Source organism: Rhinolophus ferrumequinum, chromosome 4, assembly GCF_004115265.2.
Source record: "Rhinolophus ferrumequinum isolate MPI-CBG mRhiFer1 chromosome 4, mRhiFer1_v1.p, whole genome shotgun sequence".
In the NCBI taxonomy this organism is placed as follows: domain Eukaryota; kingdom Metazoa; phylum Chordata; class Mammalia; order Chiroptera; family Rhinolophidae; genus Rhinolophus; species Rhinolophus ferrumequinum.
In genome coordinates, this window is record NC_046287.1 from 60,688,023 (window position 1) to 60,897,590 (window position 209,568).

Below are 209,568 nucleotides of genomic sequence, written 5' to 3' on the forward strand. Positions count from 1 at the left end.
GTACATATATACAATAGAACATTACTCAGCCATAAAAATAAAAAAATAAAGAATGAAATCTTGCCATCTGTGACAACATGGGTGGACCTAGAGGGTATTATGCTGAGTGTAGTAAGTCAGACAGAGAAAGACAAATACCATATGATCTCACTTATATGTGGATTCAAAAAAAATAAAAATAAAAATAAAAACAAACAAATGAACAAACAAAACAGAAATAACCCTATAGAGAAAACATTTTGATGGTTGCCAGATGGAAGGGAATTAGAGGGATGTGTGAAGGGAGGAAGGATTAAGAGGTACAAAATGATAGTTGCAAAATAGTCATGGAGATGTAAAATATAGCATACAGAACATAGTCAATAATACTGTAATAACTATGTATGGTGTCAGATCGATACTAGATTTATCAGTATGATCACTTCATAAGTTATATAAATGTCTAATCACTATGTTGTATACCTGAAAGTAATATAATATTGTATGTCAACTTTAACTGGAAAATTTTAAGTGATTAAAAAGAAAAAAAAACCCTCTTCCAGCCTCTATCACCCAATTTCAAAGCCACTTGCACATTTTTAGGCATTTGTTACACCAGCACTCCACTTCAGAGAACCAAAATCTGTATTAGTTGGCCTAGGCTGCCTTAACAAAATACCATAGATTGAGTGACTTAAACAACAGAAATTTGTTTTCTCATAGTTCTAGAGGCTAGAAACCCAAGATTAAGGTGCCAGCAGGGTTACTTTCTGGTAAGATCTCTCTTCGTGGCTTTCAGATGGCCACCTCCTCACTGTGCCCTCTCATTGCTGTTTTTTGTGTACAGGTGGAGAGAAAGAGAGAGCTCTGGTGTCTCTTCCTCTTATAAGGCACAGATCCTACCAGATTATAGCCTTACTCTTTTGAACTCATTTAACCTTAATTACCTCCTTACAGGTCTTATCTGCAAATACAGTCACATCAGGGATTAGGGCTTCCACAAATAAATTCAGGGGTGGGGGGTACACACAATTCAGACCATAACACAGCTCTTAAGCACAATCATCAAAAACAAGATTGATAGAAGTAAAATATGATAAACTGGACATCATTAAAATTGAAAATGTCTGTGCTTCAAAAATGCCAATGAGAAAATAAGACAGGACACATTGGAAGAAAGTAACTGCAAATCATGTATCAGATAAAGAATTTGTATCTAGAATATATAACAAATTCTCTGAATTCAAAAATAAAGAGAAAAAAATTCAGTAATAATGGTCAAATGATTTGAATAAATTTTCATCAAAGAAGATATATAAATGGCTAATAGGCTCATGACAGATGCTCAACATCATCTTTCACTAGGTTAATTCAAATGAAAGCCACAATGAAAAACACTACATTACCCACTAGAATAACTCTAGCCAAAAAGGTTAGACAACATCAAGTGTTGACAAGTAAAAAAAACTGGAACCCTTATATATTGCTGATGGAAAATGTAAGATGGTACGTCACTATGGAAAAAAGTTTGGCAGTTTCTTAAAATATTAAGCATAAACTTACTATGTGACACAGGAATTTCACAAAGAATCTACCCAAGAGAGGGAAAAATCTATGTCCACACATAAATGTTTATAACAGAATTATTCATAATATCAACTGGTGAATGGATAAACAAAATGTGTTATCTACATCTATTAAGAAATGAACGTTAATGAACTATTGATGTGCTAAAAAAATGGATAAATCTAAATGAAAGAAGCCCAATAAAAAGGCCTATATACCATATATTTCTATGTATATGAAATTTCTAGAAAAGGCAAGATTATAGAAACAAAAACCAGATCAGCAGTTGCCAAGGGCTGACAATGGAAGCACAGAATTGAAAATAGGCATGAGGGAACTTCTTAATAGAAATATTTTAAAATTGGACTGTGGTAATGTTTGTGTAATTCCATTGATGTATTAATAATCACTGAGTTGTATACACTAACAATGGGTGAATTCTTTGGTGGGCAAATTATACCTCAACAAAAGTGTTTAAAAATAAAATGATCAAAATATTGACCAGTTATAAGCAAGGCTTGATTCATTGTGTTTTTCTTTAATCTCCTAAGATCCTTAGCATATAGCAATGCACACAAGTCCAGAGAAATAGTAGTTAAATAAATTGATGAATAAAATAAAGTATCACCATTTCTAACAAAAATAATAGACTAAAGGGTTTCTTCTCTCTGAGAACTGGTACGTGCTGGGTGGAAATTAGAAAGGAGGTTTTAATTAAAAGAGTCTCCTTTACCATTTTAAAGAAAATTGTTCTCTTCATATGAATCATCTAGATATCACTCAGATAAGACCCTAATTCTTTCTCCATTATTTTCTGTATTTGAACAGTTTTACCATGAGGGAATGACAAATGTTAGACAAAATAGAACACTCTGACTTAGATACTTGCTTTTACCATCAAAACTTTAAATTCCTTATCAGAAGTAATACTGGACACTTATATTCCCACTATAATATAACTGATATATCTCATTGCTATATAAAAAAGTAAGAAATTTCACATAATAATATCGATTGTAAAAAATATCTCTCACATTTTCTACTTCTGAAATATCATTTGTATTTGCTGGGATTTTCTCTGGAAATACAATTTGTAGAAATGAATGTTGGGAACCTGAAAAAATAAAAAATAAAAACAGTTAATAACTGTATCTTAAACCTGACTAAATATTTGTTCAGGTTCTTTCATAAGATTCACTTAGTATACAAATATGAGTCGTTACTGTATACTCCTATAAAAATCTTGAAAACAATTTAAAAATAGACAAGACAGTTATGAGAGACCATAAAATGTGCAGGGCGTAGTATCTACTTACACAAAATTTGCTGTTCCTGAAGTAAACAGAACTAGACCAAAAATAATCAAACATATACTTCAAGAAAACTTTCCTGAATTAAAAAATTTGAAACAAGAGACTTAAAGCACACTGCATTACAGGAAAATCCAACGATAATTAAAACAGACTATTCTACTAGTTATTGGCTATCTAAAACAAAGAAATAATGCTATGGGCATACGAGCATATGAGAAAAAAAAATCACAAGTGACATCAGCAGCAAGGGGTCCTCCTGGTCTCTCCCTTTGAAGTTACAAGTTGGACAGCTATAATTCAACAAAGGATTCCCTGCTCAACATGAAAACACAACTGAGAAATTGGCACATTGGAATATCTGAAGGTGGGTGAATCAGAGAAAACCAGGTAGAAGGGACAGAAGAAGAAGATGGGTGCAACAGATGTAGACCAAGCTCACTGCCAGACTGGGGAGCAGGGAAGGAATCAGGTTACAGTGTGCACACTCTGCAGCCCTAGGAAGCAGAGGTAGAATCAACATTCCTGCCTGAGTGTTCAGTACATACTGTGGCTGAGCCCAGTGACAGGGGCAGAGACAGAGCCCAGAGGTGTGGCAGCTGTGGTCTAGCAGCCACCATTACCAGACAGAAAACAAAACCCCAGACCTGTAGCCACCTCTGCTTAGCCTTCCAGACCTTGCCTTCCCTCACTCTCCCGGAGCATGGGCTCCAGCAGAAGCTGAAGCAGTGAATGTCAGGTTTCACAGCACACTATCTGCAGCCCTTAGAACTGGACAAGCAGAAATGTTCCTTCCTGAGAGGTAAGTACAAACTGTGGCTAATGCTAGTGACAGGGACAGAGATGAAGAGGTGTGGCAGCTGAGGGTTGGCAGCCACCATTACTGGAAGCAGAAGAAAGCCACATGAACTGGCCCCTCCCAGCTGACACCACCACCACTCATCACGGTGCAGCCAAATGGAAGCAACTGGGACATCTCAGACAGTACAGCACTGTTGCAGTATCAAGTTGCAGGAGAGAGTGCTGGGATTTCACAGGCTTGGGACCCAATCACCCACCACATTCCCCCACGGGCGTGGTGCCCTGAGACCAAAGCAACCTGGTCACAGAGGGGACGCTCACCTACCAGGGAACACGGGACATTTTCCACCACCCCACAGAGATCCACGACATCCTAGCAGTGTAAGAGAAAATCAAAACTTGCAATTCAACGCTACCTACTGGAAAACAGAATCAACCTGCTAGATAGAGAAGTGCTAAACACTCTTCAAAAAACAGATTTCATTCCCAAAAATACTAGGCAGAGAAAAAAAGTCCATTAAATATCTTGAATAAACATGGTAACAAGGCAACTTAGAAAGAAAATGAAAAAATCTCCAGAAAAATAAAAACATGGAAATTGTGATTAAAATGACAGAGAGTTCAAGATTGCAGTTCAAAAAAACTCAACAAGATACAAGAAAACTCAGATAGGTAGTTCAATGAACTCAGAAACAAAATCAATGAACAAAAAAAGAGTACTCTACCAAAGAGATTGAAACTTACAACAAAAAACAGATAGTCAGGAGATGAAGAATTCAATAAAAGAGATGAAAAATAAACTAGGGATCTTAGGAAATATTGCTGACCACCAGGAAGAGGAAAAAATTAATGATATTGAAGATAAAAATCTAGAAATGATACAGAAAGAAGAAGAGAGGGACTTGAGGGTGAAAAAAGAAAGAAACAAATAAAGAACTCTAAAAGAACTATCTGACTCCATCACAAAAACAATATAAGAATAATGGGTATACCAGGAAAAAAAAAGAAAGGGAGAAGGGTACAGAGAGCCTATTCAAGCAAACAGTTGATGAGAACTTCCCAAACCTATAGAAAGAGCTAGATCCTCGAATCCAAGAGGCAAACAGAACACCTAAATATCTCAATCCAAAAAGGCCTTCTCCAAGACACATTATATTAAAACTGTCAGAAATTAATGACAAAAAAAGAATTCTCAAGGCAGCCAGAGAAAGGAAGACAGTAACCTATAAAGGAAACCCAATTAGATTATTTACAGATTTTTTTTTCAGCAGAAAACCTACAAGCTAGAAGAGAGTGGAATCTAATATTCAAACTATTGAAAGAGAGAAATTATCAGCCAAAAATACTATATCCAGCCAAGTTATCCTTTAGAGATGAAAAGTAAAGACTTTTCCAGACATAGAGAAGTTAAGGGACTCTACCACCACAAAACCTGCATTACACGAAATATTGAAGGGGGTTGTTCTACTTGACACAAAAAGACAAAAGGATACAAAACTATGAAAAGATGTCTCACAGATAGAACCAGGAAACTACAACCCTTATTCAGAATAGGGTATTATATACTTAAATATTACATAAAGTTTAAAGAAGGTAAAAAACATTTTGAAAAAGAGAAGACCACAATAGATACTGCAATTTTGAGATGAACTCACAGCATAAAAAGGAATAATTTGTGACAAAAAAATAAAAGGGAAGGGAATAAAGATCTGAATTTTCACAGGGAAATGGAGGTAAGATTCAGAAGAAAAAGGCACTACTGTATGTATATATGAAACTTTCTTTTAAAAAGCCTAAAGATAACCACACACAAAAATGTAAAAGAGACATATAACATAACAAGAGGAAACAGAGGAAAAAAATCATAGAATACCACCAAAGTAAGACAACAGTTACAAACACAAAGGAAAAGAAACAATGAAGACACAGAGCTACCAGAATTCATTAATTAATTAATTAAATGGCTATAGGAAATTCTCATAGATCAATAATCACTCTAACTATAAATGGAATGAACTCACCAATAAAAAGGCACATAGTTCAAGACTGGATCAAAACACAAAACTCAGCCATATGCTGCCTTCAGCAGACACATCTCAGCTGCAAGGACAAATATAGAGTCAAAGTATACGGGTGGAAAATGATACTCGAAGTAAATGCCATCCAGAGTAAAGCAGGTATAACCATATTTATATCTGACAAAAATAGATATCAAGATTAAAAAAAAGGTAACAAAGATGGATATCTTATAACGATAAAGGGGACAATACATCAAAATAGACAATAGTTTAGTGGTTACCAGAGGGTAAGGGGGAGAGGGGTGGTAGATGAGGGTAAACGGGATTAAATATATGGTGAAGACAGGAGAAGTGACTCTGGGTGGTGAACACACAATGTGATATATAGATGATGTATTACAGACTTGTACACTTGAAACCTATGTAACTTTACTAACCATTGTCACCCCAGTAAACTTTAATTTAAAAAAAAGAATATATAATGCTTATCAATATATATGCATATGACATTCTGGGAAAGCAAAATTACGGAGACAGTAAAAAGACCAATGGTTGCCAGGAGTTAAGGGGGCAGGAGGATTAGGAAGAGCATAGAGGTCTTTGGGGGCAGTGAAACTACTCTCTACAGACATACTAAGAGATATTACAGATTTGGTTCCAGATCACCACAATAAAGGGAATATCACAATGAAGCAAGTCACAGGAATTTTTGTTTCCCTGTTCAAATAAAAGTTACGTTCAAATAAAAGTTACTGTAGTCTATTAAGTGTGTATCATCATTATGTCTAAAAAAAACGACACACGAGGTCAATTAGGTTCACGAACTCATCCTAGAAAAAGTGCTACATACCTCATTGCTGAATATCACTACAGTCACCTTCAAAGTACACCCCTTGGGAAGCTATGAACCAAGGCCAACATCTAGTTCACCCTTCAAAGCAATTTTGGAACTCTTTCTGGAATGGCCATCAGAGCTGTCGTCATATTATCCTTGATATTCTGAATGTCATCAAAATGTCTTCCTTTCAATATTTCCTTTATCTTCTAAAGAAAGAAGTCATTGGGGGCCAGATCAGGTGAGTAAGGAGGGTGTTCCAATACAGTGATTTGTTTACTGGCTAAAAACTCCCTCACAGACCGTGCTGTGTGAGCTGGTGCATTGTCGTGATGCAAGAGCCATGACTTGTTAGCATAAAGTTCAGGTCATCTAACTTTTTCACGCAGCCTTTTCAGCACTTCCAAATAGTAAACTTGGTTAACTGTTTGTCCAGTTGGTACAGTTTCGTAATGAATAATCCCTCTGATATCAAAAAAAGTTAGCAACATCGTTGCAACAAGTTTGCGAACTTAATTGTCAGACCACCTACCTTTATTGCTACAAATTCTAACCATCATCTGAGCGTTTAGTGACTCATAATCCTTTTGCTGGTGGAGGATCTTACAGCGATGTGGATGGCTGCTGAATGATCAGGGTGGTGGTTGCTGGAGACTGAGGTGACTGTGGCAATTTCTTAAAATAAGACAATGAAGTCCACTGGATCGATTGTTTCTTCCATTCATGAACAATTTTTTTGTAGCATGCAATACTGTTTAATAATAGCATAAAATGCTATTAAACAGAACTTCTTTCAAAATTGGAGTCAATCCTCTCAAGTCCTGCTGATGCTTTATCAACCAAGTTTATGGTAATATTTTAAAGGCTTTGTCATTTCAACAACCATCACAGCATCTTCACGTAGAGTAGGTTCCAACTCAAGAAACTACTTTCTTTGCTCATCCATAAGAAGCAACTACTCAGCCATTGAAATCTTATTTTGAGATTGCAGCAATTCAGTCACATCTTCAGGCTCCACTTCAGGCTCCACTAGAATTAGGCTCTAATTCTAGTTCTCTTGCTATTTCCACCGTATCTGCAGTTACTTACTCCCTCAAGTCTTGAAACCCTCCACGTCATCCATGAGGTTTGGAATCAGCTTCTTTGAAACTCCTGTTACTGTTGATATTTTGACCTCTTCCCATGAATCTAGAATGGTGAATACTTTCCAAAAGGTTTTAAATGTACTTTATCCAGATCCATCAGAGGAATCACTATCTGTGGCAGCTACAGCCTTACAAAATGTATTTCTTAAATAACAAGACTTGGAAGTCGAAATTACTTTTTGATCCATGAGCTGCAGAATGGATGCTGTCGCAGCAGACATAAAATATTAATTTTGTTGTACATCTCCATCAGTGCTCTTGGATGACCAGGCACATTGTCAATAATCAGTAATATTTTGAAACGTGCCTTTTATTCTGAGCAGTAGGTCTCAACAGTGGGCATAAAATATTCAGTAAACCATGTTGTAAACAGATATGCTGTCATCCAGGCTTTGTTTTTCCATTTGTAGCGCACAGGCAGAATACACTTAGCATAATTCTTAAGGGCCCTAAGATTTTCACAATGGTAAACAAGCATTGGCTTCAACTTAAAGTCAACAGCTAACAAGAGAGTCAGCCTCTCCTTTGAAGCTAGGCACTGACTTCTCCTTTCTAGCTATCAAAATCTTAGATCGCATCTTCTTTCAATATCAGGCTGTTTCATCTATTAATACAATGAAAATCTGTTGTTTAGCGTAGCCACCTTCATTAATTACCGGAGCTAGATCTTCTGGGTAACTTGCAGCACTTGCTGCTTCACAGTGTACTTTTGTTATGGAGATAGTACCTTATTTCCCCGAAAATAAGACCTCGCCGGACCATCAGCTCTAATGCGTCTTTTGGAGCAAACATTAATATAAGACCCGGTATATATTATATTAACTATATTATATTATATTACATTATACCTTATGTTATAGTAAAACATAATATTATAATCTTATATTCTAGTTAAATAAGACCGGGTCTTATATTAGTTTTTGCTCCAAAAAACACATTAGAGCTTGATGGTGCGGCTAGGTCTTATTTTCGGGGAAACACGGTATCTTTCCTTAAACCTCAAGAACCAATCTCTGCTACCTTTAAACTTTTCTGCTGCAGCTTCCTCACATCTCTCAGTCTTCATAGAATTGGAGTGCTAGGGCTTGCTCTGGATTAGGCTTTCAGGTAAGGAATGTTGTGGCTGGTTTGATCTATCTAGACCATTCAAACTTTTTCATATCAACAATAAGGCTGTTTTGGTTTCTTTCAGTCATGTGTTCACTAAAGTAAGACCTTTAATTTCCTTCAAGGACATCGCTTTGCATTCATAACTTGTCTGTGTGGCACAAGAGGCATAGTTTTTGGCCTATCTTGGCTTTCGACATATCCTCCTTACTAAGCTTAATCTTTCCAGGTTTTGATTTAGTGAGAGATGTGTGACTTTCTTTCACTTGCACACTTAAATGCCATTGTAGGGTTATTAATTGGCCTAATTTCAATACTGTTGCATCTCAGGAACTAGGGAGTCCTGAGGGGGGGAGGGAGACAGGAATGGAGCAGCCAGAACAAACTTATTAAGTTCCCATCTTATATGGACACGATTCAGAGTGCACGAAACAATTACACTAGTAACATCAAAGATCACTGGTCACAGATCACCATAACAAATACAATAATAATGAAAAAGTTTGAAATATTGCAGGAATTACTAAAATGTGACAGAGAGACATGAAGTGAACGAACGCTTTGGAAAAGTGGCACCAATTGACTTGCTCAACACACAGTTGCCACAAACCTTCAATTTGTAAAAAACTCAATATACCTGATGTGCAAAAAAATGAGGTACAATAAAATGAGGTATGCCTGTATACAATAATGGTGGATACATGTCATTATACATTCTGTGAAAATCCAGAGAATGTACAGCACCAACAGTGAACCCTAAGGTAAACTATATACTCTGGGTGATAACAATGTGTCATTGTAACAAATGCACCAGTGTGGTATAGGATGTCAACAATCGAGGCTGTATATATGTGAGGACAGAGGTAAGAAATCTCTGTACCTTCCTTCAATTTTGCTGTGAACCTAAAATGCTCTAAAAAATAAAGTTTATCCATTTTTTAAAAATGATTAAGATGGTAAATTTTATATTATGTGTATTTTACCACAATTAAAATAAAAATTTTTTTAAAAAAAGTAATACAAGTATGAGTAAAAGATCTATTAAAGTTCAAGATAGACCAATGGATCTTAATATAGCATTTAAGAAAAGTCTGTTGGTATGTTTTAGATTCCACACTGCAACTTTTACCATCTATCAAGTTTTAGTGTAATATTCAAAGGAGAATACTGGTAATTATCTGAAAAGGCTATTAAAATACTTCTCCCTTTACCAATTACATACACTGATTTTCTTTGTATACTTCAAATAAAACATGGCAACGGATTGAATGCAGCAGTAGCTTTGAGAATCTAGCTGTCATACATTAAGCCAGTCCAGGTGTACTATCAGTCTTTCCAAGTGAAGGCAAAAAGGTACTGACTTTCCTCACCAACAGGAATACTAAAGAAGACACTACATAAATCTGTAACAATAAAGAAGGCACGATTTATAGGCATGGAGTCAAGGACAGTGCGTGGAGTCGGCACGACAGGGTATTATGGAATGACAGTGCCGTAAATAGCTCTGAAGTCTTGAAGAAACCTCCATCCTCATCCACTTGATTTACTACAGGTAGGATAAGAGTATTAACAAGGACTAGTATGTGGAACAAATAGAACTTATCAATATGTGCCTCTGTTACAGGACAAATTCCAGCAAACCATATAAAATCCTAACAAACCAGTGCTAGATTATTACAATCACCTAGAAGTTGCTTTTAAGCAGTTTTGGAGCTTAGAGAAAATTGATGCTTCTACTTACTTGCTTTTCAATACCATGTTCCTTAGTGGGTTAGATGAAGAACTGAGAACCTTAGTTAAACGACATCATACAATTGGCTTACAATGGCCTCTAATAAACTAGACTTATTAACCTTGCAAATGGCTAGAACCATCCATAAATCAGCCAAGAGCAAAGCTGCTCAAATTACAAATTTGCAACTCCAACAGCTATCTGCCCCAAATAGGAGGCCCCAAAGAAAAGAAGAAAAATTTCCTAGGCAGACTCCATCTTCACAAGGCATATGCCATTATTTGCAAACAACCAGGTCCTTGGGAGAAAAATACTGTCCAAAATTAAAGTGAAAGCCTTATCAACAGGCAGAGGTTCCTTGTACGGTTCAATTTCATGAATCGCCTAAGAAATTAATAAAGCACCTTCCTCTTATTTCAAACATGCATTCAGACTAGGGATGCTCCGAGGAACATACACAGGTTTTATTTTTCAGTCTTCCCTTTGAATTCTTTGGGCAAAGTAGAACTAACAATTAGGGAAGAAATTATTAGAGACCTCATTGATGCCGGGGCAACCTCATCAGTTTTTAACCCCACCATCCTCTCAATACCTTTTCCTCGTAGCATAGAAAAAAATCAAATGGTGGGGGTTTCTAATTATGTCATGGAAAGAAATATACAAGTCTCTCCCTTTGCCTTTTACCATGTTCCCCTGAAAATAAGACCGGGTCTTATATGAAGTTGTGCTCCAAAAGACACATCAGGGCTTATGTTCAGGGGATGTCATCCTGAAAAATCATGCTAGGGCTTACTTTCCGGTTAGGTCTTATTTTCGGGGAAACACAATAGTATAGGTCCCTTATAGGGTTCACTCCAATTTCTCCTTGTAACCTCTGCCCCAATACATTTAATCAGGCAAGGTATTTTAGGCAAATTCCAGGCTAGTATCTTGTTTCTTCTAAGGGATAAATTAATCTCAAGACACTTGACTCATCTGATAGCTCTTCCTGAACAGCAGTTGAAATTTAAAATTCCAGTTGTGATGGCAATCAATGACAGCTGACCAAACCAATAAATTGCTAGAATCCGTTCCTCCTAATTTGTGATCACAACCCTTAATGATCTCATATCACATAATCTTAATTACCTCCCAAAGTTACCATTTCTAAACAGCATCACCATTAGTATAAATGACACTAAAGATTCGAAACAAATAGAGATGGGCAACATGCCACTGTAGAAGAAATGCAAAGATGGAAAGATGTTCATTGTACTTATGACATGTGATCAAAAATACGGTGACTGTTTAAATTTAAAAAATGTATTACAGTAAAAGATACATTGCCATTAATCCCCCTCACTTCGAACACACTTATCCCATCTTTCTTGTCACTTTCTGAAGCAGTTCTGGAAGTCCTCTTTCATGTCTTTACTTCATCCTCCATCCCATCATGACAACGCTCCATGTCACATATCACTTTGGGTACAGCAATTTCTGACAAATAAAAACATTACAGTGTGTCCTCGTCCACCTTATTTACTGGATCTGGCACTGTGTGACTTCTGGCTCTTCCCCAAAATCAACATGACCATGAAAGGTAAACGTTTTGAATCGATTCAGGACATTGAGGCAGCCACAACAATGCAACTAAAGACATAAATGAAAGAAGACTTCCAGAACTACTTCAGAAAGCAGCAAGACTGATGGGATAAGTGTGTCTGAAGTGAGAAAGAGAATTATTTTGAAAGGAATTAATAGCAATGCATCTTTTACTGTAATAAATTTTTTAAACATTCACCATATTTTTTTATCACACCTCGTACAGTTCCAAAACCAAATTATGGTATGGGCCAGATGGATGTCCAGTCCTGTAAGACATCACTGAGGAAACAATATTAAAATTAATCCATAAAATAACACATTGAGGCACACATAAAATGTTGGGTTGAGGACGACAGTATTTTTGGAAAACTTCTCCCAGAATTGCCTCAGAGGTATCTTGTCTGCCCAAACTATAACACAGGTAAACCTATCCACACCTCAATGGGTCATTTCCATTTACCAAAGGACCCTTTGAGGTATGGCAATTGGATTTTATTCAGCTGTCCCCTTCCCAAGGTTATAAAAGTGTTTTGGTGATGGTTTGCATGTACTCTCATTGGGTAGAAGCATTTCTCTGTCAAAAGGCTATAGCCTTTGCTGTGGCCAAATCCTGTTAGAAAAAATCATCTCCACCTGGGGAATTCTATTAAGAGTTAGTTGCACAGTGACAGAGGCACCCATTTCACTGGCCAAATTCTTAACACAGTTTGTAATATTTGGCCTATTTTACAACATTTTCAATGTGCCTATCACCCTCAGTCTTATAGACTGGTTGAAAGGACAAAATGGCATTATAAAAAAAAAAACAACTTGGTAAATTTGTATAGGTCTTTAATCTTCCTTGGCCACTTACTGCCCAGTGTTTTAATGAATCTAAGATCTACACCCTTTGCTAGACATAACTATCACCATTTGAAATTGCTCCTAAGCATCTGATGGTATTGGATTGCACTTGTATGTTGATGAACCCCTCCTTGTCAAAGGAGATATGTTGTCTTAGTGTAAGGGATTAACTGAGGCTTTAAGAAAAACAGCCAACTAGTCCAGCAGTCTTTTCACAGTATACTCCCAGGAGACGGAGACCTGTTCCACCATAACTTACATCCTGGAGATTTTGTCCATTGGAAAAGACATCCACAAAGCTGCTCTACAACCCCGGTGGAAGGGACCTTACCAGGTACTTTTAACTAATCTTTGTGCCGCCAAACCTAACGGCATTGATTCTTGGATTCATGTTTCTCATTTAAAGAAAGCTCCAACACCAGCTTGGCACTCTGTCCCCACTGGAGAACTAAAGCTCAAAATTTCCAAGGAGCAGAAGCAGACGCATCTGAATACACAGGTTTCCCAAGATTCTGGACCAGGCCAGTGTAATCCCGTTTTTTCAACCAGACAATTTGTCATTCTTTTTGCAACCCTTCTCTTAAATCATTTTGTTGGGGGAACTCTTTTATCTACTTTTCTAAGTTCAATTTGTAACATATGGTGGTAACACCTTGCAATTCAGAAAAACTTGCTATTATATTGGTTGGTGCCTTGTAAAATCACATCTGCACATCAACTGTTTTATTTCACTTAGAACTCACATTAGCTAGTACAGTAGTCACCTTTCTTGAGTTCTTACAATGAATCTCATTAAGCTCTTGGTTGGGCCTCTTATCTCTTTTTGTAACCCTCATTGCTAAAAAATTATACTTTATTATACCCTTTTGTTCCTACCCTGCAGAAACTTCCTGAATCTGCAAATGTCACTGACTTGTTGGATCTGTACTACAACAAACCACACACATGAGATTCCTGAATTGGGGGCCTGGCCTCTATCCCTAGAAGGATGGAAAAAGTTGACTGGTAAAAATGTAGGGTTCTCTTTTGGCCTCTTTGAAAGCACATATTGACATCCTTCTGGAAAACAAGCCCCAGATATGACTATCTTCCATTGTGACCTCCTTGCTCATAAAGGTATGCCCCTTATTCAGATCTGGACATTGACTAGTAACCTTTCCTTATGTTTTGAAAACAGAAATGGTACAAGTAAAACATTGTTATCTTCTATTAGATGTCTATAACTATACAATTTTATGCTTCAGATGACCATGAGTTCACTGTGTTGGAGTCTGCATGAGTACAATATAACCTCTCATAACATGTCTTCCTGGTAGGGCAATGAGATCTATAATGGAATTCAATATTGGGAAGATGTGCTTCCCCATAATGAAACAATGTAGTGTATTGACCAAAAATCCAGAGAATGGTGGAAACTAAAATCTACCTACCTTTTTACTGGAAGTTCCCCACTTCTCATGAAAATTTGACTCACAATAATTAAACTGATTTGTTGTTTGAAACATTATTTTGTGTTGCAGGACAAATTATTACTGTATGCAAGGTAGGTTGGAACAAATGATATGAGAAAAGTCAGTTTTTTGGAGTTTGAGTGGAGTTCAAAAGTTTCTGGGGTGCTTTTCGAGTGTAAGAAATTTTGAGGCAGCTTGGTGAAGTGCATGACAGACCTACAAGAAAGGCCAAACCCAAATTCAGAGTAAGAGATTTGTCCTTGAGTTTATTAAAATTACATTTCCCCAAAAATAAGACCTAACCGGACAATCAGCTCTAATGCGTCTTTTGGAGCAAAAATTAATATAAGACCTGGTCTTATATTAATTTTTGCTCCAAAAGACGCATTAGAGCTGATGGCCTGGCTAGGTCTTATTTTCAGGGAAACACGGTAATCTTCTACTCTGAGTTACTTCTCTATCCCAACGGAAAGGCCAAACACGGCCCAGTTTCCAGGGCAAAAGAAACCAAAAAGTAGGGGAGGACTCCGACTTTTTTACTGAGTAGGGCCAGTCTGACAAAAGCAGTTACAGGTTGAAAGAAGGAAATAACGTTCCTCCAGCCCCAGACCCGAGTAACAAGGGTCTCCACTGGCTTACCAGGTCTTGACGCTAGCAAGCCACTGAGCCCTGCAAACAGAGTCATTAAGCGGAACATGGCGCGGCTTCTCGGCTCCGAGCCGGGTCCTGAGCCGGCTGTCGTTGGCCGGCTCGAGCCATGCGCCACAAGCACCGGCCCGGAACGTCCTGCCCCAGAGGGCCGCCTCCCCGCACCTTCAGGAGGTGGCGTTCTCGCGAGGCCGCGGGGCCTGGCCGTCTGCGTCCGGGTACTAACAGCCGGCAGTGGTGCCGCCTTCAAACCCCTCCTCCCGTAGGCCGCACCCGCTCTCCTACCTGAGGCCCGCCCTACCTGTGGCCCACGGCTCATCTGACGTTACCCACCCACCCCAGCTGCTCCTCGCGGTCGTGGTCCCTCCCAAACCTTTCCCTTCATATTGATGGGCCTGAAAGAACACGTTTATTTACGTATTGCTTTGTATCGGACACTTCTAGGTGCTTAAAAATACAAACGCGTAATAGTTTGAATTAAGAACTGTACGAATGAATTAAAAACTGTACGAACGCGGACACACACAACACACACAAATACATTAGTATTTATAAAAGCTCGGTTTCTAAAATTAAAAAAAAAAACTAGCTAGATGTGTTAAAAAAAAAAAAAGATTCCAAGAAAGGAGAAAGTGAGATTTTGTTATCTCCGGCAAGCCTGCTATGTTTTCCCATACCTACTGTCCAAATGCACTTTGTAACCAAACTGTGTCTACTTTTCTTCCAATCAATCTGGTTCTCCACAGGCCCTTGGCTGTAATTCATGTGATGTCATTCTCGTGTTCAGTAACTTCTCAGGACAATGTATATTCATTCATTCCTGTAGTGAATGAGATGGACAAGATTCTTGCCCATAGTTACAAAATATGTATGTTACAGTAGAAAATTCTAACCAAATTCGTCAACACAGTATTCAACACTTTTTTACATTGGAACCCAAGCTGCCACCTATTTTCCCCTACCTGCAATGCTTTGGCCACCTTGTCTTCTGGTCGTTCCTGAATGAACATTGCCACCTTATTCCCTTAGACTGCCAATGCCTCCTCCTTCCTAGCCTCACCTCCAGTCTCTATCTATATGCACTATCTTTTAACTCTTTTCAAATCCCAAAGAATGAATCTCTCATACTAATTTACAGAAAGGCGGGCAAACTAAAAGTTCCCACGGGAACATAGAAAAGTTCATTTAGAGAATCACCACACCTAAACTGACAGTTAAGATGCAACTTTATGGATGCACAAGGTTTCAACAGGTCAATCTAAGCCAGAAAAGGAATAGCATGAGCAAAAACAAGGCAACAAAAATATACACCTAGCTGGTATCTCAACAGGAACAGACAATACTTGACTAACAATGCTTAGACAATTGAGTCAAAATCTGATTTTATCTTGCTTCATAGCATTAGAACAATTACACTAAATATTTAGACTTGTCAATTAAAGTATTTTGAATGAATTTCTAGTTCTTTTATTTGTTATTTCCCTCTCCTAAACCTTTCCTGTTTAAATCTTTAATAGAACAGACTTTATATTATTCTTTCTCTTGTATATGACTCTCTCCATAACAGGATGGGTCCAGAACATGTATCACAGTACCTAATATAGTACCTGCAAAATGGTAGTTTCCGTAAATATTTATGGAATTTAATAAAATCTGATCTGTGCTTAGAAAACCTGGATTGTGCTTAACTACATGGTTAGAGACCCAGGCATTTGCTTGATAGGGAAGGAAAATGCAATACCCTGAACAAGGTTAAGTTTGTGAACACATAACCAAACAGTGTCATCAAAGTTGCATATAATTTATCCTTGATTATTAAGACATCTTCAACTGACATGAAGATTCTTCCTTTGGGATTGTTTATAATTTTAATGTATATCTCACTGTCAAAATAATGTGCCTTCTTCAGAGAACTGAAATATCTGTGCAAGTTCTGTTTTCTTCAAAACTAATCTGTTTTTCATTAATAACAAAAAGACATATACAGTTTGGCAGAAGTCTAAAAAATTAGTGAATAATATACATAAAAGTTCAACTAGTACAGTTTTATCTAAAACTACTATGATGTTTTAATTAATAAGATTATAAATAGCTGGGTATTTAGGAAGTTAATAGGCGACACAAAACAGAATTTCAAGTATTTTATTTACTGTAAATGTTATATTTGCATATATATATATATACACACAAATCAATTTTTTTTGGAAAAACTAATTAAATTCCATTAATAAACCTATTATTAAAATTTATTATGAAAGGTTATGTAAAATTTTTAAGTGCTTAAAATTTTACCATCCATACCATTTCTTCCATAGTAAAAATTCAGTTTTTAACATGGTTTGGATGATAACTCAGATACCACCATAACTTTTTTGCACTTATCTAAGAAAAATTTTTTTTCCTTCCTTTCTCCAGCCGAATTTCTTTGAAAATATTACTGTCAACAGAGACATGATCCAGCACACCTTAGTAAATGTAAACATTCTAAATTATATTAATAGCAAGCTTTGAAGTTTCAGATTTTAGACTTAAAGTGCTCATGAAATTCTCAAGTGGTTTTGTAACAGCTCAACTGATTGAAGATATAATTGATCCTGCTTTATTACAGCCATGAATTAACAGCTTATCTGATTAGTTCTATTAAATACTTTGTACTTTAAAGTTTATACTTTATTAAAATAATGCTATTGTAAAAGGATGTCATGTTTTAACATGATTCACAATAGAATTCTATTATTAAATTAACTTTTCTAATATTCATTATCCACAGATAGATCCATAGAATCTATCGTCCATAGAATCCATAGAATCATTTATCCATAGAATGATAATAAAAATGGAAGATAATAACTATGTGTGAATACACACATATACACTTTTAGTGTATTCTGTACTTTTAAAATAACATTATGATATCTTAATTGTGGGTTTTGTGCATTCTTTTGAAGACAGAATGAACCTTTATTCATATAGTGAATGAGATAGACAAGATTCTAGCCTATGATGATTAGTCTGTGCAAGATGAAAAATATTAGATATTATTAGCAGGTAATTAGTCGGTTTTCATAGGTATTAGATTATCAGATGTTCAACCTGAAACTATATTAACTATGGTCAAAATTCAGAATTACATTTAAGCACATAATAACAAAACTTAAACCAATACAGTTAATTTAAGAATCATTACAGTAACATGTTCAAAATAACATAATCCATGTTAGGTGCATTAACTTCACAGATGACTGAATAACACTGATTCAGTGACAGAAATGGAAAAGTTATTCTAAACTCCCTGGCTTTACAGAATTTCTTATGTTTCTCAATTCCCAAGACTCAATTTCTGTTTTTCTGTGTTTTTTTCTTTTGTTTAGTTTTGCAGTATTTTGTTTTCATTCATAGTTGCAGCAGGAAGAAAGGCTTTTCAAGAAAACATCAGGAGAAAAAAAAAGTTTTAGCTCAGTTCCCTGAAGATATCTGCAAAAGGAAAGGTAAAACAATCAAGTGAGGGAACTATATAAAGGAGGTGCAGGAGCAGGACGAGCAGGAATTAAGTTTCCCTGAGATGATACTTTCGGTTGTGGTGGAGGTGGCCTGTGAGAAGAAAAAAGACAATCATGTGTTTCAACTGAATGGAATAATGCTACATTCATTACAAACCCAACATAACACCATCCTGAACACCACTGACAATCCTTAGGGTACATTACATTCTGAGATTATTACTAATCTAATTACTAATCTAATATGGAAGACTCCAAAAAAGAGTCTAAAAATGGAATGCCTACCTTAATGTTATTCTGTAATTAACAGAATTGTATGAGGGTTTTGGTTTATGTTTTAAAAAGAATAGCATATGAAATTCAAAAGATAAACAGTAAAAGACAAGTGAGAACACAATGTGGATTAAGCACCTCTTGTGTTGGTAGCATTTAAGGGCAGGGAATTACTGTAACTGTAAACCTTACATATGTATACATAAAGCTGAAATTCCAACTCTCTCAAACATACCATCCATTCTGAGAATTAAATCTGCTTTGACTTCTATACATGTCCTTCTCAATCTTCATACTTTAATCTGTGTATACCCTTTCCTTAACCACTTCACCCAATCCTGGTATACCTCTAATCCAGTAACATACTAGAACGTACCTGCTGAATATCTGTCTCACAATTTATATGTTCTTCTCTTGATGCTTAGTTGGATTTCAACCCACTCTTATTGTATCATAAAGATTATATGAAAACCCACTTCAGTGCTGTAATTCAATTGTAATTTGAATGACTTTGGGGAAGTGGGGTGGGTGGAATGCATTTTATGTGATGCGAAATCTAATAATAAATTTTATCCTTTCTTGCTGATTTTAAGCCCATCTATTGAGTCTTTCATTTGATTCTTTTTTTTTTTAAGTTTCTAGTTCTGTGCTGAAATTCTCAATCTTAATTAATTCCATGACATAATCATCAGTTATTTTAAAGCCCAGGTCTGATAACTCTATTAACTGGATACCCTCTGAGTCTGTTTCTGTGATCGATTGCTTTTCTTGATTTTAGTCAACATTTTCTTTTCTCATATGTCTGGCTTTTTTTTATTGGGAGCCAAATATAAAAACCCATAGAAATAAACTGAGGATCTAGTTCACCCTTACTCCTGGGTTGTAATACAAAGCCCGGGATGTATGGCAGGGCTCCAATTACTGTCCCTTCAGCCCTGGGAGTGTGTTGAAAGCTCTCCTCAGCTTCCTTCCCTCTCAGTTCTCACTTTCTGAATAGATGCACACATCTAGCACAGAAAACTGGCCCCAAAAGCTGGTATCATAGCCAAGACTGCCTTCCTCTCCTGGACCTTAGCTCCACAATTCCTTATTTCCCTGGTAGTTTTCTGATGCCTAGTCCAACCTATCTGGTTTCACGCTGCTGGTTATTTTAAAGGTCTTTGTTTCTGAAGGACCTTTGGAGATGTAAATTATAGTAATTATACCAAAGGCCGCAGCAGCAGTTGACTATCTTGCTGAAGCCTCTTCATAATTTCATTTTGACACTGCACTAATATGACAATACTTATATAAAATTATTGAAAGCTTTTCTGTAAATTGTGCTCTATCTAAACTATTGGCAATAAATACTTGTTCTAAATTAAATTAAAATACAAGGGAAAATATTAGACATTAACTCTAGATTTTAGTCTAGTCAAGTAATCTAAGCAAATTCATGTCAGACCTTGATGGGAACTGCTGAAGCTGCTTGGCTGCATAAGTTGGTACTGGAAATCTGTTTGCATGTATGGGCTAAAAAGGAAAAAAAAAGTTATTATCACAATATACTCATAAATAGATTTTCTATATTGGTTGTTATTTTCCATATAAAAGTAATCAATATAGTTAAAAATCAATGAATTGATGACTTACCTATAATGCTGATGTTTAAAAATATTTTGCTTACTTAACATCTTTGCCACTGAATGTAGAATATTTAATTCTTCTAAGGCTATATATTTTTAAAATTCAATATTACTAAAGTCTTATAATCTTGGTTCTAATCAACTACATTCAATAAATGTGTCAACTACATTGACATATTTCCTATGTCAATATATTTTAAATTAAATCTCCCAAAAATTTATTGCCAAATCTACACAGTACCTAATCGATACTACAAATACCACTACTCTACAACTGTAGAATTTGGAATTCATGATATTCTTCCTTAACAAGGTAGTTGAAATGGAGTTTTACAACAAAAGGAGACTCTATAACATGGCCTCAAATAAGAAAAATTTTTCACATGCCACATTACATTAGGAAAAGTTAGGGAAGATCAGATGAAATTATAAATCACTGATGAAGTGCTCTTGACTACGATATTTTTCACTATCTACTGTTATTTCCTAAAGTTCTGTGTGTCGCAGAATATGCACAGTGTTGAAGAAAAGCTTGAACATTCTCTGGGTCCCACTATGAAATGGGTTAATGTTTTGCCCCACAGAGTGATTTGCTTATACTGTAAAAATGGAGAAGGGAAGCAAAAAAATGCCTCCATCTCCTTCCACCAAGCCATAGGTACTACATTTTAAAGAGATAGTTAAACTTCACTTTTTGGAATTTACACATACTTTTACATGTATGCAAAGATCTATGCACAAGAATACTTGATGCTGAAATTATTGTGGTAACAAAATTTGAAACAACATGCTTTTAAATTGATGGAAAATCCGTAAGATGAAATGGTATGCAGCTATTAAAACCAATGGAGTACATGCTCATTACTTGCAAACAGTGGTAAACTCATCAAGCACCATGAACAACCACAGTAAGATGGCATCACAAAAAGAAAATGATAATTCTCCAGAAACCCAACTCAAAGTGATAGAAGATTCTGATCTAAATGATAGAGAATTCAAAATAACCGTCATGAAGCAATTCAACAAAATACAAAACAAACAAACAAACAAACAAAAACCTCAGAAAGGCAGTTCAATGAGTCTACCAGGAAAAAATTAAAGAACAAAAGAAGTTCTTTTTAGCAAAGAGATTTAAACTTTAAAAAAGAACCAAACAAATTCTAGAGCTGAATAACTCATTAAATGGGATGAGGAATTAGAAAGCATTAGAAATAAAGCAGATCACATGGAAGAGAAAATTAACAAGCTTGAAGATAGATATCTAGAAATAATTTAAGTTGAGGATAGAACTAAGATGTTTTTTTTAAATAAAAAAGACTGTATGAGAATTATCTAACTCTGTTAGGAAAGGCAACATAATGACAATGGATAGGAGAGAGGGACAAGGGAACAGAGAGCCTATTTAAAGAAATAATAGATTTATTATTTAAGAGAACTGTATCTAAGAGAATACAGTTGCAGAAGAAATTGACCATAAAAGTACAAGAAGCTAACAGAACACCTAATTGTATCAACACAAAAAGACCTTCTCTAAGACACATAATATTAAAACTGTCAAAAGTCAATGATAAAGAAAGAATTACAAAGGCAGGGGTTGTATCCATGTCTCAGCCACCGTGAATAAAGCTGCAATGAGAGGGGTACTTATATCTTTATGGATAAATGTTTTCAGATTTTTTGGGTACCCAGAAGAAGGATTGCTGGGGTGTACAGTAAGTCTATTCTTAATTTTTTTAAGGAATATTACTCAGCCATAAGAAAAGATGAAATACTGCCATTGCGACAACATGGATGAATCTTGAGATCATGCTAAGTGAAACATGTCAAACAGAAAAAGTTGAGAACCACATGACTTCACTAATATGTGGCATATAAAATTGAAAGCAACAAACAAACAAACAAACAAAAAGATCATAGACACAGATAACAGTTTAGTGGTTACCAGAGGGTAAGGAAGAAAGAGGTGGTAGAAAAGGGTAAAGGGGGTCAAATATATGAGTAGTGAACACACAATGCAATACACAGATGATGTACTATAGAACTGTACATTTGAAACCTATGTAACTACTAACCAATGTCACCCCAATAAATTTAATAAAGATAAAAAAATAAAGGCAGCTAGGGGGGAAAAAGACAGTAACCTACAAAGGAATCCCCATCAGGCTAGCATCACATTTCTGAGCAGAAATCTCAGGAGAGAGTGGAATGATATGTTAAAAATATTGAAAGATTGAAACTACCAGCTAAGTGAAATAAGTCAGACAGGTAAAAACAAATACTGTATGATCTCATTTATATGTGGAATCTAAAAACAAAAACAAAAACTAAATTCATAGATACAGAGAACAGATTGGTGGTTGCCAGAGGTGGGGTGGAGGATGGGTGAAAGGGATCAAGAAGTACAAACTTCTAAATAAGTCATGAGGATGTAATGTACAGCATGGTGACTATAGTTAACAATACTGTCATGTATATGTGAAAGTTGCTAAGACAGCAAATCTTAAAAGTTCTCATAGGAGAAAAAATTGTAACTATGAGTGGTGACGAATATTAACTAGACTCATTGTGGTGATCATTTCACAATATATTCAAATAACCAAATCATGCTGCACACCTGAAACTAATATAATGTTATATGTCAATTATACTTCAATTTTTAAAAAAAGTAAGATTGTGGTTGTTAGGGGGAGAGGACAATGGGAGTTACTGCTTCACGGGTGCAGAGTTTCTGTTTGGGGTAATGAAAAGGTTTTAGGAAAAGATAGTGGTAATGATTGCACAACATTGTAAATGTAATTAATGGTACTAAATTGTATTAAAAGTGATTAAATGGCAAATTTTATGGCATACCGTGTTTCCCCAAAAATAAGACCTAGCCGGACCATCACCTCTAATGTGTCTTTTGGAGCAAAAATTAATATAAGACCCGGTCTTATTTTAATATAAGATCAGGTATAATATAATATAATATAATATAATGTAATGTAATATAACACCCTCTCTTATTTTAATATAAGACTGCATATAATTTAATATAATATAATACAATACAATATAACACACAGTCTTATTTTAATATAAGACTGGGTCTTGTATAATATAATACCAGGTCTTATATTAATTTTTGCTCCAAAAGACACATTAGAGCTGATGATCCGGCTAGGTCTTATTTTCGGGGAAACATGGTATATATTTTACCACAATAAAAAACAAAAAAATATGTCAAGAATGAAAAAGAACACATATGTAACTTATAACTTGTATATGTAGGAACTGTATGATTATCCTGTATATGTAGTGATATGGAAAAAAATCTCAAATATATGTAATTAAGGGGGAAAAGGGCAAAACAATTTATTATTTTTTATAAAAGTAAAGGGAGTAAAATAGAGACTCCATATGTGTGTGTGTGTGTGTGTGTGTGTATGGGTATATATATATATACACATATACATATACATGTATATGTATATATATACACATATATACATATATATATATATATATATATATATATATATATATGCACGAGGAAGGCTAGCTAATCATTTTATGCCCACATAACTGGAAGACTTTAAAAGTCTGACAATATCAAGTATTGACAAAGATGTAGATCGATAGAAATGCTCATGCACCACTGACAGTACAATCACTTTATGGTATAACCTCTTTGGAAAGCAATTTCCAGTAAATATTCACAAATCTTTCAGCCCAGCAATTTAATTCCTATATGCTTCTAGGTCAGTGCTCTCTAATAGAATTTTCTGCGATGATGGAAATGTGCTATATCTGTGCTATTCAACACAGTAGTCAGTGGCCACGTGTGATCTACTAAGAACTGAAAATGGTAATGAGGAATCTTAATTTTAAATGAAATTTAAAAAGTCATATGGGGATTGTAACAACTATATTAGACAGTGCGGTCCCAGAACTCGCATGCTTGAGAATATATACATATGGAATACATAAGGCTGAGATATAATGGAAAATTGGAATCTGATAATAAGAAAATGGATTTTAAAATTGTGTGGTATTTATGTAACATAATATCAACAGTGAAAATGAATGACCAATAGCTACATGTATTGATAGGGATAAATCACAAAGCAATGTTAAAGGAAAAAGCAGGCTGCAGATATATGTGTAAAACATCAAACAAAACATAATACAAAGTTTAAAAAATAAAGTAGTATGACTTTATTTTTAATAAAGTAAAATTACTTTATTATAGTAATAAAGTAAAAATAAAGTAAAATTATATATTTTAATAAAGTAAAATTACTTTCATAAAGTAAAATTACTTTAAAATAAAGTAATTTCTTAGGGATACATGCAAATGAGAAAAGTATGTCATTATCCAATCCTTCCTAATACATTCAGAGGAACAGTGATTACTGGTCCCAGTGCTGAAACAATTAAGTTGATTCCAGGAGCTCAGCACCAGGTCTTTGGTAACATGCCCTAGGGAAGCCAGACATTGAAAACAGAAAGATAGCAGAAAAAGAGAAAAACAGAAAGAGCACAGGTCCCGTATCATTTCCCTATCTCGGTTTTAAGGCCAGGCATTCTTAATATCTAGATGTCTTCCCTCTCCTCTGAGCCCGAGGCCCTACAGGTATTTCTTTAACCAACCCAGAGACCACCTATAAACCACATCCCTAAATTATTAAGTTATCTTTGTTTCTTTCTACATCTATGTGACAATTATTTTTTCAGTCTTTAAAAATCTGATACCATAATAATAGTAAAGAAAAAGAATTATTCATTTTAAACTTACAACGTCTCTGGGAGGAGTCACTGGGGAAACATGCCGAGGAACACTCACTGGGTGTCTAGAAACTTTTCCTTGATTTTTGCCATCTGATCTGAAAGACAGAATTACTTTTGAGCTCAATTAAGATTAAAACATTTCCCTATGACGTATTATACACACCTTGTATTTTCCCCCCAACAGAACCATGATATTGGTAGGGTGGTGAAGATGATCATGATCATAGCTAAAGTTTTCATAGCATTTTTAGCAGCTTTCACACATTTTTAATCCTTAACAGCACTAGAAAGTTTGGTTAACCCCATTTCACAATTAAATAAACTGAAATTCTAAGAAATTATGTAATTTGGTCAATTAGGCCCATGTTCCAAACTTTTCTCCTCAAGTCTTCCTAAAATCAGAGAAGAGTAAAAGCATAGTCTTAAATTGCATATACAAAACTTGAAGTAGTTGATCTAAAAATGAGGAAGTCTGCTCAAAATAGGAAGTCAGCTAAGTTTTATACATGCCGAGGGGACAGCAAGTCAACTAGGTAGAGATGTATAAGAGATAGCTATGGTTAAGGAACTAAAATTTCGGAGATGCTGATTAGGGAATTACATGGCTTGCCCAGTCTGAAGTGTGTAAGAAAGTAAGAGAAAGAAAGGATAGGAATCTAAATCTGTTTTTGTATATGTTAAACATTAAAGCTAACATCGGAATACTCTAGGAAAAATGTTTATGTAGTAAGTGAAAAAAATAGGGTACTGAAGTAAAAGGTACAAGACAAGATATGTATATTTTAAAATTATCATAATAAAAACTAGTTATTAAGTAATTAAACTGTGCTAGCAATGTGCTGTGGGTTTTATTTGTTAATATTTCCTCATTTTATCCTCACATCAACCTTAAGAAAGAGGTAATAAGAAAACTTTCAACATTTACATTTTTTAATTTTTATCACGAATATTTTAATCTCTAATTAAGAAGCCCAAGTCAGAAATTATCACCCCAAATCCTACGTACTCCACCATCAGAAATCAATGTCAAGCAAAATGAACACTAAGGACCATTTTCAGTAATATACAGGCTGATCACCATAATCTTTTCCCCCTCACCATTTTAACATGTAGCTGAGTCACCACTATCCTCTTACCCCTGCTAATCATGTCAAAAGAAAATAGAGATAACTTACAACCCTATTTTTAAATCAGCCTCTATAATATGACTATCATCACTAATAACTTTAAATTATTTCATGTGAATTTAAAAGAAAAAAAATCTAAGTACTCATATGTTTGTGATCTCTTCTTTCTGAAGCAGATTTTCCGTAGTTGATTTCTCTTGATGAACACAAAAGCAGCAAATATAATAAGGGGAACAATTAAGAAGAAGAATACTAGAAGTCCATCCCTCAATGCAGTATTCTTTTCTAAAGAGAAGAATTTTATATTAATGATCATTAAATTAGAAGTTAACTCATATTAACTAGAACATAGTAGGTGATTACAAATATTTCACATTAATTTTCACATTGATCAAAAGTCAAACTGATATAAATTGAAGACAATGAGAAGTCTTGCTCACACCTCATCTCTGCCTATTTCATTTTTGCCTTCCCCAAAATAACCACTTTTATTAATTTCTTATATTATCTTACAGTATTTCATGCAAATATAAGCAAGAACAAAGTATCTTTTTACTGTCAAACCTTTCTTACATAAAAGGTAGCATACCATAAACACTACTCAGCACATCCCTTTTTTTCACTTATCTATGTATCTTCCTAAATCATACATAGAGGCTCGCCTCATTTTCTGTACAGCTATACGAAACTACATTGCAAGAATGTCCTATAGTTTACTGAACCAGTACCCAACTGATACTTTCATTTTTCTAATCTCTCGTTATTAAAAAAATGCTATCAGGTTGGTGCAAAAGTAATTGTGGTTTTTGCAATTGTTTTCAACCTTTTAAACTGCAATTACTTTTGCACCAACCTAATGATACAATGCTTTTCTCCACGCATAAATTTATTATTCTCAGGTAGTTGAATTTATCAATCTCACTTTTCATGGCTTCTGGATTTTAAGTCTTATTATAACTTTTAAAAATTCACTAATTAACATTAACTTTATCTGTTCCATGGTCTATAGTAAATATGAACAGTAGTGGTAAACTAAACATTTTCCTTATAATTTTAAGTTTGTAAAAGTACCAGAAATTTCTGTTAAAAGTTGTATGACACTACACGAAACAACATTCAACCCAATTAAAAATATCAAAAATTAAAGCAAACCTAATATATCATTATATACCTACTAATGAGTATATAAAATTTTGATTAAAGGATTGGACACTGGGAAGGTTATGTTGAAATTGGTGCCTTCATGCTGTCAGTAGCATTATATAAATTCATTTGGAATTTTTATCAAGAACCATGGAAAGGATTACACCCTTCAACCCAGTAATCTCATTTCCAGCAATTTATCCTCCAACTGGATTAAAAAAAAAATAAGTATTAAGATGTATGCTATAGTGTTATAGTGCATATCAAAAACTTAAAAACAACCTAAATGCCAAATAATTAGGAAACAGCTAAGTCAAGTTATGGCATATCCACTCGATGGGATGATATACAGCTATTAAAATCCATAGTTCTAACTTCCACTTCTAGGCAAGATGGAGTAACAGGGACCAGATTTATCCTGCCAGCTGTGACAAGCAGAAAACAAGGCAAAATATATTCAGTAACAGTTTTTAAGACATTGGATGTCAGGCAATGAAGAGCAGTGATCCCTGAGACAGAAAACAAGTAAGGTGAGCTTTACTATTGTCCTAGTTTGTTGTCTAGTGAAAGTTAACAGATTATGAGTGAGAAAACCGAAACAAAGCTCAGTGGTCTCCATGAGGAGATGGAGCCAGTTGTCTGAGGAAGCCAATGCAGCTAGAGTTCAGCTGGCAAAGAACCAGAAAGGAGAGAGCTGCACAGACAACCTGAAATCTCTGCAAAGGGTTCGTTTCAAAATATTCAGTTAAATATTGATCAATGTATGCATATAAGGAAACCACCTGAAGCTAGAGAAGAATCAACTGGGAAGATTAGCAAAAACAAACCCCACAACTCACACAGGACTAGAAAGAGTGCCTGTTCCTACCATTTCCAGTGGAAAACTCCATAATTAATATGGCACTGAATAGAATAAACAGAAGAGGTTTTGCCTCAGTAATGGGGCAAAATCAGCCCTGGGCTAAATGTTGCTCAGGTCCTCCATCACAAAGCTTAAAAGCAAAACCCAAAAGGATCAAATTATGTCCAAGTAACATAAGCACACTACAACAAGTTCATCAACATAAATCCAAAAATATCTAGTATCCAACAAGGCAAAATTCACAATTTCTGGCATCCAGTAAAAAAGTACAAGGCATGCAAAGAAGCAGGACAACATGATCCAAAATGAGGAGAAAAATCAATCAATCAAAACTGACAAAGAAGACGCAATGATAGAATTGTTAGACAAGGATGTTAGAAGTTATTGTGACTGTATTCCATATATTCAAGAAGCTACAGTCAAGATTGTACATGCTATGTGGAAACATAAAAGATACAAAAAAGAAACAAATAGAACCTACAGACATAAAAACTGTAATTTCTAAGATGAAACATACACCAAAAGTTAATGGTAGATCAGATACCACAGAAGAAGAATGAACTTGATGAATAACAACAGAACTCATTCAAAATTGAACAGAGAAAATAAACAACAACAAAAAAAATCAAGGCAAATTAAGGAGACGTGAAAGAATTCCAAATTTTCAAATATACATGTAACTGGAGTCCTGAAGAAGCAGAAAGAGGAAGACAAAAAAAATTTTGAATAATGGTCAAAATTTCTCCAAATTTGAAGAAAATTATAAAAACACAAACTTAAAAAGTTCAACAAATCCCAAGGCATATTGTAATCAAATACTAGAAATCAAAGATGAAGAGAAAAATCTTACAAACAATGTGAGTAATGTGAGTAAAAACACACATTACAAACAGAAGACCAAAAAAAAGATGATGGCAGATTTCTCAGGAAAAACAGTGTAAGCCAGAGGACAATGGAGGAAAATCTTTGAAGAAATAAAAGGGGAATAAAAATTTCACCCTAGAATTCTTTACCCAGTTATTAATCAAGGTAAAATAAAGACTTTTCCAGATATACAAAAGCTGGAAGCATTTGTCACTGGTAGACCCGCATTATAAAAAATGTGAAAAGACGTACTACTACAAGCAGAAATTAAATGATACCCAATGGAAATCTGACTTAACACTCACGCAAAAATGAAGAGCACCAGAAATACTAACTATACTAAATATAAAGACTTTTTGTATTATTTAAATCTCTTTAAAAGATAATCAACTATTTAAAGCAAAAATAACAGCAATGTATTTAAACTTTCTAACATATGTAGAAGTATGTCAACAACAGCACAAAAGGCAGAGAGAGAGAAATGAAAGCATACTGGAGTGGTACAATATCCCATGAAGGAAAACTGTGATTAAAAATTATTAATATGATAGATTTAGACCCAAACATATCAATAATCAAATTAAGTATAATAAAAACTACACAATTAAAAAACAGAGATTGGCAGACTGGATGGATAAAACAGCAGGACCCAACTATATGCTGCCTACAAGAAACCTGCTTTAAATTTAAAGACATAAATAGATTAAAAGCAGAAGGATGAGAAAGGCTTTCCCATGCTGACTAACCAAAAGAAATCTAGAGTAACTATATTAATATCTAACTGCAGAGTAGAGAGCATTACCAGGTATAAAGACAGCTAGTTCATAATAATAAAGGAGTCAATTTATCAAGAAGACAGAACAATCCTAAATGCTTATGCACCTAATAACAGAGCTTCACAATACATAAAGCAAAAATTAACAGACATACAAGAAAAAATAGGCAAATTAGCAGTTACAGCCAGAGATGTCAATATTCTTCTCTCTCAATAATTGGTATAACAAGTATGCATAAATCAGTAAAGATATAGAAGACTTGAACATCTGTCAACTAATATAAACTAATTATTTATATTACACTAATTATTTATAATACTCCACCCAATCATAGCAGAATACAAATTATTTTCAAGTGTATACAAAACTTATTACTAAGATAAACCACCTCCTGGGCCATAAAAACAAGATTCAAAAAATATAAAAGGATTCAAGTCATACAAAGTAGGTTCTATGAATATAGTGGCATAAATGAGGTATCAAAAACACTAAAATACCTATAAAATCCCTCAGATACTATAAAACAAAGTAACATATGTCCAAATTCATGAGTCGAAATAAAAAGTGTATTAGAAGTTATTTTGAGCTGAATGAAAATGAAAACACAACATATCAAAATTTGTAGGTTGCAAAAAAAAAAGCAGTTCTTAAAGGAAAATTGATGGCACTACAATGCTTATATTAGAAAAGAAAAAAAGGTCTCCAATCAAAGACCTGATCTTTTATCCTAAGAAACTAGAAAAAGAAGAACAAATGAAACTCAAAGTAAGCAGACACGGAGAAAATATTTACTAAGCACATATTTCACAAAGGACTTATATCCAGAATAAATAACTCTCAGAAACAAAACTCAAGACAAACAACTTAACTAAAAATTAGGCAAACAATTCAAACAGACACATCACTAAAGAAGATAGGTGGATGACAAATAAGCACACAAAAAGATGCTCAGCATCATTAGTAATTAGAGAAATACAAATTAAAACCATAATGCAATACCACTACACACCTACTAGAACGGCTAAAACTAAAAAAGACTGATCATACCAAGTGTTGGACAGTATGTGGAAAATTTGTGTGTGTTTTTTTAATGTTTTAAAATATATTTTATATATTAACTCAAAAGTTGTTAATGTAAAAATTGTATCTATTTATCTCATTGTTGCTGAAGAAATGTGGAGAAATTGGAACTCTCATATACAGCTGGAGGAAATGTAAAATGGTACAGCCACTTTAGGAAACAGTTTGGCAGTTTCTTAAAATGCTAAACATAAAACCTATTCTAGAGGCGGCCGGATGGCTCAGTTGATGAGAGCGGGAGCTCTGAACAACAAGGTTTCTGGTTGGATTTCCACATGGGCCAGTGAGCGGCGCCCTCCACAACTAGATTGAAGGACAACGACTTGGAGCTGATGGGCCCTGGAGAAACACACTGTTCCCAATATCCCCCAATAAAATTTAAAAACAACAACAACAAAAAACCTACTCTATGAACCAGCTATACCCCCTTGTATTTAACCAAGAGAAAGAAAGTATATCTTCTCAGTAGGAAGATATTGGTGAACAAGCTCATTCATAGGCTTATCAGAGAATAAAAATAAGTAGTAAATAAGTAATTAAGATAATATGTAATAGTATTTACAGTAATTGGAGAATAGAAAGGGCATATTAATTCAGATTTACACCGTTAGGGAAAACTTCACTTCCTAGAAGAACTAAGTTATATGAAATCTGGGTAGCAATTAGCTGAGGTCCAACAACGTGAATATAATATAGTATGAAAGTCCAGAGGTAAAAAAGAGAGAAGCCTATTAGAGGAAATTCTAATAAGAAGTTACAGTGATTTAAGCATAGTGAAATGAGGTTGGAAAAGTTAAGCTAGGGACAAATCATACAAGGCATTTAAGCCATGTTAAGGATTTTTGGACTTCATTCTAACAGCAATGCAGAAGCACTGAATTTAAAGACACTGGCATAATCAAAACTGAATTCTTGAAGAAAAACACTAAAACTCTGTAATGTAGTATAGAACATAGATTATAGGAAGCAAGATGGAAAGAAGGAGCCTAGGTAAGACGCCATCTTGTAAGTACATGCAAGAAACTGAAGGCAATTGATGGTAATGAAAAAAAAGAAAACATTTTTGAAGAATTTAGGAGGCAGAACCAACATAATTTAATGTGCATATATAACTGATGTGAGAAGTGTGGGAGAGGTAAAAGGATGCCCAATTTTTGACAGAGGCCACTGGGAGAGCACACTCATTTACTTCTATATTACTTGCCATTGTATGTAGGTCCACTGTCCACACTTCCTCCGTATCCTTTAGTCTCACAATTTGGGGGAGCCCAGCCATTTTCACAGTGACAATTCTTATTGCTATTACATACCTTCAAAACAATGAAAATACCACTTTTGTTAATTGTGAATGTTGCTCTAAATTATGTACTCTAGAATGGAAACCAAGAGAAGGACTAAATACATGCAAATCCATAGACACTCTTTTTAAGAATAAAAAATGTATCCAGTATCTAAATTCCCCCAATATGTAAAAATCTTGGAAACTCTCACTTAACCCTAACTGGGAATCCTTATTATTTAGTACTTCTTCCATGAACAAACCAAAAGAGAGCATTACCTACCCCATGTCCATGACACTTTTTCTGAATATCACAGTCATAATTCAGGACAGAAGCATTTACACATTGGAAGTTTCTACAGATCTGAAAAAAAAAATGAAGTAATTGAGTTTAAAAAAAAAAAAAAAGGACATATTAATAAATTAGCCAGAAAAAAGACCTGGGTGTCGATTATTTCATTGATGAACACTTTCAAACTTTTAAGGAATAGTTAATTCCCATATTGTGTATTTGCAAAGGTAGAAAAATAAGTGAAATTAATTAATTGACATAGAACTAATGATTAAAAAGGACAAAGATGACACAAAAGCCAAAACCAATGATGGAACTATAATCTACCCTTTCATACAAACACAGATGCGAAAACCATAAGTAAAATATTCACAAATGGATTTTTTTCAAATCAAAAGTAGCCAGGTAGAGCTAATACCAAGAAAGGCTCAATGATGAGAAATGTATTACTATAATATCTCACATAAATTGTCATTATTAAAACATCAAAATAGCATTCAATAAAATTTGAAACACATTTTAATTTTTAAAATTCTTTCAAAAATAAGAATAAAAGTACATTCTGAAGTAAGAGAAAAAATAAACATGTGGGATTATATCAAACTAAAAAGTTTTTTCACAGCAAAGAAAACCATCAATAAAACAAAAAGGGATCCTACTGAATGGGAGAAGATATTTGCCAATGATATATCTGATAAGGGATTAATATCACAAATCTATGAAAAACTCACTCAACTCAACTCCAAAAAAACAAACAACCCAATTAAAAAATGGGCAGAGGACTTGAAGAGACATTTTTCTAAAAAGGACATACAGATGGCAAACAGATATATGAAGAAATGCTCAACCTCACTAACCATCAGAGAAATGCAAATAAAAACCACAATGAGATACCACCTCACCCCAGTCAAAATGGCTATCATCAATAAATCAACAAACAACAAGTGCTGGCGCGGATGTGGAGAAAAGGGAACACTTGTGCACTGTTGGTGGGATTGCAGATTGGTGCAGCCACTATGGAAAACAGTATGGAGGTATCTCAAAAATCTGAAAATGGAACTACCCTATGATCCAGTAATTCCACTCCTAGGTATCTATCCGGAGAAATCCAAAACTCCAATTCAAAAATCTTTATGCACTCCTATGTTTATTGCAGCACTATACACAATAGCTAAGACATGGAAACAACCAAAATGCCCATCGGTAGATGACTGGATTAAGAAACTCTGGTACATTTATACAGTGGAGTATTACGCAGCCATAAAGAAGAAAGAAATCTTACCATTTGCAACAAACAACATGGATGGACCTAGAGAACATTATGTTAAGTGAAATAAGTCAGACAGAGAAAGATAAGTACCATATGATCACACTTATATGCAGAATCTAAAGAAAAGAATAAGTGAATGAACTAATCAGAAACAGTTTTGGAGACAAAGAGGAAAAACTGACGGTTGCTAGATGGGCGGGGGGGTGGGGGTAAAGGGGAAGGTGAGGGGATTAGAAAACAATCAGTAACCACAAGATGGCCATGGGGTTTGAAAATTAATCTGGGGAACGTAATTTAGTGGTTACCAGAGGGTAAGGGGGTTGGGGGGTGGGAGATGAGGGTAAGGGGGATCAAATATATGGTGATGGAAGGAGAACTGACTCTGGGTGGTGAACACACAATGTAATTTATAGATGATGTGATACAGAATTGCACACCTGAAATCTATGTAATTTTACTAACAATTGTCACCCCAATAAATAAATAAATAAATAAATAAATAAATAAATAAATAAATACAAAAGTACATTCTGTTGATAAGACAAAACCTACCTTTCAGTATCATGATTAGGGGATCAAATATATGGTGATGGAAAAAGAACCGACTCTGAGTGGTGAGCACACAACGTGATATATAGATGTATTGCAGAATTGCACACCTAAAATCTATGTAACTTTACTAACAATTGTCACCCCAATAAACTTTAATTTAAAAAAAAGTATCATGATTAATTATGAAATAATACAAGGATTTCTATTAAAAGCACTACTAAGAATAAATTATTATCTTATATATTTCCAGAAATTCTAGTTCATATAATGAGATACAAAACAGAAATGAGTCCTAAATAGTGAAAAAGCTATAAAAAATATTGTCTGAAAAAAATATTAAACTAAAGAATTAAAGGAATCAACTAAAAACTTACCAGAAATTTTTCAGTTTTCTGGAAAATTGATCTTTATTTTAAAAAAAAAAAACTGCTCTTTTGTGGTGATGTTAGAAAAAAAGATTAAACTTTTTTTATAAAGATTATTGAGTGATATTCTAAAATATTATTAGGTAACCAACTACACAAAATCAGAATGTTTAAATGCTCTAATGAAATAAAGAGCAATTAGAGAACAAATAATGAAATATCAATTGATAGCGCTACTACTGTTCTAAAATACACATACATTTCAAAAGAATTGAAGAGTCAAAGGATCCCCAAATTATGTTTCCTCCAATAATTTCAATTAGTTTTTAAATAAGAAATATATTCACATGATTAAAACTTTTTAAACTAAAGAAAATTCCACAGTAATAAGTCACTCCTCTCCTGTCCTCCATACACTCATTTCTCCTGGATAAGGATTTCAAAATACTTTTTCATACATCCATACATCTTTTGAAGAAATAGTCTCCAATAGCTGTCCTATTCAGCTAAAAGAAGACGTCTTTTTTCATAACTGATTTAGTGAACACTGGAAACATTAAAGAAGATTACAGAAATAAGATTAAATGTGTTACTATCTGGCAGGTTTTACTTTAGGGACAGAAAAATTCCAAGCTCTCAGGTGGAAAAGGGTTTTCTGACTGGCAGTGTTTTACTTTGTAGAATGGGTAAAACCAAACTGGAAAAAAAAAACTGATAAACTGCTGGAATGGTAAAGTAAGACCATCTTCTCCAACACTCGCCACTCCCCACCACCAACAACCACCACACATGAAGTAGGGCAGATGAAGATACAAAATTTCTCATTTACTGATTTCAGGACATATGAAGCCAAAGATGAACTACCTGGGACAATAAAAAAAGAAGCTGAAGAGTTCTCCCTTTACAAGTCTTTCGCACTAAGTGTTGAGTAAATATATAAAGAATATAGATCTGAAGTAGTACCAAACTGTCAGCCAGCTCAGACAGCCAGAGTCCAGCCTTTAGAGAGGCCAGAAAGGACAGCATCCAAGCTATCCTATTTTATGGCTGCACAAAATGTTTGGTATTTGGTTCCATCAGTGTGTCAGTATAGGTACACATACCAAGCATTTGCTATCCTTGTACATAAATGTTGTTGGCATAGTAAGAAAACATAATAAAATGCAAAGTTAAAAGGCTTTATATCTATAATTGTTAGTACTAACCTGGAGTTTAAAGTCAGTACTTTTCCAACAAAAGAAAAGGTCTGTGAGGGTTTGAAAGTCATAGTGATATATCTTACATGGGACAAATCAGTAGACACTATTATTATTAATATTGGTGAGGGAAATATATTAATATGTTTTTCTTGCTATAAAAAAACAAGTAAGGAACCCTCATACACTGTTGGTGGGAATGCAGACTTGGTGCAGCCATTATGGAAGGCAGTGTGGAGGTTCCTCAAAAAATTACGAATAGAATTACCATATGACCCAGCAATCCCTCTCCTGGGTATCTACCCAAAAAATCTGAAAACATTTATACATAAAGACACGTGTGCTCCAATGTTCATTGCTTTGTTTACAGTGGCCAAGACATGGAAACAACCAAAATGTCCTTCGATAGATGAATCGATAAAGAAATTGTGTTATATATACACAATGGAATACTATTCGGCGATAAGAAAAGATGATATAGGAACATTTGTGACAACAAGGATGGATCTTGAGAGTATGATGCTAAGTGAAATAAGTCAGACAGAAAAAGCAGAGAACCATATGATTTCACTGATATGTGGTATATAAACCAAAAACAACAAGAGAACAAGACAAACAAATGAGAAACAAAAACTCATAGACACAGACAATAGTTTAGTGGTTACCAGAGGGTAAGGGGATAGGGGGTGGGAGATCAGGGTAAGGGGGATCAAATATATGGTGATGGAAGAACTGACAATGGGATGTACAGATGATGTGATACAGAATTGTACACCTGAAATCTATGTAATTTTACTAACAATTGTCATCCCAATAAATTAAAAAAAAAAAGTAGTATAACAGAAAGAAAAAGATATATGTAACTGCCAAATTGAACTCACACACACACACACACACACACACACACACACACCACAAACATACAATTTGTGCAATCCAGTGAGAGGAAGACAAACTAGGAAACATTTTTAAAAAATCATTTAACAACAGCATTAAATAAGATCATAGAAATAGGATGAAATGTTAATAAACTACACTGTGCCAATAAAAGTAGAAGCCCAATCAAATTATAAAAATACAAAATGAAAACAGAATATTTATATTACATTGGGATACAAAAACAAGACAAACCAAGACAAAAAAGACAAAATTGAATGATTGTTTTCAATTTCTTTATGGCAAAGACAAATGACAAACTGTAAAAAATATTTACAACAGACATAACTGACAGTTAATATTCTTTATATATGAGGAGCCCTTAAAAATCACAAAATGACATCCCAACAAAAAAATGGAAAGATATGAAAGTGGACTTAACAGAAAAAAAAATACATAGAGCTAATAAAGATATAAAAAGATGTACAAGAAGAGAAATACAAACTAAAATAATGAGGCTTCTTTTCACTTAATCAGGATGTCAAAAATTAAAGAGATTAATAACATACAATGTTAGCAATAACATACAATGTGGAAGAAAATAAGACACCTTCATACACAATTAGTGGAATGGAAATTGTTACCACCTTATTGAAAGGTAAACTGGCAGTGTCTATAAAATTTTAAATGTATGTATCCCTTAATTTAAAAAAATCTGCTAGAAATCTAACCCACAGAAATATCCACAAAAGTAGGTGAGATTAAATGTAGAAGACTGTTCAATTCTACTAAAAAAATAAACTGTAGACAAGGCTATAAGAAAGTGAAAGATCTGAATATATAATTATCAAACACTATGTGTTATAAGTGAGAATATGTTATCTTCAAATGCACTCAGAACATTTATCAAAAAATGAACATACAGAGTCAACTTATCAAACATGGATGTTTCTTCCATTCCTAGAAATGACCAAACATATTAAACCCAGCACCAAACCTGAAGCATGCCCAATTTCCAAAGCAAAGAGTCATGTTCATAGTCAGTAATGTTTTTGCCTTGTGTTATATCATATTTTGGGAAAAGAAAAAGGCATATTTTGTTAAAAATCTCATAACTTTGGTAACAAGTACATTTTTAAGTAATCAATCATTCCAATAAAGTGTATCACTACTGTCATGAATTCTTCCCACTGTAGATTCACCAAGCCTGTAAATGTCAACAAAAGTCTCTACACATCAATGCTGTACTAGTCTGTCACACTGACAGAACACTTCCAAAATCACTTCTAAAGAACAGAGGACCGACCAGTTGACCTTCATTTTTAATTTTTTAAAACAAAATAATATAGACACATGGTTAAAAATCAAATAGTGCTAAAAGTGCTTATGATGAAATAAATCTATGACCCATTTCTATCTAGTCTGCCAGTCTAGCAGTCTAGAGGCAACCACATTTCCATCTGGTAATTCCCTCCCTATTTTAAATTAGTATCCTATTTCTTGACTTATCTATTTTGGACATTATCAATTAACGTTCTTTATGATAGATAAGAATTCCATTTTCTAACACAAACCCAAATGCCCCTCCTTAATCTTCTCAAGCTAAACATTACTTAATAGTTACCCCATAATATTGGGATACTATCGACTCAGTACATTACATGCTATTATCTGAGCAAGTTCAGAACTAGGTGACAGAAGACAGGAGAGGCTGACAACTGGAGATCAAAGTAGCATCATCAATAAAGCAGGTAACATGATGTAAGTAAACAACGAAATGGGCTTCCTAAAACTGCATCCCAAAGTCAAACTTACCTGCCTAGTCACAGGCTGCTCTGGACAACCACAGGCCTCCCCCCACAGAAGCAGAGCCTGCCCTGCTAAATTTACTGCATGGTTGAGAGAGCAGACCAGAATTCACCCTCTCTGCAGGCAGGCAGATCTGAAAAGAGAAGACAGAAGGGACTGAGCCACTCATGCCCAGTGTCTTCTCCCAAACTCATCAACTGCATCAATCACTTTGCGTCCCTTGGAGCAAAGTGAAGGAGGAACACGCTGAGGCTGAGAGTGTTATTTATTTTTTCCAGCTTTATTGAGATATAATTGACATAGGACATTGTATAAGTTTAAGGTATACAACATGTTGATGTGATAAACTTGTATTTTGTGAAATAATTACCACGGTAGGCTTAGTTAACACTCCATCATTCCACATAATTGCCATTTCTTTTTTTGTAGTGAGAACATTTGAGATCTACTCTCTTTCAAGTATATAACAGTATTAAACATTATCACCATGCTGAATATTAGATCCCTAGAACTTATTCATCTTATATCTGGAAGTTTGTACCCTTTGACCAATATCTCCCTATTTCCACCACCCCACCCTCCAGCCTCTGGCAACCATCATTCTACTTTCTATTTTTATGAGTTCGCTTTTTTTAGATTCCATATGTAAGTAAGATGATACAGTATTTGTTCCTCTAACTTATCTGACTTAATATAATGCCCTCAAGGTCCATCCATGTTGTCTCAAATGGCAAGATTTCCTTCTTTCTCACAAATAATATTCCCTTGTATATACTATATACAACATTTTCTTTATCCATTCATGCATTGATAGATACATTGTTTTCGTATCTTGGCTATTGTGACTAATGCTGCAATGTACACGGGAGTGCAGCTATCAACATAAGATTCTGTTTTCATTTCCTTTGGGTATATATTCCCAGAAGTGGAATTGCTGGATCATATAGATCTATTTTCAATTTTTTGAGGAAACTCCATACTACTTTCCCCAGTGGCTCTTGCAGTTTACATTCCCACCAATAGTCCACACGAGTTACATTTTCTCCACATCCTCATGAACACTTGTTATCTCTTGTCTTTTTTTATGATAGCTTATATAGTAGGGATTAGGTGATATCTCATTGTGGTTTTGATTTGCACTTCCCTGATTAGTGATGTGGAACATTTTTTCATGTATCTGTTGGCCATTCGTTGTCTTCTTTAGAAAAATGTCATTCAGATGCTCTGCCCATTTTTTAATCAGTTTGGTTTTTTGCTACTGTGTTGTATGCATGCCTTACATATTTTGGATATTAACCTCTTATCAAATATATGATTTGCAAATACTTTCTTCTATTCCATAGGTTGCCTTTTCATTTTGTTCATTATTCCTTTTACTGTGCAGAGGCTTTTCAGTTTGATATAATCTCAATTATTTTTGCTTTTGATGTTTGTGTTTTTGATGTCTTATCAAAAAAATCATTGCCAAGACCAATGTCATGGTGCTTTTTCCTTATGCTTTCTTCTAGGAGTTTGACAGTTTCGGGTCTTATGCTGAAGTCTTTAATCCATTGTGAGTTAATTTTTGTAACTGGTAAAAGATAGGAGTCCAATATCATAAAATATTTAATAGCATGTGAATATCCACTTTTGCCAATGCTCCTTATTAAAGAGATAATCCTTTCTCCATTGAGTATTGGCTCCCTTGCCAATATTAGTTGACCATATAAGCAGAGGTTTGTTTCTGAACTTTTAATTCTGATCTGTTGGTCTATGTGTCTAGTTTTCTTGCCAATACTCTACCATTTGATTACTACAGCTTTGTAATATAGTTTAAAATCGGGAATTGTGATGCCTCCAGCTTTGGTCTTCTTTCTCAGGATTGCTTTAGCTATCTAGCATCCTTGTGGTCCCATACAAATTTTAAGATTATTTGTTCTATTTCTGTAAAAAATGCAAATGGAATTTTGATAAGGATTGCACTGTATCTACAGATGGCTTTGGGTAGTGTGGAAATGTTAATAATATTAACTTTTCCAATCCATAAACACGGGATATCTTTCCATTTACAGGCATACCTTGGAGATATGCAGGTTCAATTCCAGTCCACCAAAATAAAGTGAATATCACAACAAAGGCAGTCACATGAATTTTTGGTTTCCCAGTGCATATAAAAGTTACATTTACACTATACTGTAGTTTATTAATTGTGTAATAAAACAGAATTTTGTCTAAAAAAATGTAAAGACTTTAATTTAAAAGTACTTTATTACTAAAAAATGCTAACCATCATCTTAGCTTGTTGAAAAAATGCTGCCTGTAGATTTGCACAGTGCAGGGTTGCCACAAACTTTAATTTGTAAAAAAAACAAAAAAAAAGTCCACAATATCTGCAAAGTGCAATAAAGCAAAGCGCAATAAAGCGAGGTATGTCTGTTTGTGTCTTCTTCCACTTCTTTCATCAGTCATGTAGTGTTCAGTGGACAATCTTTCACCTCCTTGGTTAAATTTATTCATAAGTATTTCTTTTTTTTATGCTATTGTGAATGGCATGGTTTTCTTTATTTATTATGCAGATATTCATTGTTAGTGTATATACATGTAACTGATTGCCAAATCTTGATCTTGTATCCTGCAGCTTTACCAAATTCATTGATCAGTGCTAACAGTTTTTCGGTGGAGTGTATAGAATTTCCCATATAAAACATCACATCATTTGCAAACAAAGACAGTGTCTATTATAGTTTTGATGCCTTTTCTTTTTCCTAGCTTGAATGCTCTGGCTACAACTTCCAATGCTATGTTGAATAAGAATGGTGAGATTGGGCACCCTTGTATTAATATCATTTCTCGTCTTAGAAGAAAGCTTTCAACCTTTCACTGTTGAGTATGATGTAAGCTGTGTGTTTGTCAGCTAATGCCTTTATTTTGTAGAGGTACATTCCTTAAATACCCACTTTATTGAGAGGTTTCTATCATGAACAGATGTCATATTTTGTCAAATGCCTTTTCGGGATCTTTTGAGGGAATCATACAATTTTTATCTTCCTTGTATTAATGTGGTATATATTTATAGATTTGCTTATATTGAACTATCCTCATATTCCAGGGATAAATAAGACTTGATCCTGGTGTGTGATATTTTCAATGTGCTCTTCAATTCAGTTTGCTAATATTTTGTTGAGAATTTATGCATCTACATTCATCAGGGATATAGGACTGTAATTTTCTTTTCTTGTACTGCCCTTATCTGGCTTTGGTATTAGGGTAATACTGGCCTTGTAAAACAAGTTTGAAAATGTTCTCTCCTCTTTGATTTTTTGCAAGAGTTTAATAAGAATTGGCATTAATTCTTTAAATCTTTGGTAGCATTCACTAGTTCAACCATTTGGTACTGGGCTTTTCTTTGCTGGGAGGTTGTTGATTACTGAGTCAATCTCCTTTCATGTTGTTGGTCTGTTCAGATTTTCCATTTCATCATGATTTAGTCTTGGTAGGTTGTATGTTTCTAGAAATATATCCATTTATTCCAGGTTATCCAATTTGTTAGCATATAATTTTTCATAATCTCTTATGAATCTTTGTACTGTCTGTGGTATCAGTTTTAATGTTTCCTCTTTTATTTCTGATTTTATTTGTATCTTCTCTATTTTTCTTAGTCTAACTAAAGGTTTATCAATTTGTTTATATTTTCAAGAATCCAGGTCTTGTTTCTTCGATCTTTTCTTCTGTTTTTCTGGTCTCTATTTAATTTACCTGTGCTGATCTTTGTTATTTCCTTCCTTCTACTAACTTTGGGCTTAGTTTGCTCTTCATTTTCTATTTCCTTGAAGTGTCAAGTTAGGTTGTTTGAGATCTTTCATTTTTCTTACTGTATACATTTATCAGTATAAGCTTCCCTCTTAGAACTCTTTTTGGTGCATCCCATAATTTTTTATTTGTTTCCATTTTGTTTGTTTAAAGATATTTTTGATATCCCATTGTTCGTTCAGGAGTGTGTTGTTTAATTGCCACATATCTGTGAACTTTCGAGCTTTCCTCTTATTGATTTCTAGATTCATACCATTATAGTCAGAAAACATACTTGGCAGGATCTCAATATTTTTAAATTTCTTAAGACTTGTTTTATGAACTATCATATGATCTATCATGGAGAATGTTCCATGTACACATGAGAAGAATGTGCATTCTGTTGCTGCTGGATAGAATGTTCTACATATATCTGTTAGGCCCATTTTGTCTAAAGTATAGTTCAAGTCCAGTGTTTCCTTATTGATTTTCTGTCTTGATGATCTATGCATTGTTGAAAGCGAGACACTGAAGTCACCTACAATTATTATATTGCTGTCTTATTTCTCCCTTTAAATCTTATATTTAGTTGTTCTAATGTTCTATGCATGAATATTTATGATTGTTAAATCCTTTTGATGAATTGACCCCTTTATCACTATATAATGACCTTCATTGTCACTTGTTAGTTTTTGGCTTAAAGTCTATTTGTCTGATATAAGTACAGCTACCCGTGATCCCTTTTGGTATTTACTTGCATGGAGTACTTTCTTTTCTGTCCCTTCACTCTGAGCCTATGTGTGTCTTTAAAGCTAAAGGGAGTCAGCACTTTCTTGTAAGGCATCTCTAATGGTGATGAATACCCTCAGATTTTGTTTTTCTGGGAATGTACTGCTCCTTCATTTCTGAAGAGCAACTTTGCCAGATAGAGTATTATTCATTGGCACTTTTTTCTTTCATTACTTTGAATATATCATCCCATTCTGTCCTAACCCATAAGATTTCTGCTGAGAAATCCACTAACAGACTTGTGTGGGTTCCCTTGTAAGTTGCAAATGTCTGTCTTCTTGCTGCTTTTAAGATTCTCTCTTTCTTTAATTTTTGACAGATTTATTATAATGCATCTTAGAGAGACTCTCTTTAAATTGAGCTTGTTTGGTGACCCATATGCTTCATGAAGTTGAATATCCAATTCTCTCCTCAGCTTTTAAAAGTTCTCAGCTATTATTTCCTTAAATAAGCTTTCTGCCCTTTCTCCCTCTTCTCTTTCTGGAACTCTGATAATTCTCAAATTGTTTCTTTTAATGTTATACCATAAGTCACCAGCTTTCTTCACTCTTTTTCATTCTTTTTTCTTTTCCTCTGAATTGATAAATTCAAAGTTCCTGTCCTCCAACTCACAGATTCTTCTGCTTCATCCATTCTGATGTTGATGCTCTCTATTTTATTTTTCATTTCATTGTATTCTTCAGATCCAAAATTTGTTTCACTCTTTTTTATGATTTCTGTTAAACTTCTCATTTGTTCATGTATTCTTTTTCCTGATCTTGTTAAACTGTCTTTCTATATTTTCTTGTAGCTCACTGAGCTTCCTTAAAACAGCTATTTATTTGAGTTCTTTATTGGTAAATCACAGATCAACCTGTCTTTGGGATCAGTTACTGAAAGATTATTGTGATGCTTTGGTGGTGTCATGTTTCCTTGATTTTTCATATTTCTGAAGTTTTGGATTGCTGTCTTCTCATTTGAAGCAACAGTCAACTCCTCCAGTCTTTATTAACTGCTTTCATGAGAGAAGTCCTACCTTCCTTCAGCCCAACTAGAGATTCTGAGACTTTCTCAGATCTTCTCTGGTTATGCCTGCTCCATACTTCTGGGTCCCTCTTGTGGCAGAATTCTTAAGCTTACTGCCTTTTCTTGATTCTGCAACACACCAAGCCAAGTGTTGACAACCTCCCTTTTGCTTTCCCAAGGGTGGTGCTAAAAGCTCGTTTGTGGTTTCTCTCTGGCTCACAGATTCTGGCTGGCTTTCTGTGCATGCTCACTAGCTGTCTGCAAAAGCTCACTCTTGTTACCACTGTTGGGAGGGTATACAGGTGCTGGCCACAGGACTAGGGGGTGTCTGGGTAAGGCACACAAAGTGCTGGGGGTGTCCCTGGGCCATATGGAGGGATCTAAAGGCAAGGCATCCCCAGCCACTTGTGGGCGGGCTTCTTGGTGGAGTCTGCTATCCAGTTAGCAGGATCCGCATCCTTTTACTATCTTCCAAGAGTCCTATGCCCCTCTCCCAGCCTCTTCTTCCCCCTCAGCCATGCAGATCACAAGTCAGTACTGTGTTTGGGGTAAGAGAGAATGAGCCCTGCAGAGCTGAGGAAGCTGGGAGCTCACTCAGCTGCTCTCCTTTTCCCCCTTGGCAGTAATCACGGGCTGAAACGATCTCTCCTGGCCCTAAGCTGTGCCATGTTGGGTGAAGGGTGACGCAAGTAGAGTCAAACTGTTCCTCTTACCCTCTCCATTGTGTTCAACTAATATTTTTTTTGCTTCAACATTGTGCTGGAATTTCTCCACTAGAAATCTGGACTTCTGCAAAAGTTCTTATCCATGGGTGATTGTTTATGATGTTGTTTTGCAGGGGCTTCCAGACTTCCCACGGCCTGGAAGGGCTCGAGTCAAGCAAAGGCCACTGCAGGGTCCACATCCAGGACTGAGGTCTGTATGCCTATTACCTGACACAGAGGGGACAAGACTCCTTCCAGGTCCCCTGACATATGGTGCTGGATCCCATAGCTCTCACAAGGGCTGGATGCCAAATTGTTATTGTTTGGGCCTCATATTTAGCCAATTTGCTTAGGTACTCAAAAACCCACGAAGGCTGTTTTAATGGAAGTTCTTCCTGGAGGAAACAATGAGGTGGGGAATAGGTATCCCTTGACAACAATTAAGACAAAACACTGTTCATTTCAAAGCTAAATACTAAGTATATTTTCTTTCTTATATGGCCTTTGCTTTTACTGCACCTAACACTTGCCTTTCTTCTTACACAATTGGCCGTTGTCACATAAACATTCAAACCCTCAAAAAAAAAAAAAAAAAAAAAGCTCTTATATAATTTCCTTTTTTCCAGAAACCTCCCTACAGGACCTCCTTGCTCCAATCTAAATTGATTATTCTCCTGGCCTGGTATACAGCTATTATCTTGGAATTTCTCTTTGACATATTTCTATGACCTAGATTAAAATTCTTTCTCTTTGGTTTACTTCCTCATTTGCTGGAACATTACAGTTAGATGATGTCCTAAGAAAGAATAAATAAAAGATGAATTTTCTAAGCCTTTGAATCTCTGAAATGTTTTTATTGTGCCCTCTCGATTGATACTTTGGCTGGGTACAGAATTCTAAGTTGAGAATCTTTCAGAAACTCCCTGTCTTCCAGAATTTGGTTCTCAATCTCATTCTTTTATATGTGACCTATTTGGGGAGTTTTGTTTGCTTATTTGTTTATTTGTTTTGTCTCTGGAAACTAATGCTAATTTTCTTCACAAACTCTGAAATTTCATAACTGTCCACTTTCTCTGTTTTCTTTCTCTGAATTAGAAATTTAAATTAATTGAATTTAAAAATCTTCAATTGATCCTCACAGGCTTTTATCTTTTCTCTCATTCTGTCTTGGTCGTTCAGCTTCCTCAGAGAATTATCTAACTTTATGTAACAAGAGATCTATAGTTCAGTTATAGTTCAGTATGCACAAAGGGGAACAATGTACTAGGGTTAGGCTAGGGAGACAGGCATGTCATAGCATGACCAAATATAACACCAAAATTCTTATCTTCTCATCTCCAAGCTAGAGGACTAGGTAAATGGTTGCTGATGCTTTGTGGACAGGATAAAACAAGCAGACAGACAGGAGAAGAGACTAGCTTCTCCACTAGTAGACTAAAAGTAATTCCATTTTCAGTCTCATGCTTCACCTCGCTCTCAGCTATAATCATTATTTTCAAATCACCGATTTGTTTAGGGTTCTGCCAGGCTAGGGTACAGTCTCTTGTTCACATCCTATCAATTTGCACTGTAAGCTGTAGGTTCTACTACTACATCGAACTACTCTCTGTCCTCTTTCAGTTTTTCAAAACTTGTGGACAGCTTTGTCTACTGATGAAATCTCACGTATTTAACACTTTGGAATTTATTCCCTATTTATTCCTCTACATTCTGAGAGGATTTTGCAGATAAGGAAGATAAATATTACAATCCACCATCTATTATGGATGCTTTTTCCAATTCATATTTTTACTCCGAACTTCATTAATTTGTAATACCTGAATGTGATAATTACTTGTATGCATCCATATATAAAGGACACAGGGTGCTAGATATGTGGTCAAACACTACTATGGATGTTTCTGCGGGGATGTTTTTTGGTGAGTTGAACATTTAAATTAACAAACTGAGTAAGGTAGACTGCTTCTCTAACGTGGATGAGACTTATCCAATCAGCTGATGGCTGGTATAGTACAAAAAGACTGACTCTCCCCTGAATAACAGGTAACTACACCTGCCTAACTGTCTTCAATCTGGGACTGTGGTTTTTCCTGCCTCCTGACTTGAACTAAAACATCGGCTTTTCCTGGGTCTTGAGCCTGCTGGCTTTCAGACTAGAACTGTCATCAGCTCTCCTGGTTCATAGGCCTTTAAACTCAGGCTGGAGCTTCACCATTATCTCCCCTGGATCTCCAACTTCCCAACTGCAAACCTTGGGTCTTGTCAGCCTCCATGATTATTATGTGAGTCAATTATTTATAATCTATCTATCTATCTATCTCATGAATTTTCTAAATTGGTTCCTGTGTTTATGGAATTAGTTCTCTTACCTAATTACATTTAAAGATGTTAATGACTCTATTTCTATTAATAGTAAAGAAACTATCGATAGTCCATGGTGCAACATGGCACTAGAGATACGCAAAGTATCACCATTCGTTATTCCTAATCAACATTTATAAAATCAAGATCTAGGTAACTGTATATGATACTTTTGAACGTTTTTGTCAAACTAACAAATGTGAGATTGACTGGTTACTCCTAATATTGTTGGACAAAGTAGGGAAAGAAAAGGATGAGCTCAGAAATCAGAATTCCCAGCTCAATTAAGTCATACATGACCTGAAAGCTTCTATGTGTGCCCTGATGGAAACCCTCACCTCCTGTAGAAGCAGGGCTGAGATCTCTGAAAAATCAAACCCAGAATCTCATCCTGCAACTGGTGAGATGACAGAACAAGTCGAACTCCTCGCCTCACAGGATATCTACATTTAAAGTGAGGGCACTGATTGGGAAAGAATGAGATCCTGAAAGCTGAAATGGGGATGTGTCAGAGACCCTGAAGAAGCTGGGACAGTGAGACTCTAATTTCTGATGAATCTTCTTTGCCAGTGGAAGCAGCCTCCCAATCCTCAATAGAGATCCTTCTACTCCTAAGAAATGGGAGCTACTGCTGCATTGCCTGAGGGAATTCTAATAGCCTCCTTTGAGGAAGTTGCCATGCAAGACAATGCTGATTCTCCTCAGGACTTACCCCACCACACTTCTTTGCTTCTAGAATAATAACTAGACTAAGTATCAGCAGGACTCTAAAGGTGAGGTACAAAGTGGGACCAAAAGAACTACTTGAATTTTCTAATTTATACAGACATAAATCTAGGGAACATGTATGAGAATAGATATTAAGGGTATGGGATAATGGTGGAAGGAACATAAAGTTGGATCAGGCCAAATTTACTGATATGGGCTTACTAAGTAGAGATTCTGCATTTAATGTTGCAGGTTGGAAATTCAGAAAAAGCTGTAACAGTGTGTTGGTTAAGTGGCTGAAAATGGACCAAAAGGTAGCCCATGTGAGTGAGAAATCTTGGAGCTGTCTTGGTTTAAGGTAAAAGAAACAATTGAAAGGCTTAAGGAGATTGGAATGTTAGAGTGGGCTTGCCATTTAAGACCTACTCAGTCACTCAGAGGGTTCAGAAGACACACATTTCACCATGACTGTGAAAAATAAATTTGTGAGGGAAGCCCCAGCATCTTTGAAGAGCTCTGTGATCACTGTTCTCTGTAGACCAGGCTTTACAATGGGTACTGTGGTCACTGAAAGAGAAAACTGAAATGCAATCAGCGTATTTGGATAAAAGGGTAACAGGGGCCAAGTGACAGCCCCCAACTGTCAAACCAATGAGAGCAGAGTCAAAGCGAGAATGAGAATAGTCTGACTCTCATAGACCATAGTGTTAGATAGTTGATCACGGTCCTCCTAAAAGTAAAATAGATAGAAAGCCTACTAATAAATTCTTATTAGAGCTGTATAAGCAGAAAATTTCTAGGTCAAGTGAACAAGAAAAAAACCTGAATCAAAAACATTGAGTCACGAGCCCTCCATCAATTTCCAGACTTGAGCCATTACAGATCCAGAAACCTTTAAATGAAGGAGAGGATGGGTCCCCTCCAGGAATGAACTGGTATGTAAAGCAGGTCTGGCCATTTCTCCTTCTAAGCAAACTTCCAAGAGAATAACCTAATGCACTGCTCGAAATTCTATCCATTGGGAGAATTTTCTTTCACACTGTCCTTCAGGCGAGAAAGGGGTTAGAGTGCTGCTGCCACTGACTGTCTTTTCAAAGATACAATCTTCCAGTTATAAAATGAGTAAATTCTGAGTATTTAATACTCACCATGATGATTATAGTTAACGATACTGGATTAAAAACTGGAAAGTTGCTAAGGGAGTACATTTAAAAGTTCTCCTAACACACAAAAAAATAACTATTTCTGTGAAGTGACGAATATGTTAACTAACCATATTGTGGTAATTATTTAAAAAAGTTGTATATGTGTATCAAATCTTCCCATTGTATCTTAAACTTACACAATGTTATATGTCAATTGTATCTCAAAAAAGCTGGGGGAGTGGGGAGCCAACACGGGAGAAACAGACATGGAAGATACAGGAAAGGAATTGCAGGACCTTTATCTGGGCCTTTGGGTTCCAAATCTCTTTATTTGATTCTGTAGTTTGAATCAATAAATTTCCTATTATGCTTTAATTCAGTCTTATCTGAGTTTCTGTGAGACTTACGAGTACTGACTATAATCCATACAGTAAAATTTCATAAATTCAACAACAACAAAAAAATCCTAGGTATACAGCTTCAGAAATACAAAAGTATATTCACCAGCACATAGAAGCCAGGAATATATCTAAAGAAAAATTCAACATTACTAGTGTTTGCACCAGGAATATAATTTAATTTTAGGGAATTTATTGATGTAACCCAGCACATCAATTGGTTAAGGGGGGATAAATGATCATTTCAATAGCTATTGAAAAAACTACTTATAAAATGTTAAATTTATTAAAAATTTAAAATCTATTCTTTTTTTATTCATATTAGTTAGAATTAAAAGGATACTCCATTAAATGAAAACTACTATCTACCCCAAGCCAATAGCTAAAATCATATATAACCTTGGAACGCTAGATGCATTCTCAGTCAAGTTATAAAATCAATAAGAAAAACACACTAATTTTTAGAAAAAGAACATCAGCAAAAAAACTCACAACGGAAGGAATAAATATATAGGACCAAAAATACCTACATCACTAATAATCAGAAAAGAGTAAAATAAAAAGCTTTAAAACAATAGAAGTTAATCTTGACTATAATATGCAGAATTAAAACACTTATTGGAAACTGTTAAAAAGATAAACGAGTAATAACTTTTCTAAAGAGAAATTTGGCAAAACTGTATCTAAAACCTTAAAAGTATGTACACCATGATAGTAGTTTAACCTCAAAAGACAATCAGGATATTCTGAAATTTTTATTTATGAAAGCCATGTACCTCAGCATTGTTTATAATAACTGAAACAGTCAAGTTTATGTAGTGGCAAGGACAGGCACAAAAATATAAGGGTCTTTTTCTAAGTAGGGGACAGAATTGGAATTGAAATCTTGGTATCAATTGAGGTAACTTGAGAGTCCACCTATCTTTTCATGTGTCACAAAATCAGTCAAATGTGTTCTCTCTTCCTCCTCTATTCACCTCTGAGGTGGTTTCTTCAACTTGCTCAACAATCCTGTTCCTTTATATCTCTTGTAAGTGGCTGAAGCTTGCCATAATCCTTCTAGCCCTGCGCCTAACTCATGACATCCCTCAAAGAATTCTTACAGTTTCTGCCTTACTTTTAATTATCTTTCTTTAATTACATATTCAAAAAAAAAAAAAGGGAATTTGGCCTAGCTCATCCTCTCATATGGAACCACTGGCATTAAGTCAGGGGCTGGCTAACTCTTGGCTCTTATCTGATCTAAATAGCTGTGGTCAGGATAGCAGGGATCCTGGGCAGGACAAGCACTATGACATTTCTAGTACAGAGACACAGACGAGCGTGTACACACACACACAAACACACCCAAAACCCTGGAAATCATCTAAGTGTCGCAATACTGGCAGACTGGCTAATAAATTATAGTACATTGATAGGGGAGAGAAATATGCACAGAATACTGTAACATAGAAACCACAGGTTTTAATGTATGACCTCTAATGACGACATCTTGATAGAACTATAGCTATTCTTAATTTTGTTCTTAGAGGCTTTGTATTTTCCAAAATCGCTATAATAAATATAGATTTATAATCAGAAAAGAAATCCACTTAGCTTGGTATAATAAGTTCTTAAAATTTTTCTTTGTAAACAAAAACATTTTAATTACCTTTCCAACATCACATCTTGTGCCTTCATTCACCATCCCAGGATCTGGAACATCTGATCCTAGCTGAAAATCCACACCCCAACATTTGGTGCCTCCACTGGGAGTCTGAATAATAGCAGGCACAATTCCAAATACCGGCATTTCTTGTACATTCTCACATTGAAGCTTTCCACACAAAGCATTCCTACAAAGAGAGAAAAGTAATGCAAACATAAAATGCACCTGGTGTAGCTACAAAAGAAAAATTATACATCTCTATGCAGACAAGAGAGTTTACTGCTATTTAGCTGAAGGGGGTCTCAACAAAGAAGACACATGAGAACAACAGAGATGAAAATATGGCAGGGAAGAGAAGAAAAGAGATACATGGATGCTAAGGTGCAAATCAGTAAGGAACCGGGTGGTGCTGATGCTCCTTTTTTCCCCACACCTAATCCCTCTTCACTACTACGTCTAGGAATCAAAAAAGTCTAACTAGTAAGGTTTTTTTAATAAATATAACTTTAAGAATGCTATTACCCAGAAAATAAAAGAACTATACCAAAAATCAACTGTGTCTTCTAACAGAATTATGGTAAGCAGAAAATTCGATTCTGTAATGTGAAATAACTAAGAAAGGACTCCAACCTTCTTGGCTTGGCTAACTCTTAGTTACCTAGACTCAATTCATTAACTCAATTCACCAAGGCTGTGTCAGTCAAATCCCCTTCCTACATCCTTTCATAACACAGTAAGTACTTAACACCAACTCTTATGATGCTGTATTGAAGTTTCCTAATTACTTGATTGTCTTCTGATCTAAGCATCTATCCTATCCTTCAACCTCCTCTGTAATATCACTACCAAGTTATTATAGGATATTGTTTTCCAATTCCTCTAACTCAACCACCTCCTAAAAATTCCCCTTCTAGCTAGCATAATATTCTTTTACTTCTTCAGTTAAAAACCTATCTCCCTATAACTTTTCCTCATTGATCCCACATCTTCCACATGAAACCACATAAGTAATGTATTTTCTTTCTTCCACATGACAGCTATTTTAGGACAATTATCATGTAGTTCCTAAATACTTCACCAGAGCTATATCCTACAATCATTTCTCATGCAACGAGGAAACTCCCCTCTAAATATGATCCAGATTATTCCATTGCCTCTTGAAGCATAGTGCTCAAAGTGGAGCACGAAATTTTGGTTATAGCCTGACAAGCAAAGAACACAGTGGAGCTACATTTCCTTTAATCTTGATACTGTACTTCTATTAAGCCCAAGATTATAGAAACTTTTATGGTAAGTTACATTAATATGTAACTACAGTGCATTATTGACGCCCTTGAACTTATCATTAGTTAAAAACCTCTATTTACTTTTTGTATAAGCTACTATTAAGTCTCCTGTTCCTTCTATCCTGTACTCAAGACTTAGTCATTTTGTCCCAAATGTGCATTTAGTCTTATGTCGCCATTTATTCACTAGGTAACCTGAGTCAAGTGCTTAATTAAACTTTCTAAGTTTCAGTTTCTTCATCTGAAAAATAAGATAAACAGCAATGCCTATCTCACATATTTGGTTGAAATTAGATATGAAAACCTCTAAAACAAAGCATAGCATAAAGCAGACCTCAGTTAACATCTGTTGGAGTCCACCAAATATCATATAGTGGAAATGAATACATGATTTATAAAACAATGTAAATTATACTATGCAATAAGTATATGTATATGGGGGTTTCTCAGTACACATATGTATTTGTGTGTATATCCATACATATGATGCACATACACGTTTATGAATGTATATACACATGAGAAAGAAATACAACACAAATTTAACAAAGCATCTCTGGATGGTAGGGCCATATGTGATCACTTTCTTTACACTTTTCTAGATTTTAGACATTTTCTATGATGAGGATGATTGTAAACATAGTGATGATGAGGATGAGTCCTACAATGAACTCTTCTTAATACTAACATCCATCAACTCATTCAGTCTTCGAAATGACACTTGGAAATAGGTATCATTATTATCTCCATTTTACAGAAGAGAAAAATGAGGTATGCAACTGAAGCAACTTGTCCAAAGTCTCAGAGATCTTAAGTGGTTAAAAGAGCATTCAAACTCAAGAGAGTCTAACTTCAAATGTGTATTCCTAATGACTATATTACATTATCCTTATTAGATATTCTTATAAAACAATTATAAAATGTTTCCAAATCAGCTACCCAGTAATTTGTAAGTTTCGTAAGTGTAGTTTTTATATTTTCATCAGGATATTCATAAAATTATGGAAATAAAACCAGGTTAAAGACAAGGATAAGGAATGTCTAGCAAATTCTCTCCAAGTCTGCATAATCCACTTATCCCAATGTTTTATCTCAGTTCATTCAATCAGTTATACTGATTTTTCCACCCATTAGCTATATCACCTGTTCCTTCATTCATTCAACAAATAGTTGAATGTGTAACTGGACTTGACAGTTTAGTGATGAAGGGTGATAACAAAGAAATCACCCTTTGTTTCATAAGGAAATGAAACTGTGACAGACACTACAAAAAATATCCCAAAGATAAATAAGAAAATTTGATAATAATAAAATTGTCCATTCATCAGGAAGACATAACATTCCTAAATGTACATGCACCTAATAACATAAGCACCTAAGAACACAAATTCAAAACATATACAGCAAAACTGTATAGAACCAAAAGGCAAAATAAAAACTTCATAATCATAGCTGAAGATTTTAACACACCTCTCTTAGACATTGAAGGACAAACAGATAAAACACACACACACCCCCAAAAGACATAGGAAATTTGAATAAGACCATTAATTAAATTGACTCATCTAACAACTGCAGACTACACTTTTTCTCAATTGCACGTGGAACATTCACCAAAATAGACCATATGCTGGGCAATAATTTATATCTCAACAAATTGCAAAGAACTGAAACCATACACAGCATATTCTCAATGGAATTAAACTAGAAATCAATAACAAACAGACAGCCAGAATGTTCCCATATATTTGAAAATTAGCAATACACTTTGAATAACCTATGAGTCAAAGGAGAAATCACAATGTACATTAGAAAATATTATGAATGAAAAATAAGGGAAACACAACATAAAAAAACTCAATGAAAAAGAAGCATACAACTTTTTAACCAGTTCATTTTTCCTTCAACCTTCAACTTGCTACTTTTCTCACTTTGATTTAGACTAACTTTGTTAGCCAACATGGGTTTAGTCTCCCCAAACTGCAGGACAGACTCCTCCTTGGTCTCTTCTAAACACCGTAAAAGAATTATGACAATACTATGCCTAGAACTGGTTTTGTATCTGATCTTCCTTTTATCTGGAAAATTACACATTAAATTATCTATCTTATTCTAAGGCAGTGTAATTATCAAATAATTGTTCTGACTAAGGCAGTGGTTTGGACATAAAATATTCTCATGGAATTTGAATATACTAAAAACTTTTAAGAATAATAGTTTGACTTCCCCAGAAAAACAGTGCTATATAAATGCAAGAGAACTTACATCTACAACTACTTTTGAGACTATACAAGATAGTCAGAACAGTTATGTTCATATCCCCTTTTGAAATACTTTCTTGTTGTTGTTTTGTAACTTCCCTCGATCTACTCTGTTCTATATAGCCTCAAGAAAGGTATTGAGAACATCTATAAGAGGGATATCTGAGGAAGTCTTCCTCAGAGAAGTCATACTTGAACTGAGATCTGGAGGAGAGAGAAGAGCAGGCCAGACAGAAGGAACAGCATGTGCCTCGGCCCTGTGGCAGAAGGCCACACGTAGGCCAGGATAACTGAAGCATTTAGTGGCTGGACAGAGAGATGAACCTACAAGTAAACACATTAAAGGAGCATCCAGAAACACACACACAAAAAAAATACTACAAGAACATTCTATAGAAAAGCTAAGGAAAGAGGTTTCTTCAAGGAGAAAACGGTCAACATAGTTGAATGCTACTAAGAGGTCAAGTATCATGAAGACCTAAAAATGTCTGTTGGATTTAGCGACACGGAGGTCATTGTTGTTATTTCTTAGTAAGCATTGTTTCACAACAATACTTAGCAAGCATTGTTGCTTAGCTTAACTGGCAGAGTAGAAGGTGGTGTGGGAAGAAGAGATGCCCAGCGTTACAGAATTATTCCAATTATATAGGATGACAGTGTGTGAATGTATAATGCGCAGAAATAAAAAAAAGACACTGAAATTAGTGAATATATATGGATTGAGATTATGAATGACTTTCTTCTCATTTATAATTTTTAATATTATTAATTTTGTACAAGCAAATGTTTTAGAAAAAAAGTTTTAATTTGTCTCTTTTAAGTTATATAGAGCTAGAAGAAATTAATGAAGTCCAGAAATAATTCTATACCTTTATGGATTTAACAGCATAATCTTTTAATGAGAGGAAGGAAAAAGAGGTACAGTGTTTATTTGGGGCTCTTATTGTAGAACACACATAAACAAAGTAAGATTCTAAACCCATTAGATTGCAGACAGATAACGACATCAAGGGGATGACTTATTTTACTGTTCTATTCAGAGACTCTCTGAAGCCTTTTGTTGCAAAATTGTAACTGAAAATTATTTAAGGGAAAGTCAGCAATCACAAGGAGTTATAAAAGCTACTAGAGATGACTGGTCGTACAATCTTTCATATTCCTTTATAACCTCACCAGCACTTACCCAGTGGCACACTTCTTGTATTCATTGCCAGAGAAACCACAATTGCCAAATCTGTCACCTTTAGAATTCACATCAATGAAACAATCTCTTGGAGCAGCCTTGGCTTCTGTAACATCAAAAATGTAAAAAAAAAAAAAAAATTACAGCAATTTAATTCAGAAATAAAAGCAGTCCCTATGACAGTCCATATACCCAAATGAACGGTCTCAACACCTCTGCAAAAGTTTCAGGCCTTACAAATAAAACATTTTTGTTCTACATTTTATACTTAAGAACCAACTGCAAAAATGAAACTTAGATTGTAGTTAAAAGTTAGCCTAGACTCAAACACTCACAGAAAGGTCATTAATCAAGATGAAACTATAAATTAAAACCAATAGTCATCGTCACTGCTCTCAAACACGTATCTACTGAACCTCTGGTTAGGTCAGGCCAGGAAGGGCTGGTGAAAACATTGCCAGCTACTATTATTTGGTTTTTAATTTATCATATATGAATGCTTAATTTAGGTATTCTTACTAATTAGACAGACTGACAAACAGCCATGATAGCTGATAAAGTATCAATCCATTCTTGCTTTCTTCTATTTTATACAGGTATTACTTACTGTTCATTTTTTTCTACTTAATTATACATTCCTAAAAATACTTTATTTGGAAATATTTTTAAGCCAAAATGCCTGTGCTTTCTATTTAATATAGGAAATTCACTTCCCAATCTTTCATATCTGATATCATGTTGTTTAATTTAAAAGAAAGTGGATATGGGGTGAAAGGAGTTGGAGCAAAAAAATACAGAGGATCAAGTAATATGAAAAATGAACACTTCAGACAGTCTTCAAAGAAAAAAAGTAACTGTGGTTCCTTTAGTCCTAGACTTCTTTGCGGGCCTCTCTTTGGTAAATAATAGTATTTACTTCATTAAAATGCCTATCTGTAACCACTTTTTCAGTCTGGAATAACCTGACTATTCCTGCAAAATATATCAGAAGTTGACAAGACTTCTCTTTAAGTCTTCTCTCCTCCTGCCTATCTTGCCCACCATAAGGTAAGGAGTACAACAGAGACTAAAGACAACAGAAGTCTGGCCAAAATCAACAACTCTAGCTTCGAAGAAATAAATCCAGCTTTTTTGTCAAACTAATGAGTGTAATGAGATTGGCTGATTGCTCCTGATAATACTAGACAAGTTAGTGAGGACAAAGGATGAGCTGAAGTATGCGAGGCATGCAGCTCAATCACTGCATCAGTAACCTGAAAGCTTCTGTGTGTGACCTGAAAAGACCCTTATCTTCTGTAATGACAGGGCGGAGACTGCTAAAAATCAAACCCAGAATCATTCTCCAAGTAGCTGAATTACAACCCAAGATAAACTCCCAGCCTCATAGTGTGAGTGAGTATCGTTAAGGTGAGGGCATTGATTGTGAATGAATGAGATCCTAAAAAGTTGGAATGGGGATGTATGGGAAGACCCTGATGAAGCTGGGGACACTGAGCCCCTAAATTATGATGCGCCTTCTTTGTCAGAGGAAGCAGCCTCTCCACTCCCATCTAAAGGGATTAAGCCTGCATTGCCTGAGGAAATTATAGTGGCATCCCTGAGGAAGTTACCATGCAAGACAATGCTGAGTGGCCTCAGGACTCACCGCTACCACCCCTCTTTGCTTTAGACCTATAGCAAAGGTGACGTAGTAAGTGTGACCCATGAGAAGGTGTGCTGCACACCAATAGAACCACTTCTATTTTCAAATTTATACACAGAAAATCTAGAGAACACATGGGAGAACAGATATTAAAGGTGTGGGATAATGGTAGAAGAAATATAAAGTTGAATCATGCCAAATTTATTGATATGAGCAGAGATTTTGCATTTAATGTTGTACCAAGGGGAGTTAAGACAGGACTGTAACAGTGTGTGTGGTTGGTTTGCTGAAACATGGACCAAAGAGCAGTTCACAGTGAGCAAGATGGAAATGCTGGACCTGCCTTGGTTTAATATAGAAAAGAGATCCATGATCTCACAGATTGTTAATGTTTTAATGCTAGAGTGGGTCTGCCATTTCAGACCTACTCACTCACTCTGGGACGGTCCAGAAGACACACTTTTCATCATGATGAGAAATAAATTTGTGAGGGAAGCCCCAGCATACCTAAATAAGCTCCGTGATTGCTCTTCTCTGTAAGCCACTTTACTTGGGGAACTAAGGTAACTATTAAGGTAAATAAGTTGGGAAACCTAAATGCGATGGGAATAACTGGATCCCCAGTGGCAGGGACCAAGTGCAAAGGCACTCAAATGCAAAGGGTAGGTGGCCACGTTTACCATAATGGAGAGCAAAGTCAAAGTCTGACTTGCACAGGCCTATGGCACTGGTTAGTTGATCATGGTGTTCCTAGAAGTGAAAAGATAGGAAGACTACAAAGTCTTACTATATCTGTATAAGCAGAAAAGTTCTATGTCAAGTGAACGAAAGTCTAACTTGAATCAAAAGAACTGAGTCATAACCCTTCAATCAATTCCCAGACTTGAGCCATATTATAGACCCAGAACCCCTTAAATGAAGTAGAGGACCCTAATACACTGCCAAAAATGTATAGTTAATTTTTCTCACATCCTTCCCCAACAGGACCTATGGCCTTTTACAGTGGGTAACTGCATTATGGAAAAGGAAATAGTAAGAACTTTCAGGGACTACTGGACACTGGCTCTGAATTGACACTAATTCTGGGGGACCCAAATGTCATTGTAGTCTACCAGTCAGATTAGGGACTTCCGCAAGTAGGTGACCAAAGGACTTTTACCTCAGATCTGTCTCCCAGTGGGCCCAAAGGTTCCCCAAGCCCTTCCTGTGGTTATTTCCCCAGTTCTAGAATGGATAATTGGAATAGACATAATAGCAGCTAGCAGAATCCCCAGTTTGGTTCCCTGACCTGTGGAGTGACAGCAATTATGATGGGAAAGGCCAAGTGGAAGCCACTGGAACTGCCTCTACACAGAGGAAAATAGTAAATCAGAGGTAGTACCACAATCGCGGAAAAACTGCAGAGATTATTACTACCACCAAGGACATGAAAGATGCAGGGGTGGTAATTCCCACCACATTCCAATTCAACTTGTCTGTTTGGCCTGTGCAAAAGATAAATAGATCTTGGAGAATGACCGTGGATTATCATGAGCTTAGCCAGTGGTAACTGTCATTACAGCTGCTGTGGCAATTTGGTTTCATTGTTTAAGCAAATTAACATATCTCCTGATACCTGGTATGCAGCTATTGAACTGGCAAATGCTTTTTTCTCCATATTGGTCAATAAGAACCACCAGAAGCAGTTTGTTAACAGCTAGAAGGCCAGCAATACACCTTCGATGTCTTCTCTCAGGGGTATGGCAACTTTCCAGCCCTGTGTTATAATTCAGTTTGCAGGAACCTTAATCATCTTTCCCTTCTCCAAGATATCATAAGATATCTCTTTATGGACAAAACACATGAAGATATTTGTATCCCATGTGACCGCTCACCATAAGGTAACCTTGCAGGCGAGGATTTTATATAGTAAAGTGGATTAGGATGATTATCCTACCCATTCTGTGGATACCAGTCAACCTCCTTCCCTAGTCATCTCTGTCACAGCCCAATGAAGTCATAAGCAAGGGGCCATGGTGCCAAGGACGGAGGTCAAGCATGTCCTCGGCAACACGGACTTCCACTCACCAACGACAACCCGGCTGTGGCTGCTGCGAACGCCCAATCTGCCAGCAGCAGAGACCAACACTGAGTGCCCAATATGGCTCCTTGTGATAGGTTTATTAGATTGGACCCTTTCTATCATGGTAGGAGCAGTTTTGTTCTTACTGAAACAGACACTTACTCTGAATAAGAATTGCCTTCCCCACTTGCAATGCTTCTGCCAAAACAACCATCCATGGATTGACAAAATGTCTTATCCACCATCATAGTATTGCACACAGGTTTGCTTCTCATCAAAGAACTCACTGCACAACAAATTCAGTATAGCAATGGGCCCATGATCATGGAATTCACTGGTCTTGCCACATTCCCCCTGCTATGGCTGGTTTTATGGAATGGTAGAAAAGCCTTTTGAAGACTTAGTTACAGTGCCAGCTAGTGGCAAGAGGTTGCAGGAAGGGGTAAGGTTCTCCAGAAGGCTGTGTAGGCTCTGAATCTGCATCTGGTACATGGTGCTGTTCCTGACGTAGCCAGTACTCATGGGACCAGGAATCAAGGTGTAGAAGTGGGAGTGGCACCACTTCCTATTTCTCCTAGTGACCCGCTAGCAAGATTTTTGCTTCCTGTTCCCACGACCTTATGCTCTGCTGTCCTAGTTCCAAAGGGAGGGAAGCTTCCAACAGGAGACACAAGAATGATTTCACTGATCTGGAAGTTATGACTTCCATCCAGCCACTTTAGACTCTTCATGCCTCTAAATGAACAGGAACAGAAGGGAGTTACTGTGCTGGCTGGGGTGACTGATCCTGATTACCAAGAGGAAATTGGATTACTATTCCACAATGGAGGTAAGAAAGATTACATCCACTACAAAAGATCCCTTAAGATGTTTTCTTAGTATTACCACGCCCTGTGATTAAGGTCAATGGGAAACTGCAATAACCCAATTCAGACAGGGTTTGTATTCATTCACTACCCTAATGTGCTCATGGAAACTGACCTCTGGTCTCCCATGGATTCCACTAGGAGTAACCTGAGCCCTTACGGGGTCAGCTCTTCCTCCTCCTTGACTAACTTGGATATTGACCTGGGTCAGTGTTGGCCCAGAGAATATCATGAGTTTGGCTAGCCATTTGCAGAGCCTCCAGGAATGAAAGTTTGGGTCACCCCACCAGGTAAAGGACCATGACCAGGGGGATGCTTGCTGAAAGCAAAGGATGTATGGACTGGATAATGAAGAAAGTTATTGAAAATACCAGCTATGACTACATGACCAGTTACAGAAATGAGGACTTTAATTCTCATGAATATCTTTTTTTGTTATATTTGTGAATATATATATATATAGAAGTATATATATATATAAATAAAATATCTGGGTTTTTTTGCTCTTATGTCCTTATTGTGTAATATAAGATGTACCGAGTTTAAATGATAGTATAAGCATTGCTAATTTTACATCCTAGTGTTTAAGTTAGGGGTTATCAAGAAAAAGATTAAACATCACTCAAGGACTTTTTCTCTAAGGAAGGGTTTAGTGCATTTCTGGTTATACACAGGATCGTTGTATCATGTTAAGTGGAAGTATGACCTTGTTTCTTTCTCCTTTTGGAGATTATGTTTGATGTAAGGAGATGCATATGGGTGCCAAGTTGACAAGGGGTGGGCTTGTGATTGTTAATTTTATGTATGTACTTGACTGGGCCACAGGGTGCCCAGATATTTGGTCAAATATTATTCTATGTTATTGTATAATAGTGTTTTTGGAATGAGATTAATATTTAAATTGGTAGAACAAGTAAAGCAGATCACCCTCCCTTGTGTTTGTGGGCCTTATCCAACAACTTGAAAGCCTACATAGAACAAAAAAGCTGACTCTCCCTAACTAAGAAGGAATTCTTCCTGAGGGCCTTCAGACTGGGACATTGGCTTTTTTTCTGCTTTCAGACTTGAACTGAATCATTCAGTGTTCCTGGGTCTCAGGCCTGCCAGGCTTTGAACTGGAACTATACCACTGACTCAACTGACTTGACTTTACAGCTTACTGACTTACCCTGAAGATCTGGGATCTACCAGTCTCCAGGATTGTGTGAGCCAATTCCTTATACTAAACCATATATATGAATAGGTAGATAGATAGATACACCTGTATATATATAGATAAATATATAGATATACATACATACATACACACACACACACTCCTATTGATTCCATTTCTCTGAATACAGAGGACAACTAATCAAAACTAAAGAGAATCAGCTCCCTAGTCAGACGTCTTCAAACAGGTTGAAATTAGCAGAATACTGATGCCCTTAAATCACACCAAGGAAAGACCCCAGGCCACTGGTGAACAATTTGCAACTCAATTCGTGGTAAGAACATAGAAAACTAACCAAACACAAAGAGGGAGAGAAAAAAAATATGTATTATTAACTCTAAAGAAAGAAAGCAATTGTCTTACTACCATAGCTCAGCTGTGAATAGCATTAACATGCCTATTATACAATACTCAGTTCCACACCACCAAGTAATTCTCTGACATCAGGTGAGTGTCTGACAATTCGACTCCATTCTGACACCATCTTCCTGGAGATAGTGTCAGATCGCACAGGTTGAGGGGCTCAGTCACACCACAAGACTGCCCTCCCCACTGCTCTGCCACTTACGGCGCCAATTGCAAGTCCAGGTTGTCATTTGTGCTTTTGACCAACAGGCTCTAGATCAGAGGTTCTCAAAACCCCTTCCTTGGATTAATTTGCTAGAGTGGCTCACAAAACTCAGATAATCATTTTACTTACTAGATTACTAGTTTATTATAAAACAATATTAACTCAGGAGTAGCCAGATGGAAGAGATGCATAGTGCAAGGTATAGGGAAAGGGCACGGGGCTTCCAAGTCCTCTCGAAGTACAACAGCATTACCCACATGTTCACCAAGGCAGAAGCTCCAAACCCTATGGGGATTTTATATGGAGCTTCAGGACATAGATTCAATCATTGGCCATTCCGATTAACTCAATCTCCAGCACCTCTCCCCTTCCTGGCGGGGGGGGGGGGGGGGGGGGGGGGGGGTTTGGCGGGGACTGAATGTTCCATTCCAACCTCTAATCACATGGTTGGTTCCTTGGGCAACCAAACCCCATCCTTAGGTTAAGCAGGTGCTTTCCTAAAGTTACTTTATTGACATAACAAAAGATACTTTTATGGCTCTCGTCACTTAGGAAATTCCAAGTTTTAGGAGCTCCCTGCCAGGAAGTGCACAAAGACCAAATATATATTTCTCATTATAAATCAGAATATCACAACAGTCCTCACTGCTGTAATTAAAATTACAATTATTCCATATTAAAAGGCTAGAGAATGGAAAATGAGCATGAGTATGATGAGAGTTGACAAAGGCTGAGAGAAGAGAAGAAACTAAATTCTCATCTTCCATAGTGAGAAATTAGCAGTTAATGTCTAGTATGGAAAAAAAATCAAAAAGTAGAATTACCAAGGCATTCTCTAAAGACACAGAACAAGTAAAAAAAAATAATCACCTAGGAAACATAAAAGTGGTTGCCTCAAGGGATGGGGATATTAGGTGAAAGTACACTTTATTTTTTCATAAAACATTGTAAATAAATTTGGATCTTTATGTATAAATATAACTTTGATAAAAATGAAAATTTTAAAAAGAGACAAAAAATTTTTTAAACATCCTAAATATCTATCGGTAAGAGAACAGATTCCATTAATATAATGGAATACTCTAACACACTATATCTAAGTATATCAATACAGATGGATCTCAAAAACACTTTGAGTGAAAAACGAAAAGAGCAGATTCCTATGTATATCCCCATACTATTTATATGAATTTATTAAAATTAAAATATGATCGTTTATATTGGGGGTGCCAAAAAATGTACACATTTTAAGAGATGTTACCTATGTATTACTTTTTGAAGTTTAATTGAATTACGGTAGCAATATGTAGTATGTGTTCATTCAAAAGATGGCGCTAATCAAATGAATGCTAGCATCATACATTATATTACAATTTTAATACAGTTTTTTTCCTTTCTTAAAATGTGTATACATTTTTTGGCACCCTCTGCATATAGGTTATACATATTCATATATTGTTTATATACATAGAATTGAGAGATGATAAATAGAGAGAGGGAGTAAAAACAAAAATCACCGACTGAATTTGGACACATGAAATTCATGATCACGACCACCTATAGAAAAGGAAGGAGATATGACAGGAAAGAGGAAACTAGGAAACTTCAATTTTAGCAGTAATGTTTTATTTCCCTTTTTAACAAAATTTAAAGCATAAATAAATAAATAAATAAATAAAAGCAATCAATTATAGATAAAATATCTTACTTGAGCCAAAGATGACTTGACACTGAGCATCATAATATTGGCACATGCCATTGTAACAATAGGCTTTGTTATTCTGGCAAGGATATCCATTCTGAATAAAAACATCAGGCTGGCAGAACTGAGAAGAACCATTGCAATATTCTGGAACATCACATTCATTGGTTTTTCCTCGGCATAAAGTACCTCCTGGAAGAAACTAGGGTAATAAGATTCAAATGAAACCGAAATATCAGGACAATTCCACAAACTAATCAAATTTGAAACCACAACATTTATATCTATAAAAGTTCTAACAACAACAAAAGATTAAATAACCCAGTGGAAAAATGAACAGAGGCCGATAACAGGCGATTCATAAAAGTCATGAAATACAGAAAATGAAAAAACATAACCTCATTGATAACCAACATAAATGCAAATTAAACAAAGATATAAAAGCACTCTAAACCTATCAAACTAACCAGGATTATAACACTTGCTAACAACAAGCTTGTGATTACACTGGTGGGTTCAGACTAGCACATTTGTGCAAAATAAATAAAATATGTGTCAAATATTTTAATATACATACTCTGCCCCCAAGAATACTACTTATAAACAAAAACTGGAAGCAATCTAAATGTCCATCATTAGTTGACTAGGTATGGTAATTACAGTTTAGCCACACAAAGGAGTACTAACTATACAACCATGTCAAACTACATGAATAGAAAAAAGTCCATAATACCTTATTGAAAAAAAAGATAGAAAAAATATGTATATCTGCTTACTCACACACACACACTTGTATAGGAAAAAGCAACTAAATTAACATAATAACATGTTATCAACAATGGCTACCTGCGGAAGGTTAAAATGATAGTCTTTCAGTGTCAGCTTTCTATATTTTGGTATTGTTGAATTTTTAATAAAAAACATAAATTATTCTTAAAATCAGAAAAAAATTGTTTCTACTTAGGAAAAAATCTCATTAGGACATTTGTCGTAAAAGAACGTGGTACAAAATTTCAGACAAGTGGCATAAAATTTTTCATATAATTATGTAATAAAAACATTGCTCTCTTATAGAACGGAGAAAACAAATCTTGATATACACATTTTTTCTTTTTTTTTTTCCCCAAATAGGAAGGAATTTCTTACCAAACAGTCTTTACAACAGTCACCATATGCACATTCAGCAGATGATTTAAGCTTACAAGTACTTCCTTCACAACAAGGGTCCAATTCACATTCCTATAAAGAGAAAATGACTGTCAATAAAGAAATGAGCTTTTGTCATCAATATTCATTAATAAAATTCTTATCTTAGGCCTAAAATCTATTTCTTTCTAACCTGGCTATAGCAGTTAATCTCTGGAAACAAGCATTATCCTTCTGGATTTGTCAGTGACTCTTTAATTATAACTATTTAGGTTTCGACATGTATCAAAGGACTGAAATCACAGAGTACGTGTCTTAGCCTGCTGGTACTTCCAGAACAAGATACCATAGACTGGTTAATTAAATGAAAGAAATTGATTATATCACAGTTCTGGCCAGAGGTCTATGATCAAACTCCCAGCCAATACAGTTTTTGGTGAGGACTCTCTTCCTGGATTGCAGACAGCTGCCTTCTTGCTGTATTTCCATACGACCTTTCCTCAGTGTGTGTGTTCAGAGAGAGAGAGCGAGTAAGCTCCATAGTGTCTCTTCTTATAAGGACACCATTCCTATCAGATCAGGGCCCTACCCCTATGACCTCATGTAATCTTAATTACTTCCCTCGATTCCCCATATGAAAATACAGCCACACTGAGGGTTAGGGCTTTAACACATGAATTTAGGGTGGTCACACATTCAGTCCATAACAGTGTATTTAATAATCACAGGAAATTAAGCATCCACAAGTGCATTTCTCTTCATGATCAGGGTCTGACTTCTCTGTAGAGTGGGTCTTCTCCCTATGTGAACATGTAATCTTGCTTGCCTTTTCTCATCCCTTCTTTGAGCCACCATGGCTCCACACCCCACAATCTCCCACCCGCAAAGACATCTACTCTTTTAGGTTCCAATTGATGTCTTCAGGTCTGAACTGTTTGGGAAAGGGAGGAAAGGGGAGAAGGGAAGAGAAGAAAATCAGGGAAAGGTGAAGGAAAGAAAGGGCAGGGGAAATAAGTTTTCTTTAATTTTTGAAGAATATTTTTCCTAAGTATATATTCTAAGTATATATTCTGGGTTGACAGTTTTTTTTCATAAAAAACTGTCAACCCAGTAAATTAGCTGTTCCACTATATTCTGGCCTATATTGCTTCAGGGAAGAAACCAGCTTACATTCATATATTTGTTTCCCATTGTCTTCTGGCTTCTTTCATTATTTTCTGTTTATCTCAGCACTTTGATTACAACATATCTAGGTGAATTTTCTCTGTAATGATTCTGATTTGGGTTCACTTAGTGCTTGGAGTTATAATTTAATATTTTTCCTCAAATTAGGGAAATTTTCAGCCATTATTTCTTTAAATATTTTTCTCCCCTCATTCTCGTTCTCCTCCTAGGATTTCACCTGCAGTGACATTAGACTCATTTGATAGTGCCTGCATGTCGCTGAAGTTCTGTTCATTTTCTTTAATCCTTCCTATTTATTCTTTGCTTTGGATTATTTCTTTGGCTCTGCCTCATGTTCACCGACTCTTTTCTCTGCCATCTTAGTCTATTAATTCTACCCAGTGTATCTTTCATTTATTGCACATTTTAGTTCAGTAAGTTTCCATTTGGTTCTTTAGTATAGTTTACATTTCTCTGTTTGTCTTTGTTTACTCATAGACCATATTTTTCTTTAATTCTTTGATGATAAACAGTGAGAAACAATTCATATAATTCATAATAACAAAATGTTAGAAACAATCCAAAAGTCCTTGTATGGGTGAATGGTTAAACAAACTCCTGACAAGAACTTCTGGGCTGGTGAAAATACCAGCATAAATTTCATTCCTACTCTGTAGTAACATCCATACAATGGACTATGATTAGCAATAAAAAGGAACAAAATAATAATACATGCAACAACCGAGAGAGACCTCACAGGCATTATGCTTAGTGAAAAAAGCCTAAAAGATCATGTTATATAATTCAATTTATGTATTAGGTTCGTGCAAAAGTAATTGCGGTTTTTGCAATTATAATATTTTTAACCTTTTAAATCACAATTACTTTTGCACCAACCTAATAACATTATTGAAAGGGCAAAACAAAGATGGAAAACAAACTAGAAACAGCAAGGGGCAGGAATAAGGGCTAGAGTTGGGGTGGGCATGAATACAAAGAGGTAGCAGGCGGGAGATCTTTTGTGGTGATGGAATAGTTCTGAACTTTAACTAAGGTAATGGCTACACAAATCTGTATATGGGACAAACTACATAAATCTACACATATACACACACACAGAGAGAGAGTCACACACACACACCTACCATATGACCCAGTCATTTCACTACAAGATATTTACCCAAGAGAAATGAAAACGTAAGTCCATATTACATGTGAATGTTCAAGGAGCTTTATGTGTAATAGCCAAAAACTGCAAACAGCCCAAATATATATCAATAGATGAATAAACAAACTGTAGTATATTCATACTACTCAATGATAACAATAAAAATGAATGAACTACTGACACAATAACAATGTGAATGAATCTCAAAATTATGCTGAGTGATGAACTAGATAGAAAAAAAAGAGTTAAAATTCTAGGAAATGCAAACTAACCTGTAATGACAGAAAGCAGATCAGTAATTGCCTGAGGAGAATGGGGGAACAAAAAGGGGTGGGAAGAAGGGATTGGCAAGGGTCACGAAGAACTTTTGGGGATGATGATATGTTCATTATCTTGATTGTGGCAATAGTTTCACTTATGTATACATGTGTCAAAACTTACTAACTTGTATGCTTTAAACATGTGCAGTTTATTGTTGACCAAGACTTCCTAATTGCCTATTTCTTATCCTTTGCTTTGTCTTGACCAAACTTCAATAAGTCTTCTTTCTTTCCTATAGGTCCCTGAACTCTGCTTGTCCCCACAAAAAAAGTGGAAAGTGCCCTCCCCCCATCAGCTTCTTCTGGAAATCAGCCGACCACAGCAGAACAGATTTTCCTGTAAGTCCTCACCAGTTATTTCCCCTTGCTTATCAGCTTTCCCTTAAAAGACTCTGCTTATCTCTACTTGCCCCACCTTTACCTTATGAAAGAAAAATCTTTTTCTCATTGATTCTGAAACACTTCCAGATGTCTGAGATCAGAGTGGTCTCCCTATTACAACAGTCTTTATTCTGAATAAATCCTTTCCTTACCAAAGTCCAAACTTAACATTTTGACATCAATAAAGCTGTTAAATTTTTTTCAAAAACACTGTGCAAGACAGGCAGATGGCTTCCTAAAAGAATAGAGATTCAGGACACAGACAATGTATACAAGAATTTTGTTTATGATAAAAGCAGTACGATTTTAAATGGTTCTGCAACGATTGACCATCAATGGATGGAAGTTAATTTTCTAGTTCAGTCCACGTGATCCCCTCAATTAAGGAGCAAATACAAAAGTGTTTAATTTTAAAAAATGCTAGAAGAAATTATCGAAGGGCTATGATGATTATTTTGAAACAGGCGTCCTAAAAGTCTGGTCAAAATACAAAATTCACAAAGTCTTAAGGAAAAAAATTGATCAATTTAAATTTTAATTTCCAATACAATAAAATACATCACATGAAAAGCTAACACCAAGAGTGAAAACCTAATGTAAACTACAGGCTTTGGGTGATAATGATGTGTCAGTGTAGAGCCCTCAGTTGTAACAAATGTGCCATTGTGCTGCAGGATGCAGACAATGGGAGAGCTGTGTACGTGTGAGGACACGCAGCACATGGGAAATCTCTGTACTTTCCATTGGATTTTGCTGTGACCCTAAAACTGCTCTAAAAGATAAAGTCGATTAATTTTTGAAAACTAAATGGTAAGTAACAGACAGAGGGGAAATATTAGAACATAGTCAACAAAGGACTTTGCCCATAATATATGAGTTGCTAAAAATCAATTTAAAATAATCGATTCAACATAAAAACTGATGAGGAATATAAAACAATAATTCATAGAAGAAAATTATGCATGTGGTCTATAAGCATATGAAAAGACAGAAAGGTAAACAACATCTTGCTTTTCACCCACTGAAATTAAGAAAACATGATCCTGTGCTGGCAAGACTATGGGGGTCACTGATACGCTGTTGGCAGAAATGCAAACTGACTCAGTCTTTTTGTAGGAAATGTGGTAGTCTCTAATAAAATTAAAAACAATACTTTTCAATTCAGTTATTCTATCGTCATGTAATTAATTATCTTAGAGAAATACCTGAGGCGTACAAGGATATACTCTCTGCAACAGAAAAATACTACTTACAGTAAGTAAATGCCCATTAATAAGAGTACAGTTAAATAAATCATGGTACACCCTTATAACGGAATATTAATCAGGACATCAGGACATTAAAAGATTATGTCTATATAATGTAATGACATGGAAAAATCTCCAAGGTATATTAACAGAAAATAAAACTCTGCTATTATGTCTGATTTAATTTATGTAATAAAATAAAATCGTAAAACAAACCCAACTATTTACAAATATGCATACTGTATAAATGTGTAATAGAAGAAAGTCGAAAAGGAATACACTAAGCTTATAAGAATGATTACCACTGCAGAAGGAAGTTAGAAAATTTATGGGAGAAACAAAGGTATGAAAGGGAAATTTTGCTTGTACTTACTGTCTGAAACTTTTATACCAAGAAAAACCTATGATAGTTGACAGGCAGGGGAATTTATTTTTTTAAGGAGTAATTTTGTAGTGTGAAATCTCAAGAAGAAAATAGAGACTATTTCAATAAGTTTGGTAGTGAACTAAACAGTCAGGAGATAGCAAAATATTTAAGGAGAAAGATCTGAGAATGTCTGGAAAAGGAGAAGGCTTTGGTCATCCTAGCAGCATAATGTTAACTTAGAAATTAAACATAACCTTGTTAGGACTTATTTTCCTCACTTGAAAATGAGAACATAAAAAATATCAGTATCTTTGGATTGCTGTGAGGATTATATCATGTAAAACATTTAGCAGAAGTCCCTGACATACAGCAATCATTCAATGAAGGCCCATCACAATTTCATCATAAAATACATACTGCCTTTCTAGAACGTGAGTCTGGCAAAAGCCTGGTAAGGCAAAAGAAGAATTTGTGGAAAAGACTGAGAATATAGTAAAGCTTACACACAAATGAACAAATTTCTTTATAATTTAATGCAGGCCTAGGAGGAAAGCATCTAGGTAGGCCGTTTTGGGAGGAGAACAGTTAAGATTTGAAACAATAATAATGAAGATGAGCATGGGCTTACGGCAATAAGTTGGGTAGTAGGTGTGATAAAGCCAGAGATCAGTAGGTAATTGAAGGTTAATAAAGAGAGAATGCTAATTTGTATACCAAGAACTTTGTTACTGAAGGACTCTGGAGAATAAGCTAGCTTCAATTTATAATTAAAATGAGTTCAACTGAATGAATATTTCTGCAACGGCAGTGCCAAACTAGTGAAAGCTTTACAATTGCAGATCCAAGTGAAAAACTGACTCGTTCTTTCAACTAAGTAAATGGCCCAATAACCACAGCAGAAATGGTAGAAGGTAGCAAAAAGTAGAGGTATAAATATGGCACTTTCTTGACACCAAACTAGGTGACACCATTAGTTATGTTCAGAGGAGATGACCAATCCCAGGAACATATCCCAACAAGCAAAATACCAGTCCTCATTTTGCCACTAAATGTTACTTTAGTTCCTATGCCAGAGTTGCCCAAAGCAAGCTATTTTATATTTTGCAAATCCTGAGGTAATTTCACAAAGCAAATATAAAAAATTACACTGACCTTTGGAGTACCACAGTCACACTCTTCCCCAGAGTCCACCAATTTATTACCACAGAAAGGAGCACTGTAGGCTTCATCAGGCTTTGGAATATTAAGAAGGCAGTTTCCTCCTTTACTTAAAGTTAACTTCTCAAAGTCCTCGGCACTGCAACTGCTAAAGTTTCTCGAACCTCTATAATAAACATTAAGAAAAAGACCTTATATTGTAGCAATTATTCATTTTGAAAATTTTAAGTCATGTCTTCCACTCACAAGTTGTGAATATTTAAAACAGCAGAAAATAAACTAACCAAAATAGAGAGAAATGAGAATTAATATCTATTTCTAATAAATATAGAACATTATTTCAGTTAGCACATAATTCACTATTTTGGTTACAATATATTATAGCTCCATGAAAATATCTTCCAAACATATCACTTACATTGAAATAAAAAATCATAAATCTCATCATCAGAAGAGACCTTAAAAATTAACTAGTCATCCAGAATTAAGTTTTACTTATCTTCCATAGTATAAGTTCTTCAAATATTTGAAGCTAGTTCTATGTTTCCCAAATCTTTTTTTTTTTTTTTTGACTCCACAGGGTAACATTCATATGTTCCCCTCACCTTCACTTACTATGAGCTATGTGAAAATAATGTGAATGGGCAACATTATGAGGATGCACCACAGCCGTCAAGAAGCAGAATGCACAGCAGAATTTCAGCTACAGTTGGAGGTTTAAGTGTCTTTTAGGATAAATCCTGAGAACAATGGTTAGTACTTTGAAGGCTAGCAGGCTTCTAGAAGATGTCCAACTTAAGATGTGTATGTGAGATTTATACAAATGCAACTTGGATGTGTTCTACATGTTGTTGTGGTTTTTTAAATTATTGTTCTTCTCGATAACTATAAAATTTTTTCAGATAATCTCACCAGCTATGTTTACTTTTGAAGACTAGTGGGAAACATACCCATATATACAACAAGAATCTTTGAGAAATCCAAGTCACATTAAAATTTTAATCAGAGAAATTTGGTTTGAAAGAATCTTTTTTTCATCAGTTTGAGCACTGGTGCCAATGTAGCAGTGGGAATGAAAACGATTGCTTTATAATGTTTGAGGAGGCATTCCTATCTATGTTGAGTCTTTACACATCCAAGGAATCCAAGAAACAGATCCTTTCTGTGAGACTCTGTCCCCTGGGCATACAATTTACACTCCTCTTTGCTAACTGGCCCAAAGTCTCCAGGGAAATAGATGGCCCTGGCTCTAGGCTCTTGGGAATGAAAAGCAGTCTGCCCAGAACATTTTGTTAATACTACTTGACAAGAAAGCTCTGAATGTGGTATGTTGAAGGATTTTAACAGATTGACTGGCAGAGAAGGGACCTGAACAATCAACTGTCTATTAGAAAAGAATGAGCAAAGACAGTATTTTGATTCACACAGAAAGAAAATACCTGGCACAAGGGTTTTAGCAATAACAAAAACACTTGTTCTCCATATTCTTCCTTTTCTTGCTACTTTCTGTTTAAGAATATTGTGAGGAGTCCTTTTGTACAATATCACCCATTCAACAAATATTTGTTGAACATCTATTATGTACAAGGTACTCTTTGTGTAAGGGATAAAACAGTAAACAAAGCAGACAAAAAAAATCCCCACCCCTGTGAAGGTGACATTTTAGTGAGAGAGACTACAAACATAGCAAGTAAGTAAAGTCAATAGTATGTTAGAGATAAGTGCTATTGGAGGAAAAGGTGAGGAGGAGATGAAGGAGATGGCCTGCACAGGGGAAGAAGTGCAATTTTTAAAAGAGCAGACAAGACAGGCACTAGAAACATTGTGACAACTGAATCAAAACTGGGTATCTGGGGGGAAACATTACAGGGGGAAGGAATAGCAAGTACAAAAACCCTAAGACAGAAGCCTGCTGGCACGCTCAAAGAACACGGAAGTGAGTGGGAGTGAAGTGAGTCAGTGAAGGAAGGAATGTGTAATGTGAGATACCCTGAGCAAAGGTGTGAATAGGCCACCGTAAGAATTTCACCTTTTGCTATGAGGGCAATAAGGAGATGGGGTTTGGGGGTTGGGAGAATGACACAATGGAAAGTGTTGAGCAGGACTGACCTGATCTGAACAGGAACACCATGGTTGCTACGGTAAGCAGGAAGACCATGCAAGAGGCTGTTGCAGAAATGTACTGTACAGATGATGACAGACCAGAAGGATAGCAGTGGAAGAAGTAAGAAGCGTTTGGATTATTTAAATGGTTTAACGGCACGGCCATTAAGAAGAAGAATGTGACAAAATAGAGAAGTCAAGGATGACTCCAATATTTTTGTCCTGAGCTTCTATGAGGAAGGAATCATCTTTAACGGGCATGGGGAAGACTGGGTAGCACAGGTTTGAAGAGGGACAAACAGGAGTTTGAGTCTAATAGACATCAAGTGGAAATGTCAAACAAGAATATGTAATGATTACTTAACAAACAGAGGAGACTTCAGTTGAACAGAGGTTTGTAATTGTTTTTTTGTTTCTTATTGTTGACGTTTTTGTGATTAGTACAGAGCCTGCCACATAGTACACATCCAATGTTTCCTGTAAGACTATATTAACCAGCCAGTAGGCATAGGAGTTTTGCAGTCATGTGTACTCCTACACTTGAGTCCTTAATTTTAATCCACACAGAGTCCACCACTTCTAAACAAGTTATTTTTTAAATAAGCTTTGTTATTTAGAAGTTGGAATACATTTTCTCATAGAAATAATGTTTTAAATGTTTTATCCTAAAGCAATCTACAAAAAAAAAAAATCTGTTTCACTCACAATGAAGTAGACTAGAGTACTGAAAAGGATAACAAAATCCTAAGCACTTCTGGTGTTTCTTAGCAGACGGAGAGATAGCATGTTGGTCTTTGCAGTGCTTTGGATGCTAAAATGAAGATATTCTTCCCCTAGTCATCCTTGGACGGAACCTACAGTAATAAGAAGGATGATCTTTCTCCAGATACTCTGTTTGAATAGCAACTAAAGTATTCCTATTCTCTCCCTGTCACCTCTCGGCACTAGGATATTAATTTAAAGCACCTCCTCATCTCTCTTCTCACATTGAGGTGAATTTTCCAAAACTGCTTCACAAGGAGATAGATGTGACTGACAATGATAGAAATGGTCTCCCAGGATGTGATGGGAAAAAACATCAACTATCATTTAAGTCATTCTTTCTGAGTAATCTGGAAATAATCAGAGAACACATTACATCTTATACTCTACATTTTGTAATACTTTAATAATACCTTCTTTGGGTTTGTTGTTTCTTTTCTATGTAGAATGCTTTTTATATTTAATTTTTTATCCTTCAAGTACCCTTTGTTCTGGTTGCTCCTCCGGTAAGTTTAATGGCCCATAAACTGTCATTTCACTATGTTCGCAGTATCTATCACATCTTTCTAATTTTTAATGTCTATGTCCTTTCCCCCTGTAACCTGAGAAAGCTTATCAAGAGTCACTTGCAGATCATTTCTGAATAGGTATCAAGGCCCAACCAGGACCAAAGTGAGTTCCTATACTAGGACTGAGATCAATTTAGACCTCCTAGAATCTACTGACAGAGGTCACGAGGGAACCCCTCTCCATCCCTCACACGTTATCTTCCTTTAGTCTACTAGGACAAATCTCATTATGTCCTTTTTCCTGTTTACATCAAAGACCGTAATAAGCTAAGAGCCAACTCCATACGTAGGCTCCTGTCTTTTGTACTCTAATACCCATGAGGCTTCATATGTATCCTGTTCTCTTACTATGCACTCTGGAATTCACAGCAAAAGCTTCCATGTCCATAACCTCTTCTCTAAAAGTACCCTTCACCTTTAAGCTGTACTTGAAACTCAGCTATCCCAATTTCACAGCTTCCACTAGAACCATCTCAAGTGGTGGTAGTTTTTTTCCCAAAACCTTCATACAACTAGAGATGAAATCAGTGTTCTTCCTCCAGATTGCTGCTTCTAGGCCATTCTTTTCCCTTCCTTCCTAAATCTCCCAGCTTTGAATACCATAAAATTAAATTACCCATTATCCTTGATCTGTTACTAACATCTACCAAACAGTTCATTACCTCTCACATCCTGCTTACTAACATTGTCACTCTAATACTATTCTTGTCTTAATTTTTGCCTTTTTCAATATACAGGTAGATAATTCTATTAATCCCGTGAACTCTCAGGGGCTTGAACTCCTTTCCTCCAATGATCTTATTCTCCACCAAGTCAACCACTCATTGCCATGGTTTTAATGGACACCTTACCATCACCAAGAATTATAATTTACAATCTGAATTTTATGCATTCCACTCTTCCACTAATAAAGCTTTATACTGCAATATACCTTTAATCCCACCAGGACATCCAATTCACTGATGTCTCCCCTTTTCACGTCCTTCATCCCCTTGATGTCTTCTTTTTCCTAAGCATTATCCAGCTTAAATATCATGATCCATCATTCTAATTACTCCTTTGCGTACAGGTTTGACTTTCTTGCCCCTCTTACTTCATTGTACTTGGCCTAACCAAAACCTAGTTAAATCCAACTGTCTTATGTACCTATACAGTTGAATGTGGCTGGACAAAAACACCCAACCGCATGACTAATCTCACTTGAAATTCATGACTATGAACCGCAAGCGGCCCTTTAAAGCTGCCACTGTAATCCATTTACTCCCCCTTTCTACTCCACCACTATTTCATACCTTCCGTTCCCCGAAACCCCCAACAGCTTCTCCCCATCCTGTCTTTCAGCTGATGAACCTACTTCCTACTTCACTGCAAAACTGAACCACAGACTTCCACCACACCTACCCATCTACCAGCTACATCGATTTATTCCTAATTCCAGACACCCTACTAGAGCTCCAGTAAAGCCAACCCCTCCATTCTTGCTCCAGATCTAATACCCTCTCACCCACTTAAGAACTACTCCAGCAGTGTTCCCTCTCTGTCCTAGATCATCAATTTTCCCCTCTACTAAATGCACTCTAATACCCATGAGTTCTATTAGCATACAAATCTGCTATAATTTCTTCCATCATGAAAAGAAAAATTTTATCCTGACCACAGTTCCTTCGTACTTGCTCTTCCCTCAGATATCCACACAGCCAACTTTCTACTCACCTCCTTCAAGTACTCGGTCTAATGTCATCTCAAAGAAGCTGACCCTGACAATATGAATTTAAAATTGCCAACTGACCTCTACCATCACCACCACAGCACCGCACGTGACCTTCCTGTTCTGCCAATCCTGCTCAATTTTATTCTCTGTAGCACTTACCACCTTCTATTGTTCTACATTGTTGATGTATTTATTATGTTAATAGTTTGTCTTCCCCATTAAAATGTAAATTCCATGAAGGGCAAGTCTTTATCTAATTCTCAGAGATATTCCAAGTTCCTGAAACAAAGTCTGGCACACAGTGCTCAATTAATACTTGATGAGTGAATGAAATATGGGTCCACTCTTCATTGCTTCTCATACCATTTTAAATTCCACTATAGCACTGTTTCATGACATTCCTTCCTCTGAATGCTCTGCTTTTTATCTTAGTCTCTTGTTTATCTCACTGCTGATTATTCATTTCTTGTTCCCTGAATTTATGTCTCTCTCAACTCATTGCCAACCAAAGTAAATACTAAATTTACTTCCCTCTCCTACAGGAAATCTTTTACAAACATGACTTTTCTTGTGAATATAATTACATTTCTATTAAGTACAGTTTTTTCATAAGCACTATTCTAATTCTTCTGTATCTATTTCTCAGTCTAGAATTTGCTCAAAAACAGACAAATGTTGCAGTAAATCCTGCTTGAGTGCTTCCCTTTCCACCAGGATGTGATTAAAATTATACACTTAGACCTAAAGATAAAGCACTGGCTAACAGAAGTTTTTATTATTCTCTCTGTGCCCCAGGAACTTGAGGGAAGTAAAAAAGGGAGTGAACTCTTGGGCCATGAATATTTCCCACATGACATTTTCATCTGTGTTTGTTAAAGATGAACATCTTCCATATCTGATTTTTCTCTGAGTCCATTTCTATTTCATGGATGCATTGCGGCTATGTCCAGCTCTCTGCTCAGCACGACTGCCTACTAAATAAGGGTGGAACCTGGTTGCTTATCACAAATCTGCATCTAAAAGAAGCCCAACAACTCAATGGTTCTTGTTCACGCTTAAACACTCTATTGTAATTATTTTTGAACCCTGGCAAAGGAAGGGGTTCTAAGAGCATAGACTCTGGACCCAAACTTCCTGACTTCAAATCCCAGCTTCAACACTTCCTTAGATGTGTGACCTGAGTTTCCTCATCCATAGAGATAACAAGTATCGACATCTCATTAGGTTGTTGAGCATTAAGTGATTAATACCTTTAAAGTGTTTAAAAATGTTCCTGATACATAAAAAGAGTTCAATAAATGTTAACTTTTCTTTCTCCTCTTTTGTCTTGCCTCCCACCTTTATCTACAAAATTGGGGGTGTTCACAGGACTCTGTCAGGTTTTTTTCTTTTTTCTACTTACAGTGACAATGCAGCACTTTCTCAAGGGGTTTATGAGTAAATGCTTCATATAGGCAGTCCTTCAATCTATAATCCAACCTGCACTGAATCTAGCAGAAACCTTTCCCTAATTTCTAATTCAGATGTAAATTTTTCCATGTTCTTACATCTTTTGGTCTATCAACTGGTTTACTGAAAAGTGTAACTACAGGGGCGGACAGGTGGCTCAGGTGGTTAGAACACGAGCTCTGGGCAATAGGGTTGCCGGTTCGATTCCCACATGGGCCAACGAGCTGCGCCCTCCGTAACTAGAATGAAGTCAATGAGCTGCCACTGAGCTCCCGGGTGGCCAGATGGCTCAGTTGGTTGGAACGCGTACTCTCAACCACAAGGTTTCCAGTTCGACTCCTTCAAGGGATGGCAGGCTGCACCCCCAGCAACGAACAACGGCAACTGGATCTGGAGCTGAGCTGCGCCCTCCACAACTAAGATTGAAAGGACAACAACTTGACTTGGATGGAGCTGATGAATCCTGGGAAAAACACACTACTGTTCCCCAATTAAAAAAAAAAAATCAGTCCTAGAAATACACACTGTTTCCCAATAAAGTCCTCTTCCCCTTCCCCAGTAAAATCTTTAAAAAAAAAAAAAAAAGTGTAAGTACATACCTGCACCTACATACGTTTCTTTCTTAAAGCTCTGTGAAATTATTTATTTAATTAAAAAATAGATTTCTCCTTGGTGTATCATGTAATTAACTTCAGGGGAGCCAGGAATAATTTTTCCTATGTTTTCCACATAGACATAAGTATATCCCAAAGTTTAAGAAACACTGATCTACAATACCATATTAAGGTAAGAAAAAGAAATTTAATTACTCACGATGCTCCTGAATTCATGATGCAGCTCTTTGCTCCACAGAAACAATCTCTCCCATCGTCATGATTCATTCCAAGGTTATGACCCAACTCATGAGCAACAATGGATGCAAATGTCTCCACTGTGATTTGCCCAAACTGTCCAAACACAAGAAGGTATTAATTAGATTTCTGAGCAAAAAGGATGTTTTATGAGATTATTTTTTCAAAAAGGAATATTTATCACTACAATGTTGAAAGTCTATATGATAAATCAAGCAACCAATATCAGTCTTTATATATTTCAGTCTAGTAAGAAACTGATGTGACTTAACATACTGATGATGAAGACAGACCCTTTAAGTAACAGGTCAAACACTTTACCACCAACAGATTATTCAGGGTGGTTTATGAGGAAACAAACTCATGGTTGTAATTTAATTTTCTTAAATAGAGTCTCTATATCTGCATCCATAAAAGTGAGGAGCTAATAAATACATAATAAATATGAGAAAACTTAATCACATCTCTCGGGAAAGAACCTATCTGCCACTTCCACCTTGCCTTTCAGAATACCCAAAATACTGTTTTAAGGATGAGGAGAGGAAATGTAGAGTCAGTAAATGCTTGACACTGTCCTAATGCAGATGTCCAAAGATGAACGTCAAAAACAAAAATGTACCACATTAATCCCGCCCGCGTGACTCCGCGAACACACTGTTCCCACAAATGCCATTCCTGCAGTCCCACCGAAACCTTTCTTCCTAAATGAAAAGAAAAGGGAAAGGTTATGAAAAGTGTTTGCAGGGGAGGGAGGAGGGAGAAACACATTGCTCCTATTTCTTTGGGTAATCTTAAACTGGATTGGTAGAACCTACAAAATCTGGCAGCAAAGTTAAACAACATTTCAAAGTCGGAATACAATTAAGCTTTTTCTCTTTTTTATTATCAGAGAATGAGATTAATATTACAAATTCATTTTCAGACCAATGAAGATGTGTTCTAGATACCAAACAAAATTTTTTTCTACCTTCTGTATGAAATACCTTCCTAAAATGCATTACATTTATTAAAAAATTCTAATGAGGAAAGACAGGCAACAAACTCAATGACCATATACACACGGGAGGCTGCAGGGCAGGGAACACAAAGCACAGAAGGATCACAATGGTCTCCATATTTTTCCTCAATCATCCTGAACACACTTGTATCTCGGGACCTAATCCCTCTGCCTGGAACTCTCTTCCCCAATACATAACTCTAACTCATTCCCTCACCTCCGTCAGGTCTTTACTCAAAAGCCATCTTTTCGCACTGAGAGCTTCCTTTGCCATCGTACCTAAAATTTCAACTTTACCCCTCCAATACTTTTATTTGTCCTCCTTACCATTTTCAACCTTACTCCTCCAATATTTTTATTTTTCCTCCTTACCATTTATCATTGTTGAACATATGATACATACTTATTTATCTCTTTTATGACCCATCTTCTCCACCAGAATATGGATGGACCCCATGAAAGCAGGAATTTTTGTCTGTTACGTTCACTGCTATACCCCAGTGCTAGGGTATATGCCTAATAAATACAGTGGTACCTCGGTTTTTTAATGTAATCCATTCTAGAAGACTGTTCGAGTTCTGAAACATTCGAAAACCGAGACATGGTTTCCTCATAGAAAGTAATGCAAAATGGATTAATTCGTTCCAGACCTTTAAAATCAACTCCTAAAACTGCAAATTTAGCATGAATTTTACTATCTAATGATACCATAGATCCATAAAATTTACGGCTTTCGAAAACCTAAATGTTTGTCAACAGAGACGTTCGAAAATCGAGGTACCACTGTACCTTCTAAACGAATGAATAAACCCTTCTCTGTGGCATCCGAACAGCCAGGAGAAGAGGACTTGAGATACTGACATAAGGGGATTGACGAGGAAACACTTTAGCCAGATCACCCCATGGTGAACTCCAGAGTCCCCGAGCCCCACTCATACACTCAATGCTTCCAAGAGGCTTTTCAGTACTCCATTCTCAACTACAAACAAAATCCCAGGGATTACCAGACATTTGGGAAATGCCTCTGACACAACAGATAGAAACCAAAAACAGGGGAAAAGAGAGTTTGGTAGATGTGGTTGGGGAAGGCATGCTGAGTATGCTTACTGCCTGTTCCTTTTGGTCTTTTGTGAACTAGATGGCATGCTCACTGGGATGAGGAAACTGACAGGTGCAATTTTACTAAAACTTAATAAAAAGGTCAGGACCAACCAAGCCTTTGTTATTAGAGGGGCATAAAAATCCATTTTGGTATTTTCAGTGCCTTGCTTTAAATTAAGTCACATAAAAAAAGAAAACAAAATTAAATCAAGGGAAATTTCTTCTCTGAAAAAATTTGAGTTTTAGGTACCATCAGCATTGAGGGTGGCAAAAAGTATTGTATAAAGTAGAACATTTTTTTGCAAAAAGCCAGCCTATCAAGCCAGAAAACTTTTAAGAAAGATTAAATGTTTTAAATATTTTTAAGTGAGGGTTTTGCTATAAATTTTTGGAATGTACTTGTATTATGTGATTTATATAAATTTAAGTTTTATCACAGTACCATGAAATTACTATGTAAAAGAAGAACATTGAACACACAATGTGATATATAGATGATGTATTTCAGAACTGTATACCTGAAACCAATTTAACTTTACTAACAATTGTCACCCCGATAAACTTTAATTTAAAAAAAAGAAGAAAATTTTAAAAACATATATCAGTAATATTTCAAAGAAAGTAGAAAAACTATTATACCCATGAAATAAGAACTTGATTAATAAAAAATAATCAGGGGGACAGAAAGATCTATTAAACATTAAAAATAAGATACTCAGAAATGAAAAACTCAATAAAAAGTTGTAATATAAATTTAGGTAATATCCCAGAAGGTAAAAGAAAAAGACAAAGAGAAGAAAGGGGAACAAAGATAATAAAATTAGAGGACAAGCACAAGAAACTCAAGAGCCAAGTAAAAAGAATGCCAAGATAAATGAAGAATAAAAATAAAGAGGATAAAGTCATCTACAAAACAATGAGAAAAATTCCTTAAACTGTAGGACATCAGTTTCAAGACTAAAATTACCCAGTAAGTACACAGCACATGATTGATAAAAGACCTACACCTAAGCCTATCAGGAAAATACAGAAGCCTGGGAACCAAGAAAAGATCCTGCAAGTTTCCAAAGAAGGAGGATGGGGCGGGGGGTGGGGGGGGAGGTCACACACAAAGGATCAGGAATGAGAACGAGTTACTTATGCCCTCGGATAATTAGAGATCAAACTGAGATAATGTTTAAATTCTGTTCTGAGACTGTGAAATAAACACATTTTCTAACATGCAAGAGATCATAATTTTTTCTTTCTATATACCTTTTCACAAGATGCAACTAGAGAACATGCCATACCATAATGACAGAATAAACCAATGAAAGAGGATCAAAGACATGGGAAAGACATGACAGGGAATCCAACACAGAAAAGAAGTCCCATTATCATGCTCACTTGTCCTATGGTATGGAACTAAGTTTTACTTATTTAAATGAATGCTCAAAAATCTTAAGAGAATATGATTCTAATAAAAGAAATAATAAGCAAAAATTATTATTCTGACCATTCATCAATAGTACTTTTTAAAAAAATCACTTACAAAACTAGCTGTGCACTGTCATGTCTCCGACGTGTTATGAGAAACTTTTCCCGCCATTGTACAAAGTTTCCCAACACATCACCAGCACCTCCAATTGTGCTGATTAGGTTTCCATTTGTCCAAATCTCCAGTCCAACTAGCACAATTCGAATATTCAACATAATATACATCTAGAAAGAAAACAGAAATAAAAGTATATAAAATATATTTTAAAATATGTCTTTTAACTTAATATGAAGTAACACAATTACTTAAAATTATAAACAGGACCTCTCCCCTCCAAAAATATATTTCCCTCAATATAACGAGACTAACTTCTCAAGTATCTCAGTTTCCTCATATATAAAATCCTTTTTATCTTCGATTACAAAATCTGACAAATTCTGGAAATTTAAGGTTCTTGGTAAATTGGTTCCAAAACTTTCCCTAAACTAATGCAAGCCTATTTATAGCCCGCATTTATTTCAATTAATGTACATATACGTACATTTCACTACAAAAATACCAATGAGTAAATATTCATACATTTCACTACAGAAACACCAACAAGTTTGATTACAATGTGCTATCTCAAGACCCTGTTGGAGGTGTTATATAATACATAGTGAACGATATTACCTTTCTAAACTGTTACTTAAAATTCTAATACACATACCCTAAAGGTTTCAGATTAAGGATTATAAAACTCTTATCTATTTCATAGAGATACTGTGAGGAATAAATTTGTTTAAAAATGCAAAATACTTGGTTCAGTTTCTAACACATGAATAGAATACTCAATGGAATGCCATCACTATCATCATTATTAACATGCTTGGTATTGCAAACAGGGAAATGCCTTACAAGTGAAATTATCTTATATGAACATGTATCTAATTCTTCAATCTCAGTGACATTATCATATCAAGGTTTCAGAGTAGGAGGTAGCCTTATTCAAAATAATATTATCTCAAAAAAATCCAAAGATCTTTTCACAATGCCAAAATGTTTCAGCCTATTTACTCTGAAAGTAAATACTAATATGAAATTTCTTGCTTGTCTCAAAGTCTTTCCACAATTATACCTTCCCTTCAATCATAAAAAAAAGTTACAAAACAAAATGGAAAGCGACTCCTGTAAGATGGAGCCCTAGAGCTCCATCAGAGCTCAAAATGAGATAATTTTTAAATTCTGTTTTGAGACTGTGAAAGGAAATAAGATAGACTATATTCCCACTTGGCAGAAAACAGAACTTACACTATCCAAGTAGTTTGCTAAACGAATCATCTCTTCTCTCACCGCGGTCTGATTTCTTCCCATCATGTCATACTGAAAGCAAAGAAGGAAAATCATTACTACCAAAATAATTTTAGAAAAAACATTTCTATAATCTTTTACAATGAAGATAGGAATCCAAATATTTCCTCTGGACAAAATATTGAGGCATTTAGTCATTCAGCAGCGTTTCAATTTAATAAATCTAAAAGATACATTTTGGTGAAAAACAATTTTAAAAAAGGTACAAGTGTGAACTGAATAATGGAAAAGCACTGAAGTCTTTATTTTCTCCAAATTAGTACAACTTTAATACTCTTCTCAGTATTTTCATTCATTTTAATGCAAAAATATTTTCAAGCACTTCACAAAGGTACAATTTAAAACAATCAAAATGCATAGATAAAGGAATAAACACAATTTAAAAGATTTCCTGACCCTTTCACCTTAGGCTAAAGACATTACCTATAAACCATCTCTAAACCTGAGGCTAAATTAATGAGAAATTAACTACTGTTCGCTAGTTGAAATATTATATGTAAAGAAAACATAGACATATTTAAAACTTTATCCATGTTAAGCCATAATTAGTTGATATAACTGATTATTTTCTTTGAGACCTAGCTAAATCTAAATGTCTATTTTAACATTATTTTCATACAATCAACTTAATAATTAATGAAAAATAATTTTTAAAGAATATACAGTTTTTCTCTATGATAAGGGCATTAATATCAGAATATATCAGATCTGATCAGTTAGGCAATTTAATCACGATTCTCCTAAGAAAAATTTGAATACATTTGACAAAATTTAATTAAAATGGAACCGGTTTTATTTTGAACCATTTTCTACCATTATATAACAAATCTATCTGAAGAAAGTAATAAAGAAAAACATTTCAAATCTCACTTTTTGTCACTTGTCCAAAAGTTTCTACAGATACTTTTTACCCACTATCTGGGTCAGAGTTTATGCTTGTTCATATGTTCTATGCTTTTTTCTTCTACCACTCGAGGGTAATGAACCTATAATGAACAAATCTGAATATGTTTCTATCTCTTAATAAGTGGCTTCTTTTTCCCAAAAACTACACACAATAAGGGATTTTTTAAAACCATAAAAATCCTTGAAACTGTCTCTGCAGCTTACAAGAAAGGAACTGTCAATCATGGCGTTTCTTCAAACAACTTTTCACACAAACAAGGAAGCTGGCATTAAAACTCAAGATAAAACATTTCAAATAATCTATGTTAAATTATACGTCAGCTATATCTAAAACTGATAATCCTATAAATGCTGAAATATATCCAATATTTGTCTTAGTTAAGCATAATTCTTAATATGAATGAGGAAAATCCTTGGTATTACCCTGAGCAGCAAAGTTAACAGTAAAAACTAAGATGAACAATTCTCCTCTATTTCTTTCTAAGGCATGCCAGGACCTGGAAGTTTCTATCTCTTAAAGTGAAGGATAGAATAGCTGAAGTTCTAGACAGCAAAGTAATTTTATTAGGCAACAAAGCAATATCTGATTAAGTGGTTTTATCACCACAGTCCTTTAAACTACAGTCAGAGGTAGGCTAGTTTGCTATATTCAGCTTCTGGTGGTATTATGACTATTAAGTATGCTTAAAGGATAAAAAGCCACTTCAGTTTTAAAATTACATTTCAGAAAAATCAATACAACTATATAATATTTTATATTTCTTTCATGGGATGCTCACTTCTCATCTGCTTTTCCTGAAAAAGAAGAAAAACTGTCACCAATCCTACCCTTTCCTTGTCTACGACAATGAACAGCTCCACATATCGGGTCTGTGGCAGCACAGCTCTTCTTCTCTGTCAAAAACACAAATACCATAAGGCAAAAAAAAAGTTATAATTTTCATATATAATGATCTTACCCTAATCCCTGGTCGCTTATTTCATTCCTGGTAAGGGCATCATAAAACTGTTTTACATAACACATCCTAGATCAAAAAAAAAACAAAAAACGTGCTTCTTTAAAAAGTGGTATCTGCTATCTGGACTGATCTAAGAAAAATTTTACTTAAAGATATTCAAGTTTTCAAAGCAGAATTATTGATTTTCAAACAGCAAATCACACACACACACACACACACACACACACACACACACACACACTTTAATGGGGAACCGCGTTACTATGTTGAGAGTCAAAGAAAGAATATCTAATAACCCAGGACAGAAGTGAGGACAAGGGTGCCACTTTAAAAAATGACTAGTTTTGTGATTTTATAGAAATTCATATAAAGTATAGAAGAAGCTGAAAATTTAATATTTTCTAATGATTAAAGTTAAAAAGAACAGTCCAATAGTCAAAAGTGGATGGTAGCAGAGGCAGTGAAAATAATGCCATAAACTAGTATGAGTTAATGAAAATATACCAGAAGAGGCACATGACTCTTCCAACACAGCAGCATTATTTCCTATGTAGACAGGTGCACTGCCTGAAACTGAGACTGGTCTCTTCCTAGAAACATTTCAGTCATGTCCTATGTCCCATGTCAAGAGGAAGCCAGGGAATCCTAACGAAGACTCAAAACAGGGATACGAGTGTCCCTGGAAGACAGATGATATAATTAAAGTCCTAAACCTCAATCTCTCTGTGTGTTTCTCCAACTTAGAGCTCAACAATCACCATTCCAGTTTGTGTAAAAGGTATTCAGATAAAAACTTCTACTGCTTTCTGAAAGACAATGCAATGGACTTTTATGTAGCTATGATAAAAAGACATACAATTACTACGGAAGATTTAAGCCCTAGTTTTTAAAACACATAGAAGCTTCACTGTATCCAATTTGGAGGCAGAAACTGCATAGTGCTCATATAGTTATCCTCTAGTACCTACCACAATTTCTCATTCACACATAGTTGGCAAAACCACAGCAATAGTAAGTATTGGTTTAGTACATAAACGTGTTATTTTTAAAAACTTTAGTCTGTGTCCATCAATAGACCAATAGACGAATGGATAAAGAAGATGTGATACACACACACACACACACACACACACACACACACAATGGAATATTACGCCGCCATAAAAAGAACGAAATCTTACCATGTGCAACAATATGTATGGACCTAGAGGGTACTATGCTAAGTAAAATAAGTCAGACAGAAAAAGACAAACACTGTATGATCTCACTTATATATGGAATCTAAAGAACAAAATAAATGAACAAACAAAACAGAAACAGACTCATAGATACAGAGAATAAACTGATGGTTGTCAGATGGGAAGGGGGGTGAGAATAGGTGAAAAAGGTGAGAGGGATTAAGTACAAACTGCTAGTTATAAAAATAGTCAAGGAGACGTAAAATACAGCATAGGGAATATAGTCAATAATACTGTAATAACTATGTATGATGCAAGATGGGTACTAGACTTGGGGTGATCACTTCATAAGGTATATTAATGTCTAATCACTATGTTGTACACCTGAAACTAATATAATATTGTATGTCAACTATAATTGAAAATAAGAAAAACTGAAAATAAAGAAAATGCTCAAAACAATTATGCTTCATTTTATACAATAAAAATAGCTTTCTGTATTAAGCCAAATAAATAACCAAAAAAAAAACCTTTAGTCGGAGCCATAAAGAAATATATTCCCTTACTCGAAGTAGCTGAGTGATGCTAGGAGGCTCTTCCTCTTCATCCTCTATGGTTTCTTTCTCTATATCCTTGTTGGAAACCCCACATTTCAGAGGCTCTTTGTGGTCATCATCCATTCGATAAAAGATGTGCTCAAAATGCGAGCTGTTTTGCAGGGGTTCGATCCCATAACTCACATTCTCTATATGCAGCAATCCTCTAAGTGTTGCATTACACATACACAATTTTTAAGAATGAAGAAAAATACACAGGAAAAGGAATCAGAAAACCTAAATTCAAGTCCTAGTTCTTAACATGTGTAAGGAAGAGTAACATAGTATAAAGAAAAATATAAGACTTTAGAGTCAGGCAGACCTCAAATTAAAGTTCAAGACAGCTACTTACTACCATCACACCCCGAAAGTTACTTAACCTCTCTGAGCGATTACTATAATGAAAGGCAATAAAGAATAGTGGCTACAAGTCTACAGCAAGAGAACCAGAATTGATTCCCAGATGTTTCCTACTAGCTGTGGGACTCTAAGCAAGTTATTTAACCTCTGCTATACTTTACATTCTGCACAGAGTTGTTCTGAAAACTAAATTATTTAATGAGTGCAAAATACTTAGAATATTGCCTGTTACACAGTAACTATTCTATAATTGTTATTACTTATATGGGGTAATCATATACCCCATATAGATGGTTTGAGAAATAAAAGTAATATATATTACTTCAATCACGTAATCAACAAGTCAGCACAGTGTCATCCTGCCAGATCCTTAATAAATGTAATTTTAGTATTATTATCATTTCACTAGATATGATACTTCTCTGAACTTCAGTTTGCACACTTAAATATGAAGATAAGGAGCCCTTTTCACAGTCATTATCAGACTTAACCAAAAGAATATTGGTGAAAATTTTATAAACATAAAGTGAAGTGCTATAGATATTTAAAATACGTTTTATTTTAAATAGCAAAAATTATTTAGCACTCTCAAAAAAAAATTTTCTCTTTAGATATTAAAATTCAACTGTAATATTTATTCAACTATCAACTGTAATAGTTTCCTAAATAAATATGCCAAAAATGATATCTGAAACATAGCTCTAAAGACCTTCAGCAACATCAAAGTAAAATCTAACTTTGTTAAGTCACTCAAATGACTTGATTTGGAAACAGAGATAGGGAAAGGAGTAAGAAATAGAGGGGAAAAAGAATTGATAAATAAAATTCCTTACCTGAGTCCAAAACAGTCACTAAGAGCAATGGCTGAATTATAAACTCCCTCCACATAGCCCCGATAATGACAATGATCCTAAATGATAAAAACTGTCTTTACTTCAAATACTGTTATATTGTTGAAAATCATCACAGAAATTACAGAGCTAACAAAATTATTTAAGGTCAGTAAACCAGAAATTTTATTTATATTATTGGCATCTCATAGTATCACATTCTTTAGGCTATTTCAGACTGTCTACCACATACGCAAATGTTGAGGTGAAATTCTAAAGAATGCTAAGTATAAACAGCTCTACCCCAATAACCTTTAACCCTTCAAACAGAACAAGACAGCATTACGTCATGCTTTACATTTTAACATTTTAAATCATAGTCAACCCAAGAAGTAATAGCAGCCAATTAACATCTAATACAGAAGAGGACCTTGTAATAGGCTAATGATGTCAAGAGAAAAAAGATTTAGTATGTAGCAAAAAAAAAAAAAAAAAAATGTGAGTTTGATTAGATTATTTTCTTTTCTTCCTAAAGATACATTGACTATATTATTTTTATTTTAGTTACACATTTAGCCATCTTTAAAAACTAAAGAGCCTTTCTTTATCCTTAATTTTGAGCAAGGAATTGACCAGTAGAAATGCAAGCATAGTATCACTTACTAATATCAGATTTTTTAATACACAATAAGATTTTCTCATCTTTAAGAATTACAAGGCACTAAAAAAACAAACAAAAAAAGCCAAAGCTGTGTGGGGAAGAGGAACTAGCCCTACCAGACATTAAGACATACCACAAGGCTTTAATAATTAAAACAGTATTGTACTGGTGGTGCATTAATGGAGAGACCAACCAATGGAATAGCATACAAAGTCTCAAAATAAACCAAAGTATAATACACATGGAAATTTATATAATGAAAGTGGCACCTCAAATCACTGTGGCAAAGACGTACTTTTAATAAATGGTGCTCAGTCCACTGGTTAAACATTTGGAAAAGGAGAAAATTAGATCCATACCTTACACCATACATAAGAATAAACTCCAAATGGATCAAGAATTTAAACATAAAAAATAAAACCATACAAGAACTAAAAGAAAACATGGATGAATTCCTCTTTAATCTGGATGTAGAGAAAGACTTTCTAACTATCCATCAAAAGCAATAAAAGACTGATATTTTTTGCTATATAAAAAAAAATTTTTAATCTTCTGCATGGAAACATCAAAAAGCAAGGTCAAAAGACAACTCACAGACTAGGAGAAAATATATCATAGACAAAGGGTTAATATCCTTAACTATAAAGAACTCTTAAAAATTGAGGGGGAAAGCTTAAAAACCCAATAGAAAACTAGGGAAAAGACATATAAAGACAATTTTCAAAGGAGGATATAAAAATGCCCTTACATAGAAAAGATTTTCAATCTCACTCATGATAAAGTAAGAACTCATGAGTTTGTACTGATGCAAACAAATAAGGGGAAAACTCTTCCTTACAGTAGAAAGCACTGATGAATCTACAAGCACTGATGAAATTAGGAAACTACCATTTTAACAACCACCATGATAATTGATACAGGCAAATACTAAATACTAAAACTAATGGGTAAAAATTTGAGAAGTAACAGGATTTCTGTATGGTCTCAAAGTATATAACCATAATATTAATTAAAAAGGCAAAAACAGTAACTTTACAGAAGAGAAACCTGGCAGAGAACTCCTTAACCAATCGATCAATGCTAACACTATCAGTCATAGGGTCTAATGGCAGCACAGATACACTGAGAACCACTCAGTATCACTTTGGTGGTATTTCTGCCAAAAGTACATAACCTGAATCTGATCATGAGTAAACATCCAACAAACTCAAATTGCAGGACATTCTACGGGGAAAAAAAAATTGGTCTATACTTCTCAAAAATGCCTATGTTGTGAAATACAAGGAAAGACAAGGATTTTCAGATTAAAAGATACTAAAGAGACATGACTACTAAATGCAACATATGAACTTGGATTTTCTTTTGCTGTTGTATAGATGTTGACATAAATAAGACTGACTCCATCTTTGTGCCCCTGATTTCTTGTTCAAACTTTTCATGCTGTGAACTCTGACTAACCTTACTACCGTGTTTCCCCGAAAGTAAGACCTAGACGGACCATCAGCTCTAATGCACCTTTTGGAGCAAAAATTAATATAAGACCCAATCTTATTTTAATATAATAAAGACTGGGTCTTACATAACATAAAACCGGATAAAATATTATAATATAATATAATATAATATAATATAATATAATATAATATAATATAATATAATACTGGGTATAATATAATATAATACCGGGTCTTATATTAATTTTTGTTCCAAAAGACGCATTAGAACTGATGGTCCAGCTAGGTCCTATTTTCAGGGAAACACAGTAGTTTCAGCCAGCATAACAAAGCCTTATACTTAATGATTATCTGTGTTCTTTATAACTTACATAATATAGCCATAGAGATTCTTGTCAGTAATGGCCAGAAAGGCATGGGAACCAAAATAAATATCAAACTATGTGCTGGCATTATAAGCAATCATCATCCATCCTAACACCACCAGGAGGTATGGTTCTTGGCACATACTGTATTCTTTGTCCCTTTGTCTTTTCAGTTAGTACTTTATATTATAAAATATCTACTGTAACAACTGTCTGGTAGGGGAAATCAGCTGAGCAGACTGTGGGGTCGCCTTCTGCTCCCATCCTACCCCTGTAGTAACTTATCCTAAAATAAACTAGTATATTCTATGGAGTTGTTTGCCTCATTTTTCAGTCTCAAGATACCTTCTTGTTTCAGTGGCCACTATACCTTCACTCCACAGTCAGACAACTATAAAGGACATCATTGGGATAATAGACCCCCCCCAAAAAAAAAAATCAGTAAGGTCTGTAAATTAGATAATAGTACTGCTTCAATGTTGAGTTCCTAATTTTGAGAATTGTACTATGGTTACAAAAAAAAAAAAAATTCCTTGTTTTTAGGACACTTACACTGAAATATTTAAAGGTAAAGGGACACCATGTCTGCAACATACTCTTAAAAAGGTTCAGAAATAAATAGAGAAGAACAAAACAAATATAGTAAAATGTTAACATTTCAAGAATCTAGGTAAAGGTATGCATGAATGTTTTATAATACTCATACAACTTTTCCCGTAAGTCTAAAATTGTGAAAAGATTTTAACAATTATACACAATTATACACTAAACAATACAAGCTGAATTTCAACATTTTACAACTTGTTCCTGTGTGGGACAATTCACAACCATTAATGTTTTCCTTTCTAGTGCTTTGTAGTTAAAGTGTAGCTTTGATATTGTCTTCTTCTCACTAGAGGAAAAAAACACCTTCTACTATTATAGATGAGGTTAACACTTATGAGACAGTAATACAGTAACTAATAGCACTCAAAAATTAAATATTTTTAGTTTCAACTATAATAGAAGCTCTCTTATTTGACATGACTGAAATCTAGGACTTGGTCACTTAATCTACTAACTTGATGGGTTTTTTTTTAAATAACTGGCTCTTATTAAATCTTTGCAAAGCATTCCATTTAGTTTTTTAAAAAACAAGTCATATTTTATAAGTTTATAAAACATCTAATTAAATTGCATGATGACAGTAAAGGTATAAAAGGCATAAACAGTTTAGGAAACACACAAACTAAGCCAAAAAACTCAACTAGTGGGAGCAGAAGTACACTGAACTATTAGAGAACAGCCTACTAGCCACAAGAATCCAGTGATCCTTGGGCAGTCAATACATTTTTCAAAGGAAACAAAGACCATCAGTTAGTTGGGGGAACTAGTTAAAAGACTTTTCTAATGCATTTGCAAGGTACCCCAAAGCTCTAAGACATAGTAATTTGGAGTTCTAGTTCACACAGTAATAAGAAGTAGTTATTAAAACTTTGTTTCTTTGTGAAAAAATGGCCTTGTGGAAGACACTGATGATGAAAGCCAGATAATAGCTTTACAAATTACCTTAACCTTTAAAAACAGAATCATAAGCGAAAGCATTTAAATTTTCAGTGTAACTTAATTGAATTTTATAGACAAAAAGTACATGTCATCATGGTATCTGACAATCTAGCCATATGCCAAAGTTTTAATTGGTATCTGAAATCTACAGTCACACTGTCATCTATCTGAACAATATTCAATAACCAAGAAATAATTAAGACTCCATCTGCCTTAGTTTTTATTTTTCAGACACCAAGGAAAGCACAATTCCATAATAATACTTCAAGATAACAGTTACACAAATTTGTATATAACTGAAATCTATTTCTAGCAGTTTTAAGCATATATACTTTCAATAATAAGAAGTAATAATATTTATTTAGTAGTAAAAAATTGTCAGACTGTTCTAAGTATCTTACAAGTATTAACTCAGTTAAGCCTCCTAATAACTCCATGAAGTTGTAATTATTATTCCCATTTTAAGGTGAGGAAACTAAGGCACAAACAGGTTAAAGTAATTTAACCAGCAAATAAATGACAGAGCCAAGATTTGAGTCCAAATAGTGTATGTCTCCAGAACCCATGCCAAGAAACCGCTCCAAGAAAAAAAAGATCACGATCACTGCTTTTGTCATGTGGCATAAATTATGTGATCTTTGGCCTCCTGCCATAGTAATCTTTGGATGGATGATTGGATGGATGAATACTAGATGGATGGATGGGTTATTTGTGATCTGGTTTATACTACCATGTAAATTTAAGCTCCTCTATTTGCTATTAAACAATGGACAAACAGAACACTAAGATAAAGGAATCAGAAAAGGACAGGGCTAAGTCAGCATTATCTTAATTTTTTAATTGCTAATTAATTAAAATACTAATTATTCTAAAATAAAGGCTTTGCCTTCTATTTATTTAAAGAGTGCTGCAAAAGTGCATAACTTATATAAACAACTTAACCCAGCAAAACATTACAAAGCTCAGGGGGAAAATAATACATGTTAATGGGAACAAAGACTTCTCATGAAAACTATTACGAAAGAAAATAATATATACTACCTAACTGCCAAGAAGTATTGTAAAAGACTGTTCCTGAATAAAACTAGAAATTTCTATGTTCTAATTAAATAATACATAAAGCCAAATTTGACATCTGCCAATTTTTTCGAATTCCTGGCCAGCTCTGCCCTCAGGAATATTCTGTTCTCCAGTACAAAGAGGACCACACTTTTTTAGAAAAGAATTGTTTTCAGTGAAAAATTACAACACATAACAGCAAGCCACTGTTTGGTCTTTACTAAATACTAATGGCAAATCAAATGGCTTAATAAGGAAGTAAGATGTGCTTTTGGAGATAGTTAACTTTCAGCAAAAAAAAGTCAAAAAAATTTTATTTTCAAAATACAGCAAACTTTCCCCCTTCATAATAAAGATTATAAGTAAAGATTATCATTAAACAGAGAATTATTTTCCCGGTCTTTAAAAAAACACTTGACTACTAAGTACCTGAAGAGCTAGCTCTAAGGTACAGTTTAATCTATATAAATGCACCCACCACCACCACCCCCAGGATAACTACATATATTATAATGTCAAAGGTGACCCTTGGGGTTGTGCGATGTAGCAGTCCTGAGTACCTGAATAGAACGCATTTTAACATTATAATTGTTTTAAATTCTTCTATAGAATCAAAAGGAAAATATATTACCTGTATATCAGGATGGTCAGAGATCAGAGCCCCTTCCTTGTTGTAGGTATAAACTACAAAATCTTTGGGCAAAAGGTCTCTGGAAGAGAAATAAAACACAACTCATAAGGCATTATTCCTAGAAAAGATGAGCAGGAATAAAAACTTCCACCTGATATATAATTATGTAAACAAGGAGCGACCAAAAAACTAAAAGCTCATAAATGTTAAGCAGCACATTTGTTCTAATGGTCACAAAATGCTGGTTGCAAAAAAGTAAACACAAGTAATGACCTTAAATTTTTCTGATACATCTCACAGAAGTATAAAGTAGGTTATATAATACATTAGATTTTTAGAAGAAAAATAAGTGCTTTTATTCTTTTCTAAAAGTCCTATATAAACAAGAAGCATTCATTGCCTTAACTTGCTAAGTACCAGGGCAAAATCCATGTCAGTTGTTGGAAGAAACAAGTATTGCTGATTCTTGACGCTTCCTTGCATGTCACGGGAGCTCAGTTGTGTAAACCACATGTGTAAAGATAGGGATGGTTATCTTTGCTAAAGAAAAAACCTCCAGTGATACTTGTTAAAGATGGTAAGGCAGACTTTATGCAGGACCACCGTGATAAGTCATGGGGACTACTGCAATGGGACTTCACAGTGTGGGAGAGAGATCAGGCTCAACTCCAAATACAGCATTGGCAAGTGGAAATTTATAACCAAGGAGCAGTGTGAGGTTCAGTGGATGGAAAATTACTATGAGGAAACATCAAGGGTAAGGGAGGCTCTGGCTACACCAACATAACAGAATCTTACTAAAGAGAGGTCAGGGCGATCAGACGTCACCTGGGGATGGTGGAGGATGAGAAACCTGATCAGACATCCAGAGTGATCAGATATGGGGGGGAGGTGGGGCAGGGCTCTTGCGAAAGCTGGATTTCACAAGTAAGAGCACCAATGTTCTTAGGAGAAGGTTCAGAAGCCTGACTCAAGTTTGGTCAAGCAAAGACTGTCATTTGCAGCAGAACTGGAGCAGCTCTATGCTTATCTCCAGGACTAGGAGACACGTCAGAGAAGTGTGCTAGCTAGTGATTTATGATGTGTCATTTATGGATCTAAACGCCCCTGGAGGCATCCAGGGCCAGCCTGTCTATATTGTTTAGAAACGGACAGATTGATGGTTTGCATGCAGTTTAATCAGTCACACAGCCTGACCAGCTAAACGACCAGTGTTGTATAGAAGACCCACTCTGTAAACTTGTGCTTCAGCTCCCCTAAAAATATGATGTTTCACATGTATCTCAGTTGTTTGTAATCTGAAAATAAGCCACATCTGTGCAACTGAGAAAGGGCCCTGGGGGGCTCTGCCCGGAAGTTTCTGGACACCTTGGTGATTATTTGCACTTTCTCTTTCCCGATGTACTTATCCTTTTCTTTTATTAAAGTCTACTTAAGTGAGCTTGGGAGAGTTTAGAGTCTTAAGTCCTTTCAATTATCCAACCCTGTTCAGTCATTGCATGGTCTCCCCTACTCTTACTCTCCTCTACCAAACACACTCTTTGATCCCTCTTGTGGTGAATTTGAAAAGAATAAACTGGAGATACTTGGATTTGCTCTGCCCTTCTTCCTCTTTGGAAGGTACTGCCTGCCCAGTGAGAGCACAAATTCCATGATGCTTCTCCAGCAGCAGGCCTGCCAACATGCAGCATTGACCATGAACACCTAAATCTGCCTAATGGATTCAGGATTATAGGTCCATCAGGTTCTCATTCTAAGCTAAATCCTCCAACCTATACCTTTTTAATTTTTAAATTTGTTCAGCACAGGCAGAGAAAAGATGCGCTGTCTTCTTTCCCCCATCCCCAGTCCCTGCCAAATACCCTAATGTTAGTGATTACCATGTTTTCTCAAAAATAAGACCTAGCCAAACCATCAGCTCTAATGTGTCTTTTGGAGCAAAAATTAATACTCTTATTTTACTATAAGACCGGGTATAATATAATATAATAAAATATAATATAATACCAGGTATAATATAATATAATACAATATAACATAATACCGGGTCTTATATTAATGTTTGCTCCAAAAGATGCATTAGAGCTGATAGTCCGGCTCAGTCTTATTTTGGGGAAACACAATATGTACACCCCTCTGCAAGAAGGGTTCACAGCTTTAACCAGATTCCAAGGGATTCATGACTTCAAAAAAGTTAAGATCACTATTCTAGAGGTAATGGGAAGAAAACATAAGCATTTACTTGAATATAGTCACTCCTTTATTGAACTTCATAATTTCCCCATTACTAAAGAGAGTGTATCTGGGTCTTTTTATTGTAGCTATTTACCCTTTTTTCCATTAGTGATCACTAGCTTTGGTGACCACCTGTCAATGACATTCAAAAGCCTCACAACGCTTACAAATGCCCAGAAGCATAACATTTGCCCACCAATTCAAGAAGCACAGCAATGTAGACAATACAAAGCACATATATGTCACAGACTTCAGGTCAAATGACTTGGATTGGAGTCTCAGCTTGAACACTTAACAAACTACATGATAGTGAGCAAGGCAACTCACCTTCCCGAACTGCATTACTCTTATGCACAAAATGAGAACAATAAACACTGCTCTTCAATGAAGTTGTTATGACAATATGATAAATGAGACAAAGGTTATGAACATGCTTTATAAGCTAAAAACTATGCAAACATAAGGAACTATTATTTTTTGAAATAATTTTAATTAGTTTACATCTCCTTGTAGAAAGAAGAATAGGAGAAATATTTAGACCTATTAGAATAGGGGCAGCCGGTTAGCTCAGTTGGTTAGAGCACAAGCTCTTAACAACAAGGTTGCTGTTCAATCCCCACATGGGCCACTATGAGTTGCGCCCTCCACAACTAGTTTGAAAAAACAACTACTTGACTTAAGAGCTGATGGGTCCTGGAAAAACACATTTAAAATAAATGGAAGTTTTCAAAAAAAATTAGAATTTTGTACAAACTGACATCATTACACAGGAGTCAAGCAAGGTCTCTCAGGAGTTTTGTGAGAATTAAATAAATAATACACTTAAAAGTACCTGGTACAGAGCCTGATAGAGAAAATATTCAATAAATGTTAACTTCCATCAACTACAGTAGAAGGCTTCAGAAAGCCTCTCTGAAAATATCTGTTACACTGCCTGAAATTCTGCCAAGGAGACTCAGACCCTTTGGCTCAGCATCCTCTTCTAAGATGAAAAGTAACATTCAAACTTGAGGATGTATATAAATCACCTGGAAAGCTCGTTAAAACACAGATGTCTGTGACACGTCCCAAAATTCTGATTCATTCTAAGGTTGGACCTGAGAATGTGCATTTCTAACAAATTCACAGATGCTGCTGCTGGTTCAAGGACAACAATTTGAGCAGCACTTCTTTAGACAGCAACACTTTACATCCCATCATTCGCACCTTAGTATCAGTGACTTTACTAACTGGCATTTTTTTCTGAAATTTCTCACTAACGACATTGAAAGTTTTCCTACATAAGAACAGAGGGAAAAAGACAAGCCACAGGGAAGTGGATGGCTCAGCACAGTGAAAAGCTGGGCATTTAAAAAACGCAGCCAACAGACATCATAACTGATCTGAATTGGGGCACATAACACACCTCAGGCAAAGCAACACTGTGTCTGAGAGTAAAAAGAAATGAAAAAACTCTGTAAGAACTATCTGACTCCATCAGAAAGAGTAATATAAGAATAATGGGTATACCAAAATGTGAAGAAAGGGAGAAAAGAACAGAGAACCTATTCAAACAAACAGTCAATGGGAACATCCCAAACCTATGGAAAGAACTGGATCCTCGAATTCAAGAAGTAAACAGAACACCCAATTATCTCAATTCAAAAAGGTCTTCTCCAAGGCACATTATATTAAAACTGTCAAAAATTAATGACAAAGAAAGAATTCTCAAGGTAGCCAGAGAAAGGAAGACAGTGACCCACAAAAGGAAACCCAATTAGATTATCATTAGATTGTTCAGCAGATATTCTAAAAGCAAGAGCGGAGTTAACTCAAATATTCAAACTAGTGAAAGAGAGAAATTACCAACCAAAAATAACATATCCAGCAAAGTTATACTTTAGATATGAAGGAGTAATAAAGACCTTTCCAGACATACAAGCTGAGGGAATTTTGAACCACAAGACACGCATTACAGGCTACTAAAAGCGGTTACTTAAGCTGAAACAAAAAAACAAAACAATACAAAACTATGAGTAAGATCATTAACAGGCAAACAGAAGCAGGAAATTGAACCTCTTATTCAGAATAGGGCATTATACACTTAAATATAACATAAAAGTTAAAGGTAAAAAACATTAAAAAAATTTTAAAAACCAGACAATAGCTACTGCAACCTGAAAATGAACTCACAGCATAAATAGGGATAATTTCTGACAACAAAAAAATAAAAGGGGTGGGGATAAAGGTCTGAATTTGCAAAGGAGAGTGGAAATAAAATGCATGCAGAAAGAAAAGGACTACTGTGTACATGAAACTTTCTTTTACATAAACTTAATGGTAAACACACACACACACACACACACACACACACACACACACACACAAACACACAAATCCAGAACTGAGACACATAGCATAAGAAAAGAGGAAACAGGAAAAAAAAAATCACAGAATACCACCAAACTAAAATAATAGATAGAAACATAAGGGCAAAGAAAAGCTAACAGAAAACAAAAGACAAAATGGCTATAGGAAATCTTCATATATCAATAATCACTTTAAATGTAAAAGGAATGAACTCACCAATAAAAAGGCACAGAGTAGAAGACTGCATCAAAAAATAAAACTCAACCACATGCTGCCTTCAAGAGACACATCTCAACTGCAAGGACAAATATAGACTCAAAGTGAAAGAGCAAAAAAACCACACTCCACGCAAATGGCATCCAGATAAAAGTGGGTATAACCATACTAATACCTGAAAAAATTGACTTCAAAATAAAAAAAGTAACAAGAGACAAAGATAGATATTTCATAATGACAAAGGGGACAATACATCAAGATGTCGTAACACTTATCAACATACATATTCCCAATCAGAGAGCACTAAAATATATAAAGCAATTACTAACAGAACTAAAGGGAGAAACTGACAAAAACACAATTATAGTAGGGAACCTAAATACGCTATTGATAGCTATGGATAGATCATGCAAAAAGAAAATCAATAAGGAAATAATTGGCCTTAAATGACACACTAGACCAAATAGACGTAATCAATATTTACAGAGACTTTCATCCCAGAACACCAGAATCTTCTCTAGTGCACATGGAACATCAAAACTAGCCTCAACAAGATTAAGAAGATTGAAATCATACCCAGCTATTGTCTGATCACAATGCTTTCAAATTAGAGTTCTACTGACAAATGAAAGCAGGAAACACCACAAATATGTGGAGAATAAACAATATGCTGCTAAAGAATGACTGGGTGAAAGAAGAAACAAAAGGAGAGATCAAAAGATATATAGCAACAAATAAGAATGAAAATACAACATATCAAAACTTTTTGGATACAACAAAAGTGGTAATAACAGAGTTTATATCATTACAAGCCTATCTCAAGAAACAAGAAAAATCCCAAAGAAACAACTGAACATTACATCTTAAATAATTGAAGAAAAAGAAGGACAAATGAAGCCCAAAGGCAGCAGGAGAAATAATAATAAAAGAAATAATAAAAAAAAAAAATTAGAGCAGAATTAAATGAAATAGAGTAAAAATTAATGTAACAAAGAGCTGACACTTTGAAAAAATTAATAAAATCGACAAACCCATAGCTCGACTCACTAAGGAAAGTGAGAAAAGATATAAATAAACAAAATCAGAAATGAAAGAGGAGAAATTACAACAGAACTAAAGGGAGAACCAAATTCAATAACCTAGAAGAAATAGACAAGTTCTTAAAAATACATAACCTACCCAGACTGAATAATGAAGAACTGGAAAATCTAAATAGACCAATCAACAGCAAGAATACTGAAACAATCATCAAAAACCTCCCAAAAAGCAAAAGTACAGGACCAAATAGATGACTTCACTAGTGAATTCTACCAAACACTCAAAGACGATTTAATATCTGTCCTTCTCAAACTCTTCCAAAAAACTGAAAAAGAAACAATACTTCCTAACTTATGTTATGAGGCCAACATTATCTTGATACCAAAACCTGGTAAGGATAACACAAGAAAACTACAGACCAATATCTCTGATAATACAGATGCAAAAATCCTAAACAAAATACTCGCAAATCTAATACATTTAAAAGATTACACATCACAACTAACTGGGGTTCATTCCAGGGGTACAAGGATGGTTAAAAATAAGCAAATTGACCAATATGATATACCACATAAAACAAAGTAAAGGATAAAAATCATATGATTATATCAATAGATGCAGAAAAAGCATTTGACAAGATACAGCATCCATGTTTGATTAAAACCCTAAAGACTCCACCAAAAAACCTCTTAGAAACAATAAAACAAACACAGTAAAGTTGCAGGACACAAAATCAACATACAAAAATCCATTGCATTCCTATATACTAATAGTGAAATTTCCTATATACTAATAGTGAACTTTCAGAAAAATTAATGAAAAAACAAAAACAATTCCTTTTGCAATTGCAACAAAAAGAATAAAATATCTAAGAATAAACTTAACAAAGGATGTTAAGGATATATTATATATACTAAAAGGCATTATTAAAAGAAAGTGAAGAAGCCACAAAGATGGAGCAGAAAAAGCAGCAGACCTTTCGCAAGTTCATCACCTACCGAGGCATGAACCTTGACCAGCTGCTGAACATGTCCTATGGGCAGCTGATGCAGCTGTACAGGGCCCGGCAGCAGCGGTGTTTAAACCAGAACTTGCAGAGGAAGCAGCAGTCGCTGCTGAAGCGCCTGCTCAAGACCAAGGAGGCGCTGCTCATGGAGAAGCATGAGGTGGTAAAGATGCACCTGTGGGACACGATCATCCTGCCCAAGATGTTGGGAGCATGGTGGGTGTCTACAATGACAAGACCTTCAACAAGCTGGAAATTAAGCCCGAGATGATCGGCCACTACCTGGGCAAGTTCTCCATCACCCACAAGCTGGGGAAGCACAGCCAGCTTGGCACTGGGGGCCACCCACTCCTCCCGCTTCATCCCCCTCAAGAAGCCTGCTTGGCAAGAAAGGCACAGATTTCTTTGAAAAAAAGAAGAAAACTCAAAGAAATTGGAAGATTTTCCGTGCTCATGGATTGGAAGAATCAACATAGTTAATATGGCCATATTACCCAAAGCAACAAACAGATTTAATGCAATCCCCATCAAAATCCCAATGGCATTTTTTAAAGAAATAGAACAAAAAATCATCAGATTTGTATCTAAACAAAAGACCCCAAATAGGCAAAGCAATCCTGAGAAAAAAAGAACAAGGCTGGAGGTTATCACACTCCGTGATTTCAAATTATACTACAAAGCGACAATAATCAAAACAGCATGAAATTGCCAGAAAAAGACACACAGACCAATGAAACAGGACTGAGAACCCAGAAATAAATCCACATATACATGGGTAAGTAATTTTCAAGAAATGAGCCTAAAACGTACAATAAAGAAAAGCAAGCCTCTTCAATAAGTAGTGCTGTGAAAACTAGAGAGCCACATGCGAAAGAATGAAACTAGACTGTCACCACACACCAAAACTAACTCAAAATAGATCAAAGACCTCAATATAAGACCTGAAACAATAAACTGCATAGAAGAAAATATAGGTATTAAAACTTCTAGAGAATTTTATGATTTTGACCTCAAAGACAAGGGAAGTAAAAGCAACAATAAATAAATGGGACTATATCAAACTGAAAAGCTTTGGCACAGCAAAAGAAACCATCAACAAGACAAAGAGGCCACCAACCGAATGAGAGAAGATATTTGCAAACACCTCCGATAAGGGGCTAATATCCAAAGTATATAAAGAACTCATACAACTCAACAGCAAAAAAACAAATAATCCAATTAAAAAATGGGCAGAAGACCTGAACAGACACTTCTCCCAAGAAGACATACAAATGACCTACAGCTACATGAAAAGATGCTCTAACTATTAGGGAAATGCAAATCAAAACCACAATGAGATTCCACCTCACAACTGTTAGAATGGCTATTATCAACAGACAAGTAATAACAAGTGTTGGAGAGATTGTGGAGAAAAAGGAATGCTCATACACTGCTAGTGAGAATGTAAATTGGTACAGCCACTATAGAAAACAGTATGGAGGTTTTTCACAAAATTTAGAATAGAGTTAACACATGACTCAGCAATCCCTCTTCTGGGTATCAACCCAAAAAATTTGAAACAATTATCCATAAAGATATACGTTCCCCTATGCTCACTGCAGCATTATTCATGGTGGAAAAGATATGGAAATAACCAAAGTATCCTTCGATAGATGATATAAAGAAGTTATATATACATATATATATGTGTGTGTATATACACACACACACACACACACACACAACGGAATATTACGCAGCAGTAAGATGAAATACTGCCATTTTCGACAATATGGATAGATCTTGAGATTATCATGGTAAGCTAAATAAATCACACAGAAAAAGTAGAGAACCGTATGATTTCACTCATAGGTGGGATATGAAACTGAAAGCAACAAACAAGACAAACAAATGCTCATAGATACAGACAGCAGTTTAGTGGTTAGCAGAGGGTAAGGGTAAAGGGGAATTAGGTAGAAGAGGGCAAAAGGGGTCAAATATATGGTGATGGAAGGCAATTTGACTTTGGGTGGTAAACACAGAACATAATACACAGGTGATGTAATACAGAATACTATTGAAAAAAAAATTACTGAAAATCCAAAGAAAATTAAATTTCTTACATGTTCCTTTCCAAGTGAATAATATGCTCTTTTCCTTCAGTTTGAATGACATAAGATACCTAAATGCACAAGGAAAGAGAAAATAATAAAACACCATCTTATAAGTTACTTTTTAACAACAGATATTTATAGGGCACTGGAAATTCCACCCTCAATTAAAATAATTTGGTAACTGAAATTGTTTTATGGAAGAAATTTATATCTGCTCTTAAATAATAAAAATATACTCTGACCATCCCTGCCTATCTTTAATAATCTATTGTGGAAAATCACTTACAAAGTTACCGAAACTCTTCTTAAATTCATTTACAATTGAGCCATAACTTTGGGAATTATTTTTACTAAGTTCATAATATATTACCTACAATATAAAGTAGTTATTACTTTCATTTAAATAAAATGGCTCTCTTAGTTTCAAGAGTTTATCCCTAATTCTAGTTATCTGAGAGTTAAAAAGAAATTCATACATCCTTACGATTTTGTATCTTCACACAATTTACCATATTTCATCAATTCTAAAACATACTTTCATCCCCACAGATGAACATCTCTGAAATCAGGATGCACTGTACAAAGGCACAGCAGTCAGACTGGTAGCACTATGTTTTTTTCTTAATTAGTGATATATGAAATAATAGCAGGCCTTAAAATGAATAGCATTTCAGTCAGTGAATTGAGATGAGGCAACCCCAAGGTCATGGGGTCCTCCTCTCTGAAACAACTTCCCCAGCAACTCACCAATTCATTAGCCAGAAGCATTTAATGTGATAACTGGAACCAAAAGATTCAACTTTGCCTTAATTCTTTAACAAAAGAGAAAGTTATGGAGGGACTTAAAAAATAATATCATCAGAAGTGTCCTTATTTTCTCGACTGTGTCTGGACTCGAAATTAACATCTCGTCAAGAAAAGAGTATGATCCCCTTTTCTAGGGCACATTAACATTTGACTTTTAGGCCTAGACCAAATTCCAGATCCTGGCATTCTACTTCCATGTCCTGAGTGGGAACCTGAGAATTCTCTGTGATCTACCTGTATCTCCAATGAAGCATCAAAAATACCAAGCTCCTTCCATTGCCATCGTTTCGCCTTGTGCATTCCTATCCTTTATGCTCTTGGCCATTCATCTGATATAAAAATATATTGCTATCTCCTCTGAGAAGAATTCTGAGTCCAAAAATTGTTTTGTGATACTATATTCTTTCCCCAAATATCTGCCTGCATTTCTCATTCCCTTCCTCCTGGTCTTTCACTCATGGGTCACCTTCTCAGTAAGACCTCCACAAGCTGTCCTATTAAAAAATAAAAACCCTCCTACCCTACCCCTGCTTCTGTACTCCCTATCCCTCTTGCTGCTTTTAATTTTCTGCAGAGCACTGATTACACAATCTATATTATTAATCTATATTATTTATTTATTATCTCTTCCCCCCACCCCCGCACTAGAATGGAAGGTCCGTAAGGGAATGGATTTTTGTCTGTTTTGTTGCCTCCCATATCCCCAATGCCTAAACAATGCTTCTACTTCTCCAAATATTTATCAGGGTACATGGATGACATTTTTTATGATCACAAGTATTGATGTGTGCAGTACTGCTGAAGATACGATTAGAAACACAATAAAGAAGAAAACACAGTTCCTGTGCTATTGAAGAAAAGAAACGTAACTAAGCAAGCACAAGTTAATTCTATTCTAAGGCAAAATAACATCAAAAGGTAGAAAGCCCAATTCAAAACAAAAATTAGAAAAAATTATAAATTATTCCACTGGAAAGAGATCTTAGAGTCATTTATTTCTTATTTATAGAGGAGTAAATGGAGTTGAACGATCTACCCAATTATTGGTAGTACCCAAAGGGAGGGCGGGAATTGAAAGTTCCTGATTCTAAACTCCAGTGTTCTTTTTACTATGCCCAGTCCATAAGCAATGTGTAAGCTGCCTTATATGTATTAATATATCAATAATTCAGATGTAATAAACTCCACCCTTCATTATCTCTTACTGTAATTTTACAATAAAGTTAAATTAAAAGTCCATAAAGTTGAAGAGTTTGCAAAATCAGTTGAAATTCAAGTAGATCGTTTCTGAACTTTACATTGATAGTAAGAAAAAATAGTATAAAACATAATTTTTGTGCACTGGTTTGCCCCATTAACAGCAAAGTACTTTTGAGTAAACATTCCCAGATATACGCATGTAACACACTATTCTAGCATCCGTGAAGATATAGTATGAGTATTCTACCTATCCCAAACTAATAGAAAGGTTTATTATTATTATTATTATTATTATTATTATTATTATTATTATAACAAGACCTCTGTAGCCATCACCAGTCAGTTAAGGGTTACAAAGCTATATAATCAGCATCTTACCCTTGTCCTAGAATTTCATGTAACCATTTAATTGTTAAGTTTCAAGTTGACCATTTTGTCTTAAAAAAAAAAAAAAAAAAAGATATCAAGGATCAATATGTCACTTTCACACGAATAATGTCTAATAATCATCAGTGCCATCTTTATGGTGCTGTACTAATCATTGGCCAACATTACTCACTGAACCAATCGCTACTAAAAATAATACGCTTGTGTTATTTAAAAAAAAAAACTTAAATACATACATATTTCCCAAGAGATAAGTTACCTGTTTTGAATAGGGCCTACGGGCTTCTCTTCGTTCTCTAGTTAATCTCCAAGGAGTTATAATTTCATAAGAAGAGAGGTGTGAAGTCTGTTGAAAGCCTACAAAAAAAAGAAATAACATATTACATACCAAGTGAATCTGAAAAACTACACGTACCAAAATATAATAGAAATCAAAAGCTGAATGTTCAAATCAGAAAAATCACCTGACATTCCCATTTTAAAATATATATGTATAGTTGTACATGAAAATAGCACTACACTAGGTAAGTATGAAGAGAAAAAATACATTTCCTAAAAAAGGATGTCAGTCTTTATCTAAACAATATATACACAGCAATCATTTTCAAACAAGTTTTAGCTATAAACCCTAACCATTTTTATTAAAAGAAATCTTAAAATATAAACGTGCGTGTGCACGAACTGCTTTGATGGAGAAATGAGTGGAGGAGAGGCATCTGAAGCCTAGCAGCATTTAGCACCCTCATCCAATATGAATTACATCCCCAGGTGACATTAGGATACTTACAAAATGGACAGTAAGAGAGAGAGACAGTAAGAGAGAAAAGTTACTTGTAATGCCTGATGGATTAACTCTAATAAAATGCACACTCAACAATGTACCGATTATCTCAAATAAAATTACTGCCATTAATCTGTCCTGAAAACATAAACTTTAGGTAAAATTTATGAATATTGAAGAACTCAAAAGAATCCTGCAGACTTACTCCCAATTCCAATCCTATTCAGTTCACCACACAGTGGAATCATATCTAAGTGGGGCTTGGGTTCTAAAGTCATCACTTGAGCAAACATTGAATCAAACAAAGTCAAAATTGGCCAAACAAATCCCATAGGAAGACACCCCATGCTGGAGTCAGACACAGTCTTTCAATATGTCCAACACGTCTCTTCTTCTTCCAGCATCATTGCCAAGAACTGTCAATTTTTTCAGTGAACTTGACAAAGTAGTGGTCACCATCTAAGGAACACGGATGAAAACTCCATATCTGTTATATTTCTATATATCAAAACCACATCCATATACAGAGGCTTAAGACTGGCGTACACAGACAGAAAGACTGGCGTACACAGACAGAAAGGTGGAGAGACAATCTCTCACATCTTCCACTTAATGGATCAATTTAGGAAATAAATTCATTAAGTGGAAATTCTTCAACAAACAAATGCCATGAAAAAGGAAAAAGAGGGGAACGTCATAAATTAAAAGAGCCTTATAAATGTATGGACCTGTTTAGGTCCTAATTCAAATAAATTCATGGTAAAAAAAAAAAATTCTAACACAATCAGGGAGGTTTTAACGCTGCACAGGTATCTAATGATCCTGAGAAATTACTGTTAATTTTTAAGTGTAATGAGAATATTGTGCATAAAGTTTTCTTTCAAAAGTCCTATGCCTTATGGGCCGGCCCAGTGGCTCAGGCGGTTAGAGCTCCATGCTCCTGACTCTGAAGGCTGCCGGTTCGATTCCCACATGGGCCAGTGTGCTCTCAACCACAAGGTTGCCAGTTCAATTCCTCGAGTCCCGCAAGGGATGGTGGGCTGTGCCCCCCGCAACTAGCAACGGCAACTGGCCCTGGAGCTGAGCTGCGCCCTCCACAACTAAGACTGAAAGGACAACAACTTGAAGCTGAACAGCACCCTCCACAACTAAGATTGAAGGATAACAACTTGACTTGGAAAAAAGTCCTGAAAGTACACACTGTTCCCCAATAAAGTCCTGCTCCCCTTCCCCATAAAAAAAAAAAAAAAATCTTAAAAAAAAAAAAAAGTCCTATGTCTTGGAGATTCATTCTGATTATCCAAGGACAAAATGATATGATGTCTAGGATTTGCATCAAAATTATCCAATGTGTGTCTGAGGGAGAAGATACATAAAAAATTATATTAAAACTGGGTAATGGGTACACAGTAGTTCATTACTCTTTTCTCTACTGTTGTGTTTCATATTTTCTATAATAAAATAATTGTTTTTTAAGTACTTACAGGAAATGGTATGAGGTAGAGACTTTTACTCTTCCCTTTATAAAAAAAACTCTATTATAGTGTTCATGAAACATTATCTTACATGTCATATATATGAGACTATAAAATGTATCATAAACAAACATGTAAATATTACAAGTAAATATACCAAACTTGTTTAAAGTAGCTACCACAATGGAATAGAACCAGAGAGTAATGAGATAAGGACTGGACTTTATTTCCTGCAGTCTCGTATGGCTGTGTCGTTTGAATTTGTTTTTATAATGAGTATGTATTTTGTAACCCCTGTGTTACTTTTGAAATTAAAAGTGGGGGGGGAGTGCTTCTTCAATAAAAAGCATAAACTATTTAAAGTATTGATTATCCAGCATCTCTCAATAGCTTCTCCCTTTCCATCAGCCTTACTAACCTCACATCCAAACGGTACATACCTTCTTCCCTTGGCTCCCTTCTTCCACATTCTCCTCCTTTGGATCCAATCTATACATTCATTCACTCATTAATCACCTTATGTCCCTCAGATTTCTCAAAATACAGGTTAAAATGAATTTACATCTAACTTTCCCCAAGATAACACTGTACATATATAAAAATGTCTATAACCTTGTCTAGCTTAGGATTTTAAAAAATACAGTGTAAACAGGAAAACATAAATTGTGTCATATGCAATACAATCACATCACGCTAACAGTTTTCAAACTCTTTACCTATCAATCTCTTGGGTCTGATAATATAGCATATTATACTACCGTGTTTCCCCAAGAATAAGACCTAGCCGGACCATCAGCTCTAATGCGTCTTTTGGAGCAAAAATTAATATAAGACCGGGTCTTATATTAATTTTTGCTGCTTATATTAATTTTTGCTCCAAAAGACGCATTAGAGCTGATGGTCTTATTTTTGGGGAAACACAGTATATCTAAATGTGGCTTCACGTCATTACATAAAAACACCAGAAATGGACTCCTATACTCACAAAAGCAACCACGGACTGATCTATGGCTTATTTATGAGATACTATGATGAAATATTCATATATTTGGAGTTGTCAATTGGGAACCATGTCAAAAGAAATCTATGGCTTTAAAAGATGCAGGCTTCAAATCACTAAGTACAATTGGCCTTAATCTTAAATTAACTGAGGTACAGGACATTTTTTTCACCCAGAATACACCTTTGAATGACCTTCAGTTTCCCAAATTCCTAAGAACACAAGTTTCAATATTACCCGTAATAATTTCATTCTGGATCATGGCAATCTGTTCAACTATTAAGCAGTTACTTTAGAAGTGGTGGCAGGAATTAGATGGCAAGAATAAAATGTTTTCTGTGGGTAACAGATTAGAAATTCTGTGTGATTAAAAAGTAAATATCCTGTACATTTTATGCAACTTCCTGTAACTCTATAATTACAAGGTCTGACAATTAAGTTCGCAAACTCGTACTAGAAAAAGTGCTACATACCTCATTGCTGACTATCACTACAGTCACCTTCGAAGTACACCCCTTGGGAAGCTATGCATTGATGCAAGCGCCTAGTCCACCCTTCAAAGCAATTTTGGAACTTTTTCTGGAATGGCCATCAGAGCTGTCGTCATATTACCCTTGATGTCCTGATGTCATCAAAATATCTTCCTTTCAATATTTCTTTTATCTTCGGGTAAAGAAAGAAGTCATTGGGGGCCAGATCAGGTGTTTAGGGAGGGCATTCCAATAGTTATTTGTTTACTGGCTAAAAACTCCCTCACAGACAATGTCGTGTGAGCTGGTGCACTATCATGATGTAAGAGCTCCTGCAGGACCATTTTTGCACACACCTTTCTCATGCCAAGATTTTCAGTTAAGATTTTTCTGTTTTTCTATCAATGTTTATTTGGTCTGCTATGCTTCTCACAGTCAGCCGATGATTTTGACGCACAATTTGAATAATTTCTACAATGTTTCATCAGTTACTGGCCGCCCTGCCCTCTCTTCATGCGTTCTCTCCCCTCAGAAAAACATTTAATCCATTTGTACACTGCCGTTTTCTTCATGGCATTATCCCCATAAACTTGGACTATCATGTCCCTGACTTCACTTCTACTCTTGCCAAGTTTAACAAGAAATTTAATGTTTCTTCGCTGCTCTAATTCAAGCTCAGATATTCTCACGATGGCACACAAAAACACACAAAAATAATGAACGCCACTCAGCAAGACACTGCCACATGTCGACACGAACACGGCTGTGAGACACTGATATACCAAGGTTATGAAACCTTACCGAGCTGTTTGTACAGTGCTGCCAATGTAAGCGCACGGTGGCAGGTTCGCAAACTTAATTGTCAGACCTTGTATTTCAAAATAAAAAGTTTTTTAAGTCATTTTAGGCAAGGATATGTATGCTAATAGACTCAGACAAATGTTACACTAGAAGCTAAACAACATGCAACTAAACAGACATTTTTTCATCACAAATCAGAAGCAAATATCAGAGAGAAAAAGAAATGCCTCAGAAGAGAGAACTACAAATGAGCAGACAGATATTTAAAGAGCTCTCACTTTGAAACAGGTTAAGTGACTTTACAAGGTCACACAGCTAGTTTCAGGCCAGTGAACTATTCACTGAAACTATGGATCCTTCATCCAGGTTGCTAGCAAAGAATAAAAGTCCAATATAGGAATAAAAGATATAATGTTCTATCCTTCCCTCCCATTTTAAAGCACAAGGCTTGTTTTGGGGGGGGGGGGGAGCCACAATTAATCATTTCTTTTTAAAGGGCTTTCAAAATGATAGCGCCCCAGAATAACTTCTGTATGTAACAGCTATTATTCTGACACTGATTTCTTGATTTTAAAATCCAAGGATCCACTTTCTTAGTGTCGTAAGGAATTCCAAAACATAAGAAATGTACACATTTGGGTTATATCATTCAAAACTAATATACACTAGTTGTATGAAAATCCTCCTTCCCGTATTTTTTTCAAAATTTCTTTCTTATGATGAGTTCTGGTTTCTTTTTTTTTCCTCTTCATACCTTGTATAGATTTTTCAATTTCCTTTATTTTTTAACTCCAAATGGTAGCATCTTCTCATAGGAACCAAAATAATGTCTCCCATGTTACTATAAGGGAAGTGCATTAACATTATTTCTATAGAGCTTCAGCATTTTTGACATCTTGGGCCAGGAAATTCTTTGTTGTTGTGGGGACTGCCCCTCCCCCAATGTAGGACATTAAGTAGTATTCCCTGGCCTATACTCACTAAATGCCAGAAGTACCACCAGTGTGACAACTAAAGATATCCCCCTGATGCCTTCTGGGGGCAAAATTACCCCCAGCTGAAAACCACTGGTATAAAGATACAGTGCATAATAAATCAAAATCTTAATACAATCAACACCAGGGAGAATACAAACTGTTGTATTAGAATTTGACAAAATACATACACCATCAAAAGTCACACTACTAGAAAACATGGACTCGACAAAAATAAAAGTTGAAACATGAAAAGTAAAGTGTCTTAAACTTAGCAAAAGAAAGAGGAAGGTGTTCGTTTCACTTCTTTCTTCCTCTAACTCCATAGATCTTTTATGTACTGTGTTTTGGAGGAAGTTTAATAGGAGGAGCTTCGGTAATAGTAGCTATAGTAGAGGGAAAGTAAGTTAAAAGAATTCCACCTAATTGCAAAACAAACAAATGTGAATTCTCAGCCATGAGCTTTTCTCCTTTCCTTCCTGCCTATTATGTAAACAAATAACCACCTTTAAGTACTTTCACTATAGAAAATAAACATGGGTTCGACATACAGGTTTATTATCTTATGAATAAGGTAATTCTGTTGTCCAAATTATTTCCTGAAGAGAAATTGTTGTAATTAGATCCACAAAGCACTGTTATTTTGAGCTACATATTTCCATTCCATTCACAAGGTCAATCCCAAATAAACATACATCATATAACAATAACTATCTTATTATAATTTCCACAGCTATGCCCTATATTCTTATATTTTTGAGTGTTATAATTCTTTTTATATTTACATTTAAAAAGAAACAAGGCTTTTGCTATTGTCTGTGAGTGCCCCTTTTGGACAAATGCCAACCAATTATAAGATTTAATACCCTAAAGAATTTAAGTTCTTCTAGTAAGGAATTTAAGTTTCTTGAGACAAAGGACAGTATCTTACTATGTGTTTCCTTCACTGGTACAGTAAGTATTCAAGAAATGTGTGTTGAGTAAACGACCTCTTCTTATCTTTACTGCTATACACACATAGATCTCATAATTGTATTCATGTACAACCTAAACTAAGCTTTTATGATTAACATGTTTTATATCAATTTTCCACAGATCCACATGGCCCTCACATTCTCATTTTAATGGCAATGCCGTTTCAGTGTATGCTGTGCCACAGACTGCTTAACAACTCCTCTCAGGCAACTAGGATCAGCGCATCTATTCACAGCAGGATTCTAAGGTGTCAATAAAGCTAATCTGGGGGTCTCCAGGGGTCTATTCACAGGAGGGTTCTAAGGAGAGGCTAAAAGGAATTCAAAAGGGGATTGGGGGCGAGAAGGGGGAAGATCCGCCTAAAATGAGTTAACCATGAAACATCTCATTAAAAGAAAAAAAGCACTTCCCATATATAGAATGGGTTTTATCTTACAGTATAACAAATGTTTGGTTGGCCATGGCATCATTTTTACTTATTATAAGATGAAATACTATAAGTCTAATATTAAGATAAACAAAAATAAATACAAAAACAACTGCATATTTAAAAACTGACCAAATTAAATGAACTTCTCGGGTCCCCTAACTTACTCTTCAAAGATATGATTTAAGCAGTATCTTACACATGATCATGCTGGAAAAATGATTTGAGCAAAAAAACACTGTCACAAAGTGAAAAATCAACAACAATTATCTCTCAATATACAAAGAAGATTATACAATTCAAAGTGCAATCCAACTTTAGTTGGGTCTGTGTTGGACCCACTCAAAAGTATTGGGGGGTTAGTCACTGAGCTAACAAGAGGACTGGATTTACTTATGAGGCAGTCAGCGCCACAGCACTGACTCAAACAATGGCATGACTCCGAGACGGTTACATACTAGGTATCCAAGGGAAAAAAGAAATAGCATGAGACTATGTGTCATATATTTGGGTTTGTGGCTACTCCAAGAAAAAGCCTCCAGTTACTCAGAGTTTGCATCCTTGGGAGGATTCTATAATAAACCAGGATGTTTAACAAAACACAAATATAAAGGTAACTTACACTTTGGTAAGGTAAAGGTTCAAGTGCTTTTTGAAAGCTGGGTCAGAACCCAGCAAGTTGTTTTGTACATATTTTAATTATAAGTTGTTTTATTTTTTACTTGAAAGTTGAAAAACCAAACTATCTTTAAATTTAAAAGACTATATTCTCCTATACAGTACAAACACAAACATATCAAACTCAAGTAATTTGCTGGTACTGAAAAACAAAATTAGCATGGACCTAAGTTCTTACTACACAGTTCATTTTATAGTGATTCACCATGAATAATGACACGTTAAAACTCTTTTTCTTTAGAATGCTAGTCTTTTTAATTTTTTTTAATTCTAGATCTGTGCATGGTACTTAACTTCCTTAAAAGAGAATAAGGGAAGAGTCATACCCAATCCTCCTTGTTATTTTTTCACAATGATACAAAGTTACCTTTGTTAGTTCCAGTTAAAAAAAAAAAGTTTACTCTTGGTGTCAGCTGTTTGGAATTTACACTGCATTTCCTCATTGACAGAATGTTACAAATGTTAATAAAAATCCTTCCAAAACCTATTTAACTCCTATATAACTGATGTGGATGGTGCTTACTGAGTTCTCAAACTCCTCTTCCATTAGTAGAAAAGGTTTCAGTGCATGCTTTAAACATCCTTCCTGTATTGCAAAAATTGAGTCAGCTGATTTTGGAAGAACATTCCCGTAGGGAAACAAGAGTTGACTCACTGCACACTATTACAAAAGCCTCCACCCTCCTATATTTTGTTATCTATTATGTTACCAGTTATCTTAATCGCAAATATGGTCATGTCACACCCCTTCTTAAAAACCTTCTTTTCCAAAGGACTTTATCCTACAGGGTAAATTCCAACCCCTTGCGCATGGCATAGAAGACGCTCCCAAACTGGTGTTGTATGAAAGGGGAGAAGGTTAGAAGACTCTCCCCAACTGGTACCAACCTATCTTAGTTTCTTCCTTGCATCCCTGTCGTATAGACTGACTGAAGACATTCTCATCATTCCCTAAAAGTTATGTGCTTTCACTCCCTCCATACTCCTGCAAAAACTCTTTTCTTCTGCTTAGAATGTACTCCTACCCCTTTACTTGAACATTCATCAATATAAATCAGTTCAAATATCACTTTCTCTCTGAAACCTTCCCCAACTTCCTTCAGATGGATTTAGGAGATTTAGTCACCCTTTGCCCCTTCGACAAAAACTGCGCATGGTGTTTATAGGAGTTGGCTAAATGTTGACTAAAGTTTGAAAGCATACACCTATTTAAATGAGGGAGGGGTTGGCCATAAACTGTTAAAACCACAATTAAAAACCATAAGGCTATTCCATACACCTATATGCAGGTGTGTAATAATCAATACATACATTAACATTAAAAATATAGTCTTATTTATATTTGCGAATACACAGAGTCATGGAATACTAAAACTCCAGATATATAGTCACCTCAAATACTGATAAATGTTAACCATCTAGAATACCATGGCAAAAAAAAGTCTTAACCAGAAAAAAATTGATAGCTTCCCATTCAATAAAGCTTCTCTATTTAGAGCTTCAAAATTCCTGCAATGGGACCAATTTACTTAATTAAAAAATGAATAAACCAAAGAAAAGAAAAAATGTAATTAGTTTTCTGAAGGTCAGCAACCCTGCATTGAAATCTTCCATCATCACCTCTGAACTCTCAAAGAAATGATTAAGTAAAAACAATAATTAAAAAAAATTCTCCATCATACTCTACAACTGATAAAAGAAAATACAGACAGCCATACAAACAATAATTTAATACAAGAGCCAAAATAAAGAAGTTTTGTCCAGAAAAAGCTACAGTGTTGGCGACTTGTTCCCACTCTGTTTGGGCATCTCTAATATAAATAACCTTGCATATTCAAGGAAAGTTTCACAATTCAAACGCGATTTCACATAACATGTTTAATTCTTACGCTACTCCTGTGACTTAAACACAGCAGAGATTATTTGTCCGGATTTGAAGACATTACAAACCCAGTAAAAACTCAGATAAAATACTGGCCCAAAAAATGTAGCACTTCGTTTCCAAACAGAAGTATTCTTACTACAACAAAAATGGCCCAAGAAAAATGAGCAATCCCCTCCCCTTATTCCATCACTAAATTTAGTTTTGTGGACCTACTGATGATTCCGCTAATAAAATAAACGTCAAATTTTCAAATTATAACCTGGACCAAAAGTTCTATCTCCCGGTCTCTTTCCAAGTGACATTAACTTTACAGGCAAGACCAAGCTCCATTTCTCAAAACAGTTTAAACATGCACACACCCTCGGCGCGCACCCAGCCTCCAAAGCTCTCAGCAGACCCGAGGTCAGAGTCGGATCCATAGTCGGGAGAGAGTCTGGGGGGACCCAGCTTTGCGCGAGATGGGGGTGGGGAGCACAGCAAAAGGCTATGCCGAGTAGGAGACGGAGTAAGGGGAACCAGACAGGAGAACAGTGCCAAGAAGGGTTGGGGGCGCCAGACGCTGAACCTCGGGTCTGAGCACTGTCCACACACAGCTGGCGCGGCTCCGCCTCCCGACCCCGAGTGCAGTCCCCAGGCCAGGCCCCTCCACTTCCAGGCACCTCGGGGTAACTCCAAGCGTCCCAGCCCTAAGAAACAGCAATCCCAAAGGTCCCTGGGGGGACACTCACCTGGCCGAGCCCCACCGAGGACTGGGCCCACCAAGCCAAACAACAGCAGCCACTGGAAGCGGAGGGTTCCAAAGGGCGAGCTCGCGCGGGATCCCATCTCGGCAGATTCCGCAGGTTCTACTCAACATTCGGTCGCCTCTGCCTCGTCTGCTCCATCATTTCCCAACCCTGCCGGGGCCCCAGAGCTGGCAGGGATGCGCGCGCCCGGGGACGAACACGCGCTCGGCACTGACGCAACTCGGCCCTTGTCCGAGCTCGTTCCCGACATCGCGCTCGCTACCGCTGACGTAGGGAAAAATCCTGTCCCCAGCGAGAGAATGGGATTGCGATCTGGACGCTAAAATCCGCACTAGTCCGCGCCCCTTTCTACTCCCAGGCCCGCCTACTTGGGGGGATCGAAAGAACCGATTGGACGAAGCATTCAGAGCAGAAGAAGGAGGAGCGTGAGACCCAGAAGAGGAATTGAGAAGCAGAAGCGATGCACAGCCCCGCCCCCCTGCGCAGCCTTTTCAGATTGGTTGTCGGCGGTTGGGCGGAGCGCTAAACTGCACGTTCATTGGCTGTTTGGCAGCGAGGAGCGGGGCTACGGGCCTGACCAGGCGGGGCTTGGGTCTGCGGTGCCCGCCGGGTTTTTGTGGTTGAAGAGGCCGGCTCTCCGCTACTGGGCCCAGGAAGATGGTGCTGGGTGGTTGCCCGGTGAGTTACTTACTTCTGTGCGGCCAGGCGGCTTTACTGCTGGGAAATCTACTTCTGCTGCATTGTGTCTCCCGGAGCCACTCGTACAACGCTACCGCAGAGCCCGAGCTCACATCCGCTGGCGCCGCCCACCCGGAGGTCTCCGCCGGTTCTCCGAGCTGGGAATATGGCGACCCCAACTCTCCAGTCATCCTTTGCTCTTACCTGTAAGCTACCCAGTCGTCGAGGCAGGTGGAAATGCCGATAGGACCGGGGATATATGGGTGTACTAGGGGAGGAGGAGAGGGAGGCTGCTTTTTTTTTTTTCCGGACCCTCTCCACCTGAGGACCTGATAGTCTACGTGCGGGAGGTGAATATGACAGGTACTCAATCCTTCCACCCATGTAAGGTAAAACCTTGTGTGTCGGTGGCAGATCCTTTGGGATCCCGAAAGAGAAGTAGGAGGAGTGACATCATATAGCCTCCGGAAGAAGGATACGAGGTTGTGTCTTCTCTGACCTGCTCCCTTTAACCGAAGGAGACTCCACCGTAGGTGCTAGTACTGCGTGAGGCACAAGTGGAGTTGATTACTTGTCCCCGCCTACAAGGCACTTCCTGGGGGGGGGGAGGAGAACAACATTTTTACCGTTGCAGAACCAAGTAATTTTTTAACATCTCATTTTAGTCAAATAAGAAAAGGCGTTTGGGAAATGCAAAGAGAACTGGGAATCTTTTGGCTTCAATTTTGCACGCATAGCTTTGTGGCTGTTGGCCTAGGGAAGAGATGAAGCCATGGCATAAGTAGAATCTGTAGAAATAGGACCAGAAACAGCCCCCTGCCCCAATAAAAGGGTCATTTGGATAGCTGTCTATTTGATCTGCCGTATTTCATTCAGTTTGACACCATCTCTTGCGAAAGAATCAGAATATTAAACCACAGAAACTTTAAGAAATGTCTCTTGCCTGTTTTGATTATATACATGTAAACAGCCATTTGCAAAGACCATATGATAATCATAATCTTACTGTTGATTTATAGACCTGATGAATTCATAGAATGTGATGACCCAGTGGATCATGTTGGAAATACAACGGCATCTCAGGAACTTGGTTATGGTTGTCTCAAGGTGGGTTTTGTTTTGTTTTATAAGCAAACTCTCTCAGAAACATATTTAAGAAGTTACAGAAAAGTATAAAGGGTATGAAGTGACCTTTTTGTAGAATGACTGTTAGCTAGAATTTCCAATATGGCCAGGGTCAGAGGCTGAACACAGCATTTAGTTTCCTCAGGAAGAAGCAGTCTCTGTGCCAAAACTACCCAAGTGCAAAAACCAACCTGTCTTTGGTTCCTTGGCCATTGAGACTGACAGATTTGAAGCTAAAAATGTCATCCCTAATTATCCTGCGAGTCATATACTTTTCTGAAAGAGTAAAAAAAGGCTTATGTGCTTTCTAAAACTAATGATGACTTGAGCAGTATTTTTGTTACACATACATTTGGGGCAGAGCTCCTCTTGCCAATGACCTTTCTTTTCACCAGGCAAGCAGTTTCTACAATGTCTTTAGGAATGAGGTAGGGTCGATCAGTATATGTCTTTGTAGGATGTTATAGCATTCAAGGAGAAGCCTTTAGTAACAGTTGACCTCCTGAAATAGAGGCCATTCAGTTCCATTGATAATATCCCTAAAGCTGGGTACACACTTCCTAGTCAGACTCCAAAAAGACCAGTGAAGTTCATGTACTTTCTCCCCACTGTGGACTCATTATGTTATATTCTACATAATGCAAGTCAAGACACAGGTGTAACAGAATTACAGGAAAACATTCTTAGTACTACATCAGACACAGAAATAAACCTGAAAGTAATAAAACCAAAAAAGCAACTCTTAACTGCAATCATGTATAAAGAAGTATTCTCAATACATTGAGATTTTGTTCTATTGATGATTATTGATAAAAGTCTGAGTTAGCGTTGTATACAGATCTCTTATTCTTGCCCATTTTAATTAAAAACTGGATTAATCCTGTCAAGGCACTCCAACTGTCACTTCTCCCAGAAGTCCAGAGGACTAGCAGTACTCAGGCACCTGTGTCCCTGGGGGAGGTACAGTATAGGAGTAAGCATCCTTATTTCCCACTCCCTTCCCTTTGAGGAATGCTCCAACAAAAATAGCAGTGAAGCACTTAATAAGGAGCCAGTAGAGAATATACAGCTGTGCTTTCATTTCTAGAATTCAGCTACACAAAGTGTCAGAGGTCCTGTTCTGAAACTTTTTACTGGAATTTAAACATACTGTAGACGTGCTACAAATGTTTGATAATCATATATTCAGGACCTAAATCAAGTCCTGAGTCAGTTGATATTCTTGAGTTCTTTCTAATGATGTTCACATATAATATATAAAACAGACCTCTACAACACATTAACTTTTTAAATACCCATTCCCAAAAGCTCAGTAATGTGCTCTTTGTCCTGTTAATATAGGATAATTAAAGCATTGTGTCCACCAATCCTAAATGGCATTTAATGAAACTGATTATAAATTTTTTTACTGTGTTATTAAAGAAGCCAATCATAAAGAATTTCTTTAAAAGAGGAGTTTATTTAAAACAATGTACATTTACGATGGACTAATTTAAAATCACATGAAGTATGTCACTAAATTCCTTGTTCTTCAGAACAGCTTTACCCCAACTTTGTTAGAATAATTATCATGCTGAGTCAGCTTTTATTAATTAATATAAAGATACGTTTTGTGTTACTTGCTTTGGTGAGTTTTGTTTTGTTTTGGTTGTTATTCCACAGTTCGGTGGTCAGGCCTACAAGGATGTGGAACACACATCAGTCCATTGCCATGCTTTAGATGGAATTGAGTGTGCCAGTCCTAGGACCTTCCTACGAGAGAATAAACCTTGTATAAAGTAAGTGTTACTTTGAATGGGGTAGTTGGTACTTGGGCAGAGGTAGAGCTGTTTTCATTGTCATCTCTTGATGTGACTTTTTCTTTTACCTTAAGTGTTAAAGGGGCAACATGATTACTACTGTGCATCAATCCATGGACAGGAGAGACAGTTATAACAGAGAGGACACTGGACTTGAGACCTGAGGTCCTAAGTCTCTTTCACCAACTAGCTAAGTATCTATGGGCACCCAGAGTCTCTGTCCCCTCCCTCATCTACAAAATGAAGGAGTTGGACCAGATGATCTAGCTCCAGAATTCCTATGATAGGCATAAATCCTTTGAAAATAGTCTTAGTATTTCAGGAATAAAAGTTTTATTATGAAAAGTATGGGTCTCTCCCTAAAAATCAGTTTACCTTAAAGAATTAGGGTAATTTTTATAAATTCTGCTTGAAGGCACAGAAATTACACCATTTCCTAATAGTCTATGACTATGTTTAGTGATGATATTAGAGTAATTGCAAGTAAGTGTCATCACAGTATGTAAGACAGAAGTCCTTATGAAGACATCCCCGTTTGTAGTTGCCCCAAGACAGCAGGAAAAGTATATGGAGATCAGTGTTCCTTTAAGGAAAGACAACACTTCATTAGAGAACTACACTCAGAACTACATTCAGAACGACAGCCTCAAGAAAGGAACCTGTGTGGGGCAGGATTGGGGGCCCAGACTCCACTCCCACCAGATGCCTATTGTACTAATGTGCCAGATAATTTCTTGCTCAGTCCAACTCAGTGTTTGTTCTTACAAGTCCTCCATATCTTGGCAAGTATGCTTTTGAGACTTAAGACCAACTAGAGCTCCTCTTTTGGGAGCGGAGTGGGGGGTGGGGTTGGTAAGAGGCCACAGAGGAACCATCTTTTCACTTACGTTAAATCATTAATCATTAAGTAATTTAATTTTCATGTGGTAAACATCTCCCTTTTAATTCCTTTTGTCTAGGTATACCGGACACTACTTTATAACCACTTTACTCTACTCTTTCTTCCTGGGATGTTTTGGAGTGGATCGTTTCTGTCTGGGACACACTGGCACAGCGGTAGGGAAGCTATTGACACTTGGAGGACTTGGGATTTGGTGGTTTGTTGACCTTATATTGCTTATTACTGGAGGGCTGATGCCAAGTGATGGCAGCAATTGGTGCACTGTTTACTAAAAAGAGCTGCTGTTATAGCGCAGACAGACAAGTCTTCTGAATTCATCTCTTCAGACACACAGACTCACTTCCTTGATATCAGACCTGACCATTACTCTCCCTCTTAGGAGGGAATGGGTTTGGTTACGGAGGTTTCTTTGGACTGTGGATTTTCAACACAAATTTTACCTTGCAGAATAGAAATGACAAACAGTGTTGTGTGAACCAAGTTTGTACCTTTCCTCGTGTACAAAATATAAAGGCTAGTGACTAACTTATAAGCAGTGGAAGGGTTTCCATACTCTTTTTCTGTACATGGCTGTATCTTCAATCCTTTGGAGCAGGTGAGTCGGACAAGATGAGCAAAGGGAATATTTTTAGCCTTGTGCCTTTTGTGACCCTGAGTCTCCATGCAGAGGAGATCTGAAGCTGAACCTATGAATATCTTCAGGAGAAGTAGAAATGGCCATGGATTTTAATATACACTGAAATTCTGATGACTTTCTGAATTTAAATTGCAGAATAAATTTTGCCAACCTGGAATGCTGTTTGGGTATTCTCAGTAGGTAGAGTAAAACTCAAAATTATATGTGTTTCGCTAAAAGCTAGGTGGTTAAAGTGAACCACCCTATTAATAAACCCTATTGTTTCACCATTATTATGCTTTAAAAGGCACTATATACATAGAAATATATATATGCATGGAAGTAATATTTTCATTTCCGATTATAGTTTGAAAGCCAACAATCTCAGACCTGTTTGGGTTAGGCTGTCCTCTTGGCAGAATTTCCCTATCTGAAAAGTAGTTATTTACCAGTTTAGAGAGCCTCTGTCATAGGCTGGTAAAAGAAATTCATACAAGTGACTATAAAGCTAGTCTTCATGATAAGGTAAGATAAGGTGAGGAGCCTCATGTCCTTGGAAAGAAAAACAGACTCTTACCTAAAGGATATTATTAGGGAGTGCTGGATAGTGTTAGGATGTGATTTATGGGGACAAAGAGAACAGCACTTTCTGGCAAAATAAGCATGGTACCAGAAGCTCTCACTGTGGCTACAGCAGTCAGTCATAGGGAAAGAGACACCGCCAAGCTTTGCACTCCCAAATCACTGAAAATAAAGGAAATGTTTTGAATTATAAGTGGTTTGAAAACTTAGTTCCCATTCCTTTGCAATCTAAATTGAAAAGCATGGCCAAATATAAAGTAAAAGGGGGACTTTGTGGGTAAATCAAACTAATCCTGCTCTTGGGAACAACTTATAAATTCTAAAAACAATCACGGTAGACCTGCTCAAGTTTGCTTTCATAATAATTGACTTAAAGACCAAGAATCACGGTTAAAATAACTCTGGAAATGCTCTATCATTGCGATACAGCTTTCCGAAAAGTTTTAGCTTTATTACTCCTGATTAATGTGATCACTGTTCTTATATTATTAAATGGTGGCAATTGTATAAAAATTAAAGCAGATTATTCTGTTCTGTCTTGAAAGTTCTGTACCACATTGACCTTACCTTGCTTATAACAGTAATACCTGGTAGATTTGTATTCATAATCTCTATATTCTAAGGCAGTGTTTTTTAAATTGTTGTGGGTGATGAAGAAACTTGGACCCTCTCCCCAGAAAAATGCACAAACACATAAATTTTAAGGTGAGTCTAACGATGCCATATTTAAAAAAAAAAAAAAAAACTCACTTCTAAGAGAAGTCCAGAAAACAAAATTAAAATCTTACCCAAAATAATATACTACCTTAGCCACAAATTTTGCCTTATACATTTTTGGTTTTTTTTTAAATCTCTTTAAGGATAGTCACAAACCCCATCAAAAACTTTTCTTTTTTAAAAAAAAAAAAAAACTTTGGCAGCTTTCAGACTCAAATCATTAATGTTGCCAGGAGGAAGAGCTTGTATAAAAAGGTAAAAGTCTGTAATTTATTGAAATATCTGTTTTGTAGAAGCCCTTTTCACAGTCAGAAAAGCTGGTGGAGACCAAAGTTGTTTCCTCTGCTAGAGTGATAACTTGCGAATCTTTAACATTCCTCTGTGACAGTTGTTAGTTTCAATTTGATTTCTAAATGATGCCCCACCTCTGTATCCACAAACCCTAGCCAAATGTGATAGCAACCTGAAAAACTGATTACGTAAAGGAATATTATTAAAAATTTGATTTCCTTTGCACTCTGGATTCAGGTTGTTTCTTAATATTTGCAGGGGGGGAGGTGTGTGTGTGTGTGTGTGGTATCCAGTTTGTGGTTATAGAGAAGTTTTAAAACACTAAAGTGCCCTTCTGTCAAAGTTAAATTACAAACTGCCTGTTTTTCAGTTGTTTCCTACCTTTAAATAAAATTCTGTAGGTTCCCCAGACTTCCTGGCACTTCCTTCTTCCACTTGCCGAGTAAGGCTTCTCAGCAACAGTATAGCACTCCCAACCTAATGGTCCCTGAGTGTGTGTGTGTCTGTCTTAAAGCATTCATTTTTCTTTATAAGAAAGAGATCCTAAAACCTCTTGCCATCTTGGCACATCTTCAATACAAACCAGGTAATATAGTTTTGGTTTTGTCAGATAATTTCTCTTTAAAGCAAGATACCTAATCAATGATTTCAGGTGTGACTGTCAGAATCAAAGTTTGACTTCCCCGACGAACCATGATGGAAAGAGAATCATTGTCCTTCACAGCTTCAGTAACATCGGTTACGGTTGGTAACAGGGTTGCCCATTTATGCTGACAATTACATCGTGGTCTCTCATCCCAGAGCTGGGAAGAGGGGAAAAAAAGGACCATGAAACTATGAGTTTTACTTATCCCCATCAAGAATTTAATGTCAATCTTATGGCACTACTATATTGCTGGCATTAAATATACCAACCAGGAAACCCGAATAGCTTCAAATCCTTCAAATATGAAAGCTGTTCTAAAATACGCAGTGAAATCACTGGAGGACAACAATCCTATTTACAAAAATTAAGATTCTACCAGAATCCTGTTAGAAGTTTACTCCTCCCATATATTAGATTTGGTTTGGAACAGTTTAGCTTTTAATTTCTATTAATCTCTGCATACCCCTCAAGCATACTGCCAGTTTTACAAGCAAACATAAAAAGTCCAAGCAATATATTAGGTTGGTGCAAAAGTAATTGAGGCTTAAAATATTGAAAATAATTGGAAAAACCGCAATTACTTTTGCACCAACCTAATATTTTCCCCAGAACTGGTCAGTTTGATTTTGAGAGACCACTTGCCCAATCTTCACCCACAGTTTATGGAACTAGAGAATATGTTGAGCTACACTATAAAAAGCTCTGCTCCCAGTAAGTCCAGGTCTAAATATTTAAGGCTTTGTTTCTAGGCTCCTTTTCCCGCAGAGTTGTGATTGTATTCAGTCTCCAACATATTTGCTTCACGTAAAATACATATTCTAGAAACAATAACCACCTCCAAATATGAAACAGCAATAAATATTAATATATATAGCCATGTTGTTGATTTGTCTTCAAGTCGAAAATAGCCTGGAAGAGGGACAACAAATTAAATGACTCCAGAAGACATGTGAGAGAAATGGGATGCCTAAGGATGAATAATCTGGGAGGATTACCAAAACGTGGAGTTTATTTTTTTTTTAAAGGAGAAATGTAAAGCAAGAGGATGTGAAAAGAAGTTTAAAGATAGAGCTAAAAGCATGGAAAGCCTTTAGAACAAGGCCAGCTCAGGAATATGACTGGCACGGTGCACAAAGAACTTAATTCATGGTAGTTCTTTAAGTGGAAAAAGAGAAAAAAGGGCATCTGCAAATTATTACCGAGTGCAAACTACACCAATTTTGAGGAAGTGAGGCTCAGACAGGATAAATGTCCCACAGCTTGTCAAAAGCTAAAGTAGGACATGATCCTGGGTCTTTCAAACTTGAAAAACCATCTTCTTGCCACTGGGTGACTCTGCGTCTCAGAAGCAAGAAAGCAGCCACCAAAGCAGGATAGTAATAGAGGTAAAGCTAGGTTCCACATCTCTTCTGTCTGACTTACTGTGTAACTCACGTTAACCTCTCTGTACTACAACTGCTTCCTCTGTAAAATAATCACTATATCATAAGACTATTGTGGGCTCAAACAAATAGTAAAACACATGAAATGGTGCTTGACATACAGTAAGTGATTAATATATGCCAACTGTTAGTACTATAATTATTATCATTATTATTAGATATAAGTGGGTGAAGCCAAAAGAACAGTTTTCCTATTTAGAAGTGACATCAAGCAAGCATTAATTCCCACATTTTAATGTGCATCCAAACCATGGAGATCTTGCTTAAAATGCAGATTCTGATTCAGTGGTGGGCTTGTCATTCTGCATTTCTAAAAAGCTCCAGCTGATGCTAATGCAGCTGGTCTACAGACCACATCTTGAGTAGCAAGAATTTGGAGATCTGAAAGAAATAGCTTGGCCCTGAATCAGAAGTTAAAAAATGGAGGGGGCGGAGGGGGGGATGGGAAGCAGGAAAGTTTAGAAAAGCCTGTGACATGCCAAATTTAGTAACATGAGACTTAACACTTAGCTATTCTGAATAGTTAGTGCCCTGTGGTTCTTTGCCCCCTACTAAAAGAGTTGCCATAATCTAAACAGGTTATTGAGCTCTTGAAAAACAAAAAGAATGGGAGACGGATAGTGAAGAAGTATAAGAGAATAATTGTCGGACAAGCCACTTCTTCCCTCAGTAGTTAGTATAAATGTTCAAAAGAACAGTAAAATCAGCTGGAGTGTCTTTTGGAGAGCTACTCTAGCCTTTCCTTTATTCAGTTTATTTATTTACACCTTTGTTTATTTGCTTGTTTGTTTATTTAATGCTGGCTTCAGATACTGTCATCCGGAATTCAAAGAAAAAAACTTTTAAGACACCTAAAAATATGTTCTTAAACTTTTAACCCTTTGGAGGATTTTTCTGATTCTTAATAACTAAGGTATCAAAGCAGTAGATTTGGAGAGTTCTAGCAAAATTAATTTAAATTTATGCTATTACCTCATACATGAATTCTTGAGCTACAGAGAACCAACCCTTCCAAAAAAAAACACGAAAGAGGCCCTTACAGTACACAAGTCTAAATCAGCATTACTGTCCAATAGAAATGTGAGGAAGCCACACATGTAATTTTAAATTTTCTGGTAGTCACATTTTTAAAAAAAAATTTTTTTAAACAGATGAAAGTAATTTTAATAATTTGTCTTATTTGACTCAGTATATCTAAAATATCATTTGAACATGTAATAATTTACTATTTAATAGTACACATTTTACACTCTTAAGTCTTTGAAATCCACTAGAAACAGCGCACAATGATAATATCTTACATAATGCAATGATTAAAGTGAGAGCAGTCCTCCCAAATCAACAACAAAAAGGTGTTTAATGCAAAAATATTTTACATTGCTTCTGGTTTTTTTATTTAAATAAAATTTAAAAAATTAAAAATTCACAGTGGGATTTATAGCTGATGTAATACAGAATTGTACACCTGAAATCTATGTAACTTTACGAACAATTGTCACCCCAATAAACTTTAAAAAAATAAATAAAATTAAAAATTCAATTCCTCGGTCACTCCAGCCACATCTCAAGTGTTCAACAGCCAGATGTGGGTGGGGGCCCCTGTATGGAACAGTGCAAGTCTAGATCCTACACACGTTCCCCACGGCGCACACCTAGCGAGAACGAAAGAGGCTCGGCAAAGGCCTGGGCTTCTCTTACCTTTTAGCAGCTGTCCCTTGAATCACCTCATATACAAAAACTCCAGAACTCACATCAGGGAAATCTGGATCTTGCCTTTTAATTTCTTGAAGAAGACTAAGAAAAGTGAGATTTTTCGCATAAGCTTAAGAAGCACAGTGATTTAATCTCCTGAGCCCTGGACAAAGCCTCTGGATTTCAGTACTACTCTATCTTTTCTCGCAAGGCTCACAGTGGCCAGAGAGGATTCCATCAAGTGAGTCACATTTATCTTCCCTGGGGGTGCTCTAATTTTCTATGTCAAAGCCTAGAATCATTGGACATTATAAAATAAAGCCACAGTGAAAGAAACCACCGAGGAGTACAGTGAATGTTGATGCAGGGTGAAGCATGTACCTACCCTGTGACAAATAGGGCCTATGGCCACGACAGTACACGGCTGTAATCCCAACACTATATAGTTTCCTTGTTAACACTGTCCAGCTATGGCTTTTGCTTCTGAAAACAACCCAGACATATTCAAACCCATGCTTACTTCATAGTGAGGGGCAGCATTCGCAGACCCAGGTATTTCTTCTGTGAAAGAGCCTTTCCTAGAAAGGAAAATTATAATGTGTTACTAACAAAACTTCTCTCCTTTTGGCAGATCTTAAAAGACACCTGAGTCACAGAATAGCCTCACTATTATAGGTGCTCTTTCAGGCTGTCAGCAGTGAAATGCGTGCCTCAGAGAACCTTTGTCATTAACACAGACAATCCTCCCCACCACCTCCCCACCTCTAGCCCTCAAGTTTCCTTTCCACAACAATTCAATCCAAATATTTCTGGATACAATTCATGCCTGGTTTTGTGCCTAGTCCCCTATGTTGCTGTCTGAACCACCATGATGGGAGCTGGGTACCAGTGGCTCAGTATTCTACAGAACTGAAATTGCTAACTCCACCATCTCCACAATAGATTGAGCGCTCCTGAAAAACACAAGGGAATGAAAAATTTCTCCATCTCCTTACCTTTCAACTGGCGCTCATGGAATTCTGCCAAGAACTGTCGAATTCGATCTGAAGGAATTGCAAAGGAGATTCCTGCGGTCACCTTCAGTGTATTTATGCCAATCACGTCGCCATCCTGGCAAGGGAGCAGATATCACTCAGTCACCAAGTTGTGCAAACTGAACAAGTAGGAAGCAGTGGAACTAGTCATGTGGGGTAAGAGTACAGAGAGGCTAGAGGAAACGTGTGCTTCTTGAATAGAGAGCAATGGATGTTACCTTAGAGAAGAGTGTGCTAGTGAAGCAGAGGAGGCCTACACATGTGTAAATTCCAGCTGAGGAAATTTCTTTTCTTGAAAAAAATCTTTTTTTTAATCTTTTAAAATCTTTTTAAAAAAAATCTTTCATCATTTTTTCTTTCACCAAATTACATTGATTTTAACAGTGAACTACAGTTTGTATTTTGGCCCAGATAAGAGGACAAGGAGTATTTTTGCCTTTTCATTCCTTAAATGAAACTAAAAATAAACATGGAAAAGGCAAAAAGCTGTTGGATTTTCAGCAACACTTCAGTGAAACTATTCAGAAGAATTAGCAAATTGACCTTAGGAACAAAGCTCTGCTAAACCAAAGGTACTATGACGTGACAAATACTTTCCTCTTTGTGTATTTCATCATCCTCTAGCCCTTGTTAGGTAATGAAAAGGATAGAAAAGAAACTTCTAATCACATTAAAATATAGATTATAATTCAGTTGGTCTGGAGTGTGGTCTGAAATTCTTCATGTCAGCCCTGCTCTAGTAAGTTCATTATCTACGGAAAAAAAAAAGTACAAAAAATTGCATGCATTTTTATAGGTAAAAAGTATGCAATAATTTCACACACAATTCCTCCTCCTCCAAGCAAGTGTAATATGTAAAGAGGAAGCACAAACAGCTGAAAGGGCCTCAGAGAGCATGATCACAGACTGTGTGTCAATCAACATTACACTCTCATGTTTTCACATGTATTTCAGCAACTAGAAACCCTGTCATTTCCACTAGAAATGCTGAATAAAAAAGGAAGAATTAAATACATGACAGAGCAATAGATTCCTGTTGTGGTTTTTCTGCCATCTATTAGTAGGTCAAGACTAAAAACTTGAAATTAGCATTTTTGGATGAGAAACAGTTCTTCATATGCAGCACCAGCGGGTCTTCAAGGAAATATATTACATAGTAGTGCAGTTGGTCATTTGACATAAATTTGGGTTTAGTACACAGGACTTTTGTTAACTATCCAACGAAAACAGAAAGCATGTGAAAGAGATGTAAGTGTAAGTAAACCCTGGGACTCGCAGTTGGATGAGATCACATGCCAGGATGACAAATCCATCGTAGATCTTAAATTTGCCTAACTGTTTACTGAAGATGCCATCATAGAAAAGAATCATACCACAAATCTTTATGATCCTAGTCTGCATCGTGGAATTTGTAAAGTCTTTGAAAGTTAGGAAGAGACATGAAGCAGCAAGGTAAGTAGCCACTTACCAAGTTCACCAGAGGCCCGCCAGAATTCCCATGCTGAAGACAGAATTTGAAAAAGCCATCAGTACTTTATTCCTTATCGTTTATACATAGTTCTTAAATAGGTTTACCAAAAGCAGCCCACACTAGTGAGCCCCTTCACAGGTAAAGTTGTTCCCCCATTATCATCAACACTGAAGTCACTGAAGGTAAAGAACAAGAGCAAAAGACCACCTCCTACAGCAGTACAACAGACCTCTATAACAGACCCTAACAGACCACCTAATATCATGGACGCCATCACATCAAACAGGTTGAACTGTAACAATGTGGCATTCCATCCCTCTCATAAGGATCTAACTGAACTCTGGACATCCCCAGAAGGCCAAAGGGAGAAGAAGGCACTCTACGGTATTCTTCTCACTGCACTGCCAGTATATGGGCTCACAATGGCCCTCCCAAGTAACTTACATTAATTATGGCGTCAGTCTGGATATAGTCCATGTCTGAATCCGGCAGCCCCAGCTCTTTGCCCCCTCGCTGTGTAGTGCTGACAATTCCTGCAGTCACTGTGTTCTGCAGAGAAAACGGACTGCCCAAGGCCACCACGAACTCTCCAGCCACGCAGGCCTCCACCCCCCCCCCCCCCCCCGCCTCGGCCCCCCCCACCTTCCCAGCAGCAATACAGGAAGGTCAGTCTGCACAGGGGCAAAAGGGATGGGGAGGACAGAAAGGTGAAGAAAAAAATCAAGAATAAAATCAACCAGTATTTGTGTACAACATATATATGACACAGTCTTTACCATTTTGGCATTTATAATCCAAGAATCACCCATCCACATAGGTTCTAGGACTAACCTGATGGTTCTTCCTCACATTGCAACTACCACCAACTAAGATGATGGATCATCTCTACAATCTAAGATTATCGCTTTGTAGACATTACTGTAAATAAACCACTAGTGAAGTAACTGGTGGACATAAACTGACGTTAGCAATTTACTTAGCACTGCTCTATCTCAAAAGTTTACCGTCAAAGTTAATAAGCCACAAACAAAGGACGTCATCCAGAAAAGTTATTCTCAAAGTTTAATGTGCACATGAATCACCTGGGGATCTTAAGAAAATGCAGATTCTGATTCAGTAGACCTGGCTGGGGTCTGAGATTCTGCATTTCCAAAAAATTCTCAGATGATGTCAATGTTGCTGGAGTGCAGACCACACTTTGTACAGCAAGGACCTCCAAGTGTTCCTTAGCAGCTCTGAATCCATTGCCATCATTCCTAGTACTCTAAAACCAGCAGAGAAATAAGTTTCCCAGAAGAAACGTCTGTTGTAGAAGATGGTGAAGGAGAAAAAAAAGACTTCTGGATAGTTCATAGAAATTGTTAGGGATGTACAGACAGGTATGGAAGAAAATAAAAGAGGGAGTGAAAAACAGAAAGGAAGGAAACTAAAAACAGCATAGGTAGAAAAGATGTGGAGAGGGTGGAAGTGAGGTGGGAAAGAAAATTATGAGCAAATTGATGAAAATCCCCAAAAACGCAGACTCTGGTTTGGACCTCGCATACTCACCTTTGGCTCAATCTTAATCAATGCAAGATCCAATTTATGGTCAATGTCCTTGACAGTGGCTTCATACTGGACCCCACTCTGGAGCTCCACCTGGATTCGCTGCCGGTTGGTGAGGACGTGGGCATTGGTAACAATAAGCCCATCCTCAGACACTATGAACCCAGAGCCACTGGATGCAGGAATATCCTTGATGCTGAGAGGTGACCTGTCTCAGCAAGACAACAGCATAAACAGAGGGCAGGAAAATCAGGGGATCCACCACAGTCTGTAAACACTGGAACCTCATGTTAAGCATACCTCCACCGGAGTTTTCTCAGACATTTTACTTTTCCCTGTCTGTTTTTGATCTTTCTATATGTAATTGGACTCTGGATGTTCAGTGCCCTGGCCATCTCTTTTGAACACAACTGAGAGGTGATTCCAACTCTCCTTTTTCACGGACATTCCCTTCTTCAGGGCTGCTCAGAGCAGCAATCCTCTGCTTCAAAGAGGCCTAACCTAATCACAATACTATGGGCAAAAGTAGACCTAGTGCCAAATTATCAAGGACCCAGGCAGGGAGGGAGTCAAGGAAGTCTGGTTCCTGTTTAGGTTCCACTGTAACTGGCCTTGTGACAGAGGATTTCCTTCTATGCCAAGGAAGGGGCTGAGCAAGATCACCATCCAGCTGCTTCCCAGCTCTTGCATCTGACCTGCAATTTTGTCTGGGAGATGAGGAAAAGAGAAACCCCAGCCTCGTAAGTGTGCGGGAGTACCCAGATTTAGAAGTGGGAATCCTTATCCCTTGAACGACCCTGAACAGATTACTTGATCGCTTTAAGCCGTGATGTCCTCACAACGGTTTTTACGCCTACACGATGCTTGTAAGGCCTTAGTGTGGGGTCTGAAGCACAGAGGCCCTCAGAAAGTCAGCCAGATAGCGGACGGCCTCCTTTACCTGCGGAACAGCTGCAAGTGAACCACGGATGGCGCCACCTTCTCCACCACAGCGGAGATGAAGTTGTACTTGTTCCTGAGCCAGCCGGCGCTTCTGGTCCCTGTGAAGAAATGCTCCATTCTTGGAGGCAGTGGAAGCCTTGCGGCCTGATGGTCTTAGGGGTCTGATCTCAAACTTCTCAGTCTCTCCCCTGCCCCTCTCTCCACTTTCCCTCCCCTTCCTGTCTTCGGTCTCCCCCTCCTGTGTATTTATTTATTCCATGCAGTCCCGTGAGGATCCACCTTGAGGGAACCACACCCATCATCCCGGTTGGGGAAAAAAAAAATTTAAGGGAAGATGGCATTCAACAGGCATGGGGAGAAAAATGGAGAGAAATCACATGGCAACCGGTAAAGAGACACCTAAAGAGGAAAGAAAATCGGGAATAAGAAGTGAAATCCCGGAGGCCAATGGAACAGAGGGAGTTGCGCGATTGAAAATATACGCTTCGTAAGAAAGTCGCAAGAGTGCCCTGAGAGAGCGCGGCCCTAGCGCTCACCTGGATTCCCACAGTCCCCCTTCTGCACCGGCACGGCGGGGAGCGCGCCACGGCGGCGCGCGGCACGGTTCTCGGCGCGGAGCGCGCACAGGCTGGGGTAGGTGCGCCCGTCGCTGCCGCACACTGCAGCCCCCGCCGCTGGGCAGCCACAGATGCCCCGCCGGGTGCCACCCACGCGCGGGGTGCTGAGCGGCGTGCTGCACTGCAGCCCCGGGGCGCAGGGTGTGCCGAGCGCTCCGCCGCAGACCTCGCCCTCGGTGGCGGCGCACACGCGGCAGCAGCGACAGCGGTCCAACACCGGCGTCGCCCCCGCGGAGCAGGTGGGCAGCGGGGGACAGCGCATTGGCTCACAGACCGCGGGGCAGAACGAGGGCCAGGTCCTCTGGGCCTCCACCCTGCGCACAGGCAGTGGGGGCAGCAGCAGCCACAGCAGAAGGAATTGTCCGAGTCCAGCTGGGCGCAGCAGGGGTCTAATCATCCTGCTCATGTCTTTGCTCCCACTTTTCCAACTGTTTTACTCTGGACCTGCAACCGCTCTTAAATAAGCAACACTTTCTCCAAACTAGGGTGCCGCCTCCACCAGCCCCCAGACTTCAAGGGGCAGAGCCTGGCAGAACCCTCCACATGCACACCCATACATCTTCCCACAGCCGTCCCTCCCCTGGGCACACATCCACCCCCAGGCAATGAAGAAACGCTCCTAGCCCTACCCTGAGCAGGAACCTACTTCGTGAAATCCATAAAACCAATAGGCAGACTGACAAGAGAGATGATCCACCCACGGACAGAAGGTCGGCGTTAGGAAAACACACCATATTCCAGTTATTTCATGTGGGTTTATTACAAAACAAGCAACAAAACAGTTTTAGAAAATTATTTTTTGCTACATACCAATTAAGAGATCAGATAAAATGAAGCATAACAGTTTCCATGCACTCAGCTCAGTGCTTACAGCGAGTGCATTTCACAGCTGAAACATACTGGTTCAAAACACAAACTCATGCCACACCTTCTTAAGCAGTGGGGAAAGGGATTAAACAGTTCAAACTCTACCTAGCACGAGTGACTGTAATTAACTGATGCAGGCAATAACACAGAGAAAAGTGAATAAGGGAAAAAGTGACACCGGTAGAAAAGGTTTAATAAACATGTCCATTTCTAACATGTTCAAAGTTTATAAACAAACTTGACTTGCGAAACTGCATTTCCAAAATACTGTTTACCTCCATACACCTGTTTATCTGGCTAACAGTGAAAAGAACTACCCAATCTCACTTCAAGTGAACTACAAAGCTGGACCTTAAATCTACTTTTTCTCATGGGAGTTCAGCATTTTACTCAGAAGCAGATGTGCAATTCCAATATTTTGACCTGAAGTCACTCTACTCCATGTACATTGATGATGTCTCACAGAATGTACAAGACCCAACTACGTATGTTTACCAACCATCAACTGACCTTGAGTAAGCAAATCCTCAAGCTTCCAAGAATAGTGGATTGTAAATAGTTCAGCTATACGGAAGATCACCTGAAATACTGTGACACATACCGTGTTTCCCCAAAAATAAGACCTAGCCGGACAATCAGCTCTAATGCGTCTTTTGGAGCAAAAATTAATATAAGACCCGGTATTATATTATATTAGATTAGATATAATTATTATAATATAATTATATAAGATACAATATATATGTAGATTACAGTAAAATAAGACTGGGTCTTATATTAATTTTTGCTCCAAAAGATGCATTAGAGCTGATGGTCTGGCTAGGTCTTATTTTCGGGGAAACACAGTAGTGGATCAAGACCCCTTCAAAAGTCTTATGAGAACAGCACAACTCAGAGAAGAATTTTATTCCACAAGGAAAATGTAGTATCTTTTTTGGTTCCTTTAAAAAAAAAAAAAAAAAACTCAAGATGTATTCCAGAGTCTATGCACTTAACTACTAACATTACACTGCATACCCACTCTATTTTTTCCATTTGGTTCCATTTTATACATTTAAAACCAAATGCTTTGGTCGTATATGTACCATCTTTGGCTTATATGTGTGATGACATTAAAAGGCTATGATAGAAAACTGGCCAGAAGGTAAGTAATACAGACATAAAAGGAATTCTGAAATAAGGTTTGGGAATGAGAATGCTTTTAGGCTTCATTGAAGATAATTATATTTATCTGGTGTTGGAATTACACTAATAATGTTGCAGGTTGGAATTCCCAAATATTTGCTGACTAGAGCCTCTGTTTTCCCTCTATTATGATAATACAATCTGGATTTGTAAGTATGTAACACATTCTCAAAACAGACCTTACTGAATAAGAAACATATCAGCTCACTAGAATAGCCAATTAATTTAGCAGTAATTTAGCAGTTTATTCTTGAAAAGAGAGCGAAATGGGTAGTTTTTATAATTTAAACAACAAAAGATGAAAACTTACCATGAGTTAGGGAATGTTTAAAGAAATCTCAAAAGTCCCTAATTTATCGTCATTAATTCAATACACAGTGCACTTCCTTTGACCTAACCAAATAATTTTCTTGAGGAAAACTGGAAGATGAAACCAGAGATAAAGAACTTTAAGAATTTGGAATGACTTCTTGAAAGCAGGTTACTTTAAGTATGCTGTAACCTCTACCACTCAAATAATTCCCAAACCAAGGATTTCTGAGGCCAAAAGTACACAAGAGTCTGCAGAAAAAAGAGAGAGATCCAGTAGCAAATTTCCTTTTCTACACCAGGACCACTAGGCCAAACCATTTAAGTGAAGGATAGCTCCAAAGCGGTGCAGTCAAGAAAAGTTCTCAACGTGATTCAGCCTTCAAGGAAACAACACTGCCTGAAAGAAACATAAGATTTCCCTCAAGCCACAAAGTATTTTCTGATCATGTGTTTTCACCTCTGCATTAGATTTGGACATAAGGAAGGGAAGGGATCTATTTACCTAGGTTAAAAAAAAAAAAAAAAAAAAAAAAGCTTCTCTTAGCCTCTTCCTCTACTCATTATTTTTTTTTCTACTCATTATTTTTTAATTTAAAGATATCATTAATTGATCTAGCTGATAAAAGTTAAGACAGAAATCTTTAAGGAACCCTGGTAAATTTCTGGTAGCAGTTTACCACATAGGATGGATAGACAAATCCTCCCTGGAAGTAGTATTATCTTGTCAAATGGAAGAAAGTACACCCTAAAACTTGGGTGGGAAATGCAATCTATGCTCTTCTAACAAGGAAATCTCTAGTCAGCAATGCATACCTCTAATCAATGTGACTATACAGTTTCTATTTTATTAAAAATATAAATATCTCTCAAGATTATCTTTGCATCTCTCTACTCCTAAGTATACAGAACCTCATCAGGTTACAAGTCAGATCATGCAGTACACAAGGCTTCATTCAAAGGGCAACACAAAGCATAGAAAGAAAGCAAATCTGCCAGGGAATACAATATACATCACTTAAACTTAGACTAACGTTGGCCCATTTAAAAAGAGCTGTGAGGCAAGGAGTCAAGATAATCTGTCTTTGCTGAAACAGATTTTTCCTTCTGTCTATAAAACATGGATCAAAAAAACTTAGCCGGATGAACTATAATCCAGCTCTTCACCAGCACCTGCTTCAAAGCAAATCTAAAACTCTAAAACAGAGACCTCATCTATCACACGAGTGAATTATCATACACTTATCAACCCTTCATACATTCCCACTAACGCCATATCAAGGGAAATGTCTATTCTGTTCTCAACAGTCATAACATTTACACTGATAAACCCATCCTTGGGGCTGGACACAGAAACCAGGTGAGCAGGTCTGTCACTCACACTGACAGTATTTGGGGTCAAAGAACATGTAAATGAGAGCAGAGCAATTCCCAAAACTGGCTGATGCACTGGGGTTCAATCACTCCCTCCACCTCACAACAAGTCTCTATTTCTCCCGCTGTGGAGGCCCCGGGGTGCATATGCCCCGATGGACATGCTGAGGGCCACTGCCAGCCCTCAGATTTTAACACCTTCCCTCAGAAGGTAGCCCAGTCAAGCCAGAGCCTGGGTCTTCCACCGCCCCTCCCTCCTTTCAGCTAAGTTAGTTACTACCCTTCTACTTCACAGTCAAACTTCAGCCAATAAACAGAAATAGGATAAAACCAGATGACTGGCCTAAGATTCTGTGCCTGGCCTGAAAACAAAGAGACGAAACTAAAACAAAGACAAGGAAATAAAACTTGGTTAAGGATGAAATTGTACTCCCAACTGCCTCACCAGGACCACCTTATAATAGTGGAACAAGAGGCAACCTACGCTCCACTGAGTACACCTACAGGTCTAACCTAGTGATTTTCCCAAATTAAACACACTGCATTGATTTTCTTTTTTGTAAGCCAGCTGGATGGGCCTCTCCAACAGAATATCCACAGGAATATGAGTGGCATAAAGGCCTCTGACTGTCCTCCAACAGGTAAAGAAACTGAGTCATGGCCTCCTTTTCTTGAGTCCTTCCCCCCTCCCTCCCTGGATATTATGCCTCATCACACATCAGAAGTCCGTATGTTCTCATCATCAAGGTTGAACATAAATGGTTTCTCCTTGGGGTGCTGGGGCTCCGATCTGTGCCTTATCCGGGAGCTAGGCAACACCCCAGCAGTATTGCTCTCCCCAAGTCGAGGCGTGAACAATGAGTCCTCAGGAGTCTCTTCAGCTGGAAGCAGCTTTTGCCCAGCCTGGGGAACAGGTGTCCAGGGTTGCCAGGAAGAGGCCACAGAGGGAGCTTTGCAGAGGGCTTTTTTCTCTTCCACAGGTGCCGCCCTCTGCACAAGACAGAGTTGGGCCACTTGAGAGGCTGGAGCGTCCAGAGCGAGTCAAAGAAATGGATCTAGAAAAGGACATTTCCTACAAAATAAAAGGGAAAAAAAACAAAGGAAAGTAAGGGCCTTCCTGACCATGTTTATCCAAAGCCCCAGGAAGAGTACACTCCCAGGATCACTACCTCGTAAGTCTAGAAACACTTGTCCACAGAAATCAAATATGTCCAACATAACTCACTTCAGATATGTCAAGGTCTGCCTGACAGGGCACATCAGAAACTCTGTTTCTCTATCCAACTCTACCTCACCTCCTCAACAACCAAAAATAAAAATTTATACCTTAAAGAATCAAAAAAGAAACAAACAAGATATCCTGGGCTTTCGCTGCGACCAGGCTGCATGCCTACATCACCAAATAAAACCTGCCCACTCAAGGACAATCATCACATCAGTTGACAGTGACTGTGCAACAGGAAGGAAGTGACTTACTCTGGGGTGGCACTTGAGGGCTTGGACAGCTGCTCCGATCTCCTTAATCCAGCTGTGCATGTCTTCTGGACTGTCCGCCTGCAAAACACCCACAGCACTTAACAGAAAAATCTGGGGGACTATGATTTCAGCTTTTAAGTCTCTGACTCAATCTAAGTTCATCAAAATCACTCCATTAGACCTGGAAGATCTCAGAGATCTAGTTCAGTGCCTCAGACTTTGGAGGACATTTTTTTTTTCCTGCAAAATCTTATTTGACACCCCATAAATAAAACAGCTCAAAGGGGAGCGGTCTTCAGCGGGGCAGACGTCATGAGGAAGAGGAGACTTAGAGGCCTCTCCTCCCTCCTCCCTGTTGAAGTCCCCGCCCACTCTGGAACACAGTCAGCCTAGTCTGGCCTCCTGTTTCATAGCCAAAAAAAAAAAAAAAAAAAAATGAGGCCCAGAAAGGCTATGATCAAGGCTGATGGCTGGTCGAGATTCCAGATCTTCTGCCTCCCAATGCAGTCAACTTTTCACTACAGCTATTTGAACGGAATAATCCCATTTTCAACTCCACCCAGGGGGGGAGAGTTGCAAGACTTAGAGCACCAAATTTAACATGTAGGACACCGCAGAGCAGTTCAGTATTTGCCCCAGAAATACCTACCAACCCCAGAAGGGGGGCAGCAGTGGCTCTGTGAAGAAAGGAAGAAAAATAGAGAGGCAAAGCCACCATAGGTGGAGCCCTCGGAATTCTGTGCCTTCCAGCTTATAGAGGTTGAGTTCAAGGGAACCCAGCAAAACGTTCCTAAGGCCTTATTCACTGTCACACATGGCATCAGGTGCTGGGCACAGAGATGGGACCAAGACTGAATCCTTGACCTCCAGAAATTTATATTTGTTAACCTCTCTCTGTAACCCCGCGCCTGCCCCCCAAATAGTTCCACCCAAAATAACAAGTGTGCATTTGCGTGCCTGTGCACATGAACATACAAACACCCACACCTCGGCCCGCAAAAGTTTCCACATATAGGGCTCACTTTCCCCATTCCCCAAACGATTCTTTCTCTTTGCATTATATCAAGATAACACATGACAAGGTTTTAAAAATCCTCAAACTTCCATCCCTACCCCTATCTGTCACCCCAAGCAAACCTTCCTTGGTTAGGTACAGGCGAAACTTACAAGGTTTCACACCCTGGCACACTGGGTCAAAAAGGTGTAGCAACAAGTGCCAAGGTGAACACCTCCCTCACACTCTAAAGCTGCAAATTTACCTGTACTCTCTCTTCCCTGGATTTTTTCCAGTTATTTGACAATCTGGTGGTTTCCCAAGAAAAAGACAAATCCATCTTAGTCTAAAAAGATAACCAGGGAAAGGTCTCCAAGATCTCCAGAAGGTATTTTACTAATATCAGGGCTAGTCTGTCCCACAAGTAGAGCAATTGAGAGAATTACATGAGCTCTTGCAGGTAAAGCAGTTTGAGCAGTGCCTGATACACAAAAAGGGCTTCATAAGTAATTAGTCATTATCGTATTATTATTACATATGAGGGACACAAATGAAGCCTTCAATTCCAACATTATAAATATGTCACTGCTTTCTCCCTGAGGCATTTATTTTTTTCCTAGTTTCCTCATACTTGATCACAGACTATTCCTACCTAAGGGATCAAATTCTCAGGGTCAATTAAGATAACATATTTGTGGGGGAAGAAAGGTTATTTTAAATTGGAATGAGATGGAGGTACTTAAATCATCCGTTAGTAGAAAAGAATCTCTTAGAGATTTTCCTTCTAGGGAAGCAGAAGATGATTTGGTAGGGAAAATGTTAAACAGAGGGAAAGACAGAGAGGGGAGCTGAGGAGAGACAAACGTCTCCCACATCATGTAGGAGATCTGAGATTTTCATTAGACAAGTACAAGATCCCCATGATGACAATCCAATAATCAGTTTCCAGGGCTGTCAAGCTACTGCTATTCCCTTCCACCACCCTAGCAAAATACACCCCCCCACCATGTCAAATGTTACTCCCACAAGCCACAGGCCACCTATCTGATTGTCCTTCGAGACCTCCCCAACAAACCTCATATGTTTTCTAGAACTATCACACAACTAGCCTAGATGTCTTCACTCCAGCCTCCACTTAGCAAGGAATCACTGATTCACAGAAAGCTAGGAATCACGATTTAATGTGTGGGGACTCAAGCACAAGAATCAAAATCCTCTACAACGTGTAACGCGTTTAAGTCGTTTCAATTCTCCTCTAATATAAATAATGCTGCTGTTCACATCTTTGTGTGCAAAGCTTTTTCATACTTAGGATTCTTCAACTCCTAGGGAAATTACTAGATTAAAGAGTATGCATTCCTTAAGGTACATTTGGCAAAAGAAATTTCTGGCCAACAATATATGAAAATTTCATTTACAACAATACATGATTTTTACAAGCACCCTTGCTAGAACTATATATTACATTTTTTAAAATCTTTGCTAATATGATAGGCAAAAATAATTAAATCTCTTTCTTAAAACATTTAGTAATTAGTAGAGATGGAAATTGTTTGCTAATTATATTTCTTCCCTAATTCTTTAATTCCATTTAAGGACATTTTTCTGTCAAATAACCTCGGTGGTTACCTAGTTGTGAGGATAATAATAAACATTAGTAAACATTAAATAATGTTTGACTAATAAATGTTATTTTAAAATATTATATAATAGAAAAGAAAAATAAGTTATAACTGATCCACATGAGAAGAAATACAGGTCAGACAATTAAGTTCGCGAATCTGTTGCAACGATGTTGCTAAACTTTTTGGTATCAGAAGGATATTCATCATTAATTTGTACCAACTGGACAAACAGTTAACCAAGTTGACTATTTGGAAGTGCTGAAAAGGCTGCATGAAAAAGTTAGACGACCTGAACTTTTCCCCAACAATTCATGGCTCTTGCATCACGACAATGCACCAGCTCACACGACGCTGTCCGTGAGGGAGTTTTTAGCCAGTAAACAAGTAACTGTATTGGAACACCCTCCCTACTCACCTGATCTGTCCCCCAATGACTTCTTTCTTCACCCAAAGATAAAGGAAATATTGAAAGGAAGACATTTTGATGACATTCAGGACATCAAGGGTATACAATGACAACAGCTCTGAAAGGTGGACTAGGTGCTGGCATCGGTGTATAGTTTCCCAAAAGGAGTACTTCAAAGGTGGACACAGCAATGAGATATATAGCACTTTTCCTAGGATGAGTTCGCAAACTTAATTGTCCAACCTTGTACAATATTACTTTATTGAGATCACAATTATAATTTCTATTAGTAGTTTTAAGAATGGGATCCACTGACAACAAAAGTTCAGTGAAACCTCAAAGACTATATGCAAAAATTACGGTGTATGTGTATATCTATCTTTTATGAAAGCCTATACTTAGCCTTCATCAAAAACTCAAAAATGTCTTAAAACCACATCATAAAGGTAGCTTCATGAATGAGAGGGTGAAAAATAAAAACAGAGCTGAAGTCCACCCACCCCACGGTGAATCACTAAGAAATTAAAAAATGCTTAAAACTGAGTAGAACATAAAGGGACGTGCCAAGCTTATAACTTCATCTTTTCCCAGTGTTCTTAAAAGTGTGCATTTGTTTCTGGTGCTTGGTTCAAAAGCAAATGTAGAGGTTCTATCCTTGAAGGCAGTTTTTGAGGTGAGGGGAACAAAGAGTATTAAAATGAGTCACTCCAGTCTGTGGTTTTATTGCACTTCAATGAGCTTTTAATGAATATCTACTATGAGCCCAGCACCATAACAGAGGCAATGGTTTGAAGCAAGGAATTCTAGGGGCATCAATAAAAGGCTTCCACTGCAGCTGTCTACAATTTTTAGGCAGCTCCTTCTTCTGTTCCCAACCTCTGTCCTCCCTTCCCAATAGCTAATAACCCCTGTCCTTTCCCCAAGAACCATCCCATCTTTAGACAAAGCCCTGCCACATGATTGCATACATTATACACTATACTGTTCTAGGTGATATCATTCACCTTGTAGTCTAAATTAAAACAGTTAAGTATCCAAAGAGTTTTAGCCCAACACTTTGCAATTCATGTGTGAGCCCCCTTATTATTACTTCTGTCCTGACCTACCCCCCAGTGCTGGGCTTATGCCAAGTTACGAAAACCAGTCTGCACTATATTTCTCATTTTGAATAATTCATCCTCCTCGTGATAAGCTACCTAATACCCCTCACCTTCTATGACTGAGAAATGCGCAAATGGTGAGCCTCGCTTGCCTTGTAGTTCAAAGACTGAAATCTCTTTTCGAATGCTTGCCCATAACAGAACCATCTACCTGCTGATGAGCTTGCTGACATCACAAGCTAAAATACCTGATTATTGCCAGGTTCTGGATTTTTGTCACCATGATCCATCTGTCAAGATACCCAGTTACCCCAAGTTGGTCGTCTCCGATTCAGTCAGACTCCCCTCTACATCTTGGGTTTTGCACCAGGCTGCTTGTAAACAACACAAGTGAGTAGGTCTTGCTCCAGCACCTGGTGTCTCTCAATCACAACGCACCAGGTTTATGATCTCAAACAAATAATTTACCTTCAGACACTCCATTTCTTCATCTGTAAAGTGGAGATGACCTTAGAAACTGCTGAGAACTAAGTAATATGCTGCCTGTAAATTGCTTAGCACTGTGCCTGGGATATCGAAGTGGCCAATAAACGGTTGCTTTATATTGACAGAAAAGACTACTACAGTGTGAGAGATCACAGGGTACAAATTATACATAACTGTGACACATAAGGTAAATGTGACATAGAAGGTAAACAACCAACACCTAAGTAGTTGGAATCCAGCCCCATTCGACTACCCAAATCTTTTTCTTGTCCAAGGAATTTATTTTCTCTGCCTAGATCTCCCTGCTCTCTGGTCCAGCTTTTCTAGATACCAACCATACACAGTTCTTTGAGGAAGATTTACTGAGCATAAAACCTTCAGGAGCAGATCAGAATGCCTCTTTGACATGGTGGGTAAAATTGCTGGCACCAAACTGCATGAGTGGTCATTATATTCTTTCACTTTTTTCATGAAACATAATTTTTGCTTGGAACAAATGGCTGATAAACTGTCAGTCAAACTTACTCAGACTCAGGTATATGGAGAACGCTTTCTCAAAACAGAAGGGAATGAGCCTGTTATGTCAGGAAGATCTTGCAAATGATGAACTTTGAGCTTTCAAAGCAAAAATTAGAATTTCAGAAAACTTATATCCACCTGACAGCTTTCCATACTTAAAGACTTTGTTGATGATACTGGTGGTGATATTAACAAATGTGATTTGTCTTTTTGATATTATATAATAAAATGGGTCAACATTTGGAAGCTCTGCATACCTCAGGGAGACCATGATTTTCCAAATGACCAATGCATGCAGCTTACAAAATTGGTAAAAAGGACCCAGAGTGCAAAATTGGTCAACGGATTTCTTTTTATATTCAATATTATTTTATATTAGTTTCAGGTGTACACCATAGTAGTTAGACATTTATATAATTTGACCAATGGATTTTAATATAAGAGTATGAAAGCTTATTGATATTGGCTTGATTCCCCTACTACACGTAAACATGAAGAAACCACCATTTGTCAAGTTTTGATATAGAATCGAAGAATGTCCACAATTATCTGAAAAAGCTATTAAAATATCCCCCTTTTATCCAAATACATATATGTACAGGGCCAGATTTTCTTCATATTGTTCAATCAAAACAACATATGGCCCTAGATAGAATGCAGAGGCAGGTATGAGAATCCTGCTGTCTTCTATTAAGCCAGGCATTAAAGAGATCTGCAAAAACAGTGATACTCTTGTTGCTTTTTTTATTTTAGAAATATACTTCTTTTTCATAAAATGTTACTTGTGTTAAGTCAGTGAGTTTATAGTTGCTATTTTGAAATGAATTAATACGTACTTTTAGTAATTTTTCTCTAGTCTCATCTAACTACCTGTTCTCTTTGAGTTAGGTAGTATAAACAGATGTGTCCATCGCTCATTTATTTATTCACGGTGACGCTAATGTTCTTTTATCCCAGAATTGTGATGGCAGAAGGCAAAGGAGGATAGAAGTGCTGAGAAGCTTCTGGCAAATGTGCATACATTCATGCAGATGATGCAGTACCTTTTGAGCGTTTCTGTTGTTGTTGTGGGGGTTTCTGTTTCCCAAATCACTACCCTCCAGCCCAAAGTTCTTACGAAGCATCATCATGCACTGGACAAATACTTATTTAGTACCACCACCGTGTGAGGCACTGTCTATCTAAGGGCCTTCATAACTTGTCACTTTGGATGTCCCACAGACACGGTCAACTCAGAACCACCTCTGCTAGGCTTGTCTCTGCTCTCCACAATCCCTCCCCCCATGCTCCTAGCACTGAGACTGCTGCCATCAGCCATCCTGAGGCCCAGGCCAAGCATCCAGCCAGTATGCTTTCCTCTCCTCTCTCCCTTCACCCCACATCCAACCAACATCAAATCCTGGAAAGGACTCTTTAATATTACAGCTTTCACATTTTCCACTTTTGTCCATCCATCCTAGTTCAGGCTCCCTTTTATCCCTCACCTAAATTACAACAACAGCCTTCAAACTGGTGTCTCCAGCTCCTATCTTCCCACTTTTCTCATCTGTTCTCTACATGGTACCCGACCGGGCAATTCACAGGGGTTGGTGTTCAGGGCTATCATGTCCACTTTACAGATGAGGAAAACAAGGCTCTGACAGTCGGATCACTTGCTCAAGTGATAATTTTTAGAAGGCAGATCTGATTGGGTCACTGCCCTCATTTAACCTCAAGGGGCCCTAACCCCCAGGATAAAAGACAAGCCCTGGGGCCGGCCCAGTGGCTCAGGCGATTGGAGCTCCATGCTCCTAACTCCGAAGGCTGCCGGTTCGACTCCCACATGGGCCAGTGGGCTCTCAACCACAAGGTTGCCAGTTCAATTCCTCGAGTCCCGCAAGGGATGGTGGGCTCTGCCTCCTGCAACTAGCGAAGGCAAGTAGACCTGGAGCTGAGATGCGCCCTCCACAACTAAGACTGAAAGGACAACAACTTGACTTGGAAAAAAGTCCTGGAAGTACACACTGTTCCCCAATAAAGTCCTGTTCCCCTTCTCCAATAATATCTTTAAAAAAAAAAAAAAAAAAGACAAGCCCTGTAACAAGGCGTACAAGGCCACACACAGGCCCTATGTATCTGCTTTCCAGACTCCTGTATGCTCTGTGTTCCTTTTATCTCCAAGCTTTTTTAAACATGTGCTTTTCCCTCTGTCTGGGCCATTCTTCACTCAACTGACACAGCTTAGATGTGTCTTCCCTCAGGAAACCTCCCCTAACTCCCTGAAATGGGGAGAAGGGTGGTGCCCTTCTTATGAGTTCCCATGGCAATCATTACTCACTGTAATGGTCGCACTCATCACACTGTTTTTGTTTTTTATTCCCCTATCCCCATCCGTGAGGAAGTTTTACACTAGTAATACATTTAGCTTCTTTTGTCGATTCTGCATTCCATGCTGGGATTCCCTGACCTTCTAAATGCTTTTTTAAAATTTGCATAATTTAAGGTCTACACTTTGTGCTGTAAAGTTCTACTTCATGCATCTACCATTACAGTGTCATACAGAGTAGTTTCATGGCCCGAAAACCTCCTGGGTTCATCTATCCAACACTCCCTGCCGCACCCCATCACACTGTTTAATGGCCTGTTTACTTGACTATCTCTCTCTCTCCAGTTCAGAATCTGTTCTGTTTCAAGTAGGGTCCCCAGCCTGAGGCCAAATGCCCCGCACTCTGAGGATACTCTACAAGTATCTGTTAAATGCCAGAGCTGGAAATGCTTTTGTTGCACCTACATACAGTTTAAACTCTGTCCCTGAATGACAATGGAGCCAGCTCTAATACTCCCAGGAACGTTTCTGCACATCCCCTACATCATCTCTTGCAGGACACCGTGCTTGTCTGAATGAATGATACCCACATGTGGCTAAAGCTGCCAGCTTGTCTGCTGGACCCAGACAGGGGTACCAGCTCAGACAGAGTAAGAATGACTGGAGCTATTGCCCAACAAATGGGGGAGAGCGGGCAACCCTGGTGAAAGGGAGAGTGACACTTGAAACAAAGAGCAAAAGGCACTGGGAACCCGGAAAAGCTTTGGTTGAGGGGCCTCCCATTTAAGCCAACATACTACACAACAGTTTTAATGCTAGAAATTCAGTATTATCACGGTGCTGAAGAATCAAGGCACACTTTGTGGATTTCTAGGCGGGCTGGGGTAGGGTCTTGGCCCTGAAAGTCTTGGCCCTGTTTGGAAATCTGACTTTCTAGCTCCTTTGGTTGTAGGAGTTGGGAGAACTCCACAGCGTGGGTGGCAGGGAGAAGCTTCTGATCGCTGAACGGTCAGAGCTCAAACAATGGCTTTCTCTGTGCAGCTGGGCTTTGCACCTGGTCCTACACAGGGGCCTCTGTGCTTTTGTCCTTCCGCACACGGTGATGGCCACACACGGGCGGAGCTTATAAATACCCTCCAAAGGAGAAGTGAAACCACTGACCAGTTCTCCTTTTCTCTGCTTAGCTGGCGCCCAGCAGCTGAGAGCAGCTGGTGCACGCTCTCATTCCCCAGTACAGTGGCTCAACCTGCTCTTATTATTTTATGGTTGGGAAGCTTTTGGCAAACATCCTGTTTAGAATAAAATGGGACTCAGACTAACTTTCAGGGGCTAAATTTACCAACTAGAAACTTCAAACAAAATAAAAGAGAAAGCACAGGAAAGGGCAAGGCCTATGAGTACACCATGCAAAGAAAGGGAACGTCAAAGACATCTCAGAGTTAGCTTTTTACCTGTATGTAGAAGGTCCTGGAGCTCGTGATTATTTCAAACAGGTTGTCCCTCATTAAGAGATCACTAGACAGAGAAAGAGAAAGTAGGTTACCAGGCAGGCCGGTACACATATAGAGGACTCGATTTGTCTTCTACCATAGAAAGGGGGCTCCCAGGCCATTCCTCCCTCAGCCCAGCCTCAAAAAACATTACAGGGCTTCCCTCTGGTTTTACTTACTACAGGGTCTCAAGGAGTTTCACCATTCCCAAGGAACCCCAACACACACACACCGCCACCAGTTCTAACAAGATAAACCTCCTTTCCCTCTAAAACCTCCTAATATCCACCACACCTTTACCATGTGGTTGTTTTTTTGTGTTTGTTTTTTTTTAAAGTGGCTAAGATGTATGATGTGCTTTGTGCAAATCACTGTTTTGAATGTTTTTTAGGATCAAGTTGATAAAAATTTTATTGGTATTTTAAATAGAGAGAGAGGTAATTGACATATAACATTATATTAGTTTCAGGTGTGCAACTAATTCAGGTGTGAATAATGATTCAATATTTGTATCTATTGCAAAATGATCACCACAGTAAGTCTAGTTAACATCTATCACCATACATAATTACAAATTTTTTTTCATGTAATGAGAACTTTTAAGATCCACTCTTAGCAACTTTCAAATATATGATACAGTATTGTTAACTAGAGTAACTACATGCTACACATTACATCCCCAAGACTTATGTATTTTATAGCTGGATGTTTGTACCTTTTGACCTCCTTTTTTACTCATTTCACCCACTCCCATCACCCATCTCTGGCAACCACCAATCTGTCCTCTGTATGCTTTTTTGTGCATTATTTCATCCAATCTTAACAATAATCTAATGAAGCACTTAATGTTCCCCACTTCATAGAGGAGGAAACCCAGGCTCAGAAAGATTACAAACTTGTCCATGATACCATAGTTAGTTAGTAAATGGCAGAATCAGGATTTGAACCCAGGTTTGACGCCAGAGTCTATGCTTTTCATTACTCCACTACTATTCACCTCTGTCAAGGAAACCAATTCTCATTTACAAACCCTTTCTCCACCCAAGCAGCAACCTCATCAGCTTCATTAAATTCCTGCTCTGTTCATTATACGGGGCTCAGGAGACAGAACAGCAAAGAGGATAAAAGGAAGAAGAGAGCAGACACCTTGAAAATGCTTCAAATTGGGTGTGAATTTGGGAAGAGGGATCCTGACTTCTACAAAGAAGGCGAGAAATAGCTAATGCTCAGTAAACCTCAAATCAGCTGAAATTATTGACAGTGTTAAATGTGTGTGTATTCAGGCACAGTGGGAGATAAAAGATCTAATTTCTTCCCAATAAAAGAACATAAAAAAGCAAAACTACATAACCAGGGGTGCTATATGCCAACAGTTAAAATAATTCCGTAACAGTACTGATCACAAGCAGAGAATTGGCTTCATGAATGAGGACTTGGAAGGAAATGGCAGGTGTTTGGCCAGTGACACGGGCACAGGGAAAGGAGCATGAGGCTAAAGACTACATGGGAAGGGGCAATAAGATGGGGTCAGACGAACCTAGGACCAAATCCTGACTTCACTTAGGGAAAAGGGATTTTAGGAATATTTTTTAAACTTTGTGAACTTTTGTACCCCAACTGTGAAATGGAGATGAGAAGACCTTTTATTGGGCTGGTCACCGCAAACATCAATTATAAGGTCTATAAGACAGCGCATGTCATATATGGGCCTACCTTGTTTGATTGTGCTTTGCTTCATTGTACTTCACAGATGTTGCATTTTTTTACAAATTGAAGGCAAGACCCTCTACCAGCAAAAAGACTGCGACTTACTTTATTGTGATACTCGTTTTATTACGGTGGTCTGGAATCGCACCCACAACACCTCTGAGGTATGCCCACAGTGGTCACTTGAAACCCATTCCACTATTACTATTACTTTCTGTGTTTCTGAGTAGAGGCGGCTCTGCTTTCTGGCAAAAACGTGTTAACCTTTAAACTATTCATGCACGTAGAGTACAGTCATGTAATCAACTACTGAGGAGGTAAAAGCAAAGCAGGGAGGAAATCCCCACCCTTTTCACATCGACTTCTCAGGCTGCACGTTGCCTATAATTCAATTCAATTCAATTCAATTCAACAAATGTTGGTTGACTACCCAGAGACCTCAGCTCCCCTGACTGGGTTTTGGAGAGGACACAAAGTTGCACAGGCTTGGAACCTGCAGAGGCTTGGGGACTTCCTTCCCTGATGATCTTCAACTCCCTTTGTTCTCTCACTCAGAGTTCAGTCTGATCCTGGCAGTCAGACATTTAGGCCAAGTGCAGAGCACTCTTAGGGTTGAACCCCCTCTGGGTTTTCTAAGGCGCCCCAACATGCCTATGTGGCTATATGTCTATCTGTACAGGACCCCTAGGGTCAGGAACCATCTCCATGTCTTTCCTCCTCCCACTATCAACCTCTGGAGCCACCCTTCTGGCACTTCCATTTATAGCTCCTTTCACGAATTATAAACTGTCACTGGGAACTTGTCTCATCTTCCATACTCTGCAACTGCCATTTGCAAGACTCCGTGTAGTGCTTCAGTCCCTGCTTCCTTGGATCATACAGCACTTTGTTGTCATGTAAGACCCTTCCACACCTTCATTTGAGAATAGTCTCTGCTAACAGCTTTGCTGATGATGCTAGCTTTGCATGCACAATCCATGGGATGGAGAGACCAACATGCAGTCCCTAAAGACTACGAGTTATGAGCAAAAGGAGGATTTCTAGATGTCCAGATGTCCTTGGGTTCTAAAGCTTAGTTCTAGGAGCCTCTATATTTGGTGTTGGATATGGGAGAGCCCTGGCCAAGGAGTCCCAGGTCCCAAACTAATGCTATGCACTGTGGCCCTTAAAAGGTAACCATTTCCTAGTGGAAAGAGGAACATGTTAAAAATACTTCCTCTTCCTCCCATTGCTGTGAAATGACTTGTTTTAAGGGGACATCAGGGATTCTTCAAAAGGGAGAGAAGAGAAAAGGCGTAAGAAATTCAGGGAAGAGGCACTTTGCATAAGCAGGGATCTGACCAGAAGTGCTAACAAATGAGTAAGAAAGGGTACAGTCCCAGTTCTCCTGTGGAATAAGCATCTAACTCTAACACCTAAGAAGCATCTCAGCACCACTCTCTTCTTTGTTCCTATATTCTTTCTTTTTCTCTATCAGCAAATTATTTATAGGCTCATCTCCTCAGAAGCAAGAGAAAAGTAATGGGAAGAGGTTTGGCCAGTGTGATCTCACACCTGGTCAGCTAGGATATGGGGAGTCAGCCACAAGCCCTGAGGACCCAGCCCTTACTCTTGGTAGAAGACTCTTGAGCAGAGCCTCAGAAGGGTAGTAAATGAAGATTTAAGAAGTTAAATGGGGGTTCTGATAAAAAAAGAGTAAGCAGCGACAATTACCCAGACTTGACCAGACACTCATGGGTCTTGAGAACATCCTTGAGAAATATGGTGCGCAGTGGTTCTCGGTCCTGGGGGCAAAAAAGGAAAGCTAGGTAAATGAGACTGTCCACATCACGCCACGAGCCAGGCCAGCTGACAAACGTACCGCTCTTATCAGAGAGGGTCAGCTAAAACCAGGTTGCAAATAGGGCAAGGTCTCAAAATAATCAAGAAAGAAAAAAAACCTAGGAAGCTGCTCTGCGGCTCTGACCACAGATCAGCTCACTACACAGGAGGATGGAGGAGGTTCAGGCCACTTGAACATCGCTGTGAAGATGTGCACTCAGGATTGACAGAGATAAGACAAAAACACCTCTGAAGTCTGTATACGTGCCCACATCTCTACCATGCGCACACTCGTGGGTGTTATTCATGTGCCTCTTCCTTCCCCTGACCTGTCAGAAGGGCCCCAGGGCCACTACGAACCTGCTCACACTTGAAGTAGCAGATGGTAAAGTCATCGAGTGCAAAGAAGCGACGTTTCCAGCTTTTCCGCTAAAATAAAATGGAAAGAGCAGGACATTAGGAAGAGGTCCCAGCATACAAAGGGTGGTCTAGCTCTAAGCTCCCAGGGACCCAGCCCCATGGAAGCCAGGCTCCCACATTCAGTGGGAGGCAAAAAGTTGTTCTTCTCAGGGGCAATGTCTCTGATCTACAGGGGCAAATGTTGGGTCCCAAACCTCTCACAGTTGGGGCATGGAAGACTGCAGCTCCTTTCAGCCTGCTCTCAACTCTGCTGTACCCACTCCCACTGGCTCCAAGGAGCCACCAGAACCCAGAACCCGCTCTAGCCCCAGTGCTGACACTCACCACGTTCCCTTGCTTCACACAGTAGCCGCTCTTAATGACGGGAGGACCGGTGGGAACACGGCAGCCTGTCGTGGGGACGTAACTCTGAGACCTTCGGAGGATGGCGTGGGACCCTGGCTCACTCCCTTCCTGCGCATCCCCACCATTCTACAAGGAAACAGGGTCAGGATTAGCACCTCTCCCTCGGCCCCCGCCCACCCCAGCTCCCGCTTGCAGAATCATCTATTGCCTCTGCCCACTATGGGAGTCAAAGAACTAAACAAGAAAATAAACATTTACTTTGCTCCCATTAGGCATGGTACTGTGTGCTTTCACAGAATAAGGCTCAGGGAGGCTGGGCAGACCCAGGAGAAAGGGAACGGCAGTAAAGGCAAACCGGAAGAGGAGCAACAGTGGGCCTGTTCCCAGCCTCAGGCACCTTCCTCAGCCCCACTCCTCATGGGGTTTACATGTGGTAGGCTGCTCTGTGTGGAGCTGAACCATGCTGGCCATGCAGCTTCAAGATGCAGTGGCCTCAACTGCTGTACTGCCATTACTTACAGCCACCTGGCCGTGTATGTTCCTGGCCCCCCCAAGTCTGTACTGGCTCCCCCACTCCCATCCACCCTTCTCAGCACAGTCCTCTGTGCACATCACTGGACACTACATCCCACCACAAACCCCTGGCAGCCCCAGGCCCCAGCACCTGGTTGATGGGTGTGTGTACCACCACCCCTCCGATGATCTCTGTCTTATAAGCCACCTGTGGCTTCTTCTCTAGGGCCGGAGGAGCTGCTAGGCTTTTGAGAACTTCAGTCGTCAGGGGCAGGCTTCCAATTTTGGGGACCTGGGAAGAATGACGACATTGTGGTCAACAGGGCACAGAAGCTTAGGAAAAGCGGGGAGCCAAAGCAAGAGTGAGGAAAGAGTGAGGGAAGCTAATGTCCTAAATTACAGTAAGACGCCCCTCTCCTTCCCAGGCTTTCCATTGGTCCATATCTGAATATGAGGGACTCTGCCAGACACACACACTTATTCAACAAATGCACTGAGTACCTACTGCAAGCCAGCCCTTCCCTGGCAAGAGACCAAAGATAAAACAGCAAATTTAGATACATGTCTTGACCTCATGGCACGTACGTGTTAGTAGGGGAGACTGACAAAAACTGCATAACAAAACAATCAGAATTAATTACAAATCATGGTGAGTGCCATGAAGAAAATAAACAGGAGCAGAGCTAGAGAGCAGCAAAGGAACTGCCTAAAATGGAGTGGTTAGCAGAGGTCTCCAGAAGAGGTGTGCAAACAGTAACCTGGAGAATGAAAAGGAACCCGGAATGTGAAGACAGAAGAAAGCTTGCTAGGCAGGGAGACAAGTAACATACCTGTGGTTAGGGAGCACGAGCTTTGGAGCCCAATGCCTGGGGTATAACTCCCATCCGGTCGCTAACTAACTGAGGGACCTTTGGCAAATCATTGAACCTCTCTGGGACTAAACTGCCTCGTGTATAAAATGGAAAGTGGAATAACATTTCTGTCGTAGAGTTGTTGTGATTGATTATCAAATGATAGCGTATATCTCCTAAAATCTTTAGAAACGCAAATAAAAATATAAAAGCACTACAAATTATTTGAATTCACATTTCACAAATGGTAATACCAACATTTACAAACACAGCCCTTTCAGAAGAGTGAGTTATCCTTGCTCCTTTCTTTGACAGAGTTAGAGTACCATGGCTGACCAAATAATCAGAGAAGTTTTATGGCTAGTGTGAGACCACAGGCCACAGGTTGCAAACTGGTGGCCCAAAGGCAGACATTGCCCAAACCGTGTTTTGTTTGTCCTTTGCAGTGTGCTTTTCAATCTACCTTTAAAATTTGGGATATTTCACATAAAATCCAGATTTCCAGAGAAGCAGCATTTCCCTCGTTAGATGAGGAATACATTCTTCAGTTTGTCACCATCCCTACCATTCCCCCACATCAACGCCACGTGTCAGGTGGCATTTATCTTCATTTATGTTGTTTTTCTTCCTCCTCCCCCACATCACTCATTTATACCAGAGTCTGCAAATTCTGATGAAATCTTTCATTTTGTAGCAATAAGAGAGAGGCCCAGAACAGTCAAGTCATTTGGCCAAAGCCATGACTAATAACCAAACAGAGACTGTCTCCCAGCTGGTGCGCTGTCTGCGGCATCACAAGTCCTCTCGTTCACAAGGACTCAGTGCCCTCTGTGGATCTGCAGGGAAGTCACTGCAGACTTTAAAGGTAGATTGAAAATTTTAAAGGTAGATTGAAAAACACACTGCAATCTACACACTGCATGAGAAAAGCTAACATCCTCTTCCGCTTCCTCTACAGCCTTGGGAGTCAGAAAGACCTAAGAACTTAGACCTTTCAAGAGTTCCCAGCTCACGGGGACCATGGACCACTCCATCTGGTGTCTATTCAAAGGAGGAAGATGACTGAGATTACACTGGGGCCCCAGAAAGAAGATGAGACTCCTCTTTCTGGCCTGCATTCTCAGTTTACGTAGACACGGGTGACCTCTGCCCACCACCTCTCCAGACTGGGCCAGAAAGCCACCTGTCTTTTCCTTCTGGTGTCTGAGAGAACAGCAGTTCCCATCGCTTTGGGCCTCCATTCGGTGCCCCGCAATGAGCTAAACTCTTTACTTCACATCCCGAATCTCAAGCAATCTCATCAAGTAGGCATCATTTTCTCTATTTCATAGATGAAGTAATAAACAAAAGTTCATTAAAATGAAGTATTTTGCTCAAGGACTACCTGACTCCCCAGTGATAAATACACCTTCCTACCTACATATCACCCTTTCTAACTTTCTCTGAGTTTTGCTATTGTGTGATAGAATTCTTTGGGGATGTTGATTATTGCTGGGGTGTTTAGTGATCTAATCACCATGGAACAGCAGAAATTCTTCCCAAATGACCCAAATGAATACCGAACACTCAGCAAAGAAGTAGGGACATAGCCTTTGAGTTTGCAGAGGCCAGAAAAAGACTCACAGAAGCATGGCTGTTGTGTTGCTTCTGCGAATCTTGTCATCCACCCAGAGAATGCCTGGTTGTCACCGTTCATACCCCTGCCTCGTGGGCTGCTTCTGACCCGCCACCCAGAGCCTTTCCAAAACCATTTCTGCTTCCTGAGACTTTGAATCAGCCTGTGGAGAACCAACTCAACAAGAACTATGCTCCAGAGCTTGAAAACAAGGTCCTCCTTTTGGTTTGTCCATATCCCAGAGGCCTAATTAAAAGTGTGCCCTCTTCCATCCACTGTGGCATATTCTCTAATGCTGGAGATCCACATGGATATCATTTGTGATGTGAAATGAAACCTGCAAATATTTACCTTCCTTCTCACCAGGCACGGCTATACTGCTATCAGGGATAATCCAATGTGGGGAGGAGGGTATAAATGGGCGTGGGGGAGCTGTGCTTCGCTTGCACAGTTCGATTTTCAACCCTTTTGACAAATGTAGTGAGTGGAATAATGTCCTTCAAAATTGTCCACCTATAACTTTAGGATGTTATCTTATTTAGAAATATGGTCTTTGCAGATGGAATTAAATTAAGATAAGATTATCCTGATATAAGGTGGACCCTAAGTGCTATGACTGATGTCCTTCTAAGAAGAAGAGAGGTCACACAAACACACAGGCCATAAAATGCTGGAGGCAGAGATGGAATGATGTAGCTACAAGCCGGCGATCGCCAAGAACTGCCAGGAGCCAACCAGAAGCAGGAAGGGGCAAGAAGGATTCTCCCCTAGAGCCTTCACAGGAAACACAGCCCTGCTGACACCCTGGTCTCAGACTTCTGGCCTCCAGAACTGTGAGAGAATAAAACTCTATCGTTGTAAGCCACCCAGTCTGTCACCATAGCCCTAGAAAATGAATCCAGGAATACTAATACTCCAAGAGAGCCCAATTCTTTAAATACCATATGTCAATCATTTTCTACAATCCTAAGGACTCAATCACCTTAGCATAGTATGAACAGTGATCTGTGGGCAGAAAAACTGGATCCATCCTGGCCCCATAACCTTGGGCAAGTCACTTTGATCTCTAGGCATTTCCAGTTCCTCATTTATAAATGGGGATAACAACACTTGCCCTTCCTACTTAAGGCTTTTACAAGGCAAAAATGAAGCCATAGATGTAAAAGTGGTATGTAATCTAACATATTTTAACACTACTGCTCGTTTTTAATACTTTTATAAACTCCTAGGACTTGGGAGCCATGGGGTCATGGGTTTAAATCCTAGCTCTACCACTTACTAACCTCTAGACTTTGGGCAAGACTCTCATTTCCATTTTCCTCTTCTAACTGGCAGTGAAAGCACCTACCTCACAAAAGTCCTAAGAGGGGTGAACATATGGCACATGTGAAAATTAGGCTCAGTACACTATCTGTTCCCTCTTTCATCTCTGTATCTCCCGATGTGTCCAATGTTTCACTCTGCACATCAGGTGCCCAAAACTAATCTGTATGCCACCAGTGTGGTGTCCCAGCCTCACATCTAGCCCTCATGCCAGCCTCCCTAAGGAAGGACACACAATATGAGGTGCAAACCCTTCCAGGACACAAAAAGATAAGGAGGAAGTAGCCCCCCACTTCCTTCTATCCCATGGGACTTTGGCAGGAGGAGTGAAGAGATGTATAAACAGAACAAGGAGAGTGCAGGGGGGATCCTGGAGACTATGGAGACCCTGAAGAAGGCTCTGGCATGACACCAGGCCTTTGGACCTCCCGCCTCAGGGCACCGTCATGCTCCTTCCCACTCCCACAGCCTGTGTGTGACTTCTGCTCCGTGGGACCAGAAGAGGCAGGGGGAACTGGCAGGGGGAATGCTCAAGACACAAAAGAAAGAGAGAGAGGTTCTCCACTGCCTCACAGGCATGTAGCCCAGTTCACCAGGAAATCCACAAGAGAAGGAAATCCACAAGGAAATGCTAAGAATAACATAGCAGACATTGAAAGAAACTCCTCAAATTGTGGAAGACACAGAAGGGTGAAGACCCCAACGTGAACAAAGAAAACCTTGCCTAAAATCAGCACTCTAGAGCCATGCACACGAGCATGTGGGTGAGCAGACACACGAGGATTGGCAGCAATCTGCCTCCCTCCTGGCCTCCCACCTTTCTGCTCTCTTTTCACGGGTTTACCAAGGTTTATCAGAATAACAAGCTAACAAGCAAAAACCACTTCAATGACTGTATTGTACTCTGCTTGGGTCCAGCATCATAAGTGCTGGATAGGTGTACAGATTTCTTCCATTAATTTATTCTCAGGAACCCTGAGGTATCTAGAGAATGACTTGCCACAGCACATAATGGTTATTATTGGAAGTCACTAGAATTTAAGCATTTCTGACAGTATGATACAGAAAAACAAACTTTCCAGCACACAAACATGGTCCGTGTAGATTATTAGTTAAAGGTCCAGTTTTTTCCAAAACATAGTTTTCCCTCTATTCCTTCCTACTCTTTTCCCTTTCTTTTTCTGTGTTTCTAAGGAACAACCAAGTGAAGGAAAATTAGAGTACTCATAGAACAGTCAGTGAACTAGTTCAGCGATACTTTGAAAAGGAACACTTTCGTGGGACAGGTTGGTGGATGGCCTGGACTGATCCCCCAGGCCTCCTCTTAAATTAAGAAGAGTACACCCTCAAGCCAGGACAAAGTTCTGACTTCCCTCCTCATATGTTTTTCCCGTTACTCTTCTTCTCATTGTCAGCAATCCATTTTCTAATCCCACCACCTTCTGAATCAGCATTACCCAAAGCACCAGGAGCCTTCCCAGGAAGCAAAGCAGATACTCTATAAACTTCCCCTTGAACTTGATTCAAACTCATATTCTCAGTTCAACTTGTGGTGAGTCAGCCAAGGTGTAAGAAGAGGTAGGGGAAGTGGGGCTGGAACAAGCTTCTGGGAAAGCCCCTGCTGCCACTGGAGTTCTTCTCTACCCAAACAAGCCACATGCCGGGAAAAGGCACCGACCCCCTCCAGAAAGGAGAAGGAATCATACGTACAGTGATTTTGCTGGCTTGGTTCAGGGCTTCAACCCAGTCCTTCAGATCTTTCTGGTCATTGGCTTGAAGAAAATACCGCTGAGAGAGGGCATTGATGACTGCAAAAGGCATGGGTAAGAAAGGAGAAAAATCAAGGTCAGAACACATGCCACACAACAAGACTCCACAAAACTAAGATGCCTGAAGTACTGAGGTGGAGGATTCCCACAAAGTAGAGGAAGACTTGTCCCATGGTGTGAAGTCACACGTATGAATATTTGGAAAGCAGCAGTCTACACTGCGCGCGCTCTCTCTTTAAAAGTGTGGACTATTTCATTGGCCACAAGAATGGCGCCTGACAACAACCTTAATATGCTGTTGTGCAGTGATGAGACAGCTAGTCTGCCATCAACAAGATACACGCTTGAACTGCTTTTCAGAGGTGCTAACAGATTTACATTCATGATAACAGATATAATATTGGCACCAGTGCTCCTTGTTTCCACTGGTACAACTGGCCTGGGTTAGGAGTCTTGTCTGTGGTTGGGAAATGGAACAAAGCGTTCCTGAGATCAAATAATCAAATCTGTGACCTTGATCTCATTTTCAACCTGTTCTTTCCTCTGAGCACTCCATTAGGTTAACAATTCTGGATTCATAATTTTTTTAAAAATAGATCTGAGTATGTCATTTTTGAGCTTAGCAATATGAGTATTTGGAAAAAAAGTGGGAGAATGAGAGCACCAAAGAGTATGAACCAACCTGAAGTTGGGAGAGAGGACAGTTCAAAGGGCCATTTTATTCTCCTAGTCTGAAGTATAAGAGGTGAGAATCATGGAGTAGACACAGAATTCATTGGCTCATTCATTAATTCAACAAATATTTATCAAGCACCTACTATGTGCCAGAGCCACTCTACATGCTAAGGACACAGCAATGGCAAAGCAGAGGAGTATCCTTGCCTTCATGAGCTTACACTCAGAATCACCCTCAATACACAACAGAAAACTGTTAACATTTCTCATAGCACTCAATACAGTACTGAAAACATAGTGGGAACCAAATAAATATTGTTGATTCAATGATTTGAGGCATCCCCTGAGTCACCCCCAACACTTTCAGTCGTTTGACAACAGTGAGACCCTCAACAGAATACTCCTTCTTTTCTATTATCCCCCCAACTTTTCCAAGTCTCCACCTCTCCTGAGCACACCACTACTGAGCTCTGAGATGAGGGTTCCTAGAAACTTCTAGTCGATTTTTTGCACTCTGCCCTGTGGAGTCAGGAAAACTTGGAACACCATTGGTCCCTTTACTTCTGTCTGATGTTATTAATAATCTTTGTGGTGAGACCAAGGAAAGCAGCATCACTTGAGACCCAGGAACATTGCTGTGACTGAAGTCACTCATACACACAGGGCATAAGTCACGTGTGATCATAGGATCGTTTCCGTGCAAAAGAGGAAGTTGCTGTAGGGTGTTCAGAAACCATCCTCTGGCTCAGTACTTACCAAAGCAAAATGGAGTTTTTGGTTTCTGCTTTGGGGTAGCTATGCTCACCTAAATCAAATAAAAAATAAAAGAAACATGAGTATGTTTCTAATAGTGCTATATAACATGTTTTTCAAATGGTTTAATTGTGAAACTTTTCTTACAAAAAGAAGCATATACAAAACAGATGTGAACACTTTAAAGAATAATAATTAAGTGGAAATCCTGTACTCACCATCCAGATTAAGAAATAGGACCTCATCAGCGCTATTTCTTAGAAGTCCTCTGTGTGCCTTTCCCTGATAGAGTCCCATCCTCACCCCTCAGACAGAACCACTATCTTGACGTCTGTGTTAACCTTTACCCTTGCAAAAACATTTGTAAAAGCCACTGAGTCCTGATAAAAATTCTCTTTGGACCACAAAACCTTTATTGTCCCCACTCATACTAGCAAGATTCTACTCCTTTCAACCACCAAGCCCGTCCCTAAACAGTTCTCCAAATCGAGGGTGGTATTGCTGCAAATACATAGATTCCAGTTAGTGTTCACAGAAAGATGAGGCAGCATGTCACTCACTGCATTTGGACACACTGATCAATTCCCTGTATGTCTACCCTGACTGCTTACCCATGAAAACATGCACTTCCCACGTGTCCCAAGAGGGACTGATCGAATCAGAGAGCATAATTATGTATTTAAGAAAAGGGCATAAGAAAGTAGAAATATTTCTATACCTCCTATTATTTGATCTCATCTTGCTTGTTCAATCCCATCTCTGGCATGTACATTCCTGAGTATGTACCTCACTCAGGTTCAAATACACTGAACAGATAAAGGAAAGCAACTCACATTCCATCATATGCACACAAAGATTAGATGACTGCCCTTGGTGGAGGCTGAACCTCCCTGGAGCAGTACCTGGAGTAGCATCCACCACTGTACCTGGAATTTCTAAGCGGCCAGCCACCTTCCCCCGGGTCACAGGCTAGGAACTATTCCCACACTGTCATAATCCTCCTCTGGACACCATTCTCTTAATCCCCTTTCCAGCCAAGGGCATTCTCCTACTTGTTCTCATAGAAGGGATCCAGGAATGGTTCTTGCTTTAACAGAAGGCATGAAGCCAGGAACTAAAGAAAACTTCTTGACTCAAAATTAAGGTTTCTTGGCTCACAGTTGCTAAGGGTCTGATAACGACTGACCCACCAATCTGTCTGGGTTCTCACTCTCAGCTCCTAGTTCTTTCTATAGACCTGCCCAGATTCCTCAACAACCAAAATTAATCCTGCCCCAAATACTCAAAATGGGAATTGAGGTAGAGGCCTATCAAAGGAAGGACGGCAGTATATCCTGGGCTCTGGTACCAAAGGGTAGGGCTCCCAGTTGTGTGACCCCCGTTTCCTGTTCAGCCAAATAGGGATAATAATATCATATCCTCATAAAGCCATCGTGGGGATTAAATGTAATAGTGCAGGTGAGGTACTTAACCCATCCTGTTATACAGAAGCTGCTCAATAAAGGAAGGACCATTTATTGCTTCTGATACCTCATTTCCTTTAAAATCCTATTCTACATTATTAATACAAGCAGTGCCATCTTTGGCATTATGATCAAAATGCTGAGAGCATTGTGAGCTTCTCAAGGGCCTACAAAGAATGAATGAGACCTGAAGAAAATGCCTGGTCTCCAAAAACAAAATGAACATGGCATATTCAACATTAAAAATATTCAATTAAATGTCTGTATAACATTATATCAACCTCATTGAAAAGCATTTAATTAAATGCCTACAAGATGTCACATTAAGTCAACTTCATCAATGTTTCATCTAAACATTCACAAAAATTTCATTACATTCGAAAATAATTAGTAGCTTTGATTTTCTTAGTTGACAATAATCCACGGGATGCAAGACGTGGATTCCACAAAATTAGAGCCAATCAAAAATTCAATGAGTTACTCACAGCCAAATCATTCTGAAAGTAAAATGATTAAAATCCTTTGAAATATTTTACAGCCACACAATTATATTTAATGAGAAATGTGGGTTCATTTTGATACATTTACCATGATATGAGGTAGAGGCCATAGGGTCTAAGCAAATCTTTAAGTAGTTCTGAATACCATGAAGATTTAAGCAAAGGTGAACCCACATATCCCGAGTTCAAACACTGACTACTGAAATTCAGGCATGTCTTAACCACTGCCAAGACCTGTGCGCTGGAGCTACATGACATCACAGTCATGGTGCCCATGCTATCTTGTTTTCCTGGGTTTCTGACCCTGGAATTCAACCTGAACCACACTGTGGACCTTTACCCTGCTCGCATTCTGATCTGTCTATGACTCATTTTCTTCGTCTGTCGCTCAGCAGCCATTTTCCTACAGGTCCTCACCCCCACAAACTCCTCCGTGTCCTGCCCTTAGTTCCTGTATAACCCTGACCATCATGGAACTGCCTTGGCCATCCCAAACCTTAGGACCCGCCTATCTCATGGCTCTCCTTCTGCTTTCGAATGGCAATGAGAAGCTGGTGCTTCAAGACCTTCTCTGGCTTATTAGGAGACTCTTTCTTCCAGAATCTGACATTTAACATTGACTAGAAAGTGCACCACTGGTGGACACTTTTCACCCTGGTTGGATGATAAACAGTCCACTCTGACCACAACTTATTACCAGCTTATACTGCGAGAATGCTACCCATGTGCTTATGATGGGAACTGAAGCTTTCAAAGAGATACCTGGTTTTTCGTTGTTTGTTTTTTTATATGTTCTCCAGGTTTCAGTCAGGGTGATTAGAGGCACGCACGTCTATCATTTGCCTAATGCCTCATGGCCTACCACAGGAGGATTATTTGGCAAAGCAGCTCCTTGCTGAATTAACAAGATATTAGTTCTAGTCCTGTCCTGATGCGCTGTTAGCAAGGATAAGACCCTCAATGTCTCTGATCAGCTTCCTGATTAGCAAAGCCAGAGTAAAATTACTAGCCCCCTTCCTATAGTCACAGAATGGTAAAAAAGGAAAATGAAGTCATATCTACCTGTGCTGTGCCCCTCAGAGAGAAGGGCCAAGGTGGGGGTCTCCTGTACTATGGACAGGTAGCTCTGGCCTGCCCCTGATATCTTGGTGACCATAGAAGCAGAATCCTCGGTGCCTGGGAAGTATAACCCCTCTTCCCACACCCCTACCACACGATGGTGACCAAGCCAGGCTGTGCAGCCTCCTTCAGATGTGGTGAAGGAACAGAAGATCCTGTAGAAGTGCGGCTGACAGGCTGACTCTAGTGAGGACGGCCAAATGTAACCACCTGCATGCCCCGAGGTGGCCACGGTTGACTACCTGCAGAACTGTGGTTGACTAGTGGATCCTGGATTATGCAAGCAGTGAGAGGACGTCGGGGATGTGAAGGGAGATGAACACGGGTCACCCAGAGCGTGACGCAGACAAGGCCGTTCCACAGTGAGACATACTCTCAGGAACTTGCTCTTATCAGATCAAACAAAGACCACAGAAGCAGCCAGCTCATCAGTGGCAGGGCTCTGCTAGCCAGCCCCACCCTGCCTGCCCTTGGCCGGAAGTAGAGTTGGGGCCCCTCTGGCAGAGCAGCAGCAGCAGAACAAGGTTTTGGAGCTCTGGTGCAGCTCTGCTCCAGTGTTCAGGATGACACTGCCCAATAAGGTGACATCAAGAGCAGGGGAAGAAGAAACTATCTACAAAGAATGATTGGAAGGGCTCTAAGTCAGAGTCTCTGGACCAGTCAGGGATTCAATGAGCCCTGAGATTACAGGCAAAATCATGGCATGTACACACATATACATACTTTGCCTGGAAAATGAGTCCACTCTTTTCATTAGATTCGCCAAAGGATTCATAGCCCACCCAAAAAGTTAGAAATGTGGGCCCTGAGGTAAGATTCATTTGATGTAAACCCTGAGAAGGAATTATCTGCTAAGATGGACTCCACGTGGTCAACTGAGGGCTCAAATTTTGTAAATAATGAAAGCCTAGCAGCCATCTGCTGACAGGGGCTTCTCGTGTACTCTGTATACCAGAAGGAACCTCAGACTGAACTCTTGGCTTCCCGAATTATAGGCCCTGTTCCATTTACACCTTCTAAGTCAACAATTATAAGGGAGTTCCGAGTTTTGTCTTTCAATCAATGGACTGAGACCTTCATGGTCCAATCAGTACACAATTGTATCCTCCTTTACATTTAAACCCACAAATCAGAACTGCTCCGTAACAAACAATCAAGGTGCGCAATGCCGATGAATCAGGACTGCATGATTTGCACCAGCCAGAACTGTACAAATTTGGATACCTCATTTACATAAAATGGACCTAATTGGGAACTTTCTCTATAAAAGGCAGTATACTTCTGGTTTCTGCCAGAGGCTGCATCTCCCTGGTTTGCAAACTGTTCACATGAATGAAATCTCTCCATTTTCCAATATTCTTTGGGGGGAATTTTTGTTGACAGGAACCACTGTTCCAGAAAGGTCTTCCTTACAGCTACTGAGGGCAAGGCTCTGACAAAAAAGGGCTGGGGCAGTGGGCTGGCTGTATAGAAGAGAAGGGCCATCGGGCAAAGTGGGAAGGTGGGTGGCACCAAAGGCCAGCATCAATTATTTCCTAGTTTGCCCAAGACCTGGTCCTGCTGCCACTGATGCCCTGGATGACATCAAGTCAAGAACTTTCATCTCTGGCCTCTCTGAATGACCCCATCTTCCCACTGGCCCTCACACAAGAGCGATGGAAGAGCCCCCCTGAACAGAGGCCACACATACACCACAAGCCAGGCTGACACTGTGCTGAAATGCTTTACTCTGGGAGGGAACAGCTAGGGGTTAACAAGAAATAAGCTGGAATGCTGAATTTGATACTGGTACCACAGCTAAATGTTTTTCTGGGAAAACCCCTGCTTTCTGGCATTGGGTGAGGCAGGAGTTAAAGGCCCTCAGCTCTGTGTAACCTGACCCATGGCAGCTGTGGGTTTTGCAAAAGGTCCATCCAGGCCTGCCTCTTCCATGAAAGGGTAAAAGTCAGGTCCATCCTTTCTGAAAGAGGCTGCCTCCAAAGCTGAGAATTCTAAAAACCCTATCTGAGCTGCATTTATAAATCACGATTCAGCAGGAGATTGCAGTCACTCTTCCCCCACCAAAAAACAAAAATCTTCCCAAACCCTCTCAAACACAAGAGGGCTTGGGGTTTCATTAATACTGAGATTCTCTGCCTCCGACCACACCCCTTGGGCCCCCGGATTCTCTTTCTCTGAATCTCCTGGAGAAATGACCTAATGAGCTCACAGCAAGTCTGGACAGGAGAGAGGAGGACCCAGGCCTCTGGCCCGCCTGGTCCAGAGGCAGCCACATTTCTTACCACAAGGCATGCACAAAGCTGTGCTTTCAAAGGCCTTTCCCTCTTCCCCCAGGGCATTATCTCCTCTCTAATGAGCTCAGACACTGCCCTGCATGTCTGCCTCTGCACCCAGCTGTGTCTGCCACACTCCTATAGCCCCTGCTGCTGCCACCACATCCACTTGGCCCCCTGACCAGCTGAGATGGAGGGCTGAATCCAAGGACGCACAGAGCTTGTTACAAGAAGGAGCCAGGAGCTGCTCAGATTAGGGTCCCCTCCAACCTGTCTCAACCCAGAGGGATGGAGAAGCTGGACAAGAAAGCAGAAGTCCCCAAGAGGCTTAAAGTGAGGAGTACATGGGGAGAGCAGAACTTCGGGAACCTTAGTGCTGGCTGGCTGCCACCTGGCTCTCCTCACTGGACAAAGAGTTCCTCTTTCTAGTGAGGCTCTAAATTCCCTGGCCTTTTTTATCACTGCTGCATCATGGGTCAGCCCTGGAGCCTGTTCCAGGGAGGGGCGGCCAAAAGAAGCTGAATTCAGCAGCTACATCTGGGCCTCATCAACCAGCCCCAACCATCACCCTCAGGTCTCAGCACCAAAGAGGGTCTGCCCTCACCCCATCTGCACAAACTAGACCAAGGCTGGCCTGTCAGCCTGCCTGCCAGACTCTCCAGCAGTTATCTGGCTGCTGAATGGTGTCCTGGTACATCTGAGTATCTTCTCAGGGCATTCGTAGCCTTCCCTCAGCAGTTATCCTGTCCAGGGGATTGATAAAATTCCAGGGCAGCCCCAACTCTTTCGGAGCGGCTTCTGTTTAATTATACCCTCTGGGAGAATTCTTTACAGTCACTGGGGTTTTTTGTTGTTGTTTCTGTGTTCCTCCTTGTCCCAATTACAAAAAAGGTCATGTCCCATTCCTACCCCCACCACCGATACCTCCTCTGCTGGAGCTCAGAGCATCTCTGACTGATGTGTCCCAGGAGTAAGAGGCTGCAGGCCTACCCTCCAAAAACCTGCTGACCTCACTCCACCCATTCCTGATCAGCAGCGGAGCTTCCATAGGCAGCCGTGAGGAAGGGGGAGCATTTTACTGCCCATGCAACATCTCCATATGCTAACGCCCAAAGGATTTGACACTTCCTCTTGTTTAGATACTAAACCTACTTACAGAATATAAATCCCCAGCGCTCCAGACCAACATTACCTTCGAGATGTAGGTCAGCTGCAAAGATCCGACAGCTCCTGCCCCAATTGCCAGGTTCTGAAAGAAATACGTGTTTCATTTTAAGAAGGATGCTATGTGAAGCCATGGAAAGGGCACTAAGAGATAAGAAGCCATGATTCTAGTTCTGTTTATGCCACTTACTGGCTTTGCGACCATTCTTGACTCACTTTCCTCCCCCTGTAAAACAGTGGTAATTCTTACCACGATATGTGTGCGTTAACGTTACCCACGGCCTTATTTATTATGGAGAGGTATCCTAGTACAGTGATTAAAAGTGTGGACTCCACCATTTGACTATAAACAAGTTCCTTAACCACTACGCTTCAGTCTTCCCTTCTGATAACAATACCTACTTCACAAGGCAGTTGTAAGGATGAGTTACTACATTTAAGAGCATGTGGAACAATCCCTGGAACACAGATGACTCTCAACAAGTGTTAGCAATTACTTTTTTCTGTCGGGACGGCTCTGATTTCCTTGTTGGCTTGGTTCTGTTTGATGCCAACTAAAATTCTTTTCATACTATATAGGGTACAGATTCACACAAGACAGAAATTCAAAAAAAAATACAGCTGTTTAGTCTATTTCATAGGACTGTTATGAGTACCAAATGGAATGATGTCCATACACTATAAAACATCAAGTAAAATGTACTAGTAAAACAGCAAGAAACTCACAGGCACCTTGTGTGGCCATATGGACCTTGGCAAAATCTCTTTGGCTTTCTAATTTCTCTACCGTCAGAAATGAAACAATGACACAGGGATGGTAGTGCACCAAAGAAATGGCCAAGAAATCACAGCTGTGGAATTTCTAATTTCTTACTTGGAAAATCCGTGAACATGAGAACCTGTCCATAGCTCCGGGTGACCTCTTAAAACTTTCCATAAGCTTAAAGAGTAACCTTGAGCACCCATTACCGGGGGTCATCTCAAAGCAATAAACAGAGGTGAATCTTGGATAATGGGAATTTATTAGGTTGGTGCAAAAGTAATTGCGGTTTTTTGCAATTATTTTTAACCTTTTAAACCACAATTGCTTTTGCACCAACCCAATAGTAAATTTCCTAAAGGGTTAACAGTGAAATGAGTCATTTGGGGAGACTGCCGTTAAGAAGTATCTTAGATGAAAAGGAAGAATCATTCTAGGTCCAATTATCTAAATTAACATACATCTTTTGAAGCAAATCCAATGTGTGAAATGTCCAATACATAAAAAAAAAAAAAAATGGATGGGAATACTACCATGCTAGGAGGATTCTCAGAACCTTAGCATTTTAGAGTGACAGAGCTAGAAAGGACATCCCCCTACTTTTGTAAATGAGGCCATTCGTCTAAAAGCTGCCTTTGAGTAGCCAGATTAGTGTTTCAAATATAGATGACTTGATTTACACATTTTTTTTTCCAATTACACAGTGACTACATTTGCTTATTTTTTTAGGAAATCTCTATCAGATAAAGAGCGATAGGCCTTGTAACCCCTAAATTAGAGTCCAAAAAGGAGCCACAACCACCCAAAAGGCCGGTGAGTGGCTGACTGCCCCAAAGGAGGTGAACCACTCTGGACGAGGACTCCGGTCCTCCTGAGTAAGACGGCCAAAAGCAAGCCCATGTCTGCACAGCCTCCAGACACACACAGAGCACCCAGCCCACCCCAGCCCCTCGTTTTACACTTGAGGAAAGTGACTTGTGAGATTTGTCCAAGGTCACATCATTGGCAACTTCCACCCCCATGCCCTAGAAGCAGCACAGTGTCATTTAAAAAGCTCGAGCTGTTGGAATACTAGCAGTGCCATTACTGCCCTATGGCTGTAGGCAATTTGCTTTACCTATAAAACTGGGATAATAAGCCCGGTTTCATGAGCTTGTTGGGGGAACGACATGAAAATACATAGAGAGAGCTGAGCTGTGGTAGTTCTTATCCCCGACCCACATGCTAATTACAAGGTGTAGACGCCAAGTCTCAGGGCTGGTCTTGCACAACTCACTCTCCTGACCCCAAACCACAGCCCAAAGGCCTCCAGAGCCCTATCTTGAATGATGAGTGATGAAGTGGGACTTGGGGAACCATTCAGACACTAACCCACATGTAATGACAGATAGAAGCCGATCAGATTTCAACTACTTCATCCCCTCCACCCTCCAGGGTTGCTCCACCCTCAGTCCCCTCCTCCCCTTAGCTCTCTTGCTTCAGAGAGGAAGAGACGGCAGCAGTTCTCCCAGCCCAGTTACCCTGGGGGCTGGGGCCTGTCCTCACTCTCTTTACCCACAGCCCACCTACCATCTGCTCCTAGGCTCATGTGCACCTCTTCTCTACCATGAGAAGCCAGGAAAATATGACAAATGTCTGAAAAGGCAGTTACCCCACCCCCATCCCCACCCCACCTTCCTCGCCACCCAGGGGGAAATGAATGACAGGAGAAAACAGTCCCAGGATCACTGAGGCTTGATCCAGAATGATGGCTCAGTGTCCACTCCAATTACTGACCCTAGGAGATTAATGGTAACAGCTCACTGCCAGGGTGGCGGCCCAAGGCAGACACACTTCCTGGTCAACTTCATGCCAAATGCTTGGGCTGAGGGCCTCAGAAGCCAAATGTCAGGGCAGGAACACCAGGAAACAGCACCTGGGGAGGGGCAGGGTGTCGGAGACAGCAAACTGCCTCTCCGGGCGCACAGCACCATCTCCTGCAGGGAAAGGACAAGAGGGCCCACCCACCTGCTCAGAGCCTGCTCTACTGACTGCAGCCTGCCCTCATCTCTCCTCTCACTGTTTTCATGTACACGGGTCCTTCTCCAACTTTGGTGCACAACAGAATCTCCTGGGGAGCTTGTTTGAAAAGGCCCAGGCTCAAGTCTCACCGAAAAAAAAACACTAAATCACAATCAAGTGGAATGTGGGCAGAACATGCACATTTTTTTTTTTAATGTTCCCAAGTGATCCCTAAATAGGCCTAAGTTTGAGAACAACCGATCTACATGACAAAATCTAGCCCTGGATTCTGTATTCAAGCATATTTTTCTGTGAGTTTAAGTCTCTTCTTACTAGATTTTAAGCACATTGAGAACATGAGTAGAATCCTTTTCCTCTACACAGCAGACTCCTCAATTTTTTAATGAAAAGACTATTTACATGGTGGTTAAGTTCCCAAACCAATCCGTGAATGCCTGCTACACTCATGGAGTACTGGAATACGCCACAGCTTCTATCCACCACGGGCAAACAATGTTTCTTTGGGAGACTTGTTCATGTTTGGAAATTGGATGTCATCTACTTTGCAGCTCCCATGACCTGGGGCAGGGTTCCTGTGGGACAGGAATCGGGTAGGGGGGGCCTGAAAGGACGCAGTCCCAGCTAAAACGGCGTCACGGACTTGGGGAGACGGAGTAGAGGAATGGGCTAGGAAAAGGGACAGGAAACATCTGAGATGAGCGCATCTGAGCTGACGGGGAGTACAGACAGGTGTTGGAGGGAAGGCTGCTTGCTACGTCAATCACCTGGGAAGATTTTTTTTGAAACAAACTAGTATTCTTGCTTTATCCCTAGGGTTTTAACTTATCTGGGGTAGGGCCCAGGTGCCCGTATGTTTTTAGAGTGCCCCGGCGATGCCACTGTGCCACCAGGTTTGAGGACCACTGCTGCCGACACTGGCTAGTCCTGCTGACTCTGCACTGGAGACATAGCAGTTGGTGAGAGAAAGGGTCACACCCAGCCACAACCCACAGAGTGACCCTGGTTGCTGCACCAGCAGTAAATAGAGAGGAGGAAGAGAAGTGCAGGGCTGTAGACAGGGAGAGAGGAGATTCCAGGCACGTGCATGGCTGGCAGCCACTGTGTGTGAAAAGGTCTGTAAGTCAGGAGCAACTTGCACATTTCTGGGACTTCTAAATTTTTTGGAACCACGTAGGGCCCAGGGCAGGTTGACTGATGGTTTTATGAAGACACTCCAGCAGCTTGCTTTTTGTTCAAGTGTTCTTCTGCCACCAAGGACCTTAAAGGAGCTCCCACTCTCCAGAAATGGAAAATATAGGGTTGATTCTTTTCCATTGCCAAGGAAGAAGCTGAGGTGCCCACACAGAGCTGTGACACACCTCTCAGGGTAGGCTGTTTTTCTAGAAGCAACATCATTATTTCTTGTTGAAATAGAAAAATGTTCCCATCTTCTAGTGAGAGTAACAAGAAGCATAGAAATGACCAGAAGATCTAACTATAGATTCATAAATTCACAGAATGTCAGCACTAAAAGGTTCTATTGATGCCTCGTCATTCACCATGTGAGGTGTCTAAGACTCAACTTGGGGAAATGACTTCCTCAGGGAGGCAAATGATAGACACAGCTCATTCCTCCCAACATTAATCTGCTGCTTGGACAAAGCACAACTTGAGAAAGGAAGACAGAAACTGACATATATTCAGAGTCTATGATGCACCAGGTCTGCTGCTAGGTACTTTTGCACATTGTCACTTAATCCTAACAATCCCATTTTACAGATGAAGAAACTAAGGCTTAAACAGGTGAAGCAGCTTGCCCAAGGTGACACAGGTACTGAGTAGTCAGGCCAGTATTCGAACCCAACCCTTCCTGAGTCTCAAATCCCATACACTTTCCTTTCTACCATGCCACCTCCCACGAGACAATCCTTCAAATGTACAAGGACCTGCTCATTATCTAAGAGTTGATTATCAATGAAAGGTAAATACAAGGACAGGACCAGCAGGGTTACACCAAAAGAGGCCCTGTAGAGTTGCCCAAGCCGGGCAGGGCAGGAACTAGTCAAACTGGCTCTTAGGTGCCAAACTCCAAAAGACCACAAATTCAGAGAGTGGAAAAGGAGGAGAGATGCTGGAGCCTTCTTACCTTCTCTTCTATCCCTCAGAATGCCTAGCAGACAGCAAGGAACACAGCAGGCAGGCAAAACCAGCTTGCTGGTTAACTAATGGGAGAAGGAGGAAAGGAATGCACGTGGAGATCCCATAAGTAGGGCATAAGCCACCATGGCTGCACATGGCCTGAAACCGTAACTCAAACCACCAAAAACCAAGGCCAGGCACAGACTCTCAGGGAAGGACTTGCCTGAGAAGAGCTATATGATGGGATCGAAGGGAAGAGCATTATTCCTTCTGCCACCCATTCCACAGCTCTTGCCCTGGCATGAGAGAATAACCCAAAAGAAAGTAACCAAGCTCCTCCCAGGTATTAGGTGACATGGGACTTTACCTGCTGCTCTGGCATCAGACACAACTCCTCCCCTCCATCCTATAGCTCCACTTCCCACAACTAACTGGAGGAAAGGAGAAATGCCCGTGGCTACTCTCTTCATGCCCCAGTTCAAAAACATGTGTTTAATCTTTCTCGTCAAGAAAAGTCAATTCTATATCATAAACTGCTGTGTTGGTGTAATGCTTTCATTCTGTTATCTGGATGTCTCTTTCTTGTGGACGTGCACCAACACTGGCTTTAGCCAGGAAGGACTTCATGATGTGTCAGTCTCTTGGCCACCACAGTCCCAGCTCCTTCACTTCCTTTTTCCAATCCTGGTGACAACGACCTAAAGACCTGGTGAAACTCCTGGGCTCTAGACAACAGTCTGGACACATTCAGGTTCCAAGACATCAACTACTGGCCACCTGAAACCTTCAACTCAATAAGCCAAAGCCTTCATCCCTTTCCTCAATTCAGCCTCCTCCACATTTCCCTCAAAGTCAATCATCATTTCCCCTCCACCCTCTAACTGGTTCCCTTCCCAAGTTCCCCATTTCAGCAACTGCACCTTCTATCCCCAGTCAAGCAGGCACGAAACCTTTGACTCGTCTACTGCACCCTCAGTCAGTCACCAAGCCCATCCTTTTCTTCCTCCCCATGGCCTTTAAATCTGTCCCTTCCACTCCATTCCCACAATTCCCATCGTCACTGCAGATACATAAGGAAGCTGTCGGACCACTCCTCGCTGTCATCTCCAATTCCAGGCTCTCCCTACTTTCCCTTCCTTCGGATGTCACTGCCAGAACAAATTTCCTTAACAAATCACATCTCTGTAACACTTTAGAGTTTATCAAAGCACTTTCACATACATTACTTTATTTAATCTTGACAGCAAACATGTCACAGATGGAGATAATTCATATCATTACCCGTATTTGCATTACCCGTACTGCTCAGCTGATACAACGAATACAAATTGGCTATAAAGCAAAATCTAATATGCAGCCCTGCTCCCAAACAGCCCTGTTTTTCCTTAGAGACATTACTTTATTAATAAAATTGCATTCTTGTATAAAAATATATAAAATATACAAAAACAGATGCAACAGATATATTAAACAAATACTAAAGGTTAACATCTAAAGCAAAACATGACAATATAGCCAAAGACAAATTTTAAGAAAATTTGGAACAGTCATCACCACGGTTTTGCCTTAGTTGCTTGGACTTTCATACCAAGGACTGCTAACTGTTAACAGGACTAGCCATCCCAAAGGTTTCTCAGTTTTTACTTTTTAACTTAGGCAAAATACGTCTTGTTATAAAGACAAGAATTAGTTTTTAAAAATAAGATTACCATAGAAAACACATAAAACAAAATTGCACTTACAGTATTTTAACTCTCAAGAAGTCCACACATAAATTAATTCTAAAAACATTAATTTAATAATAATTAAGCCTACACAGAGTTTGCCTTCTAAGTAAAAGTACAGAGCTGTCACTTCAAATCTTCTTTTGGAATTTTTCTTCCCAAAGGAATTCTGCATTCTTACTCTAACACAATATAGACAAAAGCATGTCAGAAATTCTACTTAACACTTGAAATTATGTGTCCACATGGATAGCTAACATACCAACTACACAAAATCCACGAATTAAAAAACACGAATCGCCCAAACAATTGTTGAAGATCTAAGAGTTATCATGATGCTTGTACCTACAGAGAATATCTCTCGACAAACACACAAGAAACTGGTAATACTGGTTGCCTCTGGCTAGGGGAAAATATACTGGGGAACAGGAGTAGGAGGAAGAAACTTGTTACTACACCAGCTTTCCAATGTTTCAAATTTTGTACCATGTGCATGTGTGGGCCAGTTTTTAAACAAAGTTATCTTACCAGTTCTTGGCATTTTTGACAGAGTGAAATATATTACCCAAAAACTCTTTGAAATATTGTTGGATTTCAGCCAAATTTTTCTTAAGAAGTTTTCTGATACAGAAAATGCAATTAAAAAAAAAAAACAATAAACAACTTTTGCCTAGCCTTTCAGACAAAACTATTGTCCATTATACGTAATGTACTAATATAATTTCCATCCACTCTACCATATTCTTTCTACTAAAATGCAGCAAAGTGTTCATCTTTTTGTCAGCAAGCTGAAGCTCTTTGCCCTTTTCAATAAAAAGAATTGCTTTCAGCTTATCTAAAAAAAAAAAAAGCAAAAAGCAAAGGGTTTTTATTAGAGCCCCAGAGATACCAGAAGAGATGCAGAGAGATAATCTTTTTTGATATTATGGATATTTTGTTTCATAATTTACATCATGGCCTTTGGAAAATAAAAGCATCTCAGTATTTTGGGACAAGAGAGCAAAATACATTTTACAGAATAAATTTGAGAAGAACAACAATCTAGTGTAATATTGTTTCCATGCTTCTGTTTATCCTTTGTTCGGGGCTATATAATTTAGCCTTGCAATTACTTGGTCAAGTGGGCATTAGAAAGGTGGAACATCAGCGTTGCTGTGCAACTAAAACATAGTTAGTTACTCGGTAGGTCACAGTAATGAAGTCGAGAAGCCTAATTAAGGAATTTCATCTCCCTTCTCACGATCGGGACCAACATTAAGTTAAAATACAAGTGCTGGTGCCATTGTATCATAGAAATGTTTTAAGGGAAATACAGCTAATGCTTGTTTCTATTTAAGAATTCTTGTGTTAGCTATATTTTAGTAAAAATCTTTTTTAAAAAAGAATTATCTGCGTGCTTAATGTTGTCAACGTATTGATTTTTAAATGCATTAGCCAAACCAGTGGCCATAATCAATACTATCGAAACTTTCCATTTAAAATGGTCCTTTTTAGCTAATGGGTTTCACCCTAGATCTGTTTGGGATCACTGGGGCTTGTGTTAAAAACCTCGACTCCTTACTTTACCCCGTCGATTCTAAATTCTGTCAGGCAGGCATTCAAGGCTGTACCTGGTCGAAGCAGGCTGACCCCTATCATGCACCCAAGTCTATGTCCCGTGAGCAGACACCATCACTGGCCTCCCATCTCGGCCGTTTGGCTGTGCTCACAATGTGCAGCACCTGCAGCTCTGCTTCAGAGGGCTGCCTTCAGGCGACGGGGGCCACTTGGCCCACACTTGTAGAGCCAGTGACTGTCCGGCAGGGCACAGGGAAGTCCAGCTCCCTTGGAACAATGCTTAGGCCTCACGTACTGTGCTCCCTGCTGCAGCATCGGGCTAAGGCCTGCCCTCCGCAGACTTCTCACGAGTTCACACTCATGGCTGGCTTCCTCCCCTTCCACGTGCTACTTCCCCGCACACTTGACACTCTCAGGAGAATGTTTCCTTAATAAAGAACTTGCCACAAATCCTTGTCCCCGGGTCTTCTGGGGAACCCGACCTTAAACATCCTCTCACCAGGCGAGCTCACCTTCCCTCCTCGGTGCTGCCTTTGCCCCATAATGACTGCTGTTTCCCTCTCGGAGAATGCCCTCCTCTTCCCCTTCCTCCGGGGGGCACAACAAAAATCAAATGATATATTGTAAGTGAAAACACTTCAAAACCCGTAAAGTGCGCTACAGATGTCAATCACGTAGAGCAATAATTACTACTCTAATGTCACCCATCCTTCCAGACCTGCATCTAGTGCCACCCCCTCCATGAAGGGGTGTCCCGCAGCTGTTCCTGCCACATTTTTATGTAATCATCTGTCTCCCAACCGACAGTGTCAGCCCCATGAGGGTGAAGACTTTGTCTTGTTCACTGTTGAAGCCTCGGCATCTAGACGGATGTCTGGCACACAGGGCATGTGTAGCAAATACGGGTGAAGTAGTATTGCCGAGCTCCAGAATCTCAGGCTATTCTCAGCCCTTCAGGAAATGGTGGACCAAAAGCCATGCTAAGGATCACCTGGAGTGCCTAGAGCCCAGAGAGGACAATGACTTGTTTACATACAAAACAACTTGGTGGCAGCACCAGGATCTGATCCTTCACCCATTGTCGCCCAGGTCTGAGAACTTTCCATCTAAGTGAGACTCCACCTCCGGGCCTGACTCTTCCCCAGATGGCAGCGGCAGGGAACGTGGCAGCCCTTCTCCTTCAACCAACAATATGTATTGACAGCTAGGTGGTGCCCCTGAATGATATGCTATCTTGTTAAAAAGATGGACTCAGATTTCTAGCTCTATAGGTTTGTATGTATTGTTTTCATCTCCCCACCTGAACCTGAAGCTTCCTGATGGCAAGGACCTCATTAACTGAGTTCACCTTCCACATCACCCACAGGATCTTGCCCAGGACTGAGCACACACACATCAGGAGGAGGAAGGAGGCAGGCAAGGGAGAAGAGTGCAGACACTGGAGTCAGACAGACAACTCCAGCTCTGCACTCATCACCATCTGTGCAACCTTGAGCAAAGGCGCTGCACTTCTCAGCACCTTGCAGAGTGCTGTGAGAGTGACAATAGTCCCTGAGTCCCAGGACTATTGCAAGGATATAATTAGGTGATATATGTAAAGCATTTCACACAATGGCTGACATAAGGCGACCACCCAGGTAAGTATAACCCGCGGTCAGTAATAACAGTAACAGTGGTAGTCAAACGGACTCCATAAACACCAGCTACCAAGGGCTTTAAACAGGCAAGATCAGAGACCTGGGTTCAGAAAAACCCCTGCTTACTAATGTCTACTAAATAACGAAGATACCATACCAGGTGTCTCCTTTTCCCTATAAACGTAGGACGTTCAGTGAGAGAACAGAGTCCCCAGGGTCTCTCTCCACGGGGACAGACCAAAACTCTCCAGTTTCCTCTTGGAGATCACCTCCGATCCGTCTTCTCCTGACTCCTGGCATGCCGTTCTGCCTCACTCTACAGAATTTCCACTTGGTTTAGGCTACGTCCCCAACCCCAGGAGAGCGGTGTCGGGCCACTCTGTAATTCATAACAGCCTCCCTTCTGACAGCTTCATTAGTTTGTTCATTCATTCACTCAATGAGCGCACATTTATCAAATGCTGGACACTGTGGATCAAAAGCTAAACCAGATGAGCCCCCTGCCATCTACGAGCTCCCAGCCCTGAGAGTCCTCTGGCATCTATTTCTTAATCAGATACTACCTTTGAAAGCTTTCCTTCCTCCCAAGCAACATTAAGATGATTGTCTCATTATTAGCAATAATAGCAGAGGAACTAGAGTCAGTCTGCCAGGGCTCTGCCACTTTCTTATTATGTAACCATGGGCAAATTTCTTCCCCGCTCTGCCTCACCCACCTCACCTTTAGAATGAGGGCAGTAATACCTACCAATTAGACTGCTATCAGAATGTAATGAAAACCCAATGAAGTCTTTAGAACAGTGCTCGACACATAAATAAATGTTCACTAATTCTATTTTACAACTTAGAACAGCATTCACTCTCGAGTCTAGAATGGTTGTTCGGCCATTAATACAACAAAGAGCTAAGCCAACAACTAAAGAAGTAAAATGTTCTCAAATATTGCTATGTCACAGCAATATTTCTTTTTTAGGCATCTGTCAAGCTAGCCGAAATTTCTGCTGTCAGGGAAAATGTAAAGAATTTCCAGCAGGGGCCACAAGTTTTATCCGGTACCTCAAACTCAAAGAAGGCTCTAGCACAAAGAGCATCCTGAGCGTTCAGTTGCCAGGGAAATGCAGGAGGCTGTCCTAGGCAGGGTTGGAGCCGACTGCAAAGACTGCCTCCAGACATCCCAGAAAGGCAGCGTGAAGGCCCAGCATGCAAAGTTGGTGCACGTTTTGCAACCAAGGGACAGTCAAATCAGAGGGCAGGACAGACAGAGCAAGGGAATTCCCGACAACTGGCAACACTTTGAGAACAGAGATGGCGACCCTGTGGTCCTGGGTGACACGTCACTGAAAGCAAGACTCTCAGCCTGTGGCCCAGAGTATGAAGGAAGTTCCAGCTCTCAGGGAAGGTAGCTGGCAACAACGAGGCAGGATTCCCCAAACAAGTGAATTTGGGTTAAGAACAATCCTAGTAGGAAGCATAGCACTAAGCAGGAAAATCAGGACAAAAATACATTCAAATTACCTGAACTAATATGGCAAGTGAGTGGGAGACGGTAGACAAAGGAAGAAAAAGGGAAAGGGAATGATAAGACTCAGAGACCATAAGTCACCAGGGCTCATCCTTGGCAAGCCAGAAACCAAGTAGACCGGCTACAAAGACTTGATTTCAACTTCTTCCAACAGTGGATTTGTTGACCCAGCTGTGGGCACCTGTGCAGAGCAAAGGCAGGGAAAATGATACAGCAGGGCCCACAGGCAAACCCCAAACCAAAACACTGTAAGAGGCAGCCATCCCAGGCTAAGTCAAGGGTGTTAGTGTCCGTATGTGGTTTCCATTCTGCATGCTCAGCACTTTAAACGAAAGTAAGCAACAGAAGGTTTGTCAGGGATGTGGGGTAAAACATGGGGCACAGTGCCACTTAGGGTTAAGGCCTTCCTTGGAGAAGGCAATTAGTGGTAGCTGACCTCTGGGTATGTTTTCTGTATCTATAGTGTTTTTCTCTCAGCCATCAAATCCAGAGGACAAATGCCAAAGGCCTCTAGAGGGTTACCCCTAGATAATGATCTAGAGACTCACAGGACTCTTTTTCCATTTCACATCTTACAGTCCAAATCTATCCCCCAACTCTTAGACTTTCCTCTTCCCATGTCTCTGAACCGGAGCCAGATCTCAGGCCCACACCCCACCCCACCCAACACGGCCATGACCCATGATCTTGCCGTTCAGGGACCACACCCGTGTTTGGGGGCCTCATTCCACCAAACTGCTCCAGGGCAGGGGGAAGGAAAGAGCCAACAGCATTCATAGCACCAGAAAAAAGACTTGAGATCCCAAATCAAGGGTAGAGAACATTTTTCCCGGACCAGAGATGACTCTAGGGACCCCCCAAGGCACAGCAATAAAACTTAGGGGGCCCCTGTCAATTCCAATGTCTGAGACTCGGCTTTTTTCATCTCTAGCACAAGGAAGCAAAACTACGTGACTTCCAAGGTCACCTACAACCCAGTATTCCGACTCTTGACTCGATGCCAGGAACCAAAGAAGTCCAACATTTGACCAGCTCAAGGAACCAGGTCACATTCTCTGCTGGGGAGGAGCCCCAGACTAGAAGAGCAGGAGTGGCCACAAGGCCACAACCCTAACAAGAGAGATGAGAGGAAGCAAGCCATGCCTTGGAGCCTGGATCCAGCCTGGCGGGCCTCTGTCGGACTTTGCAAGTGTTAAATTCCTGAGTGTGAGAAAAGACACCAGATCCCCTGGGTCAGGAGAGATGAGCTTCTTTCTCAAGCTAAAATCTGGAATGATTTCCTGTGCACGTGCATGAGTGGGGTGTATGTATGTGAGTGTGAGTGTGAGTGTGTGAGTGTGTGTGTGTGTGTGTGTGTGTGTGTGTGTGTGTGTTGGTGCTGCCCATGAGAAACGAAGCCCTTGAGGCTAATCCCATGTACATTCCTCCCAGGCAGTGATGGACAGCCAGCCACTCTGCCCCCTTCCCCCGTAGCCTCTCACCTGGGGATTGTCCATGTACCAGAGAAGGCAGTTGGCCTGGGTGTCCAGAATAAAGTACCTCCGCAGAAACTTGCCACTGTTCTCATTCTCCTCGATGTCCAGAAACCCACAGATTCGGTTCTGCCGATCCACATAAGGCATTCCTGGGCTCTGCTCACATCACCCTGCATGGGAGGAGGGAGGAGGGTGCTGGTGAGAAGGAGGGTGCAGCGGGCCCTGCCTCAGGACCTGTAGGAACCTCACTCTGGCTTGACTCACCTCTGCGAGAAACTGGGCTGGCACTCTCTCTCATCAGCTTCCTACCACAGGGCACCAAATGTTCCACCCCAACCAGACCCTGGAAACCTCTATCGATTCCATTCCATAAGCAGTCATCAAAATCCATGAGCATGTGTCAGCTAACTTTCCTGAGGCTTTTTTATGTGCCGGGCAGAGCATTAGGCAACTTTACAGACATAGGGGATAGAAGCCGAGACTTTGGGTCAGGGGCCTGGGTTCTAATTCCCATTCTGGCTTCGTATTGTATGACCACAAACTATTTCATCTTTCTGCACCTCAGTTTCTGCATCTATGAAATGGGGATAATAATACTACCTGTACCTTGTAAGATTTGGGTGAGAATGAAGTGCTTGGCACACGTAAAGCACTTCATAAACACTAGGTATTATTACTCTTCTCAAAAGGAAAGTAGGTCATCCCCCAATTTTATCCATAAAGAGACTATATCAGAAAGGATTTAAGCTCCAATTCAAATACCTAAATTAAATTTTGCCAGAAATTCAGTCATTGAGAGCAGTCCCTCCAGATCCATGAAGGGACCAAGGCACTAATCGGAGGGGTTCCTGAGACCTTGTGGCAGGGCCACATCCCTCAGCCCCAGAGGCCACTTGTAATTCAACGAATGAAGGACTGGAAGAAAGCCCCAAACCCTGAACACTTTCATTGACTCCAGAACAGGATCTCAGTGTTAAGAGACAAGCCAAAACCTTCAAGCCAGCTTCCTTTCTCCTCGTGATTTCCTTTGGTCTCTCTGAAAGGTCAAGAGCTCTGTTCGCCTCCCCAAGGAGGATGAGAACCTTCCCACAAGCAGCTACACCCAACCTGATGGACAACGCAATACAGAAATGGGACAAGGTCCCACAGGGATCAGAAAACACCACATGGCATTCAGACTTTCAAGGACAGACACCACCCACCCTGGCCCTGCTTAGATCCAACAAGCAAAATTCACTAAGACCCAAACCCACCACAGGTTTTAGTCTACAACTGAGCCAAGTTGTGAACAGCAGACTTATGGCCATTCCCTGCACTACAACACTGGCCAGCAAGTACGCTACCAAGACGCCACACCTGTAATCTTCCAGAAGTGTGGGGGTGGGGGGTGGCTCACAAGCAGGGAGCCACACTCCCACAAGATCAGGCTAATTCTAAGGGCAGTGACGGGTAATGTAGTCTGTTCTCTCCCACCACCACCACCCCACAAGCATCCTGGCAGGGCTGAGAGGCTGCCCCAAGGAAAAAGTAACCCCCATCCATAGGGATACCAGTGCACAGTGAATCCCTTGGTTCCAGGTAAGGTCTGGCCAAAATCCCAATCGGGACAGACAACTCAGTCAGAAGGGAGATCCCACGGCTACTTGCTGGGCCATGCATGATAGGGGACAAAAGAGTAAAGCAGGCAGGAAAGGAGGGTGAAAACGAAACAGCACAGCTGAAAAGGAAATAAAAGGAGTAGAAGTAAAAGAGTAGGTGAGAAAGAATAAAACGTGGAAAGAGGAGGTTTTAAAAGATGGCAGAAGAGAAGGAAGAAGTACAGCAGAAAAGTGGAGGACAATGGCGGTTGAGGGTTGGGGGAGAAACACTCCTGCACAAAGTAGCACCATATCTGTCAGAAGGGGCCTGGACTGGCATAGTCAATTGTACTCAGGTTAAGTATACCATACCTGCAGCCAGATCCCCTGCTTCTCAGAGCCTTCCCGAACTAAGCTTCCATCCTAGCTCCAGTTTCACAATGTGAGCAAGTGTGAGTACAGGAAAGGGGAAAAGATGGATAATAGCCAAAAGTTAGGAACAAACGCCATGGGAGGAACTTGAAGTCTTCTTGTAGACCCTGGGTCAAAGATGGAAAGGCAAGAGGCCTGGCGTTGGCTGGGGAGAGAGCACATGCCTGAGAAAGGATGCAGCTTCTCCCCAGGGAACAGGGGAAGACAGGAGTCCTCTGCAGACAGGCTGGGTCAGCCTCCTGATGAGAGTGCACAGATGTCGGGTCAGGATGAGGAAGCTTATTCACCTCCCAGGAAAACTCAGCTAATTTCCTTGAGGCCAGCCCCGCCAGAGAGACAGAATTTCCAGAGGTTTCAGGACTGCTGCCACTCCTGGGACATTTCTCAGAGAAAAAGCGTTTGAACTGCAGTGGGACAACAAAGCTGACTGTCTCCGGGCCCACTCGGGAAGCACAGTATGCAATGTCATGCTGGCTTCCGTTCACACGCTCCCTTCTCAGCCCATAGGACTGATCAGTCAGAGGCTAGAGAAGGTAGTCTTTCTGAAATCCTCCAACAGCCTACGTTTGTTGAGGGTTTCCCATTTGCACGGATCCATGGGAAGGAGAAGATCCTGACATACCAAAAGGAGAGAAAATTAAAGGAATTCTGGTTCCCACATCTCCTGTCTGTGGTTCTATCCCCAGACAAAAAGCTGCTCAGATGCCCTGAGAAGCCGCTGAGTCACACACAGCTCAGGGAGAATGTGGGAGGTGGGGGAAAGAAAGGCTCGACTGCAGGAGAACCGAGCATCACACGGACATGTGGTTATAACCAAAAAGTGACATCCTCAAAAGACGGTGCACAAAACACAAACCTGGTGCACAAAACACAAAGCTGAGGTCCTAAGCGCCAATCCTGACAGTTCACTTCAATCCCTCTTGCCACAACAGCTGCTAAGATCTGGTACAGAGAGCCTGCTGTCCCAACCCCCAAATCCCCTCTCCCTGCTTCTTCAATCTGTCACCATCATCTTCCAAGTCTCTGCTGGTTCCTCCCTTTTTTCCAGAGGCGCCACTCTAATACAATTAACTCTGCCACCCCAGGCCCAGCCACAACTGGGCAATGAGGGGAGAAAGGGAAGTATTAGCAATTGGTAGTTAAGGGGGAAAAAAAACACCTGGTGCATACACACACACTGTCACTCCAAAATTCCCCTACGGAGACCAAGACAAAACTTCGAAGTGGCCTTTCCAGCTGTCACAACACCCCTCCAGTTATATAGTTTTGGCCTATTTTCTGCCTCTCTAAAATCACTTGTTATATTAAAATTCAACTCGAGTTCCTCAGTGTAAAATTATTGGGTGGAGGGTGACATTGGATGGTTTGTCTCAGAAGCGCCCCCACACACACACTCCGCATGTCCTGGGCCCCATACCTTGGCAGTGACTCTCCCATCTCCTGGGACAACATGCAAAGTGTTCTCGCTGGGTTAGAGCACCAGATACCCATCTCTCAGGCTGGCCTCTTCACCTTTGCTTTGCTCTAATACCACAAAGAAACCACCCAGCAAGTAGCTTGTAGCCCTCACAACACATGGAAGACAAAGAGCACAGAATATTTGTGCAGGAAGCGACCCTGGGTCCACTCCACTCAGCATCCTATGGGTCCAAAGCATGCCAAACCTCCCTAGTGTTTTCCGCATTCAGTACAAAAATTACAATATAACAACGCTGGCATTTTTAAAAGTTCTCTCTAGCCAACCGTTTTCACTTCTGTATGCTTTTTCATGCTCTTGGCGGCATCATCAGCCTTTTTAAATTATATCATAAATGTGCTCCACGTTGCTACATAGTCTTTGTAATCATTGTTTCTAACTGTTGTATAACATTACTGGACTGGATTTGCTATAATTTACTTAATCATTTCTCTATGATTAGACAGTTAGATTATATCCAATTTTTCACTATTACAAATAATGCTGAAATTCATATTGTTCACGCTTTCTTTTACATGGAAACAGCATAAATTCTAAGTAATAATATGACTAGATCATAGCTTATGGTCTTTTATAATTCTTGAGACCTATTACAAGGTTGCTTTCTAAAAATATTTTAAGTGTTTACATTGTAGCCAGCAACATATTGTTACCATTGCTATGTTCTTATATACATCGAATGTCCTCATTATTTTCAACTGCTGCCAGTTTTAAATATAATGATGCCTAGTGAGGCTCAACTTTAATTTTTTCATGTTTATTTCCTGCTTCATCTTCCTTCCTGGACTTTGTTAAATGCAAATCAAAATGATGTGCACACAATCGATATCAATCTGTCACACACACACACACACACACACACACACACACACACACACACCCAAAGCAAACCAAACCAAAACATGGCCTCATATAATCCAAATAACTAAACAATGTATTTTAATTAAAACTAAAATAGACTAAAAGGAGGAAAGTTTTACATGATCCAAATTTCTTCAGTATATAAGTTCTTAAGTATGTACTACAAATGAAAATACATTAAATATTTAATTTATATAAAAGTAAAACTGAAGAAAAAAGTGAATTTGCATGGAGTTACCCATTGAATTTAAATGTTAACTAAACCAAGATTCCTGGCCAACATTTGCCAGCTGACCAGACAAAGCTCATGGGAAGAGTCAATAGCTGCCTACCTTAGAATGAGATCAGGGGGCATTGGGGAGATTTCTCTGTCGAAAATATCTCCTCAACTTTCCATTTCAATGCTTCAGTTTCCATCATTGGAAGAGATTCAAGCCAAGAATAAAACTGTCCCCGAGGAAATGAGCAACTGACATCTTTATCAGCCTCATAATATACAAGAGATACCTGGGACCAAGACCCTAAGAAAATAGAACATAGTCCAATGGAAGACAGAGGCACTAGAGGGGTGAAAAAGTAAAGAGAAGATTGCTGCTTGAAACGAATGTCATCTACTTGAAAAATTTCACTAAGATTCTTATACACTTATTCACTAAGATTCTTATACAGGAGTAGAAACCTTTCTGGAAAGCAATTTGGCAATATGCAACAAGAGAGCTAAAAATGTTCATATCCTTTGACCCAGGAATTCTACTTCTAGGATTCTATCCAAGTAAATAAATAGAGATGCAAATAAAGATTAAAATAAAAAGACAGCAACTGCAATATAATTTATAATTACAAAAAGTTGGAAATGCCCTGAATGTCTCAATGATTAGAGAATAATTAAATAAGTTATGGGACATTCCGTATGAGGAAATGTTGCACGATCATTTAAAAATTATGTTTTCAAGTCATTTCTAATGAATTAGGGAGAAACTTCCCATATCCTGATAAGATTTCTTAAGATACAATATGATTTATAATACAATCTCAACCCCCTAAATATTATTTTTGTATTTCTATATTTGGAAAAAGACTGACATGCAGACACCAAAATATTAGCAGTTAGTATCTATGGGTTATGGGTGACTTCTATTTACTTCTATATATTTTCCATATTTCCCTAATTTTCTACAGGGAATGTATGTTACTTTATTTAGCAGGAGGGAAAGCTGTTTCACTCCACACACACACCCTTCCCCAGCATATAAGTTTTAAAGCTGAGAATAAATTTCTCAATTCTCCAGAGTCCACAAACAAGCAAAAACGTGCCTAAATTATAGTTCTCTTGGGACTTCTTTGGTGCGTCAAAGGTTTAAATCTAACATGGCAATATTAGAGCCACGTACCTACCCAGAGAGCTTTGGCAATCTCCATTCTAGTTGGGTATCTTACCCTGTTTCCCCGAAAATAAGACCTAGCCGGACAATCAGCTCTAATGCGTCTTTTGGAGCAAAATTAACATAAGACCTGTGTATATTATATTATTATATTATATTATAATATATTATATTATATTATACTACATAAGACCCAGTCTTATATTATAGTAAAATAAAACCGGGTCTTGTATTAATTTTTGCTCCAAAAGACGCATTAGAGCTGATGGTCTGGCTAGGTCTTATTTTCGCGGAAACACAGTACTTCTATTGCAACATCCTCTAGAGAGGCTCATTCTTTCCCCTGTGGGTTTGGTTCCTCATTCCCTGGTCTTCCTAAGAGGAGCCCCTGTCCTGAGGGCCAACTGAATATTTAATAAGTCAATGCTGCTGTTCCTCTACTGCTACCGCCCTAGGGCCACACCAGGCCCAGCACTCTGGGAGAAGGAAGGGGACCCCGAAAAGGACCCCCAGTGGAATTTTCCTTCTTGAAACTTGGGAGATGGGGTTGACATTTTTTAAGTAAATGGCTAGATAGATGAATGAAGAAATGGATAGATTTTTTTAAAAAAGAAAAGCTATAGAGCTATTAAGTTATGAAAGCTGTAGTTTGTTGCACTGGATATCTTGATTTTTAAGATCGCTAATGTAGTTTGGAAATACAGGAAAGAATAGAGTATTGTAGAACCTCAACAATGCCAAGGGACTAATGAAAACCACCAGAACAACAACAAAACACAAGCATAGCTATTTCAGGACACATCTCTGAGAATGGGCCAAAGATGATAACTTAGGAAAGTGTGGGAGCATCCAATTCCTGTTATAATAGCACTGCATTTTGAAAATGTCATGAGAGCAAATTCCAAGTAGTCTAAGGCAGGAGAGTAATGTGAGAGAGAAGGGAATGTACTGAGAACATGTTCCCAACGGAAGCACCCAGTGAGGAATGCAAACATCTACAGGAGTGGGGAGGTTAAGGCACCTCCTTGACACAGACAGCCCAATCTGCACGGGACCCCAGAACTTTGAATGGAGGGCAAGACATTCAAGGAATTTTTAAGGGGAAAAGTAGGGGTGCAACGGCAGGAGTAACTGAACACTGATACCACTGCACGAAAGATGCCAAAAACAACAAAATATTTTAAACATTCATGACCTCTCTTAACAGTAGCCTTCTATGTTCAGAGAAACTGTGGTCATTGGAGCGGGTAGGAAACAAAGGCCTGCATGGCTCGAGGCTCCTCAGACACCTGCATCAAACAGCTCGCCACTGCCAGCGAGCTGCCACACTGGGTTTACAAAGAGCCTATAAAAACTGAGATCTGCACCCTGCAGAATCGTCAAAGTCCCCCAAGTCAGAAGACACAACGAACTCAGTTTCTCTGTGAGGCTTCCTAGCAATAGCTGCACAGGAGCTATAACCGTCATTTGAAATTTGACAGCATCAGCCACTAAAGCCTGAGCAGTAGGAGAACGAAAAGAAATCATTATTTCTCCTCTCTACTAATTAGCCTTTTGGAAAGTGCCAGGGGAAAGTGTAAATGGCCTGGTGTGTCTGTCTAAAGATATGTGCATTCAGAGAAGGAGGCGGGGCTGGATGTGACAGGGAAGATGTGCAGGTGACAATGGTCAGCATGAGGGTGTTTAATGAAACTCTTGCAAGATCACCATGAACAACGGTGTGCTGATTTCAGTTACCCATTTATGCAGTAGAGTGAAGTGAAAGAGCAGGGGTTTTAGAGTCAGACAGACTGCTGAACTCTTCTGGGCCTGTTTCCTCATTTGCAAAATGGAGAGAATCACTACCTACTTCAAAGGTTGCTGTGAGGATTAAATGAAATTAAAGTGTGAAAAGTGCTTAACAGCACGTCTGGTAAAGAGTACACACTAGGCAAATGTTGTTACTGTGTGTGTGTGTGTGTGTGTGTGTGTGTGTGTTGCCTAATAAGTGGTATATGATTACCATGACTACCACAAAGCTGCTCGATACAGGGCAGGCTGCTGCAGGGGCCATCTCTACCCCTCAAATATCAATAAGCATATTTCAATGGAAAGGCTGTGACAACTGGGATCCTTCAGAAGGAAAGGCATACATTTCCCTTACTCTTGCCTCTACTCCAAGAACCATCATATTTTACATCTCTAAAATTCTCCAGGTTTTAAAAAAAAAAAATCCAAGAGATCCACTGACTCCATCTTGGCAGCTACCCTGAAAGTTGAAAGAACCCAGCTGCCTCCAGCTCTGCCCATGGAAGCATCCAGTGGCAGAGAGCCACTTTGCAAGTGAATGGCTAAATCCGGGTCCTAGCTGATAGGACAGAGAGTGCTAGCCTTTGCACTTTCACTGTAGTTTTTCTCAGGAGCATAAGGACATGCAAGACCTAGCTTCCCACCCTCTTTATCTCAGCTGGCTAGACTCTATTGGCAGAAAGGCACACTACAGGCCGAGAGCTGAAAGCCTTTTTTGCCCCCACTGGGCAGTGTCAGTAGCTCCTGCACTAGCAGGACTGGGACCTCCAAGATGAGACAGCCCAATCCAGCCTTTAATCCTCTGCAAATCACTTCAATCAATGGGGGTCAGGACGGAGAAGGGGCTTTCAGAAAGAAGATGAGTTATAAAGCCCAAAAGATTGGACGGGCTTACCAGCAGGCGCCAGAGAAGGGGGGAATAGAGAAATTCAAGATTTGGAATAAAGGTCAATGGGGAGTCTTCCTATAATAGTCCCATTGCACCAAGCATGTCCTCAGAACAGGAAGGAAGGGACTCCATCCTTTCTACTTCTTAGCTGCCCTATATCCCCACCCTGTCCAATTCCCTGGTTCAATGATGGGCTTATATTGGGCAGAGCTAGGATTCTTCTCCTCCCATAGGCTGTCACACCATAGTATTTGCTCTGCTTCCTTCTGTTGCAAAGCCTAACAGGTTAGATTGCCGGAGTCCTAGCCAACTCTCTAAAACAGGTGGAAAACTGAAAGGCAACCCCAACTGCTCATGGTAGGCAGAGAGAAGAGGCAGAGCAGCCCAATGTTCGAGCACCAAGATCCTCTTTTCCAAGCACTAGGGCTATACCCACCAGAATCAGTAGCGCCCCAGTAGTTTCAGGGAATCAGAAGGGACAATTACTGCACTGTGGCCCACAGCAAGATCTAATTTGAGGAATTCCAGCTTTTTAACAGGGGTATCACCCACCTGTCCGCCTGCCCCATGAAGAAGACAGGAAATCAATGAAGTGCCAGTTGGCTGTGCACACTGAAGACCGTGTTCCTGCCGTTTTGGTCTCCCTAGTGTTCCAGAGCTTTTCAGCAACCCCCCCACCCCCACTTCCCCCACCCCCACTCCCACCCTGGTAAGCCTGCAGGAGGCCTGCTCAGGATTTGGCTGAGAGGGCTGATGCATCTCCCTCCCCACTTTTGCAGAATCTTCCCATAGGTAGGCACCAACCAAAACCTGCATGTCTTCAGGATTTATTTTAACCTTGGTAAAATACCGAGCTAAATACAGTTCAGCTCACTATGATGACACAATAGAATTTGCAGTCCCTATTTCATTATACAGAAGACAGAAGAAAGCACCAATAGGAAAAGGGTTTTGCAAACTCTCCACCAAAAAGCAGGTGGTTTCCAAGTCAATACCTAAGTGATTACCCATCTGTGAAGTGAGCAAGGCTCCCACCATCAGCTAGCTAGAACTCCACCAGAAATGCCACACTTTGTAAAAAGTGGGGCTTACAAACAGGGCAGATTACTTAGGTCTAAAGGAAACATCCAAAGTAAACCCTCATGAACCAGCTTAGTGGACGGAATTTCTGCAGGCTGATGGCACTGCTGCATTGCTCTTTTCCCTTCCATTTGGACAAGTGCAAACAATGCCTGTGCTTGCAATCATTCATTCATTCATTCATTCAACATTTACTCAGCACCTAGGGGATGTCACACATCGATCACACAGTCCAGACTACAAGCTAGACTTTGACTATGACAAAAGTCACCAGCCTTCAAGTGGCACACAGTGGAGAAGGCTAATATATATGAAATGATGATAATGCTTTTTAAAAGCCTCCTCTTGTTTCTCAAAGCATGCCAGATCTCTGTTTGAGCAATCAGCTTTGTGTTCTAGGAAGCTAAAGACTGGAAGCTCCCTAAAGACAGAGGCTGCATTTTGCTCATCACTGCCTTTCATGTGCTTATAGCTAATGGTATGTCAATCGAATGCAAAGTAAATGGAAAACAAACATTTCCATTCTTTCAAGATCTTTGGCTCTACTGTTTCTGAAAGATTTGCCACCAAACAAAGAAAAACGAAGAAGCTCCAGAAAAGAGGAAAAAGGGGACTGACTTAGATATATTAAGAACAACATGACTACAATTTTGGAACTTCAACTCAAGTGCAACCACCACTCAGCTGGCTGAGGTGCCTCCAAGAGCCACAGCTGGCGCCCTGGTAGAATGCTTCCCACCCCACCCCCCTTCTCTGCTGTTTACTCTCTGGAAAAAAATATTGGAGTCCTTAAGAAAGACTGGAGGAGGGGCGGGAGGAATTAGAAGGGGAAGACACAGCTTGAACCCACACTCATCAACAAGGAAGGAAACTTTAAACAGTAAGGCTGGGGGGCAGGGCTAGCCTCGGGGAGGAGATGTGGAAGACTGAAGTGGAGGACATGCCTGGACACTTTTCCTTCCTACAAGGCCTCTTTTTTTCCCTTTACTTTTTTTTTCTTTAATTTGATGAAATAACAGTTCAGAACTGGAGAAGTGGAGCAGAAAAGGGAAGTAAGGTGAGGAAGAAGTTGGTGAGAGGAACAGACAGCTCCCCTCGAGGTGCTTTCCCAACTTGGTACCGAACCTGCATTTTAGAACAGTTTTCCTTCAAGTCACCCCAATAGCCTGGAGTTCTAGAAGCCCGAGGGCCCAGGCTGGACCCAGAGAAAAGAAAGAGATCTCCCTACGGAAGCATACTAGGCCTGTCTTGTAATAAGGTAATAGGGGAAGAGAGAGATGCGTCTCCACGGCCCAATCTGTGCCCAAGGGACTTGCCTGGACGTTCTCTGCTCTCCAGACCTAACCGCAGCCCGGGCAGTCGTTGAGGGGCCGCTGCCCCCGCGCCAGAACCCGCAGAGAAGTTTCGCCGCTGCAAACGTGAGAAAATGCAGCTCAGCAGAACACCCGCCCCCACCCTCCCTGCGGCCCCACTCCGCAGCCCGACCCCTGGCGGTGGCGACCTTGGCCACCCCGGACGCCTCAGAAGATTGGAGGAGGGGTTACCCTCCGGGCTTTCCTCGAGCTAGAAGGGTGGCCAGGAGCTTCCGAGACCTCCACCTCGGTCGTCGGCCACCAGGGCAGGCGCACCCAGCCTGCCTGCGCGCCCCCGCTCCCCCAGCTCGCGCCTGCCCGTGCGTGTCCCTCTGCACCTCTTCGCTCCCCGGCCCGCGAAGGCACCTAACTTACCCCGCTGAGCAGGGTCCGGGGCTCGGGCAGGGTGCGTGGATTACATCGGGGTGGGACGCGCCCCTCCGGCCCGCGGGGCCGGCGCTCTCGGGGGATTTATCTTGCAGCCAAACTCTCGGTGCCTCTGGCTCCTCTCGCTCTTCTCCCCCCACCCCGCCCCCTCCTTCTCTCTTGTCTCTCGGCTCTTTTTTCCGGGTTAATTACGTTTCGCATTAAAGCAAAACCCAGCCCCGGATGTGAGTACAATGCTCCGCCAAGCCCGCTGGGGGAGGAGAGGGGTGCCGGGGCGCCGCGGGGTGGGAGGGGACGCGGCCGGGCGCGGCGGGCTGCGCGGAGGAGGCGGGGCGGGCTCCCTGGAGGCGGCCCTGGACCACCTCCCCAGCGTCTGCAGTGGCGCAGGTGGGACCGTTGCCGCGGAATGAGGCCTTGCCTCGTACGCCCGATCCCGGCAGCAGGTGTCCGGAGCGGGAAAAAGGCCTGGGGCTGAGGGCATCCTCGAAGAAGAGAGGCAAGCCAGACGCGGGCTCCCCCTTATCCCCATTTCTTCTTCCCAAAGCCACACCCAGCGACTTCAGCTGGGCCACCCTCGGAAATCTGAGCCCTTGCCTTTCTGGGGCTGCGGGATTAGGGTTAGGGTCGAAAGAAGAAGCGCAAATTCTCCCAGGTTGCCATGAATGTGCCCGAGGCGCCCAGTGGGGCCAGACGGGGGTTATAAGGACATTTTCAGAGTGTGGCTCTAAGACGCCCTTCCTGCCTTCAGAGCGGGAGGGTGCTCTGGAAAAATAAATGGGAAACAGACAAGCACGCATTAAGTAAATATGGTCAAGAGGAACCCAAGAGAACTACTGTGTGCTGGTGTAGCCTCTGCGTTATCCAATTTGAGCCACACAGCAGCCCTATTGTATCCATCCGGTTCACGATGAGGAAACCGAGACTCGGAGACGTGAAGTAATGTGCCCTGGGTCCCACAGTTAATCAATGGCAGGTCTGTCAGGTTCTGATGCCAGCGTCCCACGTGAGGAGATAGACATTTAAATATACATAAAGTCAGGCAATCAACATCCGAAACGTAGAAATGTAGTGGATTCACCCTGGAATGCAGTAGGATGGTGAGATGCGGTTTCAATGGATTCTGATACAAATGTAGTTAATGTCTGAGTCCTACCAGACTTTGGAGAAGAGGGCAAAGAAGATCCTTGAGACTCTAAGTCAAGGACTGGATGTGCAGGAGTGACACATGCTGGTCCTCATCCCACTATTGTCAGGGAAGGCAGACTGTTAAGTCTCCAGTACCTGAGGCAACAAATCCTCCCCAGGGGTCCCGAGCCAGATGAGTCAGGAGGGAGACAGGACGATGTGCAGCACACACACCCCGAAAGCACCCGTGATGAAACCACAGACGTTTCCTCCTCCATTTCGATTGCCAAAGCAAAAATGAGCCACCCTGCTCTCTCAGGTGTGAAAAAAGGCTGTTTGCTCTAGAACATTTTGCTTTGAATGATGAAAGAAAGGGGGACGCAAGGAAAAAAAACATTTCCTTTGAAATAAATACATCAAGGTCAGTCTTTTTTTCCTGCTCGGTGAAGATTTTTGCCACTCATATAAATTTCAGGCAGCATAACATGTTGAAGAGCATGTTCTCCGCAACAGATGGCCTGGATTTGAATCCCAGCTCTGCCACTTACTAGCTTCGTTCCCTGGGCAAGTGACTTAACCCTTCAGTGCCTCAGTTTCTACATCTGGGTTGTTATGAAGAGTAAATGAGTTAACACTTGTAGTGTTTAGACTACTGTTGAAAATGAAGTAGGTGCTATGTAAAGGTTTTTGAATTTAAAAATTAGATTATGGTTTTCAGCGTGAAAAAGAACAAAATTCCACCCAGCACCAAGCAAATCCAACTAAAACTGATGATTTCCACTGTGAACGATGAGGTAAAAGTCTCAGATTTCATGGTATGGTTCATATTAAAACCCATAAAGCTCTACTCCCCGTTGGGCCTGCCTGAGTCACTCAATCACACAGCCACAAATATTTCCTGAGCACTACTGTATTGGATGCCTGGGAGGCAAAGAGGAGCGGATGGCCTTGGGTCTCCTTCAGAGAATACAAGTGTCACTAGAAGGTGGAGGCAGCTTTGTATTCCTCCTGGAAGAACCATGGGAATGAATGGCACAGAGAGCGAGTACTGTCAGCCTTTAGAGGGCAAGATGTCTCAGTGTGGGGCGGAGGTGGGTTCACAAGAAGCAGGTGGGCTTTGAAATGGGCCTGAGAAGATGGGTACAACATGACTCCGGTGGTGGGGGTAACAACATGTTGGGCTGGAAGGCGGGTCATCAGCACGTTTTTGGTGATGCTCCTACTTCACTGGGAACCCCATTTTCTGCCACACTTTCTGCCCTTATTCCACTCCTGTACCCCTGGATTTCCAGGTGCTTCCTCAGAAGACTCCCCGCTACCTCCTCCTGTAGTGGGCTCCACAGAGCAAGTGTCCACTGATTCCGTAGCCTGCTACAGTTCTTTTGCCATCTCATAACCGACACATCTTGAGAGTATTTCCATTCCCTGACTTTATACATTATTTTTTTTTCAGTACAATAAACAATCCTGATGTCCGAAAATATGACTCTGCTTGTGGAGAAAGGAATGTAAAAAAAAAAAAAAAAAAAAAGGGACTTTCACATCAGCTATTTCAGTCCCCTCGTTGTGCCAGTGCAAGATGAGGTTCAATTTGCCAAAGGTTTTGCAGCTAGTTAGTGGCAGAATCGGTTCTAGAACCCAGGGTTGACTACCCCCAGAATATCCTAGTATTGGTATGGAAACTTTTCCATGAAGATGGAGACTTCTGGCCCAGAACCTAAGAATCTAAACAGAAAGGCTTTTACTCTAGCCATTTATTTATGCAGTTTCTATCAATTTTCAGTGTTAATGGCTGGGTGACTGGATAACCTAATAACCTTCAGTGGTGAGCCAGGGCACCCTCCCGGGAACTGCATCATTCTCTGTCCTTAAAGGTACCCATTATATATGGTTCCAGTCGGCAGCTGAGGCCAGTTAGTTCTGTTGGAGAAAGTGTGGAACTGAAGAGGCCAAGGTCATCGGTTGATCCCGGTTCAGGCCAGTTAATTTTGCACAGAGATAAATTGCTCCAAGGCCACATATTGCACATCTAATGCTAGCTGGTCATTTTATAAATAGTTGCTACTGGTTTAAATAGCAAAGTACTGTCCTTTTCCAGAAAGATGACTCAAAAACTACTACTGTTCTATTCAGTCCTATTCATTCAACAATTATCTGAAGCTCTTACCATGTTTCCTCCCATGTATCTTGCCTTTACTTATTTTCCAGATGCTTCCTAAATGCTAATTGCTTTACATGCATTATCTCATTTAAGTCTTACAACATTGGGAGCAAGGTACTCTTATTGCCCCATTTTATAGGTGAGGTGACTGAGACACAGAGACCAAGCCTTGATACAAACCTGTGCAGCCTGATGCCCGAGCCTGCCCTCTTAGCCACTGAGCTTGTGAAGAATACAGAAAAAACATAAACCAAGACCCTTCCCTTCCACATATTTTATAATTATCATCATTTAAAATCTCCATTCCATTTCACCTAGCAATTTCATGTCCAAGGATATGTCCTACAGAAAGTCATCTGGAAATATATATAGTACATATGGAGTGTGTGTATATATGGAGTGTGTATACATATATATGTGTGTGTGTATACATGTGCATGTGTAAGTGCACAGTGGAAAGTTCACAAACTTAATTGTCTGACCTGCGTATATATGGAATATATACACAGAAACTCACCATAGCATTGTTCATAATGGTGAAAAAATTGGGAATCACTCTCTCATGCTCACCAAAAAGGGATCGAACAGGTAAATACTGATAAGTCCAAACAATCTTATACTATGCAGCTGTTAAAAAAGAATGACACCCATCTCTATACGAAAAATATTAAATATTTTAAGTAGAAAAAAGGTACAGAGCAGTCTGTATAGTATAATCCCATTTCTGTAACTATAAATTATGCATGTTTATTACATAAAAAAAAAACCTGGAAGACTGCATTCCAAACTGTTAACCACAGTTCTCTTAGGGCAGAGGAAGAGGGGCTATAATGGTGGATCTCACTTTCTCAGAGATGTATTTTTATAATGTTTAATTTTTTTCAACAAGTATGCATACATTTGGTTATGAGAAAAGAACAATAATGATTTAAATTTTTAATTAAAAAATGTAAAAGCTCTGTGGGAAAGCATATTGCAGCCTTCAAGGAGGCCGTCATTTAGTGGGGAGGGAATATGCCATATACATAAATAACTATCATAAAAGCCAGAAACTGATCTATGTGGAGAGAAGAGATAAAATTCTGTGGGAAATCACAACCAGCTGGGGTTGAGATGCGTAGGAGAAAAATGTTTGAAGGAGGTGGCACTTTGGAAGGACCTTGAAGGAAAGGTAAAATGTAGAAGGTAGACAGAGGGGTGAGAATAGATGGATTCCAGATAAAGAGATGGTCAAAGGCAAAGCAGAGAAGCAGGAATTCATGGGATCCCTTCAGGGAAGTATGACTGGTCCAACTCAGCTGGAGCACGGGAGGATAGATGAAGGATTTTCATAGGAACAAAACAAGAAAGAAAGGTAGCTGGAGAGTCTTTGTTGCTAAGCTAATGAGTTGTATTTATTACTTTAGGCATCAAGAGCCACTGAAGGTTTTGAGCAAGGAAGTAACACATTTAGAAGTAAATAAGCAATTTCATAGTGACTACATAGTAACTGGACTCTAGCACCAAGCTGCCAGGACTTGACTCCTGACTCTGTCACTAATTAGTTGTATAACCATGGACCAATTACTTTACTTCTTTCTCTGTGTTTCTATAAAATAGGGAAGGTGGTGATAAGAGATAACCTATCTCATACCATTGTTTTTGAGATTAAGTGAGTTAATATTTTTAGGAAACATGGTAAGTAATGAAAATGTCTGTTAAATCTAAAAAATCAGTATCATACCTTTGGACTAAAATTCTTTGCAGTTCATTTGAAACTTTCATTAGAGAGAGCTATGTGATAACTTATTAACTATTCTTTCTTTCTACTTTCACAGGATTACAGATTATTAATCTCGTTTTACACATGGAACAATTTAGGTTTTAAGGAGAGAAGTACAATCTCAGAATCACGTAACCAGTCATGAGTTAAATCCGTGAGTTCTGAGTCCTAGTTCAGTGGTCTCTGCTCAACACCCAGCTCAAATTCTCAGAGCCTTAAGAATAGGAAAAATGGGGAGTGGAAGAAACTTTGACAATTTCTGTTTCTATGATAAGGGAAACAGCAGTATGGGACAGAAATAAAGTAAAATAAAAAAAAGATACACCTGTATATAAAAATTGTAAGATATAAATATGTATATGTACTGAATTATGTCCCTCCCTTCCAAAATCATATATTAAAGAACTAACTGGCAATGTGACTGCACTTGAAGATAGGGCTTTTAGGAGGTAATTAAGGCTAAATGGGGACGTAAGGGTGGGGTTCTAATCAGATAGGATTGGGGGCCTTAGAAGAGGAAAAGACCTCCCCCTCTCTCCACAGGAACCTAGGAGAGGCCATGTGAACAAACAGCAAAGTGGAGGCCATCTGCAACACAAGAGAGTTCTCACCAGAACCCAATCATGTTGGAAACCTGATTTTAGACTTCTAGCCTCCAGAACTGTGAGAAAATAAATTTCTGTTGCTTAAGCCCATTCTATAGTATTTTTGATACACATACATATATATTATACATACATTACACACACATGCCAAATTACTTTTTAGTAACAAAGTTTGGAAAACACTGCTATCCTGCTAAATCTGACACTAATATAAACCTCAAAACTGAGTACACGTCCTCTCCCCAGAAACAACAGCTGCTGGCTAAATGCACCATTCCTATTGATTCATGCTGATGGCATTATTTTTCCGTCAGTTTGAATAAATGCAGTGCACCGATAGGATTCCTGCATCCCCAGCGATGCCCTGTGGTTATATGGGAAGAAGTGGGCCTGTGGAATCACAGAGAATGAGTAGATACCGTAGCTTTGAATTCCCCACCATGTTGTAGCAGTATATTTCACTTTGTTTTTGCCTAGAGTAGTTACCTAATTAATTTCCTCAGCACTGAGCCTACATGGGAGCTACTATTAGTAAATACTTATGGGTGAATATAATCAAAATTGTTAGCTACAATAAACTCCATCCAGTGTATTCCTATGGTAGTCAGGAAGTAGGTTGACTTTTACATCAGTGGTGCTCCACACAAGCTGATTATTACAGAACAAAGAAAAGCAAAAAAGAATATTTGGACAGATAGATGATGTCTTCCCATTATTTTGTTAATAGGAAAAGCATGCACATAGTACAAAGTTCAAAAGGGACAAAAGAGTAAGGATGAAAAAATATTTCTTCCACTCAATGTCCCCCAAACATTATTTCCTTCTCCAAAGATCAATTTGTGTGTGTGTGTGTGTGTGTGTGCATTTAGTAATAAAAATATTCAGTTTGCAAGGATATAACTTAAAATGTAATTATCTGAGTGCTAGGTTTATAGATTTTTTAAAAATCTTTTTATTTCTGAATTTTCCAATTAGTCTTCAATTAGCACGTATTATGATCAGAGAAAAAAATGATAGTTTTACAAGTAAATCTTTTTTAATTTAAAAGTACCTCAGCGATCTCATAGCTGCTTTGTGATTTAATAAAATCAAAACAAAACAAACACACCATAGAACTAACTTTATCCTCAACTTAAAAATACTTATCAGTCTGTGGACACATTTTTCAGACAATTATAATCAATTTTGTATCCATTTACATTAAAATTTCTGCCACTGGAAAAGATATATAAAACCTCATTAGCAGCTTTAACCCCGAGACCTAGTGAAACTCACTATGAGTCACTGGAGACAGATAATTTGCTCAGGAATCTTCTTTAAAATTTCATCATAATTTGTATGATGGCTACACATGTCTATCAAACTATATTAAAATTAAGTGTAACACAAGGCTGCAGAATTAAATCCAGTCCAGCTTAACTCCTTGATTTAGTAATTAAACAATAACAAGCTAAATTTGTCCTTCCACCGAATACTTTATGGTGCTGTGAATGATCTAATTGGATAAATACACAAATGCACCTTCCAGCAACTGATGTCAGACGATGTCACAGTCCTGGCTTGCTGAAAAGACATATACAGGAACATGACCCTGATCTAGAGGTTACCCTTCTAGCAACTTCAGTCTCTGGAACAGAACTCCAAATCCAGCAGGTGAGAGGGGAAGGACCTCTGAGTAGCCAAAGTCCCTGCATTAAGAAGAGCCTTTCTTAGGCTCTGATTCTGATGAATATCTAATTTCCAAAGGTCCAAGTACACGGTTTCCTTGCCTTCAGCAGATTAGAAACAGCAGGAGAATGAAGAAGCTATTGGAGATAGAGGAAGAGAGGGGTTGGAAAGGGAAATGACTTTCTTCAGTTCATTCCTGTGTGTGTAAATGGATTAGCTGACAACAACAAAGGAGGGGAAAGAAAAGGTGACAAGCATTCCCAGAGGTTATAAGTGCTCAAGACAATCTTAAACATTCATGGTGATGACTTTTGGGACAAAATTGTTTTACTATGTTCAGTGCCTTTATTTTAGGTGGAAATTTTCATGTGGTTTGCTAGCAAAAGTGATGGTCTCTAGGGAGGAAATCACCGCTGAGGTGGTAAGAGGAGACTCAGGATTCTCTCACGCTTTTTTATATTTTAAGACTTTACAAATGAAGTCTGTGAAAAGGAAAATGTTTAAATTAAAAATATTGAAGACCTAAATCATAAAACTCCTAGAAGAACACAGAGTGGGTAAGCTCCTTGACATTGATCTTGACACTGATATTTTTGGATCTGACAACAAAGGTAACAAAAGTAAAATTAAACAAGTGGGACTACATCAAACCAAAAAGCTTTTACACAGCAAAGGAAACAATCAGCAAAGTGAAAAGGCAATCTATGGAATGGGAGAAAATACTTGCAAATCATATATCTGATTAAGGGTTAATAGCTAAACTATGTACAGAATTCTTATAACTCAATAACAAAAAAACAAACAGTCTGATTTAAAAATGGGCAGAGGAATTGAATAGACATTTTTCAAATCAGACATATAAATGGTCAACAAGTACATGAAAAGAGGCTCAACATCTCTAATCATCAGGGAAATGCAAATTAAAACCCTAGTGAGATATTCCTCACATGTGTTAGGATGGCTGTTATCAAAAAGATAAGAGATAAATTGGTGAGAATGTGGAGAAAAGAGAACCTCTGTGCAGTGTTGGTGGGAATGTAAATTGGTGCAGCCACTATGGAAAACAGTATGGAGGTTCATCAAAAAATTAAAAACAGAGCTACCATATAATCCAGCAACTCCACTTCTGGGTATATATATCCAAAGGAAACAAAATCATCTCAAAGAGAATATCTGCACCCCCACGTTCATTGCAGCATTATTCATAATAGCCAAAATAGATTGGGAGAAGGGAGTTACCACTTTGTGAGGGGTGAAATGTCTATTATATTTTTTGTACACCTTAAACTAATTAAAAAAAAAAAACTACCTTTAAATAAACATTTACAAACTAAAAAAAAAAAAAAAAAAAAAAAAACCAATAACTAAGACATGGAAACAACCTAACTGTCCACTAATGGATGAATGGATAAGTAAATGTAAATAAATATATACATATATATATATTTAAATGTAAATATATTTATATATGTGTGTGTGGGGTGTATATATATACACATACACGCACACACACACACACACACACACACACAAAACCCCTCCCTTCCTCTCTTTCTCTATATATGGAATAATATACACACATTCATGGAATATTATTCAGCCATAAAAAAGAAGGCAATCCTGCCATTTGTGACAACATGGATGGAACTTGAGGGTGTTATGCTACATGAAGTAAGTCAGAGAAAAAGACAAATATTATATGATCTCACTTATATATGGAATCTTAAAGAAAAGGAACTCTTAGAAACAGCAGATTTGTGGTGGTCAGATGCAGGTGGTGGGGGTGGGTCAAACGGGTGAAGGTGGTCAAAAGGTAGAAACTTCCAGCTATAAAATAAATAAGTTCTGGGAATGTAATGTACAGTATGGTGACTATAGCTAACAATATTGTATTGTATATTCAAAAGTTGCTAAGAGAGTAGATCTTAAAAGTTCTCATCACAGAAAAACAATTATAGCTATGTCAGGTGATAGATGTTAACTAAACTTATTGTGGTGATCATTCTGCAATACATACATGTATACATGTCTGAAATTATAATGTCATATAATACTTCAAACTAATACAATGTTGTATGTCAATTATATTATACATATGTTATATAATTATTTCAATGTTTTATGTCAATAAAATGGGGAAATTTTTAAAAGATAAAAAAAATATTGTATCTCAATGAGAAAAACTACATTGAGCTATCACTGCATACCAATCAGAATGGCTAAAATAAAAAGTAGTGTCAATGTCTTATGCAGGTGAGGATGAAGAGAAATGGATCATGGTACATTGCTGGTGGGAATGTAAGATGATACAGCCCCTCTGGAAAACAGTTTGGCTGTGTCTTAAAAAACTAAACATGAACCTATCATAAGACCCAGCAATTACACTCCTGGGCATTTATCCCAGAGAAATGAAGACTTAAATCCACACAAAAACCTGCACATGAATGTTTGTAGCAGCTTTGTGGATAATACCCAAAACTCAATACAACCCAGATGTCCTTCAACTGGTGAACAGTTAAACAAGCTGTAGTGGATCCGTACCATGGAATACTATTCCACAATAGAAAGGAATAAACTATTGATAGTCACAACTGGGATAAACATTCAGAGAATTATGCTGAGTGAAAAAAAAGCCAGTCCCAAAAGGTTACCTACTGTATGATTGATTCCATTTATATAACATTCTCGAAATGACAAAATTATGGAAATGAAGAACAGATGAGTGATTGCCAAGGGTTGAGAAGGGCGTGGGATGAGAGAGAAAAGTGTGTGTCTATCCAGGGGCAAGACAGGCATCCTCCTGCTGATGGAAGTGTTCAGTTTCTTGGCTGCGTCAGTGTCAATGATTGCACTACGGTTTACGAGATGCCACCATTGGGAGAAACTGGGTAAAGTGTACACAGGATCTCTCTGAATTATTTCACGACTGCATGTCAACCTACAATGATCTCAAAATAAAAGGTGTACTTAGAGAAAAAATTAAAGCCAAAAAATATTGTGAGAGTTTTGTGCTTAAATAGATATTATCTATTTTTAAAAAATCACTTGTGAGACCTATCCTTCTTATCCAAGATTAACTAAGGCATCATCACTTACAAACTCCACAGTCTCTCATATTGTGGCTGGCAGTACTTAAATTGTGGTGAACTATCATTTAGTTTTTAGTTCTGATATAAAGAGCGGTGCTTCATTCCTCTCCTACTTCAACTGCTACAATCCCATAGCTTCCCCCATGTCCATTTTTTGCTACCATTTGGGCATATGGTTGCTTCCATCCATTTTTCTGCCTTCCTTGAAAAGAAAGGCTTTCATACTTGGAGAAACTCCACCAGAACCTCAGCTGGTATGTGAGAAAGTCACTTTCCTATGACAGGGCGCACATCAGGGTTGGTTAGATCATCTCACTTAGTTACCATAAAACCCTGCTGTGGCTCCCCTATATTCAGAAGGTGACAAGCAAGCATTTCAGTAGAAATCCGTTAGAATGCCTCTCGTAATTACATGTTACTGAGTACACCATGAGTCAAATCACAGACACTGAAATGTAACTGCATATTCTTGAAATAGTTCAGCTGTGAGGTCTAGGGGCTGATTTATTTCTGGTTTCTCCAGTTTAAGCCCTTGTACCATGACCACGTAGTTACCACCCAGTTGAGAGTAGATGGGCAGGATGGTGAAAGAGAAAGAACTTTGGATAAGGAAACCTCTGAAATTGTAGGTAGAATGATGCTTACAATTTTTACTGTTCAAGGTTGCAAAGGATCTGGAAATACAAGTACGTACTATATTACGAGCAGAAATATCAGTAAGAGGATGATATAATGCAGTGGTCTTCAAACTTTTCTTCACTACACTCCCTAAACAATGCTGGAAAACTAGGTATATCTTTGCACATTTTCAAGTTGATATCTGTAACTTTTAATCAAAAGTTTGAGTGGTTACAAAGGATATATTTTGCATATTGTTAACATGAAATGTTTTAAAATAAAACTGTTATATCACTCTTTTTAAATGTATCCAACAGAATCTAAGTACCACAGTAATTTGACACCATCATTCCTTTTTCAAAATAAACAAGCAGTTCTTTAACAGTCAGAATGTTAAATAATTCCCTTTCTCCCTGAACTATATTTACATTCCACTTCCCCTAAAGAAGTGTACCCAAATGTCACATATTTTTATGATATCATGTATTATTTGATCATCTCCTTGATTAACCTATCATATTTTCTGAAACAAAAATGCATATGCAGATTTATTTTACAATTCAAAAAATAAAAAATATCCTGTGACCTTAAGGCTCCCAGTCTTAAAACATTCTTTGAGACTGTCATCATTACAATTATTAGTAACAAGATATATATATTATTGATCATTAAACATAAAACAGTAAAATATTATTGGAAATTATTCTCTTAATGAGATGGATGAGGATGGATTTTTAAGTATAATGTATTTTTATATATTTACATATATATGTAATTAGTTCAGCTATCCATCAATTAATATTATTTATTGCAAGAATGAGCAGGTTTAGCATCAATATCATCCCTATTTCTCATTTTTATGAATGTAGGCATTGAGAAACCTTGTTCATATTAATAAGTAAATGGGGCTATCGGAGTTTTGTTATGACAATGTCCAGGGCTGACGAGAAGGAAAATCGGGACGTATTTCTGGACTTATGGCTTCAGAGGGGGGCCTGGAATGATTCAATTGCCTATGAATGCAAACCTCATGTGAGGATTTCTATCCAGTCCACCTTTGCCAGAGAATTCTAAATTTGTTTTTTAGAAGGGCTGAATTTGGCACTGTCATTCAATTCTTTACAGATCTTACTTCAAAAATTATTCTATGGGGAGGTTATGCACGTGTGGGGGCAGGGAGCATATGGGAGCGCTATACTTTCTGCTCAGTTTCGCTGTGAACGTAAAACTGCTCTAAAACACAAAGTCCATTTTTAAAAAATTATTGTAATGATCTATCAGTGGTCAACTCAATTAGGTTTTTCTCCAAGTTTTATGGAAAGCCATAAATTGGAAACTACCTAACTTGTGAAATGATTTGTATCTCAGCTATAAAAGGCTTTTGCTTTCTCAACACAAAACACAAATATTTCTAATTGTCCCTTGTCTTGGCCCTGGAGATTTTTACAACCAAGGGCAATGCCTTTCTTTCCTTTTTTAGAAGTGAGAGAGTACTAGTGTGAAAGGAGAGGTGGGAGCAGAGAAAACCCAGCGTGAAACCAGCTCTCACTCCATCTCAGGCAGATTCGGAAACTGATTTCCTCAAAACTCTACACTCTGTGGGTACCTACTATTTAAATATGTCTGGAGTAAAATGATTTAAGAACTACCTCAAAAACACAGAATTGTAATGTCAGATTTTTAGTTATTTACTTGCTGTTTATCTGAAATTCAAATGCAAATGGCTGTCCAGTATCTATCTAATCCAAATCATTCTTTTTAAGAGATGAGAAAAACTGAGACCTGGAATGACTAAAGTACTGGAACAGGAAACAGGGTCTTTTATTTCTCCTTCTATCTAATTCTCAAATGTAATTATTTCTTTCTCACTTCTCATCACAGAGTTCTTTACCTCTCCCCCCACATTTTTACCATCCTGCTTAGCCGAAGCAGAAACAACCATCAAAAAATGGGTGGACAACATTCACGAAAGGAGGACAGCTTTTGGAGGAAACCAGGACAAGGAAACGGGTTTGAGAGGAACAGAGACAGTATGTAGTTACAGTGTGGGCAAAACATCTCTGTCCTGTCATCTCAAAAATAGAGGCTAAAAAAAGGAGAGGGGCAGAAGCCACTTTTTTCAGGGCAGAAACCAAACTTATATAATATAAAATTTGTGAATACTCTCCTTTAGAGTCTAGCCTACAGATGCATAATAAAAAATATTATTCAAGTCCAGCTACATATCTGATATTTGGTGCTCTCCTGAGCTGTTCCTTAGGAAAAATACCTACCAAGCCTTTTGTTTGTTCTTTCCCCTTCAGTTGCTATTTACTACCACTGCCCTCTCTCACTCCCCTCTCATCTCCCAAGCACCAAAAATAATTTTAATTTCAAGCCTTTTTTTGGCCTTCCGTGGGTGTGGGAGGACGTCCCTTAGGAATCGTTCTGGATCTAGTCTGCTCCATCTGTAACTTGGCAAAACCTCTGCACCCCGCCCCCACCTCCTTTTCTTAATACATGGGGAGTTCGGGTTCCCCTCACAAAGAACCTTCTCTACTTAATCCTTGGATAACTAAAGTGAAAGGAGCCCCCAGGCAGCCCCGTAGGTCTCCAGCCTCCACTTACCCTGCCAGTGGAAGAACAGGGCTCTCTGCCCGAAGGAGACAGCGTCAAAGGACAAAGTGGCTGCGAGAAGGAAGAAGGCAAGATTTGTGCTCTTCGGTTTAGGAGGCCCAAGGCAAGTTCCTGTTTCAAAGACAGTTTTAAAAACTGATTAAGTTGAGGTGTGTGTGTGTCCCTCTCCCTAATTCACCCATGTGATCCCCTTGATCTCCCTTTGTGGGACAACTGATCAGCCTTTCTGAAAATCTCTCTTGACTTCACTCCCCCCACCACAACCCCCACCCCCCCACACTCTGTCAAAATGGCCATTCCTTAGTTATTGTCTTAATACTCTGGTAAATTTTTGTTTTTGACAAGAAAAATGAAAGGGAAAAAAGAAAAACGAGAAAGAGAAAAAGGGCTGGACACCTAAGAGTTTCGTGTGGTTTGAGTCCATTGTAGTTCAAGGTTTTCCTGACTTGCTTTCCCCTTGTCCTTTCCATGCTGAAGATAGTGCTTTAAAACACTGCTGATTAACTGTGGAACTTATCTTCTGCCTCTACTACGACATGAGATGCTATCCTTAGATTTGGAGTTGGGAGGGAGGAAGTAAAAGGGGTGATGCCCAAGGATGAAGAGCCAGTTTCAGGCAGGATCTACTGTGCCAGCCAGAGCTCTGCCTTCAGTACTGCAGACTAGAGCACTGAGCCAGGGAGAGTGTGCCCCTGGGTACCTGGCCAAAGAGGCACCAAAAAAGGGTCTCACCTCTCAGTTTTCATAGTACTTGTATGTTCCTCTATTATGGCAGTTTCCTTGTATTCAAATGGGTATAATAATGCCAAACACACAATGTTATTGTAAGGAATAAATAAAATGAAAGTGCCAAGAATAGTATCTGATGTACAGCAGACACTAAAGTTTGTTGAGCATAAAGAATGCTTATCACATTATGTTGTATTTGTTTACCCGTTTGTCTTCCCTGCTGGATTCTGAACATCTTACTCATTTTGTTATCCCCTTTTCCTATGACAGTCTTGGAATTTAGTGGACACTCGACACATATATTTCAGTTAATTCATCAATTAATTAATATCTGGTCCCACCCTCAACTTCACCCCATTTCCCCTGCTGGTCAGGAGTGTAGTCTTTGCCCTCTCTCAATATGTTCTCTGGATCAAGTTTCTGGAAACTTCCATCAAGGGCCATCAACCACTTGAGGAAATCCTCCAACATTAAAAAAAAAAGACCAAGACAAACAGATGGGGGTACATGGGGGGAACTTGGAAGAAACAGAGAGAACAAAATTACTATCATACTGGGTAAAAGAAGATACTGTGTTCATTTTTTAATAATTGTCATTTTTTAAAAAAGGATGCTTTTTAATAAGAAAAAGAACATTAAGAGAAGAAGAAAGAACTCATGGAGATGACAAATCTGTTGACAGAAAATAATTTACCAGGAGGGTTAATATATAAAGTTGAGGAAATCTACCAGAAAGTAAAACAGAAAAACAAAAAGTTAGAAAGTAGTAAAGATAAAAACAATTAGATATAAACCCAGGAGGCTCAATATCTGCTAAATAAAACTTGCAAAAAGAGAAAACAGAAACTGATTCACAACAGAATCCCAGACTGAAGTACATCAGTTTCCAAATTAAAAGGGCCAATGAGTACGTGACATAGTGAATGAAAAACAGACCCACATCAAGACACATCACTATGAAATTTTAGAACTTCAGAGATAAAGAGAAGATCCCAAAAGCTTCCAGAAAGAAAGAAATAAGTCCTACTCAGAGATGTCAAGGAATCAGAATGACATCTGAACAGCAGTACTGGAATTTAAAGAACAAAGAGATCAAGGCCTTCAAACAAACTCGAAAAAGAAAAATGATTTATAATTGATCCTTCTATACCCAACCAAAGTATAAATCAATCATGAAGAAAGAATAAAGATTTTCTTCAGGCATACATTGTCTCAAAAAACTCACCCATTCTCAAGAAGCTACTGGAAGATGTGTTCCTCTAAAACAAGGGAGGAGATAGATTAAGAAGTTCCCTGGAAAGTGTAGGCCCAACACAGAAGAGAAGTGGAGGGGATTCCCAGGATGAAGATGAAGGATAGTTTCAGAATAATAGTTGTACATCCCACCTAGGGAAAAAGCAGTTCATATCAGAGTTGGAGGACAGAGAAATTCAGGATTGCTGGATCTTGAGAGATATCCAAAGAAAAAGATAAGAAACTGGGAGATCACCTGATGTGTTTGAATGCATTGGGAATAATTTTATAATTCATAACTCTTATGAATTATAAAATTATATTCTTAATTATAAAATCAAGAATTTCATACTTCTTAAAATTTTATAATTTATAAAGTTGGAAGATGAATTAATGACAGATACATAGAAAACCAATTAAACAATAACAACAATTAAGAGGCAGTTATTAACTCCAAGAAAAACAAAAAGTTATATAGGAAAGAAAAAATGATCACAATGTGCTACATGGCTCTTTTCTGAACAATGTTTACATAAATACTAACGTAAACATTAACCATTGATTTGATTTTTAAAAAGTGTTACATAACCTGAAGGAAGAGACCTAAAATCTCCTATTCCATAATAAGATGTCCATAGAAGGAAAAATTCAGAAACTAGCAGCATAAACATGGCATATGAAACCAAGAAGGTAAAAAGCGTAAGACATTGCTGAGTTTAAAGTGAGCACTTCTCAGGTGAGGGCAGCAATTGAAGCAAAGAGCTATTTTTGTTACAAGCCTTACAGTACCATTTGCTCTTTTAAACTGTGTGCATCTGTTGCTTGGATAATGATAACTTGAAGCTTGGCAAAACAGGCATTGTGAGTTCTGGTCCTAGTTCCCTCCCTCCCATGCTAAAGGATCTCAGTTCATTGCATGTCAAATGAGGGGCCGATGGTTCCCGGCTCCCCCTTTCCTTAAGTGAGGGGCTAGTCAGAGCCCAGTCGCTGCAGTCTCTCTTCTCGTCCTTCAAACTCTTGGTACTAGATATCTATCCTTTTCCCACAACAATTATACTATTTATTCAACAACTAGAGTAAACTGGAGGAGATTTGGGGACTGCTTCATGGAGCTTGGGGGAAGTTTTTATTACCTTTTCTTTTATATAAGATGATGATAAGATGCCAAGAGTAACGGCAGTATTGGGAAGCCTAGTCTCTCCCACCTGTTTGACCATTTGATAACATCATGCTCTGCTTTCTGATAGTCCTTATCTTCTAAACCTGATGGAATATTTTGGCTTTTTTCTCCAAACCAGGTGAAAACTTTCTGATGGTATAGACCATAACTAATATGTTTTTTTGTTTGTTTGGTTGGTTGGTTTTGTTTTGTTGTGCTTGCATTCCCCACTGCATGTGACAGGGGCTTGTTAACTATCAGCTGAGCAAGCAGGGGGAGGCCTGTCCCATCTTGGTGAGAGGTCCTGCAGTACACGTGTCCCTAAAGGGGACACATTTATTTTAAAAGAATAAAAAGAGCAGGATGATGATGGGGAATTTTCAACAAGGGGCCTGAGGAACTGCTTAAGTGGTTCTCTGTTTCTATTTTTTGCTGGTTACTTTGTCCAGTTCCTGGAGACATCACTGGGTTAGGAACCAGAAAACACCAAGACTTTAACTGTACTCAGCCACTAACATACTGGGGGGCCTTGGGAAAAGTCATGTAGGATCATTTAGCCTCATTTGTCTCCTCCCATAAGATAAAAGCATTAGACCAGCTGACTGCTAGAGGCGCTTCTAGTGCGAAAATTGTGGGAGTCCTGACTGTTTACAAATAAGTAGACACACTTACAAGGCTGCTGGGGGCCCCATGCTGCCCTGCGGAAAGAGAATGACCTGAATGGTAAGAGGTTGTTAAATATGGAGAGAACGAGGAATAATAGACAGTACCAGATGGCAGAGGGCCGAGCGAGGCAACAGATGTGAAAAGGGAAGCAAAATGATGTATAAGTAAACTGTAGGTGGAATAATTCATGAAGAAAAGAGCATCTCCGCCCATTTCACTTCAGGTGACTTTGGTAAAAAGGTGCCGTTCACCTGCACAGGTTTGAGCAAAACTCAGTAATTCCAGAAAATAATAATGATGTTATTTCCATCAGAGTCACTGATTTCAAAGATGATCACTGGTAACTATGTGGGGGGAAAGCCAGTGAGCATTTGGTGTCGGGACTGGGAGGGGTTGAGGTGGGAGGAAGGGAAATCTGGAAAGCAGTTGTATAATTACCATTTATGGAGAACTGGTTACGGCATTTAGTCTGCACAGAACACTGGTAAACACCTCATCTTTGGAGAAGGCCCCCTCCCCCTACCATTACTCTCTGAGAAGTGTTCCTTCTCCTTCCCCAACTCTGGTTCCAGAGGGAAGTTATCAAGTTCTTCTGTAACTCTGCCTCCCTGTTACTGTCAGTTGGTCACAAATGGAGACCTGCTCTAATTTGAATCCATCACGGTGTCCCACTCACCTGTTTTAGTTGATTGGTGTCCGTGACCCAAGTCTGGCCAATTACTCAGCTTATCTGGGATATTTCAACTTAGGGCTGGGAAAATAAATCCAGCTCCTCTTGTGTGTGTCAAATTTGGGTGTGAGACAACCTATGGCTGGTGGAGAAAGTTGTTCTGAGAGAATGAAGCCCGCACACAGGAAAAAACAGAAAAGCTTATGGAGAAAACAAACCAACAAACAAACAAAACCCTAAAAGGAAGAAAAGCCGATTGTAGTATTATTTTTAGAAAATTATTGTTGATATTCTCCTTTATTTGTTAATGGGTTTAAACTATTATTTGAGATATACCTTATATATACTGTACATTTATAAGGTATATATAAGGTATAACAAACAGGTAAAAGAGAGAATTATATAAATGGGCCTATGGTCTTCAACAGAATGTACTCCCACAAAGTAGACTTCAGAAAGGAAACATGCTGTATTGTTTAGACCGAGGATTTGGTTCTGGGTCTCAAGTGCACATACTACATCAGTAAATTCCTGCCCAAATGTTCAAAGCAGCAGGTAAAACACCGTTCTGTACTCCATTCTTTTGTCAGCCCACTGAGTGACTGAAACCTTTTGTTCTTTTCTCAGAGAGGTCAGGCAAGGGAAAGAGTGCCTCATGTGGCCCTCTGGAAACTCTTTCTTGAGTTCTGGCCTCATGGGTGCCTGCACAGCCAGCAATGGGGCAACCATCCCCATGAAGTCCCGGGGAAGGCCTGCACGGTATTGGTGTCAGACATCCCTTCTATCCACGTGGAGACATGTCCTCAGAAAGAATCAACGCTCGTCTCGCTTCTCCCATTCACACCCATACCTTTTCCTTCCCCAGTTTAATTGATGTCTTTCCTTTGACTTCAATGACCACATGTGTTGACAACTCCTAAATATGTATCTGTAGCTTGGACCTTACGCTTTCACTCTAGATTTCCATAGCTAATTGTCTCCTGGTCTCCTACCTCTATGTCCCAAACTTAATATATACAACTGACCTCATTGAGTATGCCTCATAAATCTCTCTCCCTCATTCCCTGTCTCTATAAAGGATAACCATCCACTTGGTTGCCCAAGCCAGAAACCTAAAAGTCACTCTTACTCCTCCCTCTCTCACCACCCACACCCATTTAGTCATCAAGCCAGATCATTTCTCAAGCTTCACATCTCTAGTCCATCCTCTTTTCCCCATCTGCAGCCTTAATTCAGGTCCTTATCATCTCTTGTTTGATGTATCATTCATTCATTCATTCATTCATGGCCCAGGGACATGTTGGTGAAAAAGATAAGGATGACCCCTTCCCTCATAAGGAGATTTCAGAGGATAAAAGAGAATGATTAAACAAAAAAACAAATCACATGTTTACAATATATTGAAGAGATCGGAAGGACATTAGTGTCCTCTTGAAGAAGGTGAGATTAAAACTGAGACTTCATGGTTGAGAAGGATGAGTCACAGGGAGAGCCAAGGACAACCACTGCACACAAGAGAAACAGCAAATAAATGCAAAGGTCCTGAAGTAGAAAGAACTCGCCATGTCTGAGAAACTGACAAACGACCCTGTGGCCTTTTGAGTATTCCCCTGAGAAGGCAGTGATACATGATGGCATGGAGAAGTAGGAGGGGCACTTCTGGGTGATGATGAGAAAGCTGGATTTTATTTTAGTCTCTTGGAAGATTTTAAACAGGAGAGTGAGTTGTCTTCCTGGGTCAACCCCTCAAATTCTGCCTCAATATGGCTTCCAGGTTGATCTTTCTATAACTAGAATCTGATTATGAGTCTCTGCGGTTTTAAAAACTTTTCCATGGCTGCCGTTTGCTTATAGAACAGCACCCAAATGCCTTCGCCTGGTCTGCAAGGCCCTTCGTGATCTTGCCCCATGTTTCTATTTTATTTCTCCCTGTGCTTCCTACCCCTTTTGCTTTGCCTATGCAAAGCGACTTCCAGATCCCCTGATGAATTCTGCTATTTTTCTGCTTTGTCTTTGCACATGATTTGTCTCTTCTGAGCACAGTGTTCACTACCCCATCATCAAACAAAAATCTACTTGTCTTTCAAGACAAATTTCAGATGTCATTTCACATAATCTTTCCTGATCACAGGCCCTAAGCAAAATGGACCATTCCCTGCTTGCGTCCTCAGTGTGCACTGGATAAACTTCTAGCATAAGCCCTTTAACACTTTATGGCACTTCTCAGTTTACATGACCCCCTCCCTGTTCACACATGACCCTGTCTGACTCACATTTATTCCCTACCACTTAGCAATGATTTTTGAATACTTTATTATATAAAGAGAATGTGTTTTCCCCTGTTTTGCATATTTAGATTACACATGATAGTTCTGCCAAAGGAGTAGGAGCCCAGATGCTTGAAACTCAGTAAGCATTTTAATGAAAATGTCAGATGAGACTTATAGCAGATCTACCTGTCTTTGCACTGTTAGTGTCCCCACCAGTAGCTGCATCTACACATTGGTCCTCGTCAGTAAGGATGGAATTAGGAAAGAATTTGAGCAGCTAAAAATATTTATAGGGGGAAGCGGGTTGTTCTGAAACCTGTTGACTTGTCAGGCACGTCTCAGCATCCACAGCGTCCCCATCATCCAGTGTCTCTGCAGAGACTCCGTGCTCACCACTAACAGATGGTACAAGGAGATCCACTGGCTGGTTGATGTGGGAGATGGAACTCATCACTTTAGAGTTTCCTGCTAAGTGCTCAGCACTGTGGAGTGTAGGCTGGGAAGAATAAAGAAGTAAATAACTCATTCCCTTTATCTGAGGAAGGGAGATCGTGACTATAGCTATAGAAAGCACTAATTGATGTTTGTCACTGATTCACAAGACATAATTAGAAAGCAACCTAAGACCATATAACCAAGTATTGGCTAGTGTGTTACAGGAAGTAAATGCTGTGGATTTTTATTTGGATTCTCTTGACCTTGATGTTGAAGTTCAAAGTATGGCTTCTACCAGCTTGTGTCTATTTGTCCTGGGCTGGGCCACAAGTGACGTTGAATTGAAAGAGCATCAGGCAATGACTGCCAAATGCTCAGAGTCGTGTCTCTGCTGCTTATTCAAAGTGCTTGCCATGTACTGAGAAATGCATTAGGAACGCATGCCCGTCTTGCCTTTTCAGCAGCTGCAACTCAGAAAGTGAGACAAAATTGACTTGGGGGGCAAAGAGGTGTCAAGGTTTGCTGAGCCCTGGAAAGAATATATATGGGATGAGCGCTGTCTGTGTGTTCTGCTGTCCAGGGTCAAGAGAACTGTTGTCACTGATTACGTTTTTATGAGTTCTCACTGAAAAAAGTCATAATGGGACACCCAGAGCCATGTGCTCTTCATGAAGAAGACCAATGGTAGTAAATTTTCTTGCTCCCCAAACAGCTTGCAGCTGCAGCAGCTCATCCAGAGGCTTTGCCAAGAAGACATCATTGCCTGGGCCAGGATC

General features: G+C 38.8%; 4 protein-coding genes and 1 pseudogene across 4 annotated transcripts; 2 read left to right on the forward strand and 3 right to left on the reverse strand.

The window, feature by feature from the left end:
- Nucleotides 1-17,202: 17,202 nt before the first annotated feature.
- Nucleotides 17,203-115,708, reverse strand: ADAM9 (ADAM metallopeptidase domain 9). Its single transcript, XM_033104882.1, has 22 exons — nucleotides 115,384-115,708; nucleotides 105,449-105,546; nucleotides 102,805-102,863; nucleotides 93,859-93,937; nucleotides 88,147-88,223; nucleotides 86,924-87,119; nucleotides 85,049-85,114; nucleotides 83,255-83,326; nucleotides 82,019-82,188; nucleotides 79,009-79,090; nucleotides 78,352-78,485; nucleotides 70,939-71,110; nucleotides 65,140-65,232; nucleotides 64,000-64,195; nucleotides 55,935-56,040; nucleotides 51,208-51,391; nucleotides 32,602-32,682; nucleotides 32,244-32,349; nucleotides 26,458-26,599; nucleotides 25,195-25,282; nucleotides 20,237-20,304; nucleotides 17,203-18,610 (listed from the first exon to the last, which is right to left on the reverse strand). The coding sequence occupies exons 1-22, from the start codon at nucleotides 115,478-115,480 to the stop codon at nucleotides 18,517-18,519; spliced, it is 2,460 nt and encodes an 819-aa protein (XP_032960773.1). The 5' UTR covers nucleotides 115,481-115,708; the 3' UTR covers nucleotides 17,203-18,516.
- Nucleotides 100,650-101,111, forward strand: LOC117021572 (40S ribosomal protein S15-like; annotated as a pseudogene).
- A 260-nt stretch (nucleotides 115,709-115,968) lies between the features above and the next one.
- TM2D2 (TM2 domain containing 2) lies at nucleotides 115,969-121,847 on the forward strand. The gene is made up of 4 exons (XM_033104798.1): nucleotides 115,969-116,285; nucleotides 117,099-117,186; nucleotides 118,867-118,982; nucleotides 119,963-121,847. The coding sequence occupies exons 1-4, from the start codon at nucleotides 116,059-116,061 to the stop codon at nucleotides 120,174-120,176; spliced, it is 645 nt and encodes a 214-aa protein (XP_032960689.1). The 5' UTR covers nucleotides 115,969-116,058; the 3' UTR covers nucleotides 120,177-121,847.
- A 535-nt stretch (nucleotides 121,848-122,382) lies between these two features.
- Nucleotides 122,383-131,935, reverse strand: HTRA4 (HtrA serine peptidase 4). The gene is given in 11 exon segments (XM_033104800.1): nucleotides 122,383-122,862; nucleotides 122,865-122,913; nucleotides 125,897-125,992; nucleotides 126,411-126,468; nucleotides 126,886-127,000; nucleotides 128,393-128,425; nucleotides 128,840-128,990; nucleotides 129,023-129,066; nucleotides 129,944-130,148; nucleotides 130,881-130,980; nucleotides 131,419-131,935. Coding segments are annotated over 11 exon segments (1,455 nt in total). The 5' UTR covers nucleotides 131,906-131,935; the 3' UTR covers nucleotides 122,383-122,745.
- A 1,208-nt stretch (nucleotides 131,936-133,143) lies between these two features.
- PLEKHA2 (pleckstrin homology domain containing A2) lies at nucleotides 133,144-188,236 on the reverse strand. The gene is given in 14 exon segments (XM_033104774.1): nucleotides 133,144-136,217; nucleotides 136,220-136,246; nucleotides 136,249-136,306; nucleotides 136,711-136,788; nucleotides 145,597-145,660; nucleotides 149,056-149,126; nucleotides 149,524-149,592; nucleotides 149,908-150,054; nucleotides 150,593-150,733; nucleotides 155,941-156,038; nucleotides 157,431-157,479; nucleotides 163,975-164,031; nucleotides 176,768-176,931; nucleotides 187,975-188,236. Coding segments are annotated over 13 exon segments (1,272 nt in total). The 5' UTR covers nucleotides 176,909-176,931; nucleotides 187,975-188,236; the 3' UTR covers nucleotides 133,144-135,945.
- Nucleotides 188,237-209,568: the final 21,332 nt, after the last annotated feature.

Excerpts from the sequence above, each read along its gene's own strand:
- ADAM9 (XM_033104882.1), bottom strand. The coding sequence starts at position 115,480 with ATGGGATCCCGCGCGAGCTCGCCCTTTGGAACCCTCCGCTTCCAGTGG. Across the intron at positions 64,196-65,139 it reads ACTGTTGTAAAGACTGTTTG|TTTCTTCCAGGAGGTACTTT; the intron begins GTAAGAAATTCC and ends TTATTACCCTAG. Across the intron at positions 18,611-20,236 it reads CTTCAGCAGTTCCCATCAAG|GCCACCTCCACCACAACCGA; the intron begins GTCTGACATGAA and ends TTCTTCTCACAG.
- TM2D2 (XM_033104798.1), top strand. The coding sequence starts at position 116,059 with ATGGTGCTGGGTGGTTGCCCGGTGAGTTACTTACTTCTGTGCGGCCAG. Across the intron at positions 116,286-117,098 it reads GTCATCCTTTGCTCTTACCT|ACCTGATGAATTCATAGAAT; the intron begins GTAAGCTACCCA and ends GTTGATTTATAG. Across the intron at positions 118,983-119,962 it reads GAGAATAAACCTTGTATAAA|GTATACCGGACACTACTTTA; the intron begins GTAAGTGTTACT and ends CCTTTTGTCTAG.